The 280436-nt window shown below is 44.3% G+C and overlaps 3 protein-coding genes and 2 long non-coding RNA genes across 9 annotated transcripts; 1 reads left to right on the top strand and 4 right to left on the bottom strand.

The window, feature by feature from the left end:
• Positions 1-62781: 62781 nt before the first annotated feature.
• C4H11orf96 (chromosome 4 C11orf96 homolog) lies at positions 62782-63866 on the bottom strand. Its single transcript, XM_030483775.1, has one exon. It carries the CDS (start codon positions 63491-63493, stop codon positions 63131-63133), a length of 363 nt encoding a protein of 120 aa, XP_030339635.1. The 5' UTR covers positions 63494-63866; the 3' UTR covers positions 62782-63130.
• A 9109-nt stretch (positions 63867-72975) lies between these two features.
• Positions 72976-94083, bottom strand: ALKBH3 (alkB homolog 3, alpha-ketoglutaratedependent dioxygenase). Of its 2 annotated transcripts, XM_030484533.1 has the most exons (9): positions 94000-94083; positions 92298-92410; positions 90476-90510; positions 89456-89503; positions 87578-87681; positions 86621-86709; positions 83622-83831; positions 75931-76029; positions 72976-75410 (listed from the first exon to the last, which is right to left on the bottom strand). In XM_030484533.1, the coding sequence occupies exons 1-9, from the start codon at positions 94073-94075 to the stop codon at positions 75318-75320; spliced, it is 867 nt and encodes a 288-aa protein (XP_030340393.1). In that variant the 5' UTR covers positions 94076-94083; the 3' UTR covers positions 72976-75317. The 2 variants fall into 2 exon arrangements, with proteins under 2 accessions (XP_030340393.1, XP_030340394.1); XM_030484534.1 differs by lacking the exon at positions 72976-75410 and having other exon boundaries at positions 75997-76110; positions 94000-94079.
• Positions 94084-96370: 2287 nt separating this feature from the next.
• HSD17B12 (hydroxysteroid 17-beta dehydrogenase 12) lies at positions 96371-186687 on the bottom strand. Its single transcript, XM_030482340.1, is given in 13 exon segments — positions 96371-98035; positions 98235-98384; positions 105248-105313; positions 110099-110180; positions 115966-116000; positions 126685-126729; positions 127768-127832; positions 133149-133259; positions 147090-147165; positions 151751-151797; positions 186253-186425; positions 186427-186605; positions 186607-186687. Coding segments are annotated over 13 exon segments (1215 nt in total). The 3' UTR covers positions 96371-97930.
• Positions 186688-188499: 1812 nt separating this feature from the next.
• On the bottom strand, positions 188500-245625 carry LOC115607165. Of its 4 annotated transcripts, none has more exons than XR_003991118.1 (6): positions 244245-245625; positions 243353-243524; positions 242878-243166; positions 202749-202816; positions 190340-190494; positions 188500-189256 (listed from the first exon to the last, which is right to left on the bottom strand). It is a non-coding gene; the product is annotated as an uncharacterized LOC115607165 (long non-coding RNA). The 4 variants fall into 4 exon arrangements; XR_003991117.1 differs by lacking the exon at positions 242878-243166 and adding an exon at positions 224201-224408 and having other exon boundaries at positions 188504-189256; XR_003991119.1 differs by lacking the exon at positions 242878-243166 and having other exon boundaries at positions 188505-189256.
• A 21631-nt stretch (positions 245626-267256) lies between these two features.
• Positions 267257-272417, top strand: LOC115607166. Its single transcript, XR_003991120.1, has 2 exons — positions 267257-267560; positions 272141-272417. It is a non-coding gene; the product is annotated as an uncharacterized LOC115607166 (long non-coding RNA).
• The last annotated feature ends 8019 nt before the right edge of the window (positions 272418-280436 follow it).

Below are 280436 nucleotides of genomic sequence, written 5' to 3'. Positions count from 1 at the left end.
AAATATAAATAGATTAAAGGCAGCACGGAATAGTCATTTCAAAAGCCTTTCAGAGAGCCTAGCCGCAGCCTGGAATACCTGAAGGCCATAACTTAGCCAGGCAGCAGCAGAGCATTCTCAAAAGTAACTTGACATATGCCCTGGCTTCAGAAAGAGCCACTATTTCGAGAGTCAAGCATTAAAAGAGATGGAACCTAGATTCACGGCATAAAACAATAATAAAAAACCTTGAAGTATTGTTCATGGTTCAGTTGTTTCCACCTTTTTATGGCATGTGAAGTGGAAACTTGATGTTTTAAATAGAATTAAGAGCTTCCCTTGCAATCATGTGTCAGGTAGGCATGGCATTGAGAACAAACATACTGATGCTGTTATATCACAGAGGTAATTGAGCTGCCAGTTCTTTCAGCTGCTTTTCCAGTTCGGATGGAAGAGCGCTAACAGGAGCTGTGTTCCCCAAGTGATGGTGTTGAAGTGTGCACAGGGTAAGCCACTGAGAACTGCAAAACCAAAAAGGAAGCCTTTATTTTCTGATCTGGTTTGTACATTACACCTATTTTAGTGACAAAGTGTAAGTGCCACATAATTTGATATATCTAAGGCTCTTTTAACACTCCTTTGAGAAAAGCCTCTCTCTACCTCTCCTTTTCACGCAGCAAGCTCAGGAACACAAACAAGATGCTGTCACAGAGCAATTTCCTTATTCTCAGAGAATTTGATGCCTCAGTTTCACCACAGCAGGTAACAGCCAAGTGCAGCAGTTAGAGGACATTCCTCCTCTGAGCAAACTGCAAACCACAGCTCCTTTTCTAACAAGCCACAACACATGATCCTGAAAATACCCCCTTAAAAATGGCGTGAAGCTTCACTCTTTTGTTCAGTTTATTATATGTCTCCAAGTCATTGATGCAACTAGTCAACAATCAGCTAGATCTTAGACAACAGTGTTTGCCCTACACATTGCAGGCCATCAGAGCAGGGGACTGTGCTTTCCTGCCATGCCCTAACCAATGACACTCACATTTTCGTTAAATCTGGAGTCTAGCTCCATGGTCACAGAAGACACTGAAATGAAAGCCCTGGAAGCCAAATTTCTCTTTTTTTACAGCACATCTGCAAGCTGAGCGGAAGGGGTCGATGGAATCTCAGGCCTTTAGCTGGGAAATGTGACATCCATCACAGTGGTTTTGGTAGGGAAAACTCACAAAAGCAAAAAGTGATTTACCACTCAGATAAATGTCAGACGGTAACAACAAATTCTTTTGTTGTAACTGCAGCAGCTTTTTTATATAATAATAATGATAATAATAATAGCCTTAAAATGAGAGAGGCCTTCATGCTGCAAAGAGGATGGCAAATAACAAGCAGCATTTTAGGTTAGCATCTCCACAACCATTCTGCTTTCTCCCTCTGTAATACGTGAAGGCCATAACTTAGCCAGGCAGCATTAGAGCATTCTCAAAAGTAACTCGACATATGCCCTGGCTTCAGAAAGAGCCACTGTTTCAAAATACAAGCATGAAAAGAAATGGAAAACCTAGATTCATCTCAATATTTCTCCCTCTCCCAAATAAAGAGATTCACATCCGCTCCCAGCAGAGAAAGCATTTAGCAATTCCCGTTGCTGAAACACCCAGAGCTGAAGCTTTGCCAAGCAAAACCTGTCTGGGCTTTCAGCCCATACCCATCACAACTCTGCAGGAGGAGATGTGGTGGGATGGAGGGTTTTGGGCAGGCACTCAGCTGCTGGTGTAGTGATGGGATGAAGGTCCCTGCAGAGGGTGCTCCAGCCCTTCCTCCAGCTGGGTCTGCAACTGAATTCAGGATTTCACGGAAAGCCACCGGTGGGAAGGAGCACATGCAAGCAGGGGGACCTTGGCAGGCCTGGAATGCATCAGTGAGAGATTTAACTGCAGGGTCAGTTGCCCCACAGAATGTTTTCCATAAGTTCAGTACATGGCTGTCCACAGTTCAGTGTAAAAGGAAGGTTTTGCTGCAGTCGACTAAAGCACAGTTCTTTTCAACAGCTTCTGACATGGCAAAGGATGCTGGTTTGACTCTTACAGTGCTGTGGATCAGAGGAAGGCTATGTCCTTGGGATGTGTAGTACCTGCTGGCACCACTTTACTTAAAGCCCAGCAGCTCTGTGATCCCCGGAGACATTCCAGGCCAGGCTCGATGTGGTTCTGAGCAACCCAATCTAGTTAAAGATGCCCCTGCTCATTGCAAGGGGTTGGAACTAGATGACCTTTGAAGGTCCCTTCCAACCCAAACTATTCTGTGATTCAGTAAAGCCACAACCATCTGATGCCTGTTTCCATACTGACTTGAAGGTCTAGTTCCTAAAGATGACACTGGTAAAAATCCTTTGCTGTAATTGCAGCTTAGAAATGAAAGTTCAAATAGGCTTTTGTGACAAAAACATTCTTAAATCTCCCTACTTTGGTAGATAGTATAAATAAATGTGAGATTTTTGCCATGTCATTTAACACACCACAACTTAAAACTATTAGTTCTATTGGTTTTGCTGGATCTGAGCTGATGCTCTGGCCATAGGAAGAGTTCCCCCAGGCACTGTCTGTTCTGCATCTCATTCCCCCATTACCAAGGGGCACCGAGCAACAGAAGCCATCAAGCAACGTTTATTTTTACATTCCTTACAAACTGGCCATTGTCAAGAAGTGCTGGAAAACACCCTTTCTGCTTCACAAAGAGGTTTGGATGTATAAATCTTGTTAGTAATGCTGATTATCCACTCAATCGCCTGCAAAAACTTTCTGAACACCACAAAATGAGGACTGAAATAAAGCAAAACTAAGGCAGGATCTCATATGTACCAGGATCTTCCTTCCTAACTCAGTACTAATTCTTCCACCTCCCTCTGTTTCTTTGGAAATGAGTTTATATTTCACTGCCTTTCAGAGTAAGACCCAACAAATATTACAGATGCCTTCTGTCAGGCTTCTATTGCATTGGCAGGCACAGCAGCGGTATAGTTTGCCTTTTTAAATGAAGACATCATTTTAACAAGCAGCTTCAGCACTTGAACATGAGAGAAGTAAAAGTTTCTGAGAGACTCATGTTCCCAACACATTCCCAAAGGATTATTTAGGGTACTTTACAGTAACACCCACAGAGGGCAGTAGGACAATCTTCAAAAACCTTTTGTAAAGCAGAGTTGGACAAGGAAAACTGTAGAAGAGTTTGGCTATTAAGAACCTGGATTTTCTGGGAAAGATTACTCCTTTTTTTCCCCCCAAAGTGTCAGTTTTTCAACTGATTAAACAGCATGCCAACCATAAACAACCATTGTCAACTGTGTACTGGGCTGCATCAAAAGGAGTAGCAGGTTGAAGGAGATGATCCTGGCCCTCTGTTCTGCTCTCATGAGACCCCACTTGCAGCACTGTGTGCAGTTCTGGTGTCCTCAACATAAGAACAACATGGTGCTGTTGGAGCAAGTCCAGAGGAGGCCACGAGGATGATCAGGGGCTGGAGCATCTCCCATATGAAGACAGGCTGAGAAAGTTGGGGCTGGTCAGCCTGGAGAAGAGAAGCTGCTTGGAGACCTCAGAGCAGCTTCCAGTGTCCAAAAGGGGCTACAAGGATGCTGGAAAGGGACTCTTCATTAGGGACTGGAGTGATAGGACAAGGGGTGGGGGGTTCAAACTGAAACAGGGGAAGTTCAGGTTAGATATAAGGAAGAAGTTCTTTACTGTGAGGGTGCTGAGGCACTGGCACAGGGTGCCCAGAGAAGTAGTAAATGCTTCATCCCTGGCAGATTGGATGGGGCTTGGAGCAACCTGCTCTAGCGGAAGGTGTCCCTGCCCGTGGCAGGAGGTTGGAACTGGATGAGCTTTAAGGTCCCTTCCAATCCAAACCATTCTGTGATTCTATGTTCCGTTCTCTGTGAAACTCCAGGCAGATCCACAGACAGATCTACAGGACCTGTCTCATTGCGGGCAGAGGAAGCTATGGAAAGTGCTGTGTTTTCTACCCTCAGTCAATACAACACCCACACAAACCCTGAAAAACTGTGTTTTTCCTACTTTCTGTGCAAATTGCTTTTGTAAGAGCCAGGCCTGCTTACTCATCCCATGCAACTAGTTCATGGTATTCCCTGGAGCAGGAAGCGGTGATTGGATTAGGGGTGTTTTAAGTGCTGGCTAACCGTGTGACTAATAACAAACAAAAAGTGAATCTGAGTGTCTAAATTCATACATTAGAGGGATTCAAGAAAGGAAATGGGTCCAGATTCCTATGACCAAGCCTATTTCTGCAATTTCAGGTCTGGGCAGGACTAAAATTAACAGAGACCAATTCTGTTATTCAAAGCTGTCTAAATTCCTGTAGATTCAGCTGCCATAATACAATATCTGTAAGTTGTGACTTGGTGTCTGTGCTGGAGATGAAACGGTGGCCAATTTCAGATTGCACTTCTGCTAAACTGATGAGCACACCACAGTTAACTAGGGAGTGACAGGGTGCGTGTTTTCGTCTTCAGGGTGAAGTAGCAGTGGCTGATGCCATGGGCGAGAAATCAAGCCCAATGTGTCTATTAGGGTAAATAAATCTAACATTCCAAATCACACTGACATTTGTCATTCAATGTGCAAAGCTCTTGCAATGCTTCTTAGCAGCCCTTTACTAAGGTTTGGGAGGCACCTCACAGCCAAGGCAAGCAAAGGCACTCATCACTTGCACATTCGCATGTACATTGAATTTCCTTGTAGGGCTGGTTGAAACCTTCCCTTTCTAACCACAGAGATTTTGCATTGCCCTAGAGAAAGAAACCCTGAGAGGCTTCACTATGAAGGACACATGGCGTGGCAAGCCAACGAAGTGACCTCTGCTTGCAGCTTCTTCATGGGCGCTCATAGTGGCAGAGGACTGCAGAGGGCTTCAACCACGTTGGAGAGAGTGGAGAGAAAGAAGAGGTACTGTCTCTTGCTGGAGAATGAGCACTCCAAGTTGCATCCCTCTTGACATGCTGTTTACATTAGCCAGTCATGCATTTTTATTTGTCTGGTTTCTTTCTTCATTGGCCATTGCTGGCTTGGGTCTGTACTGCGAGTTCTTTGCAAAGAGACATGCAACTGTTTTCTCCCTCTCGGCTGCCAGAAAACAACATGGGTCATTTCAGAACCCACAGAAGATGAGCCAAGAACCCCCAAGTCCCTTTTGTGGCCTCCAAATCACATCTGCAGATCGTAAAAATCTCAGCTTGACAAGATAAGGTTACTGTTTTTATCACAGGCAGTTGTGCGCTTTGATGGTATTATCCTTGATCCTGAGAGGGGTATTAAAACAGGAACACAGCAACAACCTGCAGGGATATATGTGTTGCTATATTGCTCTACAAAATCAGCAGACACTAACACCAACATTGCATCACTGAAGTAAATACAAGCGAGAAAATTCCTCAAGTAATAACACAACAAAAGCAGGTATCAGCCCATTTGCCTCTTCATGGATGGCTGGGCTGTGCCCTCCAGTTGCCGTAGGTTTTTTTCTCCCTTTAGTTTTAAGTAAGGCATATTCAGGATGTCACATTTGCCTTAAAAGAGAAAAGCCAAAGGCAAGGGAAAGAGCTAGCTGCCTTGTCTGATGCTAAAGATAGGCACAGACACCTCCATGTTTGGTCTGATACAGGAAACAGTTGGGATTAAATTCCTAGATAAAGCCATGGGTGAGAATTCTTCTGTATTTTCATTTATAACAGTGAGGAATTTACACCTTTTATGTCTCAAATAACTATGAGCTGAAATTGGGATCCTGTTTCCTGCAGCACCACTGAAAGCCAAGCAGGATGCTTCAAAAATGCACCCAGCAAGACCTGTTCGTTTATACTGAGTCTTTTCTAACTGGGATGGAGGGTCATCAGTGTAGGGTATGTGTTTATATACAGTGGGAAATCACGTACATAAAGAGGACTTCCCCACAAAGCTGTAATGCTGCCCGCAGCACCCACTGCCACAGGTGCCCTTGGTTTTCACAGGGCTCTGCCAGTGCAACTCAGCCCTAACGTGCCGGCGTCCCGCAGCTATTCTGCTCCAGCCTCACTGCACTGACAGCAGATCATTGTCCTCATCCTGACCTCCTTTTCTGCTCTGCCAGGCCTGAGAGTAACAAATGATGCTAACATTTAGTGGTAGCCTTGTGTCTGGAGCTACAAAACCCAGATCACTGCTTGGCTTGAACAGAGAGTTACAAAGGCAGCATCAGAAGACAGGCTGAGAAAGTTGGGGCTGTTCAGCCTGGAGAATCAGCCTGAATCATTGATTCTATGATTCAGCTCAGCTCCTGCTTTCCTGAACCAAGTTTAATCCTCAAAAGGGAATGTTCCCCTTACATATTGTCAGTGCTGTCTATCCTTTCTCAGTAACTGCTAATAAATAGTCAGGTTTTGGGGGTTTGGGGGTTTTCTATTGGTGGTTTTTTGTTGTGGAGGTTTTTTAAGTTTAAACTTTCCTTTGCAGTCAGTTGATGAGAGCTGGAGACCTTTCCATTCTCCTTCCTTCATTCTCCCCATCTTGTGCAAGAGTTTCAGTGATGCTGCCCTTAAAAAGCCAGTAAGTGCTCTCAGGAACATTGGTTGTTCTTGTGTAACTACTAAGCACGCTCAGGAAACAGCCCGAGCCTCTGTGGGACATCGGTCCTGCTGAACTGGGTAACGTCAGCTGCCTGAGCTGCACAGCTCTTTGGTGCCTCCTTCAGCTCCACTGTGTTTATCTGAACTCAGTGTGGCCCTGAAAAGAAATCCCGATTTTTAAATACCATTTTAATGCAAACTTCCTGAGAACGGGATGGGGAAATCATTGCTGTGCAAGGGAGTGAATGACAGGGAGGGTTTTGGGCTGCTTGAAATACATTTTTGAGTAAGGGCTGGTGGAAATTTTATGTTAACATTTAAATTCAAACAAGCACATTGCACTGATTGCTGTCTGGAAAGGAGACGTAACCAGAGTTAGAATAGCACAGGGATCCGATACCTTTAAGCAGGTGTTTGTCAATGTGCTAAGAGTCAATCTTCCCTTCAGAGTAGTGTATGGATAAAAAGAGTTGGTCAGGGAAAAAAACACGGAAGTTGATGGGATGGAATTCAGTTCTCCCAAGACTGGAAATCATAGAATCAAAGAATCATAGAACAGTTTGGGTTGGAAAAGACCTTAAGACCATCTAGTTCCAGCCCTCTGCCATGGGCAGGGACACCTCACACTAGACCGTGTCCTTCCAATTTCTCACATGGACACAGAACCTGAAATCCATTTAAAACCAGTGGCCCCCAGACACTTAAACTGAGGCTGGGGAAGAGGATCCTCCTGTCTTGGCAGTTGTTCAAGCTGTCGCTAGTATTTGGAGAATAAAATAAGGTAGAAATGGTCAATGCAAGTGTGCAGGTGCTGCTGCTGCCTTTGTTTCTAAAGGGCTGAAAAGCATCTCTTTTCTTCTTTAGTGATTTCTCCTACCCCTGCCACTTGTTTGGCACAGAATGTCTGGTCCATTCCACAGCAAGATTACCAATAGCTTGAGACTGGAAGAGAAACTTCTTTGAGCAAAGGTTTGTCTGGTTTGCACAGTTACAATCTCTGGGTTCTCTGCTGTTCTCTCCTGTTGTTTCCATCTCTGCCTGTGTCACTACCATGACATAATGCCTTGAAGATGCAAAGGTTTTGAAATCTCCCATGAAAAGCTCCCAGCCTTCCTAAACAATCTATCCAGTGCTTCACTGCATTTGGCATGAGAAGTGTTTCCTAACGCCTAACACTTATCTCTCTTGCTACAACATAAGTTGTAAGGGACATTTCTTGTCCTACCTACCAGTGCCACAGAAGACTGTTTGTCTTCCTTCCACAGCAAGCTGAGGGGTTAGCACAGCCTCCTCTTCTCAACAAACTCAAATGTAGAGAACAACTCCTCTAGACTTCTGATTAGTTTTGTATTTCTTCTCTCAACATTCTTAAACCAAGCTACAGCTCTTGGGAAATCTGGCATCCACAATGAGGTGTAACACTCCAGTGTTACAGCACTTTCTACCAAGTGCTAAGTGCTAAGCAGTGCAAAGCAGAGGAAGGAGGCTGTTTCAGAGACTATTTTCATGTCTTTTTGTCCTAGGATAATGCTTGTCTCTTACCAAGAAGCAAAGCATTTGAACACATTCCTTTTGTGATGCTTTATAACCACTAAAACCTTCCCTATCTGCTGTCCTGTAAGCTGTTGCCTACCTTGTATTTGTGCAGTGGATTATTCCTTCCTATTTTGTGCCTGTCCATATGGAAAATTTTTCCATTTGGTCCTCCAGCACCTGAAGACCCCTTGGAATTCTGACCCTGTTCTCCCATGTGCTTGCATGCCTACCAGCACAACACTGCCATCACATCATTTGATAAGCATTACTTCTGTTGCACCTACAAAACCATTAATGACAAGACTGACTGACCTGGGACAGATCCTGCAGTCCCGTCATTGCTCCCTCCCCATTTGATGCAAAGTTCCAAGGGTTGTTCAGTAAACTGGCTTTTCCATAGGGCTGTGCACCCATATTCCATGAGTTTCACCTAGGGTGTATGTCCCTAGCTGGCTTATGAGTATTGTGTGAAGAAGCATGGAAAACCTCACCCAAGTTGGAACATAGGACAACTCCTTTTTCTCCCCTTGTTGGCTACTGTGTTAGAAAACAGAGGGCGGACTGCTCTGATGGGATTTCTTCTTGACAGGCTTGCACGCCTGCAGCTTATCACCTTGTTATCTTCTGCATACTTACACACAGCTCATTTGTTCCACGTTTTCCAGGAATTGGCACTGGGGGGACTTCTACCCAGTTCTTTTCACCTCCTTCTCTCCTTTCTTCAAAGACCATCATTATGTGCACTGTTTTCTTACAATTTGGGATCTCATCCATTTTCCATTCTATCTCAGAAATTATTCCTAACCCTTCTGCAGCTGTCTCAGCCAGTTCCTCAGTGCTGGACTTTATCAAGAGAACATGGAGACGAGTATCTAAGCAGTGCCTGAGCAATGCTTGCATTGCCCTGTGTGCCAAGTGGTGCTACACAAAACCAGCTCCAATCTGTCTATTCCCTCCAACACTGGTCTTGAGCCAACCCAGTCCTCAAGGCAGAACAATTACGTCCATGCAATGCCAGGTCTGACCTCCTTACCTCTACCAGACCCCACTGTTTCTTCTCATTCCCTGCATTACATTGGGTCTGCAGACCCATCCAGGAGGCTGCCACAAAGCTAATTAGATCTGCTGTTTGTGAGCTGGTTTGGTCCAACATGCAGCTCCTCTGACCCAATATTTGATGTATTCTACCAGCCAAATAATGGTGAGTTGACTAACAGTCATCCCACTGCACTGGTCCAATTCCAAAAGAGTTGGCAGAGGGGAGAAAATGACTGTTAAAAATACAGCTCTTGGTCATCCCAGTCTTGTTTTTCTACTGTAGAATAGGCAAATACCTCACTTGTGTTTATGACTGTAACCTTGCAACACGGTCATACAGCTTGCTCCCACTTTACATCTAAGAAAGAGAGGCACAGAGCAATTCAGTGACTTGCCATGGGTAAAAAAGCGCAAGTGAGGAGAAGTACCAACGAGAGATGCTTGCTTTCTTCTCCAAGCTCAGTGCCCCATGACAACAGCAGCACCATTTATCCAGAACTAGGATCCCCCAGAAATGAACTATACCATTGTCTAAAGCAAACAAAAACATTTCCCCATACCTTATAGCTGAAGGAAAACACAGTTGGAGTAAGATACTCGTATCTTGCTCTTACCTGTGGACTTGGCTGGCGGAAATAGAAACGGGGTGGTGGACAGTCAGTCAGATTTTGCCTTATGATCTTGGACACAGCCGCAGTTATAACTCTGGCCAAAAGGCTGAGGAAGTGTTCCCTTTGGTGTTTGTTTACCTAGTCAGGTGTGTTCCTTAATCTCAGATTGCATCAAGGAGCTCCTAGAAAAGCATGTGTGAGAATCCAAGGTTTTCCCAATCAAAGGCCATGTCCTTGCACCCTTGGTTAGGATCATGTGCCTGCCTTGCGGTATTTAAAGAGCAGCATGTGCGCTGGTTATCAATCATCTTCTGAGGTAGGAGAAAACATGCAGATTTCACAGCTATTGCTAGAAAGTTCTGCAAAGTCTGATTCCTTGGAGGCTGACAGGTGTTTTATTGCATTAAGGGAAAAGAACAAAGTTTGTTTTGCAGGTTTTTGGCAAGCCTTTTCTTTGAGACCTCAATCTCAGTTCAAACTGTGCCGTGTGCCGTCATTTTGACTGGATGATGTTTACAGAGCTGTTGTTAAACAGTGATTCATGCTAGGGAACTTCATAACAGGTTCTGAACGCATTTAAGAAAATAATTGTAGATCTTCAAGTGACAGGCTGTTTAGCTGCTCACTGGTCCAGATGTCAATTCAATCAGATGTCAGTGCCTTGGAGAATCATAGAATCATAGAATGGTTTGGGTTGGAAAGGACTTTAAGGTCATCCAGTTCCAACCCCCTGCCATGGGCAGGGACGCCTCACACTAGACCATGTCGCCCAAGGCTCTGTCCAACCTGGCCTTGAACACTGCCAGGGATGGAGAATTTACCATTTCTTTGGGCAACCTGTTCCAGTGCCTCAGCACCCTCATAGTAAAGAACTTCTTCTTTATATCTAACCTGAACTTCCCCTGTTTAAGTTTGAACCCATCACCCCTTGTCCTATTGCTACAGTCCCTGATGAAGAGACCGTCTCCATGCTAACTGTGTTTTCTAACCCCTAACTTCAGATTTTCAAAGACTAGAGTGCTTCTGCAGAGATCACCTCCTAACCTAAGACTGCCACAGCAAATTCCCATCCCAAGTCCCAGGGGAATACTTGAGACCCCTCTTTCCAAAGCTAATAAACCTCTGGCAAGCTGAGGCCCAGCTCCCTTTGCAGGGTCTCTCAAAGCCTGGCAAACGGCAGTCTTTGCTGTGGACATGTTGACATCATTTTCCAGCTATGAGACATGTTGGGAGCAAAAGAATCTGCTTGGGTTTTGTAAGTTGTTAAAATAGAAGTGCCAGTGAACTGAGTCAGGGTCCTCGTGCCCTGAATACAGCCAGAAGGGGCATGTCATGCTCAGCTGACAAAGGAAACTTTCCCCATGCCACCGCATCATCACTGCACAGCTTGAAACTGGTGGGTGATTGCGAGAGATGAAGGAAATATTTCAGTCTCCAAGTTTTCAATGCAGCTGGCAAGACTTCAGAAAGGGAACTGCTTTTGTGCCATGGGAGTTGTGCAGCAGAAACTGAGCAGAGGCCAGCTCCACCCAAACCTCCCATCCAGACTGCTGGAACTACAGGACCATCACTGCCCCAGCTGTCGAAGGAAAGGAAATGGAGACCACCAGTATTAAAGACGTGAACTGCTTGGCTTGAGCCAGGTATCTATAACCAAACTGGAGCAGCAGCCTCCATCCTTTGTATCAAAAGGAGGGTGACCAGCGGGTCAAAGGAGGTGATTCTGCCTCTCCGCTCTGCTCTTGTGAGACCCCACTTGGAGAACTGTGTACAGGCCTGGTGTCCTTAACATCAGAAGGACATGGAGCTGTTGGAGCAAGTCCAGAGGAGGCCACGAGGATGATAAGGGGGCTGGAGCACCTCCCGTATGAAGACAGGCTGAGGAAGTTGGGGCTGTTCAGCCTGGAGAAGAGAAGCTGCGTGGAGACCTCATAGCAGCTTCCAGTGTCCAAAGGGGGCTACAAGGATGCTGGAGAGGGACTCTTCATCAGGGATTGTAGTGATAGGACAAGGGGTGATGGGTTCAAACTAAAACAGGAGAAGTTCAGGTTAGATACGAGGAAGAAGTTCTTCCCTGTGAGGGTGCTGAGGTGCTGGAACAGGTTGCCCAGAGAAGTGGTAAATGCTCCATCCCTGGCAGTGTTCAAGGCCAGGTTGGATGGAGCCTTGGGCAACATGGTCTAGTGTGAGGTGTCCCTGCCCATGGCAGGGGGTTGGAACTAGAAGATCTTAAGGTCCTTTCCAACCCAAACCACTCTATGATTCTATATCAAGGACAGGTGGAAGAGAGGAAGCATGATCTCACTTGTAGTACTATTGAAGAGTTACCAATAAGAGCCTTCACATCACATTCCCAATTTCTCAGCGTTTCAGTCTGTCCTGTTATCATCTGACTATATCTTCCCCATCCGTAAAAGACTTGCTTTAACTGAACCCAAATACGAGTCTACCCTTAAAAAGTTATCTTACTGGCCAGACTTAGTTCATGTCCCTTCATCCCTTCTCTGCAGTTTTGGATCCATTGCAACCTAATAGGGTAATTATCAAGGAAGACACACCTAAACCTGCCCTTTGCAATATGTGCATTATCACCATGTTTCTTCCCCCTGCTTTCCTGTTTTTCAGTTGGACTCAAACTGCTTTGATTCAGAAATAACCAAAATTACAGTAATTTTTACAAAGGAAATTAATTACATTTCGAGCCAGTTATTTAGAAATGATGAATACCTCACAGAAAAAGCATTAAGCGCATTGCTGGCCCAGAGGTCATGACTGAAACAGGCTGTTTGTCCCACAAGGAAACCTGCTTCTTTCCAATTGGAAGCAAGAAATATTTTGGCAAGCAGGGGCAGCATACTTGGAAGTGTGTTCTGCCTGTGCCCAGGCTGTTTCAGTCTGGTGGATGGAATTTCATTCACTCTATCTCCATGAAACACCTTAAACATTACTAAATTCAAGTATACAAAAAGAGAGAAATCAGAGTATAGTGATGTGCAGAGAGAGCACAGATTTCCAAACCAGCTCTCCTCCTTAGCATACCTTGAACCTCTTTGCAGAGAGAAGGATACCTCTTCCAGAAAGCACCAGACCCTATTTAAGCTAACATTAATCTGCTTTAATAGCAGCTAGTTTTAAACCACTCCAAATCTCATCTGCATTACTAACCTTTGAGGCAGGGGCTTTGCTAAACAGCAGTGGTTGCTCGGTACCCAGGAGGCAGCATCATCTATTACTTACATGTCTCCAGGAGCAGAAGGCACTGGCATGGAAGAGCTCCAAAGCAGGAGTCACCTCTTAGCTGTGTTGCATCACCAGGCACTCTCTTGTGCTCCAAGCCATAGGTGGAAGAGTGAGAGTTCATTGCTGCCTCCCTTCCAAATACAGGTGCAAGCCACGTGCCTGTCTCATGTGGAGAACATGCCAGATGCTCCCAAGTGATGCTGGGGAAAAAACACAGGTGAACCACTGATTAAGTGGTCAAGGACTGGCTTCTGGTCCAAAACTAATAGTAGTTATTTACAGAACAATTTACGAGAAGGGAGTAAGAAGTTTTATTTACAGCTTTCATAGATTCTTCTCCATCAGCTGTTGAAGGGAAAATGCATATATTCATATACACAAAAATATGTAATTCCCTGAGGTCTTTGTATCTCCCATTCTGATTAATAAAACCAGAAGTTAAAACCAGCATCTGTTTTCTACCAAAGATTTTATTATCAAGATATTGAGTTAGCAAACATTCAAAAACTTCTCCTTTTCCAGGAGTCTTGTCTTAAAGTTCCAGTTTTTGAGAAATAATAATACATTTGATGTTTTTCAGGAGCTTAGTGAGCTTAGACTCACTCCACTTGGAGCTTCACGCTACAAACACAAGAGCTAGGAATGCATTATTTAAATGTGAATAAATAAATACTGATTTCCATGGAGCTGAGGCATTAAGAAAAGCAAAACCAATCACAAGGTTGAATGAAAGATCCAGACTATAGCAGTGCAGAGCTGGTTCACTTTTCCATTTGTATTCAGTCAAACCGTTAGCTTAGCTTTCTCTTTCCCTCCCTTTCATCCACTGGGAATATTCATTCACGTATAACTAAGATTCAGATGTTTCCCAGAAGACTAATGAGCTACAAGTGAAATGTTGGGCTGGTGCAGAGATATTGTATGTCTGTATAACTAATAGCCCTGTTTTAATACTTGCTTATAACCCAGAAACAAAGAGAATGGGAGCACTTGATATTGCTGAGCATGTCTTAGGCAGAGATTGGAAGCAAGTGTGCACTGTTTGTCCTCTCTCTCCAAAAGCACTTCAAGGGCTTGTGCTGGCTGACAGGCAACTGATGAAATACAGGATGAAAGGATGTGTTGTCATGTGTACACGTGAAAGGACAGTGTCATCCTTTCTTCATTAGAGAAGTGTTAAAAACCTTTACAACAGGCAGAAGTCTCTGGAAGATGCAACATGCTCTAGCCACTGCCAAGCAGGGCAAGCGCATACAGGCAGCCGGTCTTTGTCTTGTCTCACTCATCTGCGCATGAAGGAACATCCCTGTGGAGTTAGTCCAGCATCACTGAGGATAAATTTGACCTCTTTCTCCAGAATTCCATTTGCTTTCAATTTCCTCTACTGCCATCACATCCATGGCATGTGGCAATGGAGGAGAAAGAGCTGCTTGCACAGACATGTCTAATCTGAAGACTTGGAGTGCCAGATTCAGAACTCATAGCAGCAGGTCACATTTGTCTTGACAAAGATGAGCAGTAAAGTTCCTGTGCTCCATGTGAAGCGTGCTTTGGCATAATGTCTCTATATGTTAATAGAAAGTACTGAAATAGATGAAGAAACACAAAGACACTGATCTTCAGTGAAAGAAGTTGGTCTGTGCTAGGAAGGGTCTGGAGTGAGGAGGCACCACCACACTGTGATCTTTCAGTGGTGAGGGGTTAGAATTGAGTTGAGTATGCTGGTACTTTACCTCTGATATCAGCATCAAGTGAGATACTATGTTAATCATAGTGGTTGATAGTTCAAGTATAGGCCCTTCCCAATCTGCTCCAAGACTTTACATAGAAAAGGTGTGATATATCTTTTTCTGCACATACCAAATAATCTCATTTTATTCTGAGGGATATTCAGAGCTTTTTGGTGACACAGCTTCATTGCTTTCTCCTAAATATTTAGCTGTGTAAGCTCATGTTAGTCAGGTCTGGAATGTCTCAAGATGGAAGAGAGAAATGAAACTGCCTGGAGCTGGGCCCAGCATTTCTCTGGCAAATGCACATCAAATAAAACATCTACAGACATAAATAAGAGAGATAAGAGGGGAAGAGGAGAGGGGAACCCAAATCTCTCTTCCGCTGTGTCCAGCTTTAACTCAAACACAAATGTTAGAGATGGAAGGAAGGGGCAGAGGAAGAGGGAAGAGAGATACACAGAAAAGAATGTGAAAGACCTGCCAGGGACACAAATGGAAATAAGCAGGTAACAGTGTACAGCCTTTTATGGGAAATCTTCTATTCATAGAAATTCTCTTCATTTCTGCATGATTATATCTCACTGGCCTTTTTACCCACCACTGGCTGAATCTGGATTCACAGGTCCTCTCTACAGTTAACCACAGCAAATATTTTGAGAGAAAGTCACTTTAAATCTTACACTTGGAGAAGAAACCGAACACAGACCTACCAAGAGCAGCCCCAGAGCTAATAGATTTACTTTAATAATAACATTAACTCTTTGAAACCAGCATGTTTAAGGCAAGTGGGAAAGGATGCAACCTTTCATCTGCAGATCAGAAGGCAATTAACTCCATCTCTCTTTCAAACTTCACTTTTCTTTCTGATGTGGTCAATGAGATGGCAGCTGGGATGGTGGTTTCTGCCACTAAAGAACATGGGTAAGATCTGCCACGAAACAGCACTGGGTGAGAACTTGATGCCTATGGCCTCAAGACAGACTCAAGGAGGTGACAGAAGCAAACAGATCCGCTTTCATTCCAAAGGTGTCCTAAGATAACAGTGTTTTCCTGGACTTTGGGTCAATGTATTACGTTCTTTCAAGGAATTATGGCTTTAACTTACTTTCCATGAAGCCAAATCATCACTGTAGCTGTATTTGTTTTAGAAAACGGAAATGTCTATGAGTTGCTCTCAGAGATTCATAAACTGGTGCTGATAATCTTTTTCCCCCCTATAATCAGGTGATACTGGGATACAAATGCTCATCCAGATAAATTCAAAATATCCATTCCAGCAAAAATGCAGCACGTGGAAATCTGACATAAGCAGTGATTTTCAGCATAGAAGTATCTGAACTAGGGTTCGCATCATTTATTCTTGACATCAAGAAGGGGCTACTGAAAGAGTCTCAGAAGGTCCTAACTTGCAGAGAGAATCCAACAATGGGAGACCAGGCAAACTGCCTTTGCTGGTGCTTTTAAACCAGAATTAAACCATTTACAAATGATGCAGTAAATATATTGCTTAGGTTTCAGCTGTGTTGAAAACTAACCTTAAGGCATACTGAAAAGATCACAAAGATAATACTGAAAATATAATAGAATTATAGGAATGACAGTAGTCTATGCTCTGAAATAACTGTGTTTAGTTTTCTTTCTCAAAAGAAACAGCCAAAATAAAATAAACAATCATGAAGATTGTAAAATTATCCATATAAATACATAGAGAGGGATTCAAAGAAATGGTTTGTTTAGAAGAGAAACCAAGTGAGCAGGGATATAAGAGGCTAGACATAAGCATAGCGATGGAAGAGATCACTTAGGGACATCTAATGACCTCACTTTATAGGGTAAGACCCAGGGAGCACCCAGTTGAAGAAGCTCCAAGTGTAAAACTGTCCCCCCAACCCACAGAGCTTGCTACCCACTAGTGAAACAGAGCTGAAGCAGAGTGTTTTGAGTGACGATGTGCAGAGCGCAGTTGGCTCCCCAGGAATTTGAAAGGCATGGCCCTTGTCTTGAGAACTTGCTTGGGACAAAATGCCCATGGGAATGGGAAAAATCCAGCAGACATCTATGCAAAAAGCAGCAGTCTATGTAGTTAAACATGGTTATTAACATGGTGCTACTCAATGTCCATTTTAATAGTGTTTTATGCTGTCCTCTGAAGGAACAAAGGCTGGGCGCAATGATGAGCCCTCGGTCTAAGCCAGTGTGGCAATTCCTGTCCTAGACTGACACTGCACTGAGAAGGTGCTGGTCAACATTTCATTTTCTAAACCACTTCCACTAAGGGAAATCCATCTTTCCTTTCTACCTCCCAGTGGTTTGCCTTCATCTTTGCTCCTGGGAAATCTCCCAAGAATTCACTAATTCTTCACAGTACCAGTATGAGCAGTACCTGCTACGGCACTGGGCAGTGGGGCAGCCTCCCACCCAACTAATGTGAAGCATCTAGATCGCTGCTGCTACAGCCTCATGTTTTTGGGAGGGACAGCTTTACATGGCAGCGGGGCTGCCACTATTCACTGCTGAATTTGAATTCATAAAAGGCTGTTTCTGCTCTTCGTTATTCAAAGACTTTGGAATTTTCAAGAATAGAACAAATTGCAGTGACCAAATTTCTGTATTCACGACAAACCAGCACCAGCAAAGGGGATAATTAGTCAGATGAATTGGTCTGGGGAGAGGGAGCCAATCTGGGAAGCGTGTGTTTAACAGAGCAATCACAGAGCTCTAGGGGCAGGCTCACGGATGGGTTTTCCAAGGACTGGGGGAATTATAGAAGCAGCCAAACCAGCAAAACAGCTGCAGTAACAAAAGCACAAACCAGATGCCAGGGTGCATGAGCTCAGGAGAAAACACGGATGAGGATCCGATGCTGCACGGGGCACTGACGTCAACAGCGTTGCACCAGGAATGTGCCTGGCCTCTGTGCAAAGCCGGCTCCACCAGAATTCCCCCTGCAAATTCCATCCAAACCATCTGCCCTTTGGAGACACTGGGCCTATCTCCTGTTTGTCTGTTGGGAGAATGAGCAGTGAAATCCTGTTTTCCACTTAGCATCCCATTGCACAGAGTATGGCGTCTGCAGCAATTAAACCCAACTGGCTTGGGCTGCTTTGAACCCAGCAGACGAGCAAAACCCAGGCTGGAAGCAGGCGAGGAGCTGCTGGTTTGGGGTTTCATTGCAAACTGCAGCAAAGGCCAGTTCTCAAGTTCACAAGTGCTTTGTCAAACTGGGTTAAGCATCGATCAAGTCTGACTGTTTTGAGAGGAAAAAGAAATATGTGCAGAGCAGAGAGATCCGGAGCCAGGATTTTTCTCAGAGGATTTTGTGTGGGAGAACTCAATAAATATCCAGGCAGATCAGGCAGACAGAGATGTTGGAATTTCACTTCCCTTTCCATGGGTGGGCTAGGTCATGAAGGCAGACTCTGACCTGAAATTACAGGTCACACTTTGGACAGGCACCTGAAAACCTTGATAAGAACAAGCAAGAAGGACCTGCCCAAAGTTCCCTTCCAGATACAACTGCAGCAGGGCAATAACAAAGCCAAACAAAGCCGAGGATGAACGTTTGAACTTGGCAAGCTCAGCCCCATCTCTGGGGCTTGCCTGGCTTGGGACACTCGCCCTGTGAGAGCAACCTTTCCTCTAAGACCTTTAGCTTTCTATTGCCTGTAAATGTTGTAGAAGGTGGTGCCCATGTACAGTTTCTTTGTCAGATCCCCAAAGGCACCAGACACTGGGAAGAATCAATGTTTTTCCAGGATACAGCAACAACAAACCCCTGACCTGAGCTTATTGTGTTTTCAGGGGAGGTCTGAGCCAGTGGAGGTCTTGGCAGGAGGCAGCAGCTTTATCCACATCCCGTATAACATGACACACCGAGTCACAAGAGACATTTGCTCTGCAGAGACTCTGTTTGATGGGTGCATTGCATGCATGGCCCTGCAGAGCACATCACAGTATAAACAGAGAGCAGATGGAGCCTGAGTAGTCCACGGGACTTTTCCAGCTGTGAATCCACAGAGAGCCAAAGAGGAAGCAGCGACAGCTGCTGTCCCAAGGGACCTGCCAATGACCCAGGCATCACCCATAGACCTGGGAAGAGGAGCTTGGCTGTGCTCACCCCCTTTGTCATCCCTAATTCACTTTGTGCTAAACTGGATGGGAAAAGCTTTCCCTTTCTCAGACTATTCTTCATGACCCAGCCTGTCCTTCGTTCAACTTCTGCTTTCCTTCCCTTCTCCTCTGCATTTCACCTGCACCGTGCGACTGCCTCACTGCCAATGAGTGCTTGTAAGTCGCTGGGATGATGTGCAAGGGCAATTCTTATTCATCACCCATGTGCCTCAGCTTAATAACCAGGACCAATTCCATCTGAAACACAGCCTTTAAACTCAACAATTTCTACTGCAAATAACAACCTGAGAGGTCCTATGGGTTACAGGGAGAATATTCACACAGATTCTAGTTGAAGATGTCCCTGCTTATTGCAGGGGCGTTGGACTAGATGACCTTTGAATGTCCCTTCCAACCCGAACCATTCTATGATTCTATGATTCTGCAGTTAGGTAAAGCTAAAGGGAAAAGCCAAAGGTAAAAGCTAAAGCGAAAAGCTACATCAGGCCTTCCAAGTACTCTAGTTTCGAGGGACTCATCCTTGCTCCCAAAGGATTCGCTATCATGAGGATTAAAACTACAGAAATCAGACATAAGGAAAGTGGAAAATGGAAAAGTGGGGCGGGCACATTCTCGACCTACTCTATTGTCTAATTGCTTTGAAAATTAGAACATTGAGACCTCTGGTAATCATTTGTAAATTCTTTATTATTATATGCTCTCTCCAAATATTTGATTATATGCTATCAATTTCACCCTCACTCTCAGGGGTTACAGGAAAAGAAAGGTCTCCATGCGGAGCCATATCCCAGCCAGCGTGGAAAACAAATCTCTGCAGCGTGGGAAGATTGAACTGAGTTTATATAAAAAAAGCTACTGACTCAAGAAAAAGGGGCTGAACTGCTTTTGCCATGAGAAAAGGAACAGAGAAAAAGGGATAAAGGAAGGAAAGGAAGTAGGACAGAGCTCACTGGGGAACACAGTAACCATCCTGACTCGCCAGTACACTGGTGCAATTGCAGTGGGGGTCCAGGACCCAATTTGCTGTCCCCCAGGGCTTTCTTGCCCTAGATCTGGCAGGGTCAAAGCCTTCCTCTGCTTATCCTGAAAAAGTCAGATCTGGGGTAGAGGGGGAGGGATGCTGTTCTGAAAGAGAACTTATTTTGACAGAAACTGGGAAAATACATAATGTTCTGAAGGAGAGAAGGGACAATCCTGGTTAAGAACTGTGGGTAGTGTTGTCTGGGATACTCTTGCTCAGTTACGGGTAGCATGTTACCAGTGAGATATCATCAAAGTGGGAATTCAGAGAAGAGAAACAAACAGGAGAAAGGGGATAGAGCTGGACTGTCAGAACTGAGCTGTCTCTGCCATTTGGCTGAGAGACAAAACAGATATGCTTGTAAGTCTGCAAATATGGCAAAAATAAGCAAAGAGGGTTTTTATGCATTTGAAAAGGACTTAAATAGAAAGGAATAAAAAGAAAGACATTACTAAAGAAAAATCACGTAATACAGGAGGTCTTAAAGCTTCAGTGGAAGAGTATTTTTTAAGTTAGACTGGCTGAAATACTAAGAAATCCTCCGGAGGACAGGGCTTATTTTAACAGAAGGGACAGGAGGAGAAAGGAATGATCTGTGATTCTGGGAAATAGCAGACATCCATCTTGTGACGTGTGAGGAAAGGGCATCAAGTCCTTGGGTAATTTGAAGCCCTAAATGCTTTTTTTCTGGAGCTCTTATGGTCTGGGGAAGTTATTCCATTTCTTGAGTGAGGATTTACTGGTAGGGAAAACTTAAAGACCAGCACTGCATCCAAATCCCTGCTCTCCAAAGAACTGCATGTTTCCACAAGAGACATGGCATTTCTTCATTGCCCACTGAATCCCACCTCTCCATCCCTCTCCATGCCAGCCTGGAGCTCAAGCAACTTACTAAACCAGTCAAGTAACATAAAAGTACGCATGAAAGAGGAAAGGTTGCGTGAAGGCAGCTTTCATCACCAGCTCTGTTTACCTGTCCAGCACTTCTTCCTGTGCTTCACTTCCCCAATTAAATCCTGCCCTAAAACAAGCCGTGTCATTTTAAAAGCCTTCCACCCGAGTGACACAAGTAATCCTGCTGATTTCAGCAGGCAGGAAGAAAACACTCAATGTAAGCAACAATAACGAAATCAGGCCCTGAAAGTTCAGATTAAACTACGGAAAATTGCACTAGTGACTCATTCTGCCTGGTGACTCCTCATTTAGGATGCTGAGAAATACAGTTTTGCTTGGATATGATCTTTGTAAGTGCACTATGAGGAAGAGTGAAAGTTGGGGGGCTACAAGGATGCTGGAGAGGGACTTTTCATCAGGGACTGTAGCGATAGGACAAGGGGTGATGGGTTTAAACTGAAACAGGGGAAGTTCAGGTTAGATATAAGGAAGAAGTTCTTTTACTGTGAGGGTGGTGACGCACTGGAACAGGTTGCCCAAAGAAGTGGTAAATGCTCCATCCCTGGCAGTGTTCAAGGCCAGGTTGGACACAGGGGCTTGGAGCAACCTGCTCTAGTGGAAGGTGTCCCTGCCCATTGCAGGGGGTTGGAACTGGGTGATCGTAAGGTCCTTTCCAGCCCAAACCATTCTATGAGGTACAACACCATCTCTCAGATGAGAAGAGAAAAAACCTGCAACACATGTTGGTGTAATGGGACAGCGAAGTGCAGCAGATCTGACTTCTCCTCAGGGTCTGTCCAGATTTCAGTCTCTGTGAAAGCTTTGTTTCAGACCAGAGCAGTAACACCCCATAAGCAGCCTGTACATCTATCCAAACAGCTGAGCAGTGGTGGCAGGTCACCCAGCCCTGCTAAGACAGCTGGGACAGGGGACACAGCAACAGCAGAGGAAGGAGGCAGCTCCCAAGCACTGTACGTCACCGCAGTGGGAATGGGAGATGGGAAGAAGCAAAGTGCTTCACCAGCTTCCACAAGGAGGGAATAAAACCGACAAAATGAGGGCCTTAATTGTAGAGTAGAGATGTATCATCCCCTCCTTTCCACACCCCTGAAGGGATGTGCCACGCAGATGTCTTTGGCTGGGGCGGCTGCCAGCAGGGCTTTGTCTTCATATGGGGACTGTGCACTGGCAAAGGAATAAACCTTTTATGCACTTAGTAACTGCAATTGCGGCTGCAGCTTTATGTTCCTGGGTTGCTAGAAGACAGCTTGTTCCTCCATTCCCCCTGTCTAGCCTTTGTGAGAAGGATAGGGGCATTATCATGGGCTGAATAACAGATGAGAAGAGAAAAGCACAGATCTGACATTGGAGGCAGAGGTGAAGGTATCCCCATTACACACAGGCATCACGCCTGCATGCAGAGATGCTGGGAAACAAGAAAGCCAGAGGCTGCAGCTGCAGGGGGAGAAATGTAACTGAGGCCACAGCATCACCCTGTCCTTCCTTGGAAGCTTGCTTTGGTAGCTGGAAGAAGGTCAATGACATGCAGCAAGAACCATGATGCTCAATACTGTTCAAGCAAGACAGTTAATTGGGTACTGTTCACACATCACAGATACTTCCCAAGCAGCAGCATATCAGGGTACATGAACTGAGCTGTTGGGCTGTCAGTGGGTAGACAGGAAGGTGCTGTAAGGACAGATAGTATTGTGAAATGCACCCTTGGCCTGAGGAAATCCCTGAACCCTGGAACCTCTCACCTCTCATCTTGCAGGGTGACTTTTTTCCACTGGGAAGCAAACAGGCAGGCGTGAATCACCCTCTCAGAGTCAGTGGGGGCACATGCAGGCTTGTCATTCCCTCAGCCTGAGTGTATTTAGCATGCTTGTCTGCATCCAGAAGGGGAGATAGCACTGCCATACTTCTGCTGCCTTACCTTTAAGGCGGACTGAGGCACTAATTAATATTGTTCTTCACAGAATCCCAGAATCAACCAGGCTGGAAAAGACCTTTAAGATCATCAAGTCCAACCTTTACCCCAGCACTGCCAAGGCCACCACTAACCCATGGCACTGAGGGCCTCACCTACACAGTGTGTGAACACTTCCAGGGACGGTGACTCCAGCCCTGCCCTGGGCAGCCTGTTCCAATGCCTGAGCACCCTTTGGGGAAGGAATTGTTCCTCATCTCCATCTAAACCTCCTCTGGGGCAGCTTGAGGCCGTTTTCCTCTTGTCCCATCCCTTGTTCCTTGGGAGCAGAGACCAGCCCCCTCCTGGCTCCATCCTCCTGTCAGGCACTTGTAGAGAGCGAGAAGGTCCCCCCTGAGCCTTCTCTTCTCCAGACTAAACCCCCCCAGGTCCCTCAGCCGTTCCTCATCACACTTGTGCTCCTGCCATGGAACAGGCAAAAAAAAAAAAAAAAAGGAAAAAACCAAGAAGTGTTGTTGTGGGTCCCCCCCGAGACTGACATATTTTGGCAAGTTGAAAACATTTGGCCTCAGATTAAGTGAAATGTTTTATTAAGAGGAAAACAAAACATTTCTCTTGGGGAGCATTTTCTTCAAAAGCCTAAGGATTGGATAAAATGGCTGGATTCCCAAGGGAGCAGAGACTGTTCCTGGGGGTACAGAAGAGATGTGGTACTGCATGAGCAGCTGGCCATGGAACTACACTTCCTCTGACCTCAGGAGTTATTGGAAATGAAGTAGAGTAGCACCAGTGGAGACAGAGAGTCTTGTGAGCCAGGGCAGAGTAGTGCTGGTCCTGGTTGCTCATCATTTACTAGGGAATTCCAAGTTCATGTACCTTTATCTGCCCTTGTTACCCTTCCCATTGGACGTTCCCAATTACCAAACTATCAATCAGATATACCACCTATGTCTGTCCCGCTTCTCTTTTGAAGCCAACCCACCATTTCTACAACAAAACAGAATGGAAACAGCATAGCACAACAGCCTGGTGACTGAAACACCTCAGCATCAGTCTTTGCAGAAAGAGGCTTGGACATGGGTCTCTCACACAAAAGGGTCTTCCGCCTTCATGAAACCCCACCAGTAACTGGTAGCTGTTCTGCTTATGATCTCAGCCTGAACAATATGCAACATCTTGTTGCAGAAGCATCAAGAAATAGGTCTATCTATATTTCAGACATAGCTGAAAAAATCCACTTATTTTTACCTAAGCTAATCAATCATTTTGAGCAATCAGGTGCTGCAACCTTTGGCAAAAATAAATAAAGCTGCCAAGATGGAGCAAAAAAGGAACATGCACGTATTTCTGGTTTTCTCTCATATATTCACATTAATTATATCCTTTGGCCAGTGACCAAGATGGACACACATTTTCTTGACTTACACGCAGCTTTGTCAGTACCCTTTGAACAGGCCAACTAACTGTGGGGCAGAACCCTCAGGTGTGCAGTACCAGATAGATGTGCAGTGCTCCATAAAAGACGGGAGCAAAGCCTCCTCTGTTCCAGCAATATGTGGGATCAATGAGGGCACTGTAAATGCAAGAGGGAAGGCCAACCAGACCTTGCATAAACAGCATCAAGGTCCTTTTGTGTCAGCAGCCAGCACCTCACAAAGTTACTTCATGACAAGGTTTTTGGGGGAGAGAAGAGTTTTGCAGAGATTTCTAGCTTCCTTGACGCAAGTGCTTGCAACACATGCTTACTGAGCACGCTTCTCCTTCAGGGCTAATTTATGCTTGTTTTAATATTCTTTCCAAAATATCTTACTGGGGTCATGGGAAGTGCTGTGCAGCCAAGTCAAGTGACAAGCATCAGCATATTGTCAGTATATGAAAGCAAAAAACAAACCCTTTTTTTTACCAGGGAATTAGAGAGTCTAATGACTGAGCTAAACTGAAACACTTCCAGAAAAAAAAACTAATTGTATAAAGGATAAAGGAGAGAAACTGGAGGGTTTTACTTCTTGTTACTCCCTTAGGTGGAACTCCTTTGCATTCCAGATACAAAGCCAAGCATAGCAGAGAGAAACAAGAGGATGGCCCAAGCAGGAATCTGGCACCAGAACATGTTATCCCAGACTAAACTGACTAGTCCATCATTTCTAGCACAGCCTCAAAGCCAGCTCCACATGTTGCCTTTGCCATCTGTATAATCAGAACAGGTGGATTTATTGTACTTCCAAACCAGTAATGACTGAGTGCCCCACAAGCTGTGCTGTATTCCCACCCCTATGAGACAGAAAGGTACTACTGCCCCCAGCTTTGAAAAGAATAGCCAAGAATAGGTGAAATACAGCTGTTTGCCCAAATTAGCACATAAAACTGACACAATGCAGCTGACTCAAAACCAGTTGGCCTGTCCCTACGTCAGGACTTTAATCCTTAACACCTTCCTCCCAGCTTGAACTGAGATTTGATCTAGAAGGTAAATACTGATGGATGCTGCAAGTTTTGCATTTATCTTGCAGGATTGCAGTTCTTGGGATTCACTTCATTACAATCATCTCAGTCACTGTTTACTGATGGGCAGCAAAATTGCAGCACAGAGAAACTAAGCATCCCACAGCTAGTAGAAGTTCAAAATCCTGTGAAGCCACTTGGAAATGAAGGTGGTAGGTATGCCATGGCTTTAGAGTCATGTTTTAGCTTTGATTTCAGTCTGTTATAGGATAAACTGCATAGAATTGAGTCATAGAATCTCTATAGGCAATAAACTCCCCTAGAGGTTTGGTTCTCTGGGGTGGGGTTTTTTTAACAACTAAGTGTACCTGTGGCCAAATTCCCAATAAAGTAACATCTCCTGAATGTAGAAAACACTTTTGTTGTTGTTGTTGCTGTTGAGCTTCAAACTCATTCTGCAGAGACAGAACACAGCAATATCTTTAAGCCTGTAAAACAATTTTCTTTCTTCCAAAGAATTTTATAAGTAGCCAGACATGTTCTGCTCTTAGTCAGCACTGAACAAGCCTCCAGATCCCATGTGCAAGTAAACCTCAGTATACACCTTATTTTATACAGCAGCAAAAGCAAATGCTGTGTAGGAGCATAGTGGTTGTCACAAGGTCTCCAGACACATCTACTCGAAGTCTCAGTAACAATAAGGTGGAAGTCAGATCTCAGGCTAGCTGCATAATAGGATTACCCCTCTCTCTGTAGAAATCTTCAATAGCTTGAAATGTAATTTCAAATAGGCATAAAAAAGGTTTGCAAGTTTCCTATGAACAGAAGTCCTGTAAAATTTACTTTCCAAAACACTGATATATGGTGTTTTCAAAGTATTAGAGATGTAGCCCTGGACTTCAGTAGCTGTTGAGTAGAACTAGCGTAGTTGGGATTTTCCAAAATCACTGTTACTCAGCACTGAATAGGGACAGCAAATTTACTTGAGAGTGAGCAACAACAAAACTGAAGAGTCACATCAGCTTCATTCATGAGCCAAGTTTCCAGGTTCTATGGGACAAGAGAAGCCAGAGGATGGCAGGACTGTGACTACAAGGCAGTAATTCAGACACAAACCTCAGAAGCTGTGTTGCTGTGCAGCACTGAGATTGAACATATAATACACAGGCACATTATCCAACAAAGACTGACAGTTCAAGTTTGTCAAACCACATACGCTTCTATGAAGCACTTCTGCTTCAGCACATACACATTTTCTAATAGCATCGTCTGTGTTGAAACATTCCTAACAAGCTCTGTTTCGTTCTGCTTGCTCCAAAAGTTACAATTTCTTCTCAGATGGGCTACATGAGAGCTGCCATTAGGATCTTATCAGTGCAGATTCTTTGAGCATGCGGATGGACAGTCCAATTCTGTCGCTGGTAGCATCAGCTGTGGCAAATCGTGTGCATGTGCTCCCTTAACTGATTTGTCATGGTACTTAGAAACACACTGGGCCACACTAAATAGACAGCATTGACCAGCCCTGCAACTCTTCATTACTTGCTGCAGAATAATAACCTAGCATAGGAGATGCTTTTCAGAGGGGAGCCACAGAGATCAACTTTGTTTTGGGAACAGGTACCTGAACAGTCCAGAAAAGCACAGGAGAGCAAACAAAGACCAACACATTCCAATTAACTCCTAATGACTGACTTGCCTTTGTATTGAACAGACTGTGCTGAGCAAAGCAAACCTAGAGCTTGGAGTATTTAAACAAAACCATGAAGCAGTGCACTGAGAGACTATAAAAGGAAGTGATATGTAAATAATCTCATTTCTGCATCCTTTTACAGTACCATCTGTGAATGCAGAGTTCTTGATACAGCCACAGTATCAGGGCCATTGAGCTCTCACACCACAGTGGGCATCCTAAGAGCCATAAGGTGCTCTGCAAATGACTGAATTCTCTATTAACTTATAACAGAAGAAACAGTCGCCTTGGTTCCCATGATTGAAAATCATCAGTGCATGAAGACCATCAGGTCCCCACTGTCACAGTAGTCATTGCTGGCAACCAGGGATGCTGGTACCCAGCATAAGGTAGAAAGAGCAGGACAAAGTGATAGGGTCTCCTAGATACATGGCTACATCTTTGCTTACATTATGAGAGCAGCTATGAGCACAGCTTGCACCATGACCTGCGCTCTCACAGACAGCCCCCAGCCTGACTGCAGAGTAGCCTAAAAAAAGTTTCCAATCACATCACATCCCAAGAGCTGGCCTCCAGATCCACTTTGAGATCAAATCAGGATGCTCTTCAAAGAGTCCTCCAGATGTGGTGGCATTTACACCTCTGGGTGCTCTTTGGAGCAGGGATGGTTTCTTCCTATTGGCTTCTATCAGGCTTGAAGCCTCTGGATGTCACTGTCATGGTGGTGACTCCTGGACCAAGAAGGCCTAGATTAGCTATACTAAATGCATTTAAGTAGGTAAGTGCACTGAAGACATTATCATGGCTTATTACTAACCAGGGAACGGCAGGCTTTACTGACCTGTGCTCATCTGTACAATCCCTGTATCAGGCACCATGGCTTATGGAGCAAAAGACAGCCACCATGAGAGAGTTTCCCTTCCACAAGCTGAAACTCAGAAGGGTTAAAACAAGAAGGGCCTCTGCCCCAGCTGCATAAATAAGAATATTTCCATGCAGAACAGGACTGAAATGGAGGTTAGATAAGCAAGGCCTTGGCAGCAGGAAAAACAAACAAAGCCAGTCCCTGCTACACCCACTGAGAAGCAGCTTGTTTTGCCGTGAGCAGTTTGTCACACAAGACCTGCAAAGACTCACAGGGTTTCTGTGAGCCCAGCCAGGAGAAGAAATGGCTCCTGGCTGGGATTATCTCAAGCTGCATATTCCCTGTGATGTTTCAGAAGGACAAGGCTACAGCACATCAGCACACGAGCAGGGAGATGTTCCTGGCCCTGGGCAGAAGGCTCCCCTCAAGGCCACCCTGATCACTGTAAACCACATCAGTTGAGAACAGGGAGCTGGTTTAATCAGGCCATGCAAATTCAAGGCAATCCTCAATCCACTCAAAAAGGTTTTCCTCTAATAACAGCCCACCTTGGCTCAGGCAGTGATGAGAAGCTTGGGTTCACCTGCTGAGATCTCAACACTAAGCTGAAAGCAAGAGGTATATGGGACTCAGGCAGATGTCCAAGTGCTCACCTCCCCTCGCCTATAAGGGATCCCAGAGATCTAAGACTGAGGTCTCATTTCTCCCCAGCACCATCACACAAATGACTATTCACAGCCATGGAGAAGCTGCAGCCCAACAGTGTCTGTGCCGAGTTTGGCTGCACCCACCATCCACCTCTCCCTCTGGGACACCTTGGCCTTTACTCTATGGGGAGGCTGGCTGATGAATTAGCTTCTTCACTGAAGGGTCAATCAGATACAGCTCTGGCTAGAGGAAACTCTCATGCTACGACAGTAGCACAGAACACAGCGTCTCTGTTTGCTGCTCAAGTCTTCTTTCCTCTCCCACACCCCCCTCAGCTCTCTCCCTGTGATTTTATTCCCAGAGCCCAAAGATTGCTTTTAACAAAGACGGCTGAGTCATTCCCCAGCCCTGATGTGCCATCTACCAAATGCTTCAGATGACTGATGCCTTAAGAAAGAATCCAGCCTGTTCCCTCGATGCACTTCTCAAAGCCGCTGAAATGGAGCAATTATACCCAATTTTTGTGACAAAGAATGAGAAGTCCCTTGGAAAGGCAGTGGGTGAGAGGAAGAAGTACATGAGCAGTGTCACAACAATAACAGGCTGATGCATGCAGTGAACTGCAACCGGCTGTGAGTCTGCATCATGAAGGTCTCTTCATGCGTGGAAAGAATAACACCCATGAGAGGTTCACCTGTGCATTACAGGAAGGCAGTGCTGTTTGGTGGTGGGCCCAAGGGAGCAGGGGTGTCCCTTTAATGGGCCCTGTACCAGATAGCTGCTGCTACATCCGGGGTCCAACGTTAGCCCCTCTGTACAGACTCCAGAGGAATCATAGAATGGTTTGGGTTGAAGGGACCTTAAGGCTCATCCAGTTGCAACCCCCTGCCACAGGCAGGGACACCTTCCACTAGAGCAGGTTGCTCCAAGCCCCTGTATCCAACCTGGCCTTGAACACTGCCAGGGATGGGGCAGCCACAGCTTCTCTGGGCACCCTGTGCCAGCGCCTCAGCACCCTTACAGTGAAGAACAACTTCCATATATCAAATCTAATCTCCCCTCTGTCAGTTTAAAGCCATTCCCCCTTGTCCTGTCCCTACATGCCCTTGTAGAAAGTCCCTCTCCAGATTTCTTGTCAGCCCACTGACTGCTGTGTCCAGCCGCTACTCCAGCCATCATGTACACATGACACACCAGTACAACCACCACGAGCCACTGCTCCTCACCCTTTGCTGCGTAAAGCTCAGACTAACACAAAATAACCATGGCAAGTCCCAGGCATACCCTCCTGCTCCCCTCTTCTTGGCTGCTGTGATTTGCTAAGGCCTGATCCTGGAAGTCAAAGACCAGACAGACCTCAGCTCTCCTAATCATCTTCCTGTGCCCAAATGAACGAAAGTGATGAGTAACCTTGGGCCCGAGCCTGCCCTTTTACTGACTTGATGCTTTACAGTGCTGAGAAATGAGTGCAAGAATGAAGTAAACGTATGAACCTACACTTTGGTGCCTGGAAAGCTTAAGCTATTTGTACTGTGAGCAGGAGACTGACTTACTTATAAAATCAGCACATGCTCATGTTCATGGGTTTGAGCTTAGCCTATATCCATTGGATAAAACCCATGCACACCTTCCCAGCCACAAAGGACAGTCCCAGAGAGCAGTTATTTCAGGCACCTTGTGTCTTTTAGCAACATGAACACCCTTGAATGAAAGTCACCATCACTCTGTGGCAGGGTCACTGATCCAGCCTCGCCAAAACCACTGTAAAGTTTTTAGACATGAGGGCTTCTCTCCCCAGAGCAACTCAGACAGCACTGCCTGTCAATTCGTTTCTCCGTTGTTATATGAAAGAAGGAATAAGAAGTGAAAAACCACAAAGGGAAAATCTTGACAGCCTGATAAAGGAAAGCAGAGGAAGTATCTGCTTGTTTATACATTTTCAGATCTTTGAATCAAGATTTCCCTGAAAAAACATCATGATTTCCTTTAACCAGACGAAGAACATGTCAGATCTCATCTCATCAGATTTTCTGGTGTAAAAGCCAAACCAGGTATTTAGGTGGATGATGCCATTCTATGACAGTCAAGTCCCTTTTGCAAAGCACAACCTGCATTTAAACACAGATTAGACTAAACCCACCAGAAGAACAGAGTGTACAGAAACCACACACCACCCACTCACCCTCGCAGATGCAAAACAACTGAACCCACAAGGAGGAAAACTAATGGGGAAGGCAGCCAGAGCACAATGCCTGGCTCATGGACATGGGCAAAGGGTCCCCCACACCATGCCAGAGAGCCCTCTGGGTGATGCTAGGGGTCTCAGCTGCCTCCTGCTTCTATTGTGCTTCTCTTCTCTAGCACCAGAGCACATTTTTCAACATGAAGCATATTTGCAGATTCCCTCGAGTCCAATGAGTACATAGAATCATAGTTTGGGTTGGAAGGGACCTTCAAAGGTCATTCTAGTCTAATTCCCCTGCAATGAGCTGGGACATCTTCAGTTAGATGAGGTTGCTCAGGCATGCTTGGTCCCTGTTAAGTTAGGCACTTGAGGAAGGGCAGCAACAAAGGGAGTAACAGGACACAGGACAAAGCAAAGGAATTTCCCTTGGGTATTAAGCAAAAAAAACCAAATTCTGATGGGGATGGTCAAGCAGTGCAACAGGGACCCGGAGAGGCTGTGAAAGAGGAGATTTAGATTAGACATAAGGAAGAAGTTCTTCCCTGTGAGGGTGCTGAGACACTGCCACAGGGTGCCCAGAGAAGATGTGGCTGCCCCATCCCTGGCAGTGTCCAAGGCCAGGCTGGACACAGGGGCTTGGAGCAACCTGCTTTAGTGGAAGGTGTCCCTGCCCATGGCAGGGGGTTGGAACTGGATGAGCCTTAAGGTCCCTTCCAACCCAAACCATTCTATGATATTCAGTAATGGACCAGATACAGTCCCAAGCAACCCCACATGGCTTTAAAGTTGGTCCTGCTTTGAGTGGATGGAAGAACCAGGTGACCTTCAGAGATCTCTTCCAACCTCGATTCTACAAAGGCGTTTGATCACAAGTTACCATTAAGCACTGGAATAAAAGAGGAGTTTGAAAATGGCTATTTTCAGTAAGAAATCAAAAGCAGGAAGATTTGTAAATATTCTGTTATTAAAATAAACATGGATAATCATAGAATGGTTTGGGTTGGAAGGGACCTTAAAGCTCATCCAGTTCCAACCCCCTGTCATGGGCAGGGACACCTTCCACTAGAGCAGGTTGCTCCAAGCCCCTGTGTCCAACCTGGCCTTGAACACTGCCAGGGATGGGGCAGCCACAGCTTCTCTGGGCACCCTGTGCCAGCGCCTCAGCACCCTCACAGGGAAGAATCTTGCCCCATGTGGCAGAGATGAGGGTAAGGACCCGCTCTGGGAGGAGGCAGCTCCCTGTCCAGCACAGGCAGGTTCTGGCAGGCAGGAGTGACCTCTCCTGGAGGCTGCCAGCCCAGTCGTGCTGCTCCAGGGATGGCAGGAGCCCAGCCACAGGCTCTGGTTGCCTCCATCTGGCCAAATTGCAAGAGAGATCCCTGGGAAACCTCCAGGGTGTGCAGCCACATCCCCAAGAAGCACACCTCATAGCAGACATCATGATGTTGTCAGCCTGCAGAGGAAGACATCTTCTGCAAGCACTCTTGTTTGGTGCTTGGCATGAGCAGGATTACCTGATGTAGTATTCTCTTTCATCCATAAATACAATGTTGTCTAAGCAGATGTTGGTATAAGATATTTAAACCTGTGGGGCCTATTCCAGTTGACCTGTCATTGGAGCAGGGTGAAAGGTAGAAAGGTGACTGTAGAGAACAGTGATAATGATTAATAATAGTAACATAATTAGTCACATAATTATACAATTACAGAAAAACTGGGGTTGGAAGGAACCTCTGGAAGTCATCTCATCCAAGCTCCTGCCCAAACCAGACGTGATTAGGTGGCCAGGTTGCTTAGGGATTTCTCTAGTTCAGTTTTTAGCAGATTCCCCTTTCTCTGTGGAAAATGTGCATATCTTTTTCATGGGAAAAGGCTTTATTAAAGCATACTTGGTTCCATAGTTGGCAAGATCACTAGTTTATTTTATGTAGATAAACTGTATCACTATGTTTACATCAGGAGGCATTTTACAGCCTCACTTGGCATTCTCATATAAAAACAGCAATCTGCAAAATCAGTATTGCTTAGAGGAACCACATGCCATTAAGAATGCTTGGAAAGACAAGGAGCATGCTCAGCTGTACAGGCTCACCTAGAAAACTGTCCAGCATGACAAATTCATTAGAACAATATGGTTAATTCATCCAAACTGGGATCATTCATATGGTAGCAAAGGATGGTGATGGTTACGCGTGTACAGTGGAAGCCAGTCTCTTGTAACTAGCATCTCTGTAAGGGATGATTACAGATCTGGCTCTACCTGAGGGTCATGGTAGATAGTTAAACACAATCCCTTAACATGACACTGTCACCAGCACATATGTGATTCTTGGACATACAACTAGGAGTATCACGTAATAGCAGAAACGTGGCACTAAAGTACACAGTGCTGTTGAAAGAGCAGCAGAAGCTACTAACGGTACATCAAAAGAGAAATGTGTGGTTGTATGTCAGTGTTCACACTTTTAAAACAACTCAGAAATTGTAAAGAGTTGAGGAAAGAACGTCAAGAAAGATTCAGCATCTGGAAAACATACTTCAAACAAGAGACTTCAGAAGGTCAATCCATGTTTATCCAACAGAAGGTCAAAAGATGACTTGAGCACTGTCTGTAATTACCAGCACAAGAAGAAATGATTAAGATTAAGGCACTTTAATCAGGCAGAGAGAGAAAAAAGCCAGGAATATCATTTGATGAGGTGGTTGGAAACAGAAGCCAAACAAATTCCGATGAACTATAGGGAGCACTGTTTAACAAAAGCCAGTAGCTATTAGAACAATTTATGTAGGGATGGGGTAGAGCTGCCACAATTTGAGGTCTTGAAAAAAAGGCTGTTTAGTCTTTAGCTCAAAGATGCATTATATCTCAAGAAATGTTGAAGCAGAAATTATTGCATGAGATTCATTGTCAGAACAAGTAATCGTAAAGTTCCCTCTAGTCTTAAGAATATGAAAAGTGCCCAGGAAGAACAGCAAAGACCTCTGAAAGGCATCACAGCTAATTGTGCTGTGTTTATGGAAGAGATGTTCATTACTGCCTATTAGAAGTTACAAAAGAAAGTGAAATATTACTTTTAAAAGCCACACTATCTTTAATAAAGATGAGAAATCCAGTGAGAAAACCCTTCATATAGCTGCCAACAACTGAAGAGAAAGGAGAAAACAAAAGAGAGGACACAGAAGCATTCCAAGCGTTCCTTTTCTGCAACACTTGAGCATAAATTCAAAATGAAATAAATCCAGATCCATTTTGGTGCAACTGAGAGCAGCATCTGGCCTCTCCCTTAACCAAAAAAGGCAGAGTTTTGTACTCTCGTAAAGTCAACCACAGAAAACAAAGAAAGGTGTAAAAATGACAATCTGGAGATTGCTAAAGGTCTTTGGGTGTGCTCTGACCAGTTTTTAGAGCTGGCCTTGTGCCGCATGTTTTTTCATCTTTGCAGAGGTTTTAGGGGCTCAGAATACTGTGTGAAGACCTCATAGCAGCTTTCCAATATCTAAAGGGGGCCTACAAGCATACTGGAGAGGGACTCTTCATCAGGGATTGTAGTGATAGTCAAGGGGTGATGGGTTCAAACTGAAATGGGGGAAGTCCAAGTTAGATATAAGGAAGAAGTTCTTTACTGTGAGGGTGCTGATGCACTGGAACAGGTTGCCCAAAGAACTGGTAAATGCTCCATCCCTGGCAGTGTTCAAGGCCAGGCTGGATGGAGTCTTGGGTGACATGGTCTAGTGTGAGGTGTCCCTGCCCATGGCAGGGGGTTGAAACTAGATGATCTTTAAGGTTCTTTCCAACCCAAATCATTCTACGATAATACCACCAAACCAGTCACTTTGTGCTGGTGCCAGTGATAACTCATGGTTGCAGGCTGCAGTGGAGTCAAGTGGGCTGGCAAAGAACCATCTGGGAAGCGTGGTGTTTGATGTGAAACCAGATGGTATTTCAGTGCTGTTTTGCTTTCGGATTTCTGGGTTCGCTCAAATCTAGGAAACGCAGGAGGAGGGAAACCATAAGCAGAGGAAAACAGACCCAAGCAACAAAGGATTTGCACAAGCCTCTCTGTAAACAGTCTGGGGTGAAACACATGTGCCTGCACACTGGAGCCACACTGGGACCCGGAGCGGAGGAGCCGTGCCGTGAGTGAGGACACATGGACAGTGGGAGATTGACAAATCCAGCTCCTCAGACAGATGGGAAAGGAAACAGGAACTCCAAACAGAATAATGCTTTACAGAAAGTGTTTTTTTCTAAACTAAATCCCAAACAACCACCAGCTGGTTTCCATTTCAGCCTGCAGATGAATAGAATTCAAGCAGAAAAGCAGCAACAGATGCCTCAATACTGCTCAGTATGAAGCAACCATTCACGCTGGACTCACTCCCAGGGCTTCCAGACCCTAAGGCTGCATCATGTCAAGCTGGCCTGGGGCAGGGTAGCTGCACCCTGCTGATGCCTGTTGCTTTCCCAGCCTCTAGATGCATCCCTTTGGGGAGGCCTGGGGAATGGCTAGGCTGTGGGAGCTGGAAGAAAAGGCTGTCCCTTCCTTTCACACCCTTGGAGCTGCTCACGAGCCTGGCAAGGGCAGAGGGAGGCACAAGAGCTGGCTTGGGACAGCCACAGGAGGCAAAGGTTTCTCAGGTCCCCTGCAGAAGGGAGGGCAGTGCCTGTGTTGAGGTCCCAGTGGTCTTCAGGGGACAGAAAGCAAACCTGGTCTGACAGCTACAGGTTTTACCTACTCAACACCATGTAGTTTTCCACAACTTACATGCAATGGAAAACAGATGAGGGCTGTAGCCTCTGAGGATCCATGTCACCTTCCTCCATGTGCAACCAACCTCCAAATGCATCTTTTTCCATGTATTAAAACCTCCCTATCTCAGCAAAAGGAGGGAGTGCCCCACAAGACCAGCTCTGCATAGGTTCTGCTATACTTGCTTCAAAACTTTCTGGACCAAGTTACATTGCGTGGCAGTAACACATAGGGAGCCCTGAACACAGTCCAGCCATCCAAAACTGAGCATCCCTCTGCCTGGAACTTACCATCTCTCAGGTCACCATCCTCAGTCATGGGGGTCTGCAACCTCAGCACCTTCAACTATGAAGCCAGCAGCATGAAACCAAGTAGGTAGTGACTTGACTTTGCACATGCAACGGCCACTCCTATGTCAAGAAGAGGGCCTGGAGGATGGAACAGCTTTCATAGCCTCTACAGAGCCCACAATCTCCTCTTTCCAAGGGGTGTATGTAAGGAAGCTGCACCACCCAATTAGTTGCAGCGGGGCCTTCATTTCGTTCAGCCCTTGATGAGGAATCCACAGGTGGGTTGAGTTTGGGATGAGGCATATGTGTGTGTGCTGCAGAGTTAACCTCATCCGTTCTGAAGTCTAGCTCACAATTCCTGCCTCACAGGAGCAGGGGGCAGTTGCCTCTAGGGGTGCTGTGGGGTTGTTTGATACCTGCTGGAGCTGGGGTCAAACAAGGAGAGGCAATGCAGGTAAGGATTAGCACAGCAGGTTCATGGTAATCACCATCTCTTCTGAGGGAGGGCTCCTGTGTGCTCTCCAGCCATTCCCACCCCTGCCACAGTCAGCATCCTTTAGTACTAAGCTTAGATCATAAGCTTCTTGGGATAGACGCCACGTGAATTTGTATATAAAACAAAGGGAGAGCACGTACATTCTTTATATAAACAGATATATTGGAGTAAGGAGCTCTACCACAGTTAACATATCCACAGGTCAGCTAGAGTCCTTGTTATGATTGCAAATGGTTTCTCAAGTACAGCTCTTCCCATCAAGGAATGTGCATTTTAAATGTCTGTAACATATTGTGCAAAAATACTTCAATGTGTAAACAGTACAGTCACACGCTCCTCAATACTCCTGTATTCTGTGGTTACATTTACCTTGTGCTCTTTCCTGGTCAACCATCTTCTAAAAGCCTGTGTGCTCCTCACCACCCTGTTCCAAGAGCAGCCTGGACTTGCTAGTTAATGGCACATCAGTTAATGGCTTGTCGTGACTTGCCATTAACATCAGTTAATGGCTTGTCATGACAGATCAAGAGGACTGATTCTGTAGAAGCAGGTTTTGGGGTTTTTGAGACTAAATAGTCCTGTTTCTCTGACTGTTCCTGCCACCAAACAGCTACCTGGCACAGAAAGCTGACAACCCTGGTGAGGGAGAGGGCCACAGAGAAACACGAGAGGAGAAGGCAGTAGTTCTTGCCCTTGTTTACAGGTGGACTAAAAATAGAGGTTCTTGAACCCATTTCATTGTAAAAAGACTGCGTAACCCAGGCAAGTTTTACCAGTAAATTGCAGCCATAACAGCAAAACTCCACACCCTTAAAAGGTCTCTTGTATCCCATCCAAAACAGTGTTCTGTCCAAATGCCCTGTACGAGAGGGTGAAGATGGAGAGGGTGGGAAAGCAGATGCTAAAGGCAGCTCTGGCCTGGTAGGCAAAGAGCAATGCTTGCCCCCCACCTCTGATGTGTGCCTGCTACTGGGACAGCATGTTCAAGTGCTCAGGGCAAGAGGCAGTGCTTTGCTTAGTCATTTCTGCACTGCCACCCCCAGTACATGCGCACACCATGTACTGTCTCTGCCTTGGGAATTTGCTTCTACCAAGGGAATTGCGGGAAACGATGAGGAGGAATCTTTGCTTTGCCAGACTGCAGTGCAAGGCTTTGGAGAGAAGTTCTATCCCTGGTTTTATGCACGTGTCCAAAGACAAAACAAAGCCTTGAGTACATTTGCAAAACAAAACCAAACCCAAATACAACCCCCAGATACACAGATATCACTCCTCTGGTTGCTGGTAAGAGCTCCCCTTTGTATCTGCATCCCTGTGGGTGTAAGGAGCTGGCATTCTCCATCAGTCTCCTATCTTCAAGCCTCATTTCTGCTTTTCTCCCCCTTTATTCCATAAGCCCCTGCATGCTTCCTCCTTCCTTTTCACAGCATATCCTCAACACAACAACACAGGCAGTGACTTGCTGCAGAAGATGATGTAGTAAAAGATGAAGCTCATCCTCTTCTCATTTGGCCTATAAAGAGTTTCCCCACAAGTACTTGGTTTTACTTCATCTATTACAACCGTTAGATGTGCAGAAATGCAAAACTTCTTTAACTCCAAATGTTAAATATACTACATAAATTCAATGTCTTAAATGCCCCCATCACTAGTGAGGAGCAGCACCTATCCCCGAAAATACAGGTGAGAGAATACAGCTGAGCCAAGATGAAAAAGATAGGTTTATTCTCTAGTCAAAAGCTTCTAGAAGTCATGAGGGTGCTCAGCTTTACTACATAACACATGTGTTAAAACTGACCTCCATGGCAAACCTGCATCAGAGTAAATCCATCTTTGTAGTGAGGAGGAATAGCTGTGGCAAGGCAGTCGGCACTTGAGGTTGTAAAAGCAGGAGTAGATGGGTGGAAGGGCATCTCTGTGACTCAAACCTATTGCTAGGACCATTAAATGGCCTTTCCAGCTTCCCCTGCAACCATTTGGATGGCTCTCTGCGCTCTTGGCACCATCTGTACCTGAGATGGAGACACTTTAATCTCCATTCACACCAGGGATATTTATTGAACTAGTAAATCAGGAGCAGCTTCCCCAGGGCTCCAGCTACACAATAGGCAAGGCATCAAGGTGGGAAGAAGCCAGGAGAGAGAGGAGTGAGCCAGGAGGGGCTGCTCCTTCCATGGGACTGCAGGTACCAGCCCCATTGCTCTCAGCAGCCTGGGCCCTGCCATGCCCTGGGAATGCTGCCATGGTGCAGTACCTGGGGGTGTGAGAGGGAAGATGCTGCTGGAGTTTCCCACCTGGGACTGCAGCATCATCACGGGAGCATTTATAGGAGACAGATCCAATTTTTCCATTAAAGATCCACCTAGAAATAATGGGGGAAGCCCGGGAAGGGAAAATAGGGATGGCGACATTCAGCAGACCAAATCTCTTCCACCTTCATGGTAAATAAATTAGTCTGGAGGCAGTGAGCAGAAGCATCCCAGCTCACTGCAGCAGAGTGAGTCATCCCATACTCTTCCCACAGCAAAGTGTAAAGACTTCCCCACTCGACAGCCAAACACATCTATGGAAACAGATGAGAGTACCAGGAGCTGGTGTTTGTTTGTGAGCAAGTTAAAGGAGCTGTATTTCATTGGAAAATTCTATCTAACTGCCCTGTTGGCATTGCGAGGATGTCACACAACTGGTAAGTCATATTTATTGGCATTTTCAGGCAATAAATGCACAGTGCACTGATGGAGGTCAGCAAAAGCCACAAGGATGGTCTATCCAGCCTTCAAACTTGTGATAGTTAGAAATGTGTGCTACCTGCTCGCCTCTTTTCCTCTCACAAAGCCAAGGAAATCAAATAGGGAGAATAAGATTGGTTAATATTCCCTAAAGGTTTGTTTCCATCTGCACATTAACATATCCAGTCAGTTCTGTTACTACTGGGCTTGACCCTTTTAAATAATAAAGAAACCAGAACTTAGCAGCATTGTGTCATTTCCTGTGTTAACCTGACATGTTTATTATGGCTGGCAAAACACATGAATTTTGTGCATTGGAAAATATATAATTGGGTCTCAGGTGGCAAGAGACAAAGAAAAAAGAACAGGTCCCATTGCATTCTTGGTGAAATGCAACAATTTCCCCCAATGTAGCAAAGAATCTATCATTATTATGCTGATATTTGGCCAGGATTGTGGATCCAAAACTCTCACGTATCACATGCTCAACAGGTCTTCTGCATAGTACTTGTTTGTGAACCTCTTCTGATCTGCATTTCAGATGCCTGGCTTTGAATACAAGAGATATCAATAGATCAGAGCAAGTGGTCTTCAGAGTCACTCTGAGAAATACTATAGGACAGCAAGACATCATGAATCACAGAATAGTTTGGGTTGGAAGGGACCTTAAAGCTCATCCAGTTCCGCCCCCCCCGCAATGAGCAGGGACATCTTCAACTAGTTCAGGTTGCCCAGAACCACATTCAGCCTGGCCTTGAATGTCTCCAGGTATGGTGCATCCACCACCTCTCTGGGCAACCTGTGCCAGTGTTTTACCACCCTCATTGTAAAATATTTCTTCCTCATGAAAGTAGCAATATTTTCTATATATCTCCTATGCCAACCTCTATCAGGTCTCAAGATCTCCGGTGCTACCCTCCATCCCTCTGTCAGCATTTTCTCCCTTGCCCAGGGAAATCAGGCAATTGGCCACCACATATATTATTCCTAAGGTATTTCAAAATTGATTTAGAACTGGTGAAAGATGACAGTCCCAGAGCCCAATACAGATCGCTGAAGTAGAGCAGTAGGGCAAGCTGCCCAGACACTGGCCATTATCAAAATGCCTTCAGGGAAAGGGGGAATTTAATTTTTATGGCTTGCTCCATGTTTGCTTCCCTGAGAATGCCAACTACTGTTCAGTGTGGCATTTTCTAAACCCATTGAACTGTTTATGAACTCGGCAAGACCATGAACTCACCGGAGACCACCAAGAGGTGACTGTCAGTGACTGTCAGCAAGGATTTTGGGACACAATTAGCCAGGGTCACATTCTAAGCAGCAACTCAGAAGTGAATGGCTCTCTAACCTCTTTGCCAACCTTGCTTCTTGCCTCCTAATGATAGCTAAATTGAATCTGAAAACATCCCCACTAATGACAGGAACAAGAGCTCTGATTCCTGGGAACAAGTGTTGATGACAAGGGAGTCGCTGGGTTTAGCAGAGCACTGGTTCCTGGGCTCTGCTCCATCAGATGAATGTTTCCTTATTATGTCCCTATATCCCCTGGGCAGGGGAGCGTGCAGTAGGAGCATGCCCAGTGATTTCTCACAGACTTTCCACTCTGGGCTGTCAAAGATGTGAAGGAGCTGGCGACCAGCCCACCCTTGCTCTGATAAATGCTATTTGCAACTAAAAATGGATTAAAATAGCCTCTGAAAGCTTGTCTGGAGGGGAACAAGCAGTCGTCTGCAGAGATGCCATTAGCAGGAAGATGTGGAGAGGGCTATTCTGAGGGTTGCTTATTTTTGGGTTTCACCCCACTTTGTCATTTACCCTGGCCGAAGCAGAATGAGCAGGTTATAATTAGCACTTGGGATGGGAGCAGCAAACAAGCCCTGGCCGAAATTCAAACTCAGCATTCCTCTTCTTCTTCATCCATTCCCTTCCCAATGATAGAGACACAGGGAACCTGGCCTTTGGCCACCATGTCCATCAGAGAGCACGGGTCCATGGGTTCTCCATGGACCATAAAAAGGTGATACATCAGGAGTTAGGCACTGGCCGTCTTTCTGTCTGCATGATCCTGCTCTCAGTTTTTTGGAAATCCAGATCTTCCCTTCACTGCTAGCTGGAAGTAAGGGAGGTGCCAGAGTTTTAAGGGTTAGCAGAGGGAAAGTGCCGATTTCCCACTACCATTTTTAATCACTAAATAGGACTGTAGTGACAGGACAAGGGGCAATGGGTTCAGACTTAAACAGGGGTGATTTAGGTTGGATATTAGGAAGAAATTCTTCACTGTGAGAGTGGTGAGGTGCTGGAATATGTTGCCCAAGGAACCTGTGAATGCTCCATCCCTGGCAGTGTTCAAGGCCAGGTTGGATGGGGCTTGAAGCAACCTGCTCTAGTGGAAGGTGTCCCTGCCTGTGGCAGGGTGTTGGAACTGGATGAGCTTTAAGGTCCCTTCCAACACAAACTATCCTGTGATTCTATTATTCTATGTGATTAAATGGTCAAACTGGGAGGGAGAGGTGAGCTGAGGCTGCTAGGAGCTAGGTGCAGAGTGGAAAAACAGTTGAGCCTGTGGTCTTAGAATACAAGCTGGGTGGCAGTGGTAGGGCAGGGTTTCCGAAAGCTCATCCAGCTGCTATAAGACAGCAGCTGACAGCAGCAATGGGAGTTCTGCCACGCTTTGCAATGGGAGCAGAGTGAGTCTCTGGGCTGTGTCCAGGAGCTTTCGCTGTCACCAGGGTCAGCTGTCACAGCTCAGCTCTCCGATTAGTGCCTCTCGGATGGGACATTGCCACCAGATCCCAGATAGGCCTAAAAAGAGGAAGATGGGTATCCCACCTTCATCCACTGAGATGGTTGGTCTGTGTCCCCAACTTGTCACCATCACAGGTCTCTCTGGCTTGTAGACTCGGTCTCAACTACCTCAACAAACTGCTCACTAACTCTTCCCAACCTCCTGGGGGTTAGGTTACTGTACCTTCCTCCTCCGGATATTTGCTGAAATGACCTTGTACACCCCCTTTTGATATAGATTTGCAGCTTGTGGATCTCTGCACTGGAGTTCATGGTCCTCTGCTCCATTGACTGATCTACCAGAATCCTTCCAAACAGGCTTTCTTGAATTGAAAAGAAATTCAGAACAGTAAAAGGATATATTGTCATGCATGTACACAAAGTCCAGGGATGAAAAGCAGATGTAACACCTGTTCTTCCTGCTTAGAAATCCACATTAACCCCTGTTTGAAGATTGGGAAATACAAAATGCTGTTAGTTTTCCATTGCCTTTCAGTTGACTGGAATAAGTTTACAAAAAGGCATGGTTCATAAGGTGGGTAAATATAAAGGGTTGTTTTAAAACCTGTTTGACAGCCAGTGTGATAACTATGGATGATACACTGAGGTGTGTTTCCCAAAGGAGCTGAGATCAGAAGTTTTCATCTGACAGAAGCTATTTCCTGCCTCAGACGTTTCAAACCCATGGAGCCTGCTTCAGTATGGACCTAGAGATTTCTCCCTTGGCACTATTATTGCTGTCATCCTCTTCTATCACACTAACATCCACATTTTTTTTCTAGTGTGACCAAGCTGCAGCATTTTTAACAGACCCATTTTGCATCATCCTCATTGACATTTTGGTCAGCTCCTAAAGTTGGTGTGTGACTGTGGAGCTGGGCATCTCTCAGCGTAATCCACAAACTTACTTTCTTAAGGAATGCTGCCATGGCTGTTGGATGTATTAGGGTTGTGTGATTTCCACATGTGTTTTCTGCTCCTGGGGGAGAGCACTTACTGCTGCTTCTCCTTACTGTTTAGCTGAAAAACAGCTAAACTGATACTGAGGTTTCACATCACCAGTAATAAACTTTGTGTTGAGACTAGCACTACAAACAGCTGAACTTCTGTAAATAAGAACAGCAGTAATAGGCAGACAAGCTAAAATTGGATTGTGGCACCTGATGGAGCTTCTAGGAAAAGCTTCTCAAGGACAAGATGATTATGCATTAAAACAAAACAACCAACAAATAACTCCTGACACTCTACTAACACAGATGGATTAGTTGGCCTGCAGATTACCAGCCATTACCGTGAGAACAGTCTATGGTGTTTTCCTTTCACTGAGGCCCCTGTGTTCCCAAATCAACTCCTCCTGATATGAAGCTGCTAGAAAGACGTGATTATTTTTTAATCATTGATGCATTTCCCCTCTCTTTTCCCAGCCTACCGAGAATGCTGGAATCCCATTTTCAAGCTTTTTCTTTCCATAGAGAGGAAGTGTGGAAAGTGCTATAAAAGCAAAAGCAGAGATTTTTGCCAGACAGGAGGCTTCCAGGAGCCAAGGTAATAAGAAAAAACAATCCTCAAATAGCATAAGATTTACAGTCAAATTGCAAGTCCCAGGACTTACAGCTGAGTTACGGTGACATGAGTTACCATGAGTAACCAGCCACGAGCCAGGGTGATTGCAAGGCAAATGAAATTAAGCTCAGCCCGTGATGAAAGGGGGGTAACATGATCAGCTCATCCTGGCCTGCAACACGTACACACAAACAGCTGCCCCAAGCTGTCCCCTCCATCCCCTTCCTGTGCCACCCGCAGCCAAGCCCTTCCTTTTATGCTTATCTGTTTCCCTCTGCAAAAATATTTCCTCTCCAGCTTTAGGTCAGCCTCCTCCTGTCCCAATGGAGCCAGGTTAAACAGCAGCAAGGACACACCAGCTGTACTGCAGACGCCTCCAAAGGCAGCCTGGCTTTGGGAAGATGGACAACTAATGCAGAAAGCAAATTCCCTGAAGTCCCCCTGGTCCACAGCAGAAGCAGCACTTCATTTGTGATGGCTCTCAGATAATGTTTCAGACATGAGGAGTCATCATACAGCACTAAACACACCATGTACTGGCACCAGATAAATGAGCTGCTCTTCCCCTGTATGCCCCAACCCTACCAAGTACAAGAGAAAGCAAAGCTCAGCCCTAGAGAGGACAAAACCTCTATTGGTCTTGTACTGCAGGAGAGGCTTATGGTGGTGGGACAAGTGTCTCATGATGCCCAGCTCATCCCAACACTCCCTGCCTGCACCGGCAGTTGGCTCCGGTACAGTTGAGCTGCTGAGTTTTCTATTTTACAGAGTGGTTGGCTCTAAATACTCTAAATACTGAAAATTGTCCTGGAGACTTCCTCACCTGAAATGCAGGCAAGGAGTGATGGGTTTAAACTGAAACAGGGGAAGTTCAGGTTAGATATAAGGAAGAAGTTCTTTACTGTGAGGGTGGCGAGGCACTGGAACAGGTTGCCCAAAGAATTGGTAAATGCTCCATCCCTGGCAGTGTTCAAGGCCAGGTTGGATGGAGCCTTGGGCTACATGGCCTAGTGTGAGGGTTGGAACTGGATGACCTTAAGGTCCTTTCCAACCCAAACCATTCTATGCTTCTATGATTCTATGACATTTTAGCACAAGTGCCCACCTCAGCTTGTGGTCGTGGCAGGGTCTGGTGCTGGGGGATGTCCCATAGCCAAGTTTTCTCCCCTGTCTCCCCACTCTGATCCCGGGGCTGACAGATCTCATTCACCTCACAGGACTTTTTGCAGCAAGGAGACAGGACTAGAAATCAGTGGCAAGAAATGCACAGCAAGGGAAATATAGGCTAAAAATAGAGCTCTGACCCTGCTCGATTATATATAGCAAAGTCTATACGTGCGCCTGCTGGCAGCAAGTCAGCGAAGGGGCAAAGATGTCCCTGCAACACAACCCCAATTTTGCTGAAACAGCAAAACTTCCAGGGGCAGCTGCCTGGTGACCCCAAACCAGCATCTCCCAAAGGCAGAGGGGCAGCAGGGACGGCTGCCCAATGGGCAGAGGTGACAGCCCCTGACACAAAGCACATGTGGCTCCCACCTCAACAGCCCTGCAAGTACCTTCTTCTCCAGGACATCAGGTGGGACTGCATAAGGTGCACCATAAGGAATGAATCCACAACACAGGGGAGCAACGCCAGCTGTGGTTGCAGCTGGAGGGGTGACAGGACTCCTCCAGCATCCTCATCCATGACTTGTGCAGCATCTACAGAGGCCCCTTGGGAGCAGTTGCAGAGTAGGAAAGAAGGCATAGTGCTGTGAGTAGAAACATGCAAGGTGTAGGCCTTACAATACGAGCGCAAACTCCCAGTGCAAGACTTCTGGCTCATGGCTAGCAGAGCCAACTGGCTAACAGAGCCTCACTGCCCCAAACACTCACACTCCAGTCTGGCGCATCATCCAACCCCCTGTTTCTTGGGGTTTTGTCATGATAGCTCAAGACAGATTTATCACTGTCTTTAAATCCCAGCCTTTGGCTTTGCACAAGTATCTCAGTTTCTGCTGAGAAAAGAAAACAGTTCTAGTCCTGTGTACAGAAAAGTGCTTGGGACTATTGACCTAGTTGTACCTAACAGGACACCAGCTGTATCTTGAAATTAGGAAAAAGAACCAGAATGCATTCTTTGTTTAGTCTCAAAACTTTTCCTGCACATAATTAATGTTGTTCACAGCCTGGAGTTGGGCAGAGCAGGCAGGGGTGAGTGCCTCCAAGTCCTCTATGCACAAGTGAACCAGGTGTCTGATCCTCTTACATCAGGATACCACTCTGCTGAGCCTGTATGTAAAGAGCAATCCTCTCTCTTGCCTTAGGCCTCCTGAGCCTTCTTTGTGCCCACAGTATTAAATGTACCAGAAGAATTGCTTTTAAGAACCAACAGGATTATAAATCTCGAAGAGCAGGTCAAAGCCCTGTATCCTTCCTCAATCCCACGTTGTTCATAAAGTATGTACCATAAATCTCTGTTGGCTGAGATGAGACTTGGTCTCCTGAGACGCTTGTGAGCTCAAGGACCTGGAGCTGGTATTGAAATCATTTCCCTCTTCTGTGATGCTTTGAGCAGCCATGAAAGGCTTACACAGTTGCACACTGTCCTGCCTCACCACCAGCTCCCCACATGCTGCTGCTGTGCTAAGATGTGGTTGCAGTGAGCAGCAAGCAAGGCTATGCTCACAAGTAGACCGGTTGCATGGTAATGCCCATCTCCTAGGTGTCTTCCCACCCACAGACAGGCACAGTCTAAAATTAAGGTCCCAGGACTTACTTTACAAGACAGGGAGGTTGTTAAGGTAGCAGAGAGCAAGCTGGCATTCAGCTAAGGTAGCTAGAAAGAGCGGCCAAGGAGGAGGGCTCCAGTGGCAGCCTCCAAGATAAGAGCAGCAAGTCTCCTCTCCTCCACGGAGCTTGGGACCCTGCCTTGGGTGACAAAACAGAGCTGCAAACAAGGGTTTCACAGTCACCTGCACTCCAGGTCATGGGGGAATTAGGTTTATTCCCAGAGCCCAGTTGGGCAGAGTAAGGGCTGAACGCAAGTGTTCAATTCTGTCCCTCCAAAGGTTAATGCTCTGTCTGCTGGGCTGGAGGATAAATAACACACAAATGGCATTGTGTGTTGACATTTATCTGCGGTCCTCTCTAGGAGACCTAGTCTGAGGACAGTTATGGGGTCAGGCCAGTCCTCTCTGAGACTTCAGCCAGCGCTGCTGGGCAGACAACCAGACACTTGATAGCCATGAATAGCTGAGCATCTGTAGGCTTAAACTGGAGTGATTGTGACACATAAATGTTAGATACAGATTCTTAAAGACATGGTGGCTCCTGGTTTGGATTTAGGCCTTCAGGACTAGGAAGTGCTGACTTTGGGATGGATGTTCAGCCTTAGCTTTGCCCTCTAAGCACTGGCAGTACACCAGATTCAATATCTGGTTTTGACATGACTAACGCCACTGCCTGCACTTAGCAGGTACCTGAATGTAAAATGCATAAATAAAAGGCAAGTGTATTTAAAAAATAAATAAATAAAATTAATATAGATCTATAATAAAGAATGAATCAAATTACTAAATAACAGCTCCTGAACCCAGCTGGTTCTGGGATCTTGTTTTCTGAGGCTATGCCCTAAATGATAGGGCTCTGTCCAGAGCTGAGCAAGCTGGAGCATCTCATACCTGCAGTGTGGCTCCAGCACAGCCCTGCCAGTCATTGTGTCATAGAATCGTAACATTAACCAGGTTGGAAAAGATGTTTAAGATCATCACATCCAACCTTTACCCCAGGATTGCCAAGTCCACCGTTAACCCATGTCACTGAGGGCCTCATCTACATGTTTGAACACTTCCAGGGACTGTGATTCCAACACTTCCCTGGGAAGCCTGTTCCAGTCTTTCAGGGGGTAAGCAAGAGCCACTCTCCTTTGACCACAGTAGCCCCAAGAGGTCTGTGGAGGCTCTGGGGACACATTGAAAGCTCTTCCACTCTGCACAACTGTGCACACAACTGCTGCACCCTCATGTCCCACATGTTCAACGTGCAGGGGAGCATGCCAGGATGACACAGGATACATCCCTAATGCGCAGTACAATTCCCCTTTGCTAGTTATACAGGCAACCTCCACTGAGAGGTGACTTTCTTACCTGAATGTTGTACTGATCCATGGATAGATCCATCCTGTCTGGGATTGGATCCCCACCACACCAGCCCAGAGCAAAGCTCTTCTCTTGCAAGCCGATCCCCTATGGAGAGCACGACGTGCTTCAAACTGCATCGCCTTCTCACTGACCATCAGCGAGTTGTTTCCCACGACTGTCTTCCTACCCAGGAGAAAACCCTGGATCAAACACATGGAACAAGAATTACATCCAGCCCCAGCCTGCTCCCAGGGATTCATGCCCTGCAGACAGGACATTGAGGTGCATCATGAGCACACATTGCTATGGTCCAGCACGAGGCTCTATGGAAAGGAAGCAGGGAGGGAGAGCAGAGACTGGCAGAATCAAGCTAAAAACATTAACCACATCTCTCATCACAAAATCCTCTCTGCTGACCCTCTTGTTAGAAGGAGAAGTCAGAAGCAAGGCCCCAGTGAGAGTCTGCCATGCAGTGCCCTGGCTGTACTTTGCACTTCAGGAGCCAGGATTTTATTTTATTGCTAAAGATACAGAAATATGTGGGTTCCCACTGCCCAAAGAGCATTTTGTTCCTTGCACCAATCAATAATCAGCGAGCCAGCAGAAATGCCTCTTCTAAAAGCCTTTTTGGATCCCTATCTGCTGGAACCTGATATGTGAGGAGCTGAGAGTTTATGTATTCGGTCTCCAGGGAACATTGCACAGAGGGAGAGCTGCCGACTGTTAAACAACAAAGCCAGGTCACTGGGACACACAGAAAGGATTAACAGGCACCATTTATCTTTGGGATTTTATTTGCCATCTCCTTGTTCCAGGACAGCTAACTGCAAAGGAAGCCTGACCTCACCTCACATACACCCTGCAGACAGCCTGGGGAGCACAAAGTGGGGCTTGAAGCAGGCTCAGTGGTGTGATCGAGAGCAAAACAGGTGACAGAGGACACTTTGTCATGTGTATTGCCATGCTGCCCATCTATCCCAGGGCCCTTCCTAGTTCTCCCACAGCCTGGTGCTATCAGACATGACCTTTTTTCCCAGTGTCACCTGTGTTTTCCCTAGCATCCAGAGTGGTACCAGCATCCACAGCTTGTCACAGGCTCAGCATTGCTGGGTGTCAAAGTGCCAGCAAAGATTCCCACAGTGTCCAAGTCTTTGTAACATTCACCCCTGTTTTCCTCTCATCTTACTAACACTGTGTTTTCTGCCCCACTTAGCATTCCTGTTGGGAGACAGAAAGGAAAAGACAGCTCTGATACCTTCATGTTGCTTCCAGCAAGAATCCTTCTCAAAATGCTCAGGTTTTGGGGGACAAACAGCACTTACCTCATCTGGCCCTTCAAACCTTAAACACTTGAGCACCAACAGTCGGTACCCCAAAATACCATAAGGTAATGCTGCTCTGATTTTGTTTCATGAGAGAGGAGCTGAGTGGAACATGGGTGAATACATTAAGAACAACACATTTGAGGTTCCTGTTGTTTATTTTCCAGCTCAAGAGCCTTAAACACATGTACTCACACCTCCAATTTTCCTCCAAGGATTGGGAGGGCTACTAACAGCCTCCTGCACACTCAGCTTTGTCCTGGGCTTGCTTGTTTTTCTCCTGCTCTAGCATGTACATCAAATATGAGAAGGCTGGGGTGAAACCTTGGCTCCCAGGCATGCTGTGTCAGTGGCTCTGGAGCCAAGAGCAGCCCAAGCCTCCTGCCTCAGCCTCCTTGGGCATAACCACGACAAACAGCAGCCTGTCAGTGCCACTGCCATTAACAGCAACTACCTTTTCCCTCTGGTTGTCACTTCACCACTGCTGGCCAGTTAATATCCTCTGGTAATTGTCACCTAATAGTGGATGCATAAACAGTATTCAGATACTGAGAAACCTAAGGCTACGTTCCACATATTTGTTAGCCACTGAAGTGTCATATAATCCCATCTCCAAAATCATATAAACACAGATTGGTTTGGGTTGGAAGAGAACTTAAAGTTCATCCAGTTCCAAGCCCCTGCCACGGGCAGGGACACCTTCCACTAGAGCAGGTTGCTCCAAGCCCCTGTGTCCAACCTGGCCTTGATCACTGCCAGGGATGGGGCAGCCACAGCAAGGAAGAACTTCCTAATATCTAAACTAAATCTCCCCTCTGTCAGTTTAAAGCCATTCCCCCTTGTCCAAAGCCCCTCTCCAGCTTTCCTGTAGCCCCTTTAGGTGCTGGGAGCTGCTCTCAGGCCTCCGCAGAGCCTTCTTTTCTCCAGGCTGAAGAAGCCCAGCTCTCTCATCCTGGTGGCACTTCAGTTTGGGGTCTCCCTTCTACACCCTGGCCCTCCCTAAGAGCCTTACCTGCTCCTACCTTGCAGCCAGTGCCAGAGACTGCAGTTACCTCTGCACAGAGAGGTTTTCAGTGTGATGTGTGTGCAGGCACACATGTATGAGGCACATCAAAGCTTGCGTACGGCTTTATCTACGCTGCATAGGGCACACATGCTTTTATGGATTTACATACAGAAACGTATGCACAGGCCATCCATGTACCTGGATGCATGCGGAGCCGTGCGTGTGGTTCGGGTCAATACTGACGCAATGGTTTTCTCTGCAGTTCAGTCTGGCCACAGCAGCCCCAGACTACAAGGAGTCTTTGTGTTGAGCTGGCAGCTCTTGCTGCAGCAAGGGCCAGCTGAACCAGGGCCAGCAGCACAGCCACCCAGCAGCAAAGCTGGGCTGGAGGCAGCACTCGTCTCATGGAGCTGCTCGTCCAGCTCATCTTTTACTGCACACACAGGTCATAGTTGTAATACAAACCCGATGCCATGAGGACACACTTTGTGTTCAGTATATGTGTGCAGTGCCAGGGCAAACAAAGTTGGTGTTGGGTGCCCTCGAGCAGGAGGTGCATTTGATGTGCTGGGTTTGTGTCTAGTGCACACATCTGTGAGTCGTGGATAAAACCAGAGCGCTTTGCAGTAGGTTGTGTCCCATGTTTTACAAGGTGTGTGTTTATGGGGGTGTTTGGGTGTGTTTGAGGTGGCTCCAAGGAGCTGTAACACAGTGAGAGCAGCAGGGGCTGGGACTGTGTTATGAGATGAGCAATGCAGAAAGGTCAGAGCTCTTCCCGAGTTTTAATCAGGTTAAAGCATCCCCAGAGGCAGGCAGGGCTGAGGCACTCTTGGGTGTCTGCACTGGAAGACTTTAACCAGAGCAATGTGCACCCTCAGGACAGGCGACTGCCTTTGCCTTGGGCTGCTCCTGTGCTCACACACAGCCTCCTGCAAGAAGTCAGGTCCTCCTGACTGTTCCCAGCAACAAGGGAGCCCTAATGCTTTCCTATTATAGCAGCATTAAATAAAGTCTGAACAATGGTTAGACTCTGACAGAGGGGCCTGAACAGTTTTCACAGGAGAAATTGAAGAGGTTATCTCAGTCCATGGCCTCCATTGCAGCACCACGTGTTTTCTTCCAGCCTTTGCACCCGCTCTGTTCGCTGGGCTTGAGATCAACTGCTGTTCTTAGGCAGAAAAAGAGGTAAAACAACCCCCTCCTGAAAATGGCTATCAATCTGGTGAAGGAAACCAAAGCAGAGCATTGTGAAAGTTGGACTTTAGCTGTCCCTTGGGCATCTCCTGCTGCCCTTGTGTCCAAAGGCCCCCACAAGACCTTCCCCACATCACTAGCATCCTTCCCAGCAGTGCTGCCCCAGGGTTGTTGAGCCCCAGGGTGAGGAGAGAGATGCCTTCACCCACACTAGCAGAGAGAAAAGCAGGGTCAGGCTGCTGAGCAGCACCTCCTATGAGGGATTGCTGCAGGACAGGCAAAAGTAAGGTTTTTTTCCAGTCTTAATTAAAAGCAAGTATTTAAGCTGGGCAAAGGAAAATCAACGCAGTGGGAAAAATGAACAAACAATTTTCTGGCCAAAAAAAACCCCAAAACACAACATTCTGACAGGAAATACTTACTTATTAAGTAGAGGGATGTGGACCTGCTTGAACGAGTCCAGAGGAGGCCACGGAGATGCTGCGAGGGCTGGAGCAGCTCTGCTCTGGAGCCAGGCTGAGAGAGCTGGGCTGGGGCAGCCTGGAGAAGAGAAGGCTCCTTAAGGGGAGACCTTAGAGCAGCTCCAGTGCCTAAAGGGGCTCCAGGAAACCTGGAGAGGGGCTTTGGACAAGGGCCTGTAGGGACAGGAAAAGGGGAATGGCTTTAACCTGCCAGAGGAGAGATTGAGATGAGCTCTTAGCAGGAAGTTCTTCCCTGTGAGGGTGCTGAGGCGCTGGCACAGGGTGCCCAGAGAAGCTGTGGCTGCCCCTGGCAGTGTTCAAGGCCAGGTTGGACACAGGGGCTTGGAGCAACCTGCTCTAGTGGAAGGTGTCCCTGCCTGTGGCAGGGGGTTGGAACTGGAGCAGCTTTAAGGTCCCTTCCAACACAAACCAGTCTGGGATTAACATCTTTTAATTCTTCTACATGCTGTGGCAGTCGAAGACGGAAGGAGAGCTCTATATAATGCATCAGGCACAACACAGAGGTTTCCACAGGCACACATAAGGTGAAGCAGCACACGGAAAGCCTGATTCTGGCTGAGGCTGCATCAGGTGAACTGCAGAATGAGGCTGGGGATGGGGAGAGAAGCCTCACACGTCCCCAGGGCACAGGCAACCCTCACCCAGGCTGCCTACATGATGCTCCTACCTCATTAGGTATGATGGAAGCTGTTGGCTAAAGCATGTGGTGGCTGGGACACAGCTGTGAGAGCTGCTTTCAAATCAGTGCCACTGACAAGCAGAGGGAGATGGTAAAAATAACACTTGCTTTGAGAACCATGATGTACTTACAAGCTGCTAAGAAGGAGGCTGAATCTGACGTGCTGCCCCACTTGAGCACGCATCAGGCTGAAAGAGATAGCGAAATGGAAAATGTGAATCTATCTGCTGTCTTACAGACACAAACAGTTGCTGAGCTGTAAATCAGGGTTGTGAGCACAGGGAAGGCTGGGGAGAAGCAGGCAGGGAATGCAGACATGAAGTAGTTACAGCTTTCCATGAAGTTTGTTGTCTTCGTGATGATGGCAGGGAAGACAAGGACATCGTGTGATGGATGGAGCGTGCGGCAGGGAAGAGGTGCTCTGCTCCACAGGCTCAGCGCTGCTTCCCCGAGACAGGCTTTATTCAGCTGGGAACACTAACAAACCAGAGCTTCACGAAACAAAATGTACTTGGGGAACGCTGAGCTAAACATTATGTCAACCTTATTTATATTTGGAGGAACACAGCCCAAAGAGGTAGCTTTCTGTAAGCTTGGACAGTAAATACTCCTTTAACAACCCAAAACTGGTGTTTCACAGGGATCCAATGGCAGAAAATAGTCCCCAAAGGTCCTGAGTCTTACCCTCCTCTCCACACAGCCTCCTGATGTGCAGGGAATGAACCGGAGCAGCCTGGGAAGGCACGTAGCTTCCAGTCTGCAGCAAGCCCAGTGAAGCCAAGAGGAGCCAGCTCACTGCAGTCTGACCTGGAGGGGTTTCCTTAACCCTTCAGGTCCAGCATGGTCTTAAGATGTTCACAGAGGATGTAGCAGCATGTTCAGGCCACAGAAGCCTTAAGATGGGCAGAATCCAGAAGGCTCCCAGGAGCCAGAGAATGGTCAGTGGAGCCCTGACACTTCCTTGCTTTAACAGCATTTGGGCTTTTTTAAATCTGAATGGTATTTACACAAAAAAAACCCACCCAATGGCTCTGTCAAAAGTGCAAACAGTTCCTGCAGGAAAGCCAGCAGGACCTCCCATCCCCAGTGGCTTCCATAGGGAATCCTGCCCCTGCCCATGGTGCACCAGGGACCACTGCTACAGTGGCAGCCTTCCTATTCAGCCTGCCTCCTGGTCAGTAGGTCATGGTCCTCTGAGACCATCAGTGTTTGCTAAAGCATGAGGAAACCAGAGGGGGAGCTGAGCTGGTCTAATAGGCTCAGCAACACTAGGACCCTCTCCATAGTTCCAGTGGTCAAGCCCAGAAGATAAGCAGCAGGAAATACGTCAAGAAGAGCTGCAAGGATCAGCCAAGACCTTGCACACGTGTATGAGTTTGTTTGTGTAGGAAGCGGGGGCATCGCCTCGTGACAAGAGCTTTCAGCCCGTCGTACGTGAGCAAGGAACATCCTTGATAAAAATAGGCACTGCACATTTGGTAACAGCAGGGAAAAGCACAATCCTGGCTTTTCACATGCAATCCCGGCCTACCTGTTGTTATTGTCTGGGTTCCAGCAACGAACCCGGAGCCAGATTCCCCACTCAGTATAATTCCATTTATTAAGTGCAGTTACTGAGTCATTGCAACATTTGGCCCAGTTCTTTTTATTTGGACATTCATTTTATTTTTCTAATCATGCCCTCTGAAATGTTGACACTCCAGCCTATGAAAATAACCATTTTCTCTAGCAGGACCAACATGGCATTTGGAAAGGAACCATATGCTGGCACCCGACTTCTGCTTTATTTAGATATGTTCTGGAGGTGGTGCTGATGCTCACTTTAAGATAAGTCTCTAAGTGCCTACACAGGAATTAAGCACAGGGTAGGAGATAAAGCTCTTGTCCCCAGGGACATGGGAGGACAAGGACAGAAATCTTTGCTTTTTGCCTATAAAAGCTGAATTTCCAGGCACTTGAAAGCAACCAAACCAGTCAGCAGAGACACACAAATGCACACCCTGCACACGGCATCACTGCAGGGCAGAGAGGAGCAGCCTCTCACCTCAGACCACCTATGATGGTGCCCTAACAGCTGGGTGTCTCAGTGCAACAAGCCTTGGAGGAGCTTGCCTGGCTCCTAACAAAACTTTCCCCCAGTACTGGTCTTAACACAGTATTTATACAGCAAACACCATGGCCTTGAGCACCTCCCTCCATGGCAGGTATCAATAATGCCCTTGAAGGGATCACACCAGTGCTAGAGAACTGGAGCAGTGTGGGAAATGGGATGGTGCTTCACCATAGAATCATAGAATCCCAGACTGGTTTGTGTTGGAAGGGACCTTAAAGCTGCTCCAGTTCCAACCCCCTGCCACGGGCAGGGACACCTTCCACTAGAGCAGGTTGCTCCAAGCCCCTGTGTCCAACCTGGCCTTGAACACTGCCAGGGATGGGGCAGCCACAGCTTCTCTGGGCACCCTGTGCCAGCACCTCAGCACCCTCACAGGGAAGAACTTCTGCCTAAGAGCTCATCTCAATCTCCCCTGTTTAAGTTTGAACCCATCACCCCTTGTCCTATCGCTACAGTCCCTGATGAAGAGTCCCCCTCCAGCATCCTTGTAGCCCCCTTCAGACACTGGAAGCTGCTCTGAGGTCTCCACGCAGCTTCTCTTCTCCAGGCCATGAGGTCTATCCCCCCACCAAGAGCTGCATACCACTGCCTGGGGAGCATTGGCAGGGACCAGCACCCCTGCCCTGCCCTTGCTCTGCCTGGACAGGCATCTCTTGGGTCCCACGTGGGACGGACGGCGCTTTACCCCAGAGCAGCTCAGTCAGCCAGCACAGCCTCTGTCCCCCATTCCCATGTGCTCATTACTAGCTCTGCATAAACCTGTCTCCTAGGAATTCCCCTAATAGCATTTGGAGCAGGCTAGTCCTTTTGGCATCCACAACATTCTTTGACAGTGAATTGTGTGATTCAGTTATTCATTGCGCAAGTAAAGTATTTCCTTTAGTCTGCCCTAAACCTGCTGTTCAGTAACTTATATGCTGCTCCAGCTCTTGTATTGTCAGAAATAATTAAGAAAGTCCTCACTGGTCTTCACAAACCATGAATTCCTGCATCTCCTCCTATCTTCCTTTTAGTTTTCCAAGCCAAAAGGCCCCACTCTACTGAATTTCTGCTCAACAGCAGGAAATAGAGATACCTTTTTGGATTATTTTTTTAAACAACTAGACTCAAACAGAATATTCGTGATACCAGAAGATATTTTAGACAGTTGCCAGATCAGGACTTTAGTTTTGCTCTTCATTTCTTGCCTAGTAATTGTCAGCAGTCTTATCACTTAATCACTGCTGATCAACACGTTGACTTAAGACTATCCCCAATGACTCCAGAATCTCTTTCACCATCAGTAATTGATGCTTTAGAGTATATCATATTGAATATATAGACAAGTGTAAGTAGTTTATAGTGTTTGCAGGGAATAGACTTTGCTTTTCTGATACTGCCTTATCCTCCTTGAGTGTTCACTTTAGTCCCCATTGAGCCAGAGGAACGAAGACTTTCTATATCAAACTTCCTCCCTTCAGTGTGTTTGCACAAGTTTGTAGCAGAAGCTTTGAGCCTTTTACAAGCCATTCTCCAAAATCTTTTTCTAAGCATATCTAATTATGGTTTCACATTGAACATCCCAGTATTTATGATCCTTCCTGTTTTCCCCCTTTGGACATGACTTATCCTTTTTGCAGGATATCTTTTTACTTCTAATAACATTCTTTAATCTACTATTTAACCATGCTAGCTATTTTTATTCTTTTTGAAAAGTCTTTCTGGTGGTTAAATTTATCATGGACTCCGAATATCCAAAGCCTAGATATCTGCAAGCCTTTTTCACTTTTCCTCCTTGAAGCTAAGGCTTTACTCTAGAGGATATGGGGAGGAGGTTTCACCCTATAGAGCCATGAAATCTAAATGCTTGATTATCTCTATTGCAAAGTGCCTCCTCGTTGCCTCTGAGTGTTCCTTGAGCTAAACCAAGAGCTCCCTGAGGAGCTTTCATTTCACACAAAGCATTGATCCTCTCCTGGTTGACCTACTGAGCCATCATGTACTTTGATGTCCTACTGATCAGCTCCTTCCCACTAAGCTCCTGAGTGACCATGTTTTGGCTCAGACACAATGCCACCCTCTTTCCTTAGATGCTCACATGAAGCTCTCCTTTCTCCCTGATCCAGACTCCCATCCATGCTGACAAAATAAGATCTTTTCTAATGTAGAAACACCATGGGATTCCTGAATAGCAGAAGGAGGAGTGCCACCAGACTCAGGTCTCCAAGCAAGGGAATGGGACACCTGAGAAGGCCACATGCAATGTGTAAATACCATTCATAGAATCATAGCATGGTTTGGGTTGGAAAGGACCTTAAGATCATCTAGTTCCAACCCTCTGCCATGGGCAGGGACACCTCACACTAGACCATGTCACTGAATAAATCAAAGTCCTCTCCATTCATCAACCAAATACATCTCCTGTGGCTCCAAAGCAACAGACCTTCAACAACAGAGATTAGCAAACCAAGCCTCACCAATTCCCAGTTCTCCTACAGGGAAACTGAGGTCCAGAGAGAAGCAGCTTGCTCAGGGCCAAGCAGTGCACCAATAGAAAAATCAGGAGCAGTGCTTTCTCCCCTAACTCTCCATCTCTCCCTGCAAGCACAAGCCCGTTGTCTGTCCCAAAACAAGCAGTAAATTAAGTAACTTAAACAGGAGAAGTTCAGGTTAGATATAAGGAAGAAGTTCTTTACTGTGAGGGTGGTGAGGTCTCTGGCACAGGCTGCCCAAAGAAGTGGTAAATGCTCCATCCCTGGCAGTGTTCAAGGCCAGGTTGGACAGAGCCTTGGGCAACATGGTATAATGTGAGGTGTTCCTGCCCATGGCAGGGGGTTGGAACTGGGTGATCTTAAGGTCCTTTCCAACCCAAACCATTCCGTGATTCTATGAACCCCTGCCACCATCCCTACTCTGAGCCGCAGAGCACCTTTAGATCTAAAGCCAAGCAGGAACCTCAGCAATCCTGCCACCTCTTCTGCTTTGCCTGCTTGCTTGCTTGCTTCATCTGCGTGTAAAAATACATGCAAGAGTAAACACGCACATAGACACAGTCATAAAAATAATAACTAAACTCTTAATGCTCTCGGATTGGTTATTTTGGGTTGATTTTTCTGGGAAAAGGGGGAGCTGGTTGGTAACCCTCACATTTATTTTGGGAAACAAACAAAAATAACCCTTAAAAAATGTCAATATGCTTCACAACTAGAAAAAAACAGGCAAAACTTCATGTTGTTGGATCCCAAATGTGCATAAACTCAGGGGTGCTACTAATGGAAGCTGATTAAAAACAGGCTGTTGTTTGCCTTCTTAGGCAGTCGGGTCACATCCCATTTCTCTCTGAGGCTGGGTATTTTTGTCTTTTTTCTTCCTTTCTTGCCTGCCTCTCCCCTTTCCCCGCACCATTTGGTTCTGCTCCAGCAGCTCCATTCCCGAATAACTTGGCTTTAGCTGCTCCCTGCAAAGGGACAGAGCTGTGTCCTTCCAGGTTTCGCTACTTCTGCATCTTTCCATCCCTTCCAAAACCCAGCCATCCGTCCTGCATCCAAAGCACAGAGCACCTTGGAGCTGTGCAGGTCACTGTGATACCACATTTGCACCTCCATGAATGCCCCTGCATGTATTCCCATGGTAAATGTCACCCACATACAGTTGAAATGCATCCAACTTGTCTTAACAGCAACTATTTAACAGTAAGCACAAGCAATAACCTATGTTCCCAAGGCTGCTTTCCTTCTGTTTGCTTTAACATAAGGAATAGTGGGAAAAACACGTTACCTCACTGAATTTCCTCTGAATTAGAGCCTCTTGTGAAGAGAGACTGAAATGGATCTTTAATGACCACGGTCAAGACCTCTAAATACTTCTCAAAGGGAAAACACTGACTTGCCAGAACCCAAGATTCAAAGTGACAAGCAGATAAACATCCTTCACATGGTTCTGTGTTAGCCAAGAGCTGTTTCACAAGTGAGCTGTGTTCTCTCCCTTCTCGCCAATCCCCTTCCCTCCTGCCCAAGAAAGGTCATTTTCTTCACAGGGAAGGGAAAAAAAGAGAGAGCAAAAAAAGATCTTCCACAGCAACAGGGGTTTAAATCAAGCCAAGGAATCAAAGTTCCCTTTCTCCAGTTCCTAATAAATAACTGCAACCTCTTCAATGCAAATATTTCCAAAGAATCTCTGTTCAAGACAGTCATAAATTATCATGGTAGATCTTGTTTGGTTTGAAATCAGGCCTTGGTTTGGTTTCAAAGAAAGTCTTCTGTAGTCTTCTATCAGTATGGACTCATGGAGGAGGCGAAGGAAAGCCCCTTCCCTTCTTGCTCAGCTCCCCCAGCCTCTCCCCATTGCCACCACTGGCTCCTGCTCCATAGAATCATAGAATGGTTTGGGATGGAAAGGACCTTAAGATCATCTAGTTCCAACCCCCTGCCATGGGCAGGGACACCTCGCACTAGACCATGTCACCCAGGACTCTGTCTGACCCGGCCTTGAACACTGCCAGGGATGGGGCATGTCCCAGCCAGGCAGGTGCACATCATCCACGCTGCTCCCAAAGCACAAGGATAGCTGTGCTTAGTGGATACACAAACCTGTGTAAGGTGTGTGAAACCTCTGAGCGTCCTGGGCATGATGGAGCAGGGGTACAATGGCTTGGGCATTTCAAGACAGATCAGAAACATGCTCAGCAACATCAGCAAATAACATGGAATCACAGAATAGTTAAGGTTGGAAAGGACTTGAAGAACATAAATGTTCAAGGAGAAAATCCAGATCAACTCCAGAGCAGAGCTGGAGCAAAGCCAGTCTGGCACCAGCACAGCCCACATCAGGATTTGACCCTATTCTATTTATAACACACCATGACATTTGCTAGGCAGTAGTCACAAGTGCATAATTACCAAGTTCACACCTTTAATAGCCTAAAAGTTGACACGTTTAATAATGCTCTGGCACAAGAAACTGTTACTGGTTATGCAGGAATTATTTCCTTCTCCCCTGGTACCAGTTAAACTAATTGCACTGTCAACTAAATACTTGCAGGTGCTTTGCTCTACAGCCAAGAGCTGGGCCTCTCTGTTAGCCGCACTCACTCTAGACTAGACAGACCAGGCATAGGGACACACACATACATGTCACAAGATGCTGTTTGGGAATTAACTAATTCCCACAATTAATTAATTATCCTAAGTTTAACCACCCAACATAGGTGGCCACTCAAGTGGAAGTGAAAGACCACATATTACTGCTTGATGAAGCACTGGCAAGCTCCCTGCACTGTCTGGTCTCTTACTTCAGGAGAAGGGGACCTCTCCTTGCTTGTGTCATTACTGAATTCCTGATTATTTCCTGCTCAGAGGAGCACTTCCATGGCTCTGCCGTTGCTTTGGAGGATAGATAACAATGATTGTGTGGTGTTTCTTACGCAGTGATCTGCAGCCATTCGACTGTGCTCCTCCAGGACCAGACCCACAGCACTGGTAAGGATCAGGAGACATGTCGTCATTGCCCAGCTCCTAAACACGTTCTCAGGATCCCAGCACAGAAACCTGCAGGAATTACAAGCACCTTCTTATATTTGCTCCTGATAACAGCTCCACTATGAAGTGTCCCCTGTGAGTCACTGGAAACCCAGTGGTGGGAAAAGTTATACAGCAGCAGACATGGTGGACAGACAGCGAGGAGAGGAGACTGCCCTTAGCCCCTTGAGGTGGACACTGAACTGCAACCTGAGAAAATACTCCATGAATTACTGAGTCAAATATAGCTAAAATATTTTGGGGAAAAAAGGCAGAAAAGGTTTGTCTAAGTTGCAAAGAGAGGATTTGTTTTTTTCTGGTGCCAGGAGAGCAATGATGCTGCACCATTCAGATCCCCTTTATGCTTGTCAGGCCACTGTAAGGTGGGAGGTTCAGATCCACCACACCAGCATGAGTAGCTTTACACTAACACAGCATCTCAACATGAGAACAGGGGGAAGATGCTGACGAGCTCAGAGGGGACTGGACCCAAAACAGGAAGAAAATGAAAGAATTGCCTTCAAGTTCAAGCTTTTACTCACACACCGAGTACTCCTCTTACTGCAGAGGATGATTTACACATGAAGCAAGATGAGACTAAAATGCAGGTCCCTTTAAAGATGAATTCTGTGTGATTTGGATATACAGGGCTGCAGACACCCCTGGGTGCTCCCCTCTGCCCTGACACCCATCCTGCATTTGGCTCCCAGCTCCATCCTGTACAGACACAAACTGGTCGTGTCACTGCCATGCTGAGCATCACCCTAAGTGGCACCTGCTGGATGCTTTTAAGCCGTGAAAATTACTGAAGAGAAATGTACAACCAACATCTCAAGCCTGCAGTGGGCGACAGGCTCAAAACCCTTTGATATATAGTCATTATCTTCAGTAAAGTGAATTTAATAGGTCTTACAGGACAGGTATCCGTGATGCTAAAAACCATTGCAAGAGACACCTTCAGAATGAGCAGCACAGGAAGACTGGATGGGAGGTTTATTCTTCCAGCGCCTCTCCGGGACAGAGCTAAAGCACTCTGGCTTTCCACCCTTTTGCCTCAATCATAGCTATTCTGAAGATAAATGCTAGCCTATCTTTAGCCTTGGCATCTCCCCTGTTATTGCCTTTGAGATGGAGCAGAAAAATGTTAACAAAGAACAGTTGAAGAGAAACTTATTTATTCGGCCTAACCACTGGGATATGGCTTTTCCTCAAATGTTCTGCTACAGCAGATCCTCAAACCCGCTTTGTCCTCTGTGTTAACATCCATGTTTGTCTCTTGAAACAGAAAAGAGAACAGGGCTATTTTCCACCTTCCAGGAAGCGTATCCCTGATGCTGCTGTCTGGCACAGCACAGCCTCCCGTGCCTCCTGCATGGGGTAGGAAGGGTGATGGTAAATGACCTGCTATTATTTAATGCCAGCTGCTAAGCAGAAATGATGAGCAGGGAAAAAGATCGTGTGCTCACAGCCTCTTGAAGCTACTGCACACTTTGTGTATCAGGGGGATTTGGACCAGAGCTGAAAGCAAAGCAAGACAAAAAGGAGTCTGAAAGCTGCGGTACAGGGAGGATGCTAAACAACCTCTGGGAATCCTATGGAGCTCACTTCCCACTATGTACATTATGCAACATTTAGGCTATAGAGCGCCAATAGATGCTTCAAACCCTTTCACAAGCCCCAGTCTCCCAGTATTGTAATAGCATGAGGAATTGGTTGACGGAAATTAGCCCTGCTGCTGATTGTTTCTGACCGAGTTTGGTTTAGCTTGGCTGAATGCTGCTCTGGAGGTCAGGCTGCTTTGTACTAGATGGTGATTATGTATGTACTGCGTCTGCACAGACAGCAGCCAGCAGGATCTAATAGCAAAGGAAACAAGCTGTTCCCACTGCATGCAGGGGGACAGGCAGGGTGGTTTAAATGCTTGTTGTACAGGGATGTCAGGTCAGAGCCCACACCTGTTTCCTTACCTGCTGAATTGCATGCACGATCCTCTCCTGGTCCTGGAGGTCAGCTAGCTCTCCTGCTGCAAGGGAGGGTTTAAAACTCTTCCTGTGCATGCAAGAGTTGGTGAAGGACCTGTCCAAAACCAAGTGTGTCGTGTCCCCCCCCCCCCCGCCCCTTCCCGATTTTCCTCAGCTTTAAGCTACAGGCTAGCTTCAGTTGTGCCTGGAGCAGGACCCACCACCAGTCTCCTCACCCAGGTCATCTGCTGCATTTCAGTGCCCAGATGGTACAAGTCCATGGTTGCCCTGACTGAGCATCCTGATCTTCATCCACATCCTGGTCATCTCTTTCCTCTGCCCCAGCCTTACCTCCCCCGACCAGCTCACAGGATGCTGCTGGTCCCTACTGACCAGTGTGGTTGCACCAGGATGTAAGAAAAGCTGTAACTCCGCAGGAAATCCTACCACAGACCTGTTAGTGAGATGCTACGGCTCACTATCAGCTGTAACTAAAACTGGGAAGTTTCAACTGCTGGGGGCTTGCCTGGAGGAAGATGGTCCCATGGGATTATGTTGTTAGCACAGGAGAATTTCAAGAGAATGGAGAAAACACAGAGAGCAGATTCCCAGCCTGGGAATTTGCTTTCCCTTCTGTAGAGAGCTTCAGATGCTCCTCGGCACATACACCATAGACTGTCTTACAAAACCTTGCATGCACGTACACACGCACCCCACACACAACTTCACTCCTACATCACACCAAAATACCCTTCCTTTTCCTTATAGTACCATTTGCTCTAGTAAATAAAACTGCGTTCTATCCAACTACCAACCACGCCTGAAGCACTGAACAATTTACAGGTCAGGAAAGACAAGAGAAGCGACAAAACCAACTTGGATGAGAACAGGATATATATGCACTTAGTGAAAGCACGAGGCTTGCCCAGTTGCATAAGGTTCTTGGACACAACCAGTTATAAACACTCCTGAAAAGTGCATTTAGGTTAACACAAAGATCCCAAAGCAGCAAATAAAGTTGTCTAAACCCAGTCTAACTTGGCTCTTGTCTCATTAAGCTTGTATCTGACAGTACAGGCTGCAAGACCTCTCCGAGCAGCATTCCTGAGGGGAGCACCACCACTGGTCCTGCACTAGCTACCGACAGCCTTTAAATGCCTTTGGCTCTCAAAGGGGTACAGAGAGCTGAGAGAGGACAGTCAGATTCCCGAAATAAGGATGCTCGGATAAGTACTGTGCAAATATATCAGATTTTATTACTCTTTTATGGAAATAATAACAGACATTCAGGTAGAAACATATTAAATTAATGCAGTCAACAGTTTAAATGCAAAAATAAATATAAAGTCCAGCAGCTCAATGCATCTAAAACAGCTCATTTCTTCTAACGAATAGAAAAGATTTTTTTTTTTTTTTTTTGTCTTTTAAACGGAGAGTTTCATACAATCGAATAGAAACGAAGGTACAAGCGCTTTCTTAGAAAACATCCCGACCCGGCTGCCCGCCTCTGGGGCTCTCTGCAGCCCAGTCCTGGCCGGGCCGGGTCCCACCGAGTCCCACCGGGTCCCACCGAGCCGGGCAACCCTCAGAGAGCAGAGTCCGAGTCGCTGGAGTCGAGGCTGTTGCGGAGACGGCAGCTCCCGAGGCGGTCCCGCTGCAGGCTGAGGTTCTGGGTGCTCCGCCGCAGGCACTCCAGCGACTGCAGGAAGGACTTCTTGGCCTTCTCCTCCTCCATGGGGGACACCCCTTCCTCCTCCACCTCCTGGATCTCGTCGAAAGTCACCGGCTGCGTCTTGAAGCGCGATTGCCGCGGCCGCCGCAGCTTCCCTTTGGGATTCTTAGCGGGGCGGGCTGGCGGTGGGAACTCCTCGGACACGCAGACGAAGTGCGGCATCACCGCCTGGTAGCTGGAGCAGATGCCCATTAGCTCGGCCGGCTTCGCGGCCATCCTGCCGCCCGCGGGAGCGTCCGCCGCGGGGACCGGGGCCGGCGGAGCGGGACGCGGAGCTTCGGCCGTACCGGGCACCGAGGCTCCGGCCGGCGGGGAACGGGAACCGCGGGGCGGAACCACGCGGAGAAGTGCGGAGCGCAACGGTGCTGTCCGGAGAGGTGCGGGTCGCCGCTGATCGGGGCCGGCGCGGTACCGTGCGGAGCGGTGCGGACCGGAGCGGTACCGTGCGGTGTGGAGCTTGGAGCGGAGCTTGGAGCTAAGCGGAGCGGTGCGGCGCGATACGGTGCGGACCGGAGAGCGGACCAGAGCGCGGACCGGAGCGTCCCACCGTCCTCAGTGGATCCGCCGCTGCTGCTGCTGCCGCCGCCGGCTGCTCGGCACCGTTATATATCCCGGCGCTGCCCCCGCGGGAGCATGCTCAGACGGCAGCGGGCCCCGCTCGCAGCCTGCGGGCGCTTCCCTTCCGCCTGACGTCTCCCCGGCACCGCTGTCACCGCCCCCGGTCCCCCCCCCCGCCCCGTCTCCTCGGAGGAGGTGGGGGAAGGCAGGGACCGGGACCACGGAGCCGCAGCTGCCCCTGCGGAGGCTTCGCCCTCGGTCCCGCTGCCCCTTTCCGGTCCCCTTCCCCACCCCGAGGTTCCTCTCACCGCCGGCCCCGGTCCCCCATCCCCAAAGCACCCCCGGCTGCCCCGGGGAGCGTTGGGTGCGTCACAGGGGCTCTCTACATCCCCGAGAGCCACGGCGGTATCCTGGCTTTCCACATCCCACCTTGCAGCTTGTTCTGTCAATACCATGATTTCTGTGGCTGTAAAGGAATATTGACAGACTTGGCCACCAGCTTTCATCAGGGATCACTGCCGTCGGAATAACGTGGGCAAAGGAAACCCCGAGGCAAGCCCAAATCTGGACACCCCAATGCTGCAATGAGCCAGACTTCAACTACAGAGATCCCACAGGACAGCCCCAGACAATAAACCACTAGCAATAGAGGGTTAAGCAGGACACAGGGATCTCACTCCCAATTCTACCACCTCTAATGTAGTTGAAACACCTGCTTCAGTGTGATTCCATGTTCTTCCTTTAAGAAGGGATCCCAAAATTTTCCATTCCCCTCTGGGCTCTGAAATACTTCCATGGTATGATGCAAAATCGGATCCTCAGAGGGCAAACGGCATGCAAGTATTAGTGAGCTGAAACAAAAGCTTGCAAATTAGTGCCGGCTGGGACCACGCTCTAAAGCTGTGTGTGCCAAGGAGTGTCAGTGATGGAAAAACCCAACAGCGTAAGAAAAACATACGATAGGGATAGGAAAGGAGCTAGAAGGAAGTGGAGTAGAAAAGCATGAGGGAGGAAGAGCCTGAAATGATTAGTCTGTCCCCTCTGCACGGCTAATGTTAGACTATTCTCACAAAGGCATTCTCCAGTATAGCTTCACCCACTCGAGGATATTTTTGAAGCTTGGTTAGGAACTGGGAAGGAAGCAGAGGCTTAGCAACAGCATCAGGAATCCTGGTCTGTGCTGGAGAGGGGACAGGAATGTGAGCTCAGGGCTCTGAGCAGTTGGTACCCCAGTGCTTGGTGAGCCCTCGGTTAGAGGTACCTGGGGCACATCAAGCACCAGCCAGTAAATCAGCCCCCAGAGAGATCTGAGCTTACCCTGGGTCCTGCATCCCAGCCAGCACATCTGCTACGGGCTCCAGGTTACTGCACTTTGCCATAAAACAAGTTCTTTGTGCAGAGGCAGAGCAGTGAAGCTTCCATCCATCACACTCACCCTGTGCCATAGTCCAGCAGCCAGAAAGGTGTTGTTTTTGTGAGTTCACCATCAGAAAGTCTCAGCTTTATCTTTGGGTAAGACTTGGGACTGGTCCCTCTGCCTTTCAAACTGCTTTAGCAGTGGAGATGCTTCAGGACGTGTATTGGAAATAAACCATTATAATTACAGCCCTGGCTCAAACAGGATAAAACAAAGGAGGAATTGGGATTTGGGAGAGAGGGGACCTGAGGCTCTCGCTAGCAGCATGTTTCTAGAAGCCTGGCTGCTTTTCCTCTCGCCAGGGTAAGAGAAACAGTTGGAGCCATGGCTTTATGAAGCACCTGGCTGCAATCTCTTGGTTCCTTGGCTTCCCAAGCCAGCTTTAGGGCCAGGGTCAGCTTGAAGCCTTTTTATTGGGAGATGCAATTAGCTTAATAAGGGAACAATTTTCTGTTTGGTCAACTTGAATCATTCCAGCTTGGAGAAGGATGTGTTTTTTACTGTTGATTTTAATGGCTAAATTTAGCCCATACAGCCCTTGCTGCAGTACAATTTTCTCTCCAAGGGTCCCATTTACAGCAGTTTTTATTCCTCACAACTTGATTCTGCAGCAGGGCAAGGGACAAAGTGTGTTTCCTCAGCACAGGCCTCCAAGAAGATGAGCCTGCAGAACACTTTGGAGCACTCCATCCTGCAACAAGCTCTGGGCTGACACAGGAGCCTTGTTCTGGCCATGGAGAAATTATCTCACATTCAGATCGAGGGAGAGGATCGTCCTCCTCTACTCTGCTCTTGCGAGACCCCATCTGGAGCCCTGCATCCAGCTCTGGGGACAACAGCACAAGAGGGACGTGGAGCTGTTGGAGCGAGGCCAGAGGAGGCCACGGAGCTGCTGCGAGAGCTGGAGCAGCTCTGCTCTGGAGCCAGGCTGAGAGAGCTGGGCTGGGGCAGCCTGGAGAAGAGAAGGCTCCTGAAGGGGAGACCTTAGAGCAGCTCCAGTGCCTAAAGGGGCTACAGGAAACCTGGAGAGGGGCTTTGGACAAGGGCCTGTAGGGACAGGACAAGAGGGAATGGCTTTAACCTGCCAGAGGGGAGATTGAGATGAGCTCTGAGGCAGAAGTTCTTCCCTGTGAGGGTGCTGAGGCGCTGGCACAGGGTGCCCAGAGAAGCTGTGGCTGCCCCAGCCCTGGCAGTGTTCAAGGCCAGGTTGGACACAGGGGCTTGGAGCAACCTGCTCTAGTGGAAGGTGTCCCTGCCCATGGAACTGGATGAGCTTTAAGGTCCCTTCCAACCCAAACCATTCTATGAGTTTATGAAATGAAGCAAGGTAAATTTAATCCACTCTAGCACAAGAGCATACAAGGTTCTGCTGAAGAAAGGCCGGTTCATACAACATCTGAAATCCAACACATGCATCCCCAATCCAAACTGCCCATCTGGTTCCATACAGAATGTTCAGGCTGAGGGCAAACTGACTTCACTTCAGGTAGAGAGAACATTTCATTCATTCGATTCTGATTAGAAAATGCTCTGGGAGATTTCAGTGCCGAGTTGGAGCAACATCACCATGGTAATAACCAGGAGGCCTAAAGATTTTATTTGAGACAATTCAGAAAAAATATCCTGTGACATAATCCCCCAAGTTAGGTCTGCAATGCGCTAATGTACCAACTATATTTACTCCAGTGGTTTAAATCATGACTTCAATCTCGGTTGCTCCCAGTATTGAAATGTGACCTCATGGTATAGGTTACAGAAACCCTCTGCCATGTGGATCATCAGAGCGCATTTCTTGCCTGCATAGTACAGGGCTGAAGTCACGTTGGATGCAAGGGCTGGAGGGAATCTTCACCCGGGGCTGGGAATGTTTCAGGTGCTGCATGTTTTACATTAAATATCCACTCAGCAGCTGTGGCGCGTTGGGAAGTTAAAATGCCATTTGCACAGGAGAAGAAAGGACTAATGCTGCTGGAACAGCACCTGGGAAATCAGTTTATGTCATCAGGTCACTTGTTTAACAGTATGATTATGGGAAACACACTTATAGCCTATTCATTGTTATTCCTCTTGTTGGCTATCAGATAGAATGCCACAGAAGGGAAAGGGAAGAGTAAGAAGAGGAGGGAGAGAGAGATAGTCAGCTCTTCCTGTAGGAAAAGAAACTTCTGAAAGGCCAGGGCTTCCAGAGAAACCACCCGCAGCTCAGCAATCCCAGCACGGATACCCTGGACATTATGGCTTGTGCTCCAAGATGGAGTTTGTGGTAACCCCAGAGCCAGTGGGATGAGCTGCTTCCCAGCAGGATGCCTTAACCCATCCACTGTGAGGGTGCTGAGGCGCTGGCACAGGGTGCCCAGAGAAGCTGTGGCTGCCCCAGCCCTGGCAGTGTTCAAGGCCAGGCTGGACACAGGGGCTTGGAGCAACCTGCTCTAGTGGAAGGTGTCCCTGCCCATGGCAGGGGGTTGGAAGTGGATGAGCTTTAAGGTCCCTTCCAACACAAACCATTCCATGAGTATATGATTTTAAATGCTTGACATGTCCCTGGAAATATTTTGCTGAAGACAGATCCCTCACATTCCCTGGGCCATGCCAAGGGGCATCCTACCTGGCAGCACTGGGACAGCACAAGTGGGGAATAAGCACTTCTCCCTCTGCAGCAGGCAGGTATCAGGAGGGATTTAGCTGCAGGATTGGAAATCTCTGTAGGCAAGAGAAGATTGGGCTTGTTCCACAGCAGCACATCCAGGCTCCCATGGGCCAGGGCTCTCCTTCACACCATTAGCACTGTGATTTTGTCCCCTGCAGCATAAGACAAAGGAGAATCCATAGGCAGTAAGGCATGAGGAATCTCCCCTATGACACTTAGGATATCTTGGAGGGCAGATACATTCAGCAAGGCACCAATGAGCAACACCAGGAGGTTCAGGTCCTGCCAGGATGTTTGAAGGCAGCTTATGAAAAGTGATTTCTACAAGCCCCTTCCACAAGGAAGCTCTTGCCAATGTACCAGAGAGTTGCGAGGACAGGGAAGTTCTCTGAGGGATGCTTCAAACTGGGTATGTTCAATGCATGAATTACAGGAGCATGGATGGATTTTTACATCTCCCCAGGGAGTTTGCCACAGAAATGAGATTTTAAGATCCTTCTCTAAAGAAAGTAACTTTCTAAGAGAAAAAGTTCTCATTTTTATAATATATCTCGTCTGAATTCAGCTAATTTTAGCTGAAAACTTTCTTTCCATATCAACCTAAAGCAGTAAATATGAGAAATTCAGCTGAGTGGTTGATTCCCAATGCTGAAGCATTCAGGGGTGCAGTCACAGGCCTGGACACTGGAGATGTAAACCTGCCATGGATTTTCACTGAGACGTAAGTCACCAAAAGCCATGTTTCAGCTTCCAAGCAAGGGAATGTGAGAAGAATGCTGTTGTAACTTGGCCAAGGGCAGCCAGGTCAGGCTTGGGCCGCTTTAAAATGAAGACTGTGAAGACCAACGTGAGGTTTGGTAGGAAAGAAGAGTTGAAATGAGGAACCCTCAGAAGCAGAGGAGCCAGCCAAAGGCAGAAGCATGGTGAAGGTTGAAACAGGAGGGAGGAGGAGGAGCAGTAGGGCCACACAGGCCCATCAACAGTAGAGCCAAGGCTGGAGTAACAAGAGCAGAGGAAAGAGTCTGGGGTCTATGAGTTTAAACTGAAACAGGGGAAGTTCAGGTTAGATATAAGGAAGAAGTTCTTTACTGTGAGGGTGCTGAGGCACTGGAACAGGTTGCCCAAAGAAGTGGTGAATGCTCCATCCCTGGCAGTGTTCAAGGCCAGGTGGGACAGAGCCTTGGGCAACATGGTCTAGTGTGAGGTGTCCCTGCCCATGGCAGGGGGTTGGAACTAGATGATCTTAAGGTCCTTTCCAACCCAAACCATTCTATGATTCTGTGATTCTATGACTAGGATGGAAAACCCACAGGGGACCATACAGCACACTGCCTACAGCATTGGAATGTGAGGATGTACCCGCAGCATAACTGTAGGTTCAGACAAACACTCGTTAATACTTGTGAGGAGCTCATGATACAACATAGTTAATACAAAGTCTGTGCATTCAAAGCTCCTACCCCTTCAAATATCTCACTTTCAGTCTTGTCTGACTTTCTGTGAGCTGCAGTAAATGACATAAAGCTTCTCCCTGCTGCCATTAGGACAAAGTACTGGCTAAGATGTCTGAATGTGATAATGCTCCTCACAGAAATGGACTATTTTACTCTCTATATTGAATTGTTTCAACTGTAAAGTGATAGCTGAAGTGAGCCGTCAGGGTTTCAGTAGCACGTCACAGGATAACAGCATCTGGCTGTCATTACACCACTAACAATAAATGTAGTAATAAAACTCTTTGTTTTTCAAAGAGAGCTGCAAAATGTTCCCTGACGAAAAGCACTACATTGAATTTCCCTTGTTTGGCCTGACGGGCGTCAGGAGGGATGGCAGCTTCTCCCAGCACTGCTACTGACGTGGCAGGGCACAGCAATACAAGGACACAAGATAAAAGTTGGTTTAAACAACTGGAGGTCAGTGATTGCAGAAAGCTCAGCTGTTTAAAGAATGGAACTGTACTTTTAACAAATTAAGAGACTGCTTTGAATACTCCTGCTGGTACAAGTTGCTGCCCCATGGGGTAAAATTAACCTCTAACCTCCCATGGTTTAACTGTGTCTAGTTGTTACTATGATCCTATCCATTAAGCAGCACAGAAGTTAGGATTTTTAGTTCAATAATACCTTTTGCAATCAATAAACCACATCCTGCCTCAGGTTCAAAAGCTTGAAAAGATGTTTTGCGCCAAAAAGTAGATTAAAAATAAAGAATTTAGGGAAAAAAAAAAACCAAAACCTTTTGAATGTGCAGTGGAATCCCAGGAGTTTCTGTCCCTGTTCATGGCCCCTGCTGAGTTGGTGGCCAGGATGGTGCTGATGGTCCAGCTAACATGTCAGCTGCAGGCGCAGAAATGCTGTTGGGCAAGGGATTGAGAGGAGGATTCCCTGCTCCTTTCTTCTGGTAGCCCAAGGCTCAGAGGAGACATTATAATAGTCTTCCAATTCCTAAAGGTGCCTACAAGAAACCTGGAGAGGGACTCTTAGTAAGAGCATGTAGTGATAGGACAAGGAGGAATGGCTTTAACCTGCCAGAGGGGAGATTGAGATGAGCTCTGAGGCAGAAGTTCTTCCCTGTGAGGGTGCTGAGGTGCTGGCACAGGGTGCCCAGAGAAGCTGTGGCTGCCCCAGCCCTGGCAGTGTTCAAGGCCAGGTTGGACACAGGGGCTTGGAGCAACCTGCTCTAGTGGAAGGTGTCCCTGCCCGTGGCAGGGGGTTGGAACTGGATGAGCTTTAGGGTCCCTTCAACCCAAACCAGTCTGGGATTCTATGATTCTCTGAATTCTAAGAAAAGTTCTGTGCGGGGAGGACAGGACAGTGAGCTCCAATTTAAACAAATGGCCCAGGTTGCTATGGAAACCTCAAGGATGGAAAAGCAGCACGTTGAAAACAAAACACAGTGAGGTAAGTTTCATATCCACTCTGAAAAGATTTATGACCAGAAAAGGCAAAGTGGGTGTTAAATGCTTTTGAGCTAAGTCAATAGTAGCAGCACTTGAGAAGGAGGCATTATGGATTTACAGCACCCCTCATAGCTCTTCTATCCCAAACCCCAGGAGAACAGTCTTCTGCACTTTGCCAATACTATGGCATGAAACTTCAGGTTTCTTAACCCCTTCATGGCACCCCATCACTTTCTACATTACTACTGTAGCTATAAATTACTGTATGTAGCTACAATAAGCTCATCACTCATGACAAGTGGAAAATACATCACTAGAATTAATCTGACACAGGAGGAATAACATTATCTATGGCTTTAAAGCTCATCAAAACTGAAAATCCTAAAGATTTTTCTCTTCCCCTTAGAAAAGAAGAAATACAAGAGACAAATGGCAGAACTTTGCTACTCATATTAAATGGCATGTGCCCAGATCAACCTGGTGTGGCTCAGCAGCATAGTATTTAATCGGATCTACTCTAACCTCATCAAGAGTTAGTGCTTGAATATTCAAGTGTTCTGTGATTAAACGACCAGTGCAAGCAGCATGAGGACAGAGCAATTCCTGCCACCAGTATAATTAATCAATAACATTATTGCTAATATAGGTGTTAAATGAATGGTTACATACTGTTGATGGAACCAGTCGCCCTTTTTCTCAGAACATCTCCATCCTGCATGTTCCCTCGGGGTGGCAGGCACCATCCATCCTCACCAAAGGCAGCTTCCATTCATCTTCTCCTCATCATCAAGCCTGAGGGTTGTTATATTTAGTGATGGCTGTTTGGGAAAAGGCAGTCTTAACTGGGGTAACTAGTAGACTCCATCTGTTTGAATGGATAATGAGCGGTTATGACCAATGCAATTTTTCAGCTGTTCTTGGAAGAGACACATACTCTCTGCTGGAAAATGACATTTCTGAATGAAGAAACAGGAAGAAAAGGAAACCCACAGTTTAGATGATCTGCACCACACCTGCAGCAGGGAGCACGTGAGAGGAAACTAGAGATAAATATGAACAAGTGACAACAGGAGAGGTGAAAGGAAAAGGCTATGACAGGTAGTTTGGGAGACATGGGAAGAGTATAAGGAATATGGAAAATAAATTAAGAGGTGCTTTGTAGGCGAAGCAGCTCTTAGCACCTGCTCCACTGGCTCATATGGACAGATTACTCCATGCTTAGATTAGTGAGTCTGGTGATAACAGCCAAACTGAAAACCCCAGGCAGGTCCCTGTCCCCAAATCTGGGTAAGTATAAACCTTTGTTTTCAGATAAACAATATATTTTACTTTAATTTAATGTAATGTATCTGAGTTTAAACCTTCTTTTCAAAAAGCTTTTGGCTGGGAGTATTGTACTATCAAAACAGTCCTGGAAAGGAAGAAATCCTTATAACAGGAACATCTTTTGGGCAGCATTTTTAGAAAGATTGTTTTCAAATCTATATAACTAGGGAAGAGGTTCCTCCAGCTACTTAAAGAATGGAATCAACTACATACTTACCATTCTAAATATGCTGTCTTCTACACTTGACTCCAATAGCAGAAACAGCTCAACAGTAGCACCAGAAGTTGCTCTGGTCTCTAGTGAAATCTTTAGGTGCCATGAGACCACCACCAGGCTCAAGACTTCTCATAGAGTCATAGAATAGTTAAGGTTGGAAGGGACCTTAAAGATCATCCAGTTCCAACCCCGCTACCAAATCTCACGTTTGCACATATCCATTTTGAGAACTCTAAGAGCACTTGCAGCATTCAGGAATGAATTTCTACCTAAAGGAAAACTGTCCCCACAGAAAGATGTCCTGACGAGATGTGGGCTGGAATCTCTCCTCTGCTCTAAGCCATTTCCTGCTGTTCCGGCAGGCGGGAGGTTGCAATCCGCTGCCCCCTGGCTTTTTTGGGAAGAGGTGGGGGGAGGAAGGAAGGACCCACAAGTTCCCAGCTGACAAAGAAACTCGACCTCTAGGCCAACTGTTCCCCTTGCACACAGGACAGGGGAAGGAATGATGCCACGTGCCTTCTCCCCACGGTCAACCAGATTTGGATATAAGCAGCAGCATATGGACACACGAGAGAGAGCAGAACATAGTAAACACCAGCAACAAAAGGGTATCACCCAAGAAAGCTCCATGGGATACATTTCTCTTACAAATCATTTTATTACTGGGGAGGAAACCTTGGTTTTCTCCCTGATCACAGAAAGTAAAGAAACTAAACCACAATTTGCTAACATTACACATTGAAACTGAGAAAGTTAAGTGAAAAACTGCTCTTCTGCAACAGTATCAGCCTCCAGGGCCCTACTACCCATTATGTGCCATAGCTTCAATGAATTCAAATGAGTTGCAGTTTCCAAAGGCTGAGGTTTGGGCTTTAAAAGTTTCCATCTAGTCCCCATCTCCTACTCATTCTTGCAGCATGACTGCTCTTAACACAGCGTAAATAAATGTAGCTTGTATGAACCCACAGAGGCTAAATGTTGCCTTGTCAGAATAGCTGGAGAAATTTTAGTACTGCCCCTTGGTTATGGAAAACAACTCTAGGACTGCCAGACCTGGGCACACACACAGGGATGCACACAAAGCTCCAGTTACCCAAAGAAAGTAAATGTGAAAGTAAGCATCTGCCTCCTTCAACACCAATTCTCAGGAGATACACCACAGAGCCCACATCTTAGCTTCAAAAGCAAGGAATTAACACTACATATAGTCCAAAACCATATTTTTATACAAACTGGGATGAAAAGTGAAGACATTCCTAGATAACAAAGGAAGTTTTCTAATTCCATTCACTCATTTTAGAATAAACTGTTTCAAAAGTTGCACGGTGCTTTAGGTAGAGAAGCTGCTTCTGGAGTCGTTTGATACACAAAGAAAACAATTCTGCCCAATTTCAGAGCACAGGGATTGAAATGGCTCAACAGCCTGTCCTTTAGGTCATCAGTAACATTAAAACATAGACATCACTGAGTATTAATAACTTGACTGCTCTCATCAAGTAAGAATTTTAAACTACAGCAAATGCTGATTAAGAAAATATAGACATTTTCTAAACACCTACTCTTGCACTGATGAGGGAGAATGCTTTAACAAGAAGGCATAGAATAGTGACCCATGCTTAGATCCTACTTCGGGCAGAAAGTGAAGACATACCAAACCTATGTTTTGATCCAGTACAGTGGATACCACTTAGCTGCAGTGAGAACTTCACCACTTAAGCTGGTGGACATTAAGTTAGGCAACATACCTAACTTAACACCCATAGAGCAGTCATCAGCTCACTGGTGAGACATACATAGGGCCAGCCAACTAACTCCAGCAAGTCAACCTAGAATCAGGTCTGAGCTGCTGTCTGCTTTGCTGTAACAGCAGAGGTTTGAGAGACAAACCTCCAAGTAATATTCTTTAATGCAATATGCATTAACCTAAGAGCAGCAGCACCAGAGTGAGTGCTGCACCTGATGCTACTATATTTAGTGTAGCTTTGCAAGTGATTAACAGAGTGATGACAATAATTTGGGTGCAAATCTTTGGACCAGTTCTTCTGAGTATCAAATTTGGCAGCACAAGCCTCATTTTTAGAGATGCTGACATTTCCCATCCCACCCGAAGTCACTGGAAGCTACAACTTAGTTGTGCTAAAAAGAAAACCAAAAAAGAAGCTAAGAATTGATTAGCAAACTCTGTAAGTGATGTTTTTCATCTCTTTGTGTCTCTTTTCCTGCCTGTGGCACAAAAGTAACAGTTTTAAGCCAGCAGGGATGGAGGAGGACTGTTAATGCTCAAGCTATGGGCAGCTTTAACCTGCTGATGAGGCTCATGGCTAAGGTGTCTCCATTGTTTGCCTTTATTTTGTCTACATGGACAAACAGTTTACAGTAAAGCCTGACCACAGAGTGCATAGCAGAAGGGAGCCCTGAGCCTCTGTTCTACTAGACACTACTATAATTCAAGTAGTTATATAAACAATGAAACTGATTGCTTCACTGAAAAGACTTTGCAACCTACAAATAAAAGCAATGCCCTACCCCTTGGTGAAATGAGTAATACAGCTTTCTTATTTCTGTACACACAGCACACACACAGCTGGCTTTACATAAAAGAATCCTGTCTTGTTGCTACTTAGCTCATTACTTAGGGTAAAGGGAAGACAAGAGAAGGTGCAAAATTGCTCACTGAACCTTTCTTCTCCAGTTGGTACCTCTCAGATCTTTCATGAGCTTTGTGTTCTTTTAAGAATGATCATTGCTTTTTCACAAACTTAAAGCCTGTGATTTAATATCACTTCTGAAAACTAAACAGCACTGTCCACATAACACCAGCAGCTTCTGATTGTCACATATCTTCATAATAACATTTCTTCTCCCCATCAGGTATTTCACAGAACTCCGTTCCTGGAAGGCTTCCTTTAAGTCTGTAGCAATCTGTTGCTCTGGATCTGCTGTGGGTTTATATCCAACAATGCCCCAAGTGATTCTTCACTTCCAAACTCCATCAGGTTCTGGATAAATGATCCTAAAGGTCAAGTTGATCCTTGCATCTCTAGAATGATACTCCTTAGGCACTCGATGCTGTAAGTGGCATTAGGGAAAAACAAAACAAACAAACAAAGCATGAACTTGTGTATTTAAAATAAAGGTAATCTTACAAGGTAAAAAACCTTCACTTCCTGTCATGGCTTTTCATTAACGTTTCAGTAAGGCAAAAACTTCATGTTCTGACTGCTCAGAGCCACTGAAGACAAGAGATCCTTCTAGATTATTGTAGACTTGTTAAATTAAGTTGCAACTTTTCTATATTCCAAGTTACTAAAGTGATTTTGCTCTTTCAGCTGCAGGCTGCAACCTTCATTGCTGAACTTCCATGCTGGAACTTCTGAGCTGACTCCCATTACATCACTTAGGACTTGAAAGAGAACCCACTGTTTCTGTGGGTGCTTTGAATTTCTGAGGCAGAAAGCAGTATTAATGTGCTGGGAAACAACTGTGCCACTGGAAGCAGAATGTCCCATTCCTTTATGGGAGTGCCTCATGCATATTGAGAAAACTGCATTGCAAGTAAAGCACATGAATTGTGTCAAGGAGTTCTTACCTGCCAATCCTCCTGGGTAGCTCCTTCCATCATCAGCAGAGTCCCGTGATCAAGTGGGATTTTTAGTCTTTCTACATAAGTATAGTCTCCATTCTCTTCCTAAAAAGAAACATCAGACACTGAAGAAGTGGGCATGTGCATCTGGTAGAAAACCAGTCCTCGAGAGCAGAGCTTTCCAAGCTGTGAAGGGAGAGGAGAAAAAGCAGCTCTTACAAGATCAAGAAGTCTAAACCTCTCTATTGCTGTATTTCATGAAGAATTCAGGAGCTGAGCATTTTAAGGATGAAAAAAGCCATTGCATCTCACTGCCTGTACAACACAGGTTAAGTTCAACAACAAGTTCCAACATCCAGTGCAAAGGCTGCAAAGCTTTTGGAAACATCCACTCCTGAAATAAACAGTTGTGTGTGGAGACATCACTCTGCAATAGCCACCACTATTCCAGTGGTTTACTGGTTTACTTCATCAAAAACACACATCTTCTTTCTATTCTGAGTTTGTCTTGGTTTGTACATTACCTGTTATTTTTATCTGCTAGATGAAGAACTTTTTTCCTATCCAAAGATATCTCCTCTTCCTTGTAAAACAAGTTGTCTTAAACTGTATCATCACTAAACAAAACAGACTGCTCAACTGGAAGACAAATAATTGGCAAACTTCTGTTAAGTCTTCAGATGAAGCACAACATTTTCAAAGCACAAATACTAACCTCTTAACTAACTTAACTAAGCTTAACTGTGCGGTGGCCCAACATGATGGAGGTTTGTCTTTTTTAAAGTTCATGGCTTGCAGAAAAGCTCAAAATAATGAGGTAAAGTATCAACTACTGGGAAAATTACGTCCTGGACTTAAAACAAACTGTAGTGATAGGACAAGGGGTGATGGGTTCAAACTGAAACAAGGGAAGTTCAGGTTAGATATAAGGAAGAAGTTCTCTACTGTGAGGGTGCTGAGGCACTGGAACAGGTTGCCCAAAGAAGTGGTAAATGCTCCATCCCTGGCAGTGTTCAAGGCCAGGTTGGATGGAGTCTTGGGTGACATGGTCCAGTGTGAGGTGTCCTTGCCCATGGCAGGCGGTTGGAACTAAATGATTTTAAGGTCCTTTCCAACACTAACTACTCTATAATTTTATGATTTCCAGGAGAACAACTGGGAGTGTGTGTGCGTGTAAGAGATGCAGACAGAAAGAAGACTGCAAGTCCTCTAAAATGCAAAAGAGCTTGCTTGGGACCAAATCAATTCCTGATAATATAAAGCATCACTTGATGTAATTGACTCTTTTTTTCACACCATTGCCACTTTCTGTTCATGTCTGGGACTACAAGGCGCAGTGTGACAGAACAAGGCTATTCAATACTGCTGGTGCAACTGGCAGCACTGGCTGGCAGTTCTGGGTTTGTGCATTTCGCGGGGATAGCCAAGGGCCCAGGGCTGTGCCAGTGATTAAGCTCACTAAGCCTCTGGAATCAGGGAGTGCTGAAGGCACTCAGATTCACTTGTGATAGATATTCTTTGTAAGGACAATGCAAAACATACTTTTAAGCTCCTAGAATTATTAGCCATTTATCTTGGTCTACGAAATGTAAGGTAGAACGCCAAAAATGTTTTCTTAAACTTCAGAGGAAACAAGGAAAAAACCCCTCAAAAATAGGAGTTCAAAGCATGACTGGTGATGAAAGGCAGAGAAATACCATTGCATGGCTGTTTCCTATTTCACAGGATTACATCATTCCAGTTTGTGGATGAAGACTGGACTTATTTTTATCTCTTGCTCATCTTGATTAAAAAGGATAAATGGTATAGGAGCAAACATCCTATTACTTAGAAAGTCAGTATGGAAAAGCAGCAGTTACCTTCTGTTTTAAATGGGCCATCTCTGAGTTCAGTTTTACTTAGAAGAAGAGATTTTTATGCCAATTGGTTTTGCAGAGCTGGCAAAGTCAGACAAACAGGTTTTCCTGTTTTAGATGTTGTTACTAACACTGTCCACCCAATCTCATGCCAGAACTTTTATCTCTAGACATGATGTCAGACATACAGAAAGCTCACCTGAGTTTCAGACATCAAGAAGTTTATGAAGGAAATTTATTCTTGACACCTAAGGAAGAAAATACTTTTTTTCTTTAAACACTGGTAACAACCATTGAAATAAATACATCAGGTAACTTTTATACGGTCACTTCATAACTCTTTTATGGTATTACAAAACCAGCTGCTTCCAAGAACAGGTCTAGTAAAGCAACTGTTCTGCTTCTTAGTATATTTGAATCTTGAGTTGCACATTTAATAGAATCCACGCTTTACACTATCCAAGCACATTGGTTAAAACTTTTTTATCCTTAATTCACGTAACTACAGTAAATAAGTGAGGAAAGATCAGCATGAGCTGATGGGAAGCTGTGAATATAAAATCTGTAAGTATTCCTGGACTCCATCAAGGTTTATTTTTCTTGAAATGGTATCAAAATCAAGAAGGTTAAGAAAGAGAAAATATCTAATATAAACCTATATAAATCACCTAAGAGTGTTTCTTAGGTCTCAGGCAAGTGTATTGAGAGGGTAGCAGGAAGTGGGTTCTGGATAGTGTTGTTATAAGGAAAAGTAAATGGAAACATCCTGTAGAAGAATGTATAACTAATACTGCAGTTATACATGGAAATGATGCAAAATTAGTTTCAAAGGCTAAAGTCAGCTGCCTTCATGGAGAATGCTGGCTTCCAGTCTTCTGCTTTACCTATTACCAAGAAGATTATCCTTACAAAACTTCTAATCTCATGTTTTTCAGGCTTCCATCTTGCTTGTATCCCTCTTTTCCAGTTTACTCCTCTACTCCCAGCTGTAGAAACATCCTCCTCCACAACAAAGTGGTCTCATCAATCAATACTTCTGCATTTTCACCTGTTTATTCTCACTGTCTCTGATGAAATCCTCACTGCAGCTCTTTTCTTTATGGATTTTGTAAGAATGAGTATCAGTTATATTGCCCTTTCCCCACATAATCCACTTCCCTGCCTACACAGGACTATCTTTAAACTCCCTCAGCCATTCTGCAGCTGACCTAGCAGCCTGCAAGTGAGCTTTAAAGCATTCACATCTTCCTCTCTGCTTGTCTATAGCTGCTCAAGTCCTGCCAATATGGGTGGAAAACACCTCCTCCTCTGCAGCCACTGCTGTCTGCAAGTCTCCTTCATGCCAATCTAAAAGTTTAATCCTGATCCAGACCTCTGTTTCTACTGTGCTCTATATATTCACATGTTCATCTTCAATTAGGCCTGTTACGACATTAAGGGTTATTTTTCTTCTGTTTTCAAAAGTACTGGGAGATCTTTAACTTTTGCTAGAACAGCTACTCAAGGACAGAGTGGTTCAGCGTTTCATTTGAAGGACAGACCCATCTGAGGGCTGATTCTTAGAACACCATGAGCATCCTGTTATTACCTAACACATTTGTGAAGCTCCCTCCCTTCCCAGCACTCACCAGTTTCCTTGGTTACAGATGGAAGAAGGGCAACCTGACAGATGGCTTCCTAACTCCTTCCACAGTTCACACAGCAGTTCAATGCACAGCTACACCTCATGCGCCCTTATGGTACCTATACCTTTGTTAGAGAGCTACTCCCAGTCGGATGTGGGAGCTTAATGGGACACTAAATATCATCCTTCACCCTGAACTACCATTTCACACTCGGCTTCCAGAAAGAGCTCATGAGATAACCTGGCATTGTCTGAGTTGAGCAGAGTAAGCAATAATACAAATGGCAGTGAGACTGCATCATAAAGGCTCATCTTTTCATCTAAGTGAAATCAATACCTCTAGAGTAGGACGACTAAGTCATGTACGAGTAGGACAGGGGACCTGAAGCTGTGTGGAAAACAGGACAAGGTCATGGTGCAGTGGTGACACATGCTGCGGACAAGCACGAGAAGACTTGTTGACTAAACCAACAGACTGTGTGTGAATTGTGTATGAATCACAGCTCTAAACCAAAGCATTCATCTCTTGTTTTCAGTGTAGGCAGGAGCTACAATGATGGGGGGCAAAAGGAAGGAAATAAAAAGTTTAAGTATTTACTAGAAATAAAAGTAGAAAATAAAAGGAACCAGATAACTTCACTGCAGACTTGGATCTACCAAGTAGGCATCCAAAAAAACCTAGAAACCATGTAAAGCAAAGGCAAAACATCAGCTACAACCACATAACTGGTGCAAATAAACAGAAAAGGCAGTATGTAGAAGAAAGAATGCTTAAAAAAGAAAAACTCCAGGGGGTAAAGTTTCTGGTATCATGCTCATTTCCATGAAATCTCCTTAACTCCAGTGGGGATTTTAACTCCCAAAACGTATCTGTAGCTTGTTTTACACAGATCAGGCTGAAATCTGAGTAAGAATTACTTCTACTTATCCACAAGGGATGTTTGCTGATGCAGATTCAAATAGGTTACGCACGTCTCTATACGCCTTTACCACCTACTATATGATGAACACTTATTCATCCAGTACAGCACTCACCAAAAAGAAAAACAAAGGACTGAACCTTCTCTTCCCCTCACCCTGGAACAAATTTCAGGGGAAAAAACCCATGCCAGTTGCACTTAACTAACAAAACCCAACCAACCAACATTACTGCTTGTCTTTGCAGTTAGAGAAAGAGGATTTTATTCTCTAATAAGTTCACTTCAAGACACGATATGGAAAATAACTGCGACATGACCTGAAGTCTCTGAACACTCTGATCTGGTGTTCTTCAATAGCCCTACAAGACATTACCTGACTTGTGGTACATACTGTTTTGTACCCAGTACATGATCACACACAGGCAGCCACTTTAGTTCTTTTTTTTTCTTCCAGTAGCATTTATGCACACTGAGCTTCTACCATAGTATTTCTCATCTTGTACTTCCACTACATCATTCCATCTTTCATCTCAAAACACTTAAAAGCACAAGAACAGAGGAAAATTAAAGCCCTTGAAACTCTAGAATCTGAAATACTAGAATGTTTGCCCTCAAAATGTTTAATTTTGGGAGGAAAAGGCTTTTCATTCTCTTTCCCTCCTTAGTGAAAACTAACGGTGGTAAACCTGATGTACTGATACAGGCAGATTACAAACCAGGGAGAGCCTGAATGCCTGTAATGACTGTTAATCCAAATCTCTTTTCCCTAGAGTACATTCCTCTTCCTTTAACTTGCTTTTGAACAAAGTCACGATCAAGTATCTACGCTGAACTTTCTCTTACTAACAGAGAGAAGGCTACATTACAATAGAGTATGAAAATTACTTCTTTGATGCTATGGCCTGAAAGGTTGTAATTTCCATCAGAGCCTCTTGTAACTCCCACTTGGCAAAGCATGTAGTGTCATAGGATGCTCTCTGAAAATTGCAGGCTTTGGGACTGTGCAAAGACGACGTAATGTGTGCCACGTAATTATTAAGTATGAATTCCCTCAGCCACAAGATGCAGTTAATAGCAATTTATTGAAAGATCACTCTGCACACGGGGATCATGCCTTAGGAAAAAGTATATCACACTTGCAAAAGGAATACGCTTCACAGGTAGGAAGACACAGAAAGATCAGGTCAAAAGCACTGAAGAAATAAAATGAGGAGAGCTTGAGGGATACATCTATGGAAAATCATCAATCTTGGGAAGAAAAGGGAAGAAATCGTGCTGTACAGATCAAAGAAGGCAGCGAGTTATGAATGGCACAGACTGAATTTCCCCCTTTGTTCATAGTGGGTGTCTTCACAGAAAACAGAACAAAAAGACATCTTGCTCAAGAACTGGGTTTGATTTCTAAGAGGGAAACTGCAAAGTCTATACTGAAATCTCAAGCGGCTTTGATCCTGATAAATTGAAGGAGAACACATGTACTTCTAGAAATGAATCCAAGCACCATTTAGTTTCCCAGAGGAACTGAGCTTTCCAGCTGACATTGTGTTATCATCACAGCATATTTACTCATGCTTTGCCCGCTGACATAATGCACTGATGCCCACTGACATAATGCACTGGTTATGTGATCTCATGCTCAGGGATTAAATTCACTTCAGACAACATAATTTACAACTTAGAGAACTGGTAAAACATACAGATTATTTGTTTTCTGGATCAAATTCTGACCTTTTCTGTTCACCACTAGGTGACCAAGGTGACTCTGGCTGGCAGACTTCAGTTTGTCAGCATACATTTATCCAATAGGCTGATAATCATCACCTTTGCTTTCTGCATTACTTATTCCGAATAAATAGCAATATGAGCAGAGAGCAAACTTCTTCCCAATGTTCTCAAAGACTCCACATGCAGAAAAGACACCTGAAGCAGGATACCCTAAAACGAGGCCTGTATTCACAACGCAGGAATGTGTGATTTGATTCCTTTTCTTAGATAAATACCAACTGCAAAATGTAAGTTTTTAGTTGGCTTCTAAACACAGCATTTCCAAACACAGCATTTTATCTAGGAGGCATTCTCCATTGAATTGCCAAGTAATTCTTGGAAGGATGTTCCACACATGCCTCCTTATCAAAGTAAAGATCTCTGTTTAGTCTGTGAAGTAGGATGCGACAGTTATCTAAATCTCCCCTCTGTCAGTTTAAAGCCATTCCCCCTTGTCCTGTCCCTACTTGCTCTTACAAGAAGTCCCTCTCCAAGTTTCTTGTTGGCCCCTTTAGGCACTGGGAGCTGCTCTAAGGTCTCCCCTTAAGGAGCCTTCTCTTCTCCAGGCTGACACAGCCCAGCTCTCTCAGCCTGGCTCCAGAGCAGAGCTGCTCCAGCCCTCGCAGCAGCTCTGTGGCCTCCTCTGGACTTGCTCCAACAGCTCCATGTCCCTCTTGTGTTGGGGGACACAGAGCTGGAAGCAGGACTGCAGAGGGGTCTCTCCAGCTTAGAGACAAGGCTGTCATGCTGGACAGTGTCAAATGCTTTGCACAAGTCCAGGTAGACAATGTCAGTTGTTTTCCCTTATCCACCAATACAAGTTGTCAAGTAACTCAGCTTTCTCCATGTCCCAGGTGACCAGGTCTCCCATTTCCTTCTGGAGAAGGCCCACATTTTCTCTCATCTTCCTTTTATCCCCGATGTACTTACAGCAGCTTTTCTTACTGCCCTTAATGTCCCTGGCCAGCTTTAATCCTGTCAGGGCCTTATCTTTCCTAACCTGATCTCTGGCTGCTCAAACAATTTCTCTGCATTCCCCAATATTTTATGGAAAAGAAACGAGCTCCTTCCTTCACTCACTGTCTTTCAATTTGAACACACACAAGCCAAAATGCAAATATTATTATGAGGATTTTTACTTGCAAGAGCAGTCAGAGCTGCCCTTCATCCCACATGCACTATGCGTTACACAATGTTTAAGAAAATGGTATCAACTCTTTGGTTCATTTACACAGTGAAAGTCCCCTTCTATCATCACTGATTGCATTTTAAGTAACATAAAAGGCCCTTATTTGGGCAGAAGAGTGCCCAGGTGGCAATTTCACTGCACATCATTAGAGTGGTCCCATTTCCATCCTCAAGATGTCACATTCCATGCAACAGATTTCTGATCCCTATGCTTAGTCCACAGAACTTTACGAGTTGCGCTGTTATTAACTACTGTTAAACACTTTTAATAACTGAATAAGCAGGGTGAAAATACTAACTACATTAGTAACTATAGAGCTCTCTCAATGTGATATGAACACTCACAGGGGAGGGTTTCTTCCTCATCTCAAAGGTCCGGGTAGCACCAAAGCTGAGTGAGGCAATGACAGGATTTTTTCCCAGTGATGGTTCATCGTCACTGTGCCAGTCTACGCTGTCCTTCTCATTTCTGTAGAGGTTGCAGAGAAGAGAGTTGAAGGTGTAGCCGGTGAACTCTTCAATGCGCTCCTTTAGCATGGTCAGCAGAGGATGCCACTGTAATCAGCACAGCAGGAGTAGGGTAAGCACAATAAAAGCAGGCCAGCAGCAGGTAACATAAGAACACAAGGCGAAAACAAAATACACTGTACTTTAATCACAATAGACTTGAAATCAAACAAATGCCTCCAAAGAATTCTGATTACATTCTTAGTAAAGCTGAGGAATGGGCTTTCTGCAAAATATGCGTGTTACCTACAGCTCAATACCAGAATATCTCTTAAAGTTATGAAGCCAGTCTGCCATTTGCACTAACATAGCCAGCCACCCCAGTTAACTGAAAGGTGAGGAAGTACATAGAGTAAAATCTGCTTGAATTGACCATGGATAAACATTGGGAGTTCTTAACTAACACAAAAAGTGTGCAACTCTCCCATGCACACCTGGCTTTTTACTCTTCTGGCCAAGTTAGAGGAGTTTAACACAGGGGTCTGATAACATCTGAGTTACTTGGCCATTGCTGGTGGGCACAGTGCATCTAGAAAGCTGCAATCAGTGATCTCAACTGCTGCATGTATTGTCACAGAACAAGAGACAACAGTTTGCCTAACACTGTCACAGCATGGTCCTCTGTCCCCACTCTGTTGCTCCTTAAGCCCAACTCATCACTTATTGGGGTTTAGACTCTGACATTGTACTTTCCAGTGCTACTCAAAACCAGTGTTACAGGCCCTCGATTTCATCCTTCCCTCTGCTAACATCTTGCTGTGCCCATGGCCCCCAGCAGCTCTACACATTCGTGCGCAAGTCAAGTGCAGTGAATCATTATTTAATGCTACAAACCTACATCACGACTTTCATCTGTCAGAGTGCATTTAACTAGTACATAAATATATATAAAAGAAGAAAAGCCAAAGCAATGTAGGCCAGAAGTTTTTCCTGTTATATAAGCAAAAAGAAAATGATCAAGAGAGGATAAAGAACTGATCCAAATCTCCCAGTGCTTCACTTGCAGAAGAAGGAACAGATAGCATGAACTATATCCTAGTATCCACCTCCAATAATCGAGTCTGCACCACCTTCTTTCCACACTTACTTACTCATGTTTAAAGGGCTAATAAGCTATTGGCTACGTTGCAGGAGCCTCAACATACCATCTTTCTCTGTTAAAGGTATTTCTACCTAAGTCACCCTGAGAGGGCTGGAGCAACTCTCCTATGAAGACAGGCTCAGAGAGCTGGGGTTGTTCAGCCTGGAGAAGAGAAGGTTCAAAGGAGGCTTTACACCAAATATCAGTACTTAAAGGGGCTGACAAGAAATCTGGAGAGACTTTTTATAAGGGCATGTAGTGATGTAGTGACAGGACAAAGGGGAATGACTTCAAGATGAAAGAGGAGAGATTTAGATATAGACATTAGGAAGAAATTCTTCACTATGAGGGTGGTGAAGCGCTGGCACAGGGTGCCCAGAGAAGCTGTGGCTGCCCCATCCCTGGCAGTGTTCAAGGCCAGGTTGGACACAGGGGCTTGGAGCAACCTGCTCTAGTGGAAGGTGTCCCTGCCCGTGGCAGGGAGCTGGATGAGCTTTAAGGTCCCTTCCAACACAAACCATTCTATGATTTAATGACTAAGCATCATGTGAGTAACTAATTATACATAAGCATGGGTTGCAGCTATGGGACATGTAGGGAAATCAGCAATAGCACCCAAAAGAGAGCTATAGCTTGTAATTGGGCTGCCGGAATGTGCAGTATGTGCAGGATGTACAATGCAATGACAGAAGAGTCCAACAAGCATTACTGAAAGTGCTTTCCAGTGACCAACTAGGACCGGATCACTCAATTTCCTACCAGAAAAGTATTTATTGCTAAAAATGTTACCATATGGTGAGTTTAACAATTCACTCACTACGGACCTGCAACAGTGGAAGTAGTTTTGTTCAAACATTACTGTGTCACCAACTACATCACTGCAACTCACTTTCTGCTGGAGCTTTTTCCTCTCAGTAAAAAGAATTATTCAGGACCAGCGTGCATGACTGATTTAGGCCCTGGACCTCTTGGATGAGAGGAAACAAGCCAGTGGCCCAATGAGTCCTAACTCTGAACTTTACACAAACTGAAACGAAACCATGAATTCAGGGTATCTGGGCTCTATCCAACCTCTGAGCAGCAACAGCTTCCACAGCAGGCAATTCTGAACTGGATTTAAATCATCAGTGTACAGCAGAATGACTTTTGGGGGGCACTTCCAATCCCTAAAGCTTCCAGAAATGTCCATTTGAAATAATATTCCACAAATGAGTACAAAAATGCCTATTTTTCCAAAACGGTGTGGGAAATTACATCATATAATCTGGAGTAGTTTAGCAGGCAGGTTCTGTGTGTGGATTTTATAGCATTCACATAGGAATCAACAACATGCCTAAACTCTCATGTAAGCAGTATTGACTCTAAGTGTTTCTGAAAGTACCTGTTTCAGTTACTGATATTACTGTATCTTTACAACAAAAACCTCAGCATGACTGTGTACACTACAATCTCCCTTATAAAGGTGCATTGAGTAAGTCACACAGAACAATTTGGAGTTTTGTCCAAACCTACAGCGACCCAAAAGCAGAACTTTAAACTCTGGACCGATAATTTCCTTTTGCCAATGTTGAGCAACTCAATCATGCCTCTCTCAGTCAACCCACTCATAATGCTTGTTTTAGGAAGTTGTCCACAGCCCACTGGAATCTGTTGCTCATCACAAATAAAATGCTGATACTCTAGATAAAAATAGAGGATAGAGGGGAAGGATTTCTCTGTAGATAATAATAAAGGAAAATGGTAAATATATACATACATTTGGGTTTGGCTGCATTGTTATCCTGGAGTATGTGTAAGGAAGTTCCCCATACCAGGAGGTGAGCCTTGGTTCCTCAAAAGATACATCTAAAAAATGAAATACAGGAAGACTTTCTCAGTTGCCTTCTCAAAGGGCTTGAAAATTGAAAGATGATGAAAAGATGGCGTAAAAAGGACTGCAGCACCAACGGGGCATTACAGAAGCAAGGTTGGACAAGTAATATTTTGTCAAATATGTGTGTGTTCTGCTGTGTAATAGAAACATCAAGTTAAAAGTACTTTCAACTTCTGAAAAGACTGTCTTGGTAGCTATTTCTGATGCCTCACAGGTAACATTCTCCATTATATGGCCAAGCCAGTAAATACAGATGTTGAAGACATTTTCCAGCCCTGTCCAGTAACTACTCTGATATATTTTCTTACATCCTTTCCTGACTGAAAGAGAAATTTAGCTATAACAGGTGCCCCTTAGTGAACAAATCCAGAATAGCAGCCTCTTCACTTCCTGCACACTGGACCTAATAAGCAAAGACAAGGGAAAAGAATCATGCTCTGCTGGGATTTTAAGTGAGAGAGGCAAAAAATATTCCTGGTGACAGAAACCTCAAAGAACACAGTTTTTGCAGCATCACTGGGAGACAGTATGCAGGGATGGAGCACAGGCTTCATGTGAAAAAAGAGTGGGAAAAAGAACCAGAGATGACAGAGGAGGCAGTAAAATTCAAAGATTTTTAAGGCAATTTTAATTTGGAAAGATCTCATTTAATTGGCAATAGGAACACGGTGGTAAGAGTGAAAAATAAGCAGCAGTACTCCTCAGATACACATCGAAAACTTGGAAGGAAATGTGTAGGAGTGGTAATATGTAAAACGAAAAACAGTCATAAATAATGCATGGATTCTGGTGTGGAAGTTACCTGGAATGACCTGAAAAGTTGGTCTACACACTCCTTACCCTGTCTGATGTGAGTTCGCTGACCCCAGGGTATGTCTTGGAGGAGCTGTTCAAACATCCAATCTGCTTGTTCTGAGTCAATAAAGCCAGGAATCAAATGAATCCTAAGGAAGAAGAAGATAAAGAAAAGATGGAAGGAATATACACTTACAGATATGCTTTGATAAAATATTCTATATTCCAGGATTCCCAAAGGAGCTAAGAATGGCTGCAATGCATCAGACAAAAAGGCAAAGCCCAGTATCCTCTTTCTGACCACAGCCAAAAGCAGGGGTGGAGTAAAGAACAGAATGCAGTAGGAGCTCCTGATGAGTCTTCCCCTCACCAAACACTTCTAATTGCTTTTTAAAACATATAAAAACCTATGACACCACCAACAGACCACAAGTCTCACGATCAGCCATGTACTGTGTGAAAAATGACATCCTTCTGCTTGTTATTAACTTCACATCTGATAATAGAATCATGGAATGGTTTGGGTTGGAAAGGACCTTAAGATCATCCAGTTCCAACCCCTGCCATGGGCAGGGACACCTCACACTAGAGCAGGTTGCTCCAAGCCCCTGTGTCCAACCTGGCCTTGAACACTGCCAGGGATGGGGCAGCCACAGCTTCTCTGGGCACCCTGTGCCAGCGCCTCAGCACCCTCACAGGGAAGAACTTCCTTATATCTAACCTAAATCTCCCTCGTTTAAGCTTGAACCCATTGCCCCTTGTCCTATCACTATAGTCCCTGATGAAGAGATAATGAGATAGCCCTGATTCTGGTACTACAATCAACGTAAGTGAATAATTGCTCGTTATTCACCATCTCCATGCCACTCACTACTGCCATCCTATCCTCTCTTTTCCAAGCACAAGAACCCTACAGTATATAACCTCTCCTATTTCTACTTTTTCGCATGTACATTTTGGCTGTACTAACAACAGCATTCAAAAAGCCACTGTGGTGGGCTGCAAGACTAGCAATGCCATGCACAAGAGTTTACTCTCACAAGTATTCAATGCTTCAAAAGACATCACAATAAGGATATATAGTAAAGATACTAAAAGAGATGCAAAATCTGATTACTGACTTTCCAGAAATGTATATATTCCAGAAACATAGTATGAAAACAAACTCCAGAAAATGGCAGAATAACCCAGCTTGCTCTTGATCTTTTCTCTTTCCAGTTGGTCACATCTTCTACTTTTCAAATTGGCATAAAAGTTTATTTACAGCTTTAGAAGAAACCAAGATGAAAGCTTTGAAATAAATGCACAAAAAATTACTATGTCATTGGCATTTTCTCCACTATTACTAAAATCTATCAAATTCAGAAGCAAAGGATTAATACTGATACTGCAGCTAAGTCAGCAAGGTAAAAGAAAGTGCATTTTAGTTAGTAGCAATCACAGAACAAGTAGGTTTTGTTTTGAAGTGTCCTGAAGCTGAAATAATTAAGGTATAGCATGTAAGCAAAAGGGACAACCCTAAAGTTATCAAATCTGCCTGAAGTTAGATGTTTTTAATAGATTAATTTAAAACAAGTTCAATTTACAGCTAAAGGGTTTTGGTAGTTCTTAAGTATACAACAGACATCAGGCACTTGCTAACCCAGGAATACTGATCTAGATTTCTAGCAGCAACTTACTCTGGATCATGAAACAAACAGACAGAGCTCCTTCTCCTTATCCAGCACAAGAACACTAGATGCAGTACACCCTAAATGTTAAGAAGTTCATACTCAAAGGATTTCCAGTAGTAGTCTAAACAGAAGATACACAGGAAGGGCAATATGCACCTACTGGAGCCAAAACACTCTATAGAAACTAGACTTGATAAAGTTGATTATCACCACATCCTTCTGCAATAGCAAACAAGTTTCACCCACTTACCTAGAAATGCCAGTTGGACCTTTGCTGAGCTCATACACACCAGGCTTGCTGAGGATGTAGAAAGGAAAGAGGCATTAGATGGACCACGAACAAGACATCATCTTACACTGAGCAGCATGGGCTAGAATTGCTGTAAGCCTGGACTAGGGAAAATTTCCTGAGGAGAGGAGGAGAGGGGAAAGGAGAGGAAAGGGAAAGGGTCAGAGTGATGCAGCAAGGGAGGTGTTACAGAAGCAAATGAGTTTGTGTGTACTTCCTGCCTCTCGCTCTCATTTCACCAAAGGCTCAATATACAGTTTTAGGGTGCTAGAGGTGAGTAAACGAGGGATGTCACAGGGAATATAATGGAAACAACCAAGCAAGACTGCACGCTGACCACTGTGTTTGTGTTCACAGGCACACCGAGTAAGAAAACTCTACCTAAAGATAACCAAACTGAAGCAATTTAATTTCCAAGGTCTGTAACTTAACTATACATTACCACACTTTGTCACACTTCATGACAAAGCTATTCTGAGATGATCCCCATTTGACACAAAGGGTAAGTGATCTATGAATAGCTTCACTATGACACTTCCTAGCAGCTACTTTTCCAAACCTTCAAAGGAAGTGCTGCCTGAGTTGCCATACCAGCTGTATTCCTGGATAACAGTAACCTCCAGCACAATTTACATAGGGACTGTTCTATGAAAACATATATTGCTAAGCAAAAGAGATGTATTTGCAATTCTGTTGATCCAGAAGTCCAATTGTTTGGACATGTCCTTCCATTGTTCCAATGTTCTTCCACTGGCTTATAAAGCTACAGCAAATCTACAAAAACTCCTCAACACAGACTTGGACTCTCCCAATTACAAACTCAGTTCAGGATAAAAGGGCTGAAAGCCCACATTTTCCCCTGACATTTCTTCCAAAGGCATGGCAACGGTAAGTGGAGAAGGAATTCTTTTCCAGCAGATTCCCACTGACCAACACGACAGAAAACCAACACAAGGACAGTTAAGTCAGCAGCATACTCACTCTATCACACCTGCCTCAGGAACCCTGCGCTCCACCTGAAAGGGAACAAGACAATAGGTGGTGAATATTACACATTTGAGTACCTGCCATGCTCTAGTCAAACAGAACTATGTGCCATCTCTAGTGACTCTATATAGCTGCATACTGATATGTCAGTGAGAAAAACATACTTCTGGACACTTGGTAAGCAGTCACGTCCCAACGACTCCCTCCATGCCCCAGGAACTCCTAAATCCAGCTATTCTTGTGGTGATTTTTAACAATCAACTGCCCCCTAAAGGACATTCATTTCTAAATTATTTGGATTATTACAATACTTGCTATTTATCAACTGCAACCCCCAAAAGTCTTATCCTTACATTTGGAAGTAAAAATCTAGAGCAACTATAGGAGGGACGAACAAATCCCAGGCCCTAGACAATGAGCAAAACACAAGACAGAGCAGACATCAGGAGCTGACACTTGTCTGCACAGCTTGAGATAGCTGGGTTTTGTTAGAACAATAACCAAGCACAGCAGTTTAATCCAGCCTGGATTATCATTCTGGTTGTCTCAGGGATTTATGCTTCTCTGAGCTCAGTGGAGTGCTGAGATGCAAGGAGGTTCTGAGTTGAGCAAGAGAGAGGGTCAAAATACAGAACCATATAGATATCATAGCTCTGCCACAGGGAAAGGAGAATCTTCCCAAACCATCTACAATCCTTCCAGGCCAAGAAGACAGCCTTTCAAACACTGTCTATAAAAAAAACCCCACAGTCTTCCCCTGTAACAAATAAGACAGATAACCCAACTGAGGGAAAAAACCAAAGAGTTCAAATCCTTGCACCATTCTGAGTATTTAGGAGAACATATTCTTTTGGCTTGCTGAAAAAAGAAGTAGTTATGAACAGGTACATAATGAAAACACAAGGTCTGAGGCTAAAAAGAGGGACTGTAATTTTCTGTTTGCCATATATGCAAGACAGTTGCAAACTCTGCTTGGTTAAAACCCAAAGCTGAGCTCAGCTGAGTTTTTAAATTGTTTTAAAACATAAGACTACCATGGGCAGAGAAGAGATTAAGAGCTGTGGAGAAGAACCTGGGGGTGCTGGTTGATGAGAAGCTTAACATGAGTTGGCTTCAGCGTGTGCTTGCAGCCCAGAAACCAACCATATCCTGGGCTGCATCAAAAGAAGCGTGACCAGCAGGTCAAATGAGGTGATCCTGCCCCTCTACTCTCGTGAGACCTCACTTGGAGTACTGCATACAGTTCTGGTGTCCTCAACATAAAAAGAGCTCTTGGAGCTGCTGGAGCAAGTCCAGAGGAGGCCACGAGGATGATCAGGGGCTGGAGCATCTCCCCTATGGAGACAGGCTGATAAAGTTGGGGCTGTTCAGCCTGGAGAAGAGAAGCTGCATGGAGACCTCAGAGCAGCTTCCAGTGTCTGAAGGGAGCTACAAGGATGCTGGAGAGGGACTCTTCCTCAGGGACTGTAGTGGTAGGACAAGGGGTAATGGCTTCAAACTTAAACAGGGGAAGTTCAGGTTAGATATAAGGAACAAGTTCTTTATTGTGAGGGTGGTGAGGCACTGGAATGGGTTGCCCAAGGAAGTCGTGAATGCTCCATCTCTGGCAGGGCTCAAGGCCAGGTTGGACAGAGCCTTGGGTGACATGGTCTAGCGTGAGGCGTCCCTGCCCATGGCAGGGGGTTGAAACTAGATGATCTTAATGTCCTTTCCAACCCAAACTATTCTATAATTCTATCATCTCAAAGTCTGATGATTTTGACCATCTGTAGTATAATAAGGGATGAGATTCCGCTAGTTACCATGTACTTTTTACCTCTGATGGCTTTTCAAAGACAAAGTGCTTCTGTGTGTGACGCTGATCTTTCCTCACCCATGCTGGTCTGGCATCTGCAGGGGCAAGGTTGCTGGCCGCAGGTGCCTTGGGTGCTAAAGAAAAGAGGAAAATGAAACAAGAGGATCACATGAAACAGAATTTCACTATACAAAAAAAGTACAGGTTGGAAGAACTTGTGAAATCATTCTTTGAAGTATTCTCCTCTGCTTGACAGAGACTCCAGGTAACAGCCAAACCCACATTAAGTAGGAGTTAAAATTGCACAGAAACTGGAATTTTTATATATATATATATATGTTATTCACAAACAAGAATGAAAACATTCTCTTATAAGAAAGGACAAGATCTAGAACGTTCCAATTCTACCACGAACACCTATCACATGCCAGCAGAAATCTTTCCCAGCAGCTTCCCTCTATGGGTTTGAGGTTTCTTTAGGTAACAAAAAGACACTTCTCCGAGAAAAATACTTGTTAAAACAGGATTTGGAATAGGATTTAGGGAGAAAGTCTGGAAGAGCAATCCAGGCATATCACTTAATGTGTTTTATTTACACATGAAAACAGGCTTAAAAATGGGCGTGAAGCAAATTAAAAGTCTCCACTCCGCATACTTCAAAAGATGGGAAAAATGGTGTTAAGAAATCCCCTTAGGAACAGGTGGAATGAAATGAACCTGTAACAGAAAACTCACAGGCTACATGCACAAGTCAAAATAATGATTATTTTCAGGGTTAAAAAAAAAAATCAGCTTGCCTGGGATGCTCAGTGTGCAGAGAAATGGGAACTTTACCGAGTAGTGTAATCTGGCAAGTAGAATAGGATGTTTTGGCCAAATTAACAAGAGAAATCAGTCCTTCCTGGAGCAGCTCTGCTCTGGAGCCAGGCTGAGAGAGCTGGGCTGGGGCAGCCTGGAGAAGAGAAGGCTCCTGAAGGGGAGACCTTAGAGCAGCTCCAGTGCCTAAAGGGGCTACAAGAAACCTGGAGAGGGGCTTTGGACAAGGGCCTGTAGGGACAGGAAAAGGGGAATGGCTTTAACCTGCCAAGGGGAGATTGAGATGAGCTCTGAGGCAGAAGTTCTTCCCTGTGAGGGTGCTGAGGCGCTGGCACAGGGTGCCCAGAGAAGCTGTGGCTGCCCCATCCCTGGCAGTGTTCAAGGCCAGGTTGGACACAGGGGCTTGGAGCAACCTGCTCTAGTGGAAGGTGTCCCTGCCCATGGCAGGGGGTTGGAACTGGATGAGCTTTAAGGTCCCTTCCAACACAAACCATTTGTGATCCCTCCAGAAAAGAAATCACTTAAAAGCTGTGTTTGAACCCCTGCCCGTGAGCTCCTCGGCGAGCCGGGCCTCCTGCTCCATGACACCGCCGCCATTCACCTCCAGAGAGTTCCCTGTGCCCGCAGGAGCGTTTGGAGCCCGGGACTCGCACACACAAACCCCGCCCTGTCCCGCTCGGCGAACAAAGCGACACAAACCCCAACGAGCCTTGCGGATGCTTTTCAAGCTTCACCGGTTACTTTCCACCCCGGCCCACATCGCGCCCACCCCGGCCGCAGGCTCAAGGCAGAGCCGGCGCTCCCCTCTCCCGGCCGGACCCGCTCCGCTGCGGCACAGAACAGCCCCGCGGGCCCGGCGCCGGTCGGGGCCCTGCTCACCACAGCCCGGTGCCGCGCCGCTCCGTACCTGCGCTCCGGGCCTTGCCCGCCGCGCCGCCGGCCCAGCCGCCCTGCACACGGGCCCGCTGCCGCCTCTCCGCCATGCCGCAGCCCGGGTGCACCGCCCGCCCGCTCCGCCGGAGCCGCGGCCTGCGCCGGGGGTTCCGCCGCCGGCTGAGAGCACGAAGAGCCCGCCTGGCAGGGCTGAGGGGGGCAGAGGAAGGGCCGGCCCCGCACAGGGGTGTCTGAGCAGTTGAAATTAAAGGTTTTCGGTCAAAACGTGGCGCCTCTCTGTGTAAATTACATACATATAAATCCCAGTGAGTGGAAAGCAGCAGTGTGCATTTGTAAAGTCACAGCCAATGCGGGAAACCAGAATCAGCCCTCGACCGGGTGCTCAGCCCCTTCACGGGAGGCACAGACGCGCTATTGAGCTCTTTCCCCCTTTTCCCATTCGAACAAGGGAGTAAAAAGTCACACTCAAGCTCCATCAGTGACAAAAACGCCCTTGAAAGCAGTTACAGATAGTAATAGCGTTATCTAGTAATAAAGAAGTTAAGATTTTGTAAAGGACTACCTGTGCCTTCCAGTATCTAAAGGGGGCTACAAGGATGCTAGAGAAGGACTCTTCATTAGGGACTGTAGTGGTAGGACAAGGGGTGATGGCTTCAAACTTAAACAGGGGAAGTTTAGATTAGATAATATGAAGAAGTTCTTTACTGTGAGGGTGGTGAGGCACTGGAATGGGTTGCGCAAGGAAGTTGTGAATGCTGAATCCCTGGCAGCGTTCAAGGCCAAGTTGGACAGAGCCTTGGGCGACATGGTCTAGTGTGAGGTGTCCCTGCCCATGGCAGGGGGTTGGAACTAGATGATCTTAAGGTCCTTTCCAACCCAAACCATTCTACGATTCTATCTTCGTTTTAGAATTGCATGTAGTGAGGAAAAACAGAGTTCCCTTAAAAGCTCACAGACCTTGAGGAAAGGTAGAAGACTGGTACATGAACCATCTGGATCGGAAGAGTAACAACTAACTTCAGAATGATTAGGGAGGCTGAAGCAATTTTGCAAATCTCAGCAAAACAGAAGATCATAGAATCAGAATAGTCTGGGTTGAAGGGACCTTCAAAGCTCATCTAGTCCAACTCCCGTGCAATGAGCAAGGACATCTTCCACTAGATCAGGTTGCCCAGAACCACATCCAGCCTGGCCTGGGATGTCTCCAGGGATGGTGCATCCGCCACCTCTCTGGGCAACCTGTGCCAGTGTTTTACCACCCTTATTGTAAAGAATTTCTTCCTCATGCCCAGCCTGAATCTCCCCTCTTTTAGTTTAAAACCATCACCCCTCGCCCTATCGCAACAGGCCCTGCTGAAATGTCTCTCCCCATCTTTCTTATAGGCCCCTTTTAAGCACTGAAAGGCCACAATAAGGTCTCCCCGGAGCCTTCTCTTCTCCAGGCTGGACCACCCCAACTCTCAAGCTTTTCCTCACAGGAGAGGTGCTCCAGCCCTCTGACTATTTTTGTGGCCCTTCTCTGGACCTTGGTTCTTTATAATACTAAAAATCACACCCCCTGAGATGAGACCCTCGCCCACAGAGACCCTTACTCATGGAACATGCATAGTGAAATAAATGTATACCCTTGCCTTCAGAGACGAGAGAATGTAAAAGCCAACGACTGCAGATAAAGACTGTTACATATCCAGAAAACACTCATTTCCACTATTTGAAATGTATAAAAGCAGGCAGACTGAGGGTGTGCTGGTTCTATGGAGTTACCACCTAGCACATATCTCTGCAAGACATGAGATAAATAATTCTATATGTTAATCTGTTCTCTGCACACCAGGTGAAGAACCCTGATTTTGGGACAATAGTACCGCCAGTAATCCAGCCTGTCTTCCATCACATGCCTGGGATATTTCAATGTACATTGGAAGCCAATGAATACACATTATCTCAATTGCTGAGATGAGCAGACATTCAAAATCAAAGCCAAGGCAATTTAGGTTAAAAAGTGATTCCCTGCTGCAGTTTGGAAAATAAAAGACCTCAAGGGAAACACGAGTGGGAACCCAACCTGCACCGTGTGGACAGGCGCGCTATTCCCCTCAGACACACCTTTCCAAACACCTCCAACAGAAAATTGTATTTGGAAATAACTATTTCTTACTAATAGCTTAATGAATAGTTCTAATGAACAGTTTATTTTGTGTTCCAGTGATTTTAAAGTATGAAGGTAAAATAGATAACAACCACGAAAACAGATTAATAAAAGCTTTGGTTTTAGCATGTAAAAGTACCATCATTTTCACTGCATTATTATATATGATAAAGAACAATCAGGCATTTGAATGTACAGGCAAACATTATAAGTAAAAAACACACCACAGTAAAGATTCAGAGTTAATTCCATTTAATTTGTTTTACAAAGTCAAAAACTTAGATTTAGTCCAATGCTTCCACAACAGATCCAGAGCAAACCAAGCCATGTGCTCTTACAGAACTAATACCACCGACTTCACCAATCCCTGATCCAAAAAAAAATTAAGAAAACTATGGGATAGGATCTGCATCTCAGATTTGATCAGCACCATTGCATCGGTATTCAGGTTTTTTTTTCAATGTACAGAAATGTTAGCCCCAAATCACATCTCAGTACAACATACTTGACTTCAAAAATCAGAGCTTGAAATGACTCTTCAAAGGACAGAAAACAACCTCCACTCTTCAGCCTCAGGAAGTCACCACACAAAACATAAGTAGCTGCTTGCAATTGGATTTGCCTTGTAAGTTGCAGTGCATTTTATGGTTCTAAAAGGAATGTTAAAGACGAAAATTCAAGGAGTAGGTAAATACAGACAACAGCAGTGCAGACTTCTCATATACTTTGATCCCTGTCCTAGAGTTGGGTAACTTCAGCCTCACTGGAGCACTCGTTTTGGAATAGAACCATGAAACACATCAGTTAAAATCAAACGTGTTCTACATTTAGAGAAGTTCACTGGTTCTCATTTTTAAAGCTGTCTCAAATAGTCAGGATTCACATTTCGAAGGACCTCACCAAAAAGACAGACTGGTACACACTTCAGAAAGAATTTAACCATCATTGCTAACAAGGAGAGTAACTCATTTCAAGCTCTGCATTTAAAGTACCCATAAACTTTTGCATAGCAAACCAGCACGTAACACAACTTGTGACATTTATCTACATTGTGTTATCACCACCTATTACAAAGAGCAGGCACTGAACTTTTAAAAACGTTATTATTACAAATTGTAAAGATTACATATGACTGAAAAGTTAGAATCCATATTCATGAACCAAGAATTTAAATACTTTTCGCAACGTTATCATCTTATGTGCATATTTATAGATGAGCAATTACACTTATTTTGGTTTTTGGCGCATTTCCCTCGAGTTCATAACCAAAAACCACACTGGATCATGTAAGCAAGGGAGCCCCCACGAGCTGGCTGACAATGAAGAATCCCTGCAAGTACCCAAAACGTGAGCTGGGAAAACATTACGCTCTGTCCATAGTACAAGTTTACCTCTTTAAATAAATATGCTCCCTTCTCGCTCCTGCCCATCCATCCAGGAACATGTGAGAACTTCTCTGCCCTTCACCCATGCGCACAATACATAGATGTGATGGACACTATACAACCAAGCTGTTCCTCAACAGCACAATGTCTGATCAAGTCTATGTGAGTATTTCTTAAAGCACAGTGCTATTTTAGTCCAAAGCACTCCCCCCCTTAATATCTATAAACAAATAAAGCCTATTTTTAAATCAATATTAGAAGCCAACAGTCTTGTTTCAGCTGTATCCTCAAAACAAGACTGGTTTGCTTGTTAGAAAGTACACCTACGATTGAAGATGTTTAAAACATTCGGTCTAGTGAGTATGGAACCTGCAGGAATTCCAAGCTTCTGAGATCAAGCTGCCTCCAAGTTAATTCTCCTTCATCTTTTTCAAATAACGAGCCCGTATTTGTTTGTTAGTTTTCAAGAGTAAATTAATGACAGTAGATGCAGGTAGAAGAGAGAAGATCCATCCCTAAAAGGAAAAAAAGGAGAAGTCTTAGCTTTTCATAGCTTGTACTAAGGGATATCTAACACTTACACACAGACATTACCAAGTTATGATTAGAAGTTAAAGAACACAAATAATTAATATTCAAAATTATTCTTACTCTTCCATAACAAACACTTAACAAAGGACATTCCAGATCCTTACGTTTTCCAAGGTGACTTACCATGAGTGCGTGGGGTATGCACCCGTTGGTCTGGGACTGCAGACCCACTGTGCCCAGCGCAGCTCTGACGTATGTTTCAGGACTGGGCTTATCGAAGGTTGGCTTGCGGATTTTGGACATCTTAGTAGCCACATAATATGGTAAAACACTCTGCACATAGGAAAGATCATGTTAAGCAGAGAACGCTTTCAGATTAATTTACATCAAGGAATTAAAATCATTGGAAGTTAGATAACCTGTACACTGAATTCCAGCTTGAGCCAGACTTCTTTTCAGTTCTAAGATCACAACATACAATATCAAAACCATTTTTCACCAGGTATCTTGTCATATTTGAAACGTGGCCTGTTGACAACCAGCATCCTCAGTTGGGGCCCTAGAAAAAACGCTTTTGCAAGTGTATGGTTGAAAAGCCTTTCTTAGAATTTGCTTTGTAAGCACAAAACTTCATTCCAGTTGTTTAACAGAAAATGCTGTAGTGTTGCTTCTCTGTAGTAAATCCCCAATGTTTGCTTGGGAAGGAGGCACAGAACCCAACACAGGGATTTTATACCTGAGTAACAGCTCCCCAGTTTGGTACCTGTAGAGAGAGAAGCATGAATGCAGGTGGAAGGAGAAAAGGGAACACTAGGAGACTTGGAACACTGAGCTTATAACTCCCCAGAGGCGCTCAGAGGAAGGAGGAGGTATTGGTACCACAGTGGAAGACATCAAGGAGAGAAGGAAGGATCAAGAAATGAAGCACAGTTAATGGGTAGCAAGATAGCAAGATTTGGAAGAAACAGAAGAAGTGATGCTGGGTCTCAGAACTACATGGCCCTGGCATAATGGAAAAGCAAGAGGAAGAGACATGGGTATATTGTTAACAAAGGGACACTGGTACCACAGTGGTGGGGCAAGATAGACCTGGGGAATCCAAAACCACATTCCACCTATCCCCAGCTCATGCTACTGGAGAAGGGAAACGCATATATAATTATACACTAGGAAGCAACCCTCTTTCCTCATAGTTATGGTTTTGGCATTGCTTTCAACTTGTCCTTAACCTAGGCCTCTAAAAGAGTAATCAAAAAAGCCCTGGTCTATAGCCACTTAATCAGATATTAAACACACCAGATCTCACAGGTTTAGAAAGGTTGGGACCTTACCAACACAATGACTTTCTAAGACACTGTCTGTGGCTGTACTAGTGATTCAGCATATACAGTCACTATCGCCCATCACAGTAGAGAGTGCTATGATACATGTTCCTCTACAGCATGGATCCACTTCTGCTATTCTAATGGATCTCAAAATGAGAATACTATTTCAAAACTCAATATATTTGGGCAAGTCACAGCTCAGAAACCTGCTTCCCCATGTTAGTCTCTGAAAGAACAACGACCACACATGCTTGACCTCAGAAACATCTACTATCACACTCTGAGGAGCATAGCACAGGGGGAAAGGATCACATGAAGTCTCACTGACCATTTATCCATACCATAGCTGTGCACATTCCAACAGGAATTTGACCACCACAAACAGGAAGCATTGGTATGTCTGCTCATTCCCTCACCTTAGAACATTAAAACCATGCACTTCTCTCTATAAATAGGATTTCAACAATATACTGCATGAGCCCACTTTCATGTGGAGATGAAAAACACAGAGACCTTAATTTCAGAAATGTAGGCAATTACCATTGCCTTTAAAGTCACCAAAAGCTACAAATGCTTGGATAAGAAAATTACTCATTCTATCACCATAACAGGACAGGTACCTAGTTTCAGCTTCACAATGTGAACTTCATCCACGTTTCAGATTATATGTCTAAACAGAATCTCTAGTTTGGTGTTTTAGAAAACAGTTCTAAGCTGCTTATTCACCACCAAATTACGTGTGCAACATCCCGCGTGGCACGATGGTCATAATTATGATTTACTTTCTGTCTTCCTCTGCTCACGAACAGACTTAAGTGAACTGCACTACCCAGTTAAGCCACTGGATAGCATGAAGGGGCAAACAATTGTGCATGAGGATACTTGAAAAAGCAAGCATACAGCAGCACTACTGGTTAGCTATTGATCCACACACTTCAAGGCACATAGAAGCATAGGATTACACTCCAACATTTCTTTGTCCCTCCCAAATGCTCTCCAGAAAACAGAAACAGGTATTTAGAGACATTAGATTTACAAGCTTCCTATTAACTGTGCCATATTTTAACAGCTATGAAGAGACTTGTTAAATCTACTAAGTTAGTTTCCCCCCCGCTTCTTCCTCTCCACAAGGAGCTTCGACATTCATGAATCCTATCTAAAACTGGCATGACGGATTTAAAACAAACTACCTAAAGCCTTTTAGCATTCTGCATTCAGGCAGACATAACCCACACCACCTGGGCAAGTAACTGCATAGTTTATCCAGGGAATGCTGAGCCTGCTTCTCCAGTTCCAAAACATGCCTCAAGAGTAGCTTATGTCAGTAAAATTCTCTTGCTCCCTTAAAACATTTGATACTGCTTACACCTCTGATGCTTATCAAAATTGGCCAGCACCCAGAATTGGGGTCCTTGATGTTGTACAGATGCAAGAAGTCAGATCTCAAGTGCTGAACAGAAGCCTCTGCTTATTATGCTACAGACACATGAAAATAAGCTCCCAAAGTCAGAATATCTCATTTACACCATTTTATCACCTATTTTAGTTACTTTAAAAAAAGACTGAACTCTCAGGTGTTTCCAAAGAAGTTTCTTTCCATTTCTTTGTGGGGAAAAGGAGGGTGGGAGACATAAAGGGGTAAGAATTGCAGCAGCCAAAGCTGACCTATATAGAAAACTAACAAGCTTTGGAGGAAGGAAGGCAATGCCACTAGCCATTAATTTGGTGACAACACACTTCTGTGAATACCTGGAGAGAGAGCTGGGCTTGTTCAGTGTGGTGAAAAGGAGGCTGGTGGTGACCCAATACCTGCCTAAAGTTATTTCAAAGGCAGTTATGAAGATGAGAGCCAAACTTCTCTTGGCAGTCCCAGACAGAATAACAAGAGGCAAACCTCTCAATTTTGGCTGTGGACTCTCAGACTGAACACTAAGGAGAAAGCCTTTTGCTAAGAGAGCAGCACAACACTCAGACAGGCTTCCAGACTACACTCAAACAGGCTGTCCAGACTGGCCACAGCATCTCTGCCCTTGAAGGTTTTCAAGATTTGGCTGGATAAAGCCACCCAGAACCAGCCCATAACTTAGTGTTAGCAGCAATCTCACTGCTGCTAGGCAATCCCACTGCTAGGAGCAGGAGGTTAGACTAGAAAGCTTTGTAGAGATCCCTTCAAATGAACACTGCCATGATTTTGTGATCTGATATTTTATATAGTGGATATGACAGAAGAAAACAGGTAGTGGAAGTTTTTACTGTTACACTTTTGCTAGGCATAGTAATGAGGTTAGAGGAGAAACGCCAATATCTAACTGAAGTTTAAAAAAGGGAGTAGAAGAAAGGGTTTAAGAACTAAGTATTTTTAGACATATTCAAAGAGCAAAAATTTTAGAAGATAGTGCAGAAATCATTCAGGGAGAGATTATTAAAAGAGTCTTGAGAGAAGTCGTTGTCATCTTCTTCCTCATTCCTTTTCTTTTTGCCTATCTCTTTCTCTCCGTGTAAGCACACACAGATTTTTAACCTATGCTATTACTGTGCTGCTTCTGTAAAATTAAGCAGGCTGGTCAGCCAGAAGGAGTATATTTTTAATCTAAAGATGGCAAAATTGCAATAAAAGCACTATATACTATCAAACCTAAGCTAAGCTTCCAGAAAGAAGGCAATCCCCCTGAACAAAAGTGATATACTTTAGGTTGAACTTCAGAGATTGGTAAAATCCTACCAGCATTATGGTAGGTTTCTCACACAGTGGTACTCTGCACATATTGGCATGGTAAAAGTTAACTGGTTTAAATGGTGATCTCAGCTGGAAGTGTAAGTGTGGAATTAAAAGTACCACACTTCTGAAGGTCACAGAGATGAACTAAGGGGGATGCAGTCTTCCCAAGCACTTGAAGGAGATACATCAGCTAGTCTTCACAGGAATGTACTTGTAATATTCATTAGTGGTTTACAGTGACTTAGGCTGGAACAAGGACATGGACTGCAATAAAATTAGCATAACAAATTGAAGCTGTGACAGGTATTGGTCATCAGGCCCACATAACTCAGAATGGCAATTCCCTGTCTGCATTTATGGGCAAAAAAGCAGTGCTGCCAGGAATTCAGCACCCTTAGCCAATGTGGGAGTTACAAAAAGACAGCTTACCACAACCTATACGATTTGTACAGGAAAATATAACTGAAAAGCCAGATTTAATTCTTCATTTGCTTATAATGTTAAAAATGGAAGACACTGAATACCTTTTTTCTAGCTTTTCCATACTCAAAAGCTAGAAAATCTTTCCCATATTATGTACATTCTACTATGGTGGCTAAAGGCCTTTAGCCAACACAAGCTACTGGGTTATTTACCTTTACAGTTTCAATAGGTACTCCATAGTCATAAATGAACAGTACCTTCATTCTCCTCTCAAACTGACAGTACTATGTAGACAAAATTTGGGGAGAAAGAGACAAATGCACACAGGAACAACACCTCTCAGATCTAACACTTCTTTCTCCTTCAGTCTCAGTTGCAATCTGTGACTACAGTACATGAAACAGATCAGAAGACCAACTGTCTGATAATCTGCAAGTAATACAATTGGAAACACACTGGGGAGATAGAAGTAATGTAGAAGGGTGAAAGTGAAAAGAGAGCTGTAAGAAACTTTCAGTATTGTAAAAACTGATCCATTGCAAGACAGTTTGGGGCTGAAGTCAGGAAATTACTTGGAAAAACCCTGTAAGAAGAAAAAGTAATGAGGGGACATAAATCACTAAAAGTTGCTCCAGCTTAATCCACTTCAAGAGCTGAGAGCACACACACACCACTCTGCATGCTGAACCTGTACCTGGTCAGGTAGTACCTCTGTAGCATCCTTCATTGCTGCCCACTGGTATAGCTGAAGGTACATCCAAGGATGCTAGGGCACAGCATCAAACACTCTAAGAAGTTATGCTTTGGGTGCTCTACAGCAAGTTATGACCTGCTATCAGCATAAACCTAATGTTCAGTCTTACCTCAAGAAGGTCTATCACAGTAGTTAGAACGCTTTCAGGGACCACCTATGCTATCTTCCTCTCCAATGCCAACAGACCCCAAAATAAACTGCGTCCCTTAAGATGTTTAATATAAGGTTTAAATCTAGGTTTAAATGAGGTTCCCATTAAAGCTATTCCTGCATGGGAATAGCTCACACAGCAATTGTCTTTTTTCTTAACACAATCCTCTCTCAGGAACTGGGACAGGACATTATACAAAGACAGGCCGAGAAAATTTGGGCTGTTCAGCCTAGAGAAGAGAAGCCATGTGGAGACCTCAGAGCAGCTTCCAGTATCTGAAGGGGGCTACAAGGATGCTGGAGAGGGACTCCTCATCAGGGACTGTAGCAATAGGACAAGAAGTGATGGCTTCAAATTGAAACTGAGGAAGTTCAAGTTAGATACAAGGAAGAAATTCTTTACTGTGCGGGTGCTGAGGCACTGGCACAGGGTGCCCAGAGAAGCTGTGGCTGCCCCATCCCTGGCAGTGTTCAAGGCCAGGTTGGACACAGGGGCTTGGAGCAACCTGCTCTAGTGGAAGGTGTCCCTGCCCGTGGCAGGGGGTTGGAACTGGATGATCTTAAGGTCCTTTCCAAACCTAACCATTCTAATATTCTATGATTATACTAAACATCTGGGACTAAACATCTGGATACTAAGCAGCAGGACACACCCTAATGATAAGTTCTTGTTTTGCTAAGTATGCTTAAAAGGAAAAAAAACCCGACACATCAAAAAGGTAACATAGCCTTAAGTTGGTAACAACTTCTCTATGGTTTTAGCTAGTAACAAAAGTTGTGCTCTCACACTTAATTATTACACAAATAAGGCAGACAACTTTGTGCATTATTCCTCATAGGGCCTTTGGAGTTGAGATCATAGAATGGTTTGGATTGGAAGGGACCTTAAAGATCATCTTGTTCCAATCCCCTGCCAGAGGCAGAGACACCTTCCACTAGACCAGGTTGCTCCAACCCCATCTGGCTGGTTTTGAGATCCACCATACAGAACAGGGGAATGACAGGCATGGACATAGACTAATTCTGTTCATAAGAGGATCCCTAACTGAATTTAAAAGAGATACACCACTGTCTTCACAGTACAGGTAACATACCATCTTGGTCAAATTGACTATTGCTCTGGAGAGCAAGAGATGTAATAAGTAATGAAAAACTCAGTGTTTGCAGGCAATGCTGGAAATCCCAGTTACATATGTATGTGAGAAGTAATATGAAAGCAAAATCCCATAAAGCTGCAAGAGACTCGCTTTTATGCCCATCAAAAATAATTAAAACCATGGAAGGTAAAAAATGGGAGGAAAAAAGCAAGATATTAGTAATGAGGAAACCCAGTAGTAAAGAAAATTAAATCAATCCATTACATACAAAGGGTCTTTGAGGCTTTTCTCTGTTCTTGCTGTTATGCTTACACTGCAGGCACCATTCTAATCTTTCGAGCAGTTGCCTGTTGAAATCTCTGTACAGATGCACTCTAAAAACTGTATTCCAGTAGATGAAGTTGTATAAAGAGGTATTCTATAGTTGCACACAGTTTTATTGAACATTTTATACTTAAAAGTTCAATTATCATGATTAGCTAAAAAAAAAAAAACCCAAACAATAACAACCCCATAACCAAACCATGCTCAAAAACCAACATGTTTTTTATTGCTTCAAGACATTGTTTCAGAGTAGCTTCAGCAAGTTGCTAATGGGATCAAAGGAAATCCTTATCTGTAATCTGAGTCACACATTCATGAATAAGAGAATATGCTGATTCCCTTTTGTTACCAAGACACCAATGTTGCTGTGGTAACCACACTTAGATGAAACAAACTCTACTCACCTGCACAATGATGCCCTTGCTCTTGTATTCTGCCTGGAGGCCTCGGGAGAAGAAATCCACAAAAGCCTAGAGAGAAAGAAGGGAAACATGTAGAATGCTACACATTAAAATAGAAACTATAGCTTGCAGGGTTTTGGAAGCATATTTGAATTACTACATAGTTTTCAAAGTGAAAACCCTTAGGTTTTCAGAGAAACTTTACATATTAGAGCAACTCCATCTGAATAGAAACTCTATGCTTTACAGTCTTTATACAGAAGTAAGGCTCAGTCTAAACAAACCAACCTTTTCAATTTAGAAGGAATACATAAATTCCTTTCCTTTAAAAACGAAAACCAGACTTTGTGTGTTCACTACTTATGTCACCTCCTTAGACTTTTTTTGTTTCAAGAGTGATTTAAGTAGGTTTCTCTTGTGCCTGGTTTTTAAAGCAGTGTTTAAATACTTTGCCTTCTGCCTTTACACTTTTAAGAAATGCTACCCTATGGTGACGCCTCTTCATAGTCCTGAAGTCCATCTCCTCTTCCAAATTTCTGGAAGCTTTAGAAATTACAAGACTAGAAGCTTAAAGAAAGAAGTGGAAAAGCTTAAGAGGTGGATGCTAGTGCCTGCCTTCAAGATGCCCTCACATCTGATACAGCTGCCTTCATAAGCATGTCAAGAAAGTATTGCCCCAATAACCCAAGGCTACTCAGCAGCTCAAACCAGCAGAGATTCACCCTCCCTAAGTGCTCCTAAACCACCTTCCCACTTTTCCCTCCTGCAGTCCAGTGAGACAAAAAAATCAGGTTCTACTATGGTTTCTTGGTTTAGTGAAACAACACAGCCAGGTAGGATGAATGGAGTACCTTCAACTGAAGGAACTAAACTTTCTTACCCATGCTTGAAGCTCAAATAAATACTAAAGCAGCAGCAGATTCTTCAGACTAGCTTGAAAACAAACAGCAAAGCTCCAGTACTGCACCTGCTTTACAGTCTTGCTTTGGTCACCAGGTCACCAATGGGTTAACACAAGTCCTAACTGAAACCAGCACTTAAATTTGCAGTGCCCAGTGTTTTTCCTATCAAGGTCATCCCATTGAACTCAGCTATACAAGAAGCAACAGAAACACTCCTATGCTACAGGGCTCTTTCTATAGACGCTCTTCTGAGCATGAACAAGATCCAAAAGAAAACTAGATTTTGCTGTGTAGCAGATAGATCTTTTTATTCTTCACCTTCAAGTTGCATGTACAAGCTAGAAGGGTGCTTATTAAACCAAGAAAAGCTCATCTTCTGTCCAACTGTTCTTTTCTTCTCCCTTTCCCTCAAGTGTAAGTTCTTAATGAAATTCAGTACTCAACATGAACCAGACTCGAAGTCTAGTCTAGCAGCAGTGATTCAAGTGAGCTAGCCATCCTATTGCAACAATAAGACACTTGTATAGACATGTGAGTAGTTCATTGCAGCCTCTGAACGCAGTTGCCAGATATATAACTGCAGAGTGTATCAATAATCTATTAAAAGTAAGTAAAAAACATTTTGTGCTAATCAAAGTGCTTTGATCATTCAATTTCTAACTATTTCTACATGAAAGAAGTCCTAAAATCAGTTTCAAATACAGAAAGACTATATAGAAGGACCATCATCTCTACCGGTTGCAAAGAGCTTGCACTAAAGAGAATGCTTACATGAGAAGAGAAAGCTATGCCCAGTATACAGGCTTTGGAGATTTTCTTATTGAAGAATTTATTTCAAGGCAAGTTGGGTATTCTACTTCCAGATGCTCAACCCCCCCCAACAACCTTTCACTTAAAACAGCCTTAAGAACTGTCTCTAAGGAAACATTCCCTGAATAAGCAGATATGCACTACATGCAAGATTTCTTCTCTTTGGATATCCAGTAACAAACCCAAATCCTAAAGACATAGGGGGGAAGTAATCATATTTCACTTCTCATTAGTATTACCATAGGTAGATAGGTAAATCAGTTAAAAAAATAGGACTATGATGCCTTTAAAAGTGTCTCATTTCATTGTAAAATTGGGAATTCTCTACGGGAAGGTTAAAGAGTTGGACTGCGTCTGTTCCCGATAATTAGCCAAAGCCATTGACTTAGACCTGAAGGATACTATGCTTTAAACCCCCTCTATATAGATGAGGCAAAAAAACCCCTAGACATTGCAGATACAGTCTTTCTATAGCTACATTAGGGGAGTCACTTTCATGCTTACTAATCTTGCTGTGGTAGAAGAAGACGAGCAGTGCTGAGAATAAGCAGATTACTTAACCTGTAATTGAGTTTCTTAGGAGGAGAGGAAGAAATATTTGAGATTCTCATTGAAAAAAAGACTAACCAAAGCAGTATAAAGCATATTATCACTAAAATCAGAAGCTCAATTCATTCCATAAAGCTGAAGGTGCCGTCACAACGAAAGTGACCTTTTGTATTAAAACACAGAACTGAGCTCTCAGGAAACAGCTATTTCTATCAGCTAAAACTAATTCAGGCTTTCATGATTTCTAAACTTAAACATCCCCTCCTTTAGTATGAATAAAACAGTGTGCATCAATTCCTTTAGGGAAATATGAAGACATTACTAAAGGTCTAGAGGAAATGTAGGTCTCTTCTGACATGAATGACACTACTGAAGGTTTCTTCATCCTGCCGAGGTTCTGCTTAGACCCTGAAATCCTTGAGGTATTTAAGGTGATTACTAGGTGTGCCTGAAAAAACTGTAGTGCCATATAGCTTTAATACCAGTGTAAATGTCTCTTGCATTTAGTTTTATCAGTTCTTTAGTCTTAGTCATTAGTCTTTACTGTGTTAACTGCACGTCTTTTAGGGGAAGATTTTTAGGAGCCCCTGTAAGTATCTTTGGGGAAGGATGGTAATAAGACCAGCTGCAGAAAGACAAAACTGTCCCAAGGACACAAAGAGAAAGCAGAGCAGATAAATTTAACATGAAATGTAGATCTAGAATAGTACTATGAACTAGTAAAATAAACCAACCTATTGTGGAAGACAACTGGAATTTCAGTGTTTGGCTAAGCAGGGAGCCCCTCACCCTACAAATGAGCATATGAAAGACAGAAAGAAGAAGCAACAAAATAGAAACATAAAACATTATTGGGTACTTAGGACTAAAATCCAAACCAGAAAGAAAAGACTAGCAAAGGATATTAAGGGTAGTTTACCTGCAAAGTACACTAGTTTGAAGAGGAATTTCAGAGAAATGAGGGTCTGTTGAGGCATAAGGGACACAACCTAAAGGATAGGAAAAGGTTAAGGTATTCATTCAACACTTCTCTTGCTTTGCACAGCCAAAGGCTGCTCACATGCCTCTGCATGCACCAGTTTTGTTTAATGAAAGAGATAGGCAGAGGCAGCAACAATTTAGAGACTACTCGGAGAAGCTGGATGTATTCAAATACATAGAGCAACCATGGGTTCATTCAAGAGGGCTGAAAGAACTAATCCACGTGCATATAAGTCTGCTCTCTACGGTATCTGAAAAACAATGGAATCTAAGGGAGATCTTCAACAACTGCAGAGGGCTAATATACCCTTCTTGAAAAGCTAAGAAGGATCCCACCAGCTTTAACTCAGTTTGTGGAAAGACCATGGAGCCCACCTCTTGAAATTCATTTTCAGGCACATAAAGGACAAGAAGATACATCAGAAACAGTCAACACAGATTTATCAACAGCAAACTGCTTTCTACAATGGAGTGGACAAGCTTTGTGGATGAAGGAAACAGATGTTTCGTATATAAAATATATGTGTGTGTGTAGAGAGATATTTTCCTTTCAGCAAAGCTTTTGAACACCATTTTCTGCAGCATTCTCATTTGGAAATTGAGCAGATACATGCTGAAAGACAAGCTGCTGGCCAGACTGAAAATTGGCTGGACCACCAGGCTCAAAGGGCTGTGATTAATAGCTTGACATCTGGCTGATAACAAGCAGAGAGCCCTACAGATCAACACTGAGGCCCATATTCTTCAGCATCTCCTATCAGCGACGTAGATGATGACACAGAGCACACCCTCAGCAACTTTGCAGATGACAACATCAGATGGAATGGCTGACACGACAGAGCTGCAATCCAGAGAGACCCTGATAAACCTAATTGTTGTTAAACATCCTGAGATCTCTTCACTGGCACAAAGTGAAGTGCAAAGTTCTGCATATAGACTGGGATAACACCACGCCTTCACTTTGGTTGAGTAGCAGCCCTGCTGCAAAGAACCTGGAATTTATGGTGGCTGTCAGGGAGAATACAAGCCAATAATCCACTCACTGCGAGAACATCAAATGACAGAGTGGACTATGTTAGCAGGATGGATGGTCAGCAGATCAAGGGAAGTTGACTGTTTGCTAATGATGAGGCCCTAGAGCTCTATCCTTTCTCTTACCTGAAATGTTAAACTAAAGGCAACTAATAAGAAAGGAGGACAAATGTTTGCTTACAACAAGCACCGGAAGAGTCCTACTTAAATAAATACATATATAAATATATATACATGTGTATTGAAGATACATATCTTCAGTAAGATACGGGGGGTAGAGGGAAGTTTCAAATTCAAAAACGTCAATGTCCTTTCTCAACCTCACACTAAGTTTGCTTAGTACAATAGCATCCTTTCCATGTAAAAGTAGAATGCAAGATGAAATATGTAAAATAGTCATTTCCATGACAATAAACCCTTGCACTCATTTTTCTCTCATCCTTCCAGCTTCTGCTATTGGAAGAAGTTAACTCATGACTTTTAGTTCATGAAAGCACCACTAGATGGACATCAAAACATTTATTCTTGTAGTGTTGGCTTATGTTTGACACTTGATTTCAGTGTGGAAAAGAGCACTTACCTTGGTCGCGGAGTAAAGAGTCAGCAGCGGAGTTGGATACATCCCAGCAGCAGAGGCGATGTTCAGGACTACCCCTTTTGATCTGAAAGGCAGTGAAAAGATATTATCATGAAATAAAGGAAACATCTTATGTTTCAGAAAATTACTGCAAGCCTAAAGAAAACCTTTAGGGCGGAGATTAAGATCTGTTTTAAAACCCCAACCAAATCCTAAACTGAGATTGACTAATAAGACTTTAAGCACAATTAGAAGTATTCAAGCAACTGGTATAAATCAGCAATTTATACCAATTTGTATTTGAGGTCAATACAGCAAGAGAATCAAGTTCCATACATATATATGCACATACACACACTGGGCTAAGCTATGCAAAACCAACTGAGTGAAGCTGCACAAGTCCAAAAGGCGACTTCTAAATCTCAGGCCATGGTAGCAGAAATGGCAACACAAGTTTGTTGTACAGTTTACACTTTGAGAATCCCTTTCATCTTCTAAATGTTACTCCATGATGGATCTTCAAGATAGGATGTATCTGAATCTACTGCTCAAAGACAGAGGTGTTTTAATATAGTATGGAAGATATTCAGTGGATTACTACAGAAAGTAAGAGTTGGTTTACAGCATATTACAGTAACACTGAAGGTATTCCACAAGAACATTTCATTAAGGACACCAGTCTGAGCCACTACCTGCTCTGCCAAGCACATGTAAAGCATGTGCAAGTAGGACAAAGACTCACGGATTTCCCAACCCAAACTGATTCTGAGCATGTTTAAGCCTAGTTTTACCTACAAAACCAGACATACTACTTAGTGCTACGTAGAAAGACAAATTAGTTTTAACAGGTTGAGGCAAATTATGGCAAGCATGCTGTTAGAAGGTGCTACCAGACAAGCCAACACAGTGAAAGACGCATCTCTGCTTCTTCTCACCCCGTAGAAAATTCAAGCCAGTTTACCTGAACATACTAAGTATGGTGCGTTTAGTGCAGAGTGAGAGCATTCATGCAGGTAGTTCAACTCCTGCAGATTCACATATGAGTTTCTCATCATATTTGTTCATCTAGGTATACCCTAAGCTGCTGCTGCCACAATGATTTGGGTAACCATCTTAAAAATACACCATTTAAGCATCCACTAAAAATCAAAATGATGTAACTCTTCAAATCATGACAATAGAGTGAAACCAACGTGGCTTCAGCCAAGATACAAGTGTGAATTAAATCTGTGACTGATTCACCTCTGGAAATGAGGTGGCTACATGGTGGAAAGGAACCATTTCAGTCATTCAGGATTTCAAACTCCTTTGCCAAAGCTTGTTGTATTTTTCAGGAGTTATCTGCAAGGTTTGGTTGGTGAAATAAAGTAGTAACATGGATCAAACTATGGAGCATGAAGGAAATAAGCCCACACATTAATAATGAATTTTCATGACAGCAAAAGGTTAACAGTGGATGCTCGAAGTTTTTCATATCAAGACAGGTGGTGCTGTGATATTTATTCATGAGCTCAAATAGGGATTAGCAGTGAAATGAGTATTCATGCAGTTTTTAAGAGATTACCAGATTGGAGAATCCTATAAGGAACTTTTTGAAGAGCTCAGACTGGTGTGTGAACAGACTACAGAATGGCAGATGAAAAATCAGTATTAACAAAACCAACAATGCATCCTGAAGAAAATAACATGAATTCATCATAAACCTCAACTATCCATTCCCTGGAAAACCTGAGCAAGGAGCTCTCTTTTGCGCAGCAGTCATCGAAACCACCCAAAGAAGAGCATGGTGGGAATGGCAGGGACAGATCCACCACCACTGAAATCCCACGTGACAGTCTACAAAACACTTTTATCCCTCCAAATATAGGACTGAAATATTAAGAACCCGATGATATAAGAAAGGGGAAAAGAAGAAATAAAAAACAACCCTTATACATCAATGAGGTGAAAAGATTGGTTCAATTTAGCTGTTCAAGAGACTATTAAGAGCAGCCATAATAAGAGTATACAGACTAATGAATGACAAAGATCAAGATCTTGATTTATCCTCTTAGAATACAAAGGAAAGATGGCATTTATTTAAATGAAAGAGTGGAATTTAGATGTGATAAAAGGAAGTGCTCTTCCCATAGTCAGACTATGGGAGTACTTGTCACAAAACTTAATTGAGGACAAAAGCTTAACAGGATTCAAAAAAGGGTTAAGGGTTTATATGGATAAACATGAGCCTCATGCTTATAAAACACACTAAAGCTTTAGAGGAGAGATTGGCATTCAGGCTGTAAAGCAGCATCTGGCTAGACTGCAACTTTCCAGCAGAGGCAGTGACCATCAGCTTGGTGCAGTGAGGTCCAACCCAGTGAAGAAAACACCACAAATGAACAGCAGCCCCCTGCAGAAGCTCCATGGGTTGGTCTGTCTGAAGCAGTCAATGCCACTGTGGGTTCTGTGGTTTGTAGTTTCTTATTCATAAAGAAAACAGGCCTAGCCTTAAAAGCTCATAACTTAAATCCTCCAGATAAAAGGAAACTGAGAAGCATCTTGTAGGGGAACACGTCCAATTACTCCAATTACAGTTTTGCTTCTTAGAGGAATCACAGAAGAAATGTTTTGAGGGATCATCTGAAGAATTACACAAAGCAGCAGTGTGGCAAAAAGAAACATTGGCTCCATCCAACTCAACTGTACAGTTAATGACAAAAGAAGTTGAAGGTGAGGAGAGCCAGGTCCACACCCTCACACCTCCCCATCATTCTACCTTAAGTGGTCCAGCACTGCGGAGGCTATATTTAGCCATCTCCCTGTTGCTGTGGCAACCAGCGCCTGCTCTAGCTGCACGCCGAGTGGAAAGAGCAAGCTTCCTCTGTAATGTAATTATGCACTTGCTACTTCCCTGGCAATAAATACCATAGTTTGATATTTGTCTAGAAACAGTCAACTGGTTTCTGTTGTTGTTAGGGTTTTCGTTTTGTTCCCAAAGACACCAAGCCTCGATTTGCAGTTCTAGGAGTCTCCCACCTTAGACAGTAAGCCTCAAAATTTACAGAGGAACTGCTCATTTAAGTGTAATAGGAAGCTGCAGATTATAAATTGTCACTTTCAGTGTTCAGAGCACAGGAGAGGAGCCACAGCAGAGAATCTAAATGCCATTACCAGAAGTGGCATTCATCTAATGCTGCTCTGTTTATTATAAATAAAAAGACACACCAAGATGCACTTGTGTTTTCTCCTTATAGACTGGATGCAAAGCATGTAAAATCTGCTCTACTTCTGTATTTGCCTTGTAATATCTTGCCATAAACCCAACATTCAAGTACATGAAAGCACACACTAACTATAGCAAGATGCTATAGCATGCTACGTCACATCTATCTACTCTATATGATATTCTCCTTGAACAAGTGAGGAATAATGATGAGTTTCCTAGTCTGGTTTTATTTTTAGAGCCTGAAGCCCTCTTTCCTAACCCACTGTCCTATGTGAGAAATTCATGGATGGCCCAAAGAGCAACTGAGTGCAAGCACCATTCATTCATGCCCTTGGATTCACTGGACATCCATGTCCTCCTGTGGTTACAGGCTCTTAGTGGTGTTACTGGCCTGTGAGCTATGACTATGCAGGAATTGGCAGCTGCAGACAGTGCTTCTGTGCACTGCAAACCAACTGACATCACAAAACCAAAGAGAAAATGGAAGCTTTTTCACATGTTTTGCCCTGGGACAGAAAGCAAGACCTTCATTCAAATGGAGCAGTCATTTAAAGTGGCTCCTCACACGAAGGACCAAGTTCAAGATGGGTTTGGGGAGTTTTTTAACCACTATTAACCTTTTCTTTCCAGGCATCTTCTTGCACATTTATCCTTGAGATTCCTGAGGTAATCATGTAGTTAGGAAAAGTGAGAAGAAACATGACGCAGTGTGCTCAAGGGTAGCCTTGAAGTCAGCAGGATCCTGGTTTGCTGCCTTTCATTCAAATCATCTTACTCAGGTTAATACGTAACAGAAGAACATACACAGGATATTCCAAAAGTAAAGTAGACATCATTCTGTCCTGAGAAGCTGAAGAGATCAACTGTGCCAAATGGATAATTATGACATTTCTTTACACAAAGAAGAAACTGAGGCAAGAAATTGTTAGAGCTTCAAAGTTCCAAAACCTGATACATTAAATCCTTTGAAAGCAGAATGGCTTTGGTCATGTTGGCATCTTCAGAGGGCTGTGGTTTCACAAAAGGCAGGTCCATGTATCTAACAACGGTAGTAGATGGGCAAGAAGTAACTTTATTTACAAACCCTGCATAGCTACCACCACCATACTATAATCCCCATCCTCTACTCCACCTTTATTGGAATATAGTACACCCCTGCCCCAGAGCTCTATCTTGGGTCTTCTTTTCTAATTTGAATTTCTTTACATGAAATTAACTCATTCTTATCTTGTGATTGTTTTAACTATGAAAACTAAGCTCACCACCACCCTGATGTGCTGGACACTGACTCTCGTACTGGCCAGCATCTTGGACAGTTTGTATCCATAAAGAAACTTCAGTTTAGCTGTGAAACATTTGCTCTGCATCTATGCAACACTTGAATAACTGAATCAAAACCTGCAATGAAGACTCCCAGAGAACAGGATGATAAAAGAAATACCTTTTTTTTTTTTCCTTAATCTTTCATTTGCAGCTTTTGCCCATATATATGCTTCTCCTACAGTACTCGCTTGGAGCAATACTATGGTGACTCTCATGCATGGTTCTATACAGCTTTCTTCAGTATCGCAAGCATAGCTCAGACCTGACCTAGTGCAAACGCCAGCTAGCTGGGTTTAGAACCACAGAATGGTTTGGGCTGGAAGGAACCTTAAAGCTCATCCAGTTCCAACCCCCTGCCACGGGCAGGGACACCTTCCACTAGAGCAGGTTGCTCCAAGCCCCTGTGTCCAACCTGGCCTTGAACACTGCCAGGGATGGGGCAGCCACAGCTTCTCTGGGCACCCTGTGCCAGTGCCCCAGCACCCTCACAGCAAAGGATTTTTTCCTACTATCTAATCCAAATCTCCCCTCTGGCAGGTTAAAGCCTTTCCCCATTGTCCTGTCCTTACATGCCTTTGTAAAAATTCCCTCTCCAGATTTCTTTTTGACCCCTTTAGGCACTAGGAGCTGCTCTAAGGTGTCCCTGGAGACTTCTCTTCTCCAGGCTGAACCAACCCAACTCTCAGCCTTTCTCCATAGGAGAGGTGAAGACCTCTGCAGCACCACAACAAAGATGGCAAACAGCTTGGGACAGTCAGGATCAGCTAGAAAACAGCCTGGTGGGACTATGTGGAATCTGTGCACCTTTTTGATTCACCTGGGACCTGGCTAGGAAGTCAGTACACGTCTTGTGTAGCAACAGTGGTGTGCATTAGCTATTATTTTAAAGAGCTGGCCTCCAATTCTACTTTTCCAAATGATCACAGACTTTCCTCAATATACCTCCTACTGTATAATGAGAACATACTCTTTGCATCCATTTTCCTTACAATGACTTAGAGAAATAGCCTTAAGAAGGTTATTCCCAGGAACTGTAACCACCCCCTCAGAATAGCAGGTTGTTGAGTTAGTGCTGATGAGTCAGACGGGCTTTTTAATTCTGTTCTAAAAGGAATCACCACAACAGTGGAGAAGGGAGAGGGAAAATAAAAAGGGAATCGAGTGGAAAAGGCTTCCACCGTCTGATGATTCATGCACCATCAGCGTGACTCACCCAGCATTACTCTGCCATTAAAACATGGAGACTGGGGCTGATTAGTCACAGTAATGAATTTTTCAAGAAAGGATTCTCCCCTATAAATAATGATGACTTTGTCTGGATAGTGTTGCTGTGACTCACCTTTCCAGCATGCCGGGCAGCACCAGTCGTGTCATCTGCAGAAAGAAAACATTCGTGATGGCTGAGAATGCAGACACCAGACAGCGAGAGACCGAGGGAAGCCTCCCTTCCTCCCAAAGCAGCTGCCACCCCCTCCACCCCAACCATGGCTCGGGGAAGCAGGGACCATACTTTGCGTAGGCTGTTTATTTTTATTCTACCTGGATAACTTGGCTCTGTCAAGTAGTGTGTGTGCACTGAATTGGTGAACCCATCCAGCTAGTAGCATAAGAGTAAATAGAATTCCTTTTCCACTCTGCAGCATCAGTGGCCTCTAAACAACATTAAAACACCAGAGTACCACGGTACACATATGATCTTTCTCTTCCTACAAAAAAGCATCTGTCTTCCTTAAGACTGACTAAATTTACCACCCATGCCAAGGCTCCAGACAATATCCAACCCATTTTAGCTAGGCTAAATGAGCTGCTGGTTTTAACTTAAATATAAATTGTGGAGCAGCAAGAGCACTGGACAGAAAGAGTGAATATGAGTTTCCCACATTATGTTACCTACAGAAAACATTTAAGACCCCCAAAACATTTCTTGCTGATTACACAGATGGTTTCGCACTGAGGAACCTACACTTCCACAAGGAAAGTAGCTTGGCAAACCTCCTTACTGCTCAGGAGGCTCCTGCCTTCCTTATGACTCTGAGCAATCTATTTACAACCTGGCTGAAGGATTCTCCAGAGCTTCTAAAACAAGCTTCCCTATTGCAGACAGAGCAGCTCTGACAAGGGAAACAAATCAAGCATTGATCCAAACTTTGACAACTTTAGTGTGAAATAGTTCATTTTCTTACTACTAATTACTACCACCCTAAAATAAGATTCACATCCAAAATCTCTGCCTTTAAGTAGTAATGTCATCAAAGTTCAGCTTGTGCCAAATATTACCTGTCCCCAACTAGCGCTGTTAATAAATGTTGTGTCACTGACACCAAAGACAGATCAGACAAGGAATATAAATTACTGCCACTTTTCACATCTTTACAAGGTGTTCCAAACAAAGTTCTTGAGAACACACTGAGGAGGGTGTAATAAAATACTAATGGCACCAAAATGTAATGGCACTCCCACTGATACCAAATTGTCGTGATAGCTTAAAACATGAAGTATTTGAGCAGTATAGCAGGAAAAACACACCAAAAAATAGAAGATATCAGCATGTACAGGATTACAGAACATCTGTAAGCACGTTCATTGCAAAGAAACCAATATTATTGCAGCAAGCTCTTCATATTACTATCACCACTGCATTAGCCTTTACATATGAATGAGTCTGGGTGTGGGGTTTTTTTGTTTTATAATATAAAATACATGCTTTCAGGAGTAAAGGAGAAAAATCACAACAAAAAACAAAGTTTCAAGTCGATTGCAGCTGACACCAATAAATGGTAGAGAAGGGATGTGGTTTGTATTTTAGTGGCATTTCTCACTTAGAATAGATTCTGCCATCAGCCATGCTGCATGACAGCTTTGATAAGGAACTATACAGGCAGGAGTCGAGCAGACCTTGCTGTCATGAAGTCGTCTGTTGACATACTTAACTCTCAGCACTGCCCCAGAAGTCAAACTAAGTAGTCAAGAGTTGGTAAACATCACCAAGCTAAACAGATCTGATGCCACTTCATAAAACCTTCTAACATTATGTCTGAGTATACATCAACTTTTCCATACATGAATGCTTCAAGAAAGGTGTGGGAAGAACTATTTATTTTAATGTCAAGAGACAAAGAATGATTTGGGCTGATTTTAAGACTAGTATCAAGACTGGCAGATCTTTTATCTGGTGCAAGCTTTATGATCTCTCCCACAGATCCCTTTGCAAAAAGCAGCAGATTGTTCCTTGCCTCTCAGAGCAATGTAAAGCTGCATATCATAGAATCAGAGAATCACAGACTGGTTTGGGTTGGAAAGGACCTTAAGATCATCCAGTTCCAAGCCTCTGCCATGGGCTGGGATGCCTCACACTAGACCATGTCGCCCAAAGCTCTGTCCAATCTGGCCTTGAACACTGCCAGGGATGGAGCATTTACCACAAATGGACACATGGACATGGACTGAAACTGCCTTCCCTTAGGCAACCCCTAAGTGGTCTGAAAAAGCAGTACAAGTCCTCCCATTGTAATGCAGAGGGGACCCCATGTTTGAAACTATCATAAATCCACACAAATGCATTCATGCTCTAAATCCAAACTGCAACCAACCAAAACAGCTCTAACAGCATATCACAAACCTGCTGGTTCCTATTGATATCCCAATGAGAGCACAGAAAAACATGCTGCAATAATTGACTTGTATGTATTAAAAAACTATGAGGCCATTGACAGCTGAGATACAACAATAGGTACAATTCAGGTAGAAGTCAAGAAGTCTCTCACCACCAGCTGTGTTAAACAGTCTGTTTCTAAAGTTTAGCTGGACAGGCAATGAATTTTCTTTTCTCTTTCACAGAAAAACACTGATGGCAAAACTGGCTCCATACCCAACATCCCTTCCGTTTGTTTCTATTAAAATTAGTATTTTGAGGGAATTAAACCAAAATCTGTGAAATAGGGCAAAACTGTTTCTCCTATCTGTATTTTTACACTTGGTGATGTGTGAAAGGAGACACATGAATATTCAGTATCTTTATGTACAGAAAACACACCATTTCTTTTAAAGACTAAAAGAACAGAAGGCAACTCTCTGAGTCAGCCCCACCTCATCCAGCCAAGTCCATACTCAGACTGTTCCAGCAGTGCAAGAGCACTATTGGAAATGTGTTGGCAGGGCATTCTGCAGCTCTGCTTGGGTCTGGCAAATTTATACATTATACACACACAGAAATGTGTAATATTCCCAGCATTAATTCAAATAAAACAATCTATAGCAGAAATGTAGTTTTGTCACTAATAACAGCGTCCATATGTGCTTGCGTGATCTTTATCCAAATAGCCAAACAGGTTAACACTCTTGTCTTCAATAGCTATAATCTCAGATGTGCCATTAGGAAATTTGTTCAACAACAAACATCTAGAATTGAATAAATATCTCTCAGATAAAGAATCCAGATTTTAGCTAGATCTGATTTAGAGATAGCCAGTTCTGTAACTGAGGGGGACTCTTCATCGGGGACTGTAGTGATATGACAAAGGGTGACGGGTTTAAACTGAAACAGGGGAGATTTAGGTTAGATATAAGGAAGAAATTCTTCCCTGTGAGGGTGCTGAGGCGCTGGCACAGGGTGCCCAGAGAAGCTGTGGCTGCCCCATCCCTGGCAGTGTTCAAGGCCAGGTTGGACACAGGGGCTTGGAGCAACCTGCTCTAGTGGAAGGTGTCCCTGCCCGTGGCAGGGGGTTGGAACTGGATGAGCTTTAAGGTCCCTTCCAACACAAACCATTCTGTGAGTCTATGATTCTATGTAACAGGGTGTACTTCCTAAGCATTGCAAGCCTGAGTCTATAGGAATTAGCATGTAGAATGCCAGAGAACTCCATGATAGTGTTCATTTCTCTGAAGGCAATCTCATAAAGGAAGAAGAAAGTGGCAGAAAACCTAAAGGAGAGGCTGGGAACTACCCTCAGATGAGTGCTTTCAGTTGGTGGTTACTGAACATCTTTAGCCTTCCTTCACATCACCATTTTCCTGAACAAATGCTACTTTCCATACAAATACCAGTGCTGCAGATGATAACATGAATGTTCCCAAGACTCTGACAGCTGAGGTAATTTCAGACAAGTAGCCAGACACCAGGCTATGTGAGAACTGCCAGCTCATCCAAAGCAATCTGGGTTTTTCTTCCTGAAAGTTTGCATCAAAGCAGAGGGAGAACGTGACTATGAGTACGCACATCTGAGAAAGTTGCTCAGGACAGTCTTCTTGACATCAGAAGTTGTTCATCTTCTATATTTTGATAGAATCTGGCAAAAAAGTTTAGCACACAACCAGTAGTTGTTGGGTTTGTGCTTGTTTTTCAGTGATTCACACACACACATAATGCTACCATGCAGTTTGGGGTATAATTCCTTTGGTTTGGAGGGCTCCATTATTTTAAGTCGGCTTCTTTCACGCCTAACCCTCCAGCCCCTAAGTTCCAGGATGCTCACAGCAAAAGGTACAGATTCATTACAGACCATTTCATTAAGCTTTTACAGGCAGCTATCATTTCTTGATGTCCATTTATCTGCAACTGCATTCATTATACGCCTGGCAAGCACTGGTTCTCTTGTCCACTCTTCCTCACCAGAAGGGTCTTCTACCTTCTAATTTGGGAAAAAAAGAACACCACTTTAAATCCAAAGAAGCAGAGATTCCTACCTGCAAATACAAAAATGCACAGCTTCTGGCTAGAAGCTTCCGGCTAGATTTATGTTCTAACATAGCTGCTACACTTAAAAGCTCCTATTAGAGGACTAACAAATAGTTACAAGTTATAACCATGTATTTCCAGTGTTTCTTCCTCAGAAAAAACCCTCCCATTCTTAGTGATCACCAAGTTATAGTCTCACTCCAATCCAAGCAATATCTTAGGAGCAGAGCTAGAGAAAGAATAACAACTTCTAAAGTTTTGAATACCTTTCAAGTGATATTCACTCAGACTGCTGAAATACATGAGGAAAACCGGAGATAAATACTGAAAGTCATCCTTCACATCTTATGGGCTACACAAAATTGTTATACAAAGCCAGAAATCTAATACCACAGTTGTGTATTTAGATGATGTTATGACTACTGTTTTTTCCCCACTACCAAAATGTATAATGATCTGTAATTAAGCCTATGCAAGTACAACAAAAGATCCTACAATCACAGAATGGTTTGGGTTGGAAGGGACCTTAAAAGCTCGTTCAGTTTCAACCCCCTGCCACGGGCAGGGACACCTTCCACTAGAGCAGGTTGCTCCAAGCCCCTGTGTCCAACCTGGCCTTGAACACTGCCAGGGATGGGGCAGCCACAGCTTCTCTGGGCACCCTGTGCCAGCACCTCAGCACCCTCATAGGGAAGAATTTCTTCCTACTGTCTAATCTCAATCTCCTCTCTGTCAGTTTAAAGCCATCAGTGTCCTGTCACTACATGCCCTTGTAAAAAGTCCTTTTCCAGATTTCTTGTAGGCTCCTTTAGCTTCTAGATGAAACTGGAGAACTTGTAGAAGTTTTCTACTTTTTTATGCAGCTAAGAAGCTTCCTTCAGCTCTCACTCACGAATCTGAGGTGAAATTATAACAACTCAAAGCAACACAACCTTCTAAAGATTAGCAATTCCCTGTGGTGCACCCACTCATGTACAAAAACATCATTGCTACCATAAGATAATTCATAGCGCCTGGGCAGAGGACTCACACAAGTTCACAAATGCATTAGCTCTTTAGCAAATAGCTGACTGACACCATGCCTATGCAACACTCAGTATAGACTTTACACTGAAAGAACAGAGGAACTGTACTCATGCACTGGTAGATAAACGGATCGTGAAACCTATTTTCAGCATCTACTATTAGGTTTTCTAAGTGTGTCTCTTTTGAAACATTAACTTAATGCAGCTCAGACCTCAAGCTGAACAAGAATGATTTCTATCTGTAAACACTTCCAAGTAAATCTGATGTCAGTTCAGAGAAAATCACACACTGATCCATGTGGCAAGGTCAGTAAGCAGAAAGGGGCATGGGATATACAAAGGGAACTATGAATGCTGCAAGCCCTGTTCACTGTCAGTGACTTTCCTTTGAGCAACAGTTTAAGGAGAGAAAGTTTTCCCTATTTAGAGCCATAAATTTTCAGAGTCCAGTTTACAACGAAGAGCTCTCAAAATAAGGGTCTTCCTCCCACCCTTTACATAGGAAAGACTATTCAAATAACAAGGCTGAATTTTCTCTTTTCAGAATGTGGAATACATACTGTCTCAACCCCAAATCTGTGAAAAGCCACAGAACTCCAGGATTTCCTAAATCTCCCTAGGTTGAAGAAAAATACCCAGTGCTCCCCTGACTATTGCTGAAAAGTATTTATCACAGCTACATTTCCCTTGTTCCAGCTTCCCATGTACCATGCGCTCAGGTTCAAAGTCAGCAAGGTGCATTTAATTTCTCCCTCCGGACCATCCGAGCAATACTCATGACCACCTTCACAGAACACTTGCTCCTCTTCCAAGTGCTAACAACTCTCCCTCTCTGTTATAAAGTTATATTATGTACTTGGCTAAATCATCATCCCCTCTTTGATTATGTCTTTGAATATAAGTGTGAAGAAACCTCTTGACTAGACCAGAATACAGATACACAGTGATCTCATAAGTCAGTGTTGCCACTTCCCTCAGAATTATGTTCTGCTTATTGTGATCCTCTCCAATGTACAGCAAATACAAAAACTCACATAGGGATCTAGCAGGGCACAAGCAACCATCACCTGATTTCTGGCAAGGTACCTTTACAGATGTGGTATTAGGCTGCACTAGCCCATCTGAACACTCACCGGAGAAAGAGATGTCATTTCCTACTGTCTTTCAGGATTATTGCTCCCCAGGCTTTTCTTCTTTCCCATTCAATTTCATACAAGTTGTGAGTTTTGTTGTTGGTTTGTGGTTTTGTTTGGGGCTTTTTCCTAAACTCATGGTTTCAGACTTTATAGGTGGAGTTGTTCCCTTGTCCTGTCTGGGATTTACAACCTGGCATAATTCACCTCTCATTGCTCTTCCCCTAAGAGGGCAGCTCACAGTAGATCTTCCAGTTTAACACAAAGCATTTATGTATTTTGAAGTCTCAAGCAAATCTCAAGCACTTCAAATAGAGTGATGATAAAAATCCTCAGTCTTGTAGGCCTATTATCCCTTTGTATTTGACAGTATAAAACAGAAGTCATCAAGGCAAAGATTAGCACAGACATCAAGGCATGTACACGTATGTAATTTACTCTCCCCCTTCCTCTCTTAATACCAATTTCCATCCAAAGCCTGGTCTGAAAGCCCCAAATTTACATTCCCCCACAAGATAATAGCTTGCAAACCAATTCAGCTCCTTGCTTAATCAACCGCTAAGCCAGCACTCCCTCAACTATTTAGTCCTCCTCATTTTTCAAGAGAGCACAGGTTTATGCCTCACTCCCAATGCAATTAGCATACTGCGATGCTGCAAACAGAAAGAACACACTTGCTGGTCCTTACATACCAAAGTATCTCTTGCAGCTTCCAAAAGAGAAAGAAGGGCTCATTCAAGTATGTCAAACTGCTCTCTGTGCTCATTACCTACCTATTTTTTCCCCACATATTTGGCTTTCAGGACATTAATCCAACAAGCAAATCAAGTTTATTTGTTTTTCCAAGGTGAAATCAAAGGCTGTAGCACACAAAGGTGAACGGACACCATAAGATGCAGTTGATACGGAGGAACTATAAATGAAAACTACACAGAGCAACTATAATTTGGGCTCTTCAACACCTCCTTTTTAGTGAAAAACCCCAAGGCTTTTGACTTGATATTTTATTCAGTGTCAGAAATGTTTAGTTTGTGCCTCAAAATGGGATGAGATTATAAAAAAATTATGATACAAACCCATGTTACTTGCCACTAACAATCACTGAAGGGAAGTTCTGCTTTTTAAATCCCTCCAGAAGCTTGAGATGAGATTCTGACAGGAATCATGAAACTTCACATACTACCCTGTCTTCTTCCTCATTTATCTGTCACCTTAACCCTTGTGTGAGGCTGTATGAAGTCTCAAGCTTTCCTGAGAAAAATACCACAAACAAGACTCAAGGCACTTCTTTTGTATATGAAGAAAGGAGTAACTCCTGCACTGCACATCACCATAGAAATGTGACATTTCCCACAGAGCTTAAAAAGAATCTACTGTGTTTGAGGGGGCCAGGTGGCGTTTGGTCAGGTTTTTTTACCAGTATTGTACAAGATGTGAGATTTCCAACGTGTTTTACATAGTTTGATGTAGTTTTACATAGCTTGTCTTCAGTGGTATATAGGGTGTTTTGAAGGCAGATAGCAATAATGACAATACTTCATGCCAGACTGATTTATACCCCAAAATTGCAGCACTATGGGGTTCAGGGGTGACCTAACCCAACCTTAAGGACATGATGGGGCAGGCAGCATGGAATAAGATTTGGGAAAGAGCTCTGATGGGAAACAAGTTCTCAAACATTAGAGAAAATTTCACAGTATGAGATCCTTTACAGCTGATAAAAGTATTAAACAGCAGGACCAACTAGGTTGACAGTTTATCCTGTGAGGTGAAGATGGGGTCTTATCTCTCAGTGCACCCCTTCTTTTACATGCTGCATATTGCCTAGGTAATCCAGTGAGCTGCCTAACAAAGAAGATGGGTGGAAGATGAGCATTACCCTTCAGAAATGCCTATATTTGTGGCAACAAAACATTTCTGCAGAATCAATCTGTGCTCAGTATCTTGACTTTCCAACTTCAAGCCTAAGGAGTGCTTCAGCCAGAACTGAAGCAGAGGTATCTGACATGTGCCAGAAGGGTTATATGCTGTCCCACAGAGGTGTTGCTGATGGCACATGGTGCAGGTTACTGAGAAGACGAGGAATATCATTACCTGAGGAAGTTTGGCCCAAAAGGCAAGGAAGTGGGTGGCAGCGCTCCAGAATATAAGAGTAGACAGGTTATGTGACACCTCTGATGAGGATCTGGAGATACTGTGAGCAGAATGGGTACTATGGGTACTAGCAAAACCTGCTCCGTCTCCTTTTCAGCAGACCTTCATCTCCTTGTTTAAGAACTTGGTGCTCTCTTCCATCCCATCATGTTTTTAATCAGGCAAGAAGGGAGAATGCTATATTTTTTAAACACACTTATATCCCTGAATAAGAGATGGTATCAACCTAAAATACTGAGTGAAATATCCACAGGATTATGTCCCCAAAAATCTAATTGAAGGGACATACAGACTTCTCCTGAAACTGGTTTTTTCCTACCATGGCTCTCTAGTTCTATAGGTTCTCCTGAAAAAATGACTTACAGATGGTACCTATGTCTAATGTGCTCCTCTCCCCAAAACAGTAAGCATCTGGCATGCCTACTGTTTAATTATACAACAAGCTCTTGCAGAGGGAAACATTTTCAAGCCTGGAAGCTTATGCTCAAACTCTGATTATACCCAGTAGCAGGAGCTGTTCATGGTCAAGAAAGAAGTTTCCAAAGAGAAAGAAAACCAATATTAACACACAGCAAGTAGATCTTGAGTAAGGTTTTATAGGTGTGAAGACAGCCACGTTAGAATGTGAAGAGGCTGACAGGAGACAGATCTTACAATGAACTGTAAATTGTTGACCACCACTGATCATAAGCACAATGACTCAAGAACAGTGGTAGTTTATTCAGGAAACCAATATAACCTGGCTGCATCTCTGGAATTTTAAGTGTATACCAAGTTAAAGCAGACCTCAACTATTATTCTCTGTTCAGAAATACATATTCAAGTAGTTCATCTGTAACTTTTCTATTCTAACAAGATGCTCCCAGGAAGACTGACACCCCAAATCATTTAATCACTGAATAGTGCACTCCCTCTGCTGGCACAGCACGGATGTCACACCTCAGCAGAAGCATTCTGATTACACTCATCTCTAAGTGGTCTGTGCATGACAACACTTCTTCAGATTTACACCTGGTGTAGCTCTGTTAACATTAAAAAGAGTCTGCTAAGTGAATTCCATAAGAGAAAACATTAATAATCCCATTCAGTCATGCAATGGTTGCACTTCCACTGTTTGCCTATGTTTTAATAATCTTACAGAAGCATTGTTTTAAGAGGTCCTGTCCCTCCTTGCATGGAAACAAAACACAGTTTGGACACCCCAAGAGCACCATACTAGATGAATTTCATATCTGACCTAATCAGAACAGCTCAAGGAAGCCAAATCTTTCAAGCTAGCTTTGAAACATCTACTATTTTGACTCTGATGCAAAAGGTTAACCCTCAGCTAATGGAAATACAAGTTCTGTTACACATAATAAGAGAAAGTTATGGTTTAACAGTAAATAATCACAAGGAGTTTCTTCAGCCCTCACTGATAATGCTCTAACTGACTCCCTGTGTCATGTAAGCAGCTGCTATTCCCTCTGGCCCTTTTAGGTTTGAAATACTGTGATGAAAATCTGAGTTTTTTAATAGGCCTCATGTTAATAAACAAGAGAACAGCCATATGTTTTAGCCTGAAGTCAGGTCATTTCTCATCAGCAAAAACTTCAGTTTTAATGTAAAAAAGGGAAGGTAACTTTACTTCAAAAGTTAACGCACAGTTTCGTGGACTTGGTTTTCCTTCCTGCTCGTATATTTTGCAGAAGATATTTAAGTGCCTTCTCACTGCAGGGTACAAAAACCTGAGCTGTGCAGGAAGAAACACACCCCAAGAAACACTGATACAGGGGGAGAAGAATGAATGGTTTACAAGGACAAGAACAACAGGCATGAAGCAGCATTAAGTGTTGCTCTGTGTGCATACCTCGCTCTTCCAAATAGCTAATAGGTATCTTTGCAATTAATTATATTTCACACAAGAACCAGAACAGTCTGATATGACAGTCATAACCTCTGGGTTACTCTAAGACAAAAACTGAACCCGTGGTCCAACAGGCAAAAGTAATTGCCCCAGACAACTGAATGTTAATTGTTTATTGGTTTTGAATTAAGACATCAAGAACAAGTGTTGGTGATGGGGCACCCACCTTACAAACAGCCAGGACGTTAATGTTGGTCATTTTGTCTATTGTCTGCAAGAAAACAAAGGTTTGGTTTTATTCTAAGTTAGTTGATCAGTATTTACATACTCTCTAGGTTCAAGTGCCAAAATAACTTTAACCTTACACTTACACATCCACCTTTACTCATTGCCTTCCTGCTTAGGTATTGGGAACAGTGACAGACTTTCAAAGCAAAGCCTGGGAATTGCTCTTGGTCAAGTTTTACTTCTGATTAAGGACTTATATTAATAGAACACAGATGTATTACATTGACACTGTATTTCCTAACACTTTTTGCAATATTTATGAACTTTAATAAATTCTGATATTTTAGACATGTTCATACATTAAAGTCTGCATTTTGCTCTTCACCATTTCACAATAGTGTTTTAGTTACTTCAAGTTTATTCATCAGGCAAAAAAATAGCATTTGGAGATTTATTCTTTTTGCTAAACATCATGAAGCTTATTTGAAGGTGAATGAAAAACCAGATACACTTATCAATTCTTAAGCAGGAAACAGAAACCCGTAACGGATACAGTGAGCTACAGGGGTTTTGGAAACAAAACCATGCACCACTGAAATTGTTCATAATCAGACTTTTCAGTGTACCCAGTGCAGTCAAGGTTGTCCCTACATTACAAGCCAAAATGGTCATATGTAAGTTTCATAACAGTGTTATGGAATATGCAGCTTCAATTCATAAAGCTGCTTGCTTCCCTTCCCTTCAGTCACTTAAGAACCACCCCCTCCAGCTAAGGCAGCTCATGAACAACAACCAGATGAGACCACAGACTAGAGTGGAATCGAGATAGTGACCCCAGAGCATCTGCCTGAAGTAGAAATACAAAATGAAGAAGCAGGGAAGAGTATATAAACCCACAAAAACTGAGACTGCCATCATCTGATTTGTTCCTTTATGTAAATCTCAGCTTTTTGAACAGTTAATTGTAATCAGAAAACCTTGTTATGTGTGTTCCTTAACGAAACCTGAGCACTTTTGCCGTATCTGTTAAGCATTTAGTGCTAACTATGAAAACATTACAAAGTACCACAAAAGCACTTACCTTGTCCAGGTCTGGAACATCGAGAAAATATTCAGGATAAGCATAAGAGATTCCCACATTGTTGACTGAAACAAAAGAATGAATTAGATTGATTAGATGCCACCTGATTTCTCATGTTTTGATTAGTAACAGTTTTCAAACAATACTCTTAAAAACATTGCATTAAAAACATTCTAACCCATTTAGCCAAGTTCCTTTCAGTGTAAAAATACACACACACAAGTGGAATGTGAGAGTGAATACACAAGCCATTTTAAATGTGTTAGTGTTAATTCTCTGGTTGTTTAAAAGCTGGCACATCTAGCACATCGTACCCATCCTCCACCTCATTCCACAGTGCAGGGGAAGAACAATTCCTCATTTAGAAATGTCAGCACACAACGTGTGAGTGTACGAGCGACACCGCTGCACCACAGAGTTCTGCAACCTGCAGACAGAGAGTTTCAAGCCAAAGCCATGCTCTCAGTGCCTGGCAGGGCATTGAGTGAAACTGTTTAATATCTCTTTTTTTTTTTTTTTTTTAATAAATAAATGAATATCATAGAATGGTTTGTGTTGGAAGGGATCTTAAAGCTCATCCAGTCCCAACCCCTGCCACGGGCAGGGACACCTTCCACTAGAGCAGGTTGCTCCAAGCCCCTGTGTCCAACCTGGCCTTGAACACTGCCAGGGATGGGGCAGCCACAGCTTCTCTGGGCACCCTGTGCCAGCGCCTCAGCACCCTCACAGGGAAGAACTTCTGCCTAAGAGCTCATCTCAATCTCCCCTCTGGAAGGTTAAAGCCATTCTAAGTCCACACCTCGAATCCTGTGTCAGTTCTGGGCCCCTCACTGCAAGAGAGACATTGAGGGGCTGGAGCGGGGCCAGAGAAGGGCCCCGGAGCTGGTGCAGGGCCTGGAGCACAAGTGTGATGGGGAACGGCTGAGGGACCTGGGGGGGTTTAGTCTGGAGAAGAGAAGGCTTGGGGGGGACCTTATCGCTCTCTGCAACTGCCTGACAGGAGGATGGAGCCAGGAGGGGGCTGGTCTCTGCTCCCAAGGAACAAGGGATGGGACAAGAGGAAACGGCCTCGAGCTGCACCAGGGGAGGTTTAGATGGAGATGAGGAACAATTCCTCCCCCAAAGGGTGCTCAGGCATTGGAACAGGCTGCCCAGGGCAGTGCTGGAGTCACCGCCCATGGAAGTAGATGAGGCCCTCAGTGACATGGGTTAGTGGTGGCCTTGGCAGTGCTGGGGAACGGTTGGACTGGATGATCTTAAAGGTCTATTCCAACCTGGTTGATCTATGATTCCCTCTTGCCCTGTCCCTACAGCCCCTTGTCCAAAGACCCTCTCCATGTTTCTTGTCAGTCCCTTTAGGCACTGGAGCTGCTCTAAGGTCTCCCCTTAAGCAGCTTTCTCTCCATGCTGAACCAGCCCAGCTCTCTCAGCCTGGCTCCATAGGAGATATCAAGTCAAAGACGCTACCGCGGAGCGGCCGGAAGGTGGCAGCAGGAGCCCGGGCGGCGGCCGCTTCCCCCCTCCCCGGTACCCCCCCGTCTGTCCGTCCGTCCATAGCCCGCCGCGACCAGGGCCGCCTTCAGAGGGGCTTCTGACCCGCCTTCACTGCACTCTATGGACAGGGGCTCCTTACACGGAGATCCACTGCATCAAACTGTCGCCCTGCTGTCACCCCACATCTGCAAAGCCTTTCCCCCCTTCCCTTTGGAGCATCTAAAATGAACCGAGGGAATGTATTAATTACTTAAACCTCTTTATTTTCCGGCAAGGTTTCATTCTCAAACATGAAACCAATACCCATGCTCAAATCTCAGCGCAAGCAGGGGAAAACTTCTAACGCCGATAGCAAACGACACTGCTCCGCAGCCTTAAACTTCACAGAGCACATTGATATGGAGACACACACACACACCAAAGGGGAAAAAAGCCAGCAAATGGGATCTCCGTTTCCCAAGTATCCGTTGTTCATCTTACGCAAGTGAATCGTGTGACATTTGGTTGCTGTGGCAACATTTTACATTTATATAGTGCCTCACACCCCAGAGAATCCCCAAGCGCTCGCTGTGTGTGCTCAATGGGCACTGTGCACCTCCAGGGCAGGAGTCTGCAGGGCAAGAATCACCATCAAAACGTACTGATGCCTTTAAACATATATATAAAAATAGCCCCTACACCTGTACTAAAAGCCATCCCTTCAGCATCCAACCTGGGAGATGTTTAAGCATCAACAGGGATGCAGGAAACACGCAGCAGAGGTTCTGAAGTGCGCAAACTTCATTCAGAGATTCCCTCGGATGACAGCTCTTTCAGCGCGGATCTTTGTGTATTTATGGAAAGCTTTAGTTCATTAGTCATGGTTGTGTTTGAAATTTTTAACTTCCAGATAACCTTTAAAAATACAAGAGTTGAGGGGAACAGGGAGCTGGCAAATCCCCAGCAGACGTTTGCTATATTTAGGAAGAAAGTTTTAAAAAGGAAGAAGATCCAATCTTGCTATTGCCACAGCCAGATTGTTTTCCTTCTTTTCATCCTAAAATAAGCTATTTTTCAGTCTCTGGAAAGGATTTTGGCTACGAACTGCAGCATAACAAGGGACTAACCTTGGTCATTCTCTCCAAATTTAGAATCTTTATACGATTCATGCTACAGAGTGTCACACAAAATTCACACCCCTCACTGCAGACTGGGTCTCAGATACATATATCCCCTTCCACCTTCAGCAGTCATTTTCTCCCAGCTCATATTTTGCTGCAGTTTGGAACAGAACATTAAAATGCATTCGTTTTCAGTGTGTACGGGTATATTTTACCTTCAGAAATCTGGATAACAAGAGGGTCCAGCTCAAACTCCTTTGGAGAATCACAGCTATTTAGGAACAGCAAAAGGAAGATTTCCCACCTCTGCTTGTTTAACATATTGCTGTAGCTAGCACATGTTCGAAGTCACTGACAGACGCTGTTTTGAACACACAGCAAAACATTATGCAAACTCTTTTAGCCTTCCTACGTGGGTGAGAAGAAGCTTCCAAATAAGAAGTTTACAAGGATTTCAATCTGGAAGTACTTTAGTTAGACTCCGTGCAACTATAGAATCAGAAGCACGATCTTGAGCTGTATACGTGGAGACTCCTGTTTCTCCAAGTATAAGGTTAAGAAATAATCAGCATCGATCACTAACAACTAGGCTGTGCTACCAACGTTTCTCATAGCTACTGCTTCAGTTGAAACCTGAAAGAAGGAAATATACTGGAACCTGAGAACTCATCCCTTATGGCAGCTCTCATTTAAACCCATGTTTTCCCTCACACAAACGCAGATCAGCAAAAGCTATATTCCAGATTGCAACAAATACTACAGAATTCAAAATATAAGGCATTAAAGCATAAAATTAACTGCCATAAAAAGATTAAAATACAGTCTTTCTGAAGTAGCCATCATCTGTGTTGAAAAATTAGACTGGCAAGTGGTTTCTATCCATACAGCTATAGCTAGGGGAAAGCAAGAAAACCTACGTATCATGTAATGCAATGATCTCAAGCATGAGATGTACTAAAACTGCTAGTTTAGTGATTAGTGATTTAAGTGATTAGTTAGAAGAGAGATTTCTGTAAACCTGCACTGGCAATGGCTGCAAGAAAAAACAGCAGAGGAGCTCAGCTAGAGAATACACAACTCTAGAGCATTTAGTTGCTATTTTTACCATGTTTTTAGCCAAGGTGCTCATGCAAATAAAAGCAAGAACCAGGCTCTGTTTGAGGAACACGCTTGTTTTCCTGTAATAAGCATACACAGAATTTGAGTTGCATTCACTGCTTTAGTGCCCACTCTGAGCCAGACTATAAAGAGTCAGAGTTTCATGACTAGTGTTTCTCCACAACCTTACCACAGCCTAAGAAATAATAAAACCCCTTCCAGTGTGGGTATGTACATCACACAGTAAAATGTTTGCTGGTGTTTCGAGACATTTAAGTGTTAAGACTGTTCTGCAGCAATTGCTACGTGACAGGTAGCCTGCAAGCCTTCCATTCCCTGAGCTGATTTTGACGGGACGGATTAGAACAGATGTTAATTTTAATCTTCAAAGTTTCTTTGGAACTTATTTCCTTCAGAAAAAAGAAACGAGGCATCCACAGCTTTGTCACCAACTCTTCTTTACATTAAACACATCGTCGGCAGTTGCAGTTACGCAAATGGATTTGAATTTTTGGAGCAATTAAATACTGGATGTCACGAGTTGTATGTACTCAGATCTGTCAGAAGTATTAGGGAGGATTCTGGGCTTTATCCTTCAATGTTGTTTTTTAAGTTGAGTTTTTATATACGTTATTTTCTTTGGCATTATTTGCAGATATCGTATGATAAGGCTAATCTATTAGCAACAAAGTTCATATAGTATATCATTACGTGTTTAACAAACTTATCTTGAAACATGCTTCTCAAAAAAACAGTTCTAGCTCCAATTACTACATTTCAGGTTAGTAACATGAGTTTTGTAGTGAGAAGTACTATATCTGATGACATATACCAGTAGATGTCTGAGCCATACGACTTTATAAAATCTCAAACCTTATATTTAACCATCTCGGGTTCTCATCCCCATATTGAGTAGCCATAGAGATACAGGGTATGTATAGGTATATATGCTTCTATGGAAAGAACCAGAAAACTGATAAGCAACTGCCTTTATCCCTGTTTTCAGAAGAGATTCAGGTACACTGCTGTTATGTTTAAACTCTTCTTAGCTTGTGACAAAGACCTTCCTGAAATCACCTCAATTCTACGTTCGACAAAGTAACTAGATGGATCACCTTGTCTTTTCAAGGACTACCACACCACTACTAGACTCCTGCAATATCACACACCACACTCTGGCATACTGCACTACTGCCAGCAAACAAGCACTGCAGCTTACCAATGTACCAGAACGTGCTTGAAACTTTTGAAGCAGGAGCCAGTTACTTGATGCTATATTGTAGTGATTAAATTTCAAGAGTTCTATAATTAAAAGTTAATGGTTCTCCCACAGGGCTCTACTGCTAAGCTAAATCTAAGTATCTGGAGCTTGCTTACGTTCTAAGACAGCATTAGGCCAAGTCACACTGCACACTGTCATAAGCTAAAGAGCCTTTAGCAATCAGAACACATTGAAAACATTCAATAAGCATCACAAGTCCTAGAACACAGGCACACATGCAAACACCATCTCATGTGGTGCATAAACAGGAACCTAAAACACATACAGAGCATGCAGCAACACAGTCTTAGTCAGGCAAATATTAGCTTTAGTGGATTGGTTTCAATAAACTTCAATATGGGAAGAAGTTAGCAGGCATGTCAAGACGAAACACCACTATGAAAGATTTAGACAGCTCAGATACAAACCTAAAACACCAATCTCCAGGCCTTCCAATCCTGCTCTGATTCCACTGTAAGTATCTTCTGTCTCTCCGAAGTCTGCCACAATGACTTTTGTCTCCACCTGGTACTTCTCTCCTAGGAAATAAAAGTTGTTAAAAGCTTACGTTTGAAATAGTTGAATTGCCATTCAGATATTAATATTATGTTATTATGGTTTGACGAAACATTTGAAGTAGTTAATATTACACATTAACATTTTCAACTCTGCAGTGGGAATCTGTGAATTCTAACATAACCTGCACAAGAAGTTTGGGACATTCAGCTACTTCTGGTGAGAACATACATTCTCACATGATTCAGCACATTATGTTTGTGAGGTATGATGAAGGTGGCAAGAAAACAAATTACACAGGTTTGCATAGAATCAAAGGGGCAGAAAACTGAATGTGCACGTACACAAGTGTTCAAGTAGAACATGACAAGAAAACTTTCCCCAACTTAAGCCAAACAAGTTGCTTCAGACCAAGCAAAATAGCTCTTTCACTGCCCTCCCTTTCCATTCTCACTTTTGGTGCCATAAAACTTTCTGAATATTTAGTATTTTGAACATAAATCAAAAAGGAAACATGTGGGTGAACAAGAGCAGAAGAACTTCAAGTTTAATCGTTCCAAAACTGTTCTGATATGCTGTCATCTCCAACCTTAACAGAACGGGAAAAGTACACATCGCCAACTACATTTTGAAATAGAAGAAAGCAAGTATTAAAAATACTTGATATAAAAAGCAGTTCTGCTTCCATCAAAGCTAAATTAATGACACAATTAAAATCATTACAACATCCTCCCAGACGTCGAAAGAGCAGAAGAGTAGCTTAACATCACAGCTCCCCTTCTGCTGCACCTAACTCCTGCCCTAGCATTTCCTTAGGGCACCTGTGTACAGCTCAAGAAGGATTTCGGAGCACTTTGCCCCCAGAGCCATTCATAAAAGCACTGCCATGTTAAAGGAAAAGAATCATTCACAAAAAAAAAAGATTAGAAGCAGCCAGATTCCCATGATGCTCCTTCCCATTCAAGGGAAAGCCGCGACTCCCATGATCCTGCCGTCCATTCATGCAGAATCATGAATCTACTGAACTCGCTGGTGTGCTGGCCGCCTCCCCTCCCCCTGCACCATATCCCTCTAATGGCAGATGGAATTATTTCTCCTCCTTTTCCCCCTCCCCACCCTCAACCTCTTCATCTCTCTTGAGCAGCTGCATTGTTTGAAAATCCCCCGAGACATGTTGCTATGTCAAATGACGACGTAAATAGCATTAAGCCCCTACTGCAGCAGCAGCCTTGTGATCGCGTCACAAGAAAATCAAGTTCAACATTGGGGGGGTTAGGAACGGTCTATTTTTGAACACAGCTGGTCTAATATTTAGCATACACATTGGAGTACTTACAGGACACTGAATTAAAGGCGGCATTAGAGGCACATCCAATACGTGTACGTGGACCGGGCGGGCAAAGCCCAAGTCATCTTTGCTTCTACATACATGCCATTTTTAACTGGTTTGTGGGGCTGCAGCTGTCTTCACTGCTGCTCAGATGCCTCATGAAATGAGAGTTGTTTAAAGGACACAAACACCATCGCCACAAATCTGCTCAGTTGGCCCTTTTATACTAACCACTCTTCATTAGGATTGTTACTGATCTATCTTCAAAGCTTTTTGAAATCACTACAGGGACATGAAGAGGATGAGGTAAGAAAAAGACCTAATATCAATGGGGAAAAAAAAAGTCCTCACACCACTGTTCATATAAGACCCTTTGTTGAGCCTTAAGAAAACTAGCAAAGAGCTGTCACTTTTAAGGTACATTTAGGTTCTAAATTGCTGAAGGTAGTTAAGCAATACACCTATAAAAAGACCCAGCACCCTTTGTGGATGGAGGGCGGGTAGTACAGTGTTTAAGAACATACAAAGTGTAGAAGACTGCCTACTGGTATGGCCAGAGGGCACAATCTTTGTGTGGTTGCTCACTGCAAACATGCAAGACTGCCTTGCCCCAGCAGATGACACCCGCTGACCAGTGTCCACACCAGTGTTCAGGTGTCTTGTGCTGGAACTAGATGATCTTTAAGGTCTCTTCCAACCCAAACCATTCTATGATTCTGCACACCCCATGCTGTCCCAGATCCTGCAACAGGTGGGATAATCCACTACATCAGAGGAAAGACTAATAGATACACCTGATCAAATGGTTCTATATCAAATGACAATGCAAAAAGCATTAAGTAACTTCTGCATAAGATCATCCTGGTAGTCAGAGCACAAGGTGCAGAGAACAGATGTGCTCCGCTCTGTATGAACAATGGAAAAGGCAATTTCCTTGATCTTAGGAAGGATTAAAGTGTTCTGAAACAGATGGGCTAGAAGAGAGAGTAGCACACATCTCCCCAAAAGACTCTGAGATGTAGTGTAATAGAGAAGGAAGCTAGCAGGCTGTGTCCTAATCCAGGACATCTAGCAGTGGCTGGGCTCTTGTTGTCCAAGAAGAGAAAAACTGAAACTCCTCAATGGAGCTTTTAGCTTGAAGACCAGGAGGTACTTGACAGTCACAAGGAGCCTAAGATAGGTATTGAGCCAACTTTTGCAGTCAGCAGCTAGAGGATCTGAAACAGCTAATGTTATCTGCCAGTATGTCCAACATTCTTTATGATATATTATAAAATGGAACTGGCACTTCAAATGCTGCTTAGCAGGGGACTGAAAATTACACCACCACTTTATCAATAGTGGGGATCAAACACTACACCACCATGTTACCAATAGTTATGGGGACTGAATATTACACCACCGCATTATCAGTAGCTGTGAAGCAATCAGTCATCACCTACCCACAAGGTTTCAAGGATAATAAAGGAGGTTCAGCTGACCTTCACATTTCTCAACTGTGACACATCAGCGTTTTAATCATCTCATTTACTAAAAATATCAGGTGAGCTCAGTATTGACCCTACAAATAAGTTTTAAACTAAACTTGCTCATGTCGTAGAATCATAGAATGGTTTGGGTTGGAAAAAGCCTTAAGATCATCTAGTTCCAACCCCCTGCCGTGGGCAGGGACACCACACGCTATAAACCATGTCACTCAAGACTCCATCCAACCTGGCCTTGAACACTGCCAGGGATGGAGCATTTACCACTTCTCTGACAGGCCCTGTATGCCTTCTGGTAATGTAGCAAGAGACCAACTATGCACGACAGTATCCTGGTGATCTAATAAAAGCAGAAATGATCTTGCGCAACCACACCATCATTTGACAGATAAGTTGCTGACCATAAACAAAGCCTCAACAAAACATCTGTGGGAAGGATGAACAAACCAGAGTCATACTGGTGATAGAGCAGAATGGTATGAATGGTGCCCAGATAGCAACCCACAAACACAGTCAGACTGCGGAGGCATAGGCATGCCCCAGACCAACACCTATATGAGAACGGTTGTCATGCAAACAAAGGCAGTATAAAAAAAAATCCATTAGAAGGGGAACATAATGTAACTGAAAAAAGTACCACTTTCTGTATAGGTGGTAAAGAAGAACTGAATTGTCAAGTTCAGGACTCTTATTAAAAGGATACTCATGTAGTCATACATGATTTAAGTAATCAGTAGTTCACAGGAAAAGAGTATCTACTTTTACACAGATGTGACGTTAGTTTTTACCTACAAATGCAAGAACAAAAGCTGCTAAAGAGCATATTAAACCTAAGAGGCCCAGAGGAGAACCCCAGTTGTACCTTAGGATGAAAGAAGTACCTCCAGATGCCAAACGACGTTAGTTTGTAGCCAATAACATCACAAGTGAATGATGCTGCTGCACCGGAGAGGGGAAAAAAGGGAGTAATACTCAAGGAGTATTACTGTTGAGGCTGGAAGCCATGTACTTCAGCAAGCAGGTAGCCATGGAGCAGGCACAACTGAAACAGCAGAGAATTAAGACAGAAAGGTAGATCATACAATCATAGAATCAACTAGGAGCAACAGAGAAGTGCAGGATATGAGGGCCACGTTGTAAGCAGGTACTGGGAACAGTTACCTTAAGCTCAGGGAAAGTACATTAAAAACCTCTTGCTAGAACTGAAGCATCTCATGGCTTTATATTCAAAGCCTCATATCAATATCACCACCACAGTGATGCAGTATAAAGCAACTGCTTGTAAAAACATAAAAGAAGTCTCACTTGGTCTTTAGCTTCAGGATGGCCAGAGATGCAAGCAAAGTAGTAGAAAAAAAGCTCTCAATTCTTCATCATACTTGAGGGGAAATATGGCTTTAAGTAAGGAGATTCAACTACATCCACAAATAAAGATGTCATCTCTCCAGTACCACTGTAGTGGCAAAACTCACTCTAAGCCAGTACCCAGTCTCCAGAAAGAGAATTTGTAACCTTTCAATAAAGGGTAAGAAGCTGAGAGATGAAAGCAAAGCATGAAAACCTCCTGCTTTTTAGTACTGTATCTATGCAGGGCAGAGATGAAGAAGGATTTAAGACTACAGAGTGGCTGCAGAAAGCTCTACAAAGCGTTTGGGGCTTCTTAAGAGAGAGACATCCATTTTGGGAGTGTATCCAATTTGGGACTTCTGGAGTTCACAGAAGTAGCACAGCAAGTGTCATGTATGGATGGAATCCATACAGCACTTTCAGACTGGTGATAGCAGACTGGTACTACCTACTGGTATTATTCGCCATATAGAAGCATGTTAAAGTCAGCTGGGTATAACAAGAGCTAGCTTTTTCTGATTATTTTGTAGGGACATAAAAATGCAAGGAATGAGCTTTGCCTTCCAGCAGAATAGAGACCAATTGTTAATTACAGTTTTAAGTTACTCAGTGAAGTCCAAGATATTGAGAAAGACACATAAAACAAGATGCAAACCCCACCATCAGTCACAGTGAAATACAGAACTATGAAAGGAGTGGATGGATACTTAGGAGCAACAAGAGCAGAAACCCTGGAGAACCTGCAATATTCTTCAGGAATCAGATCCCAATAGCACAGGCAAGATGATCGAGAGGAAAAGCTCTGGACTCTTTTGCATGTTATTTATGTTGTTTCAGTTATCAAGTCCGTAGACAAACTAAATACCTAAAAAGACTAGCTTTTCTGACGGGACAAGCATTCCCATTTGTGCAGCTGTATCAGTCCTTGTCCCAAATGATGGATCATGTGTCTCATTTCTGTGATAGAGGAAACAAGAGAGACCAGGGCCTGGAAAGCAGCACAGAAGATAAGGGAGGGTCAGTGCTGAACTCTGATCCAGGAGGATGCTGCACAGCAGACACCCCATGAGAAGATGAGCAGATAGGCAGCAACAGGTAACAGTAGGATTTTAATTATGATACATAAGTTATAGACATTCCTATAAAACTCTGAAGCACTGGTAACCTAAGGAATAACAAAAGTTAAAGTAAATTGTAGCTAAAAGAAAGCTCTGTGTGTATCTGGCAAAAGGAAGTCTCCAGGTAGAAATGCTATACTCTAGCAGTTTTGTATAGCATAATGAGATGCCTGCATCCAATTTAACAGAACTTGCTATGTTTCAACACATTTTTAAAAGCAAGCACGTATGCACACTTGGCCAGGCACTAACAAATAGGTTGAGATTCCTTTCATTCAACTCCACATGCAACACTGCCAGGGAACTCCTTTCACCCTGCACTAGTTGCACATGTAATTTCATAGCTACAGCTTCCTTAAAAATAATGAATATTTGAAAAACCTAATTACATAGAAGTACAGAATGGGTAAAAAATGACAGACCTTAAAATGTTACAACTCTGTTAAACAGCTTTAAGTTTCAATACACACACACATACACAAACCAATTCCCTACTTCTTAGCTTTCAAAGACAACACAGCAAAAGATTGATCTCTAAGTGAAAACCCAAAACCCCTTGAGCCACAGGGAATGTTTAAGTTTTTAATGTGTATAAGCAATACTCTTACTACAAAACATAGCAAGAAAACGCACTTTATTAGTACTTGCCTCCATTTGCTCCTCCCTGACTCCAATTACGTCAAAATACATCACAGCTTCTAAGATACATGTACCAAGTCACAAAACCACTTTTAGCAACACGCAGGATCAATCAATAAGCCCATTCACCCAAATATTATGCTCAACATTGTTAAGAATTCCTAAATCAAGCCTGTCCTAATTACAAAGCTAGCTAAAAAAACCCACAAAAATCAAGCAGCCTGTAAAACCAGCTGCAGAGGCTGACAGCCAGGGGGACTGCACAGTCAAGTCACTGCAATGCTTCCAAATGTCACAGAACCATAGAATGGTTTGGGTTGGAAGGGACATTAAAACTCATCCAGTTCCAAACCCCTGTCACGGGCAGGGACACCTTCCACTAGAGCAGGTTGCTCCAAGCCCCTGTGTCCAACCTGGCCTTGAACACTGCCAGGGATGGGGCAGCCACAGCTTCTCTGGGCACCCTGTGCCAGTGTTACTTCAGGCAGGAAGGGAAGCACAGCTTTGATGCTCACCATGCACATCCCCTGGCTCCAGTATGCCACAATGGAGCTTGGCATGAGACACCAAGATGTGACTGTTCTCATGCAGGTCCCAAGTCCTGCTTATGAAGAGCATCGTTTTGCCCTTGTGTGGTTTTCTCATCGCTACCTCAAAACATCCGCTGAAGCTGAGCAAAGAGTTTGTTAGGATGCAATCCCAAGATGTTTCAGAGAGAAGTGCAACATCATGTGTGGGAACGTTAGTATTGTGTGACAGGCAGCATATTTCAAGCTCCTGTTTCATATCCCCTTTTCCTGACACTATTTCCAACCCCCTCCAAGGCTTTCTTTGATATTCATTGGTGGTACTGGTTTTTACACAGCATGAAGAAAGCTATTTTTAATTTACTAACTCATTTTAGTAAGGGCATATAGACTATTTCCAGTACTTAATGTAACATTTAGCTTTCCTCATATTATTATTGCTTGATTGTGACAATACATACGCTTAATATGTATATACATGTAAACATGAATTTTTCATCACTATTTACAAATAAAAGTCTAAATTCTCCAAGCTTATAATTATTAGAACAGTAATTAGAAAACCAAGCTTTTTATTTTCTTTTTCCAGATTTAAGTTCAACAGAGTGAATTCCAGAATGACCAGAATTCCTTAAGAAGAATTTAAGAGTCACTTGCAGAGACTGAAAGGGACCATAGCATGGATTAACAAAAACATTGTGCCCTTACTCTAACGTGAGCTTCAGAACATTTCAGTCACTCTAGATGGATTCAAACAAATTTAACATGTGAAATGAGCTTCTAGGCTATCAGGGACACAAAAAATAATGCTGAATTAAGGTTCATCTGTGGATGCTGAATGCAGAGAAGTGTTTACTACAGTCAAAAGACAGACACTTAAAAGAACAGTTTCCAGGGTCCTCCAAAGTGCTACTTTTAAGGGAAAACACACTGTTTATTAGTCCAGATCTAATGCACAAAGCAGTACAGTACCCAGTTCAGCACTGGAAGCGCTGCACACGCTTAAGGAGTTAAACAGCAAGCGCACTTGTATCTATTAGTTACACCACCTTTACAATGGTTTATTTTTCATCATCATGAATTTTTTTCCCCTAAATAATTTGTTCTGGAAAACAGAACAACTGAGTTTCCTCTCTATGAAGAGCTTCTAACTAACATTATTTTCCTCACCACAATATATTCCTGAAGAAACCATAAAAGCGATTATCACAATTTCTTCAGCAGAGTCGTCCATTGGGGATTTTTACAGCTTTGACAGATAAAAAGGGCTTGGTGTAATGGAACTCAACCTGCTAAAAAAGTGACAAGAGACTAAAATACACATTCATAGAATGAAGTTGTACAAGGACAGCACTGTTTGTATCATCCAGTTCTTGTGCCAGAGACTGTTCCCTGTAGGGCCTCTTAAAAGGCCCAATTTTAAATCTCTCAGCAATAGAGCTTCCACCAATTGCCTTAAAACAGATTTGCAAAACAGACTTTCACTCAGTGAAAACAACCCAATGCTCATTTTTCCATGGAATATTCAGTTTATATTACACTGAAAGTGATAAGCAATATATTGCAGCTTTTGTGTTAACAGAAGGTGTTTAATGGCCCAGGGACTAGCACAAGGGCTCTTGGCTTTGGCATCCACAAAAGCTTATGTTATAAATAGAATCCTAGAACGTTTTGGGTTGGAAGGAACCTTAAAGCTCATCGAGCTCCAACCCCCTGCCATGGGCAGGGACACCTTCCACTAGAGCAGGTTGCTCCAAGCCCCTGTGTCCAACCTGGCCTTGAACACTGCCAGGGATGGGGCAGCCACAGCTTCTCTGGACAGCAAAGAAAGGCACTAAGTTCCTGTGGATTGAAGACAATGCAACCTATTCCCCCAGCCAACTACTGCCAGGCAGACACAGTGACCCTGAATGTCTGCAGGGATGACTAATTCCTGGTTCTTCAGTCTAGGTTTCAGACTGAGCAAGTCATCTGCCCCATTGATCCAATGACCTGGTGTGTAAAACATAAAGACTTAAGACACCATTAGGTCCCAGAGTTAGTCCTGAACCTATGGACACAATACACATAGTATGTGAAGTGTGGAAGAGGCTACTCTTCTGCTGTAGTTCATCCTCAGGAAAGAAAACTCAAAGCACCTATTTCACATTTAAATAACCTTTATATGTTTCTCCTCCTGGTCTTCACATGGTTTACAAACTATTAACACAACAAATACTGCACAGAAGCACTCTGGCAGTGAGGTTCACAGTAAGCAAGCTTCCAATCCTACTTTCTGGAAGAGGCTAACTCGGTCTTGCTAGGTGTGAAATAGCACCTTCTGCTAAGAACTTGCCAGATCGCTTACTGTTATGTGTAGCCCATGACACCGACTGCTAAATGTCCTTAAACTGGTTTCATCCTTAAAAATCAGCTATGACAACGTGGTCTCTTATGCCGTGTGCTGGCAGCTGATCTGTAAATGAAGTCCTTTTGCAAGGAGTGACTAGTCACCTGCAGAAGTTAGCCTAAAAGGTGAAGAGTCCTAGGACTGCATCCTGTAGCTTGCAGGACATGTCATATGTTTCTCTCTAAGGATTCTGCTCAGTTTCTTCAAACTAATCTGAACAAAATTATGCTGAGAAAATGCAAGAGGAGATGACAAAAAAAGAGGGAGTAAGGGGGGAACCCCCCCCCCCAAACTACAGAAACAGGTCCAGAGGAGGCCACAAAGATGCTCCAAGGGCTGGAGCACCTCTCCTATGAGAACAGGCTGAGACAGCTGGCCTGGTTCAGCCTGGAGAAGAGAAGACTTCTTAAGGCAAGACCTCAGAGCAGCCCCAGGGCCTAAAGGGAGCCTATAAGAAATTTGGAGAGAGGCTTTGGACAAGGGCCTGTAGTGACAGGACAAGGGGAATGGCTTTAACCTGCCAGAGGGGAGATTTAGGTTAGACATTAGGAAGAAGTTCTTTACTATGAGGGTGTTGAGGCGCTGGCACAGGGTGCCCAGAGAAGCTGTGGCTGCCCCATCCCTGGCAGTGTTCAAGGCCAGGCTGGACAGAGAGGCTTGGAGCAACCTGCTCTAGTGGAAGGTGTCCCTGTCCATGGCAGGGGCTTGGAACTTCATGAGCTGTAAGGTCCTTTCCAACCCAAATCATTATGTGTTCTATGATTCAATTATTGAGAAATAAATGAAAATGTATTCAACTTGAACCCTCCATCAGATCTCCACGCTGTCTGACAACTGCTCCTTTAGTAAGTGGCTGACACCATTCAAGGCAAAACCACGGGAGCTTTCTTCACTTCATCCAAGGGAAACTTCCTTCAGAGATGAAAACCAAGAGCTCATTTCAAATCAAAGATCCTTATGCTGCAACTTTATGTGAAAGGTGACTTCAGTGCATCAAAACAAGTCTAAAATATTTGAAAGCACTTTCTCAAGTGTAAGAAATATAGGGGAATTTCAAGTATTTCAGGCTGGCTCAGGTGATGGAAGGCTGCAAACCCATTAATTTACCTTGAAATAGATCACAAAAGGTCAAAATAACTGCCGGATTCAGTTAGTCTTCAAGTTAAGCTCAAGAAAGTGAACCTTGTCATTTCTGTACAAGAAAAGTAAGAAGATGATGTCCCCTTCCTCACCAAGTCTGTCTGCATTTCAACCTCCTCTGTTAAATGTAAGTATTCTTACCTGCCAGCTCCAAGACGTGACAAGGATTTACCAGGGCGCAGGAGGGAGGAATCACAAATCTCAGGGCACAAATTAAGGAGTAAAGTGCTCCAAGGTAGGTGCAGCAGGGACAGGTTTGCCATGGGGGACATTGGCCATTTGTAGTAGTAGATCATGGTAACAGCTGAGGCATAAGCAGAGTGGTCAGCACCAGGTCTGCTTCAGAATGCTCCCTGCTATCTTCTTACCAAGAAAGCAGAAGAAAAGCTTCCTGCCTACGAAATGGAGAAGGAACATTTCCGGATTTGGCACCACATCCCATTCCTTTCTTGTACTCATAAATCATGTCAGAGTAGTGAGAACACAAGAGATCCCAAGTCTAAACATGACAGCTATCAGTTTACAATGCACCTGAAATCTTAGGGTTAGAGAGCGGCTTAAGATGAAACTACCAGGACCAAGCAACTTCAGGAACACTACACTCAGCTCAGGAAACTTACTGCGAGTAGTCAGCTGCACAGGTTTTAATTGCAAACCCCTTTATTTTCTTTAAGACAGACATGTAGCAGAATCAAAGTTTTGACATTAGTTCTTAAACAATATTATAGGCTTAAAAGACAACGTATTCCAGTTAAATGATCATTTGTGACAACACATTGGAAAGAAGTCGAGTTTTTTTCAGTCCAAACAATTTCTTCAGAGTTAATATTATCACCTGGGTGTATGTAATACTAACAAATACTGACAACTACCAACTTAAAGGCAGAAAATGGGAATTTACTTTAAAAAAAAAGGTTTGAATTATATAGTAGCTGATGACAAAGTCAAAATCTCCCATCTTGCATTTATATGCACTTACGCGCAAGTAAGTAGATACGTACACTTGCAAGTAGAAACACTACTTAGCTATGACTGTTTTCTCTTGGCACCCACAGCTCATGCTCAACTCCATAACCTGTCCTGTGAAGCCACGAGCTAATAACATATACAAATACCAAGTTCTTTTGACAATTTCCCTACAGGCAAACTTTCTTTCAAGCTTTTCCCCTGCTTGACTGGTTTTCACTATATTCTTCATATAGCAGCCCCCAGGTAATGAGTTTCTACAGAAAAGTTCTTCTCTGGTCTGCTCAGAACATACATATTGGCAGCAGTGCAATAACTGAAGCTTTTCTACTTGCAAATCCATGGCTCTTGAACCAATTGCTGGCACAAAGCACTGAGGTGTCTTGGACATCTCATTACTATATACCGCAAATCAGGGAACAGCCTCATTACACAGCATTCAAATAATTGTCTCCATTCACAGAGAAGTTTTCTTTCTGACCCTTTCTGAACCTTTGAAAGTGTTTAATGGTGTAATACAACAGACACTTTTAAAAGGTGCTGGAACGATAATATAGCATGAACTAAACTACTCTGCAAAAAAATTCAGCTTTACAACATGCTTGAAAACACAGTGAAAAGTCTTCTAAAGGCTTTAACTACCTGTAATTGATCCACTGATATTTATTGCTCCTACTAAGCCACAAGTTCAGAACTTCGGGCCTTCCTGGAACATCAGTACAGCCAGTTTAATGTGCAAACACACACACAAAAGTATCAGATCCAGGTCAGCTGGCATTTAACATTCAGAAAGACATATCAGTACTTCCCTCATGATGGTGGTTATGCAACTTGCCTTTCGTACACAGATATCACTCCTGATAAAAGTATACCCTAAGAGCACAAGAAAGGATTCTTCTGAAATAGAACAAACATACCTGATCCTTAAAAGCCCTCTTGCTATTTGTGGCAGAGGGCATCTATCCATTCACTAGGATGAACTAAGTGAGAAAGGAACAGAAAACACGCATAGCTCACCCAGTTCAAAGAACTGGAATTAGTTAAACGCCATTCTTCCTTAAAGTGATTAAGAGCCATTACTCAAGAGGAACAAGCTCATGTCAATTTGAAGAACAACTGCAGGACCACCATAAAGAAGTTGAAAGCTACTTCAGGAGCCCGCAAGGGAAACACTCCAGTTGTTACAGCCTTAGCTCTAAAAAAGTCACCCACCTTATATATGACAACAAGCAGCAAACATTGGGAAGATGCTCTTCTAGCCTAGCAGAGACCACATGAACCTGAACACAAGAAAATTCAGTCCAGCTAAAACACTGACCTCATTTATACTGTGACTGTATTGACTACAGCATCGCAAGTACATCCAGACACTGCAGGGATATCCTTAAATGTCCTTCTAATGAACAATGCCAATTACTTCCAACCCAGCAGAAAACAGGACTTGATGCCCTCTTTGCTCTATGGAGGAATGCTCTCTACCACCTAAACACACACAGAGAAAGGAAGACTCTTCTGTCTAGAAAAGGTTCATATGCCATCTTACACTGGACACTAAAAATCAGAGACAGCAGCATTTATATAAACAGAATTGTGTGCCCTGTGTCTTTCAGTAAACTCACAAAACAGTTACCACTAAGCAAGCTGAAGTCCTTGAGTCTTTTAGTCATCCTTACACATTCACTAACCAGCCCCTTACAACTTAGTATAGGGCAGTTTCTTGAGCTTTGACTTTACAGTGAAGCTGTGCCACTAACAAATTCATTAAGTTTTAAACTCAAGCCAACATGATACATTTACGACCTCTGAAAGAGAGCAGCTCTTACAATTGCCTGCATTATGTACACAAAGCATTTTAGGAAAGTCTAAGCAAGACAACACAGTAACACAGCAGCATAATCTTCAAGGTTTCCTTTACTCAACATCATTATGTTGAGAAATCTGTCTTATAGTTCAGGACTTCCTCTCTTGCTTATCAAACACCTTTACACACAAGGCTACATTTCTCACTTTATCTTGACATACTGTACATAAACTAATAACCTTGCATGAAATCTGCCTTAATAAAAGATATAAATTACAAGAGGAATTCTTGTGTGTTATACTTTGCTCTAATTGGAAAATCATTTGTCAGCATGAAACCTGAGGAAGCTTTCTCCTAACTCATCCCATACAAATATCCATTTTACATTTGTGATTGGAATACTTAAGTTGCTCCCTTATTTTTGCATTACAGCCATTTACCACACATTTACTGATGAAACAATCCCTAACGTGTGTTCTTAAACACATTAACTCATTCCGTATATACCTATGACTATGCACACTCGTCACCCCAAAAGAGTTTACAGCTCTTTGATCTTTGACTAGTTTATCCAAATGAAACAAAAGAGGGAGGATTTAGATAAATTTAGATACTTGGTAATACAACAAGTAACTTAAGGAACATGTTTTCTACAGCTCTGACCTACAAAGAAACCACCCTTATGGCCGAGGTCCATGAAATCAAACTTGCTTCAAGCTGAGGAAATATTCAGGTGTACCTGTTTTTTCACCTATTATGACTTTAGACAGCTATTGTGGAGATAGGTGATATTTTGTTCTGACCTGGTAAGCTGTGCTTATAGAAGACTAAGTTTTAGAAGTACTTACTCCAGTATTAAGCCCTATTGTTCTGAGAAGTTAAATATTAACACCTGTAAAATTAATCTGCAAGGCCTTTACCATTTATATCTGTAACATTTGCACTGCGCACAAGAGCAAACCTCTTTAAGAATTAGAGCTGTATATGTTAGCATGCAAGAAATTCATGTGCCACTGCATTTATTTATAAGCATGCCTGTGAATCATAGAATCAACTAGGCTGGAAAAGACCTCTAAGATCATCAAGGAAGTTTACAGAAGGTTTTGACTCACTTATTTCACTTGCAACCTGGTCCAGCTTTTCCTTTGACCTACTGATGAGAACCACCTTCATTCCACGTCTTGCTAACTGCAACAAAACAAAACAGGAGACATAAGAACAGTCATAAATCACCTCCAAGTTAGTATTCTAGTTAAAGGAATTGCATAATTTGTTAAATATAAGAACAATATGTGACCAGCAAGTTGGAAAAAGTTACAATTTTAAATAGAGACATGAAGGGGAAAACCAGGATGACTACTTCCATTCTCCTACTTTTTCTACTTGATTCCCTTCATGTCAAGTTTATCTTTTCAGTCGTCCCGTGCAAGTTTATACAAAACAGAAAACCAACTGCAGATATTTCACAGCACTTTTACACCACCTCTGGAAGTCAGAGCAAAGAAGATATCACCATAATTAAGTTTACCATGATGAGTTAACATACCCATGGTCACTTGAACACCCATGTTGCAAAATGACCTCAGCACTCAATACTGCCTTCCTTTAGTCAGGCTCCTTCTTACTTGTACTAATCATAGGTATAAAGGTTGGTTTACTCATGCAGGTGTTTTGGGGAAGCTATCAGTGTAACTTAAACTGTGGTCAGAGCATATCTTGGTCATCAAATCAGACCTACTACCACAAGATCGAAATGGGATCTAACAACTCAATTTAAAAGTGTCTGCAGGAAGACAGCTACATATCTGAATTACTCTACAATGAAAGCAAGGAATGTTTGTGACTGCTGTGTAAGTCCCTGTTCCAGTGAAAAGCAAAAACAATATATCCACAGTTCGTGGTGACACTGCCTTTCAGACACTTAACACCTACATATAAAACAGGAGAGTTCTCATTGCTCCAATAAAACCCCTTTGCCGCCTCAGGAAGCGGATGAGAATAGGTCTTAAAGAAAATCTAATTCTCCACAATTTCACAGCATAGTACAGCAACAACCTAAAGTAACTTAATCTCATCTACCTTTCAAGCTTCTTTCAGAGAAAAGTATGAAGAAGTTCGTCAGCAAACTCTCTACTTCACTCACATGTGTGATGTCTAAGCGGAAGAAACCTCACACTAGATCTCTCATGAGCCTAGAGTGAGGTGTGATGAAACTAAAGACGCTCACACTAGGAACTACTAACAAACTGCTGCCAAGTTCAGGCTTATGGGTAACTTAAGCTTTCCACTCAAGGAAATGATCCAATATTATGGAGAAAATTATCTAAAAGGGATGAACACATCCACCTCCAGATAAGCACCTGACTCACTGGAATATACTTTTCATAAAGCCAACGGTAGGCCTGGAAAGCAGGGCAGGGAGAAAGGAATAACATAGCATTCTCTCACTCCACAGGATAAAGGCAGTGAAGGCAAAACCTTTACTTTAATGTATCTCAGCCTGCAACACTGAGGACAATCTGACAGTCACCTCCTCAGTCTGAAATAGCTGTGGTCCCAAAGGGCACAAAAGCCTCAGAGATGTTCCTCAGGGGTGCAAGCTCCAGAATGCTGACATGCAGCTTGCTTTCTTTCAGCAGTCATGACCTCCAGGCTCTCACATTGCTTAAATGGGTACCTGAGATTTATGGAAAAGTACCTGGCTGTACTTAGCTCAAATGCCAAGGAAGTAAAGCCATGCCAAGACACCCGGTTAGGGGAACCTCAGCACATTTAGAGAGCTTCTATCACAAGAACAAGCTTGGCAGAAACTGCTGCTATATTCACACTAAAGGGACACGCTCCGAGAAGCACATCTGGAAATGGAAACCCATTTGCAAGAGGGATTCTCCGAGCACAGACCACATAGAATGGCCAAGGAAAGAGCCAGCAACTAGCAACAAATACCACTAAAACAAGTCGTAAAACTTGGAAAATATACAGTGCTCAACAGCAAGTCCAGCTTGAGTTTGATGCAACCAAATCAGTACCTGCTGAGCACTCTGACTTCACTGGTAGAAGTTTAGTGGGTTGAGAGGGATCACAACAGTCCAAAGAGCAATAATGGTCCTCTGAAATCCAATAACTAATTACACTTTTATATAAGACAAAAGGAAGACAGACTTGCTTTCTAGATACCCTGTCATTGTACTTGGATCTTTGGCCAGCGTCCATAGGGTCATGAAAAGGCTGAATGAGAAGACCTTAAAACTAATCACAAACACTCACCCAGAGTAGCAAACATTGGGAAGATGCTCTTACAGACTAATAATTGATGCAAGTGAGAGTCACCATTCTAAAGGAGTTGGTGGATGTTGTCTGATTCCCTTAAATGCTGTGTTAGTAACTATCACATTTTCCACCTTGGTAGCAATACACAGCTGCCATTCAAGCCCTTTCTCTCCAGGATGGAAAGGAATGTCATTAACGACCCACCAAAGCAGAGTTAAAACTCTTTTTAGAGCAGGTAGATCAAGAGGATCTATAAAAACCAACACTAAGCAGATGTTCATAGCAGAGTACTGCAGAGTACGCAATGCGATCACAACCTGCAGTCTTATCACTACCTCACAAGTAAATCTAAGATTAAATTTTAACTCAAGATTTGCAAAAGCAAACAGCAACAGAAGGACAACAAATAGCAACTCCTGACCATAGCCTTTAAAAAAAATAACATAAAATAAAGGGAGGGAGGATGCATGTTGCTTTAGAATCAAGGACTGGGTGAGCATCACCATATAATGGTTGGATTTGATGATCTTAAAGGTCTTTTCCAACCTAGCTGATTCTATGATCATCCAGACAGAGAAGAAAACTTGCATTTACCATGGCACTCCTCTCATGAAGAAGTGGTCTAGTGATGAGCCACTCTTAACTGAGCAAAGAGTAAAGATCTTAATACTGAAACAGGGGCTCTTCACTTGGAGAAGGAGGAAGGTAACCAACAGAGCAAAGTACAACCAGAGAATCCACATACTCATAATATTCTCCCATAAATTACTGGTGGCCATGGCAAGCTTTCGAAGAGGTGATTCTCAAAACACCATTACACTTCTCACAAACTCTTCCAAGGAGGAGGAAGTAATCTACATGATTATTATCACAGCCATCAGTGCCCAAACAGCTGTATGCCAGTAGCATCTGTAGTAACCTGAAGGGAATTTCTAGTAGCAAGTCAAGCCTCTGCTGGCAGCTTTATGAAGACATCTCTAGAGTTAATGGAAAGATTGAGAAGTCTTTTTAGGTATTCCACATTCCACCACGCATCCACACTTGACTTCATCAAGTATTCTTCATCCACCTGAACTGCCAAAGGGTAGACTTGTGTTTTATTCTAAATGAAATGACAATAAGAAGTCTAACTCATGAAAAATGTGTTTTATTCTATAACCCAAGAATGAATATTTGTACCTTTTGGGATGTTCTGTACCTACAGCAACTATAGCAAAGAAGCTGAAGCAGTCATTGTTTCCCAAAAGTATTTTATACTTGTGATAAGCTTTCCTAATGCAGGTCCAAATACTGGGGTCTGCCAGAGCACACATTTGTGTTCCTGGTTCTTAGGTAGCCTGGTTTAGAGGCACCAGTAGAACATAAAGCAAGTTGTAGCTTCATTCACCCAATAACCTAACACATTGATCCTGAATCTAATTTCCCATGATATTCAGGGGGTTTCTCCCACACCAGAGGGCTTCCTCCTGACAGTGCTATCCCCTGGGCACAGTGACCTCCTTCCATTTGCTCTACGCACTTAAATTTAAAGTACTGCGTCATTTGCTTCAGTGCCACGTAACTGGATATTTGGCACATGCAAGCTGTCGGGTTTACATCAGAATCAGGTGCTGTTGGCACCAGGTTTCATTCTTTTGCAGCAAACATCCCTTTCTTGATCCAGTAGGACAAGGTGCTACTTGCTGCAAAGCAGAAAGGAACTTTGGGGGCCAGGGATGCAGATGGCAGGGCACACAGGTATGAAGGGAAATCTGAAAGACAAGGGCTACCCATGAAGAGGAATAGTTCTTTCCCTGTGGGCTCTGCAGAATGAAGAACTGAAGAGAAAGGGAATCTCTCACAGCTGATCTCCTCACAAAGTCATGATGGTGTTTCAGAGAACACAGAAATGAGTACAGACAGGCTCACTTTGATACTGATGCTGGAGGTGAAAGTTATTTTTGCTATAAGTTGTTGTAGTCAGCACTATTTGTCATGATGTTTTCTAGGCTTATAGGCTAAATTGCCCCATACTAACAGGCACTTTCTGTCGTAACCAATACATTCCAGTACCGTATCTGGAGCCCACATATCCATCAAGAGCAAAACTACAATAAAAGAGATACAGGTAAAACCCAGCTTCAGAGACTTCATGAAATATAGAGAATAATTGGAACATACTGCAGGCAGCTAGAAATGCCATTTAGTCAGTGCCTGGAAATACCAAAAAGAAATACCAAGGGTTGAGAAAGTGAAAAATAATTTTAACAACTAAAAAAAGTCTAAAATAAAAACTGAAGGACAAGGTAAGGCCTGAAAATAGAGTTTACAAGTAAAGGAAACAAACGAAAAGGGATTCAACTTTTGGCTGGTCACCGGAGGGAGGCAAGGAGAAGACCTCTTTCTCCACAGATATCTACGTTAAGATAAGGTTGGGAGATTCAACCTGCTGTTTGACAGAGTTGAGATAGCATGAAATCTCATCAAGGATCAAGATACACTTCCAAGTGATAAGAATTCTTACCTCTTCTGCATAGGCTTTTCCAATCCCATCAGTAGCTCCTGTGACCACTGAAAACAAACAAACAGATATACATTAGTTGCTTCACAGAAATAATTACAATGGGTGTCCATTAGTAGGCTATTAAGGTACTCATTCCAGCCAAGAGACACATCAAAGTCTCTGGAATAGGTGTACAACTTCTATTAAATCTCTTGGAGAACTCACACTAAAACCTTTCCATATATAAGAAAGGAGAGGAACAGATGGAGTTAGGAGCCTAACAGTTGTTTCAGGGATCAGGTTCAGCACCCCTTCACATGCCAGTCCTCTGGTCCACTACGTTTCTTCAAGAGCTTTGTGGACTAAGAGATATTTCCAAGTCATTTAACTGAAAAAAGCTCAGCTATAGCTATTAAACCAGCTTTCAACTTAGTTTTAAGTATATAGTAAAACAAAAAGTAGCTTAAAGCCTGTAAGCATCCAATAAACAAACACTTTAGAACACAGGCAACAGGTCTCCATTAGTGACTCTCCAGTAGATTGCAGATCCCTGTGACCACTGTGCTTACTAGCAGCAAGTATGAGTGACTGACGCAGGCATCAACTGCAAGCTGGGCTTCTTGAGGTTAAACTCTTTCACCTGTGGGTGACTGGGATCTGTGTCAAGCCTCAAATCTTTCTAGGATTCTTTTCCACATGCTGAGAAGCTCTGAGTGACTCAACATGCCATTAGTTTGACAGATTATTCCAGGGCTCTCACCACACCAAAGCTGATCATCTCAGTTCGCTCACTAAATAGCAATTCCCCCATTCACAATCTGCTTTTCCAACTACTTTTTAAGCAAGCACATTCAGCACCACTTTCTTCTTGTCTCAGCTCTTCCTTTCTCATCAAACCCCATTGCTACACCTCAACATCCTCAACTCATTTAGCTCTCTACTCATTCATCTGTCTCTGCTCTCACCCTCCAAGTGGCTACAGAATATCCTGGATTTTTCTCTTTGTCCTCAGCTTGGTTTATACTTCCACTGCTTATCCCTGAACATTGGGATGCCCAAATAATTGGGCTTGGTTAATGTTTCAGGAAACTGAACTGAAGAATCATAGAATCATCAAATGGTTTGGGTTGGAAAGGACCTTAAGATCATCTAGTTCCAACCTCCTTGTCACGGGCAGGGACACCTCACACTAGATCATGTCACCCAAGACTCCATCCAACCTGTCCTTGAACACTGCCAGGGATGGAGCATTTATCACTTGAGTGTTGGTTTAACTCTCAGATCAACCTCTACCTGAGCAGAACTCAGAGCAGACAGAGGTGTTGTCCAGCATTGGGATTCAGCAATAACTTCCCTTCAGGGCAGCAGAAGGAGACGCATTTGCGGATGATTCGATTAGTCACTGCTTGCAGATCACCCATAACAGTTGGCATGCAAACAGCAGCCAGAATATTTCTGTTTTGAGTAATAACAGCTAGGAAATGCTGTAACCGTTTTAGTTTCTGTGCCTGCTAGCTATGAATAAGTGGACGTAATAACAACTGATGAAGCCGCCACTGAAGGTCCTATTTGAGCTTGAATGGCCAACAGTGCAATAACAGGCTAAGAATGAACATCCAGTCATGCCCCTGACTCAAGCTAGATTTACAGATGACCACAGATGAAGGTACATACACATTTATCCCTTCCCTGGATTCAAAGTTCGTTTGCAACATGCCATAGCCCCAGTGTAACAGGATATACAATACTGCACACACAGGACGCTCTGCCTAGTAAATGAAGTTCTAGTGCTGCACTGTCAGCACCAGTGAATTTTATTGTGAAAACCAAGTGTCTGTGTCACACCATTTTGCCACTTCCTATCCAGCCACAATTAGGAAAGTGTGAGTAACAGTTTTGTTACAGAAACGAATCCACATATAAAAAGGTCGAGCACAGGTCCAAATAACAAAAAAAAGCAGGCCTTGGGGAAGAAATCAAGAATACAGAGTCTCTAGGAGGTAAAAACTGATCAGAGTAGTGGTATTTCACTGATGGCCAGGGCACCAGTAGCTGGAGAAGTTCTAAGATGACCCAATCTGGAAACAATTCAACTTCAGTGATTCGGTTAAAGGGGTTGTTTCCTTCCTTACAGGTAGTGAGGCACCTAAAGAACAACCATTCCCTATAACACTCGTAGATTGTTTCTCCTCCTTCCAACTAAAAATTCATGGATTTAATGGTTTTATTCCCAGATAACAAGCTCAGCATTTTAAAACACTGTTTTCTGACAACATGAGTTGTTCAGCTTCTAACAACTACAGTTGAGTGTGCATGCTCCGTAAGGCAGGGACTCCAAAAAAGCATCTATAGCACTTTAAAGGCTTAGTAAAGCACAACTACTTTCAGTCAAGGATGTTTTCCTCATTTATTGAATCCACTGCTTTGGTAAATTGTAATGGAAATCAGCTGGAGCACAAGACTGAAGGTGAAGATCAGGGATTTCTAACTGAAGTACTAGTAACAGCACAGATCCTCTCTTTTTAGCCTCTACTTCAAATAAAAACAACTTGAGGTCCAGAGGTTAAAGTACCCTCCAGAATAGAACTTCAGAAATTTAAACAAATACAATATAGATAAATGATAAAAAACATTACAAAATCTCACCCAGAAAAGAAGTGCTTAAGCCATCACCTAAATAAACAGGCATCTAGTTATTGTTTTGCTTCTGCTGCAGGTAAAGGCATAGGCATCAGAATAAAGTGCACAGGTAGTTTTTCTTAGCAATAAGGGAAATCCTCTTCTCACAAGAAGGCACTAATACCATCATTTTATTAGTAGCTCCACTTTGAGAAGGATAACTTTGTCTTCTGCTTCGTGCTCCCACACCATCTTGAAGAACACACGCAGTACAAGGACCCTAAGAAACACCTTTTTTCTGGCCACATTTCTCTTCCGAAGGCCTTTCAAGAGAAGTTTTCCGGCTCAGCTCTCACCCGTTATAAGCAAATGGATTTCCCAAACCAGCTGCACTGGTGCAGAGGCTGTTCAGGTTGGCACCAGAGGACTGTGATGGGGAACACACACTAATACAGACCTGTCCTGCTGCTGACCAGCAGCACCCAGTTCAGCCAGGGAGCTGCCCATTATAGGATCCTGGTGAGCAGTTTGGTGGGTCAGAAAGGCTGCCCAGACAGATACCCATGAGAGCAGAGAGCAATACTTAAATCCTATCTTGTAAAAGCAAGGAAAAGATGTGGGATAAAGGCAAGTGATTGGACCAACAACAGATAAGTCAAGATTCAGCCACCTTATTTTCTTCTATGTTTTGCATTACCTAAAGAGGATATGCTGTGGGTAAGGGGAGAGTGGTAGAAAAAAAAGAGGCTTTGGTTAAGACTTGTGCATTAGCAAGGTACTTGATTTTCATATTGATTATGTTCATCTCTGGTCTCCACTCTGGAGCCAAGTGTTGCAGTTTTAACCACTCCACAAAGTAGTAACTAAAATCTTACTATTGATGTGACAAAGCTAGTTTAACTCCAAGTGTGGGTTAAGCTTTTAAATTCTGTTTCTTATACAGATTGCCTTCTGACAAAAGTTACAAACTGACTGCAGTTGGCAGAGCTTGAAGAATGCAAAGCAAGCAGGGTAGGAATAAGTTATTGTCTGTACAAGAAAGCTGCATCAGCTCGCAAGTGTGATCATACACATTTACTCGGCAGTCAGACTAACTGTAGTAGCTTCCCACTTCAGCCATCTGCCATCTCCAGAAGAGAAGTGAGAAGAATGCCCAGGCAGTTCACGTGTGAAGCCACCAAATTAAAGTTTGCGTGAATGGAAGCTTTTATTGAAGCACTGGCTGATTTTAGGCAAAGAAGTCGACGTCCGTCTTCCCCTGACTTGTGGGGTTGTCAGAGGGAAAGGGGAAGAAAAATAAGGAAAGGTATCCAGTAACATGCCATACTCTGAAAGCAGCTCACTTCTAAAATTATCAATATATGCACTTGCATTGGGCTGGAGATGTCCTGCCCCAGGAGGTCACCACTAGCCAGAGTTCAGCAGCTCTGGATGCAAGGTATTTCACCAAACAATGAGACTGCATCTGGAACAGATTCCCATTTCAAGACAGGCTTTTTTGAAACTAGCATATGTATAAGTACAGAGCTGACACATGCAAGACTACAACGTCTTTCCTCAGTTCTGAAACACCTGCCCAAAGACTCCTGTTCTGAGCCACAGAGTCCACACAGCCTGGCCCTGGTGAGTCCACCACACTGAAAGAAACACGTCTTCCTCTTCTACACCATGACACTTTCTTGACTGAGTAAGACTGGCATAGTCATTATTATAATGGGTTACAGATGTATGCATGGGTTTTATCCTCTGGTCCCAGCTTTCATTTCAGTTGTGCATGAACAGTCTTGCATTCCAACTGACCCTATACTGTTCAAAATAGTAGACAAGAAGTGGGAAAGCTGGTAAAACACTTAAAATCACCATTCATGCTAGCCACACCACATAAATGACTTTGAACACACCAATGCTTTGGATACAGCCTTACTATAGTATAAGTGTGCAAAGAGAAGCTTCCAATGTCTCCAAAGAAAGCAGAATGGGACATCATCTGCTCACACCTCTGGAGGAGGTTATGCCATATGCAGGCTGTAGATCTTTCAACTCCGGTTGTATATATACAAGTCATCTGCACAGAAACTCAAATCAGCAGTTAAACATTTAACTACAGTATTATCCTTAACATATCAGGCAACCATTTCCATAAATCACCCAAATCTCCACCTTAGGACGCCAAAGATTTTCCTACAGGCCCCCTTTAGGTATTGGAAGACTATTACAAGGTCTCCCCAGAGCCTTCTCTTCTCCAGGCTGAACAAGCCCAGCTCTCTCAGCCTGTCTCCATAGGAGAGGCACTCCAGTCCTCAGAGCATCTTCATGGCCCTCCTGTGGTTGGAATCCTCCTATGGAATCCACCACAGCCCTCTACTACTGGACCAGCTATTGATAGACACAACTCACTAATTCTCTAAACCTTAATACTGCTTGGCCACTTCACCTGCTAATGTTTCACATGGTGTGTTTCATAGCTTTTGTCACACACACTACAGACATGATGCAGTTCATAAGCGTTGGCATCATTTCCTGTCCAGTACCAAACTCAAGGCAACTCTTGACAAACACAGGGCAAAGATAAACAATGAGGTCTTGCACTAAAAGAGAAATGTTATTAAAAAAGGCATAGACCACATGGAACACACTGTACAACCAGCCAGTGACTTTAGTCTAGAAGATTGATATGCCCATGGTACAGGACTTTAGGGGCTAAAAATGTCAACTCTTCTCCATAAAACTAACAAAGGGGTGAATATAGAAACACTTCCAATAGCACCTGCATCCTTCGGAAATCCCATAGCCCATGACTAAACACACACAGGATAAGGTACCACCAATGGTGCAGGGAGCTCATGTTCCTTCTGCTCATACAAAGAAACAGCCACTGCCTTCCCAAATAAGATGTTGCTTAGAAAACACCCACCACCTCCTAAAAGGAGGATAAGCATTCCTGATGTTAAAAAGGGGACTGCCATTCCTGGAGACATTCAAGGCCAGGCTGGATGACGTTCTGATGTGATTGAAGATGTCCCTGCTCATTGCAGGGGGGCTGGATTCCATGACCTTTGAAGGTCCCTTCCAACCCAAACTATTCTATGATTCTACAAGCCAGGCAAAAGCAGCACCCAGCAGACCACAGCAGGCTGGTTTGCAAGTGAAGTGAATATTCAAGGCCCAGAAAGAACATTTTTATCTGCTTCTGATGCAGCCAGGACATCTTACAACAAAAAGCAAAGAATGGTGCAGTAAAGCATGAGGCAGGCATGTAGAAAACTTCTCATCTCACGACGGGAGCAAGGACCAATGTTGACACAGGGAAAGGGAGCAACAGCAAGCATAGAAAATTCTACTGCAGTTCTGCAGAGCAATCACGCTGAAACAAGATTATAGATTCGTGACTTCCCAATTCAAGGTTAGACTACAGTGAAGAAAAAGCTTAAAGAGATCAAGCCTGCCTTCACATACAAGCACGTTTTCCATGGCAAAATAAGCTTCTGAGATGCCTAATGGAGATAAAGCATGGAATACTTTTATCCATGTTGCTGCTAGCAAACAGCACCAGGCGTACTCCTTGCATTGCTTTGACTACCTACACAATGAAGCTAACAACTATTATGCATGTTCTCTGCTAGCCTCTTCAAACTACAAATTCATTTCAGTGCAGCCATTTCCCTGCTGCCATTAAGAAAAGCCTGAGTTTTTAGGCAATCTTTCACAGTACTGCAGATGCACTCATGCACGTCACTACCTAGGGAGGAGAACTCAAGCTATTAACAATGTTATTCCCCTTAGAAAGATGTGGGTCCAGCAATTTGGGAATGTCTGTTCTCTTCCTGCCAAAAAATTAAGCTAACAAACACAATGAGGGCAGGTGAGCCACGTTGCTGATCCCTTGAGAGGTATTCAGATTTGATGTCAAAATGGCCACTGCAGAGCTAGTCTCTCAGCTCCATCCTCCATTCAAACAGAAGAGCCACCCCTGTCCTGCAAGACTGAATCCAGATAGGAGTGAGGGTCTGTGATGGGCATGGTACCCAGCTGTAGCTGGCATCAACATAAAGAATAAAACTAGGAGCCTGATGTGTCTTATTAAAGCAATAGAGTTGAGAGAAACTTCACAGCACAGCTAACCTTAGCATAGGTTTAAAGTACAACACATAAATAACTGAAGACTCGAGATTCTTCTGCTACGAAACACGGAGGCTATATTAAGAATATGACAGCTCCTGGGGAAAACAAAAGCTGGCAAGGGGAGAAAAGACTATCCCTGCTTGGCATCAAGCAGAGCTTCATTTATTACAGGTTTATATAAATCACTGGCATTTGACCAATACCAAGCTTCTAGATTATCTCCAGCCAACAAAAATACTTGAGTCTGTGGCTGGTTAAAAATATTCCACTTTTTGTCCTCAGCTTGCTAGGAGCAGCTATTTTTAGTAAAAGCCCAATCAACCTTATCAAAATCGAGCATCAAAAATAGACTTGGAGAAACACTGGAAGCAAACACTATTTTTAGCTGCTCCGTCTATCCCTGCCATTGCCCACAAAACCTGACTGTACAGACCATGCATGAGTGCTTGGTTATTCTAGGCAGATCCTAGTCATGACCCTTTTCTTTCCCCCTCCTTGCACACCTGAATGCGGAAAACACTCGATTGATTAAAGATTAATACAGCCGCAAACCGTGACAGCTGCCTTTCGTCTGAGTGCTTTTGGGGAAGCGGGGGGAAAGAATATGGGATGACAGAGAGCTTGCATCAGTATTCCTCTTGGGGATCTATTACATGGAAAGAAAATTGCTATTTCAATTCCCTTTTGTTGCTAAAAATAGCAGCCCCAATTGATTCAAGCAAACAGGGCACCGGCTTAGCAATGCCAAATTTAGAAACCACTGAAGTCCCAAAGAGTGAACGCTAACGCAGTCTAACACATGCCAGCTCATATTTAACAAAGAACAAAGGAGATAAGCATGCTGGCTGCAAGTTAATAAGACAGCAGTAACTTCCTGCATCTTTATGAAATAAAAACAGAAAACTCGCTGCAAAAAGACTACAAACTGCACTTCTAGTCGCAATTTAACTTGCTGCAGTTGGAAGCTTCATCAGAAAGATGCTGAAATCATCAAACCAGAGCTGAAATCCTAGAAATTCTGTATGTAGGGTGTTTTTCTTGGTATGAAGGGGTTGCTCAAAGGAGCTAACTCCTAATGGTCAGCTTTTGAAAAAGACAAGCTACAGAAAAAGGTTCAATTCCCAAGAACCAAACACTCACTTGGTAACAGCTTGTGTCTGGGAGCTAGGATTGTGGGTAGAAAAAATAGTCTATAAATATCGCAGTACTGACAAGTTCCCATTTCATCCAGAACTACAGCAGAAAAGGGGTTTGGGCAGTGCACTCTCAAGATTTCTTTAGACTTAAGAGCTAGAAGCAATACAGAAATCCCAACAATAAAATCATAATGAAGAGTTCATGGAAATCACAGCAACATCACTTCCAAGAGCTCCACATGAGTTCTCCAAGTTCAAGGGTTGCTTTTTAAGCACTCACACTGAAGTGTTTGCAATGAGGTCTTTTTCTGCAGTTAGTTGGGCTGCTGTGTTTTGGATATGGGAGCCTGGGAGGAGAGGGGAGCTTTCTTGTCCTGTTTCCTGCATTCAAGGCTTTGATCCAGAAAACATCAGGTGAAGCCAAGAGTGCTCTGAACTTAATTTCTGGAACAGCAAAGAAGTTGTTCCAATATTTTGAGGATCAGATAGCTCTGGACTGGCACCATCTGAAGGCTTTCAGTGTGTTTGCCACTGGAAACATGAAGAGATAAGTTGTGGTTTTGAGACACAAGCAGCCAGTAGAAGGGTCCCTGGGTTTGGAGCCTGCAAAGCTGAAAGAAGGCTCTACATAAGAAGTCACCAGAAGGAATTAGAGATTTTTTTTTTTCCCCTCTTTCATTGTATATTCTTAACAGGCAGAAAAACAAATTCAAGTCAGTGACATGGCAACAAAAAAACACCACCTGCAAACGGAAGAGGATAACAAGTGATCTTGGCAAGCTATGGACATACTCATTTCAAGTCAAAGCTATATAAGGTGTCAAAATAATCACTAGCAAAGAAAAAGAGTAGAGATTGGGATAAATACAGCAATAGATCCATTTTTAATCAAACGGCAAACTGTGCCAAACTTTCAGAAAGTGTGATCAGTTTAAATAAGAATAACACACCAGACTTGTGAAGCAAAAGAAAATGACTTCATATGATGGCCATAAGAAACTATGACTGTGAAGGTGACTGGGACCGAACATAAGAATCTTAGAATATGACCAGGAGCTACCTGGGGAGATGCCTACAATGGTTCAGACCCAAAATAAAGGAACTTTTATCAGGATAAAAACAAATTACTAGTTACACTCCTCAGGGACTGATCTCAACACAACTCCTGTTCAGCACCACTACTAGTGACTACCGAGTAAAGAAAGGAATGCTTTATGAACTTCACCCAGCTACTGAAAAGGATCAGTGTCACACCACAAAGAATAATAAAAACATAATATTGCCAGATGTTATGTGGTGACATGGCATTGCCAGATGTCAAGATGCACACTTGAGACTAACTTTGCTTAGAGCTGAGGGGACCATTGTAAGCAATGGAAGAAACGTACCTGGGGTGCAGTTGCTTAATATAAAATGGATTATGTACTGTCATCCTGGTGCAGCTATAGAGACAGCTATATAACCTGATAGCATGAAGTGCTGGGAGATGAGTTTAAAAGGGGTGTGTTTGCTCTTCATAAACTCATGTAGTATAACTACTGGCAAGCAAACAGGCCAGGTTGGACACAGGGGCTTGGAGCAACCTGCTCTAGTGGAAGGTGTCTCTGCGCCAGGGGATTGGAACTAAATGATCTTGAAGGTCCCTTCCAACCCAAACCATTCTATAATTGCATTAGGAAGAAAATAAGTTGGTCACAATTAAGACTGGAAATTAAGATCTCAAAGGAGACAAAAAATGTGTTTCTGACTCTGAAGAGCACAGTAAAGATATGAGAATATGGAACCTCACCTGCTGGAGGAGCTCTGAGATGCAAGACAGCAGTGCAGGACAAAACAGTCATAACTCTGGAAACAGAACTACAACCTTGCAACAAGAATCTGTTCATTACTATCCATTTAATAGATCAGAAGGAAATGGAAAACAAAATAAGCCTGACTAATTTGTTGATTGGGTTTGATACATTCTATTAATCGCATGCTTCTAGGCCTTCTCAGATTGTCAGAGGGCATCAGAGGAGGGTTTCAATCCTCCCATCTCAACACACAGTTTGACTTCCAGAGTGCCCCTGCTCACCTCTTCATGAAAGACTGGTGAGCTGCAGCTAGAGATGAGACACAAATGATACAAGCGAGAAACGCACGATGGTCCTAACAGAATGGATACCTTCATGAAGAAGATCTGAACCAGGAAGGGGTTCTTTCTGGAATCCCTTATTGTCCTGGCACTAACTCAAATCATCTTACACAAGCACTGCCATATTCCTAGTGAGGACATCAGTCTCCAAAGATATTTGGGGCACGAAAAGAAATCAACAGCATCTTGTAACAGCTTTTTAGGATCAGACTGTGGGCATGAAATTCCTTAAGTTCTTTGCTGTACATGTCAAGATACCCCAAAAATGCAGTGCTAAACACAACCTTCTCTCTACGCCTTTGAAACATTGGTTGACCTTTTAGAGCTTCATGATGAGGACCCGGACTATTGAGAATTACACAAAACAAAGTCTTGAAGAAATCTTTAGATGAAGGTTTGGGTACATTTCAAGTATAATGCATCATTCAGCAAGGACATAGCACATCCGGACACATCAAGTCATTAGAAAGAAAAAACAAAACACGGGAGTTAATAAAAACATCCTGTCACCATTCACCTGTTCTCTCCACTTGCACATATCCAGCTGCGTATACTGGAAGTGAGGGAAAAACCATAGCGCAGACAAGCTTTCTCATGGTGTAACAGTTTATCACAAGAAAAGACCTTCCAGATCAGAACAGAGGACCAGCAAACCCAAGACTCGGTCTCTGGGAGTAGGCAGTAATAGGTACTGAGAGGAGAATTTAAGAAGCGGCCAAGCACACCATGATATCTCTCCAGGACACTCTTCCTGTCTCCAGCTTGCAGCTCTGCTTTTGGTGGTGATTTTGGACAAATTCACTGCAGAAAAAGCTATTAAGATCTTTTACAGTAATCCATGTAAACCTTTAGCATCTCATACAGACTGTAACAGGAAGCTACACCTCTAAACCACACTCTGCATGGGACAGTATCAGCTCCTCCTGTTCTTTTTGAGATCAATCTACTAGTTTGGGATCTGGTGCTTTCTCCACCAGCTCCTGATCATGGTAAGCAATGACACTGATCACTTTGCTTAACTTTCTCTCTGGCCCTTAAACTGAAGTTGTAGATCTTCAAGTTCTTTTAATATATTTATTAAACAGGTAAATCTAACAGATATAACAATTTATAAGATTAGACATGCAGGCAACCTTTTGATAGGAGCCTCTATCAGAATCTCCTTGGACTACAGCTTTGCAGACAGCAAATGAATTAAAAAAAAAAATTAAGTACATTTAAAAATACCAAAATTATCTAAATATATTCCATCTATTAGAAAAATCATGCTCCTTCCCTATTCCCAGAATTAGAATCTTCATTTTGAATTCAAGTTACAGAGTAGAATTGCAGCGCACCAACAATACACCAAAAATAGGCAAGTTGGGAAGCACAGAAAGACCAAGAAAACTGGCACTGTAGAAACTCATTTTCTTCCTAACTTCCAGCTCCAATGAACCCCAAGCTACAGAAATGCTCAGCCATTTCTTCATCACCCTCATCAGCACCCTGCCTTGTGCCAAAGATGATAAACATTTGCAGCATCCAAGTCTGCAACAAGGATCACTGTGCTCAAGGTAAAACATTCTCTGAGAAGAGATAGAGCTACAGATACTCTCAGGGGTATATTCTCACATAAACTTTCAGCTGATGAGCCCATGCAGACCCAAGTATCCTCCCACAGAATCACTGGGTGCCTCCACATGTTCCAGTGCCTCCTTTCAGCCTCCCAGAGAGTGCAGGAGCACCTTGGACTCACACATTCATCCAGCACCGCATCCAAGCGACAAACCTCTATGTGACCCTGTTGAGGCCACATCTGGAGCACTGTGCCCAGTTCTGGGCTCCTCAGTACAAGAAAGACAAGAAGCTACTACACAGGGTCCAGCAGAAGCCACAAGGATGATCAGGGGTCTGGAACATCCCTGTTATGAGGAGGGATTGCAGGAGCTGGGCCTGTTTAGTCTAGAGAAGAGCAGACTGAGAGGGAATCTCATCAATGCAGATCAGTGTCTCTAAGGTGGGTGCCAGGAGGATGGTGCAATACTCTTTTCAGTGGTGCCCTGCAACAGGACAAAGAGCAACAGCCATAAACTAAAGCACAAGAAGTTTCACCTCAACATGATTAGATATAAGGAAGAAGTTCTTTACTGTGAGGGTGCTCGGGCACTGGAACGGGTTGCACAAGGAATTTGTGAATGCTCCACCCCTGGCAGTGTTCAAGGCCATGTTGGACAGAGCCTTGGGCAACATGGTTTAGCGTGAGGTGTCCCTGCCCATGGCAGGAGGGTTGGAACTAGATGATCTTAAAGTCCTTTCCAACCCAAACTATTCTATGATTCTATGTGTAAGAACTACTTTACATTGAAGGTGCCAGAGCACTGGAACAGGCTGCTCGACTGAGGTGGAGTCTCCCTCTCTGGAGACATTCAAACCCCGCCATGGACACATCCCTGTGTAACCTGCCTTGGGAGGGGGTTGGACTAGACGATCTCCAGAGGTCCCTTCAAACCCTAATGATTCTGGGATTCTGGGATTCTCCTTGCAGCACAGCCCCTGTCTGGTAAGAAAGGATACCCAACACAGTCCCAGACGGGAGCCAGGCTGGGTTCATGCTACTTGCTGTCAAACTGGTACCAATACCCCAGGCTGGCTGTGTTGGAACCACATACCCTGCACTCCTCAACGTTTTCTTGGACAGAACAGGGCTTACTGGCTAACCTAAGTCTGCATGGATGAACGTGGCCACTGTTGCACCTTCCTGCTGCATGGGAGGAAGGAACCTCATGTGTGGACAAGCCTTTTCACTCTGGCTCAGACCAGCTCACTTCATGCAGCCATTACCATGTTTCTGCCTTGCTTACTTTCTCCTCTAACGTTAATCCAACCTGGATATCATTACCCTTCGCAACAGTAATCCATTTTAGGTCCAGCCTCCAATCCTTAACCTCCTATTTCCAACATGGTTTCAAACTCATCATAGCCAAAACACATCAAAAACCTGAAATAGACGGCTTAACTTCATTTCTCCTGGATACCACATACCACTGTACTTTATTCCACAAGGCCACTTGCCAATGGTTTACAAAGCCTAATACACAAACACGAAAGAGTTCCAATTTTTAGGAAGGAATGTTATCAATCAGGACTGCTGCCTATCTGTATAGAAGGAAAAAAGTTTTAACCCTAAAAAAAGGCAGAGTGTTACATTATCTGGTGCAGTAGCATTGTGACTGATAAAGAGTATCTTTGAAAAGCTACCTTTTAACTACACACACTTAAGGAAGTTACTAGCAAAGTCACACCACATCCTCAGTATATTATATTCCCATACACAAAAGGTGCATGATTGTGCCCAAGAACCCTCCTTACTAAGGTCTCAATCTACACTGATGCTGGGCTGCATCAAAAGGAGTGTGAGCAGCAGGTCAAGCGAGGGGATTCTTCCCCTCTCCTGCGCTGTGGTAAGACCCCCCCCCTGCAGTCATAATCCAGCTCTGGGGCAGCAACACAAGAGGGACGTGGAGCTGTTGGAGCGAGGCCAGAGGAGGCCACGGAGATGCTGCGAGGGCTGGAGCAGCTCTGCTCTGGAGCCAGGCTGAGGGAGCTGGGCTGGGGCAGCCTGGAGAAGAGAAGGCTCCTGAAGGGGAGACCTTAGAGCAGCTCCAGTGCCTAAAGGGGCTACAAGAAACCTGGAGAGGGGCTTTGGACAAGGGCCTGTAGGGACACCGCAAGGGGGAATGGCTTTAACCTGCCAGAGGGGAGATTGAGAGTAGATACTAGGAAGAAATTCTTCATTTTGAGGGTGCTGAGGTGCTGGCACAGGGTGCTCAGAGGAGGCTTAATATGTGTGTATACACAGTCTAAGCATACTGAATCTCCACTTCTAACCCAAAAACATATCAGCATCCAACCATCCTAAGAATTTCATTGCTCTTACATTTGTGAATAGCCACTATTATTTAATGTAACACAAGCTTGGCCCTACCCCAACAAGCCACCTTGGGTACTCATGCTCCCAAGACTTCAAACATTTTTTAAATGACAAATGAACCAAAACTAATCAGGACAGAGAGCTGACTCAGACCTTCACCTTCTGATAAGAGTATTTGCACCATTTTCATTTGTTTCTCTCAGCTCTCCTTTAGCATGTGAGATGCTGCATCTCCCATCATTCAGATAAAACCTAAGGACACAGCCAGACCATTACACGACCCATTGCTCCCCTAGGCAGGTCCCCCTTGGGCCACGAGCTAACTCAGCTCCAGCAGCAAGCTGCTCCTGTTTGCCACCTCTCACAAGCAACAACTCTTCCCAACACCAGCAAAAGCAGCCAAGAGTCACCCAAAAAGCAAGCTCCTATCACTGCTACACCAAGATCCCCATGTTTGGGTTCAGGGGAGAAAGGAAGGGGCCAGCACCAGTACCAATTGCTCTGTCCACAGCAGTCCATGCTCAGCTTGCTGCTAACCCAGATGGCTCTTCAAGGACTCAAGGAGCAACTCTATATGAAAGCCTTCAGCTTTCCACACATACACAGGGCAGCTGCACTATGGAGGTTCAGAAGCCCAGCACCCTAGAAAGCAACTGAAACATGTGGCATTGCTGCCACAAAGAGCAATTTGGGCTATAGTTTCATGCTTAGTGAGAGTTACTGCCTCACCACCCTAAACCCACACTGCTTGAGCCCCTACTGCCATGTACTAGCCACTCCTCAACATGCCAGACCAGAAGAGATCTCCCCACTTCTGTTTTTAGAAGTCAACTGACCTATATAAATCATCTTCAATAATGTCAAATGATCTTCGATAGCTTCTCCTGGAATTGATTTTATACCTGACAAGTACCCCCAACCCATACACGAAAGGATTTCTCAATAGCACCGCCACACCAGGGTATTTTGGGGCCAAGCAGAGCGAGGGCAGCCGAGGCAATCACTCCAGCAGCAAACCTGCTTCGCCCCTTCCCATGCCTTCAGCTCAATGCACCAGAACAGTTCACCCATTGCAGACAATAAGCAAAGCTGCGTAAGCAGCCGAGCGCAGAAGATGAATGAACCATGTGATGCTCAAGATCTGTGAATTGAAAAAACCTAATGCATGAATTAAACCTGCACCCTTGTTCCCCCTTTTCTTCCCCCCCCCAAAAAAAAAGAAAGAGATGTATACAGCAGGATATAAAAGGAGAAGGAGAAAGAGAGAGGTGGAAAAAACGTGGTCTGACACATTTATAAGAACTGATGGCCTGTCACCCAGACGCTGATGAATATTTTTTACAGGATAAAAATGGCAACCTAGAGTCTAAAAATAAAGTGCTGTGCTGCAGACCTGTCTGGTTCAGCAACACCACTGGAATACAAACACACTCCCTTGCTGCTACAGCTTGACTAAGATTTCAGAATAAGAGAAGGGAGGAAAAAAAAACCATTGTAGAACATAACTCTTGTTTTCAAGGGAAGGGATTTGAGGTTTGTGGGGGTTTTTTTAATAAGAATTTACATCAGCATTATACTTTGCTTGCATTGTGTAATTGCAACTAAAAACCACTCCTAAATTTTAAGTGATTGATGAGAATAACAGACTACCTCATGCTGCACAAAATTTTTTCTTCCTCCTTTCTGCAGACAATTACAATCTAAGAACATATTTATCAGTGTCTTTCAATGGTAATTCCACTAAGGTTAAAAATGTATTTTTAGACCCACGCTGCAGACAGAACCTGTGGACGCTGCTATTTTCAAACTCACCCCACGCCCAGGGACAGAAAATAAAACCTTTTTATTTCATTCTGCCTCAAAATTTAGACCAAAATCCTGCTTAGCTGAGAAGCAAAAACGACTGCACATCATTCACAAGAAGCACTCATTTCTCAAGCCTATCCACACTGCAGACAGGCTGCCTTATGCAGTAAAGATGCTATTTTTAGCAAGTGATGCAATAGCTGCAAGGGCTCTCCCAGAACCTTTCATTTAAGAACCCAAGCCACATTAAAACGCGTTACAAGGTCCCTAATAACCCTGTATTGTCACCTTCCTGTTCTCCGCACCAGCATTACCCACAGGAGTGACCCTTTTTAAAGTTGTTTCTTCCAAGAAAGAGATTTTACGCATGAAGAGAAGTGTGTGTATATTTATAGATATATACACACATACACACATTCATAGAATGGTTAGGGTTGGAAAGGACCTTAAGATCATCACCATATACACCTGCCCTGCACTGTACGTGACAAGAAAGCTACACAACCCCATATAGGGATTTTCTGCCCTCTTGATTTTCTACTGGAATACAAAGCAGCTTGGTTTCCTTGCTGATTTTATTTTTGTGAAGACTTTGAAAAGCCCACAAAGCTAATACAACATCCAATCCTTCCCAAAGCTATTTCCATTCTTGGAGATCTTTTAAAAAGTTCTTGTGCCTGACAACTGTTAAGACACATTTCTGCTCTGTGACTGTTTCAACAGCTAAAAATTCCCAAAACGAGAAGAGTTCCAGAGAAACTAGGGCTTTTTTTTTCCTTAATTATTTTTAAAATAGAATAAGGATATTTCAGCCCTTTGGATGTGTGAATCCTTTAGGTTTTGCAATAGCCATGTGGATGTTCACGTTAACAGATGCAAACTTAACGATGAATTTTCCACTGACCCCTTATAAATTTAAATGCCAACTGTCTCCTTCCTAAAATCAGAGGTATTACCAAAGTCAAAAATAACCAGAAAACTACTTTTGATTGACTTCTGATCTCCAGGGGCCTGGTGAGGAAGACATAGGGCCATAAAAAATACTTTTACTGTTTTGAACGTGTGGTCATGGACACAATATATTAATAAATCCATAAACCAAATCTGCTCTGTGCAGAGTTTGATTCCTTTGCTTAACACATGCAGGGTATATATAGCAGCTCTTGCCTACTATTTCAGACCATCCATTTTCCAGTCATGGCCAGCATTTAGGGCTCACGAGGAATTCCCCTGCATATATCACATATATATAACAGCTCACATTTGGCTTGGGTTTTGCATTTCCAAGCCTTTGCTCTCATGATCTATTTAAACTCTACATTAACATCCTGATTATGTTCCAGGCTTGGATATTTTAATTTTAAGCAGCTATAAACAAAACCCAACTTGAGTCAATTCAAATCTTACTGCACAGGCTAGTCTGCACGGCCTACAGTTAATATGAGCAGCATTACCATTGACTTCAAGTTTTACACCTCAGCTCCTACAGTGTAACAGATCAGGAGAGAGCAGGTGTAAAGATGGATCTGAGCACAGCAAAAGCATTTGCTTTGTTTTAGGGTATTTCCAAGATCTTCCCCTCTTCATGAGTTCTCATCATGTCATGTACCATGCAAGAAAGACGTAAGTCAAAAAGCTTGACAACTCTTGACAACTTCTTTGGAGCAGTCAAGTTCTGCTTCCCCACCACCAAAATGATGTATTTACTTCCCCCCAGTTCCAACACAGACATAGGAAAGCCGTTGTAGGGAGGATCTGTAACATCCGCAGGCTATCTGGGGGGAAAAAAAGGAATCCGGATGCAAAGCAGCGAGACTTGGAGAGATTTCATTCAGAAGCTATATACAGAACAGGGAATTAAACTCTCTTAGAGATCCTGACGGCTCAGAAGTAGAGCAGAAATTGAGGCAGGAAGACACCCAGTGATATTTTATTCATTTTGGCTAGAAGCAACATTAAAACAAGCTGTACACTGAGAAGTTAGCATGTGCTCTAGGGACACAGAGGTACGAAAAGAAGGATTCTGCAGAACAGCTGAAGCGGTAACAAGATTCACGCCCAAACCACATAACCTGCTCCAAAGTAGGGAAGTTGAAGCACAGAGACTTCCATACCTGAAGCCCCAAAATAGCAGTATGGGGAGCATCACACAGGGAATTTTACAAGGTCTTGTGAAGGTGGTAGGAGGATGACAACTGCAGAAAGCAAGCTTGAGCTCTTTAATGTATATACAGTGGGAAGCTAGAGTACAAGTGTACATCTGCTTCACTCCTGCACTACAGGAGTGATGACAAACCAGGAGACCCAGCCAGTTCCTGATGGTTTTACTGACACAAAGGAAGAGGACAGCGGCAACACAAGATGTGTTGTGTCAGACACAGAGGTGAGAAACATTCACCAGTGTTACGAAAGCCTCAAAGACCTGCTCCCATTCACCCAGCCCACAGGTCCTCACATGAGGCTGCAGAACTGTGGGACTGCAGGACATTCACAATTTTAAGTGAGTGGGTCAGCCTATCATCATCTTGTAGCCTTACTACATCTGTGTGCAGCTTGTCTGGGATAAATGTGGACTGAAGCTAGCGTGACCAACGCCAGGGGAAAGTCTCCAGCACTTAAATTAGGTAATTCTGTGTAATACAAAAGCATGTAGTGATCAGACAAGAAGGAATGGTTCTAAACTGAAAGAGGGGAGATTTAGCTTATTGCATTAGGAAGAAGTTCTTCATTATGAGGGTGCTGAGGTGCTGGCACAGGGTGCCCAGAGAAGCTGTGGCTGCCCCATCCCTGGCAGTGTTCAAGGCCAGGTTGGACACAGGGGCTTGGAGCAACCTGCTCTAGTGGAAGGTGTCCCATCCCGTGGCAGGGGCTTGGAACTTCATGAGCTTTACGGTCCCTTCCAACACAAACCATTCCATGATTAATAAAATTGAAGGGTTTAGAACACTAATTAGCCTAGAGGGCTTCTTAAAGTAGTATACATTAAGTGAGAAGTGGTATCTTCTTGTTTAGAGATATTATTAGAGATATCTTCTAGTAAAAGGTCATGCTTCTACTCTCACCTACCTGAAAGATCCAAAACTTCAGATCACCCAAACTTTCAGTTCTCAAGGACAAAAACAGGTGAATTAAACCATTTAAGCTGCCTGTTGCTATTCAACACAAACCAACATTAAATATGACTCTTCCTCCCTTCCCTTTTGCTAGTTTTAAATGAAGTTTCTGTGCAATCTTGCTCAAACCAACTGCTAAAGTAGCACTTCTGGGGAGAGAAGAAAACACCCCTCAGGGTGCCCCCTCTCACAGGTTTGAGTATGATTGCATGCACTCCAAGATCCATGAGAAGCTGGTGAGCATGTTTATCCTATGCTAGGAATGGCTCTAAACCTTTTATAACCTCTCACTCCAAGACCATTATTTCTGTTAAAAGTGGAGCCCTCTCCGTCGTACTGGAAATAGCTTCCTTGTGCGTGTTTGGAGACCTAGATGGCTTTAGGAGTATATTTAGCAGATAATGTGGTGTTAAAAAGATGCAAAGACAACCACAGATAAAAGCTGACGTAGCTGGCAAGTCTGTATTCAGCTGCTGAGATGTTATAAAGGCAACTCTTAGAAACACAGAGAAGTGGAGCAAGAAGAATTCAGATTTCTAGAGTCTTTAGAAGTTACCTAATTACGATGAGGAGCAACCTATTCAAATAGATGGTTCATACAGAGTCTAAAGTTGTGAAAAGCCATTAAACTTCACTTCAATGTATACCCTGCCTACAACAAGCGTGAGGTACTCTGCAATGTTTAAAGTCCACATTTCACATTCTATCTGTGCACTACAAACCATCTTTAATTTGCTGAAATTAGAAGTGAGCCGGTTCTCCTGCTTTTGTGCACTGCAGCTCTCGAACAGAAGCTTAAACAAGCTCAAACCACACCTTTTGAAAGTCTTTCTCCTCCGCATTGTCAGGAAGATTACTCAAGTGCTCAGCAGCACCCTCTAGCCCGCAGACCTGAAGAAGGAACAAGGAACAGACTGTAGTCTCCTCAATTGAGGAAAACCTGCCATTCATAAAAAGGGGGTCGCTTAGAAATGAAAGACAACGATGCAGCGCTAGAAAACGATCAAATCTGAAGACCATTCTGTATTTTTTGGCCCTAAAATATATATACATCACCTGATTTTAGCTAAAATGAGAATATTTAGTAATTATTGTTCCACAGAGGTCCCTTCCATCCCACGCTCTTAATTACATTTGCTTTAATTGAATATTTCTGTCCATCGGGGGGGGGGGGGGAGAGGAAGATGAATAATGTTAACATGCTCAAGTTAATCAATTTGGAAGGTAACAGTTGTCTCCTGAGAAATGCCCTCGATAAATTACCATCAAGCATTAGGGAGACTCTCATGTTAAAGCGATTTAGAAATCCTTGACTGGTTTTCAGCTTGTTTGGGGGGAGGGTTCTGTACCAGCACTGTTTTGCAGTAGGTGTTTGCATTAAAGACTGAAGGAAAAGCTCAGGCAACGCTGCCTTTTCCCTTCCCATTTCTAAATAAAGAAACAGTCACTGATGCCTTCTATGTTTCACGCTGAGCACTTGAAAACTTGAAGTATATTCCCCGGTGGAAAACTCCCCAATTTTCCTATGGAAACAAGGCTCACATCGAGCCTCCTTCAGCGTTTCTGCTGCAGTTCATCCCATGCACTGCCAGAGCAGGGGAAGTGCCTGTGGGTGCTGCATGGGCTGTGCTCGGGGTCCCCCCCGAACCCCCCGGTGTCCCCATCACACGTGGAGGCTGCGGTCCCCGCTCCCGGCCCCGGGAATAACGGGGATGCGGGAGGATGAGGAGGAGGAAACCAACCGCCCCCCGGCCGTGCCCATGCGGGCCCCGGCCCCATGGCCAGCCCCATGCGCTCGTGAAGCGGAGCGGAGGGAGCGCGTTATGTCACCGGTTAGGTAACGGGCGCGGAGCCGCCGCAGTGACGGCCCCGCTCCTCCTCCCCGCTGCCGGGGCGGCTGAGGTGAGGCGGCGTTAACCCCTGGCGGAGGCAGGAGCGGCCCCCACCCACGGGGAGCGGATCCCGCGGGAGCGGAGCGGGCTTCCCCCGCCGGAGCCAGCGGGGAACGAGACGCGGCGGCGGCGGCGGCACCGGGACCCGACCGACGGCGCCGAACACCCGCTCCCGGGCTGCCGCGCGGGGCCGGCAGGGGGCGCTGCGGCGCCGCGGCGGGAATCCCACAACAGGATCATGGAATGAACCGGGATGGAAAAGACCTTTAAGATCATCAAGTCCAACCGTTCCCCAGCGCTGCCAAGGCCACCACTAACCCATGGCACTAATGGCCACTGAACGACACGGTGTGTGAACACTTCCAGAGATGGTTATTCCTGGGCAGCCTGTTCCAGCGCCTGAGCACCCTTTGGGGAAGGAATTGTTCCTCATCTCCATCTAAACCTCCCCTGGCGCAGCTTGAGGCCGTTTCCTCTTGTCCCATCCCTTGTTCCTTGGCAGCAGAGACCAGCCCCCTCCTGGCTCCATCCTCCTGTCAGGCAGTTGCAGAGAGCGAGAAGGTCCCCCCTGAGCCTTCTCTTCTCCAGACTGAACCCCCCCAGGTCCCTCAGCCGTTCCTCATCACACTTGTGCTCCAGGCCCTGCACCAGCTCCGGGGCCCTTCTCTGGCCCCGCTCCAGCACCTCAATGTCTCTCTTGGAGTGAGGGGCCCAGAACTGACACAGGATTCGAGGTGCAGCCTCACCAGTGCCCAGCACAGGGGGACAATCCCTGCCCTGGCCCTGCTGCCACACTGGTGCTGGGACAGGCCAGGATGCTGCTGGCTTCTTGGTTGCCTGGGCACAAGCTGCACATGTTCAGCTCCATCAATCAGCATCCCCAGGTCCTCTTCCATGAGCAGCTTCCCAGCCACTCTTCCCCAAGCCTGGAGCGTTGCATGGGGCTGTTGTGGCCCAAGTGCAGGATCTGGGACTTTGCCTTGTTGAACCTCATCCCACTGACCCACAGCCTTTGGATCCAGCCTGTCCAGATTGCTCTGCAGAGCCTCTCTACCCTCCAGCAGATCAACACTCCTAACTTGGTGTAGTCTGCAAATACACTGCGGGTGCACTCAATCCCCTCATCCAGATCATCAATGAAGATATTAAACCACACTGGCCCTAACACCAAGCCCTGAGAGACACCACTAGGGACTGGGAAGGGACCTGCTGGGGCCATGCATCCATCTGCCCTCAATCATGCATGAGGCCTCTTTCCCAGTCCAAGGGTGGGAAAGGGGCCAGGGCAGCCCCAAGGAAGCAGTGGTTCAGCCTGTGAGTCCCACACGAGGCGCAAGGAGCACCTTCCACTCCTACACATTGATCCCAGGATGCCCGTGTCACGGCACACAGTGGATGTGATCAATACTCCTGACATTCAAAACACACGTTATCGAGGCATGGGAGCCCTGCTCCGCATGAGGCACTTCCGCAGAGCCTGGCTTCCAGCAGGACCAGCCCTGGGATATCAGCTCTTCCTTGGCAGCCCAGCCCACACCATGCTCAGCAGCAGGCAGAATGAGAGCATTTCCTGCACCCCTCACTGCCAGCCTGCCCCATGTGTCCCCAGGTCCATATGCCCCATACGCAAGGCAGCAGGACAGAGGCAGACACGAGGACCCTGCCCTCACCCTACACGAATTTCAGGCCCCACAGAGCCCCGTTTCCATCACTGAGCACCGGCAGACACTGCATTATTCACCAGGTCCTCAGCATATACCCTGTTCCTGGCAAGGTGAAGACTTCTATGGAGACTTACACCAAGAATGCAGCACACCCCCACCATTAAGATCCACCACAAGCTCCTTCCAAGGTCTCCACTGCAATGTCCACACCACCGTTGTCACTTAGAGAGCCCTCCACTCAAGCAAATGGTAACAGGACTCTTCAGCTCATCCCAAGCAAGCTGACCAGCCATGGCTCAGAAAAAAAGCAGCTCAGAGGAATTGCCAGCAACACCCTTTGACAGAGATATAATGCTAGAAAAGCAGAACAGCACCCACCAACTGCCTGGATGCTCCGGAAAGCAGAACCCATGATAGGCTGCTCCCTGTTTGGCTTTATGAACCTCCCACCCCAATCCTTCTTTTTCTATTTGCTGCTTTCCTCCCTTCTTGACATTCCACCCTTTCAGCTCTCCTATCCCAACTTCGAGGACCTTCTGATTTAGAAAGGCTTGCAGCTTCCACTAGAGGAATAAGCAATAGAAAAGGTTGCCAGTACTGCTCCCCCAGTTCCCCCTGATTGGGACTGGAGGACCTGCTATTGGACTTCTCTCTCTGCTCCAAGAGAAAACCCTCCTTTAGAAGCCAGACACTAGGAAGAGCAGAGGAGGTTGCTGTTACCACCTCCGCATAGAAAGATCTCGGTACCTTAGGGACAAAAATAAAACAGCAAGATGCTTTAAGAACATGATCACTGCTCCAACATTTAGGAATAAGGGCAAAACTTCAGGCTGCAGAAAATCCTCAGCTAGTAATACTATATGCAGGACCGGACCACGCATTAAAAGTTATGATCACCATCCCTTGCTTAGATGCATGTCATACTACTAATTCCAGCCCCCCCCCCAAAATAAGGCTTTAAAAATTAAAATATAAACCAACTTCTACAGTAAAGGCTATTTAAAAAAGAAATGCATTTATAAAATAAAGCAAAATATATTCTTATTCAGATCTCCTTCCTCCATTTGCATAGAATTTGTGCTGAACGTAAGTTTAAGCAGCAAAAAAGCAAAGCTGCAAGAAGATAAATTCTAAGTTAGTGTATATAAAAGACATGGTTTCAATCCGAAGCTTACTAACAGTGACTGAGCTAGTCTATACTGATACATCACACTAGCATTTCCCTGAATAAATCCATTCTTTTCATATGTTGGCAAGGCAATGTTTCACATCGGAACTTCTACACTTTGCTTTTGACCACAACCAGCAATAGAAGTGACAAACCCAGATGGGATGCGATCTTACCCCAATTCTGCATAGCTGGCAGCTTGAAAATCCACCTCTTTCTTTGTAAGCCAAGAGATTTTAGTCAAAATGACTTCCGGATGAACAGATTTCCACCCACCCACCCCACACGCACACCCCTCATTTTCAAACACTGTAAAGCACCAAAGATTTCAGTTACCAGAATGAGAGTTTTAAATATAGCCAAATACAACTGGTCTGTCCCCAAGGATAAGGCCACAAGGATAGAATAGGGTACAAAAGCTACTGCGTAAGGGGTGGGGGAAAAGTTTTCTTTCTTAAAATTCATTCCCTAACTAGCAAATCAATACAAGACCATTATCCTAGTCTTCAAAATGGAAAGGAGCTTGTCAGAACTTGTTAGCAAGGACCTCCAAAACTGTACTCTGCAACTCACAAACAAGCCTCTCACCATACCCACAAGACTGCGTAGATGACACTCATCTTCACTCACATGGAACCAAGCAGAGCAAGGCTTTGGAATAGCCCAGCAAGATGAGGCCAAGCAATAGAACTGACAACAGGCTCCTCCTGAAGTTTCAGGCTGTTTCAGCCAGCGTAGCTGCAGGATATCACCCAACCATCCATTCCTACCAGCTTCCTCAGCATCCGTTCACCAGTTGCTTTGCAGGCAAATCAGCGAGCTGATCCAGCTAACCCCATAGCTAGTCTTTCTTTGCAGGGTTAAGCTGTCAACCATGCTAGTGAGCAGACCTCCCTCACACCATCGACTAGAGGCAACATAAGGGAAGCAGTGAGAGCTCACAGCCAGCAACTAGAACAGAAGCAATTCTTTTGGCAGGAGCCTGGTCTTGGAGCAACATAAGCTGACCACTGCGCTTAACTGTATCCTCAACATACAGTTTCACAATACTGCTGAGTTTCCCTTCTGTTGCACCAGCACTGGAACTCATTTGGCCCACAGCAAAGCAGTCCAGAGAACATAAATAGCCAAAAATAATTAATTTTCTGCAGGGCAGCCTCCTTAATGAGATCACTGCACAAGAAGACACCAGTGCCAGCACAACGAGGAACAAAGCAGAAGAGTTCTCCATCTACCTTCTTCTCTCCCCACAGCAAAGAGATCATAAAGCCATGATCTAAATCCCCACACCCAGTCTTGTTGTGACTGATGGCATCTCAGTTATAAACTGACATCACTTGAGAGAGGCAATAAACTGATTCCAGGGCAAAGGAACATGATCAAAGCCCTGGAGGTTGGAGTGACTATGACTAGAATAGGCAAAAATAGCAAAGGAGAACCAGAACAGCAAATGGAGGATCTCGGATCAAAATCCAGGAACCAACACAAAGCTGCAGAGCCCCGAAGTTCAGACACAGATCTGAAGACAGAATTGAGACTACCAGGACAAAGAGACTGAAGAAGAGAGGTTGTATTAGGACAGGTAACTTGCCCTGAAGCACAACTCTAAGTTGACCAGAACACACATCCCTTTCTGCCATGCCAGATGAACAGTGGGCTGGACAAGGAGGACATCTGAGGACAGGAACAAACAGCAAGACACCCTAACTGTAATCCCTGTTGAACTACTAACAGGGTAGCAGCTTCTTCCAGCAGCGCAGTGATCCTTTACTGCCCTATCCTCCTGATTGCTGCTTCTCCCTCCTGTTAGCAATCTGACTCATCGGCTGTGCTGAATCACCTCTACTCAGTCACACTCTGGAGATAGAAAGCTCTTGAGGCAATTGGGAATCAGACACCAGGAATACTGGGCAAATACACCTCTTCAAGACTGGCAGGATAAGAATTCTAGGGAAGGAAGCAGAGGGGCTGAAGCCCATGGGAAACAGGTCTTCCAGAAGCTTCAGAAGAGATACAAGGGAAGAGTTTTGGAGGAACAGATTGGCTGGACACAGATAAGGAACATGAAACTGGGATTTGCTGAAACAAGGATCCAGTGGTAAAGAGCCACATGCAAGCATAAATATGCTCCATCCCTGGCAGTGTTCAAGGCCAGGCTGGACAGAGCCTTGGACGACATGGTCTAGTGTGAGGTGTCCCTGCCCATGGCAGGGGGTTGGAACTAGAGGATTTTAAGGTCTTTTCCAACCCAAAACACTCTGTGATTTTATGATTCTATGATAAACAAGCATTGGCTGCGTAGCAGCAGTCACACTGTAGATAGTTCTCTGCCTCCTGTTTTCCATATCTACACGCTCCCTTGTACACCTCCACAAACCTCTGCACCCTAAAGCAGGGACTAGACACTTTGGAAGGAGACCAGGCTCTTTAGTCTCTGCACAACAGTTTCTTCCCCTAAACAACAGAAACCCCATTGAGCTTATCCCACATCTCCCATTCCCCTTCTCTCATTACAGCTTTTCTCCCTTTCTGCTTCAGTGGTAGTCTTCTAACATACATGAAAATCCTTTGCAAAAATCTTTGTAATTAACATCCCTAGAGCCGAGCTCCTCATCCCTGCTCATCCTTGTCCACTAACTATAGAGCTCAAGCAGTGCAAGTGCAATTGCCCCTCAGGTACTGGCATGACTGGTGTAATACACCCTCCTAGGACACCGTGGCTCACGATTACTCAAGGGGAGAAAATAGGAAGGAGAAAAACAGAAAAACTCCAAGCAACCAAACCCAAATCCGGTACAGCCAACTAGACAGCAAGTACAACACATACACAGACCATGCCTCAACCTGAACCACACTGCTGCCTCCCACCCTTGGGGACAAGCAACTGAGTCAGAGAAACACAAGAGAATCCTCAGGAGAGAAAAAAGCAGGGAGAGTCACACAAAAATGGAGAAAGTACAAGAAACAAAGGGACAGGCACCATCTTCCACGAAGCCCAACTCATGGACCTCTCATCTCCAGCTTTAAGAACTGCTACACAAGGGGTTTCTTCCAAAACCTACAACCAAACCCCAGGATTTTAGGTGTCACCATCTGTTGCTGAGGGCAGGGGAGTACATTAAAAGCTCAGTAGGAAATTTTGCATATAGCTCTACACCAGCATTAGCAGGAGAAGCCTATATTGTGGATCAGGATTTCAGCTCTGCTAATGACTCACCCAGTGGGTGATGGTGTACTGCTCTAGACTTCAGCTCCAGGAATCTGGGAAGTTGTACAGATTCAACAAAAACACTACATTAATGTTAAATAATCAGCAGTCAAAAAATAGCAGATTTAAGGTAGAACCTTTTGTGCAATTAGGTGTACTATAGGGCAAGGAAGTCAATATCTGAAAACGCTAGAATTAGGGCTATTTAACATGCTCAGTCTGAAGCGTTTTGCTTTAGGAATGTACATTTCCTAAAGCCTATCAATAAGTGAGCAACAGAAGTCAGCTGAAGTTAGAAGCAGCAACCCTAAATCTAATTAGGCAAGTGATTAAACCACACAAGCCCAACACACCATGAGATGCTTTACCCACCAGCTAAGCTGTTCATCCCACATTTGTGTTCATATACAAGCCTAAAGAATCACATCTGGCATTTGTTAGAATAATTAGGAAAGATATTTTCTTACTATCATCATCCCTTCTATAGCAGAGATGCTGCCCCACTCCATGGATTAGTAATGAAAATACTCACAAGACCAAGAACAGCAACATGTTTCACTCACCTACCAAAAAAATCCAACTCCCACAGAGTAAACTACTGCAGTTTTGCCCAAACCCCACTATCAGCTCTGCCCTCACACCCTCAGGACCATCTGCCAGCTCACTTGTTCCTCACACAAGAGAGCATTCACCCAACCGGCTCTAACACCCAGCACAGTTCCAGTTGGACTGCTTTGCTGGAGACACTTCTGTGCTCCCCACTCCTACACAAGGCCTTTCACCAGGGATCTTCACAGGTACTCTTCCCAAAGGGAAGTTCACTGGCCAAACAAAGCCATATAAAGAATCTGGACCAAGAGACTACTTTTACCTTAATGCAAACATTAAGGTAATAGAATAGAATGCAAACAATACGAATGCAATATTATGCAAACAATAGAATCACAGAATGGTTTGGGTTGGAAGGGACTTTAAAGATCATCCTTCGCTCAGTGTTAGCTTTGGGGTTTTTGGAAGGTAGAGAAGCCATACTGCAGCATTTAACTCTCCCTCACATGCACCTCTGTTCCTGCAGATAAACACGGCAAACCCTGTTCATATTCTGATTCCAGTTCCCCAATGACATCGGTTCTGCATTACTGAACTCTTCCATCCAGAATTTCACTTGAAAAATGAAAAGCAGCTCTAAAAAACACAGGAGAATGGCAGTGTTCCCACCAAATCAAACTCCAGAGCTGGAGGTTCTCAGCCTGGTTGATGCTGAGGTTGGTGACGCCTGCACACACACATTTAGTCTCAAAAGATGCTGACACAAGCCAGAAGTGAAGTGATAAAGCCCATCAACAGGGATGCAGCAGAACTGGAGATGGGAATCTGGACTTCTAGGTTCTAAGCATTTGTTCTCCCTCTCCTCTTCCGATCAATGAGTACATTGCTTAATGCAGCAAGTGTTGAGCAACCCTATTAAGGAGACCCTTTAAACAGTCAGTAACATCATGTGCAATCGAAAACACTAAAAGCAGCAATCAAGAAGCACAAAGACAGCAAAATAGTAGAAAACAGAGCACTGTTCACTCCTCTATATTGTCCAGGAAGCAAAACTGATTTTAGGATATGTTAGTGGTAGCAGCCTAGAGAATCTCCCTGACTCAGCAGGAGCTACAAGGTCTCAGAAGGAGCTGCAGCCCATTGAAACACCACACAGTGCAAGCTGCTGAGCCCTGGTTGATAGCAACAGGGTCAGAGATCCCACTACTCCTGGGTTGCTCTGGAAGAGCAGCATTTGCTTAGTCCACAAAGAGCAGGCTGGAGGGAGACACTGACAGAAGTCTTCTAAATTACAAGCTATGAGCAGGATTGATGACTAAAGGAGGACAGCTCATTTTTTACCAGAGAAAATTTAGGATGGATATTGGGAAACGTTACATGGTAAGTGGGAAAAGAACAAGCCACACACCCTGGAGTGCAGCACTTCTGGGAAGTTCAGACAGGATTAGGACACTTGCAGCAGATCATTCCCAGAGCCACGTTTCAGTGCAGTAACTCTTCAGAAGGACTTTGCAAACAGCCATACAAGAAAATAGATGTGCCGAGTTCAGGCTGCAAGTTTGACTCGAGCTGTCAGGATCAAGAGTTATAAGCTAGCTGGCATGTTATCACATGTTCTTAATGTCAGTTTTTGGGTTGCTTTACTTCGTACAAGGGTAAAAGTATCTGTGTAGCACCCAGAACTGAGAACAAGAAATCCCTTGCCACAGATGTGAAGTTCTTAAGATGATAAATCCCTGAATAAGTGATTCTGCTAAAGAACAAGAGATAACCAAAGCTCTCTCCTGAGTTACAAACACTCCAAGCACTGGAGCGCAGGGAAAACAGGGATTTGTGTAGAGCCTCTCCTCTCACATCCTGCAGAGACAGCAGTGCTAAGAGAGGTTGAAACTCCCTCACCACACATTGCACTGGGTTGGCTGTTCTAATCTGCAACAGAGATTTGTGACACGATCTGTCAACTATCATTGCACATTGTCAAACACCTGCAAAGCAGGACTGCACTCATTTGTGCAACAGGGACTGAAACTTACTTGCAGAAACAAGAAAGCCTTCGGGTGACAACTATTCACTTGATGCTAAGGAGCCTGAAAAATGACATTGCTTGTGAAAGCTGCTCAAAGTTATCAACAAGTTATCACCTGGTCAGCACTAAAGTGAATGGCATTTTAACGGAGTTCTTAAATTGTCATTAAAATCATTCACCTCCCGACTTACTGTATTAATGTTGTCCCAAGAACTTCATAAGGATCAGGGTCTGTTTTATAAGATGCTGTTTCCAGGAATCATGGAAAGCATAATCCCACAGATAGACTCTAAAACTCAAAGAATTTACAAGCACAAAATCCAGCTTCTCACTTGGAATCATAGAATAGTTTGTGTTGGAAGGGACCTTAAAGCTCATCCAGTCCCAACCCCTGCCACGGGCAGGGACACCTTCCACTAGAGCAGGTTGCTCCAAGCCCCTGTGTCCAACTTGGCCTTGAACACTGCCAGGGATGGGGCAGCCACAGCTTCTCTGGGCACCCTGTGCCAGTGCCTCAGCACCCTCACAGGGAAGAACTTCCTAATGTCCAATCTAAATCTCTCCTCTTTCAGTTTAAAGCCATTCCCCCTTGTCCTGTCCCTACACACCCTTGTCAAAAGTCCCTCTTCTTGTAGGCCTCCCTTTATGTATTGGAAGTCTATCAGATGGCCTGTTATATAGTATAAGGACTGTTATGTACTTCCTCTTCACATAAGCATCACATTTTATTAATCCAATAAGATTATTGTTAAGGTCTCATTTAGAGCTTGTTATTACCCCAACCTTCCTACTCAAATAAAAGTTTGGACATCACCCCACATATTCTTAGTTTTTAAAGGACCTGACCACAGAGACACAAATAAGTATCTACTCCACTGCTTGTGTACCCTGTTACATACATTTTCATGCCTCCCCTTAGTGGCCCTGGTATACGGATTGCTATTTTCAGATGCTGGGCTACACACAGACAAATGTAACCCATGGTAAGTAAAAGTAGCCAACAAGAACAGGCAGAGAGTGTTCACCCAGCTTTGCTGCTCGTGAAAGAACTTACTGTTAAACATTTACACAGGAAAAGCACGGTTTAAGGCTGAATAGGGGGGTTTTGTGTAGAACCAAATTCAAGTTCGAGGCAGTGGAGAGCACCATCCTGATTAATAACCTCTTAGAGATTCTTTTTTAAGGAATCTAGAGCAAATTGCCCAGATTTAGTTATTTTTGCATGCTAGTGAATAAACTCCAAGCAGCTTAATTAAGGCAAGCTGATCTTCCCAAACATTTGTTGGCCCCAATACAACTGTACAGCTGTATTCACCACATGAGAAAGCATCATCGCTATCAGGCATTCTGTAATCACTAAATGTACGATTATTCAACCATGCCTGTATCAAAGGCAATGGGGGAAGAGGTGGTGGGTGCTTTTCTAAGCCACTCTGAGGCTTTTACTTTGAGGCTTTTACTTTGAGGCTTTTTACTCTGAGGATTTTACTTTGAGGGTCATATGGCCAAATATGTGGTCAAAATAAACTCAGTTTCCAGTTCAAACTACACTTCAGTTACAGCAAATTGGGGGAGGGGGAAAATATTTCTCATTCAAATATTTGCTATTTTGAGCCAGGAAATAAGAAATCAAAGTTTAAGTATTTGACATGACCAAGATGTTTGAAGTTTTAGAGCATCAGGGACTGCAGCGATAGGACAAGGGGTGATGGGTTCAAACTGAAACAGGGGAAGTTCAGGTTAGATATAAGGGAGAAGTTCTTTACTGTGAGGGTGCTGAGGCACTGGAACAGGTTGCCCAAAGAAGTGATAAATGCTCCATTCCTGGCAGTGTTCAAGGCCAGGTTGGACAGAGCCTTGGGTGACACGATCCAGTGTGAGGTGTCCCTGCCCACGGCAGGGGGTTGGAACTGGATGACCTTAAGCTCCTTTCCAACCCAAACCATTCTATGATTCTATGACTCTATCAGATCACTCTAACTTCTAGTGCTGGTGTATTTTGAACATACAAAGTTGATTATTTGCATGTACCAAACCCGTCAGGCCTCACATCTGACCCTGCTCTGAGCAGAGGGTTCTGAAGTCCCTCCCAGCCTGAATTACCAGAGGATTTTACTTCATTTCACCAAGTTTCTGCAGGGAAAGGGGCAGAAAAACAAATTCATCTTTTCCAGAAAAAGGAGGCGGCTTCCTAAAATAGGAGATTTGGGCAACTCTCCAAATGGGAGCTATGACAGCAGCAGAAGGTTCCCTGCTCCAGACACAATCCAGAACACACCAAACTGTCAATGGCAGAGAGGCAAAGTGGCTGCCTGCCACCACCATCAATGGGAGAAGAATAAGACACCCTCATCCGACCTAAGGGAATACCTTTAGGGATCACAACAACCAGCACTGCCTGTGTAGAGGAAGGCATTGGAGCTGCCACATCTTTGCTGTATTCTTGGTGACTTCAGAATGACTCCTTACACTCTGCTCCTATCAAGCCTGCGGTTTATTTAGCTCAATTGTTTTCCAAGCAAGGGAGCTGCCATTCTTATCTCCTGCTACCAGTTCGTGAGGCACAGAGCACTTGACCCTGACACTGTATTCTCTCTCAAGATGCACCCAAACATCCCACATCAAAACAACATCCACCCAGCCTCCGCCATTGTATGGTACCCAAAACCATGCCAGATGTGGGTTATAGGGAGAGAAAGCCACAAAAGCTGCACACAGACCTTCACACATGTTACCATAGAAAAAATACAATTTTTTGTCAAAGCAGCTGCTATTTAAAGTAGTATAAATCTAATTCCTTAGAGTACATGACAGGTTCACAGAGTTCTTCCTTGACCTCACATCCCCTCCTTCTAAATACCAGCCAGTTTAGAGCTTAGACAGAAGCAATTGCATAGATGCAACCAAAAACCCACTAAGAAAGCAAGAATTTGCAACTCATTTCCAGATGTGTGGGGAAGAGTTAAAGGGCAGTAAGGAGCCCTTACAAAAAGGGGCTTTCTAGCTGTTGTAAAGTTGCTTTCTAGTTGTGCAGTAGAAAGGATGCATTGTCACAGCAATCAGAGCAATTCATTAGCATCGAACCCATTGGGTTTTACAAGACCAGGAGGGAGGAAATGCACTCCTTCCTACCGTATGATTTAGTGATTTGCTAATTCTCAGGGTGACCCAATGCATCTGCAGCCGCTCCTTCATCCTCTTTCCCAAAAGGAACAGAGAACCTCCCCAACCTATTGCCACAAAGCACTTCAGGGCAAACCACCTCTGTGCTTATTCAGACTGAGAAACCCTCTCCTCATTTCATTAGAGACTACAGTAGTTGCCCCAGTAAAGCAGCATCTCGCCTGCATGAGTAGCACACAGAGGACATACAACAGCTATCTGATGATGGGCACAGGTCTTTCTACAGAGACAGCTCAGCTCTAAGTTAGCAGACACCATGATCCTGTTCCTCCATCCTCCTGGACGCTGCAGTAGAGCTCCCACTTCAGATCAGGACTAATAAACACAGGGAATTTGGCTGTACTGACAATGCTCCTCCATGCCTTGAAGATCATGATCATGGCACAGAGGAACAGTAATGTTTGTAAGCCACACACAATGGCCTCCTGCTGCCCGTAGGGAAGTGACAGAGGACATTCACATCACAGTTGTCTGTTCATGGGATGTTTGAGGATGTGGCTGAGGGAAGATCTGCTGTCTATAGTTTGTGGTTCTAGCTGATAAGCTGGCATTTCATACAATCACAGAATGGTTACTCAAGCACTGCAAACTCTCATGTTTGAAACTGGCCACCAAGACTTCTGCGATGCACCACAGGTCAGAAGACAACTGATAATACAGCAATATACTCAAAACTAACATTAAGAAGCCAAAGAGGCTTTGGGTCCCCTGTACCAACCGTATCTTTAACTGCTATACCATTCCTCTAGCTGGAAGATACGGGCCCTCATCATCTGCATGTAACACTATAACTTATCCAAAGCATTGCTGCTGCATTTCAAGCCTATGCATGCAGGACCCATGGCATGCTCCGGGGTTATGCTGCCAGCAGCACTGCTGGTTTACCAGCATCTCACTCCAGTAGACATTCCACCACCCAACCTTGTGTTCACATACGAGTTCTGTGTTGGCTGTTATGACTTATGGGGAACCACATCCATTAGCCCAATGACCCACCAGCTCGCTGTGGGCTGCTGCACCTACAGACCTGCACCCAGAAGCAGCCTCAGCACTCGATGCCCTCCTGCTCCCCGACAGAGGGACATACCTTTTGCAGCCTTTGGAACTACCATCTCATCTCTAAACTCACAGCTCTTACACTCTGCAACTATATTTAAGGCCCATCTTATCAATTCCCAACCACGCACAGGACTTTCCCTTCCCGCTGCCTTTGGCAAGAATGGGTTTGAGAATCCTCTTGGCCTCATCTGTCACACTGGCAGAGGAGCAATTGCTAATTCCTCATCATTACTTAATGATATAGCAGTGTCAGACTAAGATGGAAGAAACGACTGTTCCCAGCACGGTTCCTGAGACCGGGAAACGGAGAACTGAGTAAAGTTAGCACCATGCAGCACTGCCAGAGCCCTCCTAACACCCTCTGCTGCGCTTCCAGCCCTGCATCTCCGGGATGCTGTGACGAGTCTCCGGGTCATCACTCGTTATCCCTTTCACCAGGGACGGACACTGCTGCTTTGACCCGTTACCGAAGTGCCCTCAGCGGGTCCGGCACAACTTTCACGCCGCTCCGGTCCCACCGCCGCTCCCGCGGTTCGCAGCGGCCCCGCTCTTGTCTGACGCCGGTCCCGAACCCGCGGCCGGGCCGCGCTCGATGCCGCGGTGCCAGGAGGGGAGCCCCGCTCCTCCGGAGGGAGGGTGCGGGGGGGGCGCTGCGTGACGTCAGCGATGAGGTGCGCGGCCCGCGCGGAGGGGGCGGGCGCGCCAAGACCGGCCCCCCGGGAAACGGCGACCGGGAGCGGGACCGACCCGCACCGCGCCCCGGGGACACGCTCCCCCGCACCCACACACCGCCTCCTCCCCGCGTCCGCGCACGGAGCGGCAGCACCCGCCGGTCCCTCACCGCCGGCGCCGCTCCGCAGGGCCGCCCGCTCTCCCCTTGAGGGACGCGCCGCGCACACCCCCCCTCCGCGGGGTCCGGACACGCACTCACCTGCCCAGGCTCCCAACGCCGGCCCCACGGCGGCGGCGCCGCTGCGCAGCACCCACACGCGGAAGGCGACCAGCAGGCGGTAGGAGGCGAGCGCGGCGGCGCAGGCGGTGCCCAGCGCGCCCAGCCAGTAGAGCAGGCCGGCGGCCGGCAGCGCGCCGGGACCCACCATGCTGCGGAGGAGCCGCGGCCGCACTGAGCCCTCCCGGCCACCGCCGGCCCGCAGCCGTCACGGCGCCCACCCCCGCCGCGCTGCCATTGGCTGAGGGGCCTATCAATCACCCGGTAACCAGGCAACGAGGCCGGCCCCGCCCGCCCCCCCCGGCCGCGCGGCCGCGCCACGCCGGAAAGGAGGGGGGCAGGGCGCGAGCGGCCGCACGCCCCCGTACTACTTGCGGCCTGCGCACCACGTGGTCGGCACCGCTTTCTTACAGCCATTGGACTGCGAGGATGGCCGTCACACGGTTGTCGCGCTCTGATTGGTCTTGCCGCCCCGGGGTCTCGCAGGATTGGTGGAAGACGGGGCCCCTCTTCCCGCCCTCGTTGACGTCATATGAGCCCATTCATAAAATGCTCAGGCTCCGCCCCGCAGCTGAATACGTCCGCGGGCTCCCCCCGCCCGCAGTGCGGGGAGCGGGGGCTGGAGCTGGGAATGGGGCTGGGAATAGGGCTGGGAATAGAGACTGGGAATGGGAACAGGAGCTGGGAATAGGGGCTGGAAATAGAGGCTGGGAATGGGAACAGGAGCTGGGAATGGGGCTGGGAATAGAGGCTGGGAATGGGAACAGGAACTGGGAATAGAGGCTGGGAATGGGAACAGGAGCTGGGAATGGGGCTGGAGATGGAAACAGGAGGTAGAGCAGGGGTGGAACTGGAACAGGAGCTGGGAATAGGGGCTGGAACTGGAACAGAGGCTGGAGTTAGAGCTGGAACAAGGGCAAGAGGAGGGGCTGGACATGGAGCAGGGGCTGAGGCACAGACACAGCTCCCAATGGAGACTGGAAGTTCCTCATGCCTAAGGGACATGGAAAATCAAGGGCAGCCTGGAGCAAGGTGTAGGTCAACCGAAGGCCAGCAGTGGTGGAGATGGAGGAGATGGGTGGGTTTAAAGGACTTTTGCAACTCTCAGTGTCAACATCTTTTTCTAGAAAACCACCTTTTTATACAGTTTATTTAACAATGACCTTGTTACAAGCAGCAGGAAACCTCTACATGAGGGTTTTTGGAGACCCATCCCCATCTGAGCGGTCAGTGACAGGCAGCAGGGAGGGTACTTTTACATGTTGCCTTTCCTTTCTCCCCTGCCTGGGAAATCCCAGACTGATTTGTGTTGGAAGGGACCTTAAAGCTCATCCAGTTCCAACCCCCTGCCACGGGCAGGGACACCTTCCACTAGAGCAGGTTGCTCCAAGCCCCTGTGTCCAACACTGCCACGGATGGGGCAGCCACAGCTTCTCTGGGCACCCTGTGCCAGTGCCTCAGCACCCTCACAGGGAAGAACTTCTGCCTAAGAGCTCATCTCAATCTCCCCTCTGGCAGGTTAAAGCCATTCCCCTTGGCCTGTCCCTACAGGCCCTTGTCCAAAGCCCCTCTCCAGGTTTCCTGTAGCCCCTTTAGGCACTGGAGCTGCTCTAAGGTCTCCCCTTCAGGAGCCTTCTCTTCTCCAGGCTGACCCAGCCCAGCTCTCTCGTCCTGGCTCCAGAGCAGAGCTGCTCCAGCCCTCGCAGCAGCTCCGTGGCCTCCTCTGGACTCTCTCCAACAGCTCCACGTCCCTCTTGTGTTGTTGCCCCAGAGCGGGATCAGGACTGCAGGGGGGGGTCTCACAAGAGTGGAGCTGATCCCACCCCTGCAGACTGCTGTAAACTGAATGGACTCACAAGCTACCTATTATTTATCTCTCCTTGTCCCATTCCATGACCCCTTCACCTGCTTCACAGGGCACGAGCTTCTTGAAAGAGGATTAATCCCTCAAAGAGATTACTTTTTTCTTTGGAAAGGCCCTGTATTAGGTGCTACCACAAACGCAACACGCAAGTAGCACCCTGAGGTCCCCATCAGACCATGGTGCGATGTGGATGCACTTACAAAGACTGTTGCAAACTCAAAGCTCTTATTTAGAAACAAGACACTTGTATGACATCAACTACCTGACGCAATGAGCTGCATGTCCTGGGATGCATGAGACAGTATAAATGAAGGATCATTAAGTGCAAAGGGGAACAAGACCAAAGAAATTAAATGAAAACATGCTTTGATAGGTTTATCTGGTTTATTAATTTAATAAAAATAAATGTTTGCTACATTTCCTGTTATTAAATATATATATATATACATACAATAGCCCTCCATTCAGAGACATAATTAATAGAAATCAAAGGTTTCTCTTCATAATCCACTTGTGGAAAACAATGAAATTCATAGTGGGATTCAAACCTCATTGGATTCAATAATATACTGCCTGCAGTGATGCAGATTAAAGGCATGAAACTATCAAACACTGCAACGAGAAATGTCAAGTCACAGTCTTACTGCCTGACCTATAGGTTTATGGTTGATCTTTAGACACTACTCTTGATCATCCAGCAGTTGTATCAGATCTAATGGGAGGGAGCATGTCACTGGATTTCACTCTATTCCACAACAGGAGGCATCCATCCTCGCAGGGACCTACCTTACCTTTCCTTGATTTTCCTTAAGATTAAAGTAGTAAACCTGCTTTCATCTGCATTTTTGCATGAACATTGTGTGGCCAAAAGAAACAATGCTGTTACAGTCAGAGAAAAGAACACAGTTGATCAGAGGGAGGTTCGAGCAGCTCTCCTTGGGACCACAGAGCAATTGTAACTTGTTAGAAAGAGCATGAGCTGTGGCCACATCACACTGTTTTGTTCCATCGGTTGTCAAAGCAGTTCTCAGACTGTTTGCAGGGTAAGGACATACCACTGATTCTCACTCTTGCGTCTTCCAGAGGACCAGGCAATAAAGAGACAGGATACAGCAAAAGCATCTGAAAAGAGAAAAGGAACCAGTTTGGCTCGAGTAAGAGATCTGATACAGTCTAAGACAAAACAAGAGCTGAAGTGAGGGGGGGAAGGTAACGGTATGATGGTGAGGTGCTGGTACGGGGTGCTCAGAGAAGCTGTGGCTGCCCCATCCCTGGCAGTGTTCAAGGCCAGGTTGGACACAGGAGCTTGGAGCAACCTGCTCTAGTGGAAGGTGTCCCTGCCCGTGGCAGGGGTTGGAACTTCATGAGCTTTAAGGTCTCTTCAACCCAAACCAGTCTGGGATTCTATGATCACCAGGGTTACCAAGTGTCAAGAACAGAAGTGCACTGGGCAGCTGGACGGTGTCCACAGAGGCTGGAGGAAAGGAGATGGGTGATGGCAACCTGCTGAAGGGAGCAGGCAACTTCCTACTGGATGCTTCCACATCTGCAGTTCCTCACGGATGCTGCCGATTACAGATGGGTCAGAAACAGGGAAGGAAGCATATAAAAGCTATGAAAGATTCATTGGCCTTTGTCAGAGCCCACCTATCTTTTATTACAACACCTACTGCCCACCCTACTGCAGTTGTGCTGCTCCCAAGACCTCTTGTCTGAACAACCTTCCCATTGCAGTCAGGAGACAACCTGCTCTGCTGTTCTCTCGGGGAACCAATAAATCCCTTGACAGAGCAGCACAGAAACAGCAAGGCAGTCCTCAAGGGGGTTTTTTTTTTGTGTTAAAAAATAATGCTGGTTATTCAACAGCATTGCTATTTTTTATGCTACTCTGTTCGGAGAGAAAGGCAGTCCTCTGAGAATCTTAGTCTACATTTAGAAGATGAGTCACAGGCAGGGAAAGGGACTCACTGGAAGGGAAAAAATCATCCAAAGGTCAAGTGAGGGGTTTTGGGTCTCCTGCTTACGGTCACCACACATTCCTGGGCAACAGCATATCCCCCCTTTTCAAGGTGAATCCTAGTTTTCCCATGAGCTTTGCAGGTCTGTTCCCATTTCCTGATGCAAAGCCCAAAGGAGCTGATGAAGCAGACAGGCATTTTGAATGTACTCACACAGCAACAAGCACACACATGTAGATGAGGATACCTCGCCCCAGAGATCCGTGTTTCCACAGCCTCTTTTATCAGTTCAGGCATGTAGTCAGTTCCAGATGACCGCAGATGCAATCTGGTTCAGGGTGCTGATGCAAGCCTAAGTCAGCCCACCAGGTACATTGCTCCATCGTATGGAAGGTGGCCAAACTGTATGGCAGATCACAAGAGAGACAAAAGAGAAAGTACTTTAAGGTCCTTTCCAACTGTAACCACTATGATTCTATGATTTAGGAAGGCTAAAGCAGTGAGGACATGCATGAGGAAAAAAGCAGCAGTAAACAAATACGGATAAAAAATAAGGATGTAGAACTATAGAGTGGAAGACATTAAAAGGAGACGAAAGGAAAAATATAGCAGAGAGAAGTAAAATACAACAAATAGGGGATAAAAGAGCCTCTAATAATAAGAGACATCCAATTCTATTAAGTTTTTCTGTGGCTTTGCTGCCGCAAACACCTCAGCAGCAATTGCTCATCCCAAGGAGACCACATTCCGTGTCTCACAGGACCTGCTCTCCCAGTACCTGAGGAAGACACCTCTTATCACAAGCCATACAGAGGTGGATGGCCAGGGTCCCTCAGTGCTGGGATCCACTCCTCACCCCAGCCTGGCTGTCCCACTCTACGCTGCAGCAACCCTGTGAGCAGGACAGGGATGTGTCACTTTCCTCCTGCCACCAAGAAGAGGTGTAGTCATTTGTTTCATTAAATGGCATTCTTGTACCCAGCGCTAATTTTATCCCTTTACAAAGATGTTTTTCATTCTAGCAAGACAAGTGCAGCTCTGCTCCTGTACAGTCATTCTGCTCTCATGCCTCTCTTTCCATTACTCACACTTATTGCAGGGAGGCCAGATTCAATAACGGGCCTGGCTGTTGCGGTGCTGAGCACTGCAGTGTCTCTTTGCCTAAATCCGTAGTCCCAAACACCTTGCCTCAGTGCACAGTGATGGCAAAAAGCAGAATACCTCAGAATGGGCCCTTCACTGTCCATCCTGTTAACTGAAGAACTCTACAGGAACCAGTTGGACATGCCAATGAATCGGAGAATCACAGACTGGTTTGGGTTGGAAGGGACATTAAGATCATCCAGTTCCAACCCCCTGCCATGGGCAGGGAAACCTCACACTAGACCATGTCACCCAAGGCTCTGTCCAGCCTGGCCTTGAACACTGCCAGGGATGGAGCATTTACCACTTCTTTGGGCAACCTGTGCCAGGGCCTCACCACCCTCACAGTAAAGAACTTCTTCCCTATATCCAACCTGAACTTCCCCTATTTCAGTTTGAAGCCATCACCCCTTGTCCTATCGCTACAGTCCCTGATGAAAAGTCCCTCTCCAGCATCCTTGTAGCCCCCTTCAGACACTGGAAGCTGCTCTGAGGTCTCCACGCAGCTTCTCTTCTCCAGGCTCAACAGCCCCAACTCTCTCAGCCTGTCTCCACATGGGAGATGCTCCAGCCCCTGATCATCCTCGTGGCCTCCTCTGGACTTGCTCCAACAGCTCCGTGTCCTTCTTGTACTGGGAATACCAGAACTGTACACCTCTCAAGACAACTCAAACAGCAGTGGATCCTAATGCTGGAGTGAGGCACAATGGCTTGTGTGGTATTCCCAATCCTGAGCCTTTTCTTAGGCACATATTCCATCCCCTGGCAGGGCTCATGATACTCCCCCAACCCCACAGGCTATCAGGCACTCACCCAGGAACTCAGCTTTCCCTCCTCTGCCTGAAAGGGCTGGCAAGTGTCTCAATGCTGGGTGAGGTGCTCTTGGTTGAAGCTGTTGCACAGCACATGGAATAACTGGTTTTCCATCAGCTGCAATGATGCAAGGGAAAGCCAGTAGGACTGGCAGGGCTGGGGCAGAGGTTCTCAGCTCCATCCATTGTGTAAATCTTAAGCATGTGTTAAAGCACATTATCTGGGCTACTTTGGAAGCAGGTATTTCATAGAATCAAAGAATGGCTTGGAAGGGATCTTAAAGATCATCCAATTCCTGCCACGGGCAGGGACACCTTCCACTAGGGCAGGTTGCTCCAAGCCCCTGCGTCCAACCTGGCCTTGAACACTGCCAGGGATGGGGCAGCCACAGCTTCTCTGGGAAAAGTCTGTGCCAGTGCCTCAGCACCCTCAAAATTAAAAATTTCTTCCTAATATCTAATCTAAATCTCCCCTCTGGCAGGTTAAAGCATTACTCCTTGTCCTATCAACACCTGCCCTTACAGTAAGCCCATCTCCAGCTTTTTGTAGCCCCTTTAGGCACTGGAGCTGCTCTAAGGTCCCCCCATCAGGAGCCTTCTCTTCTCCAGGCTGCCCCATCCCAGCTCTCTCAGCCTGGCTCCAGAGCAGAGCTGCTCCAGCCCTCGCAGCAGCTCCGTGGCTGCAAGCACACGCTGTCAGGTCATGTTCACCTTCATTTCTGTAGCCCTCTTCACTCCTGACATGCTCCCCAGCAATTAGAGGTTTGAGGATGTATGTTTTAGACTCACGCCTTGACAGCAGCAGCTCGCTGGCTCTTGCTCTCAGTCCCTACAGCACTCCTGTGGGCCTAACACAAAGTGCCTCAGCACTCATGAAGAAGGGGCACCCAGCTCACCCAGCCACTGAACAACCACAGAGAGCCCATTGCCGCTGCTCTGCAGAGCTTACAGGTACAAGTGAGTCAGGCATCAGCAGGCTGAGAGAAAGGGATGGAACTGGTACTAGTTAGTGCCATAATAAATAAACAAGTAAGCATTTGTGTGCCTCTCATCCTGCAATTGCACTTTTGACTATAGTTTCTATGTGAAGGTTGCAAACACTTGGTTTGAAACACAAGTCTTAGTTTTAAAACTGAGCCACCCAGGCATTTTAGGTTACCACACTGTGTAACAGCTACACATTTCTTGTTTCCTAAATAAACTTCCAGCATCAGCAACCTGTCCTTCTGCTTTAGGGATTAAAGTCCCACATTTCCCAACAAGAAGTCACTCCAGGCAAATGTGGCAATGGAAGCTAAACAGAACCTAAAGCAAGACAGTAGTTGGCTTACTAACTAGTTGAGTCTACAGAGCATAAATTTAACACGTCGTGCAGATGCACACTGCTCTTTATGAGAAGGTCCATTCAAAGGGGGCCTACAAGGATGCTGGAGAGGGACTCTTAGAGCAGGACTCATTGGGACTCTCTTCATCAGGGATTGTAGTGATACGACAAGGGGTGATGGGTTTAAACTTAAACAGGGGAAGTTCAGGTTAGATATAAGGAAGAAGTTCTTTACTGTGAGGGTGCTGAGGCACTGGAACAGGTTGTCCAAAGAAGTGGTGAATGCTCCATCCCTGGCAGTGTTCAAGGCCAGGCTGGACAGAGCCTTGGGTGACATGGTCTAGTGTGAGGTGTCCCTGCCCATGGCAGGGGGTTGGAACTGGGTGATCTTAAGGTCCTTTCCAACCCAAACCATTCCATGTTTCTATTATTCCTCTTAAGAACAATATACTACAAACTTCTAGTACTTCATTTAGGGATTTCTTACTTTTACCTACTATGGATTAACAGGTAAGTCTCTGGTAAAATCTCCAAGTTGCTCTTCTTGTTGCCATTCCCCGTTTAGAGTTTTCAGAAGTGATTACTATGGGGAGCTCCAGATCCTCTCATCCATATAAAACTGGGGTTTTTTTCCATCACCAATCACTGGAAAACAAGTACGTCTCCAAAATAATTCTAATAGTTGTACATACTGTGCATACAAGTCTAAGTGCAGCATGTGTTTAGTGGAGAGACGTAATACGGGCCATGGCAACAGAAGATTAACCTTCTTCAGTCCTACAGCCCACTGAAATGTATTGATTTTGAGCTGAAAATACCATCTGTAGAAACGAAATACTGTGTTCTCATTGTTTAATCCTGGATGTCTCTGCTACCTGGTTTCGTAACTGTACATAAGTGATCCAGATGCTTGTCCACATAAAATGAACAAAGTTCAGGAATGCGTGTCCCTCGCATCACTGCCAACAAGCAGCGTCACCTTACACGATGCATTCACTTCCAGACCCAGATGATGGACTGCATTTGATAATAAACCTTTGTCTCCTCATCTATAACCTATTGTTCACCCAGTGCACTACATTATATACACTGGACCCTCTTTCCCTGCGTCCTTTTGTGGAGTATACTGAATGTGAGATTGTGTCTACAGCCCACCCTCCAGCCCCCTCCAATGCATCTATTGTCCCCGAGAGACTCTGCCAAGCACAAGCCAGTTCATAGCTGCCATGGGACAGGAGCCATGCAATGTTTCCTCTCTTCCACATAACTACTTCACCTCCTCCGTATCCCAGTGGACTAGCTCTCCATCATATCCTATTAAGGAAAATCTGTCTTCCTTGAATGTCTCCTTGAGTATCTACCTGCCAAACAGCTCTGGTGTCCCTGTCATTACCTGGTACCTCTAGAAGACTTTGTCTTGGGCACTTCCAGTATTTCACAAACATGAATTATACTTTGAAGAGTTCCCGTTCAATACAATGTCATTTGCCCATGAGGAAATGTTGAGGGCAGAGAGTTCAACTAGGACCCTATCAGGGGCAGAAGTTGTGAGTAAAAAGATCTGTTTCCTATCTTTAACACCCAATTATGCTTCTGTATGTCTTTTTTTTTCCCTTCAAATTCTCTGTAATTCTTCCATTCTGCCATTCAAATTCTAACCGTTCAAGCTGACACTTTAAAAACACCCTGGGAGATTCAGTCATTCCCAGGATTGTACGTTGCTCCCCATCACAACAGGGATTTGGATCCCAAGTACCCATCACTGCTGATGGCTGCCCTAACCATCAGCTTCAGCGATGTGGCACTGCACTATCCCCTGCCCAAACAGTAGTAGTTCTACCAACATGCACACTCTTCCCATAACCCTCTTTCCTAAATACCTCAGAGGTCCTGGGGGGAATGCAACAGAGGTCTTAGGAGATGTATCTGTGGAGTTAGACATGGGATTGGAGCTTCAGGTTCCCGTCTCACATACGACTGTGAATGACCACTGGCCATGGGCACCTTGGCAGGCAGAGAAATACAGGGGCACGAACTGAGGTCCTTTCACAGTCAGATGGCATCTGAGGAGGTGACTTTGGGGGTCTAAGCTTTATCTTTTGATGCCAAGAGGGCATCAAAATGTTCTGGATGGTAATAGGAAAAGAAGCATTAAAGGTCGATATTAAGTTGGGGGAATTTATGGTAGTAGAATATTGCCTTGCTCAAATAGGTAAGGTCTGGATACTCTAACTCGATGCTTCTTTGTGTTTGAGGTGGGAGAGAAAAACTCAATTTGCCTTAGTAATTTAAACCAAGGTGTCGCCTGCCTGAACACCACAATAACAGCAGCAATCATTTGGACTTTCTTTCTACAGAACGACTTGAGACAGAAATTACCACTGCTACTCTGAAACAAGTACAAAGGAGAGTTTTATCCCACTTATTAACTATCCTGCTTTGATTACATTTTGAGAGAAGCTGTGGCTGCCCCATCCCTGGCAGTGTTCAAGGCCAGGTTGGACACAGGGGCTTGGAGCAACCTGCTCTAGTGGAAGGTGTCCCTGCCCGTGGCAGGGGGTTGGAACTGGATGAGCTTTAAGGCCCCTTCCAACCCAAACTAGTCTATGATTCTATGAAGGCACTGTAGAAAACAAAGTAAGTAGCTCCAAAGATGGCATTTCCTTCCATCCCACGATTTTCACAAGTTGGAGAGAGACCAGGGGAATGCCAAAATTCCTATTTCTTCTCTTGCTATTTCTATTCCTATAGATGCTGCTATAACAGCCACATCCAACAGATTTTGTACCAACTGCACAACCATTTTAGAAGTACTGAGCTTCTTTTTTTTCCCGTATGGGAGGAGCTTATTGAGGAGCTTACTGTTACCTCTCTTTTGACTGTTTTTTCTTTCTGGGAATAAGAGGAAGTAAATGATGTAAGACCGAAGACACCATCATGATGCCCCCACGAGAAGGCCATCTATTCAGGGATGTAAATCACTACCCCCCTGGAGACCTTCTTCAGATCATTTATCTTTCATTTATCCATGAAAATTAAATGGTAGTGATGACCTGGCTCCAAAGCATTCCTACAAATACCATTAAAAACAATAGAACAACAGGAACAATAAATAAACCAATCCCAAAAACGCTGCTGCAGGCTGCAGTGAACCATCGCTCTCCCAGTTTCTGCTACCAAACCAAGCTCTGGCATGCTTTGATTTTGTTCAGTGTGCGACAGTGGTGGAAGAGCCTCTTTTTGCAGCAGGAAGCCTTGTAGGATGACACAGGCAAATCAGCTCAGAATATTCTCCTTTGCTGTGGTCCTAACACTGTGTTCCCACTGTTTTAGTGGGAAAGCCCATGACTTCCTTCCAACTCAAACAAGCCAAGAAAAGAACAAGAGAAATCATTTGCTACAAACAGGGATAATCTTCTTTTAAAGAATCAGACTTACGATCATCGAATGGTTTGTGCTGGAAGAGACCTTAAAGCTCATCCAGTTCCAACCCCCCGCCACGGGCAGGGACACCTTCCACTAGAGCAGGTTGCTCCAAGCCCCTGTGTCCAACCTGGCCTTGAACACTGCCAGGGATGGGGGAGCCACAGCTTCTCTGGGCACCCTGTGCCAGCGCCTCAGCACCCTCATAGGAGAAATGTATTTTTCAGGAATCCAACAACCAAGCGTGTTTCATTCACACTCATGGAATCCCTTCACAGTCACGTTTCTGCCCTGTAAGCGTTGAGATTCTGTCTGTAGCTCACATCCCGCCACCTATTATAGGGAAAAAATGTGCAAGAAATCCTTTAGAGATAAAATTTATACTCTTTTTGTCTTCCAAGTCTTTCATGCTGCCTCCAACCAAATGAGCCTTCCATTTTCACATGACTTTTTCACCTCTAGGGGGATGAAGGGAGTTTAATCCTTATAATCCATTCATTCCTCTGCTTCAGCAACTAGTGAAAGTGCCACTGATAGCACTTAACACATACACTGATGATCAGATTGCTTCCATCACTTAACTTTCCATTGGCCACTGAGTGGGAAGTTACCTCCTTAAAAACAAAATTCCTTCTCTTTGAATAACTTGCTACAGTTGAGGACTGAAAAATAAGATGTAAATGGATGGCTGAGCAATGATTGCTTAACTCCCCGCTTTGTGGAGATCTCTCAAAGAGCAAAGCCACCAAGTAAAACCCAAAATGTCTTCCTACAGTATGGCAGCCTTGCTGAAAAGCAATGATCTGTGTTTTTAATTCTTAATTCTTCAATGCTGCCCTAGGTGCTGTATGTAAAAACTACAGTCTAAAAGGTGGAAAAACAAAAGACAGGGTCTCAGGTAACATCCCAAGGGAGCTGATTATGCATACATTCCAGAATGCAGTATTATCTTGCCCCAAATGACATTAAGGTTCTAATTTAAACACTTCCCTAAAAATTGTTCCATGAGGATTTCTATAAATAGCACATCCACAGGGAGGAAGTCAGACAGCACCTTCAGCCACTGTGTCCAAACCATACAGTTTGTCTACTCCCAAAGTCAGTGAGGCAAGGAATATCTCTTCTGCCAGCACAATTCAGAGTGTGCGGGTGATAAGCAGTTGATAGCAAATATAACCAAACTGCTGCGCATCTAGTAAGGGGCCTGAAGAATTTGATTAAAGGAAAAAGAAATTAAGGTGACAAAAACCAGCAGCATTTTCAAGTTAGACCCACTGTAAACGTACATATCCACCTCAGAATCCATTTGACTGATATATAGGAATGTAGAATATATGAGAGATGTATAAAGGACATATATATATCTCTTATAAGGGAGGGAATCCTCTCAGAACTGAGCTGTAACAAGTGCAATTGAAAACAAACCTATTACAGCAACTTCCCCTTTTTTGTTTGACTTCAAAAGTGTTATTTTCTTTGCCCGCCTTCATTTATTAGTTAACAAATAAATCATGTTGTCTCCTGCATGTCAAAAGGATTACTCTTAGGGACAAAAAGACACAAGAATCTTTTCCATTCCATTCCCATGAGATGTTTAAGCATGCTCAGCTCCGTTCAGCCAACTGCTGATGCACGGCTCCACTCTCTCTCAAGATTTGCCTTCAAAAACTAAGGAGGAGCAAAATAAAATCCAAACAAGATGTACCAAATTAACTTCAGACTGATTTATTGCACATACTATTATTTGTCATTCCTTTCATACATAAAATAAAGTACCTCTAGTTAATTAACCCATTGCTTTAGAACATCAGAACGCTTAACAAGAAGCTGCCTTTGCCCTTTGGGCCCACTATTAGTATAAATTAAGTTAACATGTAATATTTGTCTTCCTTTTTCTCCCCTCCCTGCTTTGTCCTTGGAGAAAATACCTTGCTATGAGGCAGACGACCAAGCCCTGTTTGCTTCCTGGGTTTATCCCTCTGTAACTAAAGCACTTCAGCACCTTCGTGCACCTTAATTCTTCCCTTTCACGTTAAGAAAGAAGAAAACCACTTTAAAACCCCAACCAAACTTGTTGATAAACCCGACCCTCCCTCCTGCCACCTGCGAGCGCTTGCAGCGGGACAACCGGAGCGCTCAGGCAGCGGGAACCACGCAAACAAGCCTTAGAACTTGTTTAGAAAGAGCAAACTCCCGCTTGGGACGAAGAGGCTCCGGGCGAGCCCGCAGGGAGGCTCTGCCGGCTCGGTGCCCCGCGGCCCGGTGCCGCGGTGGGGGCCCGGTCAGGCCCGGCCAGGCCAAGGCCGAGCGCCCCGCGGTCCGCTCCGCCGCCCGCCCCGCGCCCGGCCGGCCCCGCCGCCGAGAGCTCCCTCACGGGCAGCAAGCGGCAAAGGGAGGCTCCGGCCCCCGCTCGCTGCCCGGCGGGTCGGCACCTCACCGGCACCGGGGTAGGCCGGACACCCGCGGCCCGGCCGGCTCCAGGAGGGAGAGGGGCAAACCCGCCACTGACCTGCCGGCGCCTGAGGCGGGCACCCGAACCGGCGCTCCGGGGCTGATCGACACGGAGCGGGGGATAAAGCCAGCGCTGCCCGTGAGCGGCAGCGGGAAGGCAGGCAGGCGGTAACGAAGCGTCCCGCCATGGCGGCGGCGTTCACGACGCTCCCGGCATGCCGCGGTGCCTACAACTCCCATCCTGCCCGGCCGCGCCGCCGTTAACCCTCTGCCGCGCTGAGGCGCCTCCGCACCCGCCGACGGACCCCCCCTGCGGCCCCTCGTCAGCGCTTCTCCGCCGCCGGCCTCCCCCCGGCAGCCCGCCCGGGATAGCGGCCCGAGTGCTCTGCGGCCCGTAGAGGAAGAGCTACCCCCGGCCCGACCCGGCCCGGCGGCGGTGCTCGCTCCGAGCGGCCCGGCCCAGCCCTGGGCCCCGGCCCGCCGCTGCTGTGTCGGTTTCTGCACTCCTGCAGTGTGGTTTCTGGTCCCAGCTACTGCTGTTTGTTGCTGGCAGCGGTGATATTAATTGTGTGCGCCCTGCCAGTTAATAAAAAGCAGGTGAAATACCTCCTGCCAACTGTTTTTGTTGTTTGGGGTTTTTAATTCAATTTATATTCTTTTTGTTTCAAAATAATAATAAGCAAATTAACTCAGAAATAGCTTTACTTTGGGACAAAGTTAGCACGAAATGCTGGGTTATCCTGCAGTAAAAGTAACGTGAAAACTCCGCCACGCTCTCGTGTTTTGTCCTCCTGCCCATACACCCTTCACGTAGGGGCTCAGCGTACGTCTGACTTAACACACAGCACTCCTACAGCCCCTATCTTAATATAAGTAGCAAAAAATGTGCATAGGAGTAACCCAACGAACTAAAAACCGACCCAGAGTCAGAATCCATTTGTAAATAAGTGAGGGATGGGGGCAGATAGCACAAGTTCATGCAGAAGCAGCACCTCAGAGTAAAACCCACTGGGTCTCCCTGACCCCCCTCCGCAGCGCAGCACCTGCACCCCGAGACACCCCCTGCACCCAGGCAGAGCTCATCCCCTCTACACCTATTTTATTTGCGATATATATATGTTTTTAATGAAAGCCTTGTGCAGCAAATACAAGTCAAATGGCTCTAATTTGTAGTGCTACAAACTGTAACATGCTCAGACGTGTAACTGCCTGACAGACTACACAGAAATCTGGCTTATGCTCCAACCTCTTGAAACAAATGCAAATATCCAGAAACATTCTGCTCTTCCTCCAAAATTAAAATACGAGGAAAACAAACCTAATGCCAGATTTTTCCATACAAATAACTTATCTTTAAAAAAAAATAAATCACTGCAAATTCATTATTTATTTCAGCCCATAAACAACACAGGGGAAAGAAACACAGAATACGTTTTCCTTTTTAAAAAGCCAAAGTATCAATAAGAAAAGCACATCTACAGCTCTTATTTTTTTTAAGCTTATTTTTTAATACCTGGTCCCTTAAATCAGCCTACAAGCCAAGAGCTTTAGCTAGAGAAAACACAATTGGAAAGCCTTTTTCTGTGCTATTGTTTTTCAGACACTTACAAGAGGTTTTTCCAGACAATTCACAGCCACGTTATTCCAAACGGCACAAATACAATTATTTAGAATTTATTCCTCACTGTAGCAATTTTTCCTTTGGTTTATTTTCCCAAATTTCCTGGGAAAACACAATCAATTCCCATCTAGCTCAGCGCACCTACACTGTTACCTCTTTCTGTACATTTTCCCTTTCCAAATCAACCACAAACATTTTAGAAGTATTTTACATATATCTAATTAAGTCATAAAAAGGACAAGACTGCAACAGAAATGCTCAAAACCAAACTGAAGGTGTAAATGACCTCCTCCCATGTTCCAGACGTACCTACAAAATCCCTGCTCACTGGTACAGGATTATACATTCCATTATGAGTTCGGCCTTTTTATATTTGGTACTATTTTAACACCCCAAATTTATAGATTTTTAAAATTGGCATGTTAAAAGGGCTTTATTTAAGGATTTCAATGAAAATAGTGTTATGTTTTGTCATATTACCATAATCCTTCTTTTTAAATCACTCAGAATTTCAGTCTAACCTAATTAAGAAATTTTAAGTAACTCTTAACCCAAATACAGAGATCTAATAAAAATGTATTTTGCAAAGAGGGGAAATGGGCTCCTAAAATGGATTCCTCAGGTAGGAACAAAAATGCTGAAACATTTTCTCCCCACCAACTTTGGAGATCTGAACTCCTTCACAGCACTTACATTTGAAAACCAAAATGCTTACAAGAAAACAATTTTCCCCAAATATCAGGCATGATGTTTCATTCCAATTGTACTTGTTTATTCTTTTTATATTTAAAAGAAATGTTTCCATTTTCCTTGCCAAAAAAGAGGGAGAATAGGGGAAGAAAAATACTGCAAAATCCTAACTACCTGTCTTCACGTATTGTTTATTTCAAAGCTCTTCTAACAGCAGTCTATACTGGGTTTAGATATTGTATATTATTTTGCCAGTGAAAATATTTAGATTTTTGCCTTTTAAAAGGCCACAGAACAACATTCTAGATTTTTGAGACTTCTAACCCTTTTGAATCTCTCTCTTTTTTAAATGCTGCGAACGTCCCATTTGGTAAATGGAATTTACATTTCTCTCTTGTCTAAATTATCCGAGTTGAATCAACAATTCAAAACAGAAAGAACAAGTGATGTACCGTAATACAATAACAAGTCCAACACTTTAACACAGCTCCTCTCTCTATTGGTGTATAATAAGCTTACACAAAGTATAAAATATCTCCGAAATACAGCCTCTTTCCTGATCAGAAAATGTTACTTATTGACTAATTTGGCCTCAAGGAATTGCATTTTCTCATAAAGCATCCTATCTACAGCTTTATGCCATTTACTGACTCTTGCTTAATTAACCAGCATGCTTTAAAAACAAGTATCATTCCTTGAACTTAATCAAACCGGACTATTTTTAATTGCTACCGCATCAAATATATTTGTCAATACAATAAAGCCACGTACAATTAGAAAGAACTGATTTTTTTCTAGTCCTGTCTTTGACCAACCACAGATCACAGCATCCACTTCCAATTTATTTGCTATTCTAATATGAGGTGAACTGAAACACACACCACAGATCACAAATACATCTGTCTTTCAATAACATCCTATCATTTGCATCTTTTAATGGGAAAACCCAGTGTACCACAGTCAGCACTGCTGTTCTCATGCAACCGACCAGACTTCAGAAGGACTTGGCATTAACTTGCCTCCCTCACAACACTTTGCCTCCTCACCTCTCTCAAAATAAAACCAAAATATTTAGGTTTGTCTGAAATGACAATAAACTCCAAACCACTAAAACCTAAAGGTCAGGTATTATTTCATCCAAACAGTAGTTATTTTCTCTCTACATCAAAAGCCATCAAAACCAGCACCTTACCTGAGAAGTGATGCTCGCTTTGCTTGGACCGCGTCCTGCTGTCCTGAACAGGGGCTCTGACACACTCCCTAGAATATGAGAGAGAATAGATTAAAATTACTATATGCTTAGACCCATTTCTGCACATTCAAATGATCTGGCTCTTACAAGGCTTTGTACCTCTTGGTCTGAAAAGCACTTTTAAAACTCCTATTACTATCTAATTACAGCCCTCAAAATTGTTTTTGATAAGTCAGATACACATGGCAAAAATTAGCTCCGTATCCGGTCAATCGAAGTACCAGATTCTCCAGACCTGGTTTTCAGGTCTTAGAGGCCTGTATACTGCTACATGCTCCATCTCATTAGCAACAGTTAATCTACAAATGGCACGATCTTACATTAAAAAAGAAAAAAATACAATTGATTTTACATATATTGAAATCTAGATTTATTTTTTTTTAAGCCATTTACATCAGGGACAGAGTCCTGAGAGATTCCTTCCCACAGCAACTTTTCCCTCCCCTGTTTTAAAAGCTGAATAACTTCTCAGATAAATCTGGTGTTTACTTTACCCATTTTTCTGTGATTTGTGTAATTCTGTACTTATTTGTGATGCTGCAGAATTTACACGGGCCTGTAGTTTTGAGACTTTTACCTTCTCCCTTTACCTGTGAGGAAGATACCAGCTAAAATCACTGTCTTTACACTGGTTTTATGCCCTTCTTCCCTCTACAAGTTTTAAAACAAATGTGAGAGGAAAAAAAATTCAGGTAACGAGTACAAATTCACGGTGTACCACAATGCCACAACCCTCATTGTTTCGGCTTGTCATTTAATAAGCACCAATGTAAGCCATGGTCAGAAAGCCTCAGCACTGGAAGGTGTAGTATTTATGACTAAACTGCCTTTTTCTTTTTTTTTTTCTTTTCAAAAAAGCATCTTCCTGGGGTGAAATCTTTTCTTCCATCTTTTACCCTTCTCCTTCCACATATTTTACCCTCCTCATACCGCTTAGATCCTAGCGGCCTGTTGCCACACATGTATTTTTCCACCCAGCTTCCTAGACATTGACAAACGTGAACGGAGGAAGAATTTTGCACAATGTTAATTTATCTAAACCATTTCTTTCCTCCATTTTCCCTTTTCTCCATGGCACCCTATGCTTTTTTTTTTACCCTCTGCTGTTGCTTTGTTTGGTCTTTGCCCACTTTTCTGTACATTTGTCTCCTGCTGATCCTATTAAACCAGGCAGGAAGAACTGAATGTCTCTCTCTCCCATTCACTACACTGTCTCTCATTTTTTAGTGCTTTATAGATTAAAACACATTCTACAGTCATTTTCATATATTTAAAAAGATACTTTTCCCCCCCTTCTCTAGAAACTTGCTGATGACAGTCCCCCATACTTTTGCAAAGCAAGGTGAGCCCTGTCCTGCTCTAGTACATGCTCCTGCCAGCATACTAAGTGTAAATGGCTTGCAAACCTGCAATGCAAAGCATGAAAAAGGAAAAGGGGGCAACATGTAGAGATGCCCCTTAACATCATACAGAAAAAAAAAATAAAAAAAAAAATCAACATTTTTAACTGATTCTGGCTTCTTAAAGAGATACAATCAAGAGAAAGTGCCTGTCTTAGGGGAAACCTTTATCTAGACCACTAGCAACACTTTTTTACACTAATAAAATCAAACTTTAAAATTCAAATTTACTGTTCAGCATCACCTGTTTAGGATTTACTTTTCTGCATCTCAGCCTGGGGAGTGAAAGTGGCCCTGTTGGTTTCACTTTTGTTCTCAGCCAGTTTCACTTTCATGCACTGGCAGAATCTTTTACATTTTCAGTTCAGCAATGTTAAAGACGACATTTACATTTTTAAACAATCCTCATCACACTTATAACATGAACAATTCATGTCCATCTCTTGCCCAGGACATGAAGAAAAAATAGTTTGTGGGCCTAAATGTAATGGGCAGCATCCTTCTGCAGGAGCAGCTTTCACCTGTCTCATGTTAGGCTGTGGTCTGCTCCTTCCTTCCCTGAAATCAATAGCAAATGTGCCATTAACTTCACCCACAGCAGGATCAGGCCTCTGGGTCTGGAATGTGCCACAAAAGAATGCCATATACAGACCAATATACTCCTTATAACATACAGTGTTTGCCTTCAATTATTTTCTGTGCAAACTCAGGGGAAAAAAACAGCCCCTGCATTTACCTTTCTGTATGCTTTTAAATCAGCGATAAATACCCTTCTTGACATAGGCCATAGGAAATTTGAGGGCATCTATCCTTTTTGGTTTGCATGGGGAGGGAAACACTCTATCTCCCTGCTACCAACTGCAAAGAACTATTTCTCCTCCTTGTGCCAAGCCCAAGCTACACGAAACACTCCAACCCACACAGAGCCATTACTGTCTTGCACCAGGACGTTGTTTAATCAAAGTTTCCAAAGCATATACTTGTGTGACCCTCTTTTCTTTCAGGATAAACCACAATGCTTTAGGAATTAGAACTACAAACAGCAGGGGGAAAAAAAAAAAAAAGATGGTGCCATTTATATTATCAAAACCTGTATCTTCCCCCTTTATATTACCTTCCCCTCTACATGGCACAGACTCCAAAACACAGCCGTGAACTCACACGTATGCATAGGAAGGCACATGTACATACAATGAAATCTTTCTCTAGCTACCACAGCACTGCAGCTTCTGTCTTTGTAGACATAAGGGCTTCTGAGACATTGAGACTTAATGGAAAGACTTAGAGGTTTATAGGAGCCCCGCACAGCATTCACTTTTCCAACTTCTTGCCTGGAAATTCTATCCCACAAGCACACACAGAAACTTTCACTAGGTGCTTACAGAAATTACTGTCCTGTTTACACACCGAAAGTTAAATCTTAAAAGCCTACATATGCAACTCCTGTAAGAATACTTCTATCTCCATTTTATTTACCCTACTATTTTATTTCACTATATGAAACATGAATAAAAATGGGGAATCATATTGTGACCATGTACCCATCCGCTTCACAGACACACATTTCTCTATCTGAGTAGACTGTGGTGCTATATATTTGACTTACATTACCACATCATACATCCAGACCCGAGCGGATTCCACAGCCCTATGTAGCACGTGTTCCCATTTTCTCTTTTCCTGGGTGCCACTACACAGAAGAGTAACCACTCTCTCTCTCAAAGGATTTCTCTACACATTCCTTCTCAAGCGCCACCTCTCCTGTCCTTTCCCCAGAAAACATCCTTTGTCTCTCCAAGGCCAATTCAACATGAAACTTACACACACACTTAATTTTAAGCATACAAATACACCCCCTGTGTTCAGTGAGGTTATTTACTCGCCTAGGTCAACCACACCTTGATGTGCTTCAGTGCCATACAAACACAGACCACTATGATCAACTGGGTCACAGAAAACCCCATTTACCAGAAAGTGTGGTCACAGCACAGACTTTTACAGACTAATAACGTGCTATCTTTATGTCCCAGTGCAGCCACATTCCTCATAAGTGCCAAAATTCACTCTTTCCTAACTGTAACGTCTAAGACCTGTTTTTCCCTGATTTCCTAATGTGCAACGGAGCTGTTGATCCAGTGTTTTGGTGGGAGTTTGCTATCACACGCATTTTGCATCAGGCTTTCACCCAGGGCTGCATCTCCCTCTGTGATAAAGAGTCCTGGGAGAAAGACTTCGCTACCGCTAAATTTCCCTGTGTTAGTTTTTAGGGCAAAGACCCTGAATTGTATCAATTTCTTTAAGATGATGAAGCTCAACTTAAGTGGACACTCATGAAATCAGTAAATATCCATCAATTAATACTGGTGTATCATTACCAATGAGAGAAATAGAGAAATACAAGAGCATGTTTCAACATGGTTCCTTTAAAGGACGTGTTTCATACCTCAGCTTTGCTCTTAAATGTTGCTCATGGTGCACTTGTAGAAATTATTTCCTTCTGGAGCATTCTGCCCTGTATTTTACCTGGCTTTTCTATAAATATTTACTACACATTTTTGTGTTACTTAAACTAAACAGATAATTTTAGCTGTGTGATTGCTATTTATCTTTTGTCTTCTAATATTAAGGCCTCTCAGCAAGTATTATCAATGAACCCTTCAAAATGACTGTGGCAGAGGGGCAGAAGGCAGTGGCATGGGAAAGACAACGGAAAGAATCTTTCCGTTGTCTTTCCATTTTCTTGGTGTTCTTTCAAAAGCATTTAATTCATACTAATTGCTGAATTGCAAAGAAAGGAACTCCCCATGAGGTGCTTTGCCTAGCCACGCCAGCAGGCTTGAAGGGCTCTGCAGTGTCTCCTCGGGATTCCTAATGGTCTGCAGCGCTCTCCTGACATGTCCTGCTGCAGCAGGAGAGGTTATCACAAGGGTAGCCTGCTCCTCTCTCCTTTTCCCATCTGGAACCAAGGAGAGGAGCAACTAGGAACAAATATTTGTTAATGTATTTGATTTGGAAGGCATCAGCCATAACCCCCGGTGCTGTGTAATAATCACATTATTAATAATAATTGTAGCAGAGAGTAACTGTCATGACAGGTAGGTTAAACTGAGGAACAGAGATGTGAGCAGGTCAAACAGGCCCTGTGATAGGTAGAGAGCACAGCCTAGGATCACTGCCTTTGCACCTCTTTTTCACCCTAGTTCAGTCTCGCATACACCAGACTTTAGCTGTCTTGACCTTTTCCTGGTCTCTAAAGCAGTGCCCTGATCCTAACTCAATGGGGCACTCTCACAGGAGAGCCCAAGATGAGCACAGCAACATCCAGGCTGGCTGCTAGGGATGGGGATCCATGGAGAGAATCCCAATGGCATTGAGGAACCCTTACTTATGTCCGTGAGCCAACAGCACCTTGCTGTTAGCACAAGGGGGTTGATAGACATACAGTGAGTATTACAACACAGGTATTAGAAACATCATCTGGCCCTATTTTAAACAACCAGTGTAACACAACCCCATAATTTCCAGTACAATCTTTTCCGACTTCTAACTAAAGACCAGCTGAACAAGAGACCTAAAAATATACATATTCACAACATAGGGGAAGAAATGCTTTCATTTTCCTTAAATTTAAAGCAAATACACTAACATCAAAACCTCTTTCTATTGCCCATTTTCCTTACCAAGTTTGTTTGAAGAGGAGCACGAGAGGAAGATGGCTGTAAGTCAGATGATCATATGGACTTTGCACTGTCATGGAATTATGTAGGTCATCTGCTAATATCAACAGACTTCTGCTGCATCCAGGTTCAGCAAACCTGGTTTCTGTCACTTTCCAGAACTATGCTGATAGGGAATTCATTGCTAGACAGGAACTTCACCTCTACTAAAGAAGCATTTCTCATACTATGGGTTACAAAAGGACATAATGATATTCCCAGTGCCAGAAAAAAATAAGTTTGTCAGCAGTAGCTCAGTTTTTGACAGCAGAGGACTGAGAAAGGTTGCAAGTACCTCAGGTAGTCACTAGGCTGCTCACTACCTTGGCTTGCTGGCATCAAGTCCAGTCTCCCTGGAAAAGTGAGTTTGTTTTCAGGTGGCGATTACAGTCTTAGTCTCTATCATCAACAAAGGGAAGAATTCAAGACAATAACAGGAAGAGAGGTGAATCAAAGGATGTCACTGATTCAGAAAGTTTGATAAATACTGCACTAATGGAGGTAATGACGCTGCATATAGTAGATTGCAAGAAAAGAAGTACATAGGCTGCCTGCTAACGGGAAAGGAACCACACCACCCATACTGAGCACTTAATACCTATGAGAATGAAAAACAAGAAACACAAAACTTTTCCTAGTGATGGGCTGACTGATAGAATATTTATCAGACTTGATCAATTAATAATGCTTCGTTTAGTGACCGCCTTTTTGCCATGTAATTGGTACCTGTGTACAATTAAAAAGCAGGGCATGATCCTCATAGTCCAAACGCTTTAGTCCTTCTGAATGAGTTATTAGTGGAAGAATAGGAAGGAACTACACACCACTCGTCTCACTTGGAAGAGGTGCTCGGCATGTCTGAATTCCTGTAGACTCCAATTGTCTCAAAATGTATCATGACCTTGGTACCTGTCATTTATTTGGCTTGGAAGGAGACAGCTGATGAGCTTGCTCTATTTCACTTTGCTTTTTTGAAGGGCTTCAGCTATGGAAACAACTTATTGCCAAAAAGCCCTCCTATTTTCTTATACTCAGACCAGTTTTGTACACTCCCAAGGTCCTTCCTCACCTGTAGCTTTGGGAAGATGGTTTCCCATTTCTCCTACTCCAAACCTGACAATAGTATATTTTACCTATATCTACATTTGACACCCCAGGACACCTAGGCAAATGGCATACGTTCAACTCACCATATTAAATTAAACTGCTTACAAAAGATAAAATACCCCTTATTCCTCCCGCTCTCTTAACAAGTTAGCATAATAAATAACACCCTCGGGTCAAAAAAAGTTGGCTAGAAATTTTTGCTTTGTATCATAATGAAGGTCAGAAACCATCTACTAACAGAGGATGACGAGAGCATCTATTTTTATCCTCAGGAGGACCATCTGAAAACGTACTGTCTCTAGTCCTCAAGCATGCATATTCATGGGTTGTAAACAAGCTGAGTCCAACTAAACTTGGACATATGGTACAGCCATCCCTTCCCAGATCCCAAGTCTAGCCATTCCCTAATAGCAAAGCACACTTGTTAGCACTGAACAAGTGAGGGGCTTCCCAATTGTGCAGTGCTGAGCATGACATAAGAACTTACATGGAATGAAACAAAATCTAATAGACTTTGATAAAGAAATGAAATGTTCTGGTTTCAGAAATATTCTGAGTGTGACTTTGAACTTTTCCCACCAAATAAATAAATAAATAGATAAAACTAAAGTGCTTTCTAAAAATTACACCAATGATCCTACAGACGTTTATGAATGAGGTCCTGTCAGTTTTTCCCATGGACATTTCTTACTGTCCTACATGATTTTGTAGCCCCTCAATATTAATGGTTGAGCATTTCATTAAGACATTCACATTATTTGTCTAAATAGTGTAGGACTTTCGGTCATGGCTAATAGCAACCTAGTCTTCTCCAGCTGCCCCAACGTAGTTCAGATAACCAGGAATAAGGCAAAGGCACAGAAGAAGAAAACTTTGGGCCTGATATTTATACACATTGTCAATTAATTACAGACCTATCTATAAGCAGTGGTTGTGGGCCCAAGTACTTATTCCTGCTCAAAGCAGTATGGAGTGGTCACTTCATATAGGTTAAGATAAGATATTTCTGCTCAGGTTTTGTGCCTCTCTCAATAATGGTATTGAAGCCAGTCTGTGTTTCGTAAAAGGACCCAGCTAGCTGCCAGACTATAAAGTCAAACAAAAGAGAAGGTTCAAGCAGATTAATTCAAACTTCACTGTTACACTTCTCACATTAACTAAAAATGGGGAGCACACTATTAATTAACGCAACCTGTTTAACATTTTTCCCCCCTTCAGAACTTATATACCATTGACATACCATGCAGTTGAAGAATATGACCCATACTGCACTGTTGTTGCACATCTGTGTGTAACCAGTGAACTCTGACATTCCAGAGAATTAACTTACATACGGGAAAAAAAATCTTAATTTTAATTAAATTAGGAAAATGAGGCACATGTGGAGCCCCCAGAGATGGCACGTGAATGTATCAGCATCCACCTCCTTTTTACCAGTTGTTAGTTTAAGGCAGCCATTAATACCTTCTAGCTTCATGTTACCTTCCATCTCATATGGGTAAGGAACAAATGCACCAGCAGCTAAATGACATATTATCTATATATATGGAGTCTATTCTACATAACAGTATTTTTTCTTTGGAAAAAAAATTAAAAGTAGCAGCTTTCTATTCCTAAAGCTTCAGTTTCACTTAAGCAAGCAGATAGAATAAAGTCCAATCCCTAAATATAAAATACATACACAGAAATACTCTGATAAATACAACCTAATTAAAACCAACTGCACTAAAATGTAGCCAAACAATTTTGACAAAACCAGGCCTGAACCAAAATTTCTGGAAGACTGAACAAATGCAGTCGGGTATCCAGACCAGGAATGGTCCCTATCCCAGCTCTGAGGGGAGGCAGGCCTGTCTCCAGCTACGAAGCTTAGCCGATGCCTCCAACTCATCGACAGCTCAACTCCAAACTCCATTCCTACATGGAGTCAGACTGCAGCACAACTAGTCACTGCTACCACGGGAGCCCAGTGATCACTGCCAAGCTTTTGGCTGGATTTACATAGATCACAGTCTATATAAATTTCACATTTTCACACCTATGGTTTTATATGAATTGAAATTTTCTATCTTCAGTTCAGTGATTTACAAAGAAGTTTGGTGTCAACCCACTTAAATCAGATATCCTTGTACTCTGTCTGCTTTCCTTTCATTTCCCATTAGATGCTCTTATGCACATAGTGCCATCTTATATCCCTATGCCACGAAATACAGATTTGCTGCATTATTTTAACAGAAAAGTGGTGAAGATGGTTTGAATAGTTGCTTTAAATCTTAAAAGCACAAGGCCTGTTTTTTTAAATAGCATTCTATACCTTAGGTATAATGACCATTAAAACTAAGAGTTAATAACTAAAACTACAATTTCCAACTTTTGATAAACATTGAGGCCAATCAAATGGATTTTTTTTTTCAGTGAAATAAATTTAATTAATAGTATATTTTCAGTTAAAAAAATGCATACTAGTACCAGCATGTCATTACCACCCTGTGAATTAGTCTTATAGAAATACAGGGATTGATGTGAGTTGGGAAATTATACTAATCTGAGTCGTACTTTTCCCCTTTCTCAAATTAACCAGATAGATAGAAAAAAGGAAAGGGAAAACTTAAAGTTAATTAAAGCTATATTAATTAATTCTCATCCTGACACGATGGATTTTTAGAGACCAGAGACCAAGCAATTGAGTCTTCTTGTTTGAAATATATTAACAATGAAAACTGTGACAAAAGTACTAGTATTAGTAAATAGAAATAAAATCTAGATAATTGTAGTAGAAAATAAAGTATTAAAACTTGAACCTTTAATGTGGATGTTCCTTTGGTTATAAGATTACAGCCACAAATGAGGATTCTGCATTCCAAATCCTGCAGCATCTGCCTTGCCTAATCTCATACTATCATCAATAGCAGTTTTCACTGCAGGACTTGGTCTTGTATTTATGGTGTCCTACAGAAGAAATTCCTATCAAATTAGATAATAATGATTTACTGTAATAATAATTTATAGCTGAATGTTCATCATTAGGAATTTTTAAATGAATGGATTACATTGAATCATTTTCCACATCTGCTTTATTTTAATGGGAAATATAAAGATCATGGAAAACTTTGGGGGGGATTTAAAACAAACTGGTAATGTGTTTGACCCTTTCAGCAACTTTGGCATTATTTCTAGAGCGCAAAAAGAATACATAATTTGTGTGATAGGAGAACAAAATACTTTCAAAAATACTAAGAGAGGAATGCATTTGTGAATTCATTCTGAAGAATCTACTATTCACCTCTAAAGCTGTTCATTGATAAATAAAGAATAAAGTATATTACTAAACACATAAATTCTGTTTTCCATATCAGGCTCACACTATGGCTGACAGAGCTCACTTTCTAATTAATGAAATATTTAATAACATAATCATATTTAAGCTTATTAATATGCCTTTTAAAAGCACACAATTTCATTGAAGATGATACAACTAGCAAACTCAAATTTAAGGTAGTATTTCAGTGGAAACTGTAGTCGAAGAAGTTGGGCATTGTTCCTGACATTTATATTTATGTGCTGCCACTACATTGAGCTGACTCTGAGCTTGCTCACTTCAGATCATACTGTACCTACCTTACATTTAGTTTCTAAAGTCTAGCTTATTGTACTGATTTTAGCACTGATATGGCCAGAAGCAGATGCCCACTGATTTAAAAGTTATATGGAAATAATTTTTTTTCCTTGGAAAAAATCACTTTTGTGGTGTTCATGTCTCTGTCGATTATATACATGCAGTTATTCTTTTCCAAGGTAAATATTTAAGTTAATTTAGTACATTAAAACTGCATTTTTTTTACTGTAGTTAGGGTTAAATTTAAGGAGCTGACCAGTCTTTTGAAAAACTAAGTTCTGCTAAGTGGTAGAACTCTCATCATGAGTTTTTATAGCATGCTTTGCATTAGAATGCATTGCCAAAGGAAGAAAGCTGGTTTTCCTCTCTTAAAAACAATTGCAGCAAACACTTAAAAACATTTTTATTCAAATATGGGGGGGGTTTGTTTGTTTTCTTTTGTTCTTTTAAACTCCTTCCTTTACTTCAAGGACTTTAAAACTTCAATTGCATGAAGTTACTTGTGCAAAATTGCTGGCTATCTCCTCCTGTCTGTAATTTCTTTCAATGTAAAAACCAAATCAGTATATATTCTTTATTATAAATTTCTAAAACAACAGGGATATTGTGTTTGTTATTCTGGAAGCCATAAAAAGAAAAAAAAAAACCTCAAAAGAATATTAAGGAGAAACTGAAAAGATATAGCTTCCAGACACATGATCAATATGGGACTGTTCCTATATATCAGTTATTCCAAATGCTTTTATTTGGATAAAATTTAATGTAGAATATTTCTATAGCTCATTGTTCTCTTAAATAAGTCTCGGTTCAACTTACAAACAAGTATGATGTAACCCTGTCTGCTCAGTTGGTTTAATGAGAGATGAACTATCTATAAATAGAAATCTCTTATCGTAAGAAGATTTATAAATAACCTATACATAATTGGCAAAAATATATCAAACCACATTGAAAGGTTTGAGAACATGTTTTAGGTTTTTAAGGAAGATTTGCAACTGATTTTTTCTAAATCTCCCTTTTCTTTTCATTGATAACTGCTCAAAAGCCTTCAGAAAGAAGAAACCCCCCACTAAGATTCAACAATGCAAATTAATGTTCCTAATAATTGTAACTGTGTCTACATCCACATGTGCTGTTAATTATTCTGTACAGTATTCAGTTTGAAGGAGAGCTGTATTCCAGCTGCAGTCAGTTACAAGATAATGTTATAACTTTCAAGAAGCTTCTTACAGAAATTAACTTTACAAAACTGTTCAAATAATTTCCTATTAATTATTTCAAAATAAAAAGATCTGCTTTAAGAGAATTTGTGAATTCTGATCGAATTCACTGCCTTTTTTCCTCTGCTTTTCTGTAGGAAAGTCAATAGCAATTTCTGCAAAAGAGGAAAAAACATAACTTATTAACAGAAATATATTCAGTAAGGATGAGCCATGATTCTAGTATTTTAGTTCTTAAATCATATGAATTAATATGAACTATAGGAATCCATAGGACAGTGATGAACCCCAAACTGGCTTCTGTTTATTGTCTGCCCTTACTAAAGTATTTTCTCCTTGTACAAATTGTTAAGTTTTAATCCTGCCAAATAAAGGTTGTCTATTTAAACAATATATTTAGTAAATAACAAATTTAAACTCACAAATAAAGATATTTTTAATGTCTGAAAGGCCAAATTTGTATATTTTATTAAAAGAAGTTCTTTCTTGATGCAAAGATCTCTCTGCTTTATTTTCTACTGCTCACATGAAAATGTCAGTGCTGAAATAACTAAGTTTTAGATTCAGCAGCCAGATCTAATTGTTCTAATTGCTAAAACATATTTCTGCCTCTATTCTGTAAGGGCAGGGCTTTATTTGTTTCAGATCCTATATATGTTAATGGAGAATGTAAAACATTTAAGTCCTACAAACCACTGAAAACCAGTAGATAAATAAGACGGAATTCTTTTTATCAAATTATCAGCTGATAGACTAATAATAGCAACCACCTAAAAGCTTTTTTTACAGTATTTGCTACTCCTTTTTGCTTAGATTTTAAATCTAAAATTTTTGCTACTTTGCTTTTAAAGCAACAGTGAAGTTTTGTTCTGTAGCAGAATATTGAAGAGTTAATAAATTCTATTTAAATAAGCTGACATGAAATTCAGCTCCCTTTGAAGCCAAAGGGAATTTTCTCACTGATTTCCAAAGAGCAGGATCAGTCCTCAGGAATTTCAAATCCAGTTGTCTCCTAACTTTTACCATATGAATTTGGTAACAATTAGGTATTATTACTCTTTGGACATATTTGATAATTTAAATCTTTTTTATTACTGTTAGGAAATAAATCCAGCAAAAGGAAAAAAATATTTATCTGGAATTTTGGCTAAAGTATAAAATAGTCCCACTTCAGCTTTTTCCTCTGTATATTAAGGTACAAAACACCCAACTCTAACTAGATTTCACAAATACTTGTATCTCTATTAGATAACCGAGCTTACTTTGTTTTATATTTAGCTGCATACTGCGTAGTACTTTGGCTATTATGAGTCTAACTTCCCAGAATATAATATAAGAAAATATCTGCCCTGAAAATGATTTTTCAACTGGATGCCATTTGGTATAAATATTCACTTAAAAAAAAAAGCTGCCCAACTGAAATTATCTGGTTGAATGCTGCAGTCCTATAGAGCTTCCCCTAAATTTGAATCTATTCTGATTTTTCATTTCCTTCAAGTCTGATTTCGAGATGATGAGAAGAACCTGTCTCTGTATGTCAATCTTTCACTATATGTAATATATACAAACAAAGGCTATATAAAACTCAACCCTCCCTTTCCCCCCCCCCCCAGACAAAAGTAATTTCATTTCGAGCAGTACATTTAAAGGCAGTAGGGATTTTGCCTAAGTTAACTATGGAGGTCAAAACCATGTAGGAAATTTCTCTTAATATTGAAAATATGGGGTTTATGATTATGGGAAAATAATGTTTGTGGTAAACAGTATGTTATCAAAACAGCTTTGAAAGCTTCTATAGTTACCTTTCCTGAATGCTCTGGCTACTTCTGGTTCTCCCTCATCTGGAAGAAAAAGCTGGTTTCCAAGTTAAATTGGCAAATTATTGTTACAAATCCAATCTCCAATTTCTTTCCTTTAAAAACTCTTGTACTTTGGAACATTTTGCTTATTTAGTTTAAGATTCAGGCTGCTTGTCCTGGAGATTTTAATTTTCATAGAACTGATTGTAGCAGATCCTAAACATCCAAGAGAAGAAACCCAAACAAAACTACAATTGAAGACCATTTTTGATTACTTAGGTTTTTAATTCATTTGAAATACTTCATGTTGTTTTGATGTATTCTGCATTTGGAAATGTGCAGTTAAAAGTTTTAACTTTGATTTTTGATTTACTGCTTTCCAAACTTGGCTCTAAATGCCAGGTACTATGAGAGGAAGCACTACAGCATTATCAACTGGACGTTCTTCCGGGGCTGTATTAAACTAACCTGCACTCCTAGGAATAATCCCGATCCACAGAAATGTTCTTATTGTGTTTCTTGAGATTATTTTCATGAATATGCATGACTATTCACTGAAGGTTGTAGGATTTAACCTCCAAAGAGCCATCAGAGACCCCTTACTTTTCCAGCAAAGGGCAGAAAGCATCCTTAGTTCTGATGTTTATAGGACCTATTTTAACAGGACAACATAATTTTGGAAATCATTATTTAGATTTAGCCCCCAGGATTTATAAACTCCTTCAGTAAGCAGTGCAGTTTAGCCTCATGTACAAATGCCTCTGAACCCAAGAAGGAGAGCAAGGTGCAGAGGCAGAGCAGGACCCTCCAGAGCCCCGCAGCCGATGGGGTCCCAGGCACATGGGTCCCCTGCAGGCTCAGGACCCGGGCACTATGCAAAAGAAGGGCTCAAAGTCGGCTTCCAGTCCACAAACCTGCAGGTGTCCAACAGAGAGGGCAGCGAAAGGCACGGAAGGTTAGTCAGGATCAGGCCTTTGTGGTGCATGCTTTTGTTAGCGTAGGGTTGTGAAGAATTAGTGGTTCCATCTATTTTACCTGTGACCTCGATGCCCCCGGTCTATATGCTGTTAAGCCATAGGCTTCTGTTCCGCTCCCCCCCCCCCCCCCCCAAAAAAAAAGAATGAAGCAAACTGGGAGGAATTTTTTCCCAGCAAATACAGAAAGGGTTGGACTGGGAGAGGAAAGGTAGAATTGGTGAAAACTCCTTTACTTTCTCCAGAAAACAGGAGTTAAATCAGGATGGTCTGGGAAAGACTAACCAAACCAAGCAGCAAAGTTTTCCACTGCTGGTTCTTCGAATTGCTGGAATCGATGCAAGTCTTTGAGAAAGTGCCAGCCAGGGAAGGGTTAACCAGGGTTTTGTTATGGAGAGACAGTGATGGTTCCATTTGAGGTGACAAAGATAGTTATGGGCCTGATCCAAGGCAATCGGGAGCACTTTCAGCAGAGCAACAGCTTGAATCTACACAAGGTGTAGGAGACTACACCTCGTGTCGTTTTGTAAAGCTGCTGCCAAAAATAAAGCTTTGATAACGTTTCCGTTCAGAACTACCCTTCTTTGAGCCAAAACCTGTCTCACTAAATCGAAGCAGGACAGCTAAAACTTCAGTTTAGATGTGTAACAAACTTTTCTTTAAACTAGATGTGTAACTAACTTTGATTTAAACGAGATGTAAAACTTATTTAAAATGTAATTCCTAAGTTGTCCTATTTTTAACTTTTAAGAAATTAAAAAATGCATTACTAATAAATATAAATCAGTGTTATTCAGGTGATTTTATATATTTCTGTAACTGCAAACAAAGCAAATTCAAGTTTTGAGCCCACTAATTATTAATAAAGACAGTTATTTAAACTGGAAAAGGTGCTTTTATACATGGAAGGTAACTATTACAAGGTATGAAAAGAGTTAGTCTGCTTTAAGAGACTACCTGCTCCACAGGTATTCTGCCCCATGGAGTTGTTGATTTTACCCTTTATTACCCCTTTCACAGCAGATCATGCTATGTTAGTGCTTCCCTAGATGAACTATCCTCCCTTGTAAAAGTCCCCACTTCCAAAGGGTTAACCAAACTCCTTAATCCCAGACTTTATTTTTTTAGAGGTCTATAACTTCACTGGAATCTAATGGTGACAGTTTGGTCTGTTGCCATTTGTGGGGCTCTTTTGTATAGCTCTCGCACGGACTGCACAGTCTCAGGTACATCATCTTTACTGTGCTCTTGCATCCTCAGCTGCAAAAAACCCCATCATGAAAGTGGCCAGCCCAGAGGACCCGATGGATAAAAGGAGCAAAAACTACCTCCTGGAAAGTTAAAACATCCTGCATTAAGCAGCAAATATTAGTTTTATTACACTTTTTTCCACTAAAGTCAACAGCTTTTAACTAGTTTTTAAAACCCCAACTGACCCCCAAGTACATGACTTCTGCAGCCTCCTTCTGGGGTCTGATCACAAAAGCTTCTTGGGGTCTGATGTGCTGAAACCCCCCCGAGTCAGCAACTGTTCTGTGATTAGCCCCCAGACCTGTTAACTCTTCACTCACTGCAGGTTTATGGCACCTGCCTTCCAGGAAAGTGACCGTAAAAACTACCTGTTCCTAGCAGACACATTCAGTTCCCTACATATAAAAGCACTCTGTTAATCTGGAGTTACATGATATATGGCACTGACCCATGGCAGGAAACTTCCTAACCTCTTAAAAGCAAAGATCTCCACACACCTCACTGACAAACTAAAGCCAAAGTTCCTGATATGAACATCTGCAGCTGCAATGATTTTAGCAAGTTGTCTCATGTATGCCAGTAAGGATTCAGGTCCATTTCATGTATTTTTACCACTCTAACATTGCCAAACTACCTGTACAAGACACAGAGAGCGGGACTTCAGTCTGCCCGGTAAAGCAGCATGACCTGCTCCTTCTGCCCAGAGATCTGCAATAAACTTTATGAGAGGCAGTAAGATTTACCTTGATTTACAGATCTTGGGGGCTGAAATGTGGACGGTAACCTGTTTAAAAAGTTACCATCTAACTCCATGAAATCACTCTCTGTGCTGAGGGCTCACCTCCACAGAGCCCCAGCTCAAACCTGCAGAGTGCCATCTGCCTGCCTGCACTCTGTGAAGAATCAGTTTGTCCGCACTTACAATGAACTGCAGATGTTTGCAACATCATTTTTTGGACCATTACTACATGCAGACATCTTTTTCTTAAACTTGGCTCAAATAGTTTTCTTTATACACACTCTTTCCTTCAAAAAGCAAAAAACATTTTTGCATGTACGATATATTTTTGTAACTTTTTTTTTATATTAGGAAAGATTTTACTAACAGAGTTTTTTCATATTATTTACTGTTTAGCCAGCATCTTGATACTAGTGTTTAAGGAAATGCTTAGCTGCTGAATGACACATAATTTCGGTACTTATTTACAAAAGCTGTGTCACAGAACCTGCACTTTTCCCCATTCTAGCAGAATTCTGCCAGAGCCACCCCCTCTGAACCCACCCAAAACTCCAACAGCTTCACTGGTTGGAGGTTTATCACCCCTTGCATCTGTTGGTAATGGAGGGGAAAGGAGGACAAGACAATGACAGCTTGTCATTAAAGTTACACAGAGAAAGACCTGCTTACCTTTATGTCAGTCCCCAGTGATGAAACAATGATGTTTCCCCATCCAGTACCTGGTTTTCTCTCTTACGGCAAAACAGAACCTATCTTTTAAAATGGATGTGACAGGTATTTCTATATCGCTATTTTTAAAAGCAATGTTAAGGTAAATGTTTTAGTTAAGGTATATGTTTTAAATAGCTTTCTTACCTTTCTTACTAATAGCACACTGAACTGCTGAAGAGCAATTTTTGCAAGTTCACTTGCATTTCACAGCTTGTAGTATCTGTCAGTGCGCTTTGGTTATGTTTAATGATGAAACTGGACTGGCCAGCTTCCTCCTCTGCCTCCTTGAATTTGCAGGCTCTACCCAGCCCAGGACAGCAAGCACTGTGCTCATTGCATTCTGAGCACAGAATACAATCACACAGTATTCTGTGGTACTATACCAGAATAGTATTACAGGCTAAAATGGCCCTGTGATGCTATTTTTCACAAATCATGTAAATATTTCTGACTAATCTTCATTACAAATATAAGAAATCAGTTTTAAGCTAAATAGTCAGATGTATTTTAAAACATTTTGTTGTTATCATGAACTATTTCACCCTGTTTATTCTTAAGCAAGTGTCCCTCTTGATTAACAACTGCACGCTAGGACTACAATATGCTATGACCCTATGGATTTTAACATGCATATTGGGAATACTGAAAACCAGGCTTGGAAGTTCAAAAAGCTAAAATGTTCTTCTTTGACAGAGACTATGTCAAGTGAGCTGAACACCAAAATACTGCTCAGTTTGAAAGAAAACCATATTCCTACTGCAGCTAGGAAATATATGTTGAGGCCGTGTTATTCTAACTGGGATAAAAGAGATGCAACAAGGAAGATATTCCTTCCTCTTTTCTGTCAGTTTAAGTCTTGAATGACTCCAGTGAAGCGACTGAGGTTACTTAGACTTTATATCTCTGTAACTGAAGGCTGCCTACCAAAACATCCCCTGGATAGTTTAATTGACAGACATGTCTTCTACCATTTGGTTCAAAGTTTCTGTACCTCAGCTGTAGCCAAAAATATATTAATTTGGAACAAAACACCTCCAAATTGGTCAAAGTCCTTCTGTCCCAGAAAGCAATGAATACACATGTCAATGATTCACCATGTTCTTCCAAAGTGTATTGATAACTATCTCCTTCACAGCTCCCCAGATCAATATAGAGGAACTTAGAGTGGACGGGATCTCCTATGTTGATGAGTAAAGCTCTCCTATTTTGGACAACCTTGTTATAGAATTCCTTTAATTAATTTATCAAAATCCATAGCTCATTTGCTTGCCTGTTTCCACTCTGTTCCAGAACTCTACACCTGTGTTGGCTAAAAACTTTCTATAATTCTGAGCTTATATTTTAGGGTCACAAATTGGAAGTACAAATTAGGACAAATCAATAAAATCTCCAAATAAAGCAATGCCCATCTGTCTCAGGACATTATTAATGAACAACTAAGTAGAATTATGTCATGAAGGATGACTGCAGAAATGCCCCTTGCTCCAGCATGTATTTCCTACTTTGATGTTTTCCAAGCCACACTGACGTCATCTACCTGGAGTCCTGCCTAGAGCGACGCATGCAGTTTCTGCTGTCGTCAGTGAGAATTCCCATCGTGTACCAGGACCTCTGTACAGTCCGTTAGTTTTAATACTGCCAGTATGGCACAGTCAGGATACTGCTGGAAGGACGAGTACACTTCTCTTTGCTTGGTGTGTGTTGTAACCCTCTTCTTACTCTAGAACTGTGATGTTCGGGGATGGGATTCAAGATGGGAAAACCCCCCAAACATCTATATGATGCTCCATCCTTGGCAGTGTTCAAGGCCAGGTTGGACAGAGCCTTGGGTGACATGGTTTAGTGTGAGGCATCCCTGCCCATGGCAGGGTGGTTGGAACTAGATGATCTTGAGGTCCCTTCCAACCCTAACTATTCTATGATTCTATGCTATGTGGATACCACCACAGAGTTGATCTCAGAGGAGCAGGAAGAAATCTGATAGTGAACAAACCAAACAATTGGGGCGCTCCAAAATGCCAGGTATCATGGAAACTTTCTCCAAAGAATAGCTATCTATCACATAGTCAGTAATGCTCTGTTCTTGTCGAATTCCTTAGATAAATCCAGTCCTCACAGTGGAAATTCAAAGGGTATGAACACCAGGATGAAAAAAGAGAAGAAAAAATTCCATGTGTGGCCTTGCACCATATTGTTTTCTGCACACAGAAAAGTACTACGGCTCTTTGAAGTGCTGGTAGGAAATGTATAACCTCGATCCACTTCAATCATTAGATAAATTCATCTATCTCTTGCCATATCCACCCGAATACAAACCTTTCTGACATACATCAATGACATCAGTGACTAGGACCAAGTCATACCATTCAGAAATCAGATATTTAATGGCCACTAATCCCATCATAATAATTACAAAATAACGTCATGATGAGCCAGAGTAAACAAAATATATGAACAAAAATGGCAAGGAAAAATGCAATTAGAGTCTTGGGCTTGATCCAACTCCCTTTTGCTTCAGTGGGAGTTCTGATAGACTATTACCCCTATGTAATTAGAGATTTAGGCTTAATCCAGCTCCCATTTGCTTCAGGGGAATTGGGATAGGCCCCTATGCCCTAATTTTCTGCTGTCTTGCCCCTTGTATACTCAGTTCTGCATAAGCAAAGTGGACCTGTTTCACCACCCTGATGCTCTGTGTCATATTAGGAATCACTTTTCAAGACTCAAATAAGAAAAGTAAATACAAAACAGAGCGTCTATACCTGTTTTGCACTCACTTTGCATGGGCCTGAATTCTTAGATGAAGCAGTGAAAAATCAGGTCTTTGGTATTATTCAAGGTGCTGGAGACTGAAATGCTTTTTTTCCCTCTGTTACCATAAAAATCAAAACCTAATTCCTGGTTCTTTAGCAAACTGTATGAAATGCTCTCAAGGAGATCTTCAGGAAGGTTGCTTCACTTAACAAATTCACTAGACAGAACAGCTGATGGATACAGTCCTTCACTTCGGCTCACCAAACAGCTACAAATAACCTGTAAAGCCTTTACTAGGGATGCAGATTCCAAACCTGGGATCAGAAATCCAAAGATTTCTATTTCTAAGCATGAGGGGAAAATTAAAATCGTATCAAAAACAGTCCTGGCCATGTTCTGCATTCCCTTAAAAAACAAAGGTAACTTCTTTTGGGGGTTGGAACTAGATGATCTTAAGGTCCTTTCCAACTCTAACTATTCTATGATTCTATGATTCTCTCACAGTGTTCCAATTCTGATTGTTTCTTTTCTGGATGAAAGAAAATAGAGTCAGTTTTATGCAAAAAATATGAACATTATCGACTTGATAAATTAAAATATCTTTAACATTAGCTATTATTACTGACCCTGATGTTGTCATAAGCACTCAGTAGTCAGCATTCTGTACACTGAGAATGTGAAATGTCTGCAAACTAATACAAACATCCTTCCTTTGCACACACATTGCTGCACAGAGATATACTGGCTCTCCAGATTAGGCAAAACCAGATTAGCCATGTCTACATGAGTGCATGCAATACATACATTACAGATGGAGACAGGCTGAGAGAGCTGGGTTTGTTCAGCCTGGAGAAGAGAAGGCTCTGCGAAGACCTTAGAGCAGCTTCCATTGCCTAAAGGGGCTACAAGAAACCTGGAGAGGGGCTTTGGACAAGGGCCTGTGGGGACAGGACAAGGAGTAATGTTTTAGACTGAAAGAGGGGAGATATAGATTACATATTAGGCAGAAGTTCTTCCCTGTGAGGGTGCTGAGGCGCTGGCACAGGGTGCCCAGAGAAGCTGTGGCTGCCCCATCCCTGGCAGTGTTCAAGGCCAGGTTGGACACAGGGGCTTGGAGCAACCTGCTCTAGTGGAAGGTGCCTCTGCCCGTGGCAGGGGGTTGGAACTGGATGAGCTTTAAGGTCCCTTCCAACACAAACAAGCCTGTGATTCTGTGAGCACAAGTCCTCACTAGTACATGTAGTTTGAACTCAAGTATGCGCATCCTTTCCTGATAGCATTAACAAAAACATAGCTAAATGGACATACTTCTGCCTTAGACTGACTTTGAAGAACCTTTAAAACGGATGGTATGTATGTCCAGATAGACACACATAAAGATAAATGCAAAAATACATAATCAACTATGAGACAAAACCACATATGAATATTAATAAAGCTAAGCACACGTGTGTAGACACACATGGATAGAACATGTGCATGGTTACACTTAGACACATTCTCATATTCCTGCCTGTCTGCCCAAATCAGTCTGGAATTTGGTTTGAGCTTGAACCATCTTTTTTTCTCCTTGCCTAGAGAAACTGTGTACACATAATGTTTCAAAGATGCCAATTACAGTAAATGCAGGCACACTTTGGTGTATACATACCACCACTTACACACATTCCAGAGAGAATCCCTATCTTTCAGAAAAAAATCACCTATTTTTCCCCATCAAACTTGTTGTGAGATGCTTGTGTCCTTCAGTAGTCAGTGGGATGAGAGAAGCAAAAATATCAGCTATTAAATAATAACCGCTTGGTTTACGTTTATAAAGATCTTTTACCCCCACTTTCCTCTTCAAGTTTTATTCTGAAGTATGACTTTCCACCTGCAGCCTTGTCATGAATGATCTGACTTGAAAATCAAAGCATGGAGGAGGAGAAATAATGAATCCCTTGGTTAGTACATTCAGATTTGAGCTAAAGGAAATGTGCTGATGCTTTTCCTGTTGTTACTGATATGCTGCCATACATAAATATATCCCAGTATGGGCAAAAATAGGTAAAAACCCCCTGTTGCTGAGAAGCTAATGTTCTAAATTAGACTAATCCAAAACATACCTTAGGGGGCATGAGGAAAAGGGAGAAATAGAGTGGGAAGGCTTGAGCAGTGCAAGGGTTTTCTGCAGAAGACAGTCAGTGGTTGCTCTTTGGTTCCACATATTCCTTGTCATTTTAGTTTTATCATCCTTTTCAACCTGTTATCATTGACATTTCACTGGTAGATCTCTTCTGAAAGGACTCGCAGAAGAAATCTGTCCTGAGGAATCTGCAGAAAAAGACAGGACCTGAATAGCAAAATTAACTGAGGGTTGGTATAGTAATTTTGAGAACAGAGGCATCCTGGGACGGGGAGCGTGGAGATCAGCGAGGAGATGGGGAGAATGAAAGAAGAGAAAGCAAAAGGAACATCTTAGAGAAACTAAGTTATATTATCTGGAAAGCAAGAATTATGGTGAAGATGAAGGTTAACAATGTTCCTTCTCCTCACGCTGGTAAGAAGGTCAAGGTAGTAGTCACCATATTTTTCTCCTTGAGATACTGGAGCATTTATTGAAGGTCTCCTATGAAAAGACTTTGTCATAGAAGACTTGGTACCACTGGAGTGCTTATGAGCAATTCTGCCCTTCTTATAATTACTAGCCAACACTAGAACTGCCATGGGTGCTAAGGGATAATCACAGTCGCACTGTGGTAGGGTTGTACAGTCCCACAACAACTGGCTGCCTCCGAGCCAAAAGCAAACTGAAGGATAAGCCTGGCCAGAGAAAGAGCTAGGCAGATGTACTTATGGCACTCAGTTTTGACAGTAAGAATTAACTCATGGCTCACCATGGTTTTACTAGTTTTATTAAAAACTCTTTGATGGGTTTTCATTTGTTAAATGGGGAAAAAAAGCTTCAAGTTGTTGATGGGGTTTTTTTCCTTCTTTTTTTCATTTAAATAGGATTATTCCTCAATTAATCTTCATAAAATGTTTGGGGATCTCCAAGTATAATTAACAAGAACCAGGCAGTAGGTTCTGTAGTATTTAAACAATAAATGCACACACACATTCCACTGTCCTAGCTTACACTTAATACTAAACAGTCTGTGTGTGGGCTGGTACTTCAGGTTGTAAGTCAGTATCATTAGTCAATATAGATGTATACTGACCTCTCAGATGTGTAAGTCACATTTCTTCTAGTTCTTTTTATCATCAGTTATTAAAACCTGGTCCTTAAAGGAAAACAGACAAGTTTTAGGGATGCCAACGATAAATCAACACTTTAATTGGAGTATGTAAATTAAAATACATATATACCTATGTAAATAAATACTTAATGGACCATCTTGAGTGTCAAAGAACAATGTTGGTGGTAGTTTTTTTATCTTTAATATAGCTTTTAAATATTAGTCTTTTCCAGGAGGATGCATTGGTGAGATGTATTGTCTGATATGCCCTTGGCCAGAATTATCCTTACACACATTGTGCAGTTCACACACATTATGCAGTGTGCTATAAGCTGATTATTTTCTTGGCCGCAGCCCACCCTTTAAGCCTGGGCATTTCAGTGTGGAAGGAATTCCTGTACGTATGTCATTCGTAAAGCACTGAGAGATCCGTTGGGTTGAGTATGCACCGTTAGCCAGACACAAAAGGAGAAAAAAGTAATAGGTGTGCTGTATTTTTGTAGTATTCAACTGGTTGAAAAGTGCTAGTCTCAGAGATGGACTTCAGGTTTCCTGAGTTATAAAGTAATCGCATGCATGTATGTGTGTAATAGTACATGTTACAACTCTTCTATAGCGTAAGTTTTTCTCTATGACCTCTCCTATAAAATTTCCAGAGAAAATTATGAAAAAAATATATGGTGGAATGGACCCTAATTCTCCCAGTACTTGGTCTGGGGAGTCTTAGAGATCACCTGGAGAAAAGGAGAAGTCTGTTGCAAGATGCTGTTCTCAGGAAGGGTTCAACACAATCCTGCTGAATCACTGAGGAAGCAAAGAGCTTTTCAGTCTTGGTCATGGCACTTAAAAACCAGACTTGAACTAAACAAGTCAAGGAATCACATTTCTGTTAAAACTGAAAGCTTTCTAAGGTCCCTAAATTGTACTTATGTATTTTCGATGCTTCTTGAAGATATGTACATGCTCCTAATTTCAATCTTATTATCTTAGCAGTTAGGAAATTTGCATCAAGATCTTCCTGTCTGGGTAATTTAATTCCCCTTTTTAAAATAAATTCAAATTAGCAACAATAAAAGAAAATACAGAAACACCGTTGAATTCAAGTAGTTACCATAAACAACTCCCCCAAACCAACCAGGCATTGTGCAAAGTTATTGTTCGAGGAGGAAAGAAATCCTGAGAAAGGGGGCCAGCCCCTGTTCCCGCAAAAACCTGGACTGTAATTCCCATTGACTGGAGGAGGAATGGGGCCAGAACGAGAGGGACACTTGATAACAGGGCTAGGTGTGCTGATGCATGCTGTGCAGGGAGAAGGGCTGGGACGAAAGGTTGGCTATTTCTGGCCAGCAACATCAGTGTTACCAGAGTTGCTGGGAATGCTTAATTCAGTCTCATCGCTAAATGATTGAAAAAAAACAGAAAAGAAGTTGAATGGAATCGTGACAGGCTTAAAGAGACATAGCTGCCTCAAAACACAGATTCCTCAACAATTTCACTAGCCATTTCTTAATAAAACCTGTCATTCTTTTCAGTCTCTCTGAAGTTTGGGTCATTATCTGCCTTCTGCATTGCAGTATAGGTCACTGATTTACAATGAAGATTAGTTTTCTAGTACTTGTTAGCTTTCATTTTTTGATGACTCTGTGCCACAAAAGCCCTGGTTTGGTTTAGGATAGCAAATCCTTCAGAAGAAAGCTGAAATGCAAAAGTACAAACAAAAGCATTGTATATGTCAAGGAAAAGTTCAATGAAATATCTCTACCCATCTTCAGTTGGTTTATTTCTAGACAAAAATCTGAAACTAGAAACAACTTCACTCATTTTCCTCTCTTAACTATTATCTCCATGGCAAGAGAGATGCAACTGACAGACAAATTACTTGTAAGGTACCTACTGCAGAATGTGGTTTTTCCTGTATTTTCATTTAACTGGCCTTGAATGGGAAAGGTTTCAAAATTCTCCATACTTTTAAACTGTATTAAATATAAAACCGACATTTGTTAATAGCACAAATTGCTTTTGGAATATTTTGATAGATGGGCAGACAACACAAAGTAATTTTAATGCTGATGTACCATCAAATTCTAATGGGAGGATACTGGTTTGGCTACGCCAGGGTAGTCATCACATAGTTGAGAACCAGAAGAAAAGTAAAAGATGAAATTATTTTAATAATATGAGTGCTTCGGGAACTGGATTTAATTAGAAAATTGTAAAAACTAAACAATGGTGTCAGAAAACTATATTAAAATAAAAATATATTAAAAAAACAGGAAAAGAATATATGAAGGGATCCATATCTATATATGATGGGATCCGTTGTCCAGTCACTACTGAGCTGAAGCTGAAATAGTACAAATAACCTTGTAAAAAAGAAATTGGAAGTAGCTCTGCCAGCTAAGCCACCAATCTGAATCAGTGCAGGCACATACAGACCACAAGTTGCAAGCACTGTTCACGTATCCTGCATGAAATGAATCTGTCAGTCTCAATTCATGTCCCATGTCCACATCACAAAAATATACCCTTAAAAATGACCTTCCTTGTTGGGAGTTTCAGCAAAGACATAAAAGGAAGAAGAAGCCACAGAAAATCAACCTTCTTTGTAACTCTAAAGCATGTCACAGAGGAGCAGTGTGGGAGAACTGGTATTCCTGATGGCCCATGAGAAGGGAATGAGGCAGAAATGGGCTTTCATAAATGTTACAGCTGCAGCAGATCACAGATCATGAGCTAGAAACTGTTCTTGGATCTACCTCCACATCTTATGTGGTCAGCAGAGGTGTTTAAAATAACAACTGCCAATAACTCATTTTCCAAATACATATTATGATCCTTAATGCACATGTGTAACAGCCTTTAGAAGTGAATTTCATTTCAAAGCTCAAATGACAACCCATATTTTTAATATATCCAAGTATAAGAATTCACAACCTTGTTTCATAAAACCAACCAGCTGCAAATTTCAGATTGGGACCAAGCCACCCATATAGGTTTGGGGTTTTTTCCCACATTGGGGTTACATTTCTGCTGTTAGGTAACTGGTGGGCTCTGGACTTCTAGACCGGCCTCTTCCAATAAGGAACATCAGCAGTTCAGAAGGTTAAGTATTTGTAAGTGGAGTCATGTGTTTTGTGTTGTTAGCTGGCAAGATACTTCCCGCAATGCATTTATGAGATTTATCTCTTTTTTTTAATTCAAAATGTCAATGAGCAGACATATTTTTCACAAACTATTGAATGAGTAATTGCCAGCATATTCCTGCCCCTGAGATTGCTCACAAGCTATTCACTAAAATGACTGCTTTGTGTATTTTAGGGATTCACTACTCATAGATTCGTATTTATAAGGGGTTGTTGGTCACCCAAATCACCTGATATCCTTTTTTTTCACCCTTGGTTGGTAAACTTACAACCTATCAAAGGCTTCCTTAAGAGCTGCACACAGACTTCCACTTCAGGCATTCATATGGATACAGAAATGCATCATTGCACGTGACAGTTTGTCTACAGAATATCACTCTAATGAATGTTTGTGGCAAGTGAAGGAATTGCCTCAATTACCATCAAAACAAATAGTTATATTCAAACAAAAGTTCACTTTTTTCCCCCCAACAGTCATCAGTCTTTATGTACTAACCTCCATTGATAGAATACATCTCCAGATTTTACAGATGAATAGAACATTTGTTAAAACCAATCAAAAATTCTTAGTTTAGAACATAGTAATTCCAGTGCTGTATATGCATGACTCCTCCTACCCACAGAAGCAACACATATACAACACAGGGTAAGAAATAACTATGGATAGTACTTAATGCCATCGGAATGTGGTTCCATCTGCCCTGTGCATGCCCCCCTTCCAAGGATTTGCTTTGTAAATCCTAAAGCATTGCAAACTCAGTACCATACTGGCTGACTTTTCCACAGGTTTTCCATTGATTTAAGCATATAGTGGCATTGACGTTAGTGGAGGATCCTCAGCAAAAATACACTGCAGCTTTCCAAATAGTTTCCAAACAAAAAAATCCAGTTTGCTTTGCTAACTCATTGGAATTATCAGATTGCTCCCAGGAGTTAAGCAAACAGCATTTGGCCCACAGGATATTTCACCCAACTATCAGTCTAACAGAAAGCCCCAGAACAGCAAAAATACCAAAGACATTTTATTTATTTATCCAACATAGGATAAATAGGAATAGATATCTAGGAATAGATACACCAGTTTGAGAACATAAGCACAACCTTAATAGACTACCATGAACCTACGTGGCACTGCATCATCACTAATTTGCCCCAAAACATTCACAGCATCACAGAATATTTAGGTTGGAAAAGACCTTTAAGATCATCCAGTCCAACTGTTAACCCAGCACTGACAAGGCCACCACTAAACCATGTCCCTAAGTGTAACATCTACATGTCTTTTCAACACCTCCAGGGATGGTGACTCCACCAGTGCCCTGGGCAGCCTGTTCCAATGCCTGACAACCCTTTCAGAGAAGACATCTTCTCTAAGGTCCAACCTAACCCTGCCCTGGTGAACCTTGAGGCTGTTTCCTCTTGTCCTATCACTTGTTAGCTGGGAGGAGAGTACCCCCCCGCCTTGCTACAACCTACTTTCAGGTAGTAATAGCAATAACGTATCAGCATCTGATGAAAATGTTTTAATTTATATTTTTACCTGTAGATTGTGAACTATCATTAACAAGAAATTCCAAGTATTCTCAGTTAACCAAATAATCAGCAAAAGAAACCACCTCTCCCTGGCTGGCAGTACACCTCCTAGACCACTGCCAACAAATGGTCTGACTCAGTGCACAGAAGCCCCATCAACGTGCCTGGTCAGATTCAGCCAGGGCTTACATCAGGCTACAGAGGACACTTCAGACAGAAGATGTGCCTTGGAAGATTATACTGACACAAAACAATCATGATGATCTTCTGCTGAAGAGCGTACAGGGATGGAAAGAATCTGAAAGCCCAAATTAAGAAAACCATGTTGACATCCTTTCAGTAGGATGTGTATTATGGGGTTTCTATGGATCATGGCAGCAAACTAAGAGTTACAAAAATATGTGTGAGAAGGTAGTAAGCGATTTGTGATCTTCACTACTTTGGGGCGCTAGCAAAGGTTTTTACATTAGATAATGAACTTTGTGGTGGCACCAGAATTTCTGGCACTAGTGACACAAGGACTATGGCAAAGATGGCACAGGAATGAAAACAGAAAGGCCTTCCTGTCCTTACCGGCCATTCCCCCAGTGCACATCCTCACTCCCCTACTATGTTACAGAAGACGCTGATATTTATTAATTAAATCAAATAATATTTATAGAATCCCTTTCCCTATCCTTGGGGAGATAGAAATTCAAACACAATCAAATACAATCACAACAGCAAACTATTAAACAGCTGAAAATAGGAAGCCATTCCAGCATTCATCAGAATATAACCTCAGGTTTGAGAGAGAAGACAAAGGGATTGATAAAGAGAGGGAATCACGGCCCTGGTAGAAATGATCAACACTTCCATCTTGTTGCTGTAGCAAAGGCTCAGTCACCTGCAAGACTGCTGGCTATCTCCTCTGGAACATTAAATGGTGCCAGGGACACTTCTGTTGGCACCTCTCCTCTAGTTTCTAGAAGATCCCTGGCATGGCCGAGGCCAGGGCCAAGCAGCACTCTCCCAAATGGCTCCTGGGTATGGGCTGGGAATTACCACAAGCCAGGGACTGTTCTCAATAGGCATTCTGCATATGGCTTTCCTGTCTTGGAGTTCAAGACAGCTTAATTGTATGCATGCTGGCTATTTTGTGCCAGTTGACCTCAATGCCAGAGAATGGTCCAGGATGCGTTTAATTTACTAGCATGGACACGGCCAGTGATGTGAGCCTTCAAGATACATGGTGCCAGCTCTGAGATCCCTCTCAGGGAGCTGCCAGATCCCTTTTCTTTAAGGGATTTAAAGCTATGTGCCCAGGATTTGAGAAACATGCAGGGAGATAGACGCACACTCTGTGGCAACTTTAATCTCCTAGATGGCTCTTGAAAATAACTGCATTCTAGTAGTTCCTTTCTCTGATATGATAACATCAACCAGAACATCAGCACAGCTCCTAGACTACAAATGTTTCATGGCTCAACATCAGGAACAGACCAAACCACATGTATACAACCAGTAAAGACAGTGATATGGTTCTTGGGAAGCTGGGGACATGGTGGTGAAAACAGGTTTTCCATGGCCTTGGTGGTGGCCAGAAGTACTCCAAGTTTTACAGTTTCCCACCATTACTCTTGCAGGCCTCCCAACTCCCCAATACACCCTTGCTGCTGAGAAAAGCTTTTGTCCCTAGAAGGCCCAACAAAACTGAGGTGGTTAGAGACCACTGCTGAGTGACTTCAGGTACTCTGTCCCTGCAGCACTGACAAACCCAGGGAGAGAACATGTAGAAACACAGATAGGATCTGGGTGACCCATGTGCCACTGGGATTTACTAATGATCATTAGGTCAAAAGGCCAGCAACTCAAGGAGGGAGTTGAAAGGCAAAGGAATCACTAATAAACAATACATACAGTTAAGATATCATTTCCATCCACTAAAATGAAAGACCATCCAGACAAAAAAAAGGGAATTATTTTCCACAGCTGAAATTTCTGTGATTTTACTCAAGAACAGAACTTCTGTAAGAGCAAGTACAGGTGAAAGTGTGGAAAATCACAAGCAAGGAACAAGCCTACCCTGGCTTGACAAGCAGTCATAACTAAGTAGGTCTATAGTTTCTGAATCTCTAAAACAGTTATAAGAACAAGAATTTGGATAAATATCTGTCCAAATAACTGTCCCCATTTGTAGGCACCTTAATCTAATGTTTACATGAGATAGAGGGATATGTACTATGCTTTATCACTAATTAAGCTGTTTTACACATTCATACCCAGATGAATTCCTGCTCCTTACAGTTTGTACTTTATAATTGTACTTGCTAGAAGAAGAAGGTGGAAGAGAATACAACGATTCATGCTGAAAAGGTGAGCAAGTCTCTACAAATAGCTATGTTGGTCAGAAGAGCAGATATTTGTGCTGCTGTACTGGGGAGGCAAAGAAAGAAGGGTTATACATGAACAGCTACCAAAAGTATGGCTTTCATGTTCCCTGTGGAAAGAAGTTCTTCAAATTCTGCAGCTCCACGCCTCCGTTTTCATGAACCTCATATGCCTCTGGTCACAGTCACCCCACACTTGCAAGAAGTTCAAATTGCCCATTTGTGTATAAAAGACCAGAAAGGTAATCGATATCTGCAGATAACGGGCCGCTGGTATCATCTGTCTGACCTCTTGCCCAGGGTTAGTTCTGCAGCCTACAATACCCTCAAAGGTAGAGAACATGGTCTGTGGTGAGGAAAAGGAAGGTTTGCTAGCTGGTGGCACTTACAGCAGTTTCTTAAGCTGACAGCAAAGACTGCTTCTCCTGTCATCAAGACCAGTCTGGAGGGGTGCTGGCCATCACCTTTGTCACAGGATGAATGTGGCTCACATTCACAATTGCCAGGCAGCGTAAGCACCTCTGTATTATAAAGTTTTAACCATAATGCACTCTACATATTTACAGAATCATAGAATAGTTTGGGTTGGAAGGGACCTTCAAAGCTCATCTAGTCCAATCCCCCTGCAATGAGCAGGGACATCTTCAACTAGATCAGGTTGCCCAGAATCACATCCAGCCTGGCCTTGAATATCCCCAGCGATGCCACATCCATCTCTGGGCGGCCTGTGCCACTGTTTTACCACCCTCATTGTAAAAAATATTTATGCTAAAGCAAAGATGATAGTTGTTGAGTTAGTCCTAACCAGACTAGAGATTTCCTTAATATTTAACCACTGATGACCCCACTTTGGGTTTTTATACAAACAGCGCAGCCCACTGAAATCCAGTTGAGCATATCTCTTATTCCTGTGATGCTGCTGCTTTTTTTCAAGTACCAAGACTCTGCAGTGAGATCAAAGTGATTATGGGAGTATTCTCAACGAGCAGGAGACCAGGAAGGAAACCTGCAAGCCAAAACATCAAGTATGACTACCAAATCAGTTAGGGAATGACTAGGGAATGAGCTAAGGCCTGACAAAGATGGCAACTGGACAAACTCCACGATGGACACCACGGGGTCATGCAGAACAGAGCCTAGCACACAGCAAGTATGATTTCCATTACCTAGCATCCAAGAACACATCTGATCTAATAAATAAAAGGCTGTGCTAGCAGTATTAAAAAGGAGCTGGAAAGAAAAACAATGAGCTCATGCCTTCTGACCTTGCTTGTTTTTAGCCTGGTTTCCTATGGCAACAAGGCTTGTGATCATATTGTGTGTGTGCATGTGTACATGTGTGTTCGTGTGCGTGTAAAAGACGGACAGAAAGTGGCCATCAGGGTGTTTGATAACTGTTGAATGCATTGCTAGTTTGCAGTCAGACCTGGCAGTTGGATACAGGTCTCAATGATGGCCAAGCTCCTACAAGTTTTCTGGAAGCAGGTGGCCACCAAGGCAAGAGAGATCTCTAAGTTTCCCAGGTTGGAGGGTGAGGCTGCACTGTGAGTGCATGCCTTATTAGGCACTGGAGAATCCACACAGGAGAGGGCATTTCTGAATGTCCCAACTGCAGGAGAAGCATCCATCAAAAGTTGCAGCAAAGCATGAGGCAATCCCAGGAAATCAGTTTTGCCAGTTCTGGTGCTGCAGTATGCAAGACATTCAGGCGACGTTCCTTTCCCTATTTTTCCTGGTGAAAATTAACAGGGCCAGCCCCATTGCTGGTCTTCAGGAAGCTGATCCTGATTGACAGCAAGGGGAGAAGAACTTTGAATTTGGATTTATTTTTCTGAAGACTGTTGTATAGGTCAATAGCCACATAAATAAAATGTTTCACAAGACAAATAAGAGTCAAAGATTTGACGACCGCCTTCTTCAACAAAGGGTCAAGAAACATTGGACTACATGACCTTTGAAGGTCTCTTCCAGCCCAAACTATTCTATGATTATAGGCAGCTTAGCTAGGTCCCCTGAAGGCAGCTGAGAAAAACTAAGTGTTGACATTGCTGAGGTCTGCCAGATAAAAAAGGGCAGTTAATTTCTGGTCATTGTGGTCTGGGAGGATCCACCAAAACCTTTCAATCTATCTTTGTACATAGCCTTCTGACACAGCAGGCTGCCTCCTTTCTTCTTCCTAGTTATTTTTCACAAAGAAGAGGGAGCAAATGACTATTGCAGACAGGAGCCTTCAGAAACTATCAGCAACCAGGCCATTCAGGTGGGATCACCAAGCTACACTCGTAAGAGAAGTGAACAAAGTAGAATAAATGAGTGTACACCAGTCTCCAGGTGCCTAGGATCCATCTACCCAAAACTGTATCTGCTTCTTGAAGCCTCCAGTTTACTGAAACACTTCTCATGCAAATAATACTACATACCATTTGAAAAACAGATGTCTGCCCACTGTTATACTGAAAAGCTGGTCGAGCCTGAAGGAGGAACTGAAAGTTCTGCTTATTAGTGCTCTATGTGAATCACAGAACCTAACAATTCATTTGGGCTAGTCATATTTAGAGGGCAGAGGAGCAAAGCCATCATGAAAGTAGTCTGAAGAGGGAATGATGGACAGCATCACTGTCACTCCTTCTAGCAGAGACAGTCATCTGTAGTATGAAGTTCTACATATGAGCAAATTGCCTCTTTCCTGTAAGAGCCAAAATTGCTATTTGTCATTGCTATGTACAGTTAAATAGCTATCATGTTTGACTCCAAAGAGACTGCTCTCACTGCCTGATGAAATCATATGTCTATACATCGGCAGATCAATTTGGGATCCTCTGATCTGGAAGTCACTCCAGAGTCATCTGAAAATAGTCTTTTTGTTTTGGTTCCAAGTAGATATGAAATGTTAAAATCTTCCCTTTCAATGTCAACAGGCGATATATATATTTAAGGGCAGAATTTGACCCTCTTTGTTTTCCTTAATTTTCACTCCTGTAAAACCAATAATGTATAAAAACTTAATTGCCATTTCCCCAGTAGATATATTTGTCACACTTGCAAAAATGGCTTCTAAACCATTGATTTTTCTAGCCTCCTTATTTACCATTGACTATGTCCTCAGATCCCTCTTCTCTCATTGCACAAGCTTCTGACTACGTTATAAATATTCTCTGAGTTGTGAAATACTCTTTTTATGCACCTCTGTCCTTCTGCTTTTACACCATACCCCTCATCGCTAAAACTGATACTGATCCCATTAAATTCAGCAGGAGCAGTATCAAGAACAAGGCATGTAGCTTTTTCTTAGCTGGTTTTTAATTTGTGGCTGCAGTTTGGAAGGGATGGGGTGAAGGGGGAAAAAAAACCTAACTAACTAAAACAGAATTTTTAGTGAAAAAACACAGCAACTCTAACAACTTACATATATATACATCTATAATAAGAAGCTGTTAATCTAACAGCATCTTTAATAAGCCTTTGACCCCCCTCAAATTTTAGAGACTGATTCCTGGTTCTGCATATTTTTCAATCAGGTATCATCATACGGGAAAATCTCTAGATCTATAAATGTAACTAAATGAGGACCAAAGGATTCAACAATCACCATTATTAGATTTGATTCAGGTATCAGGTATTTGAGTTCATTTTCTCTTATGGTACCAAATTCAGCAAACAGTTTCATTTATGTGTTACGTGTCCCAAACAATCCAGCCAATTTCATGAAATATAATGTCATATTTCTTGATGATCCTGGCAGGCATATGTCATTAAAAATAAAACTGAGTATCTGTTTAGTATCTGTAGCCCTTCCCTGTCTTCTCCTCCATCCAAATATCTGCAGGTCCCAAGCCTGCAAACACATACTTGTTTGAGGAGTCCTGCTGGCTTAGACTACTCACAGAATTAGACTTACTCATACGTACAGAAGTGTTTATAGCCTCAAACCTGAATCCCCAAGCTTCCAAGAAAGACTATCCCAAACAGTGCTCAAAATAAGAAAACTTCAGTATAGAGTAATTTAGTCTTTTGAAATAGAAATGTAAAGTTACAGAGGGGAAATTTTCATTTGAATGACAAGGTATTTCTAAGGGAAATTTTAGTAACATACGTAGAAGTAAAGGATTAGAATCATACAGAAATTAAACCTGCTTCATCTACTGCCCAGAAAGAAACATCGAGTAAAATATCAAATGAAAAACAATGACTGAGATGGTCAACAATAAGTAACAAGTAAACATATTGTTAATCAGTAGTTTAAAGGGGGGGGGGAATCTCCAGCCTTTGTTTTCAACAGCAAATGTTTTATATATTTATTTTAATGTCTAAAATAAAAAAAAGAAGGAAAATATGACTGTTACTATGGAGTAAATACCAAAAGAGGATTAACTTTTATTTTTTATATTCATTTTCATTTAATAACATTTATATTAACAGATGACAGAGTGATAAAATGGCAGGATGCTGCTCTGGCAATTTTTTTTTTTCCTGATTCAAGCTTGTTTAACATTTAACTTCCACTACGACCTCAATGGAATTATTTTTCCTTCCTACTTTAGGTTACATTCATATAAAAAATTCATCCTAAACCTGCTTTGTTGATTGTAAATGTGCAAGAGACTTTCGTTTGCATATGACCGAGCCAAAACATGCTTTCTTTATGTATCTGAATTGCCCTTATGAAGCCAACAGGCGAGATCCTGCTTCCATGGAATAGGACTAGATTCATGGGATAGAGCAATATGGATTTGACTGTTATCTAAACATGCAATTAGGTTTTGTTTTATTAGCTGTAGCTGTCATTAGGCACTTTCGTATCAATAACCCCTGATTAGCTACAGCAAGAACGACAGAGTAAAGTTTTAATTTTTTGATTATTCTCTGTTTCATTATACATTTGGATTTTTGTTTCTTTTTTCCCCCCTAAGGATGCAAAGAAATAATAGTCATGGCTAATTTTTAATGCCAGTTTCTGCTCTGGCCACTCAGATAAATACTTTCATTTACTGGAAACAAGACTATAGTAAACAATGTATGGGAAGTGAGCTGCATTTGGCCTGTACACACATAGGCTTGGAATCTGTATCATGCCTAAAAGACACACCTATCTGTTTTTGTCTTTTTTTCTCTTTTTTTCCCTATAAAACATTCTCTTAATGATATACCAGACCCTTGAATAAGCATATACAAAGTAAAACTTTCATTAAGGCTTACTTCTACTGGGCAAATGTGCTTCTTCAGCAACTATTTTAAAACATCTTCAAGCTCTCCATTACACCACCACCTAACTTCAGTACAAATAAAACACAGCTAGTACAAATAATCCTTCAAATAAGAAGCCAAGCCTGCACTCATCATGCATCCAGAACTTCTAATTTCATAAAGAAGCTATCCATAGTATTTTTGGTATCTTTTTGATATTTAAGTTTCCTTCCTACATTTTTAGCATTCAGTTTGCTGCCTCCTCAATAGACAGATCATCTCCAGCCTTGACACTGCAGGCACTGAGGCAGGCTGCTGGCTCAGCTGACTGGTATCACCCACGAAGACTCCAAGGGATGTCACACACGTTACACACCTACCAGTTTACAAGACTAAAGCCCACTAAAGTTATAAACTATTTGGAATTAGTGGTCAGGACCAAAAATACTCCATTTTTATTCTGACCCAGATGTTCTAACAGGCTGAGTGAGCGTTGCGGCAGGCAGCGAAGTGTGATGTGGTGCCACAACTACAGCAGGGCTCACATCAAGCTGGGAGGCTCAGTGTGATGGTCCATGTCCCCCCTCCTGCCTACTCACCCAGCTGGACACACCACCACAGCTTTACGTGTCTGCTGGTCTAAGAGGTGTGGGACTGACTGCACTCATCGATTTCACCCAAGGCTGATGCCTAGATAACCAAAATGGGCACGTTTCATCATGCTGTATTAGTCAATGTGCACCTTTCAGAATTCCCTTCGATCCAAGATCTTCTATTTGCTCTCCTGAAATTCTGCTATTCAGATTCCATGCTGTTCAGAACTGCTAGAAATGACAGAGAGCAAGTTGACTGGTTTCCTTAACATCTTTTCCCGAAACTCCATTAGACCTAATTGTAGTTACCTTTTGGATACCAGAAAGTAGTACCTCATAAATGTTAGATTCTATATATATTTATTCTTAAAGCTGACACAGAAATAAGTGCTGTTAGTTTGGGGACTATCCATAAGGTTAAAAAATCAATGGCCTAAAATTTGTCTGAGGTTAAGCTCCTAAACTACGCAGCAGGGAAAGGCAAGCCAATAAATAAAAGCATTTTAACTGAAGGAACAACTGTTTGATGTAATGTCTATGATAGATACAGATGCAAAAGACCCTCTATGAAAGCAACCAGTATTTTTAGCTCTGTAATTAGTAAGTGGGCTTTGTTAGGAAAATTTGGATAATAAAGTAAGAAGGATTTAGGCCTCAGATGCTTTATCACTGTGAAGGGGGAAAAAAATTAAAATCTCCTTTGGTGTGTCAGACACTTCAGATACGTGGTCATGACTTCTCAGTCCCTGTGCCAGAGACATTACAGTCTGCTTCCAAATAAAAATCGTGACATGAAGTGATCACCAGAAGAATTTTGACCTTCAAGGACAAATTAAAATGGAAGAAAAGCAGAAAAAAATTAATCTGCTGTTTTCCCCATTGAAGTCTAGATGATGCCTATTTCCCTACATATAAAAAAGCCACATCCTTGTGCAGGAAGAGGAGACCGCTGTTACACAATTCTTCTCATCTACAACCTCACACAAGCGTCTACCTAATGCATGCACAACACCATAGCAAAAACTACACTAAATGTATGGGGTTTGTATATGGACAGTGATGGATAAAATATACATGGCTACACGTGCACACAGACACACACAGAAAAATCATGAGCTGGTTCCCTCAAATAAACGAGGCTACTGCACGGACTGATACAATTCCTATTCAGGGAAAAAAAAAAGCCCCTAATTTCAGTGGGTTTGGATCAGGTGAGCAATATGCACCTTTCAAACATATATATTCAAACACATTTTCAAAGCAACTATTGGAACAGCAATAAATTTGTGAAATCCCTCTCCAGCATAACTGTTTCACTATATAGAACTATACTGCAGTCTCATGAACAACTCCAAATTCTATTAACCTACCCAAATGCCTTATAAACAAATGAGCTGAGGACAGATTGATTTGATTCTGTTTATTATTTTCACTTACTTTAACTTTTCCTGTTTCTTTAATGCACGAATGTCTACACGTATGCACATACACCCAATACCCCACGTAAAGAGTCCTACTGCACTAGTTCAAATTTATACAAGAAATTCCCTTAACAGGAATGAATCGAGAGACTGATTTAGTTTAATAAAAGTGAAAAGCAATGACCATTATTTAATTGGGACAGTGTTCCCTAAAATTTCACATGTGCAGCGTGGGGAATATAAGAAGGGACATGCTTATATGGTACTAAGCATGTTCAGTAAGCATGTTCAAGCGAGATCAGTAGTGTTTAAGGGGTGTTACGTGACCGGGGGGAACGGACAGACTCTGTGGTCTTTTGTAGATCAGAACACCCAAATTAATCTGAAAAGCAAAAATAAAGATGATATGCAATAAATGTTATTTTATGCAGAACAATGTTTTCTTCCCTTTCAATCTCATCAGATTTTCCTGATTTTTTCCTTCATTGCTTTTGTTGCATGCAATATCTGCTTAAATTTGGGCATCAAATAAAATAGCTAAATTGTGATGTTTCTCCTGTATATAAATATATACCAACTGAACAAAATAAATGAAAGGGATGAACATGCCTCAAAAGAAGAGATCAGATATCAGCTTCAGAATAAAAAATTATCACTCTTGAACCAGTACTTTTTGTATACAACTCTAAAGGAGTTTTGGTAATGGCCTCACTGTAGGAACAGAACCGACTCCATAATCTCATGAACCATATAGGAGAGTAAAGGAAGGTCTTATGCAAAAAGATAGAGCACAACAGGTCACAAGGGTTTCAACACTCATGTTCATTTGGGAATCTTTAAGCCTATTGGCTTAGAAGTACGTGGTCACATTTTGTTTACTGAGTGCTAAACTGTAGGATCCCCATTCTCAGTTTGGCAGCTTCATTATACATATATTTTTAAACCCCATTACACTAAGAAAGGCCCGGTTTGACTATGAATAATCAGACAAGGAAACAAGCAAGCAAGCTAACAAATAAGGAACCAGTGTTTGTGGGATACAAGTTTGGGAGGTCTCTGCTCATTTGCCAAGCAATAATTGTTAGGGTTAAAAACAATAATGAAAAAGATAAAATAAATATGCCCAGACTCATCTTTTGACAACCTGAGCAGAGAGGACCTGGAAACCCAAATATTCCTCTCAGGCTCTGAATAGTTCTTCTGCCCTGGAGTAGATGCAGGATGGGGCAGTGAATTAATACAGCCAGAATACCTATTGCTAGTGGATTTATTAAGCATGTGAACAGAGAACCAGTCACACAGTGCCAGAACTATATCCTATGGAAACTCTTCAAAATAACAACAAATAGAGATTCACAGAAACCAGGATCCTTCAGGGAGGGCTGTAAGGTCTTTATCCCACTTCTGCAATTGGACAATTAAAAGTAAAGCAAAATTCAGCAAGAGCTTGATACTCAACATAATCAAGGTATTTTTATCCATTGTGAAAAGGAAGGGGAAAAAAAAAAATCTCAGATGCAGTAGTGCAAGACAAAAGGCCTTTCCCTGCAAGCATCTGCTTCTCTGAGCAGCACTTACTGCTGTGAGGAGCCCTGTTGTGGTCAGGCTAAGTCCTGTTAGAAGACTGCTTGGAAGAGGAAAGCCCTTGCTGGATTAGGACGTAGTTACTTCACTCCAGAAATAGCTGCTGGGTTTGCAAATAAGGTACAAAGCTTTGTATGACAACAGATGCTGGTGAATACAGCCAGCCATAAAACAGTTCCCTGGCTATATGGTTAAAATTGGGGTTAAAAAACCTGAATGGATGTTGCAGCAATCACAGGTCAATAAACACTGTATTTTTTCTAAAATGTCCTAGACTCCGTGAACTGTGATATAATAAAATAGTCTGTCCTGTACTTCAGCATAATTTATACTGAATAGGCCTTAAAAAGTTAGTAAATATTTAGGAAATGAACTATAATTTTCTCAGTGTACAGAAAAATCTGAGAATCAGAAAACCATCTTTAAATGTCTGTAAAACTCATACGTATCAAGGCAAGGATCACATTTTGCCTTTATCATTTCTACTATGGATTTGCATACATATGTATTTGTGGATATGTTCACATGTGCACATGCACGTCTGTCCATCCACCTACAAAACAGTCTGTATTCATATAAGAGACTTGTCTATTCACAAATACTGGGTATGGAAAAATAAAGAACTAAAAATCCCCTTTGTATAATTGTTAAAATAAGTTAAAACTAGTGCATACATTTCAAATTATTATGTTAAAAATGTCATGGTTTCTGCTACTAATTTTATTTTAAAGAGCCAAAGCAGAAAGCACTTGGAGAAGCTAAAAAAAGGGGGAGGACAATGCTGATTTCCCATTTTATAAGCTCTTTACTGTTGTATTTCATTCAGTTTGGCCAGTAAAACAAAACCAACTAAAAAAATCAATTGTTTATCTTCCTCTCCTAGCCATTTTACCTCCCTGCTGTCAGGTACTAACACACATCAGCTGCATTTAGCTTTTTGACATTAAATACAATATAAAGTCTTTTAGTTCAATTTCAAAACAAAAGATAATTGTTTTTCCTGTTCCTTCTCAAGAACACACTTTTCTTTTTTTAAAGAAAAACATGGGGCTTTAAGAAATCATTGCCATAGGTCCTTCAAGATGGCTTTTAGGATCACACTTATCAACGTAACATCCCTTATAGTGCATGCCTGCTGAGCAGAGCCCCCACGTTTCAGCTTACTGATTTGGTACCCTATTCTTTTATGTCACACTATACCTACGTACTTCAACCTCTTGATAAACTACAACTACAGACAAAGGTGTGGGTGACCTGCCAGTATGTGGAGTAGGACAGTTCAGTGTACAAACCAGTATCATAAAGTTGGGATTTTTTCCTTGCTCCTGTTTTTCTTACTCAGTTCAGTTAGGTTGGCCTTGTGCTACAACTGCGTGATAAAAGCACATGCATATGAACGTACACACACGCACAGTTATTTACAAAACTCTATAAAAATGTGGAATACATGTTAACAAATCCTATGTGTAGTAGATTCTTCCTTCCCACCCTTGCTTGCCTCAACTTATAAAGCAGTGAGCACATGCTCCGCTCTATGCCTTGTAACTTCCATCATCATCTGCAATGTACTGCAGAGGGATAATCCATTTCTAACGTAGCCACACTGCCTCAAAGTCCACATCAGCCCTGTGCAACAGGCACAGCAGCACGCAGCACTCTAATTTACCTATGAAGCAATTAAGGTGAGGAACCTTAACACCAAACTCAGCAGTTAGAGGGGAGATTTCGCACACTTACATTGACAGGCCCTGACATCTCCTTTCTTTGCTCCGTGATGAACTTTGTGATCATCCAAGTGCCAAAAGACAGTGGCCAGCCCACCTAGTGGTCACGTCTGCTGCTCAGACTCAGGTTCATTCCTCTGCCTTCTGCTCTGCCTCCCAATTTTCACCTTCTGTACTCCCCAGGAGCACTCATCTGGTGCATCATAGGAAACAAGGCGGGAGGAGCAGTGTAGCAGTGGAATCAGCTGTGGACCCTTTCCAGGGACAGGTGTCCATAGAGGTGGGTGAAAATCTGGGAGACTCTATGGGAGGAAAACGGAGAGACAGCGTGCATGTGCCTGAGTCAGGACAAAGGAGGAGGAGGAACAATGAAACAGCAGTGAGGGGAAAACAGGAAATTTAAGAAATAAAAAGAAAGAAAGAAAAAAAAAGAAGGGGGATTGAACCGCCACGTTCACGTTGTGAGTTGCATTTAGTCATTTCTCTACCTGTGCCGTATCATGCTTCCCCAGCAGATGTTCCCATGAGGGTAAGGAGGGTGACTGAGAAGCGTTGCTCTGATGAGGGTGAGTCTGGGAACCAACAGTGGACCGTTTTTTTTAAAGCCTACATGTCACTCTGCTAATTCATCTCTCTTTTTTTTTTTTGGCTTCTTAACTCCTGATTTGGAAGGAAAAGAAAGTTACTAAATAGATTGCCAAAAAAACCCGACACTCCCCAAAGCCACGTCATCTCTCCTTATACTTTAGGATGTCCCTCTCTTTCTACCTCCACGAGAGGAAATTCAATTCCTTTTCCAACCAGGAATTCTGCCTGGCCCTATGTTTGGGACACACGGGCTGGAGACTTTCTGAGGAGCAAGAGGCTACACAAGCAGAATTGAGGGAACCCCTCACTGCACCATTCCTGCACTGGAGATGTACCAACAAACAGTAAGTTAGCAATGAGTATCTGCATCAAAACTGGCAAACGTATTGGCACAGTGGGAACTTCTAACAGGTATGTCAGGATTCTTCACATTCTCTTAACAGGTAAATAACTTATGTAGATCCCCCTCTCATCCCCCCTACTGCTCCTACTGGTTTTCTCTTCTCTTAAATCACTGGCAATTTCTGATGTGACAAAACAGAGCATAGGAGCACATGCTGAAAATTAACTGAAATATAACAACGTAATTAAAGAGGTTTAGAAAGGAAACCACAAAGTGATCGAGACCTGGCATCAGCTTGCCACTAAGGACATGGGCCGCTATGCCAGACATGCAGAATTTTAGCAAGTCACCCAGCCAGGCTTTCCAGACAGAGAAAAGCAAGGGCAATGGGTAGTTTCTGTGTTGGCTTTTGTGGCTTTCTTTGGATGCTCACACCTTACAGTACTTACGTTAAATACTGCTGACTATATATTCTGCACGTTGAGGTGAAATAACTGATAGTGTCACGGCTGCTGGCCAATTCTCCCAATAACTGGCCTTTTTCACCTTTACTCCTCTCCCAGGAAATGCTGGCATTTCTTCCTGAGTGGACACTATCTGCCACTCACTCAGCACAAGACCAAACACGCTGTCTCCTAGGCCGCTTCCTTCTTTCCCTCCTTTTTCTTGCACTGAGGGTGGACACCAACATAGGCACTGACTTACATCCATCCAGGTGGGACTGTAACACGACGAGCTGCACAATAGCACGTGTTTTTTCACTGCTTGTCCCAATTCCTCTTTTGGAAAATAACCGTATTTGCTTCAGGAAAGCTGTAAGCTCAGGGGTGCTGTGGGCCCTGACTCCCAGGCAGTGCTTTCTGCCTCCCACACCGATCTGGTAGAGCTGTTCACGTGAGGATAGATAATTCAAGGAGGAAAAATGGAAGAATCACGTCCTGTAAAAAGTAGATGTAATTTCTCCATGGCAGTTTCCCACCGCTTTCCATTTTTTTTTCCTTCAACCAGGCACTCATTTTGAAAATGCATCATTTTTTTAGAACAATTGAATTCTCAGAGAAAAAAGAAAACTTTTTGCAATTCCCTTTTTCAGAAAGGTTTGCTAACTGGGAATGTTCAGGTTTCCCAGGCAGTTGGACCTTGTCCACTCGGGCAGGAGCTTGTGACAGCTTATGTTATGTAGCATGGCATTATCCCATACTGTTTACTTACAGCTCACTGAAAATAAGGGATGATGGAACACATTTTCCTGGGCACACCCTGACTTTATTCTTAGTAAATTGTTTACTATATTCTCGGCCTAGAAACTCACGTTACTCCGAGCCCTGTTTAAAAAACTACATGCCCAACTGGAGCAGCCACTTTCAGCTGTGGGGAGAAGTTGACAATAACCCTTTCAGTACCTCCACTGGCTTGCAAAGGGGGTGACTTCGGAAGATAAGCTGGCCGTCTCCTGGAGACAAAGCTGCTGCAATGGGAGAGCGAGGAGAACAGGAGGAAAACAGGGATTTCCCACATTCAGAGAAGGAGCTTTGCAGGTGGGGGAATCCTCTAGTAAAATAAATGAAAAATTAAATTCACCTCCCTTTTCCTCCCACATGTCTCCCATCTATGCCTGCTTGGAAGAGAACAACGTGGTGCCTAGATGTGAGGACTAACAATGCCACAGCTCAGTAACGCTGCACAAACACAGGGGTCACATTTCACCTGTGCCTGGACGTGAGGGAATCATCCCTTTTCTCCCAAGTAGGTTAACGCTGCATCCTGGTGACCAGCACGGGTACCATAGGTACGAGAATGCATCTCCTTGTCACCACACTTATGGCTCAGCCTGTGGAACACAGGTCACAGGAAGCACCTGAGCTGTGCTGGAGGCCGTACTGCACCATGCGGAGCAGACAGAACGTACCAACACCAAGGAGGTTCTACACAGACTAAAGCTGTGTTAGAAATTAGACTCCTCATCAGAAATGAGACTCAAGATGTGTTTCTCCATGTGCAAATATAATAATAAAGCACTTTCTATCATCCTTCCAAACCCATCCGAACAACAGCATCAAATATGGTATAGAAAACACAGGCATCACTTCTTACTTTTAAGTGGAAACTTTGAGTTTCATAGGGACAAGTTTTGTAACTCTCTCCTACAAATTAGGAAGCTTGACTAGCCAGAATTAAAACAAAATGCTAGGAAAAAGAAATCCATTTTATATTCACATACCTATGTATTTTGCGTGCACGTGTGCACACACGTGTGCAGCCAACCCTGTGCCTCTGTGCATTGTTCTGGACAATACTAGGTCACTTATACAGAACATCGCCTGTATTTAAATAAGGTGCAACTTCTTCTCCCTGCTCCAAACGTCCATGGACACTGTTGCAGGTCCAAATGCATCTCTTTCCTGGTTCTATTTACAAATGGAAATAGATTATATTTACAAACAGGAATTAAAAGTGAAACAGCATAGTCTCATTTCAGCTTGGCTGCTGTGGTGCTCCTCTCTGAAGTTTGCTAAGTCTACACCCTCCATTTCCCCTCAGACTCCTTATCACGTCTGCAGTACCAGAAATCTGCTCACCTTTCCTACCACTTCTCTTGCTAATTAGGCTTCATCAGGGTTTTCACTCTTATGCTCCCTATGTTAGATAAATGCAGTAGCAGCTAGGCATGCTGCAACAACTGCTCACTGCATTACTGGGTATCACAGCAGTTCCAGGTGACGAGAACAGTGGGAATAGTTCGGCAAAACAGACGTGTGTGGACACTGCCAGCGAGTCCACAAACCATCCTTAGTGTTCACTAAGTAGTTCCCATAAAATATTCCAGAGGAAGAAAGAGAAATAATAACTTATTTTTGGTGGGGGGATGTGACACCAACCTGCCCCCTTCCTGTCCCCACAGGAACCTGGGGTGTATCCAGTAACACAAAAGCGAATAGGTATTGATTTTAATTTCTACAAGAAGCCCCTCCAAAAGTATATTAGAAACTAGTAGCACTGCAGCCAGAGTTGACAGTTATTGAAAGCTACACAACCAACCACCACCACAAAACTTGCCTGAAAACGTAGTAATAAAAATAAACATTAATTTACGTGTGTCCTTTATTAGAGTGATCTCTATAGCCAGGATTGAGATGGCAGCATACCACAGCTAATGCAAATATTATAGCCAAACGTATTTGTGGTAACAGATTTAAAAGAGAAAGAATGAGAAGTGATGTGTAGATGATCTGTAAAAGATTCAAATACTAATAAAAATGGGGAGGGGAAGCAGGGTTTGAAGGAGGGGAGGCCAAGAGTCTTAATCATTATTTCATGAGGCCTGTATTCACAAAGCAATTTTTTACAGATGGTTGGAGGTATTTCTTAGCCCTTAACTGACAGGAATACAGGAGGCTCTGAGGCCTTAAGCAGCAATTCTATTCATAGGCCTTTATATAATTGTATTAAGTGCAGTAACAGACGTAAATTAACACGCACTGACCCCACGCTCCTAGCAATGTATGCCTCAACCTTTGAAAAAACCTCAAGAGTAGTACTAGTTTAATATCTGATACATCCTCTTTTGGGGGAGATTAAATGCTGGTCTAGGACGTGTATGCACTTGAGGCTCTAAGAGGCCTTTTCCATCTTAGGCTACGAGGATCTGCTTTTCTTTCCTATCTTGAAATGAGCAGAGTTTGTCTATTTTGGTGGTAAAGTAGCTGATACCAGTAAATCACTGCGAAGCTTTACGGGTCCTAACGAAGTGTTTGACCGAAGTCAGGTGGCAGCAGAGCCTTTAACCTCTGGACACATCTGCACGGGATGGCAGCTTTCTGGAGGAAGACATTTTTGTTGTTTCACAGCAAATCATACGTAGCAATTCATGGGCAGATAACGGCCGTCGAGAAATCCGGTGCCAAAATTGAAAGGACAAAAATGGACCTCCTGCAAAAAGCCTTCCTTTGTGATTTATTTACTCATACGTTGAATTTAAAATTCAAAATACAGTGAAAAAACTTTGCTGTAGTTACTCGTCTATAAACTTTTAATTTGGTAACTGGAATGTTATTTCCTCTTTAGCCAGAATTGCCAGGTCTGGAAACAGAGCAGGGGACGATGACTAAAACATGACTGAAAACCACAATATGTTTTGTTGTTTTACTGGGAGGGGGTCCTTTTCTTTTTTAAATCAAGTGCTATTAATCAATTTGCCTCTCCATCTTCTACCTCAGGATTACAGTGGTAGGCAGTAAATGGTGCTGGCTGTCTCAAGGATCGTGGATGCTAAATAAATAAATAAATAAATGGAGACCTACGAGACAAAAAACCACGAGGACTGCAAATGTCGGACGAGGCATTTAGCTACGAAGTGGAAGAGAGTGTTAAGTAGTGAATAAAAAGGGAAAGACGAGGTTAAAAAGGAGATTTTTAGGCAAAGCCCACTAACTTTTTTTCCTTCCCCACCTTCTTACGACGACAGGTTTCACCCGAAAGCAATGCGACGACTATTGTATGTATAATTTACACGACGTTTAAGGGGATTTTCCTGCCTCTTTCGATGCCCTGACGTCCCTTCCACCAGCCTGGGCTCTGCCCCATGCAGGGGGTGATGCCCTGGGTCCTGCCTGCACTGGGGGTCCCGGTCTGGCCGCGGCCTAGCATGGCGTTAGGCCGGGCCTGGCTGTAACCACCTCCAGGCTCGCAGGGGAGGCCGGGGAGGGGAACCACAGTCCCCGGCCCGGCTCCCGAGCCTGTGTGAGTGTCCCTTAGCCCGAGGGAGCTGCGGGGTGTGGGGAAAGCCCGCGGCGTCGCTGCTCTCACCTGCCTGCGGCCCTTGCTGCTCCCGCGGCGCCTCTGGCCTCGACGGCGCGGCCGCACCTGAGGGGAAAGGCAGAGGGAGAGCAGGGTTAGCCGGGGCCGGGGTGGCGGAGCCGCTGCCCGCTCCCACTGGGGTCTCCGCGCCGAGCGGGACCGAGCTCACAGCCCTTTCCCCCGTGGGGACACACACACACAGAACCCAGCATAGAGACCCTCCGGCTGCCCACAGCGACGAGCAGCCCCGGCCCCGCACCTCGGGGAAGGCGAGGACAAGCCCCCGGCACAGAAGGAGAGGGCCGGGCCCTCTCCCGGGGCGGGTGCTTGGTCGGGGGGGCAGCGGCCCGGCCCGCCCGACGTGCCTGACTTTGCTACTGCGGATAGAGACCTTCGAGGAGCGAGGGCAGACACAGGGGCAGGGCGGGCGGGGGAAGAGGTGCCCTGCGGAGCGGCGGCGGCTGCGGACCCCGGCCGGGGAAGCCCCCCGAGCAGAGCGGAGCGGTTCCCCGCTGCCGCCCGCAGCTGCAGCAGCCCTTAGCATGGCAGCAACAGTTGGCTGGCAAGGTAAAGAGACGTGGAGCTGCACCACCGTGGTTCGCATTGCCACTCGCTGCCCCCCCAAATCACTCCTGGTTTCAATCCTCTTGAGGGACCACGGTAGGCAGGGAAGAGCAAGGATGCTTTTTTAGCTTTAGCTTGGCTGATCCCTCTTACCACTTCTCTCTTTTTTTCCCCTCCAACTTCCCTCTAGTACCTTGTCTCTTCCTTTAAAACATGCTCACATGAATAAACCCCCCGCAAAAAAGGTTTGCTGGCAACCGGAAAGGACAAACGCCTTTTTTTGCTCTCAATAGAAGAGGATAAATAATTATGAAAATGTGAGTCTACTTGAAAGATGCTGTGACCCTTCCACCTTTGTTTTCATCAAGCCAGCTGGAGCTCAAGCTACATGTCCTGAGCAAGAAGGAAAGGAGGGAGGGGAGCAACGAGGGGCTTTTCCTTCGCCTTCTTTCCTTGCTTGTCCATTAGCCGGCCTTTTACTCTTTTCTAAAGTGCAAGCGGGTCTTCAAAATCTCTTTTATCTCTCGAGAAATATTAACTCTTAGCCTCGACTGTGGTCCTCGCCCGATCTCTCCAATGCAGGCTTCCCTGAAATGCAAGATCAGCCCTTTCCCAGCCGGATCTCCCTCCGTGCCGCTGTTGGGGGGGGCAGAGGGGAGAGCCCCGGTACTTTCTAACAGTTGAGGTATTACATCGCCCCCCCACCTCCTTTTTCTTTTACAGCCGGGCGAACCATAGGCCCCTGTGTCGCGCCGAGCGGCCACTCTGCTCCCAACTTGCTGCTCAGCTCTTGTCTCTTTCACGAGGCTGATCTGCACGGACAGATCTGCTCTTCATCGCTCCTTCTTTTGGGGGGCGGCAAGCAGGGAGGATTTCTCTTTGCTATTTATTTCTTGCCCACGGAATCCGGGCTGGTAATTACTGCAAAGAGAGGGAAAATGCAGCTTCCCCAACTCCTGCCTGAGATGCTGTCAGTGCTGTGTGCATGCACAAGGCAGTTTCAGAACCAGAGAGCTGGTGCTGATGCTGCTTTGCTCGCTTGCAATCACCTCGTCCAAAAGCATCGCCTCGGCTGGGTTTTCCCCCGGATTCTGCCTTTTTTACCCTTTTCGGGGGCACTAGCTTTTGGGGAAAGAGTGATCGGAGAGGTCGCCGGACTGCAAGTTGCTTAAAATCGGGTTGGAAGTGGGCAGGGGGGAGGGAGGCGCCTTTGGCAAGCGCTTCCATGGTGCATCTCCTGCTAACTGGGGTCTCCCCCAAACCGCGGCGGCTCCGTGCGCCTCCCCCTCCTCCTCCCTCCCTATTATTTATGGGGTGATCCCAGTAAATCCCACCCTCCCCACCTCGAAATAAGCCGAGGCTCCCGATTACAGAGCATTTAATGAATCGCTCCGAAGATTTTTTTTTATGAATTAATCTCGATCAGCTAGGACACCCATATTTCTTAAACACGGCTATGCCCTAGAAGGGGGGGAGGAGGGGGGGGGAGGGAAGGTGAGGGTAGGAGAACTTTTAGGAAGTTTTATTCTATTTTTATTTTTCCATTAATTAAATAAAAACCACCATACATTTATCCGAATAAACGTGGGATCTGCTCCGATAGGCAAAAGTCGATTAAAAAGTTAAGCTAGTAGGCGACGGTGAATATTTGAACGTCTGGGGGACCAAGCGAAGTAGGAAAGGGGGGGGGGGGGGAAGGGTGTTTATTTCTCTCACTACATATATATCTAGGGAGACACATATATACACTCACAGCATGGGGGGGAGGGAAAGGGGGGGGTCTAGACGGGGGAAAGGGAAAGGTGCCAGGAATTAATAATAGAAGCCCACAGAGTCTAGATAAGTCCAAGGCTCGGCGATCGCAGCTGCTGCTCCTTCGGCGAATGCGCCCTCCGCAAATGCTTTTTGGGGTAAGGGCTTCCCGGGTAGGTAGTTATGTACAGCAAGCCCAGACCGCAAAAAGATTCGCGAAGGACAAAGTCTCCCGCGGCTTCCTACATCCATCCATCCGGCTGCCACCACAACATCCACAAGGACCCACGGGCGATCGGCTCCGCCATCCCCCGCCACGCCGGGTCCCCACCCCCCCCCCCCCATCCCCACCAAGTCCCGCTCCGAAAACCCGGGACCCCGCCGGGGCGAGGCGGCGGAAGGGGGGTCGGGAGGAGGTCGTGGTGGTTGGAGGAGGAGGGGTGGTGGGGGGGGATGTCTCGCCGCCCCCCTCCTCCTCCACCACCCCCCCCGCAGCAGGGCCGGCGGTGCGGGGCCGCGGGAGCGTGTCGGAGCGCGGCGTGTCCGCGGCCCCGCTCCGCGCGGAGGCTCCGGCGCTGGGCACGGGCGCTGCGTAAAGAGAAAACTCTCCCCCCTGAGCGCTAAATAAATAGAGGGCAGGCGGGCAGCTCATTGGTGCGGGCTAAAATCGTCACCCACCAATCAGGAGGCGCCGCCCAGCGCCTCGTTCGGCTTTTTTTTTCCCTTTTTTTTTCCTTTTTTTTTTTTTTCCCCATTTTTTTTCTTCCCGAAAGAGGGAGAGGAGGAGAGGAGAGGGAAAGGGAAAGGGATGGAGAGAGGGAGAGGGGAGAACGGGAGAGAAGGAAGGAAGGAATGAAGGAGGGAACGGGAAAAAGAAAAGGAAAAAAAATGGGGAAAAAAAAAGGAAGGAAAAAAAAAAGGGAAAAAATTCCCCAAAAATCCCTCTCCATGTTCAATTAATCACCAAATCCGCGACAAGAGCACGTCCGAAAGCACGGCCGGGCCACCCCAGACCCTTTCCTCGCCCTTCTCCAGCAAGCCGGCTACCGAAGCGGTGCCGTTAAGCTAAAGGCCCGCCCCGCCGCCGGGGCCCCCAGGGCGCGGAGCCGCTGCTCCCCCCGCACACGCACACACCCCGCCGGGGGTGCCCCAGGCCGCCCGCCACCTCCCGGCGGGCAGATGGGGACAGGGGGACCTGCTGTCCCCCCCACCTCCTCCTCCAAGAACGGGAAGCCCCGAGGGGACACCGAGCCTCCGGGGGCGGCGGGACGCCCCGTCCGCTCCACTCCTCCCCAGAGCCGTGGCACCGTCGTGGGCGCTGCGCCACCCGGGCCACCGCCGGCGGCGGGGACACCCGCTTGGTAAAAAGTTTCCAGGACATGTCACTGAACTCCAGGGGCTCTTCCACCAAAACCCTTGCGGGGAACCGGCGGCCCCGCCCGCACCCGGCGGCAGCAGGAGCAAAGGCAAAAACACACGTCCAATGCCGCGTCCCGAACGCCCGCCGGGCTCCCGCCCGTGTTGGGACAGGGACCCCCGCGGGGGGAACCGGAGGGGACGACTCACACCTCGGCCCAAACTCCAGAACTTCCAAGTCCACAGAGCGCGGGAAACCCACGCGAGACGCCTCCGCGCCAGTCCCATCCCGCACCGAAGCTTCCCGCACCCCGAGCCCCAGCGAGCCTCAGCGAGCCCCAGCGGCGGCGGCAGCAGCAGCGGCGCGGCGGAGCGGAGCGGAGCACGGGCAGAGCGGGCAGCACGGGCAGGGGCGGCCGGGCAGCGCAGGCAGCACACAAGTTTGAAAACCCCCAGCACTTACCTGGCGGGGCGCGTCCCTGGCCGCTCCGGGGGTCCCGCGCTGGTGCAACCATCACCACCAGTGTTTGGGTTTGTTTTGGGTTGTTTTTGGGTTTGTTTGGTTGGGTTTGTATTTTTTTAGAAAGCCCCAAAGCAAAGCGTCCCTTCCTCCAGGTATGTATATAAGTTACTGTACTGTGTGGGAGGGTCACGATCTCACTAGGTGCAGAAGATTCCCCAGGATTAACCCCTCCTCTCCCTTCCCCTTCTGCAACTTGTTGAGGATTTTATACACACAGGCGCGCAGGCACGGGCAGACACACACACATACATACACAGAGGGACGGACGGACACACGGACACGCACCGCACACACACGAGCGGGAGGACGGGGCCGTCGCCAGCCCCGCGGAGTCCGGCTGCCCCCGGCGCCGCTGCGATTGGATGGTCTTTTCATGGAGAGGGGACGTCTCAAGTCGAAGTCACGATTTCTCCTCAGTTTGGAACCATCTGTGACTGGAGCCATGACGCAGCCAGAGCACATTACTCACTTTTACAGTCACGACTTGGAAATCCGTGCAGTTTCCAACCAAAATTACACCGCCACCATTGAATTATTTAATAGGATCCAGTTAAGGGTAATCTTATGCATTGTGCCAAGAGAGGCAACGCTCTAGGAGGGGAGGGCTGGGGAGGCGAGGGAGGGGGCGAGGAAGGAGGGCATTTCTTGTTTCTAATGACTGTTTTATAGAGATATATTAAGAGTTGCGATGATTGGCTACACGTGTTGTAAGGGGATTTTTTTTTCTTTTTTTTTTCCTCCTTTTCCTTTAAAAAGCCAAACAAACAAACTAGAGATCGGGTCCGCTTGTAAATACGACCACGCAAGCTCGGGGAAGGGACGGTTTAGACATTAAGGGCAGTCGTGGGTGGAGTACCGTGCTGTGGATTCAGGCGCTGGTGTTTGACTAATTGCAAGAAATGATGTCTTTTGTATGCCTAGATAAGAGCCACTGCATGCGGGCTTGGCCAGGAGGTGCTCTCACCCCCCCCATCCCAATGTGCTGGGCTATCCTGATGCTCATGGCTGCATCATGCCATTGTCTGCAGGATCCGCAATTGTTGCTGGGCTTTGTGTGGTAGGTGCACCATTTTCTAAGCTTGCTTTTGCTGGGAGGCTGTGGCTAAACGTGCTGAGGGGAAAGCTGCTTCCCCGGCTATTGTCTGCCGTGTGCCTTGGCTACTCCTTGCAGGTCTGGGTCTGCGGCTGAGACCCCGCCACGGCGGCTCCGGAGGGATACCACGGTGAGGGATAGCGGGGTGGTGCGTGTGAGCGCCGGCCGGTGGTTCCGCGGCTCTTTTAATGCGATCTGATGACTGACATGTCTTTGCTAGCCGGAATGCCCGTGAACCTGCATGCTCATAGCCTAGCGAGAACTTCCCCGGCTCCCAGGAGCGGTGAGGGGATGACGGGCGTTTGCAGCACCGAGGTAACCTTACATCGCTACTCTGCACACACCACAACAATCCCCCCACTGCTTCGCCTCTAATTCAGTCATTCCACCAACTCATCTGGTGAGGATATGACTAAGGACGCGAAGGACGGGCAATAATAAAAACAGGCACTCGCACACACACGATCTGCAGAAGGTGTGAGCACTCGGAGGGGGAAAATGAGGTGGGAGGAGAAGGGGTGAGTCCAAATAAAGCAACCTATAGCCTCTTATTTTGCGGAGCACCATCATCAGGTGCAGGCTCTTTCAAACGCACGGGCGGGAAGGGCAGGCGGCGCCGGGCGGGCGGAGAAGCGGCGGCGACGGGGAAACCTCCGCGGGCAGAAGCGCTTTCGGGCGGCCCCAGCCCGGAGGGCAGCGGCGATGGGAACGGCGACGAACGGGGCCGGTGCCGGGACAGACCCCCGCCCGCGGCGGCGGAGCGGAGCAGCGGCGGCGGGTTCAGCACCGGGGCGCGGACAGCTCCCGGCGGCCGCCCCGCGGGGAGCGCCCGGCCCCGGCCCGGCCTCGCCCCCCTCCCCTTTCGGAGGGTGAAAATAGGGAGGGGGGCGGGAAGGGAGAGGGGCTCAATAGCGCCGACAGAGAGACAGAGAGAGTTGCAGCTCGCTATTGATTCAGAGATTTACCGACAGGGTGATTCCCCTTTCTGCAAGAATTCCCTGTCTCTGGGCTCCGTGCATGCACCAAATTCATTATGTAGACGAGCCTACCCCTCTCTCTTTTTAGATGAAAGGTAGAAAGGAAGGATGCAAAAAATATATAATCCAGGCATGCATAAAAGAAAGACAAGACTCACAGCCACTCTCTGCACCATGCACAGGAAAGATCACTACTTACCCAAACGGGAACTCCTCGGTTAGGGGAGGGAGGGAGGGGGGAGAGGAGGGGGCGAGGAAAGGGGGGGGGGGGGAATCCAACAATTAATTTCCAGACAGGAGTTGGAAAAAAATACTGCAGTGATGTCCAGGTTTTCTTCCACCCGCGCTCGCTTTTTATACAAGTGCAACCCTCTGTCTATTTCTGGAACGCGATCAAAACCCTGATGCTATTTTTAGCAGGTACTGGGGAAAAAAATCCACACACAAAGGCATTTTGCTGGAACGCTACGTCCAAAACATTAAATGTGCATTAAGTCTGTCCCCCTACAACACAACCAGCCCAACCATGCACCCCCCTACCCCAGCTTCTTTCTGCACCACCATCCACAGTTGCTTTAGGTGCATCATTGCAGAGGATTCAAGAAAAAACACCACCACAAAAACAACCACCAAAACCACACCAAATGACCCAAACTGACCGCCTTCCATGCTGTCCTACTGCACAACCCCCTAATCCATAGTTGTATTGGGTCTGTCTCTGTGCCTTTCTGCCTGTTGCCTTGCAAGCATTATCGTGTCTGTCTTCTTGCCATGTCTTTCTAAAGTGGGCTTGGGAAAAAAAAAAACCACAACAACCACCATGCACCAGTTTGCCATCATGCACAAATGTGGATTTCAGGCAGGGATGCTTGCTTTGCCGAGAGGCAGAGAGGGTTTCATGTAGTGAATTGCACCAAGCACAAAGAAGGGTTGTTTTTTTTAGGGGAAAAAAAAAAAAATCCCTCCTCCCCGCCCAGTGCTTTCCCCCCCTTAAAAAAATCCTTTGTTTGGAGAATAAAGGATCTATAAATACATATATGAAAAAAAAGGGTGTGTGTGTGTTTGCGTTCTAGTAATTCACTACAAGGGGGGACTGGGGAAAAAATAGAATCATTAGGGCTTGCAGGCTGCAAGGAGCCAGCCTGAGACTCCTTTGCAAGGCTGCGTCAGTTATCAGCTATTGACGTCACGTTCAGATTCTCCTCTTCAGAGGCTCTAGTTCATCATAAAAGATGTCTGTGCTTGGAGCTTTGTGCTTGCAGTAAGGCACTTCAATTCGAGGAAAAGAGTTCATTAGCAAGCCCCATATTTTGGGCTGTGCAGCTTTCTGGACAGTTGCACAAAAATCCTGGGGGGTGTGTATGTGTGTGTGTGTAAAGGGGGGGGAATATAATATGCACAGGGGACAGGGAGCTAGTTCTTAAAAACACACACACATATCCCATGCAGAAGGGCAGGGAGAGCAATCTGCATAGCCAGACCTTGCAAGAACATCTCCCCCCCCCCCCCCAATCCATCCCCTTCTCGTGGTTAGCAATTTTAACCAAAAGCAATTTGGATAAAAATAGCAGGGTTTGAATATTTGTAAGGCAAACAGCATGGGGGTGGTGGTGGTGAATGTATTTTAGCATCCTTTCTCCCCCTTTCACACCCCTTATCCCCCCCCCCCCCCCAGTATGACCAACAGCAGCAGCTAGTCCCCCTACCACCTTACACTTGTATTTGGCTACTGTAGCAAAAGACAGATATTGATAAAACCAGGATTAATTCTGTATATTTGTCAGGCAAACAGCCCCGTCTCCTAGAATGACGCAAATAACAGATTCTATGGCTCTGGCTTTCTATATTCTGCACCCACGCACTCTGCTTGGTCTCCCACGGAATCAGCTACAGAGAGCAATGATCCAGATTATACAGAGGGAGAGGGGTGGGGGAAAGGGAGAGAATATCAAATGAAATTGCAATTAAAAATTATAATGCTGCTATAGTCTGTACGCAAATGGCTAAACCTGAGCTTGCACTTGGAGACACACATCCCTCTGTGTGTGTCCCCCCCTCCCCAAACCCCCTGCCCCAAACCCAGGCGAGCAACAGCAACCAGACAAAAGAGAATTGTCTTGCTGACAAGTGCGGGGGTTTAGCTGGCCAAGAGAGGTATTTTCTTTATGCACCACACCTTGCCCAGCTCCCATTGAGCCAAACACATCTCTCAAACGACCTCACTTGCCACCAAGTGTGTGAGGAGGGGACGATTAACACACGGAGCCGGGAGGGAGGGGAGGGGGCTGCCAGGAGACCTTCCTCTGTCCCAGGGGAGCTGGCGAGGACCTTGAAGAGCAGGTCATCTTCCCAGTCTCCCAGACAAAGGGACGCAGCTCTTTCTCAAAATGCCTAAAAAAAGGCAAGCGCAAAGGGCTGATGCTATTTTTAAACACACCTCACATTTGTTGGAAAATGGCACCAAAAGCATTAAAGAGCCTCCCTCGGGGAGAGGCTCAGACATACACACCAGCACCCGAGGGAAAGCCAAGGTTTATGGGAGCGTCTCTTGCCCAGGTTGAGTATGGAGAAGCTCCCACCACGCTCTGCCCACCATCAGCCCACCTCACACCTTGTATGAAGAGAGAAGCAAAATGTCGGGGCAATCAAGAAGCCGGTAAGTTATTTACTGTCTAATCTGTACACACACATTCCTTATTTATTAACTCACTTAATTATTACCAACTTCTTTCGCAGACAATGAATTTCCTAATGTCAATAAACTGCAATCAATGAGGTAAGACTGTTTCTCCCTCTCTTTCTTAGCCAGACAATGCCATTGCCAACTACTGCTACTGGTACAGGGAGGGGGCATCACACACCTATATGAGATTACATCGTAGGCACTGCCAGGCTCAGGGAGATGTATCATGCGTTTAAAATGACTACACGCTCTTTACACACACTCTTCTACTCTCTGGTAGAAGCGAGCAGATACATTGTCATTTGCACATCTCCACACACCACAAACCCATCTTCCCAGGTCTGGGAGCAATGTTGTGCTTCAGACCTGGAAGAAGAACCCAGCCTAAACCATGTTTTCAGCAGATACACCTGCAAAGCCAGCCTTTACAGCAGTAGTAGCCCAGAAGCCAGAAGGACACAAAGAAACACCACAGTAGGGAAACACCTTATCTTGTCTTGTCACCTCAAGACCCCAGACAAAGAGCCAGCCATGAAACATACCTTCTCCGAGGAGCTGCAATGAAGCTCATCCTGGATGAATAAAAATGTTAGGCTACACACGAGTTTAATGGTGGAGGTGTGCACACCTGAGCTATCTTCTGCCACTCAGACCCAGGAGTGTTCAGACAACCCACAGACTACTGCAGAAGGAGAGGATGGTCATCTTCTCTCTTCCCTCCCGCACACACCTTAAGAGCTTTGCATTTCTCTGTAGTGATTTCTCTGTGCATGTGAACAGGGGAAAGCTGGTCAGCTTTAAGTTTTCTATATTGCAAAGAAAAGATATCAACATGGTTGTGTACAAAGGATGGTCTCAGTGGCAGGTTAGGAGTAGGCACACTGGGAAGATCTGCAGGTCCTGAACCTCAGGCTGGCCAGATGCCTGGAATTCCCTCCCTGCTTTCCATCCTGAGCAGCTCCTTGCAGTCATATGAGTGTTGTTTGTTTTCCTAAACTCTCTAATCTTACTGAAAGCACTAAATCTTTGTACCAAAGGGTTTGACATGTTTTTCTAGTACCATCTTTCAGGCTCAATTTCACAAAAGCAGCCTGCCACCTCTGTGGCTCTCCTCTGCTTCTCCACTCAATTGTGTCATCTCCAGCTCAGCAGAACCATCTCCTGTCCTGCCTGCCTGCTGCTAAAGGCTTGGTCGAAACAAAGTCCAGTGCCCAGGGAATCTCTGGCTTTAAAAAAGAAATGGAAGCCATCCAAACTGGAAAGAATGTTTGGCAGGCGATCATGTACCAAACAGTAGTTCCACTTCTCCTCATCATTAGAAGCACTAAAAGGAAAAGTTATCTTCTATCTTGATCTTTTAGTTATCAGCAATCTCCTTGTTTCCAAACAATTAAGCTTCCCTACCAATGAAGTCTTAATGAAAGCAATGGATCCCGTTCTTTTTCCTTCACTGAGAAGTAATACCACTGATACTGGCCAATGCAGCAGAGTTCCCATCAGCTGCAGGTACGTGGCCTTTCACTTAGAAGTACTTGAGATGCCAAAGGGAACAGCCCAGTCTCCAACACATACAATCTACATATAAGACTGTCTTCACGCCTAGAAATTTCCTTTCAAAACTCTGCCCCAGTGGCACACATCAGGACACTACTATTATTATTAGTAGTAAAATATTAGCCTGCACAACATTTGCTGCTCAAAACAACTATCTGTCACTTACAAAGTAGTTCAGTTTGCAAGTAAAGCTATTTGAGCAGGATTCCTTACTTCTTTGAGCTTTTGCTCCAGCAAGTTCAAGGCTCCACCTCTTTCTCATTTTGGCCTAGAAGATGGTTTTCATCTTCTCTCTTCAAGACAAGGATCAGCACCGTAAAACAAGGGAGAAATAGCCTAACAATGTATTGCTGTAATTTGAGAGTTACCGCCTCAGAACCTTGCAGTTCTGCTGACCTGTGAGCCATTCATTAATGTAATTGCTATAAAATATTCTCCTAACCCAGTCTTACTCCCACAAACAGTTAGAGTCTGCTCTTGGCCTAGTTGACCTGGGCAGCTGAACGACACATGGTATGTTCCAAACATAGGGAGAGCAGAAGACAACCGGAAGCAGTGAAGTGCCACCAAGATATACCAGGAGCTCACAAAAAAAGAGCATAAGTTAGTGAAAGGACCTGAAGAAGAGTAGTTGAAGAGTAGTTACTAGTTAAACCAGGGGATTAGGATCTAGATATTCCTCTTTTAAATGCAATTTTTGCTTCTATGAGTGTTGATCTGAAGTTTCTCACTGAAAGGCTTTTTCCTTGAGTATTTGTGAGGTTCTCCTCAAATTTCAGGTGAAGTGCCCATTGCTTTATGCTTGGTGTATCCACCCATGAAACGAAGACAAGACAATACCTACTTACCTAACCAGGATGTTCTTGAAGATATCTATAGCATTGAGATAATCAATAAAAGTCATCAGTAAGAAGACAGCAATATTACAAATAATCAGAGAGATCAAGAGCATACAAGGAGTCATGAGGAGGAAAAGAATGCTTTTCCTCCAATATCAGAACAAGAGGCTATGCAGTATGTTAGTAAAGAAAATCTCACCTGTGTCAGAAGATCAAGGACTTAGTAAGACTTCAATATATGGAATTTTTGGAGAATCTGGATGCATAGAGCAGGAAACCAACAAGTCGACAACTCGTGTGCTAATGTCAACTCACACAGATTGCATTAGTAAACACTTTGAACAGTTTGGAGTTGAAATGCCACTATACCTGGGTTGCTTTGTTATCTTTAGCTTTTCTCTTTACATTATAGAGATATATCATGGCTCTAACGTGTAAGAGGATAGGAACTGGATCTTCTCCAATGGCTGCAAAATCAGACCTTAGAGACATACTTCTGTGTAACAGGGATGAAAAGAAGAAAACCATTAATACAGTGAAGCTCGTGGAAAGAGTACTGAGGTCTCTATATTGAGGATGATAGCAAAAGAAAATCATACCACTTTTAATGGAAGTTGAACCTATGGAAGAAATACAGTGAATAGGCAACGTACTTCAGATACAAGGAGCATAACCTTTGAGGAATCCTGCTACAAATTTGATGAGCCTTTAAGATTTGATTTTCATTAGCCTTTAAAATAGAACTTCTCATGAATAAGACCCATGACCTTTAACATAATGCTCACACATATCTGGCAACCACCTTAAAGAAAGAGTTATAAACAAGAAAAAAAGGATAAGACAACACTTCGAGGTGCATTACACAGGATCTTGTACTGGTAGGAAAAAAGAGAAGGCAGTGATGAAGTCTTTACCTCAAGCTAGCCAGTATTATACCAGTGGGACAGAATGGGATATGGAGTGGGGTGATATTAAAGTCATTTAGGAAGACTTTATTTACTGAGGTAGTAGAACATGAAGCCAAAGGATCCAATCAAAGAAAAAAAATCAAGTTCTCTCAAGGAAGAAGACAGTGGGATGGAAAAAGAAAATACATTCATTTAGCTGCATTTCATAGACGGTGAGGTGAAAGACAAGATGAGATGCCTAGGGTTATGAAGACACGGCCTTGTGAGCTCTTATCCTGACCTAGGATGCTCCTGTAACACTCTTCTTTCCTAATCTGTTGCCTCTGATTTGCTCTTCCTTACAGTGTAGTTCAGTCTGGCTATCAAAAATGACAACATAAAATTGCTACTCAGCCAGAAAAATCCAATGGATATTCAAACAAGGACAGGATGACAATTCTATCAGCCACTTCTCTACTTACCTTTTGTGGTAAAATAATCTCAAATTCACGCCATTCAGTAATTCTGGCATTCCTATCTAGCTAGAGCCCAAACTTCCAGAAATCCACATTCAGTAGGGCAGAAACATCTGGCAAAGTGGTTTCCAATAACATCAGGGGAAATTAAAACATGAATGGAGCACAAGATCTAGATCACATATGACTTTTTGTCTGAACGTCTATTTTTATCACCAGTTAACATTTATGCACTGCGTGCTAATAGCAAGTTCAACCCTATAAATGGCTCCAAGATCCAAGCTGTTTCTGCTTGGATCCAAGCTGTCTTTGCTATGCACAGTTTACAAATTAAGCCACTGGTTCCCTGACTGTGACTGGCAAACTATCAGTGTGTACAGAACTTGTGGAAGTCTCAGGAGGACCAGCTGGCCAAGCAGCAATGGCTTTTATTTTCCCAGCTGCTGAATCTTCTCTACAGAAACTTAAAATACTTCATGTCCTTTTCCTTTGCCAAATAAATGACTATGGCTATTGGTATGTGGTGGTATTTGATCATGAATCGGAAGGAGGTAATTCATGTGACTGGGCATGGGAGTGGAAACATCTACAAGTTTTTACTGTTCAGACATGCTTCAGTTCCTCCAGGGAAAACTGTGACAGCTACTGGACTAATAGCTAGCACTGAGAAGACAAGACATGCCATGAAATTAACAGGAAGAAGGACACACTTCAATACTCAGAAGAGTATAGACTCCTAAAATAGCCTTCAGAAACACCACTGCATTGCATACACCTGATCACACCACTACCATCAGCCAATGTATGACCAAAGGCATGTAGTGGAGCCACAGTGGTTTTCTCTATTTGTGCCCTTGTCAGCAGACCCACCAAAGCAAAGGGTAGGTAGCAACTGTGCCTCTGTTCCTTGCTGTGGCTACATTCACATTCTCTTAACATCAGGAGATGTGTATTCATACTTACCCAGCTCATGATGTGAACTGGATGGGGAAATGAGTATTGTACATAACTTACTGAGTATTAGTAGAATATCTGGAGATCCATGGATGAGCAACAGAGAAGTGCAGGCTGTTATCATACTGCTCTAAATGCCTGTTGCAGAGCCAGCTGATGAAGCACATATACTCTGCAAATCCCCCACAAATCATCATTTTGGTGCTGCTTTTGCAGTAATTGCCATTATTGTAGGACTATATGAACAGACATACAAAGTCTGAATTATATTCCATGTAATGATTTTCTGAGTGGTTCAAGGTTTGCATATAAAAGCTATCCTGAGCTGTTGTTCAAGACTGACAATGAGTACTTAGCTAAATTTAGAAACGTGTTAATTCTTTTTTTTACTTTAATATTGTATCACTTGATTGCTCCTTACATTAGCAACACATGTCACAAGTTACACTTTCAAACGCAAGCCTTATTGCTACATATTGGCAAGCACAGATTAAGTTCCCATTCTATCAGATGCTGTGCAAACATAGAATTGAAGAGTAACCACGTAGAATCATAGAATGGTTTGGATTGGAAAGGACCTTAAGATCATCTAGTTCCAACCCCCTGCCATAGACAGGGACACCTCACGCTAAACCATGTCACCCAAGAATCCGTCCAACCTGGCCTTGAACACTGCCAGGGATGGATCATTCTAGCATGGAACATTCTAGCTGGGAGCCAATACCCGAAAACAAAGGTTGGGGCACTAAAATAAAGCTGATCCTTATTCACTGGGGAGGAAAAGAAAAATAAAGACAGATTCTGTCATTGTTACCTCATCACCCATGGGTGGTGGGTACTGCACCAAATAATGAACAAGGCACAGTACCTGCCCCATGAGGTTGCAATCCAAATGGAAGGGGATGAAGAACAGAAGAAAATTACTTGTGACCCAGCATGGTTTTACATTTTGGAAGAGACAAGGAAAAACTGAATTTTGCAGAAAGATATTCCAGCTATGAAGATCATTTTGGTAAGACAGCAGTAAGAGACACAAGTTGATAGGAAGGAGATCTTGTGTAGAACAAGTGGCAAAAGCAAGATGCACGGCCTCATGCTCACTGTGGGAATCAATGGGAAGCCAGTGACTAAACTTGGAAAATGGAACAAACTGAAGCTTCTATTCAACAAGAATTTGCAGGAGTGCATTGCAATAAGGCAAATATCAGGGGTGAGACAGCCTTACAATCTTATTTGTGATCCCGGTGTTTGGAGGGGAAAAATGTTATGAAGTATCAAAAATACTCCATGGAGTATGTGGATGAGTGGAGCCACTCATCTTGGCTTGATACTGGTTTTTCAAATGAGAAAATAGACGTGGACTAAGTGAGAAGTGAGAGTCTCATCCTGGCAGTGAGACTGCACATGGGTGTCAATGAAGTTTGGAGTGTCTTTCAGAGAGGTCTGTGATAAAATTGAGAGAGGGTAATACTTCTGCCAGGCAGTTTGTGGACTTGTGCCCTCTTCCTCATTTTTCTATAAACTAAAGGTGAGCCCAAGCAATAAACTGTTTTGTTCTTCCATTTATCCACTCATAAAGTACAATATTTAGCACAATCAAAGCCTGATTGATCAATGGTCATAAAATAGCGTAAGATGTCTGATGGTAGAACAAAATACTGTTCTACCTCACTGGCACTGACTTTTTGTCAAGTCCTTCTACTACATACATAGTTGAGTAGAAGAGTTTTGCTTCTTATTCTTAAAGTATATAAGGTAGCGTGGGTTTGCCTCTTTGAAGGTTTTTTCTGTAAGAAAGTGCTAGTTTAGTTGCTCATTTTCCAGGAAGACAACTGTATCTAGATCTCTAATAGTACTATGCAATTATTGTTAAGACAATCCAGAGAGGTACTGTGAGAAGAAATGCAGGATTTTCATCTTCATGGATGTCCACCTGACACTCTTAATGTGTTGCATTGTGGCATTTGCTGTCATATCTTGAATAAGAACTTCATTTTAGAATTAGCTTATGTGGCCTCCTCGTGATAAGTGGCATCACAGGAAATAATTTGACATGAGAAAATGAAGAGTAGCAGAAGAACATACAAAGCTGGAGAAGCCTTAATGGGGAATATCCCTCAGCACAAGCATCTAAACCTAGATAAGCACTTTTAGAATAAGATCCTGCGTTGATGCAGTCCTGTTCGTTGTTGAACTAGGAAGTAGAGAGAAAGGACCCAGCAGAAAAAGAGGTAGTGGTTCACTCTTTCAACACAGAGAATCCTTCTAAACCTGACGTGAAAAGACACAGCATCTGGACTGCTGCAGGAAGGTAGATGAGCTGTGTGCAAGCTGGAGAATTCCCTCTATTGCACAAGCTATGCAAATGTAATTGTAGGCTAGAAAGTGCAGTGACTCATAGGTGAAGTGGATGTGAGAATATCTGGGTTAAAGAGAGTTTGTACTGAGAAGACCATGCGGAGGACCTCAGAAGTTCCCAGAGAAGGGGAAGTGAAAGGAGTTAATGAAAACTCATTACAAAAAGTCATCCTGTCACAGACAGCTTCTTTGACGTGGCAAGCGAGGAGCTCCTGAAGCTGTTTAAACCTGGTGGCCTTTCAAAACACTCAAGATATCCATATCAGTTAAAAGTTTGGGGGTGGGGATGAGGAGCACAGTAAAGAAAACAGATGAAGCTCAAACCTCAGAAAGTGAGGGTTGGGAACAACTTGCTTTTTTTGGCCAGAGATGATACAGGCCATTGAACCAGAAATCAGAGTCACTAATGCGTATTATGAGGGCACAGGCTGGACCGAAACCAGCACCCCCGGGTGATGCACTCCAGCTGTTGTAACGCCATGCAGAGGAAAGAAACCCCACGGTGTTTCACCTCCTGCAGTTCTCACTAATCAGATGACCCCGATGACGTACACATGAAGATTCACAGCAATAAACCACAGGATTTCCACCTTTTCCCGGCTGGATAGACAAATGACAGATAAGGGGTGAACAGATGGCAGTAGGGGTGATTCAAGGCCAAGCTAAACTCAAGATCTCCATATTTCTTCAGGAGAGGTGGAACAATGGTGCAACAGGCTGGAGAATAATGAGGTGAGGGCTTTGTAACCCCCAGCCCATTCCTGACACATCTGCACTTCACAACAGTGGGTAAAAATAGTGCATGAGCAAGCATGAAGGGAAAATGCTACCTCCAAACCACCTCATTTTTGGCTTTCTGCGCCACCTGCCACAGCCTTGACTTCCAGTGCCACCTCGTGCTGCTAAGGCATTTGGCCACCACCCTGCAGCTGCATGTTGGGTCCCCTCTAAGGTCAGGCTGCTTCATTGTTCCACTGAGTGCCCTGAGGTTCCTCAGAAGAAAAAGCACTGCACAAGGTATGGCACATGACTCACATCGTGCCCCGTGTCACTTATGACAAAGTATTAGTTATTACTCTTTTAATGACACACAAGTTGAGCAGAGTTCTCTGAGGGGAAAAGGCTTTCCACTGGTTAGAGCAGCTACTTTGGAAACCTACCCCTCAGACAGTGAAGACCATCCAACTTCGCCCGATTAAGAAACCTGCTTGAAATCAGCAATAAATCAAACCCACTCTTCTCAGGCAAGACATCTGTTGATAACCACGTCGAGTGCAGCAACAGTAAAGAAAACCAGGACATGCACCACAGATGGCTGCAGCCAAGGTGGAGACTGAGACTCAGTAGCTGCTAAACCCTAGTTTCTCCCGAGCTAAGAGGCTTCTGCAGCTTTCAAGCCCCTGAGAATTAAGCTAGCAGTTTGGCATCTCGGCTTGCACGTTGCAGAGCAGCAAAGTTTGGAACATGTAATTCCCTTTAGTTTCTCTATAGATCAGCTATCAGAAATTACTATGTATAAAGATTTCCCTCTACAGGTGGTTAGAGCTTGTAACAGCCTCTCACTTTCCTGCATCACTTTAATTAGTATTTTGTCTCATGATTTACTTTCTTATTATTTTGCCTCTCTCCCTCCCCCCCCCATCCCTCCCCGAGCTTTCAGTCTATTCCCAGTGGTAGCAAATTCTCTATGCAAGAAATGTCAACTCCCTCCCATCCTCCTTAAGCTTTAACGCTGCTGACTTGGACTCTTTTTGCAATTAAAATTGCATTTGCAAGCTCGTTACCCGGGTGAGTCGATGGTTTCCTTCCCCCTTCCCCCCCCACCCCTTTCCCACCCCAAAATGTGTCAAAGTGAAAGTTGCAACCTCTGCAAAAAGTGGTGGTTGAGGAGGGGGGGGTCTTCAATAGAGAGCTCCCTGGCTGCAGTTGGAGCTTACAAAACTAGCATGCTTTCCTGCAGGAACATCAAATACACAGGACACACGACACGACAGCCTCGAGAACTCTTTGCAAGGAACCGGGGGGAATGCAATGTTGTCCAGTCTTTCTTTTCTCCAAAGGCAGGCAGCAGAACAAATCAGAGAGAAGTCTACTTCTTGTCAAAGCATCTTAACAACTTGAAATCAGGAAACTTTGCAAAAGAAAGGCAAAAACACCTGCACACACACGCACACACACGCACACGGAGAAACCTACCTTGCAAAATCTTCTTCACTTATTTTTGTGTGCAAAGGAAAAAAAAAAAAAACACAAAAAACCACGAAACAAAAAAATAAACCAAACCAAAACAATCCCTAAACGAAACAAAAATAAATCACTCCCTCCCCTCCGAAACCGCTTTTCCCTTCTTCCCCACGCCTTAGCTGGATTTCTAGGGAATTTGGGGACGGGTTGGGAAGAGCCGAGGGTGGAGGGGCTGTATAAATAAACTCGAGCGTTTGGAGCTGTGTATCGCGGAAGGCTGTGGGTTTCGCGTAATGTGTGTGCCCGCGCTCTGCCAGGAGAACGGCAACGGGGAGGGGAAAAAAAAAACACAGGGAAAAGGGGAAAAAAAAAGGAAAAAGCGCCAGTTCGTGTTCAGAGCCTGACTTGGAGACAGCGAGAAGCAGCCCCCCCCCCTCCCCCCCTCCCTCCCTCCCTTCCTCCTCCCTCTCCCTCCTCCTCCTCCTCCTCCTTCTCCTCCCCCCCACAGCCGCCCCCGCAACGCCCCCGCACCGCCGAGCCCGGCACCTCCGGGGTGGCATCACCCCCCCCACCCCGCCTTCATCCTCCTCCTCCTTTTCCCGGTCTCCCGGTTCCCCCCTTCCCGATCTCCCCCCCTCCCCCCCCCCATTCCATTCCATTCCCCGCGCCCCCGCCGCTATTTATAGCGCAGCGGCCGCCGGCCGGGCACACGCGTGTCCCTGCGTGCTCCGTGTGCGTGCACCGCGGCGGGAACGCTGCCTTTGGCAGGTAGCGAGGGGGGGGGATGGATGGATATATGGATATCTGTATATAGAAATGCGTGATTTCTCCTTTTCCCTCCCTCTGCACCGCCTCTCGTCACATTAACATTTATTAGTTATCTATTAATGGGGGGGGGGTGCAAACGGGGTGCGGGGGGGGGGGGTATTGGGGTGGGAATGGTGGTGGGGTTCGTGTGCGGGAGCTGGGGTGTTGGAGCGGGCTCCCAGCCCTTGGCTCCCGGTAGCACAGTCAGTTCCTCCAGTGTGTGCTATTGACCTGCATTGACGTCATTGCGTCATTAGGTCTCCCTTAGAAACACTGACTTTCAAAAATAGTATCAAATTAATTCAACTGGCAGAGAGAAGCCACTAGCTGGAATGAGCCATAAAACTCCAGAATCTTCAGCCTGGCTTTGCTGTGCTGGCCCCCCCACCCCCCCCAATCTCCCCCTCCGCAGCCAAACGGGCAGAAATCAGATTGTATGGAAAATACCACCGATGGAATAAAAAAAGAGAGAAAGAAAGAAGCGGAGGGGGGGGGGGAGTGGGGGGGGAGAGAGAGAGAGACCAAATTAGATTGCAAACCCTAGACCAGCCTCTCTCCCTCTCTTTCCTTTCTCTTTCCCTCTCCCCTCCTTTCCCTTTTCTGATCTAAAAATATCCCCCTTGCTTGAGCTGACTGCGGTATCTTTTGTGTTGCATCTTTCTGTTTTTAGCCTTTGCATGAGCCATTGAAGGGTGGCCCGCAAGAGATCAGAAGCACAAGATATTGATCTATCGATACCCTCTGGGGCCAAGAATTAATTTGAAATGAAATAGCTGCACCTTGATTTTTGGCAGAGGGTGGGTGGGCAGATGACAGGGGTTATTTTAGGATACCATTCACATTCTATGAAGCCGCAGCTTCCACTTTCTCCCTCTAGATTCATTTTAAAAATATCCTTCCTTCCTCACCCCACCTCTCTCACGTGGACCTGTGGGCAAGCACATGTCACCCCCATTCATACAAACACAATGCAATGGAGCAGCGGTAATTTGCAGAGATGGTACATTCACAAACAGCAGCCCAGTCCCTTTAATGCAGGTTGATTTCACAGAAAGGACACGGCAGCCCAGAGGAATTTGATTAGACTGGTGATTTAAATTTGCAAGCTGCTTATTGGGTTCCTTATTGTCTTCACCCAAACTTAGCAAAGCTGATGGCATTGCTCTCTCTTTCGTTCATAAAAAAAAAAGAAATAGGAGAAAAATTCCATTTACACTGTAGATGGGAGACCTAAACCTTAGAACCAGGAGTAAAGGACAGTAAAAAACATCGACGGTGATCGCCTTCCAAGTGCTTTGCATCAGAGCTTTAAGCAGGCACACACCCATGGCAAGATACAGCTAGATATACCCATGACCTACGCTATGCAGAGCTGTGCATACGTACCACACAGCAGATCTAAACCTGCAACCTTCACAATTCAGGGGATTGTTTGAACCTTTTTCCCTGTTTTTTGTTTCATCAGTGAAACTATTCAGGAACAGAGGCACTGTGCTAGACAGTAATAATTTGCAAGATCAGGCCATAAATAGGGCTCTCACCCTGCAAACATTTATTCACGTGCCAAGTGTTAAGACTGTGACTAATCTAATTTGAAATCAAGGGGATTACTCATAGTAGTAACATTAAACTCATGCATGTTTGCAGGATCAGGGCCTAAATGATTAATCACCACTGCAGCTCGGCACTAGTGGGTACACTATTTATTACTTACAATACTTGAGCACTGTACACGCTCTGATCCAACCTGGCGAGTGTGCATTGCTCTGCTGTAGTGAAGAACAAGCGTGATATTCTGCTTAACGAAGAAGTATGCAACACACCTTGATATTCCTATGCTCAATCTGATTTTTGTGATGCTCACGAGCCTCCCTGAGGCCCTGGCTAATATCTCTTGGGGCAAATTTGGAGTCATTTAAGCAAGAAGCTGTGGCTGCGCAGCCTGCCTGAGATGAGCATCTCACGTGTCACTGTTTTTCATGTCACGGCTACATACAGACTATGGCTGCAACTGGATCTGCAGACTGCTGACTACTCCAAGTTTAGCATCGGTGTGCGCAGAGGCTCCACCCTTAGTTCTGAGGGGAGAATCAAGAGGAAGAATGAAAGCACGGCCATTATGTGAATCATTCATTCATGCACTCATTCATCTTTGTGTTACTGTTGGTGTTATTACTATTTTGCAAAAGGTGGTGTGGTCCTGTGCAGACTGGACCATCCTTTGGTATTCATTTTTACTGGACCCAGCACCCCTTAATGACACTTGATGTAAAAGTGCAAAACCTTTGGGCCTGAGTCCCCACATCAGCTTGTGGCAGAGGATCAAGTCAAAGACAGTGGAGTGCACATGAGCAGTAAGACATGTGCCGAGGCAAGAAGGTTTCCAGGCAGCTCACTGGTAAAATAACTCGGTGATTGCAGGTGACACGGGGCGTTGGCTGAACCTGAGCTGCACCCGTGCACCGTGCAGGTGACTTCTCCTCCTGACGGCTTTCGGGAGCAGAGTGATGTACACGCCGCTTGCGTTGTGCAAGGCTGCCTTTTACCCAAACCCCACTATCTCTGCTTTAAAAACAACATTTGTGAGAGCTCGAAAATAAACAATCCAATGTTGTTTTAGAAACGTAAGTAGTCAGGGAAAAATCAGCAATGACTAACTGAGGGAAGATAGAAGACAGTGAAGAAAAAAACAGGATTAGGTTACCTGAAGCAAGGAAAGTGAACGCAGCCAAAGAAAAACAAGCCGCTTGGTCGTCTGCCCCAATAAGTCACTGATACAAAATCCCTTTAGCACAAACTGTTCTAGAGGTTTCTAATTTTTGTTTGGTTTGGGGGTGGTGGTGCTGAACAGAGGGAAGGCTTTGGGACATGTGCATCCACTGAAGAGGGGCAGGGTGGGTTGGTTGGATGCAGGACGAAGAAGGGGCTGGAGGAAAGCACAGGAAGGAGAGGAAAGGGTTCTGGTGAGGCAAAAGCAATTAAAAGGAGGGAGTTAAAAGGTGAAAGGAAACGAAAGGTAAGAGGGTAGAGCTGGGACCCTAGCCCAGAAGTGTGGTGAAGGGCCTGGTGGAGGATGAAGGCGAGGTAGGTTAGAAACCCTCTCAGTTCCCGCCATGTAAGCGGAATGTGTTAGTCAGGGTGGAATCGGCATCCATCTCACTGCCCTACTGCTGGGCACTGAGCCCATCTCTGGCCGGAGCCACTCGGAGCTGTGCAGACAGTGTTTTCCTTCGTGCAGCATTTTTCTTCAACCAAGAATGAATCTCTGAATTCCCAGGGCTGTCAACCTCCTTCCTGATGCACCAGGAGCAGGCTGGTGCTGGACCTCGGCTCTCATTCCCTGTCCTGCAACCCTGCGCCTGGTACGATCACACCTCGCAGCACTGCCACGCATCTATCTCACAGTGTGGCGTGGGAAGGAGAAGGGTAAAGCTGAGATGGACACATAGGAGTTAAAGAGGGAGAGGAGCTGCAAACAGAGCATACATGGAGAAGAAGAGGAGGGTGTCGGAAGACATGGAGGTACAAAGTATGGGTGTAATGGAGGAGTTTTCAGAGGAGCTGGAGCACCATAGGGGACTAAAAAGAGGCAGAAGGAACATCGCGGTTGAAAGCAGTGAAGAGGAATGGGAAAAGCTGAGCAGTTTGGCTTCGCAGGCTTCAGAATCATAGAATCACTGACTGGTTTAGGTTGGAAGGGACCTTGAAGCTCATCCAGTTCCAACCCCCTGCCACGGGCAGGGACACCTTCCACTAGAGCAGGTTGCTCCAAGCCCCTGTGTCCAGCCTGGCCTTGAACACTGCCAGGGATGGGGCAGCCACAGCTTCTCTGTGCCAGTATATCCATACCTCATGGGGCTCTGCGCTCTGTTTCAGGTCTCCTGCTCATCGTATATGCTTCCTTCACACTTTTTCTCTCCACCTTCCAAAGTACGCTCAGTTGTTTCAAGCTACTCGCCAGTCTTTCCCCAGCTCCTCTTCAGGGCTCCATGCTGGTACCTGCAAACACAGGAAGATAAAGGAGAGGGAAGCAGTGAGCAACACAGTGAAACAAATGCAGTGTGGGGATCTGGGCTCTGGACATGGAAGAAGTTGCATATTTTGGGGGAGGGGGGGTGTGTGTGAACTGAAGAAAATTGGATGTTCCAAAACTTTGTTTAGAGGGAATGAAATTTCCTTCTTTTCCTGTCAGGAAGCAGAGAGGCAGAGGGTGGCTGAAAGTGCGCATGGGAACCCTGGGGATACAGAATTGTGTTGCACACAATCTGCTGTTTGTAATGTGACTTCAACTCTGCCCTCTGGGCACTGTGCCACAGCAGGGCCCTCACCTGCACACCAGCTCCCCCCCTCATCCACCACTGCAGTGCTGGAACTGAGCACGGAGAAGTCCTGGGCAAAGTCTAACACCTCCCTTGCTGTGGTAAAACACAGGGGAAGGTCACACACAGCAAACAGGCAGAAGTTAGTCTTGGCCTCTGTTCAAGTGCTGATCCAACATACATCACACTAGAAGTTATCTTGACTTTTCCCTTTCTCCACAGATTCCTTCCATGAGATGGCTTTGCTCACCCCTCCATCTCTCCCAATGACCAGGAGATCACACTGATGTACACCACCAGGCTGTGGATGATTCCTGAACAAGAGATTACTCCGGGCACATTGGCCAAACCAAATAACCTACACTCCGTCTCTCAACATAGACCTTGCACTGTATCATGGTATCAGCTTTTCCGAGCTGCTCCATCGGATAATCAATACAGCTACAGTCAACACAGTTAATACACTCAGAATAGATGCAGATAAATGCTGGGTTTCCAATGTGTTGTCTGTGATTCTAATAATAGCACACCCAAAGAGAGTGTCTCAGGTCTATTTATTAGGCTTCTCACTTTTTGCTGTGCCATTCCCAGGAGCTAATGCCAGCAGGATGCAGTTAAGATTGTGTTGGGGAGGGATATTTCTCTTGGTGTTTTGTTGCTGACTTCTCAGACATTGCAGTCCTGTGGATATCAGAGTTTTCTAGAAGAGCAGGGAGACACCACGCTACCTGTGCTGCAACAAATGTTCTAAGCACTAAATAATGGTGAGAGAAGACAGTTCAGTGCAAATAGTGCTTGATCATGAAGTAGAAGAGAGCACCCTGTACACGAGGAGATGACATTCTAAATGGGGAACTGTAAATGAGGAACACAGCAGGAACCATACAAAGAAGGATTAGAAAAGGGGAGTGAGGATGGACAAGGTAAGTCACCAAATTTAACTGTACGTGTGTCAGACACATCTTGCTATTTTCAGCTTTTCAATCAAATTGGTATCCTGTGTTTAAAGACTACTATGATTTACTGTGGAAGCTTCAGTCCTGGAAGGAAAAACAGGAGATTTACAATCTGGATAGGCTGCATGGCACGTGGGTTTAGTGGTGTTAGAGGCCACAGGCTACACAGGCATCAGAGCACATGAGCAAGTGGCTGTGTCCAGCCCCAGGTCAAAGGAAGACGTCATTTTTCCCACGTGAGGGAGGGCTGCCTTCCCTCGAGGTCCAAAGGGGAATTTCTGATCTGCACAGAGTGCACGGAGACTGAGGGATGGGAATTCATCTGGAATTTAACAAAAGCAAAATCGTGACCACCTCTGGCACTACCAAAGCCCTAACAAACTGGTAACACAGTAAAAGGCATCCGTCCTGCATCCTGCCTAACCAAACATGCCCAAAGGGTGAACTGGACTTCTCAAAGCTTTGCCCATGCCACACATCAGGATCATGAAATAATCACATGGTTTCTGACAGGAGACCCCTGTGCAGCAGACTTAAATATGATGGTTCAGGGTATGGAATACTTCAGGCTGGGTTTTTTTCTGCTCATCTCCCAATGATTTTATTATACACGCACATCACTGTTGCACCAGAGCATCGTTCAGGGTAGAAAGCCCTTTGCAGGTTTACTTCTACCTCTACTGCATTGTAGTTCAAAGTCTCAGAGAGGCCATTTTGGGCAAACTCATTCAAGAGCTAAATCTGTTTCATACCACAGGTGAATCCAGCCTGCTTCTCCTATTTCTTTTTGTATAAAACCTTGCAGCAGCTACATCCTGCTTGTACCTGTGCAGGGAGCCAGACTGAGACAGAGGGCAAGGTTACCTTCTGAACTGCATGGCAGGGGCTTTCTGCCTTTTATAAGTGAGATGAAGGGGCTTGAAGGCTGAATCACTGAAGCTGAATAAGGGTGGCTATAGGCCTGGTCCTTCCCTGCGTGGTTACTGGAGGAGGTGCTCCCTGTGACGCACTGGCTTGTCACTATGGAGCAATCCAGTATCTCCCCTCTGCGCGCTGTGGTACTTTTTCTTTCTGCCTTGCTTCTCCCCTCCCCTTTGCCATCAAAGAGAGGAAAGGGAGGCAGGAAACAATTCAGAGAGTGGGGTCAGACTCACTCTCTGCAACCCTGTCTCTCATTGCACTGCAGTCTGCAATGACTGGTGGAAGAGCCCTCGACTGGCTCCAGCCCGCAGTGGGTGAAGATCTCACTGTTGGAGGGGAAGGGTTGCAGCAGACAGGCACGGGCTCGCAGGGCAGGCAGAAGTGAGGGTTGCTTTCCTACATCTGGTGTTGCTCGGGACCACCCTGACCACTCCTCTTTGCCAAATTCATCCTTGGCTGAACTCCACTGCAGTCACTGGAGTTACTGGTGGTGAGCTGCACATTTTGACTCATAACCTGTGAAGTTATAAACTGACTCCCAGCACATCTGGCTCCATTTTGGATTGTGAAGATTTAACTCTAAAAAGCCAATAAAACTGCTATGTACTGTGAGATGCCCAGCCATAAATGCTCATCTTCTATTTTCTTCTGTCCATTGCGTTGGGAAATCTGTTTGAAAGCAAGACTTTGCAGTGGCCATTAGCAGTTCCTAGGCCTTTAATTCATCAGAGCACACTTAGGCACCTGATAAGATCATAACAGAGCCGGGCTAAAGCATCCCCAGGGTTCAGTGCTCAGCCCCACTCTATTGCCTCTGGTTGCTCTTTGGTGCAACCCCCCAAGCCCCAATACAGTGCTGTAGGTCAGGAAGAGACAGCAGAAACTGGGGAACTTACCACGGTGAGGATGGATTCGGTCACACCAGGTTGGGAGATGGAGATGGACGTCGAGTTTGCTTAGAAATAAACATTCTGTGTGTAAATATTCTTCTTAGCCATCAGCCTCCTCTCCCACTACTTAAAAACGTTTGGCAGCTGACCACATTTACTGCAAAACCTTACAGAAACCAACAAAGCATCCCCAGAACCAGCGTGGGCTGGAGCCTGTGACTACCACTAACACCCTCCTGTCTTCGGTGTTGCCGCCGCCACTACTTTCAGTGGAGTTTGGGAGCAGAACCGGGCTCCCTGACACTCTCCCCACCACCAGAGCTCGCTGACTTCAATGGGATCAAGCCTCGGAGAAGCCCCCCGGTGCTCCCTGTACCGCTGTGCACCAACCCCAGGGCCAATCCCGCCCCGTCCCTGCCCGTGCGCTCGGCGGCAGCGGGAACTCCCGCACTCGCCATTCACGATCGCCCGCCGCGTTTTTGTCAATGGAGGCAACATTTTATGAATCAGAGGCGCACACGCCCCCTGGTGGCCAAGCTGGGGCCCTGCTCCCGCGCCGCACCCCGGCGGGGGCTCAGCGGCACAAGGAGGGGGGGACCTGGAGGGGTTAAAACACAGCCCACGGCAGCCGAAGTGATGGTTGGAGATTGTGAATGATGAGCTGAAAGGACAGCACGCAAAGGGAAGGGATATAAAAGCAACCCTCCTCCCACCCCCGCCGTTGCTCGAGGAGTAAAGGGATATTTAAGGGATATTTATTTCCACAGGGTTCTGAGGAGGGTTTAGCTAATTGAAGCGAACTGAAAAGCAAGGCGGCTGACACATATGCAGAATGCGGCCCCCCTGCTCATCCCTGGAGCAGGTACAGCAAAGCAAATGGCTTCTGCCTGACCTATATGGCTCAGACACTCGCTAGAGAGCACAAGTGGAGCTGATTCTTCACAGGCTTTTCTCTCCTCACCCCTTTCAGTTCATAACATGGGATTTTCTGGGGTTGGCCACAGCAGCAGTTTAATTATGAGAACCTGTTTTTACTGAGAACCAAGATAAACCCCATGGACCTTATCCACAGAAGGACTTCTGGGAGGACCTGGGTAGAACACTTTGATTTGGGAAATACAAGACCAAAATGCACCCACCAGAGGCAAAGAAGCAACACCAACAGCACAGAACCCGCCCATGGGCCTCATTTACAATTAGGGTCACATCCTGTAGTTGTTATTCATGGCAAAACCCGAGGAGAGAGAAGCTGGAATAAGCCTCCCAGAGCTAGTGGCAGCCGTGGCATCACAGGTTGTGGGATTGCTGTCTCCAGGGTTGTGGCTGGGGTTAGGAACTGGGAATGCCAGGGCTCTGATCCCAGCTAGCACATCACTCCTTTCCTAGGCAAGTCTCTGTAAAATGAGTAGTTAGTTCTCCACCTCCTGGGGGCTATGTGGCTGAATTATTGATGGTGGAAGGTGAAAAGCAATAAACAAGAAATCAACCAAATTGCCAGCATGAGGGAAGAACAGGTATTAATGTAATTACAAAAAAGAAAATCTTTGTTCCTGCAGACGTGGGAAGGAGTGCAGTCTCATGGTTACCGGAGACACGGAGAGGCAGGATTCCCAGCCTGCAACATGTGTATGGCAGCTTGTTAGGCTCAGACTAAACCCTTGGATCAGTTTGGTCTTTACTTGTGGTTGCACGTTCTTTGGTCAGGGATTTCCTCTTTACTTTTGGGGGAGCATCTAGCACTGTGGGTCCCATGGGCAATATCTGAAGAGAGAGGATGCCAGACATAAGATACACACTCAAACACTTGTGCATGTGTGTATTTGTGACCGCCTCCTGCGTAACTGTCCACATCATTAGAAGCATTTTGGCGTTGGTGCCCTACCTTTACGTCTGTACACACAAGGACCTCAATCATGATTAGGGCTTCTGAGAACAGACATAATAAGAGTTTAAAAATACATACGGTGGTGGGTGTTATGAGTGACCTTTGTTTCTTCTGCCTTAGACAGAAAGCCTTGTTTTTCAGTAAGCTTTACACAGTCTTCTATAGCTTGTGGGGTTTTTTTACTTCATGTGCCTGTCAGTTTAAAATACTCAGGTGGAATATTTAACGTGAATGCTTTCCACCTTCTCTTCTCGCTCTTTGCATGAACTGACACAGGTTTCTCCTCCTGAGTGAGCAGAGTGTCTCTAATAAAAACGATGGCAGCTAAATCTGGGATTGATGTGTATTCTCCTTCACAGGTCTTTGTTCAAGATATTCAGTCTTGCAGAGAAAGCCCCTTCACACATGGGGAGATCTAGAGCAAGCAGTAAACTAGATCAGCTCTCTTTCCTCCTCAGGAATGCAGAAGGAGAAGGCAGCTTGCTAAGACGTCTTTCTTGAGGCCAGGGGCCAGCTCCCCTGGCTCCCCAAAAGAGGAAGGGAGTCAGCACTTGGATCAAGAATTAGAACTGCCACCTGTTCACAGGAGAAGATTACCAGGGCTGCAGCCCAAATTTCTCCTCTATGCTTTTCAAAGGTACGACACACAAGATGCTATCCAGGAGAAGGCAAAGATGGTTTTGCCATGCTGGATTTGGTGCTCCTGTTAGAGACGTCTGGAGGGTTATTCCAGTTAGCAAAAGCACCCTAAAGATCTAACACAGCCCAAAATATCTTTGGTGCTCCATGCTACAGAGAGATCAACTCTGCCAAGTCCCTTGTCTCACGCTCACTAAATCAAGGAGGAAGTTAATACAAAGATGCCTCTGCTGAGATACTGCTCTTTCCTGATGTTGCTGGTACCTCTCCCTGTCTTGTTTCCAGCAGAAATGGGGGAGTAGGAGAGAGGTCTAGGGATTTTCCCCTCTGTTGTCCAGAGTGTAACAACCTGCCTCTTTGAATGAAAGAGCATCTTCCCACCTGGATGTCCTACTGTCCAGGTCTCAGTCCCCATCAGACCGACCTGCTGCAGTGGGAACTGGGGGGCTCAAGGCTGATCCCAAAGGGTGCTGGAAGCCCCCAGCAGTGCTGGTTGTTTGCTGGGGAGAGGTCTAACCCTGCTGCTGCTGGCCACAACACTCCCAAGCACACTTCAGAGGATTGGTTTCTCATCCTTGCTCACCACATTTGCTCTGGTGTGGACCAGGGACCTGGCCCCCTCTTGGGCTCCCTCAGGATGGCTGAAATGAGAGTCCTTACCCCCCCATGCTGGAACAAAGGTGCTCTGAAGAGGAAATCTGCTTTCCCTTGCCCATGTCTCTGGCGCACCAGGTAGTGCCTGAGAGGGTGAAGCTCTCCAGGTCTTTGCATGGATGCAGCCTTAAACAGGGGGTGGGAGGAAGCTGGCTGGCGATGGGCTGCAGAGCTCTGTACTGACATTATTTCTGCATGGTAGAAATGATGCATCCAGGTGGTTCATTCATTTTGGACCCAGTGTTGGAAGAGTGGATGGTGAGAAAGCACTGCATAAACTGGGCAAAGGTACAAGTACAGAGGATAAACCTGTGGTGCCTATTACCCTGGTGCAAATCCCAGTGGGGTCAGAACAGTCATATTGCCACAGCTACACCAGCCCACCCACAGCCAGAGCTGTATTTGGGATTCATCCTCCCCTCCTTTTCAGCTCCCTGTCACAGTGGGATGTGACTGTTGGAATCAGGCAGAGGAGGTGGCCTGCCATGGCTTGGAAATGGGGGCAGGCAGGGGTACCAAGCCCTGCGGATGGAGGTGGGGAAGCAGGCTGTAGTGTAGTGGGGCTGCAGTAGGGACCATTCCCTACCCTGCTGCCAGATAACTACATTTACCTTGAGGATCTCCGGGGTTTGTAACGAGGTTGTTTGGAGCTTATTCTCCCCCCCAGCACGTAGGGCTTATGTGCCTGTGTTTAAATATAGACTCAAGCTCGCCAAGCCCCCGGTTTCAGGGTGGAAAGCAGAGGCTCGCTCTGCCCCAGCCTGAGCGGTGCCGCAGGGATGCGGAGGGGAGCGTGCGGCTGATGTAACCCCAGTCCTGACGAAGGGTGGGATTTGTGCTGGCACCATGCTGGTTGTCTGTGCAGGGACACGTGGAACCGCTCCCACATGGTGGTGATGGTGGTGTGTGGGGCATGAGGCTCTGGTCACCCAGAGGGAGCCTGGGGCTGGGGTCTGGATAAGCTGCACTGAATCCCCTTTAAAAATCTGCAGTTTGGTGTCTCACTGGGTTTTATTTCTCTCTCCTGTTCCTCTCTCGCCCTGGAGTTCTGTAGTAGCCCTGAATTAGCATGTCACGTGTATGGCATGTGGAAATGAATCAGGGGCATGTGAGGAGGAGGAGGACGCCTGTGTCTGTGTTTGCATCCAAGGATCTCCTCTCACTCTGTGTTTGCGTAGGTGTCTAGCTCCCTTCTCCCCCCTCCCATCCCTGCCTGCTTCTCTCTCCCTGCCTCCCTCTCATCCCTCCATCTGGCCAGCCCAGCTCTCCCTGCCAGCTCAAGCAATACCTCAAGCAGAAACTGCAGCTTTTTCCCTGCACTCCATTAGGAAAAATAGGGTGGCCCTTGATACTGGACACATACTCAGCAGGGAGGAGAAGGGCATGTACACACACACTCCCAAATGTGAGCTCCCTTTCCCGCTCCCCCTCCCTTCCCAGGATTTTTGCTCCTTAGTCAGCACCTCAAGCCCTGCAGACTGCACCAAGGGCAAGCTTATTAATGCTAACAACAACAAAACACAGATGCCAACCGAGCCTCAGAGCCTGCCTGGTTATTGGGTAGGGTACCCTCATCCCTCTTTAGGAAGCTGCTCCCAGCACACGTGTGCACATAAAGCCAGGCACGAATCAAACCCACCCACAAGCAGGGAGGGGAAATGTCCCCAGTGGGGCGCAGGAAGCAGGCAGGACCCCCGGGGGGAGCCAAGGCTCAGCTCAGTGAAAGCTGAAGGGCTGGGGAGGAGGCACCCAGACCCTCTTGGGGGGATGCTGCGCACGTGCTCTGCCCCTCTGCTCCAGCAAAGGGCAGAGCCCAGCACCCCAAAACAGGGAGATGCTGGGGAAAGGGGTGGGGAGCACATCCTGCACCCAATTCCCTGTGGCAATGGGCTGCACAAGCCCAGTGTCCCCCAGCGTCGCCCCGTCCCAGTTACAACTCTCACTGGACCAGTCGCCCCGCCCCCATGGGATAGATATCAGAACTGCTCTTTTCTGAGCTCTCCCTCTGTACCGGGTGAGATGGGATGTTTCTGCATCCCCCAAACCCACTTCCCAAGAGGCAGGTCCAGCTCTGACCAGCTCCCAGGCAAGGGTTTCCCCAAGATGATTTCATTCAAAGCATCCATCCTCACCAGGGAATAGCTGCCTCCCACCTCCCTCCTCAAATCTCTCCTGATACAATCTTTGATGCTTCCAGCTTCCATCCCCTGCCAAGCATCAGAGACAGCTCCCCTTGTCCCCTTCCACACCATGCCCCCAGCTTTGCATACCTCCTCTGCTCCACTCCCTGTCCCTCTTTGCCTTCCATGCTTATCCCTGCCCTTCTGTCCTTGCCTGGGTGCCCTGCCCCATGGCCTGCCCCATGGCCTGCCCCATCCAGCCCCCCCCGGGCAGCTGCTGCTGCTGCTGCTGGCAAGGTGCAGCCTAGTGTGGCAAGAGGCTATAAATAGCTCTGTAAGCTCCGCTCTCATTGACACCGTTTGGACAGAGGATGGAAAAATAAACAAAGGAAACTCCATCGGAGCCAGGCTCTGAGCAGCAGCCACATTCCTTATGCTAAATAATAACAGCTT

This window comes from Strigops habroptila, chromosome 4 (assembly GCF_004027225.2).
Source record: "Strigops habroptila isolate Jane chromosome 4, bStrHab1.2.pri, whole genome shotgun sequence".
In the NCBI taxonomy this organism is placed as follows: Eukaryota; Metazoa; Chordata; class Aves; order Psittaciformes; family Psittacidae; genus Strigops; species Strigops habroptila.
Note: the sequence above shows the minus strand (reverse complement) of the source record. Positions and strands in the feature narration are given on the sequence as shown.

Bases quoted from the DNA above. Each gene is read 5' to 3' on its own strand.
- ALKBH3 (XM_030484533.1), bottom strand. From the start codon at position 94,075: ATGGCGGAGAGGCGGCAGCGGGCCCGTGTGCAGGGCGGCTGGGCCGGC. The intron at 92,411-93,999 runs GTACGGAGCGGC...TCTTTTCTTTAG, and splicing joins GGGCAAGGCCCGGAGCGCAG to CACCCAAGGCACCTGCGGCC. The intron at 83,832-86,620 runs GTATGTATATAT...TGCTGATTACAG, and splicing joins CAATGCAGCCAAACCCAAAT to TGGCATCCTCTGCTGACCAT.
- C4H11orf96 (XM_030483775.1), bottom strand. From the start codon at position 63,493: ATGGCCGCGAAGCCGGCCGAGCTAATGGGCATCTGCTCCAGCTACCAG.